Genomic DNA, 267258 nt, shown 5'->3' with positions numbered 1-267258 from the left:
TGACCTTGAACTGCTGACACAGAGAAGGGGCACGGGGACATTGTCTGAAACTTGAGATATTCCAAGGTTTAGTGTGGAGTGAATTTTCAGGAATTGGGAGCTTCTGACTTATGGGTTGATAGTGAAGATGCTGGTAGGCTACCTTGGTGCTAATACACACTGCTCTTAGCAAGCATTTATTGAGTGGGATGTCCGTAGTCAGCTGAATTAAATATATTAGAATGTGGAACTATATTAGGTTTTAATGAAATCCTCAAGCTCAACAGACATGTTTAATTGTTACTTATTACAAAGGGAATCCGTAAAATACTGTTATTAAATGTAAACAGTTTTTTGGCCATTAGTACTTTCCGTTTCATAAAGGAACAAAATGTACTTTAGTCAGGATGATCCTAACTATTAAAATCTCTAGACTCTGTGTTCTGAACCGTGCATACTTCAGAAAAAAAGCCACCTCTTATGCTGAAGAAGTGGATAATGAACAAAATTCAGCTTCAGCCTGTGTCCTTTGTCAGGTGGATGGAACTTAACTTTAGAAAAAAGCTGCAACCTTGTGTTACAAATGGCCTCCTTAGAGAAACAAACCCGGTTGTGGTGACAGTATTCATGTAAACTGCAGAAACTCATGTGCTTGCATGACTTTAAAATGTGTGCAGGTGGCAGGGCGTGTTCTTCCTCAACTGAATATACCTGACGAGCTTGTTCAGGATAAGAGTTACTCTTAAACTGAGGGGAGAAGAGACTCCTCTCAGGACTTCAGTTAGGGAAAGAGAATGTTTGCTTTTCATTTCCAGTTTGAGTCATTTTACCATGTTCTTGGATTAATGGGTGTGAAGCGCAAACTTGATCCAACCAGCTCCATGAGCAAAGTCTAGATCCTGTAACTCATGTTCTCTGAGAGCTAGCCCCTGAAGCTCCACTCCTAGTGTTTGAGACATTCTCTTATGCTGTAACCATCTTCCCTAGGAGCTCCGCTCACCCAGACTTGCCAGGCAGAGCAGTGCTCAACTAAAAAGCCCTGTTTGAAATGGGCACCCCCTCAATTAAAATTAGGAAATGTGACCCTGTTTCCAAAAAGCAGCAGTGAGAGGAAGAGCTGGTCAGACCTAGAACAAGACTTACCTGGATAATATTGTACAGCAGTTTTCCTACAGCAAATAGTTTTCCAAGGAGAGGATAAATGTCGCTAATGATGCAACTCCCACTGCTTGAGGTAGCAATGAAGGTCTGTGGAAAATCTGAAGTATATTTAGCAGTACATCTTGCTTCATCTGTTTTGCTGCCGTAGGCATGAAGGAGTTCCTGCACCAACTCCATAAAGTGCACAGTCTGTGTTCAGTCATCTTGCATGTAGAGAGTAGGCATCCTTCAGTCTCCACAGACCACGTATATGTGCCCCTGAGAGGTTAAGAATTTACTCAATTGGTTTGGTTAGCTGTGACCATGGCTGAAGAGACCCACTTGAGAGAGACAATTTCTGCCACATCTGTTACATTTAAAGGTGGTGTTTCAACCCTTTCAGCTCTGCCTTCTGCGAGCTCTTTTCTCCTCTGCTAAGCTGGATGGCTTCCTCTCGGAACACCGGAGACCTTTGCTAAGCTCATGTTTCCAAAAGCTGTGGTCTTGAGTATGATTTTCCCAGTTATTCACATCCATGTCCATTTCTTTGAGGTCTCGCTTGCGCATGCATCCTTAAAATGCAATTTTGGGCATCCATTGCATCTTTTTCCAGATGCCAATTCACCTTAGAGGGTGTCCTTTGGGATGCATCCATCATTCATTCAACATACATGCCCAAGACAGCGGCGGCATCTTTGAGGAGTGTTTGCATGCTGGCCCTTTTGAGCACCTCAGTGTTGGTGACTGTCCCTCCTGGAGATTCCAAAGATTTGACAAAGGGAATGCATATGAAAGCTGTTGAACCTCTTTCTGATGAGAATATAAAGTCCATGCCTTGCTCCCGTACAAAAGTGTACTGATAACGCATGCATGATACACACAAATCTTTGTACGTTCTGTCAGTTTGTTGTTTTGCCAGACCCTCTTGCTCAGTCTAGATACTGTAGTGGCAGCTTTTCCGATGCAGATGTTGAGTTCCATTTCAAGTGAGAGGCTGACTGCAATAGTGGACCACGGGTATGCAAACTCGTTCACCACTTCAAGTTGTTGATCTTGGTGAAGAACGCTTCCTCATTGCCTTGGCACATTGTTTGTCTTTTTTTAGGCTTATGGTGAGCCTGAAGTCTTGGCAGGCTTTGGAAAATCTTGCAGGTAGGATATGAAAAACTGTTGAAGGGCCAAATTAGGTAGGGGTGGGTGGGTGTGTAAAATACCTTCCCTAGTGAATGTCAGCCTTTATGCTCATCACAGTGATGCCCCAGCCTCTCAGGAGTCTTGCACAAATGGAAAAATATGAGGATAACCCAAAAGTCCGCATTAAGATTGTGTTGCGAATATCTAAAGACCATATTTGTCCTTCAAGTTCTTTGGGACTCTAGGCCAAGCCTGTAGCACAGTTCAGGGGCCAGTGTAAGCTTATGGCATAGTCAAAATCTTCAGTTTTAGGGGACATCTTGTAATCGTAGTAGTAGCAGTCACTGGAGGCTGTGGCTACTGCCAGCCATGTGGCAGGGGTATAACCTTTTTAAATCCAGACCTATGTTATCTTTTAAGGTCCAGGAAACAAAGATCATTCTCTAAACTGCACTACTGGGTGGAGTGGTTCTCTCTGTCTATTGCTGTGGGGGTGTCAGCATCTCTCTTGTTCTCTGAACTTGACTGCCCCTGCCCTTCCCTCTGACTCAGTTCCTCTTAGGCTTGGAGTCTCTTCCAGCATTGGCATTATGCCTCCATAAAACCTTTCCTGTTCCTCAACTTGTTGCTGTGTCTCTGCTTCCCGTATGCCACAATGCATGTTAGCCCTTCATTTATACAACTGATGCCCCTGACAAGCTTGTTCAAAGACCCTTAGCTGTAGATATGCTCCCTATTGTGTATCTGTGGTAGCAAAAACCCCATGGGATGGCAGAGGTGCTTGGTATCTTAGCCTTGTCTACACTAGAGAATTGTAGTATTGTGACTAACCATCATGCAGCGTCCATACTAGCCATCCTGTTTGAGCTGTACCAAGTCCACTGCGTCCGCCCAGAACGCTCCCTGCACCATGGCAGCTTTACTGGATACATCTCCTGCTTTTCCCAGTAGTTCCTCCTCCACTCTTCTGCCCTAAGCACTCAAGATTTCACATATTTTATACGTATAAAATGTACATGCTTAGTTTCAAAAGTGAAATAGCCCATGGATTTGAGCCTTAAGCAGGGAGGGCAGTGGAGGCACCCTGGGGGTATTGGTGGGTTTTTTCCAGGCCCAACTAAACTGTCAGTGCTTCCGCTTCGGAAGTGCAGAGCAATTTGGTGCAGCATGCAATGGGTCTGAGCCTTGCTCACCTCACTACAGCTGTAGTAGCTTTGGCAACATTGTGAGCATTTGAGCTCCAGTGTGAGCATTTTGTGTGTACAGGTGTGCCAAGCGCTTTCACTGCTGTAAATCTCTGGCACTGGAGAGCCCTTGGAGCAGTGATATAACAGTGTAGTGTTGGGGTAACAGCAGAAGTTAGCTTCAACTACTGCAAAGTAGGGCTGCTACTTAACTGTTTAATAAGGTTACTTCTGCATGGGCTTTTGGGTGCAGATGAAAACCTTAACATTGAGGTCAGTATGAGGACGGAAGTCACCACTGCTTTTCAGTTGAGACATAATGGCATTTCTTTAGAATCCCCCTTGAATCTGTCTTGGGCTGGAAGTTTATCATAAACCACCAGCAGCTGTGGTTTACCCTGCTGCAGGAACATTATGTCCAGCTCTGATATTGGGCTGCCTGTGTCAGAAAACATTTTGGTTGTTTTTAAGTAGAGGGAGGGTTTAGTTCAGATGTTTGGGGTTCCCCCCCTTACTGGTGTCATTTATGTGGGCCTATTTGCATGATGATGGAGGTTTAACCTCCTCCTCTCATCCTATTCAAAGCCACAAGGCCTTTATCCATGTTATGTTTTTGTTTTGTTTTTGTGATCCCATTCGTTCATCCTAACAGCTTCTGTACAGATATAAAAATCAATGTAAAATCAGGGTATTAATTTCCCTGTCAACCTGCTGTTTAATGTACATTGCTCTGTTTAGCATGGCAGAAAGCGTATTCCCCCTTCCCAAACACACACATCTCCCTGCTTTGGTAGTGTAGTGAGCCCCAGCTTTAATTCCAAGAACAGCACCTGGCTTTTGTGCATATAAAGAAATTTTCAGAAACTTGGCCATGTAGCTTTTCCCAGCTCTTGGGAGGAAATAATCCTGTCCTAAATCACCGAAGAAACTGGGCAGCTAGGGCTAAGCCCAGCACTAGTATCAGCTGGGGCTAGCAGCCAGCATTGGGCAGAGTTAATTATAGCAGGAAGAGATAGCAACTCAATGCAGAAACACACAAGTGGCTGCTGACCTTTTTTCTGCAGCATGCACCGTAAATGAGAGTCTCAGCTGAACCCTCTTCTGCTTCTACCCCTACTTCCTTTCCTAAGAGTTTTATTCCACACGTATTATTTTTCCACCATTCAACTGTGATCCTTAAAAGTAATTCATGCTGGTTGTTCGGGAGGGGGTTAAGCCATAGCTATGCAGATACTGATGTGTGTATCCATTTTCCATGGTGGATTGGCTTGTTTTTAAAAGAAAAGAGGAAAAAATAGTGTTGCTCCTGAGGATTTATTTGAGGAACACTCTACACGTCTAGTCAGGGAATAACATGTCTCTTAGTACATGTCATCCTGCCATCTTCCAACATTAATAATCTGGACTATAAACTGCATATAGGCGTCACTTCATCCACCCCTCAAATGCATCAGCATCTGGCTTTTCTGTATATTCTGGAAAATTTCAGGTTACTTTCTCTTGTTTTTGTGAGTGATTTAAAGGTACACGGTCCACTTTACACCAAAATTTAAATGCGGTAAAAAGACCGACCGTAGAAAACTTAAGACCAATATAAACGTGTCCACAGCTTGAGAGACAAGACAGCTATTTTACAATCACAGAAGCACTGCATCTCAAATGGTACAGCACTGAAAATCTGAGCAGGAACCCATGCATAAGCAAAAGTGAAACTGACTTTACTTTTCATAGATTAAAGTGAGACAAATGCAAAAAGGAAATAAAAGGTGAAGGTGTTTTTAAAATTCCTTCACTTCATTTAAACAGGACCAGCAGTAGAAGGACAATAAAGGGGCAGAATAAATTCACTGAGCCTAAAAGTTGTTTCTTGTGGGTTAGTACAGTCCTACTTTCCTTAACCATTTAATTTAGCTCCACATCATTCTTTCCCCGCTCTTGTTTTTTTCTATTTAAACTCTCTCTCCTTTCTGGCTTTGAGTCATCGTGTTCTGTTTACAAGCAGTGGTGCAACTGCACTGGTACTAGCTGTCAGATCCTAGCATGCTCACGCCTTTTTTTTTTTTTTGGGCGGGGGGGGGGAGGATGGGGACTTATTGTCAGCATAACTTTTCTTTTGAGGTGTGTGGTTTTTTTTTTTTAACACCTCTGAAAGACAAAAGCTTTATTGTTCAGTTGCCAGTGTAGACAAAGCCTATGCCTCTGTGCTATAGATCCCCAGGGTGTTTCAAGCTCCTGAATGGAGTCCAGCCACTACCCCAGTGGCAGGGACCCTAGACACATATGCAGGGTACAGATCTATCTGGCACCCAGCTACCTAGACTCTCTGGGCCCAACCTGACCCTTCTCACTCCCCTGTATTTAAACAACTCCTCTGCCAAAAATCCATCCAACAGGTGTGAAGCTTCTGGTTACAGTTTAACTCTCTCAGGGGCATGCAATAGTTGTGAATCAGTCACACGCTTTGTTCAATCTACTTTATATTTAATCACGTAAAGTACAGGAGAGTACAGATGATACAAAACAACTGGACAGCCTAAACATAATGTTCCTCAGTAGCTCCCATTCCCCTGGGAGATCATCTGTGTCCTGTGGACAGGCAAGATTCTCTGCACCCCCACCCAAGTTGCCTCCCTCATCTTAATCTGGGGCAAAACAGCTCATTTCTCCGGGGCAGCTCTCCCCCCTCCCCGACCTTTACAGCTGGGGTCTCCTACTTCTTTTGTTCTACCTTTTTAGTAATTTCCCACTACTCCCCAAACCCCCACTGTCCTTCACTCAGACGGAGGAAGTGTCTTCTCCCACACGGAGCAAAACTACCGCCCTCAAGCATTTAACTTACAGCAGACAGTTCCTGAGTGCTGATCATTCACCATAGTTTCTGGCCTGCCCTGACCACTCCGCTAACGCCTGGGCCCTCCACATACGTACAGGCTTGCCACGCCACAGCCATTTCCTACATACATGTAATAAAGTTATCCACGCTTCAGAAACGGCACAGACCGAAGAGAGCCCCCCGCTTTGTCGCACTAGCCCCCTAGAGCAGGCGAAAGCGGGGGCAGGCATTTGGACCACCGCGCGGAGCGGGTTTCCTGGCCTCAGAGGTAAAAAGCCCTGTGAGGACCCCTCCATGGAAGGGGGGGACAACAAACGGGAAATGACTCAGGGCCGCAAAGCAAACCTCTGACTTTAACTGAGCTGGTTTTAAAAGTGCTTAGGAACCCCCCCCCCCCCCCGCAGTGACAGCGACTCCCCCGCCCCCCTTAGTCACCCTGCTGGTGCCTCTCTGACCCCACGGGCCCCCCCCCCACGACAGCTCTGACCCCACGGGACCCCCCCCCACGACAGCTCTGACCCCACGGGACCCCCCCCCCACGACAGCTCTGACCCCACGGGACCCCCCCCCACGACAGCTCTGCAGGCGGAGTGACCGAGCCAGTGCCAAGACCTGAGCCCAGGCAGCCGGACGCCTGCCCCAAGCCAGGAACGGAACCCAGGCGTCCGACTGGCCAGAGCCGCGGACACCATTCACGGAACCCAGGCGTCCGAGGCCCCGGGCTATCCCCCTACACTGGCCTCCGCCCGCCAGCGGAAGCGCCGACCACCGCCACCCCAGATCCCCTCCCCGCTTTGCGTCATCCCCCCCTCCCACCTCCGTTTTTACCACTTCCGGGCACACCCTTTCGTCGCGTCACGGATGAAGAGCCGAGGGGAGGGGGCGGCGCCGGAAGCGGTTCCCCGGAAGTGAGCGCGACCGGCGGGCGGGGGAGGGTGGAGCTTCCGGCGCGCGGTAGGGCCGAGGCACACGGAGCGAGCGCAGGGCGCGAGCCGGGGCTGCTGGCGGCCACGCAACTTCCGCTCCTTGAGCTCCCGCTCCCAGCGCGCGCCGCCTGCGAGCGATCGGCCGGCACCGGCTGAGGGGAGGGAGGCCGCCCCGCTGCCGTCTGCCTCACAGCCCCGCTCCCCGGGCCGGCCGGCCGGACCCGGCGCCGCCGCGGGGGAGAGGCGGGACCCTCCGGCCCTGCGGGGAGAGGCAGGACCCTGAGCCCGCAGCCTGAGAACGGCCGCCCCCAGCTCCATGAATGGAAATCGGCAGCGCAGGTGGGGGGCCGGGGCGCCGTGGTGGGAGCCCCTGAGGCGGGGGCGAGGCGGGGGGCCGGGCCGAGCCGAGCCCTGGTGGCTGGGGTGGGGCGGGTTCGGTGGGGGGCCGCGGGCGCTGCCCAGGGTGGGAACTTGGGGGCCCGGCTGAGGCGGTCTCGGGGGCGGGGGTGAGTCTGGGGTGGAGGAGGCGCTGCTGGGGGGTTTCGGGGGGGTATCAGGGGCTATGCGGGGGGGGGGGGGGCTGGCGTGAATGCAAGGCAGGGACCCAGCTCGAGGGGGTTGGCTGGGTGCGGGGAGCATTAGGGGTACACGGGGTCGGTGCGGGGGTCGGGGTGAGGAAAGGGCTGCCTGGCTGATGCCTTGTGAAATTACCCCGGAGTGTGTCTCACCGAGCTGGGGACCCACTGAAGCCCCCCCTGAAGTACAGGCCAAAGTGGGGCCCGGCTCAAGAGTCGATCTAAAGCTAGATTGCTCTGCTCTGACCCCCCAGGAGTGGCTTCGCCTTGGTAACCAGCCCCATTGTTGTGGGCGGTTTCCAGGAGTTGTTTCAGGCAGCCACTGAGAACTGAGGGGGTGTGAGACAGTAATATCATGAACCTGCCTGTCAAACACTTGCTGAAGTTCTTGGGGGAGTAAGGACCCCTCTCTTATGGGATATCAGTGGCCTTTGCTTTTTACCAGTCCTGCCTGATAAACCCTTATTCAGTTAAAAAGAAGCTGGTCTTACAGCAGCCCTGCCAAATTTACCAGTCTGGGCTCAGAATTAATTTGCCCTCTATCATGATGATTTTTGGGTTGGGGAAAAGATATTTTACTGAAACAGCTTAATATGCATTCTGGGTGAGAGGAATTTTGCAAAGTTTTGCTTATACAATGTTGTGTATGTTGGTTAAGAAATTGTCTGATTTCCCGTTTATTTGCTTATTAATCTTAATATGTGTGAATTTGAACAGGACAAGTTTTGTCTGACATTATTTCTGTTTAGTGATGGCTAGTTTCAAAACTAAAATAATTGGGCAGGTACTACTGATAGAAACTTAATCATAGGAAGTATAGCAGAATATAATATTTTCTTCCTTAGAGCTGTCTACACATGGTAAAAAGAATGGAATATCTCATAACTGAAATTTTCCAGTCCAAATAGTGTTTGCTATATTACGCAAACTGGCATGTGACGAGTCCTTTGAGATGTTGTTGCCATGAAAATTGAAGCTGTCCCATGAAATTGATAATCATTGAGCATGGGCTCTGTGTAGCTTAAAAGCTTGTCTCTCTTACCAACTTCTGTTGATGCAATAAAATATTACCTTGGCTCCGTCATTGATAAAGTGAGCACTTGCTAACATCTATTATATAAAACAAGTGAGACACATTATTAACAGTTGTGTAACTGATGGACTTTAGAACCTTTTTTAAAACTTTGTCTAATTGTAGCCTGGTCTGTTCATTGTGTAACCATGCTCACCATAAAAAGTATTTAATGTTTTCATTTTAGTGTGTGATCTTATTACAAATAACTAGTATATAGTTACTCAGCATTTATGCACCATGTATTTCATATAGTCTTTGGCTCCCTCCATGTTGTTAATGTGTATTTTTGATAAGAACAGATTTAAAATTTTTATTAAAGCTTACGTTAAAATTATATAATACACAGGTTGAGAAAAGAGTGTCTGTACATCTGGATATAGTGCTTGGATTATCCACAAATACAAAATTTGCTTTTAAAAGTCATATGGTACATATAGTACATAATCAGCAGTAACCCAAGTTTAGGTGAATAAATTTAAGAATACAGTTTTGATATTAGCATCCAAGTATTTATATCACCCATGAAAAGTTATACAGAGAGTTGGTTGTGGAAAGCAAAATATATAAATGAGTGAAGATTGTCCCTCAGTAGTTGAGAATTAGGGTAGCTTGTCCATATAGCAAATACAATCCATCGGGGAAGTATTTCAGTTACTTTCCTTACTGCGCTTCTCATTGGCACTCCAGCTCATTCCTCCTGGTATTGCCAATGTCCGGTGATGTGTTCGATGTAGATGTCCCTCAACCATCTGATGGCGTCCTACGTCGTGAGTTGCCACATCAGCCGAGCTGTTGACAGATTCTGCATTCCCACAACACTTGCTCCTTACTTGGGCCCATTGGCCAGGGCTCCAGTGATCAGCATGTGTGTCTGAACCTAGTAACCCTTAGCTCTCACGGTATCGGCCAGAGGGACGTATTTCTCCAGCTTTCGAGCTCGGACATCACAGAAGGCTAGGGTCCTGTTCTCAAAGGGCACTGTGATGTCCACCATGATGACCTTCTTCTGCTCCTTGATGATGATGACACTGTCTTGTTGCAGTTGTCTGTCAGTTCCGGGGATGGTGGAGTTCACGGCAACCTTCACTGCTGGTAGCTCTGACTGGGCAATTTTGGATGGCGTTGTGTCCCAGCTGCCAGGCTCTGGAATGGGGCTTGCAGCTAAACAGGACTTAGGGTAGTGTCTTGTTGGCATTGCTGCACTTCCTACATCACTTGTCCTGATTCCCGTGGCGGACGGCTCCATTCAGTGGAACGCAGTTGAGCCAGGCCCTGTAGATGAACCTCCAGTCAGCAAATCCAGTGAAGCTGCCCCTGGGAGGAAGTGGTTGCTAGTGTCCCACTTGCACGTCATCCCGAATGCCTTGTCCTGGGCCGGCTTCTGCTTCAGGTTTTCCACATACTGGCAGCGGATGGCATCCTTCAGGGTCCTCTCCAGCAGGATTCTGACTCACAGAGTGATGATTGTGTGGTCCGTGTTCTTCATCTGAGGCACCAGGACTCCCAGTTTCCGGCGTTCCTCACACCATGTCCAGCGGCAGACAATACACTTCTCCAGTCATTGTGTAGCATTGCAGGCACGAGTCCAGAGCAAAAATACTGTCCATTACTGCAGGGTGGATTTGGGTTAAATTAGCAGTCTGATCAAAAGTCTTTGCTGCCCCCACTTAAAAGCTAGCTTTTGTAATTTAGTAGTATGTAGATATAGGATATGACACTCACTGCTGTCTGAGACTCTTGGCAATGGAAATTTAGTTTTCAGTGTATTAAAGGATATTACCTCCAAGTGGTTCCCTGCATGAGCACTGGCAGGGAAAGCCAAGAGGAATGTTTTGTCTTAGGCTGTACTTATTCAGCACATATCAGGTAGCTGGATAACAAATGGAGCTTCAGGAATTTGTTAGGATTGTAATTCTTTTACTTCTAAAAGGCACCCACAACTGGAAAACATGAAAATGGGTTTGAACTCTCCTATGTGAAGAAGCATCTTCATCTCTTTTGCTGTACAGACACTTACATTTGTGGCTGATGCAAGGAGTTAAATTCATGGTGGATTTGGTCCTGGAAAAATTAGTCTGGATTATATTAATTGTAGCCCTGTTTAGTAAGGGATACGACTGATCTAGAGCCATTTTAGGTGGCCATGGATTGTATTGATCTGGTGGCATATTATTAATCCTGAATTTCAGCAATCTGAACATATTTAAAAAAAAACTCCTAGCCAGTTTTGCTGACTACCCTTACCCTCCCATGCTGAGTACATTATATCATGAGGATATGGAGAATGGGTCCATCCATGGCTATTAGCCAGGATGGCAAGGGGATGCAACACCATGCTCTGAGTATCCCTAGGCCCTGTTTGCCAGAAGTTGGGAGTGGACAGTGATTGCCTCTTCTGTTCATTCCCTCTGAAGAACCTGGCATTGGCCACTGTTGGGAGACAGAATACTGGGCTAGATGGACCATTGGTGTGACCCAGTATGGCCTCTTGTATGTTCTTATGATGTAGTTCCTATTTCTTCATAATAAGATTTAGTTTTGGTAAAAGAGGAAATAAAAAATACCCATTTTGTACAAGAGTTTGAATATCAACTCCTTAAACTATACCAATATCCAAAATAATTTGAGTCTTGTTTCACCTCATGTTGTTTTCAGAAGAGGTTGTGCTATGTAAATGTCTTGATTTATATCATTTACCTTAAGATCAATACAAACTTTGTAATAACACTTTAATGTAAACTTTGTTTACCTATCCCGTTATCTGTTACAAGGCTACAGTATATTTGCTTGTAGCAAAGTGCAACATTAAGGTAAATGCTCATAATCCAACTAGAACATCACGGTTATAAAATAACTAAAATAGATGAAAACTTTGAGGTAGGTGTACTGGAATGCACATGACAGAAGAACCAAGTGAACTGGGGAATAGGAATATGAGATCCAGATTAGAAAAGCTGAAAGATGTGGCACCAAGCTGTTGCTTGTAAGTAGTAGATTAATGTTAAATTTAACACATTTCTGGGTGATGGTGAGGCACTTGTGACCTTCCAAGTTAAATATGTTAAAATGCTGTTGTCGTGGAGCTTATTGTAGGGACTCGGGTATAAATGAGTAAATCAGCTAGCTAATCATTTATGTCAGTGGTTCATATCCAGGGGTCCGGGCCCCCTAGGGGGCCTCGAGCAGGTTTCAGGGGGGCCTCCAAGCAGGGCCAGCATTAGATGCGCTGGGGCCCAGGGCAGAAAGCTGAAGCTCAGGTCTTTGATCCCGGCCACCTGGGGCTGAAGGCTGAGTAATGTAGCTTCATGGGGGCCCCTGTGGCATGCCCCAGGCAGTTGCCTGCTTGCTACCCACTAATGCCGGCCCTGGCTTTTATATGCAGATATATATATTTATATATATAGTTGGGGATTGGTCCTGCTTTGAGCAGGGGGTTGGACTAGATGATCTCCTGAGGTCCCTTCCAACCCTGATATTCTGTGAAAACCAGTTACTGTGGCATAGGTGGGCCGTGGAGTTTTTATAGCATGTTGGGGGTAGGCTCAGAAAGAAAAATGTTGTCAACCTCTGATTTATATGATTTCAAAAACAGTGTTTTGCCGACTTAAAAGAAAGTTGTGGACTTAATTTGATTAAAAGGATCAAAAATTGTTTGGCCCTACTGTGGTGGAAAAACATTAATTAAAATATCAATATTACTAAAAATTAAACAGTAAAAATACATCTCTAAAATCTTACTGTTTCAGAAAATTTTGTATAGCAAGTTTAAAATGTCATTTAAATTACACAAGAATTTGATTTTTCTCTTCCTCACACTTCCTGTATTAATGACCAGTAACATGTTAGGACCACAATAAAAGACAAGCTATATCTTGGGGAAGAGGGGGAACACACTTTCTTAAAAGTTAAACTTTATTCAAGGGCACTTTGTTACTATGAGAGTTACAATGGAGCTTTCATCTGTTGGAGTGTTGAGACTGGAGCTGTCTGAATCAGAAGTGATATGATTTTTACAAAAATAAAAGGCCATATTTAATCTTGGTTTAAAAACTCTTCACTTTAGTTGTGGGGTGGGTGGCAAGTAGGTTATCTCTGGAGTAAATCCCAACTACTTATTTTTATTTATTATTTGGATTGATAAGAGCAAGGACATAAGACTCTGGGTGCCCTTAATATTTTGTATAAAAACACAAGTAACACAGAGAAATCTAGCACAATATACTCACACTCATGAATAACAGAGCTGAAAGAATTACTTCACCTCTTCCCAGTTCACCCCCTTAGATGGCACTCTAATTTCCAAAAGCTCTAGTATAAAGATTAGCTTTGCAGCCTGTGTGGAATGTCAGGAAACTCTACCTGTTTTCTTGCCAAGGAGAGTGGAAAGAGTGAGTTCCAAAGTTGAGGGGCCTCTGCCAATATTTTTCTCTCTTACCCAGTGAAGTTCTAGCAGTGTGGCAGGGGGAGAGATGTGGTATCTCCAGTAGGTAAGTCCATAGCCATGTAGTGCTTTATAGGTCAAAATTAGTATCTTAAACTTTACCTGAAACCCTGGAGGCCAATCAGTGCAGATAGCCAAGAACTCATGTAATATATTTGCAGTGAGAGATGAATTCTCCACCAGCATTAGCTTCTGAGTGAATTTAAGATGATGATTTAAGATCCTGCAGAGAACGCTATTCATTGGGTGGGTTGTGCTTTTGCTAATCACTTCTTAAACTCTGCGTGACTACCATTTAAGGAACTACCATTTACTGTTCTCTGGGTAATGTTATCTGGGAGCTAGACTAAACTGTGGCTGTCTTCTTCAGGGTAGCCATTCAGGTAGTTTTTACTTGGGTGTAGTTAGTCAAGGTCAATACTATACCCCCACGTGGGGTTACCTTGACTAGCTACATCCAGTTAAAAACTACAGAGGCCCCCCTCGCTCCCCAGATTTTATGAGTTAGCTATCTCAAGATCAACAGACCCTTTTTTTGCAGTGAAGCTTTAGTCTGTGGGAAAGCATTTATCACCTAAGGATCACCTGCATGGTCACCATTAGATGGTTAGTTCCAAGTGTTTCACATATTGTGCTGAATGCAACAGTTTTCTGTGAACTGTGCTCACAATTACTTTAAATTCAAATCAGATTTTTTTAAAATATCAAGTTCTAATAATTCAGTAACGTTGAAAGTTATAGCTTAAGGAATCAGTGATAATATAATATAGCCTAGTGTTACAATCAAATTAAAATTTAATGCACAGGTTATTGCGCATTTTATGGTGGATAGATTAGATATTACAATTATTTTTAAAAAAGCAATATAATTTGATCACCTTTGAGAAAACTTTGCAATTTGCTAACATGGCAAAGTCCAATAGGGTTCCATATATCCATGATCATAGATCAATTGCTTGATTTTCTGCAGCAGACTGCCAATTAGAAAATTATAACCTAATTTGTCTAGAAAGATTTAGTCCTAGTTGAAAAAAATTGTGCTAGAATCTTGTGTAAAAAAATAAAAAGTACTTCAGCTTTATTAATTAATTCTTCTTTGAATTTGACCTGATTAACTGACCTGCGTTAATGCTATTTGGACAGCTTTCAGTGTTTTAGCATATGTCATTGGATGGTCTGAGTATTCAAGTAGTAGATCTAAGATTTATCTCGAAATGTGGAGTTCAAAATGCCAGAACACAGTGGTGAATTGTTAGGTTGTCAGGAATGTATCAATAGTTTATTTTCTCTTGGACAATTTCCACACTGAGCTGGAATAGACCCTATGATTGAATTACGATGCACAGAATTCACCTTTTACTTTAGGAAAGGAAAAGTTATATATTGACTCACTCACTTAGTTTTGTTTTAGAGAAATTGTTGAGTGGTAGTTCTTCAGCTCTTACTCTGTGTGCTATGAAGCATTTTTCTGAAACCAGGAGGAACTAGTCATTCATTTGCTGCTTCATTTGTTTCATTCATGTGCAAAGCCTGTTGCGAAGTGTGAGTAAATCAAGACATTTAATATACTTAAAAAAAAAATAAGACTCCAATGACGTTTTCGAAGGTTTGAGTTCAGACCCAGTTTATCAAATGGAATTTCTGGCATAATGTTCAGTTTAACTTTTAAGTCTCTTTATTTGAATTTTTTCTCAGCTAGTGACAGGCTCTCTGATAGTTACATTGTCACCATGTTACTACATTAAGAGATTATCTAAGTGTCTAGATCACTCTTCTAATACAGGACCTTTAGTCACTAAAGTGGAACAAGTTAGGTTTAGTAGGGATAAGGGGCAATTAATTGCAAGCTACTTATATTTGACTCATAAATAGTGGTTAAGTGGGCAAAGTAAATTCAGTTTGAATCCTTGCTATTATCAAAGTTAACTTGAACTGGTTTTATTGGGGAACTTGTCAGTTTTGAAAACAGTGAATTTGAGACTTGGTAAATGCAAGGGAATAAATCGAGAACTAAATATTTTTCTTCAAATTAGTGGGTAGTTAAAGTATATGCAAGTTGTTAGTGAAAATTTCTGTTAAGTGCAAAATGTAATATAGTTCACAAAACTTGAAGAGAGATTACTTCAGTTTACTTTTTTGCAGTTAGTGGGTGGAAAACGCTTCAAGAATAAATTGGCTGTGTTGTGTTATGTATGGGCTTGCCATATAGACTATTTCCTCATAGTGTAGACAGATACAAAAGGTTTCAGAGTAGCAGCCGTGTTAGTCTGTATCTACAAAAAGAACAGGAGGACTTGTGGCCCCTTAGAGACTAACAAATTTATAAGAGCATAAGCTTTCGTGGGCTACAGCCCACTTCATCGTCTGCATAGAATGGAACATATAGTAAGATAACAAATGTATTAGAAAAAAGAAAAGGAGTACTTGTGACACCTTAGAGACTAACCAATTTATTTGAGCATGAGCTTTCGTGAGCTACAGCTCACTTCATCGGATGCATACTGAAATGTATTAGAGCATAAGCTTTCGTGGGCTACAGCTTATGGTTTGTATGGTAACTTCCAACTTATTAGTGTGTGTGTGTATATATATCTATATCTATATATATATATATAGATATATATCTATCTTACTGTATGTTCCATTCTATGCGTGCGATGAAGTGGGCTGTAGCCCATGACAGCTTATGCTCTTAATAAATTTGTTAGTCTCTAAGGTGCCACAAGTACTCCTGTTCTTTTTACAGATACAAAACTTTATGAAGTAAAGGTAAACGGCTTGTCTTTAAGAGTTTCTCATACTTTTTATTTTAAAAACCTAGTTTTTACAAGTTACTATTCTAAATTTAGCTGGTGATAACACAAACTTGTGCACTGCAGTGTTCACTCTAGCTTGTAGACGCCTATCCGGCACCAATGAGAATAGCATCAATATATTTATCTGACCAGAACTTGAACCAACACTGCTTTATCTAGATACTTTTTAAATAAAAGCAAACTTTACTTTGACGAGTGTTCAGGAAATAGGGATTGTGCTACTTTAGAAATAGTCTAATGTCATCCCGAAGGGTGGCTTTCAGGGAAGGAGGCAAGACACAATTTGTTTTATTGCTTAAGATTTCCAACGTTGCTAAGGAATTAGAAATCTGAAAATAACCTTCTAACCCTTTATTCCCTGTTTCACTTTCACATTTTATTTTAAATTTTCTGTAACCTAGAATGAAGTCATGTTTTCCAGTAGTGATGGCATTTTCTTTGAGTTCTACAGACTGGGCCTCTGAGCCCAAGCTGAGGCCAGGGGCCCCATGAAAGGGAATCTTTTCCCTTGGGAGAGTTCTCTCCAGTGTGCATGGAACAAGCCCCAGTCTGAGGAGCGTGTGGCTGGACAAATCTGTCTTGTATTATTGAGCTGCAGTTGAATAATATTTTACCTCTTTAAAAACACTGTCTTCTCTTTAAAGCTGTTTGACTATCTAGTCAGGGATTTAAGGCTGTGCTTTACAGGAAGACTAAAAAAAACCAAACCTCTTAATTTTTTTGCTGTACACTTTTTTTATTCTCATTTTATAATTTTGAAACGTGTGGCAAATGGATAATCTCTTGCTGGAAAACAGCTGTTACACTCCCTTTGTGCGTATTCAGGTAAGAAAAGTCCTAGTAGGAACCAATATCTTGCCTCTTGGAAGTGTATAAATTTAATCAAATAAGATTTGGCCTGTAGTTATTTCTGTCCTATGTGCCAAACTCTTCAGTCTTCCCTAGAAGTATTTTCAGTAAAAATGCCTTTAGGCTGCTGTTTCTGTACCATTCTCACCCATGCTTTTACTCCTGATATTTCTTCATTTGGTTACCTGATAGATTTCAGTTTGTTGCTCCAAAGCACAGCAGAAGAGTTAGGTGCAGTTTTAATTATGTTTCAGTGAAAAGCAGCTGCTTGATGGGGGAAACATAATTTGTTACACAATCATGTTTGTGATTTTTCCTTGGTGAACCTTTAGGAGAGTATCTGTGGGGATACAGGCCTTATCCCCAAGCTATTACAGCAAATGGGAGTCATTCCATTGACTTTGGATGGGCTTTGGATCAGGTCCTATAAGAACTAAAATTTCTTACCCTTTCAGTAACAAATGTCCATAGTTTGCAAGTTTGGTTAGAGTAATGTTAGTATAGCCACAAATGCCAATTCAGTTGTAGTTGGATGGAATTAGTTTTTATTTATCCAAACCAAAAGCCATGTCTTTAATTCATTAGTCCAACTTTTTTAACTCTTTAAAATCAGAAAAAATTAATTTTGGTATAACTATTGTCCTGTAACAAAAGAATAATTTTAAAAGGTATTAATATTTAGTATTATCAGTTTTAATTCATTTTTGAAGGTTTTTTTTGGTGACTCACCTTTTGAAGACCAATTTTATCTGTATCTCTTGGAAATGGGTGACCTCACTTAAATACTTACCAAACTTGGACAAATACAAATTAGCATATTTTCCCATCACTGTGCATTGGACTTACGCAGGCAAGTCCCATAAACACTACTGGGAATTACCAGCATACATCCATATCAGGTGGAGTGTGAACTCAAGATGTATTATCTACTTATTTCTAAATGTGGCAGTAGTGAGTCACAGTAGGTCTTGAACTTTTCACATAAATGTATACTTGACTTGCCAAGAGCTGATTTGATATTTGTTTTGAAAGATTATTAGCCAAGATTTGTGTTGCTTGTCATGACTATTTAGTAATTTTAAGAAAAAATGAATTATTCCAAAATTCTTAATGAGTATTTCAGTAATCATTTACTTTGCCAGGGTGTTGTGAGGTTTAATTTGTTAATATTTTAAATGTATTTTGAGACACTAAAGTAGAGGAAAACAAAACTTTATTTGAAAAGTGATTTATTGTTTAACAAAACATTTAAATCAACGGGAACATAAAAAAGAATGAGTTTATACTTCCTCAACCATTGCCTCTTACAGGCTACGGGCTCAGAAGCAACAAGTTCTCATATTGCTGGTCTTAATTCTTTTTATGTTTATAGTTTCATCTACTTCCTTTGGAAGTCATTCTGTGCGTGTGCGCATGTATGTGTGGGGTAGTGGGCAGACAGAACTCCTTCCAGTAGTCTGTCACAGTCATAACTTTCGCTCATAACCTGAAGTTTTACTATTCTCTGTTCCAGCGGTTCCCCAACTTTTTTTTTCTGAGCCCCTCTTTGGAGATTCCTGTCCCATGCCACACCCCTTTTTTCTAAGAAATGAGGTGGGGGGAGATGGAAGTGTATCTGGTACCCATGGGAGCCAGCAGCTGAGAGCACACAGACAGACCCTCCTCTTGACCCCAGCCCTTCTGAGGGCCCAGTCAGTTCCTCACACTTCGAAAACCTCTCCTTTGAACCAATTGATTCCCAATGTCTGGTCCTCTGATGTCTTTCTGAATATTTGACAGGTTTCAGAGTAGAAGTGTTAGTTTGTATCCGCAAAAAGAAAAGGAGTACGTGTGGCACCTTAGAGACTAACAAATTTAAGGTGCCACAAGTACTCCTTTTCTTTTTTCTGAATATTGTCACCTGTCAAGCACTGTGCACCCCCAGCTCCCTCCTCCAGGCTAGCCACATTTGGCTTAAGTTTTTAATGGGATTTTCAAGTACATGTTATGTAATGTATAAACATTGCATAAGGCATTTTTTCAGTGTCTGAAAAATGGAATAGTGCTTATACGCCAAAGTCTGTTTTTCTTTCATTTCTTTTACAAGATTTTTAACAATTGACTGCTTTGCCCTTGTGGAGTTTTTGTTTTTTTTTCTTGTTATATGACCTTGAGTGAATTCTGCTTTGTACTTGTGGCAGTGCTGAAATATTTTTAGAAAGAGGTTTTTAAAAACCTCAACTGACTTGTTTACGATTTTTGGTGAGGGAGAGTTAACATTAACTAGCCCTGCAAATCATACTCCTACTTTATAGTAGTAGCAGTAAGTAACTCGTATACTCTAATACTTTTGGTTCTCGTATTTATTTCCACTGGCCTTACAAAATCCTAAGGCATGAGGGTAAGTGACTCATTAATGTGATATAGGAATGTTAGCTATCATCCAAACACTTTGTTCACTTGTTGTTTTACTGGGATTTGAGTCACAAGTTATAAGTCAGTGACACAGATTTTATAATACACAAACAAGTGTCCAAATATTTTTAAAAGCAAGCCATTCTCAGCATGTGTAAATTTATTGGGACAGTGGTGGATGGGAATTAACTGACAGCATACACATGTAAGGTTATATTTTTTAAGTGACTTGTCTGACAACCTAGGCCTCAAACACAAAAAGAAGGTAAACACAATTGGAATTTGGCTACAATTGTTTAAAATTGTTACACTAAATTAAGCTTGTACTTGTGCAGACCTGTGTTTATAATCCGTTATCTGTCGTGATTCTTCATTCCTCAGTTTGTGTCAATTCCAAAGAATGTCACGTAATGCTATGCTGCTGTTCAGGAAGAATACATAGTTGGCATGCACAATTTTCTGAAGTGCAATGTGGGATGCAACTGAATGAGTGGATCTAGGGAAGGAATTTGGCAAAGTAGTGGTATTTGTTTCTTCTGCTGCTCAGTACTGTTTTGTAGGGGAGCTGAGGCTGGAAAACTATTTTTATAACCAGCTCTGGATTGGGTGTGCCATTTACAGCACTCCAGATTTTAAAGTGTAGGCCAGCAGCTTGCCTAATGAAGAGTAGCTGAATCTTATTAATTTGTTTCTAGTTTTTTGTCGTCTCATGCAGCTGAGCATTAGGATTTTGCTAACCTGAACAAAAGAAGTAAATGGATGGGGTACCATCATTTCCTTCAGCCGTGGCCACATAAGTTAGTATAATGTATTGCTTGGTAGCAGCAGGAGGAGGAGTATTTGGCGCAAATATTTGGTTTAACAAAACACTTTCCAGAGAGTGTGGTTGCAAGAAAACCCCCCATACCATATTTTCTTGCTCTTTCTGCCTCCTTGCCCTCTCTTTCTCAGTGCTTGACTGTAGTTAAGGAATTGCATCTTCAGGTTGGCCATTCGAGGTGCAGTAGCTGTGCTTTGGTAAATGCTCTTACCATTTACATTTAATTTTGATTTCGCAAGATTAGCTAATCCTTAAGGTACTATACTCTAATTCTGACAGCTGCAGTAGTACTTCATATGTATGTGAGCCTTCCATAAGCTATGGAAAGCATGCTCTTTGTAACCATATTTTTGTAAGATATTGGGTCATTTGTATGGAAGATTTTTTTTATAGAATAGTGTGACCTGGATGTTTTCTAATAGATATCTTTTGCTCTTGTTTACGTCTGTGTTGCTAAAATGAATCTAGAGCAGTTAATTCCAGAGCTACTCTTTCTTATTGGTAGGGCCCTACCAAATTCATGTCCACTTTGGTCAATGTCATGGTCATAGGATTTTAAAAATCATAAATTTCATGATTTCAGTTCTTTAAATATGAAATGTCACAGTGTTGTAATTGTAGGGATCCTGACCCAAAAAGGAGGTAGGGGTGTGTGTGTGTGTGGTGGTGGGGTCACAAGGTTATTGTAGGGAGTGTTAGGGTACTGCTAACCTTAACTTCTGCACTGCTTCTGGTGGCGGTGCTGCCTTCAGAGCTGGGCAGCTGGAAAGTGGTGGCTGCTGGCCTGGAGCCCAGCTCTGAAGGCAGAAGTAAACCACCCAATCTCTGCATTGGGAGCAGTAATTGCCAAAACATAGTTTGTGTGAACATTTAATGTGGTGCTTGATGTTTTTTGCTTTTACTTTCAGTCTTGTGTTGAGATTTCTGATTTTTTTTTGGTTTTGGATATATCTTTCTGTGTAGAACTAGATACCTTTACAATACAAACTCTGTTTTGTAACTCTTGTTCTTTTCTGTTCCCCAGCACACAATTCCCCTCAAAGTAAAGGGAAATGACCATTCCTGGAAGATTATATGAGATTAATCAAATGGCAGATAAGACAGTTTCCCCCAGCACTTGACATTTTAACTCTTGTAAGAAAAGCAAGTGGGCAGGAACTGTACAATCTGCGTCACTGAGTAGGAGTAGGGGGGAGAGTTTTTAACTGACTTAATTGAATGCTGCAAATCATGACATTTGTATGATGAGTAATTTTAAAAACTCCAAAGCAACTCAAAATAAGATTGGGTTTATAGTCTGTTTCTTGACGGGAAAGAATAATCTGCAAGCAAAGATTTCCTAGATTTTCGTAATTTTTGGAGACTGTCCGTTCTTAATATTAGCTGTGTGCTTGGTTCTGGGCAAGGCATATGTATCCCAGTTTCTGTGCTGAGGCTCTTATCTGTGTCCATCTTTCAGACTAAGATGCTTCAAGAACCCAAAGAAGCATTAACTTAGAATGCTAAATAAATTAGCCAGTGACATACATTTGTACAGGTTTAGAAAGCACCTTTCTTCTCCTATTTCAGATTTTTGTTGGTTTTATAAAATAATACCTACAGCTGCTTAAGTAATTTAATTTGTTTGTTTAGTAACAAAGCACACTGACATTGCTTGAAACTCTTCAGCTACACGTCTCTTCTGGGTCACTGAGTTCTGGCAAATGCAACTATCTTGCAGCTGGTGCTTTTACTGTTATTCATTCTGCTCTGCTGGCTGAAAATGGATAATCTCTGCCAGGATCATGCCCTTCATATCATTGGTGCCTGCATATTTTACTGTGTAAACAAAGGAAGTACATGAGCCTTAGCCTGTATAGACCATCCTGTGATTTCTGTTGCACCTCTGTCCATTACCATTAGGATGGTCTGTAAACAAGCTTTTAAAATTTTCCATTTTAATAGTGGCTAAAATGGACTTTCCACAATAATGAACGGTCAAAAGAAAATGCACACTTTTGGTCACAGCAATCACAGAAGTTAATGTTCCTCACTTCATTTTCTTCATGGGAAGGTTAGAGGAGAGCTAGGTCTGCTTGCTATCACTACTTTGAGAGCTGATGACTTAAACAGAAGGAGAGCTTTTGAGTGCCATCCCATGTTGTATGTTACTTGAGGGTAGACCTATGCTGCTCCCTGAAACCCTTTGGCTTTGTCCAGGAAGCTGATGGGACAGTTGCATGGCCCATTTTTCACTGGTCTGGGTCTTGTGATGCTGTCTTACGTTAAACTTTGGCCTTTTCCTGCATTATATTTCTTATTTTTATTCTCTTACAATCGCTTTACCTCTTCCCCACGAAGTATGAGATGATATGTTTAAGGTCCTGAGAAGGCTGTTTGCTTGTCCGTTATTATTGCATCACTTCCTTTGTTGTTCTACCAGTGTATATATACAAATGTAAAGAGCATATGCATTTTAACTGTGCTATAATAGCACCAAGTAGTAACTTCACCACATAGTTTAACCATTGTGTTCAGTTTCTAAACTGTATTGTTTCTTTTACAGGACCCGTCGGGGCACAGCCCCTTCTCATGGTGCCCAGACGTCCCGGCTATGGCACCATGGGCAAACCTATTAAATTGCTGGCCAACTGCTTCCAAGTTGAAATCCCAAAGATTGATGTCTACCTCTATGAGGTGGATATTAAACCAGATAAGTGTCCTCGCAGGGTGAACAGGTAAGTCGGTCACAGAAGTTGTAATTTAATCTAAACTATATTGAAATCTTTAAGCAACATAAGATCCTAGCGAAGTAATTAGAACTATAAAGTTATTTCACAGTATCTTATTTTAAGAGATGTCAGTGACTTCTAATCAAGATATCTTCCACTGTATGCTCTCTCAAGTTTAGCGAATAGGAATTTGTTCCCAAATGTGTCTGTCTGAGTTATTTATATGTCTCCCAGTGGTATTGGGATGATATGGTATCTTGCAGAATCGAAGTAAATAAAGTAGTTGGAATATATTGTGCTGGCTAATAATATCAAAGGCAAATAGTAATTTTTTTCCAGAAATCATTGAGTTTTAAATGAAATAGGCAAGATTTCTCACACATTTCTCAGTGCGCAATTAACCAGGAGTAAAGGATGAAAGATTAGTTCCTACATGCATATCTTAAGCCTAATTTATTTTAAATGCAGTATTAGAGATTTACAGTAAACTATAATGCTATGATGCCAGCTTCTTTTTTCATGTCTAAATTTCTGCTCTTGTTCAGCCAGTTTAGTGTAGCTGAGTTAAGTAGAATTCAGTCTGAACTACAGACCAATCAGCTTAACTTCAATACCCGGAAAGATAATGGAGCAAATAATTAAACAATCAAGTTGCAGACATCTAGAAGATAAGGTGTTAAGTAACAGTCAGCAGGGATCTGTCAAGAACAAATCATGTCAAATCAACCTAATAGCTTTTTTTGACAGGGTAACAAGCCTTGTGGATGGGGCGGGAGAGGGAGAAGTGGTAGATGTGGTATATATTGACTTTAGTAAGGCTTTTGATACTGTCTCGCATGACCTTGTCATGAACAAACTAGGGAAATGCAACCTAGATCAGGGATTCCCACGACAAATTTTTTTGGTGGCCTCAGAGTGCAGTCACCAACTTTTGCTGGTGGCTCCTCTGACAATTTTTCCTAAAATACTTAATTGCCTTTAGGAAAAACAAATATGCACATATACATGTCCAAATAATTGTAATGTATTTATGTAGGATATTGCAGACTCAATAATAAAAATGTCTATTCTGTACTGGACCTAAACAGAAGAGAAACAAATAATGTGCTTTGCATGTTCTTGTCTTTTTCGTTTACTTTTTTTCGACTTCCTAGCTAGTCTGTTTCTGTGACAAGTGATATTTCTGTGTTTCTTAATATCACTTTTCACAGCAGCAGACTAGCTAGCTGGGAGGCAATGAAAAATGATATTAACAAACATACAAATATTACTTTTTCGAGAAACAGACTTATTCAGCCCTGGCAAGGTGGGGGACAAATTTAAGCCCTGGGTGGGGAGGAAGACAGCTGGGGGCCAGAGGGGATGAGGAACTGGGGGAGGCAGTGGGTGTCTGGGGGGATGGATAGGGAACTGGGGGAGGCAGGGAGTGCCTGGGGGGATGGGAGTTTGAGCCTGTGGCCAGCACCTGCTGCCACATGGCTGGAGCCCAAAGACCAGCAGCAAGAGCATCTGGCAAGGGCACAGAGCATGCGGCTGGCATCCACCACCATGGGGCTGGGGCTGGATCCTGTGGCCAGAGCCCAAAATCGTGTGGCTCAGGATGGAGCCTCTCACCACGTGGCCCATGCCCAGGGCCAGAGGAGGCAGTGGGGGCCGGGGCAATGGGGAAGTGGTGGTGGTGAGCGCGGGGCCAGAGCCAGCGCCCCTGGGAAGGTGGGAACTCACACTGGCTGCCTGCTCCTCTGGTATTTGTGGCTATAGAGGGGGCACGGCACAACCCCTGCTGGTGATCCTGGGAGAGGGGCCTCTTCTTTGCCCTCCTTCCTCAGTCACTGGCCAGGAAGCTATGGTCGCACAAGAATCACTTGGTGCTTGCATTTGAGAAACACTGGCCTAGATGGAGCTACTATGAGGTGGGGTGCCAAATTGGCTGGAAGACTGTTTCCAGAGAGTAGTTTTCAGTGGTTCACAGTCAGTCTGGAAGGGCATAATGAGTGGGGTACCTCAGGGATCAGTTCTGGGTTCTGTTCTCCAATATCTGCATCAGTGATTTAGATCAGTGGTTCCCGAACTGGGGGTTCGCAGAACGTTACAGCGCATTGGCCAGAAAAATTTCACTAATGGCAGCCAGAGGACCCTGGGCATTGGAGGCAACAGGTGGGACCCGATTGCAGGACAGACAGCCTGAGCCCCAGGGAGAGAGGAGCAGGGCAGTTCAGCTTGAGCCCTTCCCCATGAGTGGGGGAGCCGGCCGCCTGAACCCCAGCACTCCACACGGATCTGGCAGCCTAAGCCCCAGGGAGAGCGGGGCCGGACAGTTGGGGCTGGTAGCCCAAGCCCTGCCCCCATCAGTGGAGTAGCCAGCCGCCCAAACCCCAGCCCTCCACCTGGGGCTGGCAGCCTGAGCCCCAGGGAGAGTGGGGCCGGGCAGTTGGGGCTGGCAGCCTGAGCCCCGGCGGTCAGTGGGACCTGCAGCCCAAGCTCAGTGGAGCTCAGTTGACTGGGGCGGTCAACGGGGTCCAGCAGCAGGAGCCCCACGGAGTGCAGAGGAAATTTAAACTTAAATCCCTTGAAATATTCATTTTTAGGAGGGGGTTCATGAGATTTCACAATTTAGCGAAAGGGGTTCGCGGGCTGTTAAAGTTTGGAAACCACTGATTTAACTAATGGCATAGAGCGTACGCTTATAAAGTTTGTGAATAATACCAAGCTGGGAGGGGTTGCAAGTGCTTTGGAGGATAGGATTAAAATTCAAAATCTTCTGGACAAACCGGAGAAATCGTCTGAAGTAAATAATCATAATGGATCACAAGCTAAATTTGAGTCAACAGTGTAACAGTGTTGCAAAAAAAGCAAACATCATTCTGGGATGTATGAGCAGTAGTGTTGTAAACCAGACACAAGAAGTAATTCTGCTGCTGTACTCTGTGCTGATTAGGCCTCAACTAGAGTATTGTGTCCAGTGGTACCATATTTCAGGGAAAGACATGGAGAAAGTCCAGAGAAAAGCAACAAAAAATGGTTAAAGGTCTAGAAAACATGACCTATGAGGGAAGATTGAAAAAAAACTGGGTTTGTTTTTCTGGAGAAGAGAAGACCTATGGGAGGAGAGTTGTGGGGGGAATGACATAGCAGTTTTCAAGTAAATAAAAGGTTGTTACAAGGAGGAGGGAGAAAATTTTTTCTCATTAACCTCTGAGGATAGGACAAGAAGCAATGGGATTAAATTACAGCAAGGGCAGTTTAGGTTGGACATTAGGAAAAACTTCTTAACTGTCAGGGTAGTTAAGTACTGGAATAAATTGCTTAGGGATGTTAGAGATTTTTAAGAGCAGGTTAGACAAACACCTGTTGGATGGTCTAGATCAGTGGTTCTCAAACTGTGGGTCAGGACCCCAAAGTGGGTCGCAACTCCATTTTAATGGGGTCGCCGGGGCTGGCTTAGACTTGCTGGGGCCCGGGGCTGAAGCTGAAGCCTGAGTCCCACCACCTGGGGCTGAAGCTGAAGCCTAAGGGCTTCAGCCATGGGCATTAGGGCTCAAGTTACAGGCCCCCTGCCTTGCGCTGAAGGCCTGGGGCTTGAGCTCCCCCACCACCTGCCCAGGGTGGTGGGACTCAGGCTTTGGTCCCCTTTCCTGGGGTTATGTAGTAATTTTTGTTGGCAAAAGGGGGTCACAGTGCAATGAAGTTTGAGAACCCCTGATCTAGGGGTCCTACTTTGTGTGCTTAGAGTGCAGGGGACAGGACTAGAAGATCTATTGAGGTCCCTTTAATAAGCAGCAGGTTTAAAACAAACAAACGAAAGGAAGTATTTCTTCACACAACACAGTGTCAACCTGTGGAACTCCTTGCCAGAGAATGTTGTGAAGTCGAAGATTATAACAGGGTTCAAAAAAGAACTAGATAAATTCATGGAGGATAGGTCCATCAGTGGCTGTTAGCGAAGATGGGCAAGGATGGTGTCCCTAGCCTCTGTTTGCCAGAAGCTGAGAATGGGCGACGGGATGGATCACTTGATGATTCCCTGTTCTGTTCATTCCCTCTGAAGCACCTAGTATTAGCCACGGTCAAAAGACAGGATACTGGGCTAGATGGATCTTTGGTCTGACCCAATATGGCCATTTTTATGTTCTTACATTATGGTCTTCCAGTCCTACAATTCTATTATTCTTCCCTGGTGTGTCTCAGGTCCTTTCTCTTTCTCTTCCCCCCTCTCATCAAAACACCAGTAGCGCTTTGTTTTCCTAATACTTACAGCATGACTGGGTCAATTAAATCCCTTGGTGGTCTGCTTACTTTTCTAGGTTTGTGGTTAAATAGGAAAACTTTTATGTCTGCTGCTATTCTAGAACAATAATTCATCTAATATCAGCTGTGATTTTTGTCTTCATTTTTGCCAGGGCCATTCTGAACTGAACCCAAGGGTGAACTATAATCAAGCTGTAGCTGATATTCAGCATGATCTTGAATCAGCCATAGCTCACTTTTTCTTTATGTAGAAATTGAAAGACCCATAAGCTGGATATAGTTAGGTTTTGTCTTGGTTCAGAAAGGTCAAACTGTACTGATTCCTGTTACATAAATTTGGTATACGTCACAAGCCGAGTTTGTTCATCTGTTATAATAGGGCTATCCTAAAATATTGAATTATAAATATAAAATTCTATCCCATTCTGCAGTTGTAGTCTATAGATAAAGATGAGTCTTGTTTCTTGGTCACTGCTGACTTAATTTCAGATTTTAGAGTCAAATTTGAAACAAGGAATGTGGTATTAAATTATTCCATGTAATCTGCATGTCAAGCATACAGTTTAATATTACACTGCATCCTTCCGAAAACTCATTTGTGTGCTTTGTGCAGGTTGCGTGTGTTATAGGTGAAGCTGGCAGCAACATCTATAGTTAAGATAGTCTAACTTTCCATTTATAAGACCCATCTTCAGTTGCTTTTAACTTTGCCAAACTCTAGGGCTGAAATTTTCCATGCCAAATGTCTGCCCCACCTGAATAATTTTTAAATTTTCAGCTCTTCCTAAAATGAGATTTGGCCAAAAAAAATCCTTATGTTAAATTCTTACCTTTTGAGATACTGACACCTACATACTCTTTGAAGAAGGTACTTGACATTTGACAAGGAGGCCGCTCTGGGCTCAGAGGAGTTGACTTTTGCTGTGCATATAAAAATCTACCCTATTAGGATGTTACAGGTCTCCTGGAAATTGACACTTGAACATGCTCTGAGGTTTGTTAAAATCTAGCATCTAAATTATCTGAAGAGTCCTTATGCCTTGAACATAGAGTGGGCAAGGATTGCAGAGGCTGAGCAGGACTTTCTCTGCAAATCTTCTCCTAGGTGCTGGGGGTTGTTGTGGTGCCAGGGGTAAAAAACGGTGAGAGGCAGGGCAAGCTGCAGGAGAACATGCTAGGGGATATTGGTAGAAGGATCTAACCACTCTCCTTTAGAGCCTGGAATTGAATCCAGGATTTCTGAGCATCTGTTCATACTCTGTCAAGCAAATAGCTGTAAACCCATATGGTGGTCAATATGGGTCCACATGATGGAATTTTTTCACTTGTGATTTTGTAAAGTAGGAAACAGATTTTTTTAAAAAAAGTTAAATATGTCAAGGCTACGGAGGAAAGCAGACAGTATTTCAGTGCCAGAACCAAGGTTGCCTGTACAGCCTAACACGTCCCAGTTGAGTGCTTGACTCTTGTAGCCTGGAAGTACTTTTAATGTAATTTGTTTTAAGCAATATTTAATTTGTATATTGTCCTTAATATCATGAGTTTTAGAGCAAAATACATCTCTATAGTTCAGAAGGAATTAGATTGGTCCAAAATGTGCCAATAGAAAAGATGAATCATTTTATGATAACTTGTAAGGAAGATGAATAACTTCATATTTCCTGTCTGCTTCCTCTGAATTGAATAGTTCTGATGGAAAGAGAGTGAGATACTTTTTTCTTGATGTGTCATGCAGTGCATTTTGCCAGTTGGCAAGATAGGTGGTTTCCACAATAATGAAGTAAAAGACCAATTTCTGCAGCCATGACATAATTAAAAAAAAAGAAAGAGAAAAGCTTCTTCCCTCATGACTTCCTTGAGATTCAGTACTGTTTTTCATGTATCTACTGTAGATAACTTGTTGATTTTGCAGTTCTACCCCTCTTCCTGCTTTTGATCTGAGGTTCTGATAATGCTGATTGTCAGTATGTTTCAGATGAATATTTTTCAGCTTTGCAGTGTTGTTGTAGCCATCTTGGTTCCAGGATCTGAGTGTGACGAGGTAGGTGTGATAATATAGTCTATTCATCCAAGTTCTGTTGGTGAAAGAGACAAGCTTTTGAGCTCCACAGAGCTTTTAGGAACGCTCTGTGGAGCTCAAAAACTTCTCTTTCACCAACAGAAGTTGGTCCAATAGACTATTATCTCACCCACCTTGTCTCTCCAATATTTTTCAGCTGACAGTTAAGTGCTGCAGTTATGGCACCTTATAAATACTAAAGATAGTATTTCACCAAACGGGTTTATAATGGAAGCACCATCACTTGACAATTGGTTTGATGTGTAAGTTTACTCTTGTGATTTGCTGGTTATTAACATATAGCTTCATCAAATGAACAGTGTGATAGAATGATAATCTTCAAGATGCAGGAGAAATGTAAACTACTCTAGGCTGACTTTCTCTTAGGTTGATTTCAGATGGCTTCATAGGATTCTGTTACTGTGTTGTAACTGCCACTTTGCTAAAAGCTGTAAATGAGGGCTTCTGCAGTGCAAACTAACGGAGTGCCTTCATTATTTATTGCACTGATCTGATCTGGAGGAAAGTACCCAACAAAACACTAACTGTTGGGAAGCTTTTCTTTCGGTTGCCGCAGTACAAGTGCTGAAGTCTCTTGAGAGAACCACATCAAAGAGAGTGCAACAGCTCACGGTGTGTCTAGTTAATTATCTCACTTAAAAAGTGGGAAATTTTACAAAACTGAGTATCACACATGACTTGAAATAAACGATTGGGGAGTAATATCAAAGTAGAGCACTTCCAAAAACCAGGAGCCCACCACCTTTCATATTCCCATTTGCTTTTTTATTGTGGTCTCATTTATTAAAGTGTGGTTACAGTGCTGTAGATAAGGGTTTGTGAGAACTTCAATTAATCTTTGATTATGCACTATAATTAGGTGCTATGAGTTTTTAAAGTAGTCTCAGGCAACGATAGAGTTTGTCAGAATATTTGGTTTGGATATTTAACATGTCTTTGTGATGATAGGTAGAGCTGATAGACACTTCTGATAAGAAGACCTTGTTTTCAGTTGCAGACCTTGTTTTCAGTTTCAGTTCAATCTTTCATACTGGGTGCCTCCCTTGAGTAAATTTTAGGAAAACTTTGGTCAAAATGTTTTATTCAGTTGCGCATGCTAAAAAAAAAATGTTGCAGCCTTTTCTTTGAAATGCTCTAGCTTTGGAGCCGGGATTTGAAATTTGCCAAGGGGGATAGCTTTTGTGTCAGGAATGTGCCTTTTGCTGTCTTCGTAAAAATCCACTCAAAGTTGACCTTTGAAAATCGCAGTTTGCACATTCTCAGTAGAGACATCCTAGAGCTTAACAGCTAAAATCTTCAAAGGTTATCCTCACTGAGCATACTCAAGCCTCTCACAGCTTCTAGTGTTGACAAGACTCCACCTGTCATCCCCACATGGCTACTCCAGCACACAGCTATGGGGGCTCAGAAAGACTTCACCTGTAATGGCTACTCCCAGCAGTTTTGGGCCAGGCACCAGAATTGAGAGCATAGAACCGTGCAACACTCCCCTCTGCTTCCACTGACTCCCCCACTGCTGGCACCCAGGCAGCATGGAGGAGGAAGCCATTAGATTAGAATGCAGAGGGAACAAAAGTTGAATGGGGGAGAGAGAGAAGTAGATAGGAACAGTGTCTCGTGAACTGGAATTTGGGGGCGGGAGGAGAAACTGAGAATTGGAGGAGGGAGAGTGGGTCCAGTTGGGCAAGGGGCTGTGTGGAAAATATAGTATAGGATCATGTTATTAAAGACTGTCATGCATGTCCACAAGGGGGCTGAATTAAGGTTGCACAGACAGTCTTAATTCTGGCATTTCCTAATGTTTGCATTTGCAACCTTAATGCTCTTTTAATGCCGTTTTTTGTGTATAATAGTAAATCAGAGTTTGGGGGAGGATTATAAATAGTTGATAATATGGACTAATTTTTTGTGTGTTTATATTTTTGGTCTCTGATATTTATAGACTATATTCTTGGTGAAGTTGGAATAGTTCAGATGTTTGCCACCCATGATTTCTTAATTATTGCTAAAACTAAGCTGCAACTGGTTAGTCCTCAACATTTTGTAAACTTTTAAGTACCAATATAAGTGTTTGCTACTTTACATATTAAAATACAGTCCCCCTGTTCCAGGCAATTTTCTGGGTACATTCAATGACATCTAGCATTTTATGAAGGTCTCAGTCACTGTGTATGGATTGAGCTGTGGTAAATTTTAGAGTGTTTGCGAAATGTTTTGAGGAGCGATTTGAAGGCAAGGAGGCTGCTTGGCTAACAAGAAGGGCATACTTTTCCACGTGTAAAAGTCACTGTAGTAAAAGTTGCAAACACAGGTAGAGAAATAGTAATGCTGTGTATTGGGTTCAGCTCCACAAACCTGTATTTGTTTGATATCCACTTGAATCCAGCTGATGTTTTCTTATGGTTTAAATAATAAAATACCAGTTTAATTTTTATTCAGATCTTAATTTACAGTAGCACTGTAAAGTTCATGTCCCTAAAATATTTTTATCTGGTCACATCATTTAAACGTTTCCTTGAAATGCTCTTGTACTCTGAAATATTATTTTAAGTGGGTACTGAACGGATTTCTTTTTTATCTATGATTTCCATCTATCTGCAAATAAATAGATGCTATTGACTGGTCCTTCAAACCCTCCTTGTTATCTGAAAATCAAGTTAATCCATTAGCCATAACTTGGCTTAACTAGTGCATTAAAGGTGTAATTAAGGTGTAGTTAGGGGGTCCATCTCTGTATACCTGCATGAAGTTTCTCCATTTGGAATCTAGTTAAAAATTCTGCTGGTGTGTGAGCCTGTAAAAAAAAAAAAAAAAAAAAAAAAATCTCACTTTCCTTCAGCTGCATTGGCTCTTTATTACTTTCTGTATGAATAATGCACTGATTTTTGTCACTAACGTGAGCACGTGACTCCAGTACATACAAGCAGCAACTCTGACTATGAAGATACCTTTTATAGTCAAATTAGACTATAATCCTATTTGAAAGACTCAAGAAGTTTTATATTTTAAATTGCATGATCAAATTAAATACTAACAGTTACTGTGATTCCTACTGCAAATGACAGCATGAAATCTGGTATCTTTGTTGAAATCCTGCATGTGCTTAGTAGATTTGTTTATAGTAGGTTACACTAAACTTGCTGTCTGTTTAAAAATGTCACCAGCTGTGTGTGTGTGTGTGTAAAAAATAAATATATAAATGTGGCAGGTATTAACTAAAAAACACAATTGTTGAAATCTTTAATATACAGTAAGTGCTACAGATGGCTGTAATGAGCCCAATAAAGGGGGCATTGTGTCTGCAGAACAAATGAGTGGCCAGAGAATGTTCTGCTGACTGGGTAGGCAGACAGGCAGCTACGACTTGCACTACATGAGTTAATACAACACCAAAATGCCTTTTCCTTTGAAGAAGTGTTTTTGGAAATAGACTTCCTGGTCTCTTGCAGGCTGTCTCTAGTATTTTGAATTAGAGTATATAAACTGTAGTGTAATGTTCCTCTTCTGTTTCCCTTCTCACTTCTCTTTGCTGTATTCTTCCATAAGTCTTCCCTATTGAGTTAACCAGTGCTGGTTTTTGAAGACCACAGTACAGATAAGTTCAATGGAGCAAAGCTGCAGTTAGAAACTGTTAGATTAGACATAGCTCTGTTAGTAAAAGAGTATAGAAGCTGTCTCCCTCTTTTCCCACTTCTCCCCACCTTCTTTATCTTTCTCGTTCAGCTCGTCACAGGTTGCAAACTGAAATTTATTGAAACATTGGCATTGCGTAGTTTATAGTCTGTGATGTATGTTGGACATAGTCTAGGGAGAGTGGCAGTGCACCAAAGTGTAGGGAGGGGTTTTCAGACAAGAGGGACTTGATTGTGGTGTGCAAGAAGAATCATTAGTAATAGGACACTAAAAAGTTCTTGTTACAGTGCAAGTGTGTGCACATTTCTAGTGTTTTTTTGTTTAAGATTTGAGTCAGTTACAAAATCCTCAAAATGGAGAGAATTGCAGATTGGATAACATTTTAATTTTATTGGCCTTGGAAACAATATTGTTTTGGGAAATTTAACTGCTGTTACTAATTTTGTTTAAAAAGGGAAGCAAAGTGTTTGTCATTTTATGGAAATACTTTGGGTTAACATTATGCATTCAGGAAGGGTCATATAAGTAAACTTTTCTGTTTGGGAACAAAAAATGCAAATTAAGTATTTTCTCCCACTCTCTATTGTAATTTAAGAATGGGAACGATTAGTATGCTATAGCTAACAAAAATCCTGATTCTTAGCAGAGTAAGAAGCAGCTGCAAGGCCATGGAGAAGATAAGTTGGTTTTTGTTTCTTGCAGTTTTTGTAGTTTTTTTTTTGTAACATTTGATGCCAGCTCTAGTCAGATGGATTGCAAAAGAGGAAAAGTCCCTGGACTCCTTAGTACCTGAATCTATTACAACTTGTGTGAGGGGTTAAAAGAATGTGGAAATTCTGTGTTGGTGGCTTTCTTATAGTATTCAGTGGCTGTATTAGGTTATTGTATTTTTTATTTATTAATCTTAACTGCTGTTAAAGAAAGTCACAATAAACCATAATCCTACTCAATTTTTGTTACTTGTAATCTTGGCTTTGGGTGGGATTAAAATGTAGGGATTTAAAAACATTTAAGAATTTTTAAAAGGCCAACATTCTTGGGTATTTTTAATACTGAAGCAGCCTGGAGAAGACAGTAACCAACTCCTTTTTGCAGATTGATGTATAAATTAACAAATTTTTAGGATGAACTAAAATATTCAAAATTGTGTGGTTTTCAGGAGTGAGCATAACCACCAGTTGTAAGGTTAAGCATGTACATTTTCCATAGTTCCAGTTTGAGTGCTTGAAGGTAAGCTGCTTCCAATGTGTTTGTAGCATAGTGGGGCATCAGTCCTGTATGAGGCTTTGGGGTACTATGGCAATACAAATAAATGATTCGTAAGCAACTGTATTTGCTGGTGGTATTGCATATCCTTCAGCATTTCATTATTCAGTATTTTGTCTGAATTTCTTGAACTAGTTTATGGAATATCAGTCAAGTGCAAATCAGTTAATTTTCTCTAAATAAGCTTACTGAAAACTGCTTGAAGAAAGTGTGTGAAAAATATGAAGGCAGTTGTTCTCAGTGATACAATCTTCCATGATTATTTAATTGTAGATATTTCTGTTCTCTTACAACTGTGCCTTTTTTAGGGAGGTGGTGGACTCCATGGTGCAGCATTTTAAAGTGACAATATTTGGGGACCGGAGACCAGTTTATGATGGGAAGAGAAGCCTTTATACAGCCAATCCACTCCCTGTAGCAACCACTGGGGTAAGACATATTGGTACTTCTCCGTTGTTACACACAGCTTGTCAGAAAAGCAAGAATATTTTTCTAAAAAGGTTAGCTTCAGAAATAATTGAAAATACACTAGGGTATCTGAAATGCAATAAGAACCTCCCTAATGTACACCTTGATCCATAAACCCCATAATATACAGAAAGTAATAGTCTTTACCATCTTCTCAGTAAATATTTAATAGTATTTGATATTTTTCTGCGCTGAGATCTCATATTAAATATTCAGTTTTACAACATATACTATATAGTATACTTGTTCTCAAACTTTAGCAACCTGAGGACCCCCATTTGAATTTCAAATTTTTCTTGGCCCCTCAAACACCCTGTTCAGCCCCAGGCCCTGCCCCCACTCCACCCCTTCCTCCAGGACCCCACCCCATCTCTTCTCATCCCGGTCCACCTCTCCTCCTCCTCTTCCTCGCCAATATACCGAGATGTACAGACATTCTTTTCCCAACCTATGTATTATATAATTTTTTAACATTAGTTTTAATAAAATTTTTAAATTTATTAGTAGCAGTATTATTAAACATTCACAAATAGGCTTTCAAGTTAAAATTCTCTTAAGATAATGAGTTCACACTTTGAGGCTAGACTGATAATACATGAACATATGGATCACATATTTAAGGCGACGTATGCAGCTTGTTGCATCCAGTTTCCTGGGTTTATCCACTCTCAGCCCAATCCAAAACCTTGGCTTGTAATCATTTTTGAATCTGTGTTTAATCAGTGTGTTTCACCAGACATGATCACAAACTATGTTCAGAAATAGTGATATAGGCTGCCAGGGGCAAAGAGGAACAAGGGTCATCTACAGCATGTTTATAGCTGCAGTAGCCTAAAAGTTTAAAATAAAAACATTTCTCTTCTCTTTCCCCTCCCTTCTGCGGGGCAGGGAAATAATGCTGCAGTGTGTGATAGCTATGCTGGCAGACTGAGAGAACCATTCTTTTTGAGCAGTTGCTTACACAACTCAAAACATTAAGTGTTGACAGGATCTTGTTCTCTGCTGTTAGTTATTTTATAGGCTAAATCCAAGAGCTGCTGCAAAGTGTCATCATCACTTTAAACTTCCTTCCACCCACTTTATATGATTCTTCCTCCTTATCTCAGATCTCCCCTTCTACTTTCCCACACCTGCCAAATAAAAGCAAAAATGTTCCTTCTCCCCAGTTTTGACTTCAGATTGTGGATAGGTGGGACAAACATAGGCTAACTGTCTGAAAGAGAAAATGGCACCATTTGTAGTCAAGAGCTCTATTTGTATCTCATTTGCCTTTTAAACAGCTCTTGTGTTCTGCTTCTCCATTCTCTTCAACAGGTAGATTTGGATGTAACATTACCAGGAGAAGGTGGAAAAGATCGTCCCTTCAAGGTGTCAATAAAGTTTGTTTCTCGGGTGAGCTGGCACTTGCTGCATGAAGTTTTGACAGGAAGAACCTTGCCTGAGCCTCTGGAACTAGACAAACCAATCAGCACTAACCCTGTTCATGCTGTCGATGTGGTGCTACGACACCTACCCTCCATGAAGTAGGTTCTCTCATCTTCGTTCCCTCTCTCCCATTAGCTTTTTTTAAACTTTGGGGTGAAATCCATTCATATTTCTGCACAAACATAGCAGGAGGAAATCAATTAAGCCATTCCTTACACACAATACGTCTTACTGATGGGCCTGGGGAGATTCCTGGTCTGAGTCAATTGAAGCTAATATTATCTGAGTGTGAATATTTGTGCAGGAAGGTCAGACCCAGAACAGGTAATATTAAAGACTTTCCACAGTGGATTATTCAAGACAGTATCTTCCCCCAAAAAACTGTTAAGGACCATGAGACACTTGTTCTGGATCTTCAAGTCAAGTTTAAGAAATCTGAAACAAAGTAATAAGGGTTACAATATACTGTACCACTGCATCTTTTGTGTACTCCAGTTTATCAGTGGCTCCACATAACTTGTAATGTGCCTTATCTGAAAGCATGAGCCTTTTTAATTCATTGACATTTCACAAAACTGCAACTTCATGTTTTGGATAAACAGTTGAGATAAGTTTTCTTTAACAGTATCTGTTTTCCTCGTCTCAGAAATCTGAAATTTCAAAGGAGGCTAGTGTAATTTTGATATACATTTTGCTTTATTCATGTACTGGAGGTTACTTTTATCTTTTAAAGTTTGAGTACTGGTTTGAGGCACAATGGCAGTTTTCTCTTATAGAGGTTGAAATGAAATACATTGGTGAAATGTATCTGTAACTTGCCAAAATGATCTTGTCTCTTTATGGAACTAAAATCCTTCAACTGTCCTGAATTGTAAAGAAACATGAAAGCTAATGGCCTTGACACTAATATGATCCGTCCAAATGGTAGTATTCTCAGAGGTTGTTACACGACTATTATTCATCTTAAATGCCAACATAACTTTCCAAATCCTTTGCTTACACCAAGCTTTGGACAATAGAAAGTGAATTAGTGAGCTGGACTAAAAACACATCGGTTTGGTAAAACATACCCACTTTCATGCTAGCGCAAAAGGATATCTGAAAGACTGGAGCCAATATACACCAGACACTATTCTGTAGAAGCACCTTGCCAGTCAGCATTTGTGCTGCAGTCAAGATCGTGCTTTACTGAAAGGATGATTTAATTTCAGATCTTTAACATTTATTTTTTAATTTGCTCTAAATACCATAAATAGCTGTCACTTTAAAAAATTGTAATGCTTTCTTTGACTAAAATTAAAAATACCACTATAGAAACAGCAACATACAGAATAATGTTAATTTAGTCTCAAAATCATAGCTATGTTTTGTAAAATGTGACTTTCTGGTACCGATATACATCAATATCCATACAATAATTTATGAGGTGGAATAATAATCCTTGTTATATAAGGCTTTTAAAATACTCTTATGGAAGGCAGTAGTATATACAGACGGCTACTCTTTTCTTTTTTTAAATAGGTATACCCCTGTGGGCCGCTCCTTTTTCTCAGCTCCAGAGGGCTATGATCACCCGTTGGGAGGGGGCAGGGAAGTATGGTTTGGATTCCATCAGTCTGTTCGGCCTGCTATGTGGAAAATGATGCTTAATATTGATGGTAAGTAAATGATTTGTGTATAATAGAGGTATGGAATGGAGAAGGTTACCTTTTAAGAATAAAAATGTCTGTGCTGTTCAACTAGTTGACTGACGAAACTCAGATATGCACTACAAAATAGTACATTTTGTTTGTGGGAATAGTTTTCAAAACTTGTGGAACAAAAGCATTTCCCACAACTAAATCATCAGCTCCCAAATTTAACTTTTCTCTCTCTGCTATAAATTAAGAAATTAAGCTTAAAGTAAATAGCTAATTTCAAGTATTCTTGCATATACTCTAGAAAAATACAAAAATGAATCTCTTGTCTATTTAGTTGCTTTATCTAAATTTAGAGTTGCTATTACATGAAAAGCTATTTCTAAAAGTAAATGGCTCAGTTTGAAGATTCTGAAGCCTTTTATTGTAAAATCGTTACATAGAGTACAAATTATTTATCTGATTGAAAACTATATTTTCAATATCGTGACTTGGCTATAAGACTTCCTTTATAGTTGTGTGTTTATCATTATAAATATAAAAAATTACTACCAGGCTTAGTTCCTTTGCAGTGGGCTTAATTCAGTCTTCTGGCTTTTTCTTGCAAAGGATTTAGAAGTCCTAGTATTTGTATTTCTGGATGTGTCATCAAAGTGTAAACACTTGGCCAAAAGCTAGTTTGTCCTAATCAAGAAACAAAAAGTGTGTTAATTAAGATATATGACATGTTTCCTCTGTGTAAGGGAGACTGTCACCGGTACATGGGGAATGAGTTTGTGGAAAAGAATTATCAGTACCTAGACAAAACACTTAAAGTATGTTACCTTACAAACTTCAGTACAAATACATGATTCAATAGTTGCTGTCAGGTTTGATGTATTCTATCTAATTAGATGAAGAAATCACAGTTGTTTGTTTATATTGAACTAGTTGAGATTGGCAGTTCTGCAGCACACACTAAAGACCTAACAGAAGGCTCCTGAGAACAGTTGGTGTACTTTTCAGACAGAATATTCTACAGACTACAAGAAGATAAGCATTCATCTAAAGCATATGAATTTTAAAGTGTTTTAATGGAACATGTTCTTTCTTTTTGAAGGGATCTGGCTGAAAATGGCTTGTGCTGCTTAATCTGCTTGAAATATTCTACCAACCTCTTGTGGCCATTGATCATACAAACATTTTAGTGTAATCTTCCATGCTGAAGATTTGCCTTGATAATATCCCCCACACACTCTGAATTGCAGGTTTGACTATTGCAACTTAATTTTATATAGGGATGAAGCCACAGGCCTGAAAATGCTCTAAATAGTATAAAATTCATCAGCCCATCTACTAAGCAATGGATGTCTCTGTACTGCGGATCCCAACTAGTTAGTTCAGTTTAGGGTCTGTCTCCTGATATTTAAAGCCTTCTGGGACTCTTACCTCTCAGGACAGCTACATTCAGTTGGAACTATGACATTGTGACCAATAGGGAAAGATTCATGAGTGCGGGAGACAAAACTGTAATAGGATCTGGACTGAGATTGTGGAACTGTTTGTCTTAGAGAGTACTCTGTACTCCAAGACTAGTGCTGTTAGTTTTCTAATAGTTTTAAGTTTTTCACTTCTTAATAGCCACACATCATGTAAACTTTTGACTCCGTTAGTTAGGTGCTGCAGTCATTTAAAACAGCAGCTTTATTTCTTACACTTTAATTATGATGATACTGCTTTCATCAAAGCAATATTCATATGATAATGATAGTGTTAAATAGGCTTTATCAAAAGATTGCAACAAAGTTAAATTAATTTTCCCAACTATGCACACACAAATTAAAAATCGAAGAAAAGATACTCTATTACAGCCAGATGTGGATTGTTGGAGTTATGAGCTGAGACTGAAGCTGGTACCATTTTTTGGGCAGTCAGGAGTGCCACAGGTGTTCCATTAGGTTGGAGGTCGGGTCACTTTGATGGTGTTTCTTTCCCATTAGCAAGATTAGCAAAGGATGCAATAAATGAATGGGCAGAAACCATATTTAGAGTAGGTGGGGTGCAGTGTTAAAATCCAAGAGACCCTGAAGCTAGGTTGACTTGAAAGCCACTAGATGTGCAATGTAGAGCAGAAAATAGCAAAAGAGGGGCAGACACCAAGAAACAAGTGGACAAAAGCCACATCCTCGTGGTGCGCCTTTGAGTTTTATGTATTTTTCAACATATTATGACATTGAAATAGGGGACAGCTTGCTCCGTACTTTTGTAACCATTATGTCTTGCTCATGTGCTTCAGACACACAAATGAAATACATTATTGTTGCAGCTGAGGATATATTGATACTCCTTATTTCTGCAGGTTTAGGGAACATGTGACAACTTTCATATCTAGTCATGCTTACTGCACAATTATTTTCTCATGGATAGTAAAAGTAAACAAGACAAACGGATCCATTTCTGTAATTTCCATTTAATTCAGAGAGTTTTGCATTTTGTAAGGAGTGCAGGATCAAAAATATTCTACCAATCAGCAAATCATACCCAGGTTTTTCAGTTAAATGGCCCACTTGTAACACAAGAATATTTCTGACTGTAAAGGTCATTAATGATTGGTCCAAGCCAGTGGTTTTCAACCTTATTTCGTTTGTGGACCCCTAAAAAATTTCAAATGGAACTGCAGACCCCTTTGGAAATCTTAGACACAGTTTGAAACCCCCAGGGGTCCACAGACCACAGGTTGAAAACCACTGGTCCAAGCAAAGTTATTGCATTGTTCACATTAGCTGACATCTTTCTGAATTTCTAGCTATTGAATAACTAAGACTTACTACCAAAAATGCAATTATTTCAAAAGAGAAATGCAATGACTCAATGCTTGGAGTCTAAAGCACATCATAATTCTCTCCTACAGTTGTTGACATATAGGAGCAGCTGATATTCTTTAATACCAAGCTAAGTATTGTTTAAGTCAAGCTATGTGCAATGCCTGCCTTAGTGCAGTAATTACAATAGGGCAGAGAATTCTGAGGTTTCATAGTAGAAATACTGAAGTCTGTGCTCTTGCATACTGAACTTCTTGGAAAATGAGCAATAAAAAATTGATCCTTTTCTCATGTATGGTAGTAACTACAGAAGTAAAAAGAGGGGTAGTTCTTTGTAAATCCAGTGTACCCAACCAAAACTATACCTTTTTAAAGCAGTTAATTCTGATGTTGCTATTGGTTGAAAAGCAAAGTTAAATTAAAATTATTTGAGTTTTATGCTATTACAAGTAAATCCTCAACAGTATGTATGCGGCATATTGAGGAGAGATTAGTTTGTTTTTTGGTTTTTGCTGTAAAGAAAATAGTCTTAATCCTCACTGACACTGAGTCTTGCCTTTTGTTGCTTTTTGTGAAGTAAGCTTTCCCCATCACTGCCGAATAAGGTCTTGTGAACCAGAAGGTTTGTTGTGTTTATCTTCTTGGTAGAAGTTATTCAATTCTAGAGAAGATTTACAGTGGATGTGCAACAGACTATCACATTAATGTGAAATTCCTAAATAGAAATAATTTTGATGTTTAACAGATTATGGGAAAATGACTTTGCTAATTTGGTTTGAGACAAGATTAAATCTACAATCAAATTATTGGAGTTTGTTTTGATCACTTACTGCATACAAGGTGCTCTGCAAAATATCTGTTCCTATCAGTTTCACAAATTTTGTTACCATGGAGATGAACCACAGATCCCCAGTTGTTGGGGGCGTAAGCTATTTGTGTTCATTCAGTAATCAACATCTGTAGGTGTCTGCTAGAGTGCGTCATACAAAGTTGGCGGCTTACTGGAGTGACGCATATCTGAAGAATTTTTATTATTTGTATGGGGGATTTTGGTGTTTTAGCATAAGAGACCTGGGAACTTCATAAACTGCTAATTCACTATTTCATTGTCTAATATTTTTTGCTATTTAAAGACTTAAGTGTATTGCTCAGCCTTTCTATATTTGGCCTCAATTGAGTGAAGGTAGGGACTGAGCTAATAGCACCACCTAAAGTTAAGATTGCCTGATTCTTCCCACTATCAGTCCCTGTTTTCAGCTGTTTATAACTTTGCCAAACTTCAGCCATTTTGGGGTGAAATTTTCCATGCACTGAATGAGGCAAGGGTACTGGGGAAAAAATACTACACCAAAATATATAACATATTTGGTCAGAGAAACATGAGGGCATTATTTAAAATCTAAGTGAAAAATAACTTTCTAGTCTGTCTCAGAGGAGAAATAAGCACATCCAGAAACCACATCCAAAGTTTCTTATAAAAAAAATTCTATAAAACATAACAGTTAGACACTTTTTGCCATAATAATTTCTCTCAGTTCTAAATCAAACTCAAAAAGGTAAAATCACTAGCTAAAACGTTAAACTCAAAAATGGGAGTGGAGACAGAAGAGTATAATTTTTGTGTCTTATATTAAAATGCAAAAAAAGTGTTTCCTTAAAGTCTCCCTTCCTGATTTCTAGAGATACTAGTGCTTGTAAAACACACCTGCCTTGATAACATGCAACATATGTTAAGAAGGCTACAAACGAATGCCCTCGAGGTGTACAGTTATTCGTAGGAGCGAAGCCCAGTGGAGAACTGGTCTATTCAGTGCTGTTTGATTATCCATGGCAAGGTACAAAGTAATTTTATTGGCAAGTTTGTCAATAGCTCCTTTAACTTAAAGGAGATTTTGAATTTCCTTTGCATGTGGATATTTGAGCTATACGACAGTAGTGAACATATGAAGAAAGTGGTGGACATGTGAATAGTTCCAAACTAAGCCATCCAAAAAGAAAAAAGGAAAATCTTGAAACTAACACCGTTTGCTACTGTCACATAGTTCTCTCTGCTTATGTATTCTACCTCTTCCCCCACCCTGTGTCTGTCTAGTGTGTTTAGGGGCAGAGAGCATCTACTATTCAGTGTTTGTACAATGCCTAGTACTATGAGGGCCCATTCTTGGTTGGCCCTTAGGCACTACCACAGTGAACATGACTAATAACTTCTGCTGCGTAATGTCGCTGTTGGCAGCTAGAACAAGATTTGTCCTTCGGCTTGCTGATCTGTGGGTAGCATTTTTAGTTTTAGATATATGTCTACTTTAAAAACAGCTTGCCTTGCCTCTTCAGGTTTAGTAGAGAACAGAGTGTAGCATTAGGATATTGCTACTCTCCTGTTCCTTTGTATTACTGAACCAACTTTGCATAAAAAGTCTCTGGACAGACTTTTGTTTGTTTCTAGGCCATTTCAGGTTATCTAAGGGCTAGTCTAAACCGGCAACGCTAAAGCGCTGCCACGGCAGCACTTTAACGTGCCTTGTGTGTTCACGGCACAGCTCTAAAAAAACCACCTTCACCAGGGCATAGCTTCCAGCGCTGTGAGTGCAGCTCCCAGCGCTGGTGCACTGTCTATGCTGGTGCTTTACAGCGCTGAAACTTGCTGCGCTCAGGAGAGTGTTTATTCACACCTCTAAGACAGAAGGTTGCAGCGCTGTAAATTGCCAGTGTAGACAAGCCCTTACCTAGGCTAGCACGGGTGTCCATCACAGGTCTCCATAACTGGTAATCTTACAGGCTGTCTTAGCAGGGTAGTCAAGGACTGAATGGCTTGTAGAAACTGAACTACTGTCACATACTCAGAGGTGGTCTTGTCAGGTCAGAATTCAGGCACACTGGTTGGGCAGCATGGGAGAAGCGTTCGTCGCCGCTGCATGTGCAGTGCTCTCATTGGCACTTCACTAATTTGAGGGATAAGTATAGGATTTCTGCCTCCAGGTTTTGTCAGTTGAAGACTTTTCACCAGAACTAAAACTTATGTTGGAAAAATACTTGAGAATGTGGAAATAGAAGTACTCTTATTCCAGAAAGATTGCACATAATCTCTTAATGCAGAATTTTAATCACCTGTTAAAAGCTCTTTTCAGGCTTAATATTGCCTTTTTTGGTAATTAAAACAATTCATTTGCATTTCTAATCTGCTTCTCTTTAGAAAAGCAGTAAATGTGGAGAGTACATTAATCCTTTGGCATCTGCACACCTGGCCTTGATTCTCTGCAAAGTCTTAGTGTCTGTATTCATACTGTACGTGGTATGTCTTGTGACACTGGGTTGCATTTCCTTGGTGAGAGTGCCTCTTCACAGCAGCAGTTCCCAACCTCTTTGGCAATTCCAATGGACCTGTTTGTGCCAGCAGCCTGTTGAAATTCTTTGCATCCTACCTAAGGACAAACACAAGTGCTTGTGACATCAGAGTTCATTAACTCAGAAATGAGCTATTTATGTAGTGGTAGATGGAGAATGAGGAAAAGTGGGGCAAGGAAGGACCTCCATTTCTGAAATTCCACCATCCCACAACCAAGATATCTGCTAGCTGCTTCTTCTGGCTACTTGGATACTATATTAGATAAGAACCTAGAGAGAGAGAAACATTTACTTGGTTTAAATGCAGTTTAGGAGTCTTCTGCCTGGTGGGGAGAGACTACAGTAATGATGTAATTGCCTGGACTGACATGCGGTCTCATTTTCTAAGCCTTATATCAAATAGACTCATTTTCCTATTGCTTCATGGACTTGAAAAGTACCTCTTGTTATATACACAAGCTGAATGCCACAAGTTAGGTCAAGAAATGTAGGAAAAACGTTTACAGTCTAAACAGTGTTTAAGAACATAGAATCCATTTATCCTAACTGCAATTTGACTAGGTCACAACAGTCTAACTCTCAAAGTGCTTTTGGATCTTTAATGAGCCATTGATTAGTCATGATCTTGCTTCTACATTTTATCCAAAAGACCGCGTCTTCAGCAGAGGGGTGTCCTTACACACCGTCTTTTGGTTTTGGTTTCAAACTATCTAAAGGAAGGATGTCATAATCTGAACACCACCACTTACTCAAGCACCCTGTGTATATGGAACATCCTTTCAAATCCTGATGAGGCTCAAGATAGTCTTCTCAAAAACTAAACTAGTATACAGCGTGGTGATGTATGGTTGCAGATCTTGATTGCTCAATACTAAGCTGTCACAAAACTTTCTAATAAGTTTTTGAAGAAAACTTGAGTGCTGCAAAACATACACTTGAAGCCCACTTTGAATAAAAATCAGATGATTTGTTTGATTCTTTGGCTTTCCAAGATGGCTGTTTTCTTCCTCCTTGTGTTTTTCCTTTCCCCTTAGTTTCTGCCACTGCCTTCTACAAAGCACAACCTGTAATTCAGTTCATGTGTGAAGTTCTTGACATTCATAACATTGATGAACAACCAAGACCTCTGACTGATTCTCATCGGGTAAAATTCACCAAAGAGATAAAGGGTGAGTAGAAAGTTATCTCTAATCAGCATGGAACAGATTGTGTTTAATGTGCTCAGAAGGTTAGTTATGACAGACACATTAACTGAAAGTTTCAGAACTAATATAACCTGGATCAAAAGTGAGTGTGTACAAAATAATTGCAATATTTACTGTATTTAGATCTAAAATTAATACATGAGCTTCATGGCTCTTTAAACTGTCTGCAAAGCCCAACAAAGATGAAATACTAGATAAACTCTGACACTTTAAAGGTCAAATAGTAAGACTGCTTATTATAATGAATGTACCAAAGCAATCACGTTGCTGGATGGCTGACTCTTATTTAGGAGATAATGTCAGTAGTACAAACACTCCTGCTGCTATTTAAATGCTGAGGCAAAGCAAATATATTGATTTTCAAACCTGGAGTCATTGATTGTCTGCCAATATTTTATTAATATAACTTTTATATCAATTGTGATATAACAGGGATAGCTCAGTGGTATTTGCCAACCTTGAGGGGGGGACAAATTCCATCTTGAAGAATTGATTTAGTTGGTGGAAGTTTGGGTAGTTTCGTTACATACACTACTTTGGTGTCTGCTTTCACGCTTCTTTGCACTCCAGTTTACAGAGTAATTTGCAGGGGTAAGACCTTGTTAGGAGGGTTTGAGCAGAGTCCTTCCGGACATTTTTTTCTGTCACTGCAAGAGTACATTCCATTTAAGAACCAATCAGTTTAAAAGGTAAGGTACAGCCAGTCAGACCCCTGTGTTTGTAAAATCAAGAATTTTTTTAAAAAACCGTACCTTTAATGGATAAATTATTTTGTAACTGGCTCAAACACAAATCTTTCTGTTTTTAAATCAGTCAGAATGCAGCATGTCTAACTGTACAGTGAGCAGCTGTCACTCTACTTCACCAACACATCTCAGTCATTGTAATAGAAATAGCCACTGTAAGAAAACACTGCAAGGTAAATTAACCTTGGTTGTTAATATTTATTTGTATTATAGTAGTACTTAAGGGCCCCAAATAAGATCAGAGCACCATTGTGCTAAGCACTGTGCATATATATATATATATATACTAAGACAGTCCCTGCCCTGAAGAGATTTCAATCTAAATAGACAACAAAAGGTCAGAGGGGAAACAGTCTGAGAGGTGAAGAGATTTTCCCAGTGTCAGAATACATCACTGTGAATAGAACCCAGTTCTCTTGAATCCTAGTCCAGTATCTTGTCTATTGGACCATAATGCTGCCTCATCAATTTTTCATGTCCCTGAAGGCAGAGAATGTGCCTATCCTATGACACTACCATCACGGTATCATTTTTATGTAAATATCAATGTTGCATTGTTATGAGGAATTAATAGAGTAGAGTTAACTTGGATTACCAAATACTTACTAGAATGCCAATGGGATTTCTGTGAATTTACCAGCTGGATACCATGGAATAACATGAATCAATTCATGCTAACTGTGCAAACAACTCCTATAGCTATGTTGCAAAAGAAGATAGAAAGCATAGAGATTCAGGATTCTGCTCATGCTTAAAGAGCATGGACTAGATCTTAACTTCAGCTACTTAAGATTGTACAGAAAACTAATGACAATCTCTAGAATTTAGAAATATTGATTTTTAATGAAAATAAAGCAAGTTAGTCAAAATGCTGATTAAAGCTAATGGATATAAGTGGGGGAAATCACCTAGTTTAAAAATTACTTTCCTATCTTACTTATCCCCTTGGTACAGATATGGTTCCTCAGTCCTAGGGTGCATTGGAATTGGTAACCAGGAGCAAAAAGGGCATTGCTGTCCTTTGAGAACCTGAACAGAAAACTATATTTTGAATCCAGACTTCAGTCTCCATGAGGCTAGTCTCACTTATCTTAAAATTAATATAATAGCTTCAACTGAAATTATAAATTACTTTGAATTGCATGTATTGTAGCTAGGATTTATTTTTAAAAGAAACTCATGGTTCTCCACTATTAGAAATATTTTTGAAGTGAGCTGTAGCTCACAAAAGCTTATGTTCAAATAAATTTGTCTCTAAGGTGCCACAAGTACTCCTTTTCATTTTACCTCTTAAATGAAAGTCAGAAATCAAATAATGCATTAAATGCAGAACATGAGTTTCTAACACTGCCATAAGATCATTGTATCTATTTGACACTCAAGAGTTCTTGACTCTATTATGCGTGTACTCTTATAAGAAACGTATGCAAATGCTTAAGATGTGTATGTTGCATGACATTGGTTTTTCTTGTTGCTTTCATACAGGTCTGAAGGTTGAAGTGACTCACTGTGGAACAATGAGACGGAAATACCGTGTTTGTAATGTAACAAGGAGACCTGCCAGTCATCAAACGTAAGAAGACATTTGTCAGAGTGGAGAATGTGTAGCAGCCTGCTTGCCCTAACACCAAATACTTGGAGGGACTGAGAGTTTATTAAAATCATTTTGGAGAACTCTGGTAGCTGGTAGTTAAACTTTCAATGCTATTTTGACTAAAACTCTTGTGTTGTCTTTCCAGCTTCCCTTTACAGTTAGAAAACGGCCAGACAGTTGAGAGAACAGTAGCACAGTACTTCAGAGAGAAGTATAACCTCCAGCTGAAATATCCTCATCTTCCTTGTCTACAAGTGGGACAGGAGCAGAAACATACCTACCTGCCTCTAGAAGTAATGGTTCTGATAAATCGGTGTTAGTCCAGTAGCATCTTTTTGCAGAGTGTTAATTTATTTCTCATGCAATATAAGCAGTTTAGCATATTTGTATATGTGTTGTCATTCTTATTGTTACTGCTTTTGTTTTACTATAGATGGAGGTAAACGTTAAGACAGACAAACTTTTCCTTTTATTAGTATGGATACCAATCAAGTCACTATGAAAAATAGATTTAAGTATCAGCTACATGTATATAGAAGATTTGCCTGTACAGACGCCCCCCAGACTTACGCAATTGTTCTGTTCCGGAAAGCCTTGCGTAACTTGAAAATTTTGCGTAAGTCAGAAACGTATCCCCGTACGTTATGCAAAAATTTCCGTAACTCGAAAATCCTATTTCTGACTTATGGAACTTTTTCCGTAAGTGCGAATTTGCGTAAGTTGGATCTTGCATTACCCGGGGAGCGTCTGTAGTCACTGCATAATTCCCTGTGTAGTAATAGGAGTGCTGCATCTGTAAAGACTGCAATTGTATCTGCCAATTTTTTTTATTTTTTTTAAGGTATGTAACATTGTGGCAGGCCAGCGATGTATCAAGAAGCTAACAGACAATCAGACATCAACCATGATCAAAGCAACAGCAAGATCTGCCCCAGATAGACAAGAGGAAATTAGCAGATTGGTTAGTTCATAACTTCTGTATCAGAGGATGAGCATGTTCATCTTCACTAAATTGCCTTGTGCTTGTGAAGACAATTACATTTCTCTATACACTTACCCTGTCTCTGTCCTTTGCTACTAAAACCTCTTACTTTATTCTCAGATAAATATCCTAAAGGCTCCTGCTCCCATGACTCCTCTGATTCCTCCCATTAAATAGAATATGTAGGTCAAGCATTCAGGCCAACCTCCCTGTTCCATAATCTTCACATACCACGTGGCCACCAAAACTTGTTTGGTACCTCCCTTCCAGCATTTGGAACCCTCCTTGATTTTATTAACAAAAGTTTTTAAATTAGACATCTCTAATTAGAGGATTAGAGGTGTGGTCTGAGCCCAGGACTGAAATGTTAGGGACTCCTGTGTTCTAATCATGGACCTTACACTGGCTATTTTGTACCTGATTCAGCAAAGCACTGAATCATGTGCTTAATGTTAAGCAGCTGACATCTCCCATTGGAGTCAATGGAACTTCAGGTGCTTACAGTTAAGCATGTGCTGGTGTTTTGCTGGAATGAGACCTTAAATTTTTGATGTTATCAACAATCTGAAAAATGAACAGAGTTCTTAACTGCTTTACAGGGATGTTCTGACAATTAATATATGTAAATTGCCTACCTACCTCCAGTGCTTATCTGCCCCCTCCCATTCCCATATTATCTGAACATCTCGCAATCTTTAACCTTTTGATATACTCTGAACACTGCTGTGAGGGAGAGAAGTATTATTATATCCCTGTTTTACAGATGGAGGGAGCTAATGTACAGAGACTAAGTAATTTGCCTAAGGTTCTACAGGAAGCCTGTGGCAAACAGGAAGTTGAAACTGTTTCCCATGTTCCAGGCAAGCACTCTAGCCAGTGGGCAATATTCGTCCTCAATATATGCTAAATAGCACCACTTGACAGTCCTGTGTTTTTCCCTCTTTCTGCCTGACAGAACCAGCCTTTCTAAAAAAACATTAACCTTTTCCTGACTTGGAACTGTTGGAAATATCTCGTTTTATTTGACTAACATCACAAAAAATTAAAGGACAACTTCTATTTGAAAAAGGTGGTTTTGAGCTGACAACTGAAAATTTGTGTTTGATAGGAATAAGGCTCTTCTGAAAGATGCTGAAAAGGCTAATTCACGATACTCTCTTGACTGCTAATATTCAAAGGGAACTGAAAACAGTTGGGTTTTCATAACTTAGTTTGTCCTTTGCTATCCACTGAGGGCAGCAACAAATTTGCTTTGATGAATGCCGTGAGTACACATGTTGTGGAGTGACTAAGCATCAAGTGACCATTTTCACACTGACTTAGTAATATAATAGTAAAACTGAATTTTAGGTACCTTTTTCAAATAGTAGTAAAATTTCATGTTATACCTGCAAGCAATATACAGAATAGAGATTAAATTTATAATTAATTGATACTTTTATACTTTAGCAAGATAACTAGATTTACCTAAAATTTTTGAAGCATCATTGTCATGCATGCTAGATACTTTTCAATACAATACACTTTTTATCCAAAATATTTGCAGCAGCAAAAATTGAATAAATTGGTGTTTGGGTAACTGAAGGGAACAAGTAAGATCTCATGTCATGGGGCAAGTGGTCTGAATGAGAGTTTTGGTTAATCAATGGCTGGGTGAATGAGGTTGGACAGTTTTATATGATCCTTAGTTTTTGTTTTTAGTGAAAAGGAGGACACTTACCAGAACGCTTATGCAGCTCTGTTGGTGGTGGTTTTATTTGTAGATGCAGATTAAAAATTGAAGAGTTTTTGTAACATGGAAACTTCTCCTTTCCCCAGGTAAGAAGTGCAAACTATGATGCAGATCCATTTGTTCAGGAGTTTCAGTTTAAAGTTCGGGATGAGATGGCCCATGTGACAGGGCGCGTGCTTCCAGCTCCAATGTTGCAGTATGGAGGACGGGTGAGAATTTTGTTGTTTTTCCTTTTTTTATATCTTGCTGTACAATAAACCACAGATGACTCTCCATGTAAAACTGAAAACTTTGGGAGAGCTCAGTTCCCTTGTAATATTGCAGCAGCTCAGAATTTGATTGTGATTGCAAGGGCTGTTTTCCTAAAATAGAAAATAGTGGGTTTTTTCTCTCACTGTTTCAATCAGTTGAATATCAGCATATTTCTTCTATCTCCGTAGAATCGAACAGTGGCAACCCCAAGCCATGGCGTATGGGATATGCGAGGGAAACAGTTTCACACTGGTGTTGAGATCAAAATGTGGGCCATAGCTTGCTTTGCAACGCAGAGACAATGCAGAGAAGAAATACTGAAGTAAGGCATGTCATAGTTCAGGCATTGTACCATTCTTTCAGTGAACCCATCAGCTTCAAAATTCTAAGATGAAAAGGAGGACTTGTGGCACCTTAGACTAACAAATTTATTTGAGCATAAGCTTTTGTGAGCTACAGCCCACTTCATCGGATGCATTCACGAAAGCTTATGCTCAAATAAATATGTTAGTCTCTAAGGTGCCACAAGTCCTCCTTTTTCTTTTTGCAAATACAGACTAACACGGCTGCTACTCTGAAAATTCTAAGATGGCACTTGCTACCTATCCAGTGCCCATTCTAGCCTAGTGTTCAGGCTGGGGTAGGCATTAGATTTGGAACACAAAACTACTTCTTTACTTCTGTGTTGGAGTTAGGAAAATCTACCATCTTTGCAGCTGAAACTGTACTTCAATACGGTGCATTAAGTGTTTCTCCTTCTGTGGTGTTGCTACGATGGGGCATGCTACTTAGTGCGTTTGTCCTAAAGCATACCTTATGGAGTCCTAAAGCCCTATAAAGTTTGCCTTCTCTAACCTTTCATAATGGTATTTTAAGACTGATCCTTCTAATCAGAGTACAGTGCTGCCATAAGAGCCCATCAGCACTCTGCTTAGTTTCCCTTGAGCAGCACACATTTTTTTCTCTCCCCTTCCACTTTGTCTGCTAGATGTGGATGCTGTTGTTGAAATTCAGTAAACTGCGTTCTGTTTCACTAGGGGTTTTACAGATCAGCTGCGCAAGATTTCGAAGGATGCAGGGATGCCGATCCAAGGCCAGCCATGTTTTTGCAAATATGCACAGGGTGCGGACAGCGTGGAGCCAATGTTCCGACACCTTAAAAACACCTACTCCGGGCTCCAGCTCATCATTGTCATCCTGCCAGGGAAAACACCTGTGTATGGTAAGGGAATAACGTAAGGGGAGGGGTATATGTTTTTGCTCAAGTGTGCTAGTTGGTGTACTTGCTCCTCAGCTTGTAAGAGGCTAAATTCTAGATGATGGTCCTTTAGTCATCCGAAACCAGATGCTTTATCGTAAGCTGTAAGGAACTGGAAGACAGGTCATGGCATGCATTTGAATTGGAAGTTGATAGGGCAGAATGTAAATTTGACTAATAGTGGCTTTGGCTGCATTCTGTTCTCTGCCTGAATTTCAAACAGGCTTAAAAATCTTAATACATTTTAAAAAAATGTAAATTAATGCTTGCTTCTCAGCGGAGGTGAAACGTGTGGGAGATACGCTGTTGGGGATGGCCACGCAGTGCGTTCAAGTCAAGAATGTCATTAAAACATCTCCTCAGACTCTCTCAAACCTGTGCCTAAAGATTAATGTTAAATTAGGAGGAATCAACAACATTCTTGTACCTCATCAACGGTAAGAATCTCTAATGGGGGCCAATCTGGGATTTATTCTTGTGTCTATTTTCAGTTTGATATTTAACATCCAAAATTAACCTTTGGAAAGGGGGTTATGTGCAAAATGGTATGTTGTTTGTGAAACCAAAGATGCTGCTCTTGGCATTACAACATTGCATCTCACAGCACATCCTGGTTCAGCAGTGACCTCCAGGATTCATAGAATATCAGGGTTGGAAGAGTCCTCAGGAGGTCATCTAGTCCAACCCCCTGCTCAAAGCAGGACCAATCCCCAACTAAATCATCCCAGCCAGGGCTTTGTCACGCCTGACCTTAAAAACTTCTAAGGAAGGAGTTTCCATCACTTCTTCCTACCTGATCTGGTAAGTGGAGACTTGGGTCATATTGAAGCTCTCCCCAGTAGGTGTCAAAATGGCTGTTAAGTCTCTGAATCGGAAGGTTGTAAATCAAATCCCCATTTGAGATGTTGGGTCACTACCCAGTACTTGAGGAGAAATGAATGAGAGGAGATCCTGGTGTTCTAGAGGTATTGTTTTTGAATGGAAGTATTAAGTTAAGATTCCATCTGGAGAGGCTGTCTGGGTAGAAGTGTAGGATACCACAGCATTCTTCAGAGAAGATCACAGTGCTCAGCCAACAGACAAATCCTGCTGTCCTGTGTGCTGTTAACAATGACAGAGGATGTACTATGGGTCTTTCACCTCCTGCTGCTGCATAATAAGTCCTCTAGATCCTCCTCCTGCTAGTGTATGATGGTTCGGTATACTGTATTCAAATGCTTTGTCCCAGTCAATTTTAAATGTTTCAAGTGACGAGGCTGCTTCTACCTTGCTTATGAGACCTTTGTTCTAATAGATCTCACTGATTAGAAGCTTCTCCTGATAATGGCTCACTGGCCAGGGTCACTGTACTCCTAGTCTAGTCTGTAAACATTTCCACTATCTTAGAACAAACAGTCTACTGCAAGCAGAGACCTTAGTATCCACCCTGGAGACTGAGCATTTGGCCACCTTAGCTCCAAGTGTCACTAGAACAGATTTATTCTTGGAAAAAGTGGAGTATGCAGAAGGTAATGTGGTGGTCCAGAATAACCTCTTGCAAGTTCTCTCTGGAGACTGTTTCTGAAAGCTCTGTGCCCAGGTATCGATAGCCAAAGTGACACATGAAGCACATAGTCCATTCTCTAGTCCCATGAGAATGGATTGCAAGTGTTAACATGCCTCCTTGCTACTCATACCACATCACCCAGAACAGTGTGTACTCTAGCTATGTTTTCTGGCATTGTACAGTGTACATTGTACAGTGCCTTAGCACAATGGAGCTCCATTCTTGATTGGCCTCTAGGTACTACCCTAATCAACATGATTGATAACAATCACGATATGTCTTTGTAGAGAATTATTTTGAATTATTTTAACCATGCATCATGGTTTTTAAACTAATTTCTGTAATAGCATTGTATTAGCAGTAAACAGGGATGTATTTTGGAATGACTATTAGAGTGTTTAGGAAAAGTTCACCACAATGTGCCTGACACTGATTGTGTTGTCTAAACATAGTCTTCTGAATGTCTGGTAGAAATGTCATCTCCTTTACTACCCATACTCAAGTTAAGAAACAAAAATCAGGATTTAGAAGTTTAATTGTAGGTGAATGGCTGGTGCAAGGTTGACTTGTCACTTTTTTTTGTTTTTAAAGACCTTCTGTGTTCCAACAACCGGTGATCTTCTTGGGAGCAGATGTCACTCATCCGCCTGCTGGGGACGGAAAGAAGCCTTCCATTGCTGCTGTAAGTCCAATGAAATTGTCTTAGTTCTCATATGTTATGAAAAGGTGAGAATAGAAAATGCAGCTACATTTATGAGAGGACTGAAACTTCATAAATTAATTCATCGACTTTTGATGTGGCTTTCATTTTCCTTTGTATATTCCAGTTCTCCACATACAGAAATCAGATATCTTCTTGAAGACAAAAGTACTGCTTAAAATTTCCGATTAATGCTTTTTAGTGTTCTAATATACTTATTGAAGATGACATTATGTCAGTGGTGCTATTAAATAATAGTTCTATGAGAGAACATAACTGAATTGTAAGTGCTCTAAATTCTGAAAAAAAACATGCATCTCTAATAGTTAAACTAACAAAATGCTGCTGTTTATATTTAAACAAAGATGATTTTATGAGACTGGTGTTGGCAGGAAGTTCTTCAATAATTTTCTGCTTTTCAGCCTGGGAAGGACAAGTGGGCTGTAAGGCAAAATCTTTAGACACTTGGGTACCCATGCTGCTTTTTGCTACGTTATCTGCTATATTTCCCAGAATGGAAGGGGGACTATTCAGAGTTCTTAATGAAGAAGCAATGAACCAGGGGGAGTTTTTTCTTGAATTACTAAAGTGGGGGTAGAAGAGGAAATATTGCATTGCCAACAAAAGAAGAAGAATAATTCCAAGGCAGATATAAAATAGGTTTTTTGTGAAGGGCTGGTAAAAGGCAAGTTTCAAACATGTTCCTGTAAAAGGTTTAAGATTTCTAAACACACATCTTACAATAAATTCTGTGCCATTTGCTTAAATGATCTGACTATTCTCTTCTTAAAACAAACCTTTAAATTTAAAACCTCTTCACTTTTCCCTGGTAAAATACTTTGTATCAATTCCACATGGATCTTTCACATTCTCATTTCCCCCCCCTCTCCCCCCGCACACATATAGGTTGTAGGTAGTATGGATGCTCATCCAAGCAGATATTGTGCCACAGTGAGAGTTCAAAGACCTCGGCAGGAGATTATCCAAGATTTGGCCTCCATGGTAAGAGAACTTCTCATCCAGTTCTACAAGTCAACACGATTCAAACCCACACGTATCATCTTCTACAGGGATGGGGTTTCTGAAGGACAATTTCGACAGGTTCGTTACACTTGAATTTTTTACTGTGGTAAGATTTGAATTGAGCAATGTTATAGTTCCATTTTTCACACTCAGAGTTAAGATGTAGCACCACAATGTATTGGCCACGCTTCTTATGGAAGCGTGAAATCCCAACTAGGGAATCCCATTAGGTGGAAACTGCTTGGAATTCTTAAGATTGGGGGCTGAGGAAAGTAATGATATATTCTATCAAATGGATGAAAAATGTGTTTCCTTGTTGAGAAGCTGACCATTTAGAGCCATAGATGAGTATAGACTTCCTACAAATTACTAATATTGCATAACAGACATGAGACAAGTGTTAACTACAGAGTGCTATTTACTAGACACAGTGTTCAGAGTACAATGTAAGAGTCAATTAATCTATTGTTTCTGGCCTGTAGGTGTTGTATTATGAGCTGCTAGCAATTAGAGAGGCTTGCATCAGTCTGGAGAAAGATTACCAGCCAGGAATAACCTACATCGTAGTACAGAAACGACACCACACGCGATTGTTCTGTGCGGACAGAACTGAAAGGGTAATCCTTAGCCCATTCCAGTGTACTTGCCTATGTGAAAAGGTTAAGGAAGAGAAGATTGTGCTAGTATTTTTGCTAACTGTACAAATGTACAAACTGTACAAAATCCACTTCATGTATTCCTCACATTCAAAGGAAATGCTCAAGATTGACAGGTGCAAAAAATGATCCCCAACTTATTTTGTCTTTGAAGATCTTATTTTATTCTAAATTTAGTTGTAAAACTTCAGCTGATGACCCTGGGCAGTTCTTGTAGAATTCCAGGTGTTTGTGTCATTTAGAAGAAAGCTAAATATCTTGAAATACTATTTGATACAGGCTCTAAAAAGATGTTAAATACAAGAGAATGTGAAACCATAAAGGACTTTATTTCAGTCAAGTTTACTTGTTTTCTGAGTGATCTAATGCAGACTGGATGGGTACACAGACCAAAATATACATAGTTAAATCTTTAAGTACTTCCCCCTTCTGAAGACAGGTGGAGCTGAAAGTGCTGTGGATGCAGCATGCTTAACTTTAGAGAGAAAAGGGGAGTGCTTTGTCCAGAGCAAACATCCCAGATCATTACATTTGCTTATTCGAAAGGGAGGGGTTACGGTGCGGGCTCCATTTACTGAATGCTGTATACTCTGAATGGATTGTTGTGTTTTAAAGTTACGATCGGATGACATAAGAACGTCATAATTTTTTATTGCTTTATTTTCTGAAAAATTGACTAGCTAATATTGCTTTCATCACAACACCTCTGTAGGTTGGAAGAAGTGGCAACATTCCAGCTGGAACAACTGTAGATACAGATATTACACACCCATACGAGTTTGATTTTTACCTCTGTAGTCATGCTGGAATACAGGTAAGATTCCTTCCTTTATAAATGAATACATTTGGCTACAGCAAGTATTTTTTTCCTTTTTTGAAAATATACCTACACACACACACACAATTGTATGTTAGACAAACATCTTCTCGTTCTGTTTCCTTGAGAGCTGTGAAACCTGTCTCTGGGACCAGCACTACCAATGACTTACTTAACTGAGCTGTTAGGTACCTTTTATTTTCATAATCTGTTTTGATGTGAGGTTGGCTCATTTGAAGAGGAAGTAATGAACCCTCCTCATATACATTAGGAAAATAGAACACTATGTTAAACATATTTAGTTGTAATGAAATGAACACTGTTTGTGTTTGAGAACTTGATTCAATTTGAGGATTGAAAGCAGCCTTGAAAATTAGTTGATTTAAGCCTAGACTGATGGTAAACTATAGGATAATAAAATTGAATCTAGCAGTTTGGTGTTGCTAGCAGTGCAATGGGGATCCAACTTAATGAGGCAAATTGCATCAAAATACTGAGTTCAGAAGAATGGAAGAAGTTAAACTCTTCAGAGTTTTAAGTTCTGTTCTTTATGAAATCTTTGACCAAACTGCAGGGAATTTTGGTGGCATGCAGCAAGTATATTCTGAGGTTTTTTTGTTTGAATCACTGATTGCTCTAAACAAAGATAGGTACTATGTTTGCCCTTCTCCCATCCTCCAGGATTTTACCCATCTTCCATGAGTTCTCAAAAATAATTGTTAATGGTTTCTGAGATTACTTCTACTAGTTCCTTAAGTATCCTAAGATGAACTTCATCAAACCCTGCCTGATGGATTTAGTTTACCCAAAGGAAGGGTAGGAGGGTGAGTTAATCATGGTTTAGAAGTACCTACATGAGGAGGAGATTTCTGGTAGTGGTGGGGAAGCTGATAAATTTAGCAGTGACATAATAAGCTCAAATGGCTCGGAGCTGAAGCTAGACAAATTCAGACTAGAAATAAGGTGCAAATTTTTAAGTGGTAGTAACTAACAATTGGAACAATTTACCTAATGTGGTGTGCATTCTGTCACTTGAAGTATTTAAGAGATACTGTTGTTCAACCAGAAGTTATGGGCTAGATGTAGGAATTGCTGGGTGAAATTCTCTGGCTTGTATTATGCAGGAGGTTAGACTGGATGATCATAATAATTTCTCCTGGCCTTAAAGTCTGACTTGACACATATGAGAGAGCCAGACAAGTGAACTGATATTCCCTTCTCCATAGGGTACCAGCCGTCCCTCACACTATCATGTTTTGTGGGATGATAACTGTTTTACTGCAGATGAACTTCAGCTGCTGACTTACCAGCTCTGCCACACATATGTGCGTTGCACACGATCTGTTTCTATACCTGCACCAGCGTATTATGCTCACCTGGTAGCATTCAGAGCAAGATACCATCTTGTGGACAAAGAACATGACAGGTAAACGAAAACACAAGTGCTTATATTTATATCCTCTTTCAGCCCTCAGCCCCAAACCCTTTCCATGGTGTCAGGCTTTAGACTATCTGACTAGATCAGCAGTTCCCAAACATTTTTGCTGCATGACCTCATTTTCACAGGTACTGCTTCCTGTAATCCCAGACAGTCTGGAGGATGCTGATTAAAAAAGGCATCCTCCATGCAGCGTGGCCTTTCACACACCATTTGTGCAAGGTCATGCTGCATGGAGGACGCCATTTTGCTTTACAAAATGGCATTCTCTGCACAGTGTGCCCTTGCACACACATGGTGTAAGATCACACTGCATGGACAGTGGGGGAGAAGGGGGGCTTTTTTTGTAGAGCAAAATAGCATCCTCCATGCAGCATGACATCGCATGTACAATGCATGTGAGGTCATGTGTGAAAGATGTCATTTTGCAAAATGGCGTCCTCCGCACGCTCAGGATTGCCACAACCCCATCTGCTCACGGTGGAGTGACCCCACTTGGGGTCGTGACCCACAGTTTGGGAACCACTGCTGTTGATGATACACGCTGAGCAGTAGCTTAATTTATCACCTGTGGGGCTGGCCTTCAAACACATTTCCTTACTACTACCACTATACATAAGTGTATAGTGTGGTGTTCAATTTCTGTTATATAAAGTATTTAAAGTTTAAGATTTTAAAGAAAGTTTTTGTTTAATGAACATTGTTACCTGGAGATGGGCCAAAAGACTCATGTGCATTAAATTCTAATCCTGAAACCAGAAATACTGCCATGAATGAGGTGAGTGGTAATAATGCTTTCCCCTTGTCGAATTCCTTTCATTTTAAGGTTTCAAAGTGCTTTATAAATATTAAGCCTCAAAAGCACCAGGCAGGGTAAGAAGTAGTATACATATTTTATGGATGGGCTAGCCAAGCTACAGAGGTGAAGGGACTTGCAGAAGCCATGAAGTAGCTGACAAAGCTGAGTAGACCCCAGGAGTTCTCACCGTACTCTGCTCTAAAAAATTGTCATGTTCCCTTCCTGAGTGTTGAAATAATGCAGTGCTGGTAAATAATGATGGCCATTCAAATTGAAAGGGTTTCTGCTAGTTTTAATATTTCTCGCTTTGTTTTGCAGTGCTGAAGGAAGCCATGTTTCAGGACAAAGCAATGGGAGAGACCCACAGGCCCTTGCTAAGGCTGTACAGATTCACCAAGACACCTTACGCACCATGTACTTCGCTTAAATAAATCAATAAAATCGGAGCATACTCACCGAAAGGAAGAACTGAAAAATTAAGCCACATACAATGTATGTTTCCGGTGGGGTCAGTTTATGGGGTGCGCCTCCGATCATGCTGAAGCCGACACTGTGCAGGGGCAAGGGGCTAATCCTTAAATTGACACGAGGAGGATTGTTTACTTCATCGAGGAACACAGCACTATTATGCAATATGAAACCAGCCAACTGCTTTTTTGGGGCGGTCTTCTGTAGGAAGTGCCGTTGTCATCAGTTATTTTTTTTATTTCTTGTAGTCTAACCCTTTTATGCCTTTACCTCAAGTTGCTTGGCAGCACAACTATCTTTGCAAAAAAAAAGTTAATGATGTAGTTAAAAAAAAACACAAACGACCTATAGAGCAATCACAATGATTGTTGAGGGGGGAAGTGTGCAAGAAATAGCCTTTTGTCTTTACCCAAATGCATTGAGGAGGCTTTCTCTCATTTTTGCCATCAGCATTTGAATGGGAACATATCCAAGTACATTTCAATGTACAGCACTAACTAGAAAAAATTAGGGGAAGGGTTTTGCACACATTGGTCCATTAATCTGAACGTAATTTAGCCAACTGCTGCCTTTGTGTCTTTCTTCACAGTTTGGAGTCCTCAACTCCAATAGCTCCCTTTAAAAAAAGCTAGTGGTGTCTGTGCAGCAGTAGTGATCCAAACTCTTCTTGCTCCCTGGTGAGTTTACTAAAGCTGCTGTTTTACCTTGTCCAGAAGTTTCAACTAATGCTCTATCTGGCAAGTCGTAAATATATTTTGAGCTTCATGCAAGATCAGATGTTCCTTGTTTTATGGGTTACACACAGTAAACACCAGAAACAAAACTTTAGAGTTGAGGTCTTTATTTGCTAGTTTACTTGCTGCCTCTTACACCTTAATGTGATTTCATACATGTGTGTGTTTTTGAAGTTTAGCTTCTTTTTCTTTTATATTTATTAGAATAATAATAATGCTTTAATTTAATTATTACAGAACATATGGGCAACATCAATTTTTATTTTTAGAAATGTAACCATGTTTATTTTAAAAAAACAACTGACAACTTGTTTTTGCTATCTTTTAGTGCAATAAGCCGTTCTAAAGGAAAAATGTGTCCGTTTAGCTGTATTAAAGCGGCGTTTGTACCACTAACTGTGGGAGAATGGACACCTCCACAATTTTAAAAGGACAAAGTAAAAGCCTTAATTTCAAAAGGAAAGTTTTATAGTCATCAGGAGTCATGCATGTTCCTTTTCTAAATCAAACCAGCTAAGAACAGCAAAACCTTTGCTTCTAGGATTCTGCAAGCTTTAATATTGGCAATCAATGCAGTATTTTGATTTAACAAAGGAATTGTGTACATTTTTGGGTTTAAGAGACTGCAGTTATTTGAACTCAAGTGAAGACTTTTAATTGAAGATCCAGGTTCAGATGCTTTCTTTAATGTAGCTGACATTAATCATAAAAAATGTCTTAAGAAGTTAATGAAGTTCTTAAGCAATTTTTGCTTATTTCATATTTAGTGGCTTTCCTTTTAAAATTAAGATGTTGGTGGCTTCATTTCACTTTACAAATAAATTAAGAGGGCTGGGATAATTTTAACAAGTTAAATCACTGAAATGTGAAACAAAACATTAATGGGACTTTTGTTCATTCCACTTTAAAGTTAAAACAAGTATTTTAAAGATGATAGAGATGAGCATGTATTCAGTACGTCTGGGCATCGGGGAGTTTTGCACTTTGTAACCTCGTGAACTGCATTTTTGACTGTTTTATTTGCACTGGTTCATAGTATATATGCATATATACTGCAGATTGTTTTTATGGGCATTGCTGTTATCCCAGCCCTTCTAAACTCCACCTGCTCTTCACACGAAAACCAATGGGTTTGTTTAAGTATCTCATTTGTCTCTTGTCCTTCTTATGTAATCCACTATATTTGCCAATTTACTGTATTTTGAGCCTAAAATCTGAGCCCATTTTGCTTTAACAGGCATGCATTTCTCCCATTTCTGCCAGAAAACTAAGTACTGTATTTTGTGCATTTGTACATTGTATTGAAATGTATGTAGTGCTGTTCACAACACTGTCTCAAAGCGCTTTACTAAATAGTTGGTGTATATACATATATATTTTTCTCCCAATATCAAGAAACATAATGCAAAGAAACTAATTTTTTGCATAGTTTAAAATTGCACTGGAAATGGTCATGCTGGTGGGCAGTGTACCTAGCGGCTTGGCAGAAAAGGGGACTATTATAACAGATCTCTGTGTAGCCAACAAGCTCTTAGGAGTCTCTTTCATTGATAGCGGGATTATATTCATTCATCAGTGGGACTGCAGATTCCTAACTAAATTGTGTCCCAGTGTTCTCTGGCTGCTTCATGCACTTATCTTTCAGCTCCTTTGAATAAAACTGCTGCAGGGATGTCAATATAATGAAATGATTGGAGCAAGATGGTTTCCAAACAAATCTCTCTATCTTTTATTCTGTAACTTGTCAGAAGTAACTCTTAGAAGAGCTCTAGCTAGTAGACCCATTTATAAAAGGCCCAGGTTTGGCTTTTTATATAAGATTAATTTTTTTAAAATTGAAGGGGCTTTTTTAGAAAAACCTGCTTTACAAGGACTTTTTGTGAACTGGCATTTTGATGAAAAGCCCTTTTTAAAAAAATATGGCCTTTAACTCTTCTTTTAAAGACACTATATAGTTTCTAGTCTGCCTACACTCAGTGACTATGATTTGAAAGTTTTACGTTACTTTGCTTGCTGCTTTCACCAAAAATTTAAATATATGTAAAAATCCATTGGGGAAATGACTTTAAAACGTTTGCTCAGCAGGCCAGTGTAACTGGTTTTCATGTGAAGAGAAGTTGGGAGTTTTAATCTCTATATTCTTAGTTTTGCAAATGTCTACATAAAGTGCCGATACGTATATTTGTATTACAATATCAAGTTACTGGCGTTGTGAGGGCCACACGTTTATGATACTGTAGCTGCTATATTTATTTAAATGGAGACGGACAATTACTGCACTAGGAAATGAGGAGATGAGCAGGAACCAAGGCTTAGAGTTAGATGTGGTATCTCGTTTTTCAAAAGAAAATTAACAGTGTGAAATACCAAGTGTAACAAAGGGTGCTGTCATTTTAATTGAGATTAAATAGCCAGATATTCTTCCTTTGTCTAAAGACTTATATATATTTTGATGTTTGCAGTTTAGGGGGTGGGGGGGATAAATGGTACCTCATCTGTGGTGGCAGTTTCCAGTATATTTTCATGGGAGTATATCGATTTTTTATTTTTGTACCTTCTCTCCTTTAAAGAAAAGTTTTTCTCGAGTTTTATGTGCTTTTTAGAGAAATCTCAAGTGCAACACACATGATCCCTTTATCTTTCCAGGAGCACTCTGTATATAGCCCAAACAGGGATGTGGGCAAAGGCTGACAGTTCCATTTTGCGGAAACATTGGCCTCATTTGTGCATACATCTGTCTAAAACAGTGGTTCCCAATCTTCTCAGACACTGTACCAGTTTACCAGACTAAGACTTTACTTTGTACTAACAAGTGCCACTAACCTCCCAAACAACGGGGGCATACACTTGGACACCCAGCACAAAATTTGGGGTGGGCAACCAAGGATGCTAGCCCCACACACCTGAAATAACAATACTGGTACATGTACCAATTTGTAGGAACCACAGTCCTAGAAATGACAGTGCTTCTCCTAAGGTTAACAGAAGGGTTTTTGATAATGGCGGTTACTTTAAATATGTGATCTAGTGATTAGTGGATGCAACTTTGGAAAGAATTCTTAGTAGTTTGAATTGTTAAACTCTTGCTACATCTGCTAACAGCACGACTGACAACTCCACTCAAACAAAGCAGCTTTGCTTTGTGGGGCACTTCCACTGTGGCCATTTTACTCAGGATTGTTAGATGGCTGTCAAATGTTAAACCATTTAGTTGAAATTATGCAAAGGTTATTTCCCTAGGATTCTTTTTGAGATGCTTTTAGATGGTAGTTTAGCCCTTGTAACCGCTTTTAAGTTAAAATGGATTCCTGAAGCTTGTCAGTCAAATTCTTTCAAGATGCCATTGGTCCTAAATTATTTCCATTTCTTCTTTTTGTGCAGATACTTGTTGTATCAATGTTTAGGCACAGGACATTAGGTGAATAATCACCTCTGTACACATCTTAGCTGCTTATGTTGGTTTTTTACTAGTGCTCAAATGCACAATAGTGTGAAATTTCCAAGCTTCAATTTCAAAAGTATGAGGCCTTTCTGGATTTACATTTTACTCGTACCTTGAAACTTGTCAGCCTTTGTGTTCTCAGTTTTGTGAACTGATGGGAAAACCTTTCTCAAAGCACTTTTCATAACAGAGAAATCAAAGAAGCACTGATTATATACATTGAAACCATAACTTTTCATTTCCAAATGGTCGTCTTGAAGTTTCTTTTCATGCCAGACAAATGCTCCATCAGCTGCAGCGTTGTGGAGTAAATGTAGCTGCCACTGGCCAGTTAATTTTATCAAATAGAAAATCCATGTAGATGTCAAAGGGACAAATATTCCTGGCTTATTTCCTACCCAAAGATGGTACTTGAATTTGACATTGTGTATGGGATACCATTTGTGTTTTGGCACATCTTTTAATTATAAAAACTTCACTTAGCCAATTCGCTCAGATATATATTATTTTTGTAAAAACGAAAAAAATTAGGTTAAGGCGAGTGCTAACCTCAGTGTTTTCTGCTAGTAGAAAATCTTTGTGACTTTACAATAGTTGTGAGGTGTGAATCTGATATGTACAGGACCCTATGTTTTACCTGTCTAGCAGAATCTCAAGAATATAATCACTAGAACACTGAGGTTTAAAATTAGTTTGTGGCCTGAGAAGCCTATGGGAAGTAGTGGGGGTGGCGGGTAGGTGAAGGTTTGCAAAGAAGCAAACCAACGAAGCATCACCGTTACAGAAACTAGGGAGTTGGCGGAGAGACTCCATACCAATCACCTTTCCAGCCATGTGCCCCTGACTGTGTTAGAATTCTGTCTGAGATCCTCTCATTCTAACATGGGTAAAAAGAAAAGGAGGACTTGTGGCACCTTAGAGACTAACAAATTTATTTGAGCATAAGCTTTCGTGAGCTACAGCATGAAGTGAGCTGTAGCGCATGAAAGCTTATGCTCAAATAAATTTTAGTCTCTAAGGTGCCACAAGTACTCCTTTTCTTTTTGCGGATACAGACTAACTCTGAAACCTAACATGGGTCATTATTGTAGTATCCTGTTAAAGCAAAGAAGTTCCTCTGTTAAAACTTGGAGCAATTTTTAATTTTTTTTTTAAAGCAAGACAGTCCTCAGAAAGTGCCTTTTCAGAAGATGGTGCTGTAGATTTTTATGTTCAAATTGTACATGGCTGAAAATTTGAGAAAAATTATTGAAAATGCCAAGTGTTTGGTATCATTTTATATATCTTCAAGCAGCAGTTTCTGAGTCAGGACCAAGAATAACCGAGGAAGGGTATATTCAGAAGGAGGGAAAGGTATAGAGGAGCGATCACCAAATTCAACTTTTAGGCTTGAAGTAGTTTGGATTTTATTTAATGTAACTAACCACTTCCTATTTTAAAGGAGGATGCATTGGGGGAGGAAAGGGGGAGAAATAGCGCAGAACACTTCAGGCAGTGGTGTAGTTAATATTTAAATGGGATCATAGATGATCAAAGGACATGTCCTCATTTTTGGAGATGAAGTAAAATTCTCTGGAGGCTTATAATGAGATAGTAAGTCCTACTTTGAGTAGACTTCACCCAGCCTGTATTTTAAGAGAGTAATGTTTACATGCTAATGGAACTTCTAATGACTTAATAGGGACTTTTGATAATATAAGTGGTAAATGTGTTTGGATGATTGTTGGTGCCCTGTTTTTACTGTCCTTAAAGATGTTGTGGAACCCCTGTTGACTTTGGTGAGCATTCCTCCAGTCAGGAAGAGTTGTAGACTAGACTAATAAACACTGCACCTCAGTAACCTTGTAATGCTGCATAAAGTAATAATAATGGCAAAGTTCTGCCTTGATTTCACTGTAATGTGCTTGCACATGCCTGCAAAAATACACACACAACTTTCATTTTTGTAATGCCTTAATATCAGTTAAAAGATTTTTTTTTTTAAAGATGAGGTTTGTCCTTTATTGTGGTGTTTCCTTATATTTATTGGTAATTTGTGTGCAGCTTGTAGTTTCATGTGTTTGTCCTGAATGTTGCTTTTTAACAGTTTTTTTTTTTAGGAGGGAATTGTTTCTAGGTGTCTTTTTCTTTGTGAAATCATAACTTTACTAACGATTGAGGAGAAACTGAATGAAATGATCAGGACATAAAACAGTAGCTGGATTTGATTTAGAATTCTGATGTGCCCTTTTCTGTGTTCAGTTTATTACTGTAAATGCAGTACTGGTCTTTAACATATATAAAACAGTTCTAGATCATCTGAGAATACTGGTGTCTCTCTATATTAAGCAAGATGTTTTCAAGAGTCAGAAACATTAATCTGAGACTCCCACTTTTACTAATAGATGGCATATTTGCTGGAATTGTGGTTTATTCAGTAAATGTATCAGTTTTTTTAGTATGATTAAGCAGTGTCAGCACCTTTATTTTAAATATTAATTTGGAATTGCTCACTTAAGTTCAAGTAATTAATCTATTCAAATTGTAAAGTGGGCATAGTGATCCTTGCTTGAACTTTTAGGTCTTTAGGGAAAAAGAGCACTATCAAGTTAATCCATAATTAAAAATACTTGCTTATTACTTAATGTAGGTTATAAAAATGAATTTTAAAGATCTAATTTATTTTTCTCTGTTTTTGCTGTCCTTTGCTTCTAGTTCAACTTAGGCAAAGAAATTAGTTAGTTTATAGTAACTTTATAGTCAGAGCAATATTGGCATTTAAACCTTCCTCTACAGTGATTTCACCTAAACTGTTTTTTCTTTTAAATCATAAATTCCTGAAAGCATTTCTTGTTTAGGTTTTATTACAGTTTATTCCACAAAACCTAAATTCAGGGCCAAAACTACCTTACTTTTGTCCCGTTAGTAACAGCCATACCTTTATTTTACAGATTGAAAAGGACCAAAAAATCTTGTTCCATCATTTTTTCATGCAAAGGTAGACCCTGCATCTTTTTTTCCATTGCTCATAGCCAATTTTATATGACTTTTAACCAATCCAGAAGTTGCTGAGATCCAGTAAGATTTCAGTTCTTGTCTTCTTTGCTTTCCATACTTTGTAAATATGGCTACAAAAGTCTAAAGAGATGTAATAATTTAAATTTGGTGATATTGTTTTTATTGGGCACAAGCCCTTACTAATCAGTCATACCTGGATTAAGATGTACTGTGGCATATGTATGTAATTACAGTAGATCTGTATTACTCAGCGGCAAGTGTGTGATGTTTTAAAACATCCGGTTTAAGCTTAAACTAAAAAATTGCTGATGGTGCAGACACACTCTCATGAAATATTTTCAGTAGGAAAAATAATCTAGTGCATATATCTGTTTTTAATTCATCCTCCTTGCTGATAGAGACTTGGTGAGTGAACATTTTCTGGAATAAATTGTATTGTTGGTAACAGGTTGTGCTGGGGTGAATGATTAAACCAAGCTGACTGAATTGTATGTCAGGAGTCTTGTCACTTTTCTTTCCTATATTACTGAAGTAGAGAACAGATGGCCGTGATGACAGTCACATCAAACCAACAATAGAGAGCTGTCAAAAGCAGTGCAAAGGGGAAATTAGTGTTTATATTTAAAACTGCATAAGCAATGGAAAGCTAAGGTTTCAGCAAGAAACACGTGCGGCTCAGAACCTTGTGAACCTGTATTTTCATGTTTAGGTCACCAAAAGGAAAAGCCTCTTGCATTTGGCCACTTTAAAAACAACCACAGGAGGGGAAAGAGCTTTTTTCAAATGAGTGCCTGTGTTCCTTCTACCACATAAGAATGCAGAGAAGCAGCTAGTAATGCCCTTGGGCGCTGTACATTTGAATGTAAAATTATAAAGAACAACATTTTTATTTTGCTTTTACCTAAACACTGCTACTTTAAATACTTAGTTAAAATTCTGGTACATTGGTTCAATTTGAAACCCTACAGCCAAAAGATTTCATGGGTAAGACCATAACATTTAATTAGTGTTGAAGGTTGTTGGCCACAGTCTTCAGCAGCTGATACTGCAGTGTACATAGCCATCCAGAGACAGAGCAGTCAGTTGCAGTGTTCATCTTCCGTGGCATTGCAATTGGTGCTACTCATGTTCAGCTTTTAACCTACCTTCCCTTTTCCTCTAAACAAACTCACTCACCATATTATGCCCGCATGGGATATCCATTTCTATCTGCAACAATTTTGTTACCCTTTGGAAAACAAGGGTTTAGTTATTGGACTAGTGAGTGTTAAGGCAATGAGTGATGGTTTGTGGTGAAGCAACTGCTAATAGAGAAACCCAGGAAGGGTTTAAACAGAATTTTGCAGGGTAAGCTGCATTCTGCTCTGGTTCTTCAGAGAATTGGTAGGAATCTCAAAAGGTGATTTGAGCACTCTTAAAACATTTGTCTTGCAGGAATTATTTGAGCTGATACTGAGAACCCAGCAGGCATTTTGCCTTGGTTTCTGATCAAGAACAGAAGCTAGAAGACAATTTACGCTTGCAGCATTCCCAAATAGATATGCTATGGTTAAGATTTTCATGCACTAAACTTAAAACTGAGATCCTTCTTTCATTTTCCTTAGCCCACTGTTACAATGCTAATATTTTAAAATTTTCATGTCACTTTTTTGTTAAGGAATATGCACTCTGAATGGGATTATGCATGAATTTATAGAGTTTGTTACCCTTTCAGGTACTTTTTGAGCTAAAACAAGGAGTCCTCGTGGCACCTTAGAGACTAACAAATTTATTTTGGCATAAGTTTTCATGGGCTAGAACCCACTTCATCAGATGCATGGAGTGGAAAATAGTTTGTGTGTGTGTGTGTGTATGTATATATATATATATATATATATATATACGCACACGCACACAACATAACATGAAAAGATGGGAGTTGCCTTACCAAGTTGGGGGGGGGCAGTTTAATGAGAATTCAATTAACAGTAGAATATTAAGGGAAGAGAAATCACTTTTGTAGTGGTAATGAGGGTGGCCCATTTCAAACAGTTGACAAGAAGGTGTGAGTAACAGTAGGGAGAAATTAGTATGGTAAAATTAGATTTTGTAATGACCCATCCACTCCCAGTCTTTGTTCAGGCCTAATTCGATGGTGTCCAGTTTGCAAACTAATTCCAGTTTTGCAGTTTCACATTGGAGTCTGTTTTTGAAGTTTTTTTGTTGAAGAATTGCCACTTTTAAGTCTGTTATTGAGTGACCAGGGAGGTTGAAGTGTTCTCCTGCAGGTTTCTGAATGTTGTAATTCTTGATGTCAGATTTGTGTCAATTTGTTCTTTTGCATAGAGACTGTCCAGACACACATCTGCATCTGACCATTCACACACTTTGCTTGATTCTTATGGAGCCTGGCTGTTTTTTTTCCTGGCAACTATGAGGAACATTTAAGAATGTGGTATAACAAATGTAGGAGCGCAACAAACTGGCCTGATTTAAGTGGAAGCCTTGTGGTGAAAATTCTATGCCACAATTACCTCTGTAAAAATTATTTTGCCAGCAGCTAAGGTGGGGTTGGTCTATATAAAGAATTTTGTAATGTCTTGGGTGTGAAAGGTTTGAGAAGAAAAGTACCTTCTCTTCTATACCAAGGTACTAATATAGAGCAGATCTGTGTATACTACATGCAGTGCAAAAGCACTTACCTGTACCTGTTTCACCACTGAGTTCTGGATGCTAGATTTTAGAGTTGAAGCTGCTGTGAAGGTGGATTTTCAGAATGTGGAGGGAAAGTTTCAGATGGACCATACTGAAACAATTTTGAGACCAAAAAGAACGAGGAGTACTTGTGCCACCTTAGGGACTAACAAATTTATTAGGGCATAAGCTTTCGTGGTGGTTAGTCTCTGAGGTGCCACAAGTACTCCTCTTTCTTTTTGCTGATACAAACTAACATGGCTACCACTCTGAATTTTGAGACTGTGGCATGGTCTGTAGCCAGGCACTCCAGAATTCAAATTCTTGCTGTGACATAAACTCCCTCTGTGTCTCTGGGTTAGTCACTCTGCCTCAGTTGCACCATCTGTAAAATGTGGATAATACTGCACGCTGTTTTGTAAGGACTAGGTATTACATGTTTTGAAGATGAGTAATGCTATAGAAGTACTAAATTATTAATACATCTAAATTGAGGTACTTTTGTAAGTTTTCATCTCCATTTATCAGTCCTGTATTTTGTTTAATGTTTCTCCCATCTACCTGCTCTAGGGGTGGTGCCATGGACCCAAGGTGTGGTCTTCATGCACACGTCTTATCTGCTCTGGGAGTTACCTGTTGGGAAAGCCAGCAGTACTGGGTCTATAATGCTGACTTTGCACCTATCATTTTTCTGACAACAGGATTGTTTTATTGTTGCAACGTGTTCGGTAAAATGGAGAAGTCTGTGTAAACACAGATTTGCAAGAATAGCAATTAAAATATAGAATTATTGGCCAGTAAATTTTTTTTGTCTAAAGTTGCCCAACTGTGGAAGTCTCTCTTAAAAAATAAAATAATCTGTTCAAACACCCAGTTCTTTACAATAGAAAAATGCAGGTTGTGCAAGGTTCTGTTCATTTTGGCATATCAGCCCGTCAGTTTTCCATTCGAGGGGTGGATAGTGCCAGATTTGAAGAAGGTTTTTGAAATTCTGTTGTCACGTGGTAAATTAACAACATGGAAAGGTTAGTACTGCTGTGCCAGGCAAGTAAAGTGACATATTGCAAGATTTCATTAAGTGATAGGAAGGCTATTAGAAGGAAGACAGTTTAGCCTTTTGATGTCAGATAACTTCACTGAATGTTGGCTTCATTGGGCTGTTCTGTTTTGTGGACCCTAATATAACCCTTTCCACCTTGGTTGTAGGTTTTACTGTGTTTTGGACACAGTTTGTGTTAGAGGAAAGTGTACTCATCTCTCCAAGTGAAGCTTTGCAGCGTTGATTCTGGCTTTAAGAGTTTACCTGAAGATAAGTGCTGCTCCTTAAAATATTACATTTCAGCTCAGTTCTGCAGACGGTAACAATTTTAAGTGTATAGCCTCTGGGTACAGTAACTGTACTGATAAAAACCAATCTTCTGTTGCTGGCATTCACTTAGCAGGGTTCTCCCATATGATTAGCAGTACTGACGTACAGTAATTTGTTTCACATGTCAGGTGATAAAATGAGTATTGGGCTCACAGGGTATAGATTCATTTGACAGAGATTCTTATTTCCCTTGGTGTGAACAGTTTGGCGTTCCTGCATAGACTGCTCATGGATAAATAGCATTGGCATTCTGTGTGGGAAAGCGTTGACTGCTCAATGCCACAGGGCTATGGGGTTGGTTGGCATAGCTATGAGTGTTGTCTATCAGGCATTACTTTAAAGGTTTCACTGTAATATGCACTCACTGGCTATGTCTATACATGGAGCTGGGGGCGTGATTCTCAGTGTGAGGTGACAAACTTGTTCTAGCTCTCATCAAGCTAGTGTGCTAAAAATAGTAGTGTAGCATTGATTGTATGAGTAGCAGCATGGGCTGGTCGCCCAGAGTACAAACTTGCTGGGCCCTAGCGGTGCGTACTGTTTTTCACATGCTAGCTCAATGACAGCGAGCATGAGTGTGCCTACTTGAGCTGGGAATCCGTCTCTCCCCTCTCCCTTGCCTCCCATCTCCATGTGTAGAGATGGTCTTAATGTGTCTCTCTATGGGCCAATATGGCCGTTAACATGTCTTCAGATAATGGTAAATCATGTGGCATAGTGTGCACCTTGAAGATTATTACGAATCAACACATGTTTAGGTATAAGGCTACTGGAAGCCGTGGTGTGTATATATAAATGTTACATGTGTATAATACTCTGTACTTAAATAAAGAGAATATTTGTGCTACTTGGAATTCCTTTTTGGAATAAAGGGGGGTTGTTTTTTAACAGACCATTCCAGTGGTTTGGAATTCTCTTACACATTTATGTCTCACACACACACTCTTCCTCTTTCTGAGATGCTGTTAACTGCTCCCTTCTGTTTTGGTGCTACCATTGCTTTATGCAAGAAATAGAATGTGTTCTAACTATGAAGACAATGCCTATTTTTAAAAGAAAAGGGGGGTTTATCTCAAGAATGAAACAGATTTGAAACATTGCACAAAATAGATTGACGGATGACAAATGCGTTGGTAAAAGCTTTTTTATTTTTACTTTTTAACCATCTTGACCGTGTGTGCCTATTTGTATTGCGGATGTGGGCTGCAACTGTTTGGGGTGAGAGGGAGTTGATGTGTGTTAGTAGGGTTTGAAATGTAATGCTAACTAGAAGCAGTGGCCCCTCCCCCTCTTCTTTTTACAAACAAACTGTTCTTGCCAAAATTTTCTACCTGTCACAACTTTTGCTTTTTTTCCAGCACAGTAAAATATCATGTCCCACTATTACTTCCCTCTGCTAGCCACCTATAATCTCTCTAGAATGGTATAGAATATACATAAAGTCATCAGATCTTTCCTTTGGCTTTAAAAAAAGATCAAGTTGGGTATATTGTAAACCTACCTTAATCATTTGAAGACTAAATTTTGTTTTGAAATGCATGTAATGTACTATGTAACCTTTTTTTTTAATACTTTCATTATTTTAGTTTTTTTCCAAAACGTCTGTGAAAATGAATGGAGGTTGCAGTGCAGGTCTAAATCTGAAAGGACATAGGACCAGATGATATCTTGAGGGAATACTAAACATGACTGCCAAACCTTTGTCAGAGAGAATGTGATTTTACTTTCAGACTTCTCTAACTTTTTATTTAGTGCTATTCAATGACAAATAGCTAGAATTATAAAACAGTTTATATAAAATTGAAATGTGCATAAATTGGCAATTTACATCATTTCTCCACAGACTAATAAAATGCTATGGGGGTATGGTGATGGTATCAGAGGTTTTTGGCACTATTTATGCATGTGCTTAGTACCCAGTTATGTATTATGGTGTCAGCTGAAGGCTCAGAATAAGAAGAGGTGAACAGAAAGCAAACAAGGTTCTGAAAGTAAAATGCTTGTGTGCAGATTTTCAGTGGTGAATGTTGTACCTTCAGTTAAATCATTTTCTTTTGCAAAAATGTATTATGTCTGTGGTTGAGATTAAAAGGGCAAGTTTTTGATTTTGTTTAACATTCTGTCGCTCACAATACTTGCATTGTGAAATTCAGTCATGGAACTCTTTCTGAGCCAAAACTGTCACCAGTTTTCTGTGACAGATTCCACTCCTCTCTTTCTGCCATTCTCTATACTGGAAGGACTCTATGTTGTGTTTGTTTTTACCTTTTTAAAAGATTTTTATTGGTTTTAGTGTCGCTTTGCTTCAGTTTGAAGTGTAACTTTCACTAATAACTGCAATAAAAAAAAGCTTTGCTCCAAACTTCACTATTGTATTTATAACTCAGTTTATTTTGTCAAATCTTCCAACATGTTCGGAAGTATGTAGACAATGAATTACAGAATTAGAAAGCAGATTTTACACAATCAGTATCATTGGGACGGGCGGGGTGAGGGGGTGCAAGGAGGGAAGGAGTAGTAGAAGTAGGGGCAGAAGGTTGGGAGGAATCCTAGTATTGAATAAATGACCCATGTTATTTTTAAGAGTATTCAAAATTGTAATAGATAAAGAATTGGAATAGGTCTTCAGTTTTTCAGGGCTGTCACTTTTTTCAAATCAGATTAGCACTTTTTATTGCAAGGAGATCCTTGCAACAAGGACCATGTCTTTTGTACAGAATCTAGCACGATGGATCCCTGATCCTGATTTCTAGCCTTATCCCCACACACTATACAAAATCCCTTCTGTGTAGAACCTAAAGGCATGAAATGGCTGTTAGTGTTATCACTGGTACCTTTTAGGACAGGTCTTTCTAGAAACATTCAGGAAGGGGACAGGGTGTGGTGGTATGGAAGGTGGCACAGTGTCTGAAGTGGGTGCAGGCAAAGGGAGCTAAGTGAGAAGAGAAATGGTGGGAGCATCTAGAGTGGGAGGGAGGTGTAGTCATTTCTGAGGGAAGAGGTGGGCAGGAGCAGAGCTGGGAAGAGCTTTGAAGGGGAGGGGACCCTGGGTGCAGAGATTCAGGGAAGGAGGGTGCGGTCAGTTGCACTCTGGATAGGTTGAACACGGAAAGGTGAAGTAGGTGCTGCTTTTCTTTTTCATCTTACACCAGCTGCACGTCAGCTTTCTGATGTGCAGTGACTTAGGCAGATCATGCAGCAATGGACTTCCTCATAGCTCTCCAGCGACACCATGAAAACATTCCTGCTGCAGGAGGGCTTGAGGAGAGGAGTTGTTCATTTGTATTGCTGTAGCACCTAGGAGCCCCGGTAATGGAGCAGGACCCCATTGTGCTAGGTGCTGTACAAATACAGAACAAAAAGATGGTTCCTGCCCCAAAGAACCTGGTTGCTCCACCATTCACTGATGATCAGAACCTAGCAGACTTATGTCTACACAGAGAAGAGATGAAGGCCTAGCCTACACCTAAGACTTCAGTATAGGCAGCCACAGTGTCGGCTACACCCACGCCCAAGTATGGTGTAGGGACAGTTTTCAAAAGTAAGACCATGAGGTTCTTAAACTTCTTTTAAGGCAAAGTTGCAATAAAATGTTAACATACTACATATCATACATTACTTATTCAGGATCCGGTGAATGTTCAAAGAACTAGGCTAAAGATTTTGGCTTGCTGGCTGGGGAGCCATCATCCTTTTAAGTACACTAAAAAGGATCACCAAATTTCTAAATACCTAGCCTCATTTGGCGCATCTCTTGTGTGAAAGTTTTTCCATTAGAAGAACTGTCCATATTTTACTATACCGTAGTTCCATAGGAGAAGTCACATTTTTCCAATAATGTGCAATACAATAAAGAAATTAACATGTCATTCTGTTTTAAAATGTAAATCCTTCACTGGAACATTAAGTAAATAGGTCAGGGGATTTCTAGGAAACTGGCATTTTGTCATCAGATGAATGTTCTTTAGTAGCTTCCTCTCCACATGTGTAAGTACGTTCCCCTTTCCCTCAACCCCTCCAGCATAGCACCTCTTTAGTAGCAAAAATATGATGAATATTAACTGGAGTCAAATGCCATCTGTACAGTAATATATAATTTTGTTTTGAGCTACACAACTTGAAGATGTATATCCCCTTTTCGATACCAAGATCCACTCACCCAGATCAGTTTTTGTCCAAATCCCTATCCCAACTTTTCATCTGAGATGTTAAGAAAACAACCTTTTCAATCAAAATTGTATATATCTTAGAAATTAAACCTTTTTGTTCCAGCTTGCTCCTGGATCAACTGCTCAATGTGGTTAAAGGTCTAGATAGAGGTGTCTTGTATCCAGATTTCATAAAACATTGGATAAAGGTTGAAAATATGGGATCTTTATATTATTACATATCTCGGTGGGATTTAAAATCTGGACCCAGGAACAGCTGTCCACACTGAGTAATCTCCTTTTTTCCCCACAACAAATAGTCACTCTGGAATTTCCTAAGGTTTCTCTGTAAGTAAGCTTTTCCTGGTGCACCTGCGTGTCTGAGTTCTCTACTCTCTCAGATGATGCTCCCTTCCCCAGACTCCTCGGTAGCCTCTCTCCAACCCCACCCAGAACCTCTGAATTGCACCAGATCCCAGCTTTCCCTTTCTCCTGCAATCCCAGATCCCAAACAGCACTGGGCCTCAAGCACTGAGGCCCTTCTCTCTTTCCATCCCCTTGTTGCTATGGCTCTCATTCCCTGTAAACAAAGAGAAAAAGCCTCTGATTGGCTCCTGGTGAGGATGGTTGCCTGGCAACCCTCCAGAGCATGCTTAGTAACCACTAATACAAAAAAAAAAAAAAAAACCCACACAGCCAACCACTTGGCAGTGGGAGGCAGAAATTCCAGAAGGAAGGTGGTAAGTTGCTCTGACTTGATTCAGTGCGAGGAGCCAGGTGCCATGGCCTTGCTGGGGACAGGGATTCAGGAGTTGGGCTTTGTGCAGTGTGTCTGAGACTTCTCAGGCCTTGTACTTTTGCTGTACAGGTTTGTGCCTTGGTTAACAACCGAGGGGGGTGTGTGTGTGTGAGAGAGAGAGTCTCCCTCCCTTCTGTGTTCCTTGGCTGTAGCACTAACCTCTCAGCCCAGAAAGTGTGAAGCTTCCTCCTGCCTTTCTCTGGGGTTTTCACTGTAATATGCTCTATATAATTTGACCCCCTCCAACCTGTCCTGCAGCTCCGAGGCCTCTGTGTGGCTTCTTCCCTCCCTTGCTCAAGGAAAAGCACAAATGCCCCGCCCCCAATATGCTTGCTTTTCATACTCGCGCAATCAGCCCCATTGGTTTTAGATGAACAAGCTGTTTGGCAGAGACCAGAAGGATTCGGCTGTGGTCTCTAAACCATGTGGTCAATGGCAGAGAGCAGAGCCAAAGCCGGCCCTCAGTGGCACATGTCCCCATAATCTTTAATGAGCTACTGCCTCCAGAGACTACAGTCCTCAGCCTGTAATGCTCCATTAACGTTTGGAGTGGGTGCCCTCTGTTCTTTGGGACCTAGAGTCTCTGCAGGCAGGCACTGCTTCCATCCAGGCTGAATATCCTGTGCAAAGAGCTGTTGTTTTTGCAGGGCTGCACCTCTGCATTGAAGAGGGTGACTACAATCCTGCTCTGCTTCTGCAAAGTAGGTGTAGCCTGAGGTCTCCCAGCCGGGCAGCCCTCGGCTTGGTGAAGCATGAGTGGAACAGACTTTATTAAACAACCTTCTGAGGGAGAATCACAGACACACATCCTGTCACCGGAGCATGTTAAATATCACAGGGAAGGTCACTGCTGGGGCTGACTGTATCCCAAGATCAGCAGCTGGGGGAGGGTGCCTGATGAGCCAAGGACGGATTGGTCCCAAGAAGGCACATTGTCAAGAGGGTATGGTTATGGTCAGGAAGCTTGTACTGTCCTTTTCTATGCTTTCCAACCTGTAGGAGCATTCGGATGCCTGCAGCGGCCAGGGCAGCCAGTCTGCTGCTTGTTTCTCCATATCTCTGCTTTAGCAAGCCGCTGACCTTGCTGATATGGCCACACTGAGTGTGAAGCCAGGACAGAGATTTACAGTCCCAGACTGGCACATCAATGCTAACCTCATCTCTACGAATGCTGAGCGTCAGCGTTCTGCTTCCCATCAGATCAGGCAGGAAACCAGGACTCTCCGTAATGAAACTAACAACCAGGTGGGCTTCCCAGCTGCTTCACTGCCCTTTTTGTTTGTTAAAACAGGTTTTGGGGTGTGTATGGGAAGGGAGGTAGGTAGGGGGTAAAGATTTGGCTGGCTGAATGGATTGGGATGGGAAAGTTTGTCCCTTTTCAACCTTCAGATCACTGACGCGGACCTACGCCGGTAGTGATGGAGGGTTGTTGGGAAATGCTTATTTAGTGAGATTAGCAAAGCCGGGTGAAAATTAATCTTCCAATAAAATTAGTTGTAACTGATAAACTAATTTGATTTGGTCACGTTCTCACCCATTTTGTGTTTACCTTCTGCAAACGTATTGTCAGATCGAGTTTTACCAGCAAAACTGGATTGAATATACTGGAAAGTTCTCACATTCACTTCTGATAACTTTCACACCAGAAATCTGGTTAGAACAGCTTCTTCCATCCAGTCATGGGATAGAAGCAGTGCCATCTGACCTGTGACCAATCACAGCTGAGCAACAGAGCTTAGGTTTTGGCATCTGAATAGCAAGGCGCAGGGTGAACAAAACTTGTGTGAAATCGTCAAACTTTGAATGAATATGAGAAAATCCCAGTCTTGCTTTGTTGACTAAGGCCACATCTCTAGCACTTACGTTGGCAAAATATATGTCGCTCAGGAATGTGGGAAAAAACCCACCCCTGAGTGCCCTAAGTTTTGCCGGTATAAGTGGTAGTGTGCACAGCACCATCTTGGCAGGAGAGCTGCTCCCGCTGAAAGAGCTACCGCTGCTCATGGAGGCTTTATGATGTCGTCGGAAGAGCTCTCTCCTATCGACATAGAGTGGGTACACAAGTCCAGCTGTGCTGCTGTAAGCTCATTAGTGTAGACATGGCCGAAGTTATTTGCTGTGATTTATCCGCTCATATCTCGTACTCGTTTATTCAGTTTTTAAAGCCAAAAGGGACCATCCCAATCATTTAGTCTGAGCTCCTTTGCTAATGACTAGAACAACTTACCTAGGGAGCTGGTGGATTCTCCATCGCTTTCAGTCTTTAAATTTGTTCCTGGGCAACAAGTATTTGCCAACGGACTCTTCAGACTGGAAGAATCCAACAGCTGGAAGTTGAAGCTAGACAAATCCACACCTGAAATAAGGTGCACGTTTTGAACAGTGAGTGTAATTAACCCTTACAAGGATTAACTAAGGGATGTGGTTGATTCTCCATCACTGTCAATTTTTAAATAGAGTAGATTTTTTAAAAATATATGATCTAGTTCAAAAGGAATTATTTTGGGGACTTTCTCTGGCCTGTGTTGTACAGGATGTCAAACTGGATGATCACAGTGGTCCCTTCTGGCCTTGGAATCTGACTGTGTAAGTCTGGGTGTCTTTCTAAAAGATCTCCTATGGATCAAACAGAAGTTACAGGCTTGATGCAGAAGTGGTTGGGGGGAAGTTCTTTGCTTTGTGTGGGGCAGGAGATCAGACTGAATGATAACAATGGGACCTTCAGGCCTTACTCTGTGAATCTTTGCATTGCTGGTGGGTCTTCCATGGCATTTGGACTGGAGACCCATTGGCATCATAGGTAAGAATCATATTGCTAGGCCAGGTTTCAGAGAAGCAGCCATGTTAGTCTGTATCCACAAAAAGAAAAGGAGTACTTGTGGCACCTTAGAGACTAAGAAATTTATTTGAGCATAAGCTTTTGTGAACTACAGCTCACTTCATTGGATGCATGCATGTAGCTCATGAAAGCTTATGCTCAAATAAATTTGTTAGTCTCTAAGGTGCCACAAGTCCTCCTTTTCTTATTGATAGGCCAGTGACCCATGTTATGGCTTAGTCCCCTTCCCAGTTGGGTAGGAACCTACATAATGAAAACCACCAAACCAATTGACAACGATTGGCACACCGGTGAGAAGGTGGAAGCTCACAGCCTGAATTTAAGGCACAATAGGTTAAGGCAAAGTAATTGACATTGGGAGTTATTTATAGAGAGCAGTAAATGTGTAAAAGGCAAGAGGGATTCTGTGATAATATGATAACTGATACTCTCCTTTTCCTGCTCCTCTCTCTGCTGAAGCACAAGTCACAGTTCTTCTCCCCCGCTCCCCATAAAGGTATTAACACTGCGTTAAACCTCAGAGCTATAATATACATATCCCTGAATGCAGGTGTTAACAGTTCCCAGTCAGCTGCAGAGAGACCATTTCTTCGTAAACAAACATTTAATACACACAAAACTCCGCATTGTAAATAGTGTGTGTGGAATAATTTAGGAATAACTTTAGACAAATGCTCTTCACCAGTAAACCTGTAGAGGTTCTTTGTACAGATTTCTGCATTTTGCTGCTGTTACATATATTTCAGTGTGAGGTTTGATGTGCCCTTTTATAGGAGAGCTGGAGACAGCTCTGTGGACTCAGCAGCAGTTACAGTTCCCAAGCCAATAGTCAGCTGTCTCCTCAGTTTCCAGCTGGACTGGGAATCTGCAGCCTGTATCCCAAGTGATACAGTTACTGGGATGCAGCCTTCACAACAGATGCATCTCTTTATTTAGGTTGGCCATTAGGAAATACTTCCTAACTGTCAGGGTAGTTCAGCACTGGAATAAATTGCCTAGGATGGTTGTAGAATCTCTGTCACTGGGATTAAGAGCAGGTTGGACAAACACCTGTCAGGGATGGTCTAGATCAGAGCTACTCAAAGTGGTGGTCCACGGACCGGTGCCGGTCCACGAGCCATCGGCTGCTGGTCTGCGTGCATATTGGGAAAAAAAATTGCCAGTCCCCCACATTAGATAACTTGAGAAGCACTGCTCTAGATAATACTTAGTCCTGCCTTTAGTGCAGGGACTGGACTAGATGACCTCACGAGGTCCCTTCCAGTTCTATCGTTCTATGATTGGTCCTGCACTGATCAGCTGCTGAATCCACAGATCTGTCTCCAACTCCTCTATTTGTAACCTTTTCCCTCTGTGCTCTGATTAGCTGAGCTGGGTGACTATGTGGAACCTGCAAGATTGCTTACCCTCAGTGGAAACCCTTGCTCTGCACTGCTTCAGAAGCAGCTACTGTGCATGTCTAATAACGGCCACACCCTGGGCTCTTCTAAGTTGCCGGGCTTTCTGTATGCTTTTGTCCTCTCCACTGCCCCCTCCCTATCTTTGGATTTATTAAAAAAAAAAAAAAAAACCCACACAGGCTGCAGTATAAACATGTGGGTTATAAGTGCGAATGGCAGTTGATTAGCAGTATCCTCTGACATGCTATTTACCTTCATCTAATGCTTCACGGTCTTTGTGTGAGTTTTTGCAACACCCTAGGGACTCTGTGAATAAATCTATCTTGGATCCCCCATTGGAATTGTTGCTTCTGGAAGACCAGCATAGTCTTGCTTCTAGAGAAGTCCTTGGTGCAATTAATAAACCACAGCTTACAGGAGGTGAAATCATACATAGGCACTGATTTTTAGGTGTACAAATATTATAATGGGGACTCTGGGTTTGATGCTCTTGTGTAGTTATTTACATTAGTGCATTAGGTGTAATATACTGTGCTACCAAAACAAATGGTAGTACTTTGCCCTGGTAAAAAATGCAGGCCCTTGTCAGCATGGTGAAATGCACTTCACAATTTCAACTAAAAAAATTGAAATGGTGTTTCTCCTAATTCCAGACACAATGGGATGAGCATGACAACAGAACACGGCTTGCTGAACGTATCGACAGTGTGAACAGATGGAAGGAGACTTTGGACAAATGCCTCACAGACACAGACACTGAAATTGATGCCTTAGCCAAAGTACGTTGGGAAGACAGATGGCTTAAACTCAACATATGCTCTTAACATGTGACTTTAAACAGCTAAGGCCCTGATTCTGCAATGAGCTGTGCATGGACCGACTCCAATGTGGGGCTTAGCACCAGCGCTCTGAGCTCAGTGCAGGATCAGGGCCTTAAATTGCTTTCAGTAAGACAAGCCCACTAGCTTCAATTCCCATCTGAATTGAGGCAGTGCACAGTGCTGTGTGTTTCAGATAGTCTGCCCTCTCTTTTTCTAAAGGTCTGGCGGGGGGGACATAGCAATACTTTAAACACTAAAATAAAAAAAAATAGGGAATAATAAGTGGGTTTTAAAAAATATTTATGTAGGAGCTCAGCAATTTTAGGCAAGAATAATTAAAGTTGTCTTTATTTGAGACCTCTTTTAAATTAAGAAGTTTGCATCTTTTTTTACAGTTAGAATGAGGAGTTTGTGTCTCTGTATTAAGCACAGTTTTAATAAAGGCTACATCTATTTTGTGTGTTTTTCCTGTGCATTGCCAGTGGCTCACTGCGGGACCACAGGCAAGCCGCACATTCTTTTGTGCCTGTGTTTTCCCATTTGTAAAGTGGGGATCGAGCTCCCACAGCCGGGGGCCAGACTATTTGCAAAGTGCTCGGAGGTCCTTAATGAAAGGCTTAATGCCAGGGCTGTGATTAACTGGCAATGGGAAAGCATTTCTGGTCCCATAGGACTTGGTGGTCGCCAATGGGAAGAAGCCTCTCTGATCCTTTTGCTCCAAAAGTCATGTGAGATACTTGAGTATGACATTAGCTGCTAGCTGCATTGAGCTTAGCCTCTGAACTGCGGGCCCTATAGACCGCGGCAGTCAGCTGGAGCACCTTGCACCCAGTAGACTGCAGCAGTGAGCCATTCGCTACAAGGTTTAAAAGCTGCTTCCGGAGGTGGCTAGAAGGAGGCCATCGTGACGGGAACAGCCGCAAGCATTGCTCCCCAAAGGAGGGACCACATCCCTAACCCGAGCTGGCTTTTCCCCCACCAGATGAAGGAGGCAGCGGAATGTGCGCTGCAGGCCAAGAACTTGCCCTTGGACGTGGCGATTGAGTGCTTGACGCTTCGGGAGAGCCGCCGAGCCATTGACGTGGTGAAGGACCCCGTGGAGGACGAGCTGCACAAGGAGGTGGAGGTGATCGATGGAGCCAAGAGAGATCTGCAGCAGAAAGTGAGCGAGGCCTTCGAGCAGCTCTGGTGAGTCGAGCAGCAGAGCTCGGGGTGGTTCCCCCCCCACGCCGGTGACTCCAAATCAACTCTCTCTGTATGGGGCTTTGGGCTAGCAGGGCGCACCCCTGCCTCCGGGCTGGCCAGCGTCCGAGCAGAGAGCATGCTCTGTGGCCACGCGGCGACGTAGGCAGTGTTACACATTGTGTCAGCATCACATGGCGATGCCCGATAACGTCCCTTGCCAGGATGGTCCCATTAAGAATGAATGTTGGAAGTGCTGCTGGAATCATGACATTTATTAAACAAGGGGAGGGGAGGGAGTAAGTGTGGCAGATAAAAGATAGGCCTGAGCTTTTGCCTGGTGGTTTTGGGGTCCCAACTTGAGACACGTGGCAGGTACCTGATTCTCAAAAGGAGGGGCCGTCGCACTTCCTGAAAATCCAGGCATCTCATGCACGAGCCTCTTTCAAAATCCAGGCATCTCATGCCCAAAGCACGAGCCTCTTTCAAAACATTACCCTGCAGTGCCCAGCCTGCTGGGTGCTGCGTCCTTCTGGGTCACTGCCTTACAAGTCACTGCACTTCAGCCACACGCGGGCAGTTGGTTCAAGGAGCAGCTACCAAAGTAAGGGTGGTTCCCATGGAGGATCCAATGGGCCAGCCTGGTGCTATAGAATCTCATCATTCATTCATTTATTTTGTTTTTAAAAAGCCCAATCAAGTCTCTAGCCCTCATGGTTACCAAGAAAACTCTGAAAAAGTGAACTGATTTTAGGCCAGTTGGACGGCTGGTCTGGCTCACTGTCTCTGTAGCCTCGGATGGACAAGTAGCTGTGTCCTCTCTGAGTGAATGTGTCTGGCAGCCCATGTCTGAGCCAGGTTTACGCTATCTGCTCGGTCTGCCAAGGAGAGAGATTTTCACTGGCTGTTCCACTAATACTCTTTTCAGCCTGCTGACAGTGACAAATGTAGCTTATCCTGCCCCTTCTTTGGCAGCCTCTTGCAGGAAGCACGCCAGCAGCTCAACTTTGATCACCGGGGGAAAATGGAAGCACTGGAGATAGATCGGGTCTGTTCCTCTCTCAACGTCAACTCTCCCAACATCTCGTTCAAGGTCAATCCAACCCGGGTCCCAATTGGGTAAGGGAAAAACCAGCCTCCTTGTGGCCAAACCCAGGCTGTTTTAACATTTTTGCTGATGCTGGAAAGACTTGGGACTCTTGCTGCCTTTAGTCGAGTTTCTGGTGCCTCATGGAAATGACTGGCTCAGTTAGCAGACAGCCTGGCCTACAGTTTAAAACACCAAGAGCTGGATTCAGGGCTGTCTTAGTGGCTCTGCTGCTAGCCCTGAGTGATATCAGATATGGTAGTCAGGGAAGCTAGCCCTCCATTTCTCCATACTCCCAGTGATTGTTGTTACCAATAACCTTTGGTCCTTCCCAAGCACCCTCCCTCCGCCTGAGTGTTTCAAAGCTCTTTGGGGGCACACACGAGCCTCATGACATCCTTGTGATGTAACTTGATAGCATCCCCATTTTATAGAAGGGGAAACTGAGGCACAGAGGGGGAAGTGAATTGCCCAGCAAGTCAATGGCAGACTTGTGGTGAGAACCCAGGAGATCTGCCTCCCTGTCCCCTGTTTAACCACTAGACCATGCTGGTTTCACAGATTACCCAAGGGATGGGGTAAATTCTCCATCTCTTGGAGCCTTTCAATCAATGTTTGGATTTCTCAGAAGATGTTGGGCTCAATGCAGGAATCCCCGGGTGGGATTCCCTGGTCTGTGTTATGCAGCAGGTCAGATGTGATGATCACAGTGGTCCCATCTGGCCCTGTAATCTGAGTCTCTTTGCAGTTGTAGAAGGCTTTTCCACCTTGGCATGGAGAGGTTTCTTCCAAGCTCTCTCTTGCAGTCACTCCGCTTATTGCCCAAGGCATGAGTTTAAACAGTCTGTCCTGTTGGGCGCACTTGCCATTCTAGATCAACAACGCCTCAGCAGTGGGACCAGTTCAGCCAGTACAACGCAGACCGAGCGGAGGCGGAAATGAAAGCCTCCACTGAGCTGCGGGAAGCAATAGCCCTCACCATTGCCCAGGTAAATAAGTCACTCATCACCGATGCAGAAGCCATTGGTGCAGTTAATAAACGTTAAGCCTGGTGATGTTAAGTCATGTGGTCCCCAGTGGGGATGGCTGGGTGAAGGCAGCCTGCTTCGTGGGGATTACACTGTGCCTTTTGGGGAGGGAAGGCTTGAAAAATCCAAATAAAAATTAACCCTACAGCACCCATCTGAATAGTTCAGCCAAACTAGCCTTGGACCTGCCATGTGGTGCTACTGGTTCGTGGGAAGGGAAATTTCCTTTGCCTTTCAGATGACTGCTCTTTTCCTGAAGAGTGATTTTTTAAACAGGCAAACGTGCCTCACTATTATTCCTTGGCATCATGAGGGTTTTGCAGCTCTCTACCGATCTCACAAGGCGTGTGCCTTGCCCCAAAGAGCAGAACACACACTCAAAACAGATCTGGCATGGAGAGCGCTGTAGGAAGGATATGGGCAGAAGCGATTTTGGAAGAGAAGAGGGAGATCTGTTGAAACATTGGGGGATGTGCCAGGAGGCTGTTCCAGGCATTGGTCCCTTCTCAATAGCGCCCCCTATCACTGAGTTATTGTTTCCTTCTACTCCCCCGTCTGCCTGTCTGTGCATCCGTCTCTTGTCTTTATATTTATGCTGTAAATTCTCTGGGGGCAACTGGGACTGTCTGTTGGTTCTGTGTCTGTACAGCACCTAGCGCAGTGGGGTCCTGGTCCTGACTGGGCTTCTGGGTGTTCTGACCAGACAAATAATAACAAGCGTTGGGATGATGAAGGGCACAGGGAGACTGTGGAGGAGCACGGGAATGGGCAGACGAAAGGTGAGGTCATGTAGAGCCCTGAAAGCGAGGGTTGTGTGTTATGGAGGGAGCAGGGTAATTGCCTTAACAGTGCAGGGGAGACACTTCCTAGAGGCACACACACGACCTTTAACCTGTTTTCCCTCTAGACAAACAACGAGCTGGAAGCTCAGCGGGTGGCCACGGAGTTCGCCTTGCGGAAGAGGATCCGGGAGTTTGAAAAAGCCTACGACGAGCTGAAATGGCAAGAGAAGAATGTAAATTTCTGGCTTGTTTCCTTCACTGTCCAGTGCCCTTGAGTGAGATTCTGTCTTCAGAGCGTATCTCTTGTACGCAACACTGATGGCATGAAATGCTTCCTTGCTGCGGTTCAGCACACTCCAGTGCAAGAGGCGTTTCTGATGGAAACCTCTTGGTACATCCACACCCTGCCACATACCTACCTGCCATGGTTCTCCCAGTGCAATGTGGGACTGCTGTGGCATCTATCCCACAGTGTCCAGAATTGTTACCAGGAGCAGCTTTTGGATGACTTCCAACTGAGAGAAGACTACACATGGGGGGGGGGTGTCAGCTGATCTGGTATGGCTGCATCTGGTATGGCTGCATCACATCTGGTATGGCTGACCACTTGTTCATCCCGGGGAGAAATCGTAGCCCACACGGGGCCAGCGGGACCCAGGCTAAAGCCCTTGTCTCAGATGCTGTGATTGCCTGGTACAACCAGCACTTAGCAGGCAGCTGCTGTGTGTGGACGCGAGGCATCAGCTGTGTGAGCTCAAGGTGCCTCAGCTACTGGGGCCACATTGTTGACGAGAAGCAGCTAGAATGACACGGCAGACAAGTCTAAGCCACTTAGCCCTCTCCCTGGGTTTTGGCCTTGCTGTTGAAATACAAAGGAAAATTTCCCTTTTCCCGATCGATCCTGTGAAGGCAGAGAAATGGAATTGGCGGGATCACAGATAGACGATCCGCAAACTGCTTCAGATCCAGCCCCGCTCAACACTGGCTGAAAAATGTTCCTATTTGAAGCCCATTCCGTGGTGTGAGTGGAATAATTCGGTGGCTCTTGGTTCACAACACAGTTGATGGTCGGTGGCATCTGCAGGCTGAGAAGCCAGTTTGGGACCTTGTATCTCACCCTATTAACCCATCCACAGCAGCCCTGAGACGGCCACAGCATGCCTTGCCTGATTGGGTGGAAACTGGATTTTTAAGCAGTGATGACTGGTCCACATAAACTGATCAAGCTGCATTTAGCCCTATTTGAGCAGAAGCCCTTTAGTCCTTGTTTAAAAACCATTTCCAGCCTGGTAAAACCGCAGAAAGGCTGGAGCCTTCTTGAGCGCAGCTGGTTCCTATCTAGATCTCATGGGAATTTCCAGAGTACCCACAAGCCAGTCTTTGAGTGCACCCTTACTAAACTGGACAGCTGGAAGTGCATGATGATAACAATCCCTTGTGCTGTGTGTTAATCCTCAGACCTTGGAGGAAATTGCTGAGATGGAAGAGGACATCCGACGCCTCGAGGAAGATCTCAGGAAGAAAATGTGGGATCTGAAACTCGCGCACACTCGCCTGGAGACCCGGACTTACCGCCCCAACATGGAGCTGTGTCGGGATCAGGTACAGATGAGCCTGTAGGCTGGGGGTGGGGTGGGATGGATACTAACCTGGCATGCCCATTGTCCATGAGGGATTTGAGGTTGAGGGTGGAACCCTAGATAGAGCTTCTATGGCTCCGAAATGGTCAGACACCTTTAGATGCGGACTGAATGGAGACTAAAAGACGAATAAAAAGGAATCCACTATACTGTGTGAGTTAAAGCATCGAAAGAAAGGGGGGAGGTGGGCTAAGGGAAGGGGAACTTAGGGGAACCTAGCAACTAACAAAAACCAGTACCAGCGGTACTAACCCTTATGTCCTGTCCCTGACTTGTAGGTGCAGTATGGGTTAACTGATGAGGTCCATCAGCTGGAAGGCACCATCGCCGCCCTGAAGCAGAAGCTTGCACAGTCACAGTATGTTTCTATGTGGTTTGGGAGTTACGCATCCAAGGAAGAATAATGACATTAACAGGCACGAGAAGGCTTTGTAATGTTCCTAGCAGGGAGCGCTGCAGGTCAGAAATAGGGTGCCTTGTTAGAGCTGTGTGGGAAGCTCCAGACTGGACAGCAGGGGGCGCTGCAGGTCAGGATTGGCAGAGCTGGTATGGGGTGGTGTGACTACACTTAGAAAATTATCGAAAGGTGGGGGGAAATTGGGGAAATAGAAATGCTGCCTTGGGTTCGTGTTGGATTCCCATCACTGCGTCTCTTGGATGCTGCATTCCAGCAGCAGCAGCCTGTGGGCTTGCTATTAAAGAGACCTGAGCAATAAAGTACAATGTGTCAGGAGCTTCCCCTGCAGCTCTGGTGTGCGTGAGCTTGAAGGCAAAAGCTGTGCTGGTTTTTGTTGTGGTGAGAAAGCAGAGACTGATGAATTGTCATCAACGCCAGGAGGCAAGTTCAGTGGCACAGATGCAGTTCTGACTCCTTAACTTTTGCTTTTCCCAGGGATGCCCTAGACGCTCTCTATAAACACCTGTACCGCATCCAAACAGATATGAGCTACAAAGCTAACTCCCTGATGCTGGAGAACAAGTGCATGGACAGCAGGAGAAAACTCACAGTCCCCGCTGAGAAATTTGTGCCAGAGGTTGACACCTTCAACCGAACCACTAACCGTACCCTCTCACCGCTGAAGAGCAGGCAGCTGGAGCTGGCTTAATCCACTGGGAACAGCATTGGGCAAAGGAGCCACTCTGAAGATAAAACTCCTAGAGACTCAGTTCCATACCAAGGAAAGCTGACATCTGTCTCGTGTTAGAACAATGTTATTCTCCTGCCCCCAAAGTTGTTTTATAACTGTCTGTCCCCTGCATGATTTGTATAGCTTCTTGCACTCCAAGGAGCATTATAAATAATAAAGTCTGTCCCCAAGAGCACTTGTCATCATCTGACAGTATTGGAAGCATTTTACGATGATTGAATCCATGTAGGCTGTCTAGGGTTTTAAATCCTTTAAAGTGCGGGGCTGTGCTCTGAAAAGGAACTGTGTAACAGTGGCACCTCTCCAGATCATCTTGTGATGATCTTGTGCTGATAGATTCAGATCTGCCTGCCTTAATGTTTAAAATAACATTGTGGGGTTTTTGTCTCCTTCTCTTAGCCCTGCAGAGCCAACACTGCTACGAACGAGGGAGCTGGAGTCCACTCTGGCTCTTGTGGCAACAGCCTTGTTAACCTAAGAGCAAGTTCCATAGTCGCTATGGGCCCTTAGTTGTTGTGTGTGTCCCAGCAGTGCTCACTCACTATACGCTAGGTCCTGTCTACACACCCAAAAATACAAACTTGCTGTGCCAGAGAGCTTGCAATCTAAACTTGTTATGCGTGTGAAATTGGGATCAGCATTTGGCCTGCCGCCTTGTCTGTCTCTGGCTCATTCTTTATCACCAGCATTAAATGTGTTTATGGTGTGCAGATGCTACAGCCGTGGGCCCTGTAGAAAGGAACCCAGCTTGATTTCCAGATGTCAAGGTGAGTTTGCAGGACCGGAATTCAGGGGAAACCCAACATCTTCATACCTGTCAACTAGGGATCAACTTAGGCAGGTTCATGGCATGTCTACCATCCTGGGATTTTTCATAGTGGCTGCTGTCTTCTACTCTAGAATCTAAGCATTCACTTTATTAAAAAGTCCTGTCTACTCTGGGGTTTCTAGCCACAGTCTGGGGGTTATGCAAATCCCTCGTGTAACAGCGTAGGTATAGGTTTCAGAGTAGCAGCCGTATTAGTCTGTATTCGCAAAAAGAAAAGGAGGACTTGTGGCACCTTAGAGACAAACAAATTTATTTGAGCATAAGCTTTCGTGAGCTGCAGCTCAGTTCATCGGATGCATTCAGGTATAGTATTGTAAAGAGGCACTTGTACTATGCCTCGGTTAGGCATTTGCACTACAGTAGCTATACTGGTGGCTAAAAACCTGGGCTAGACACAGCGTCAGTCGAGTCCTTGGGGTAGCGTAGGAAACCTGCTATTAGGGACCCAGCTATAAACTAATGTAATGTTTCAGAGTAGCAGCCGTGTTAGTCTGTATCAGCAAAAATAACGAGGAGTCCTTGTGGCACCTAACAAATTTAAGACTAACAAATTTATTTGGGCATAAGCTTTCGTGGCTTAAAACCCACTTTGTCAGATGCATGGAATGAAAATACAGGAGCAGGTATAAATATATGAAAGGATGGGGGGTCAAGTGGAAACGGGGAAAGTGTGAGGTCAGTCTAACAAGATAAATCAATTAACAAGGGAGGAAAAATAAATTTTGAAGTAACAGTAAGGAAAAATTAGTATTGGGGAAATTAAGTCTAGGTTTTGTAATGACCCAACCACTTCCAAAGTTATTTTTCCTCCCTTGGTATCCTGCTGTTAATTGATTTATCTCATTAGACTGACCTCACACTTGGTAAAGCAACCCCCATCCTTTCGTGTATTTATACCTGCTCCTGTATTTTCACTCCATGTATCTCATGAAGTGGGTTCCAGCCCATGAAAGCTTATGCCTAAACAAATGTTAGTCTCTAAGGTGACACAAAGATTCCTCGTTGTTTTTAATGTAATGTTGTCGGCGGAGACTCCAGGCAGCCTCAAACAACTGCTCTGAGGGGTATGAACTGCTCTAGTTCTCAGCTGGGGTCACCTCTCAAGCCTAATGGGATTAGGGTGACTAGCTGTCCTGATTTTATAGGGACAGTCCCCCTATTTTGGGCTTTTTCTTTGATAGGTGCCTATTCCCCCCTCACCCCCTCCCGATTTATCACACTTGGTGTCTGGTCACCCTAAATGAGATTTAAATATCACTAGTGATAACTCCTTCACTGTGGATCCAAGTCTGGAGGAAAAAGGAAGGGCAGGAAGGTAGGAGCACCCCGCGGTGAGTGCTGCTGAGCGACCTCTTCTCCCCCCAGCCCCATGCCCAGGGCACAGACCCCAACCTCCCTTGGGGTCCAGCAGGAGCTTCCTCTACTCCTGAGCTGGGGCCCACCTCCAGTCTCTTCCCCTTGGGGCCCCGCCCCCACCTCTCCCAAATCCTAGCCCCACCTGACCCCTGCCCTCTGCTCTAGCCCCGCCCTCCCATGGGGCCCCGCCCCTCCTAGGTCACCGCTCCTGCGCTTTAGCCCCGCCCCCTACTCTAGCCTTGCCCTCCCCTGGAACCACGCCCCTTCCTCCCAGGTCGCCCTGCTCCAGCCCTGCCCTCCCCTGGAACCACGCCCCCTTCCTCTCAGGTCGCCACTCCCCTAGCCCCGCCCCCTGCTCTAGCCCCGCCCTCCCCTGGAACCACGCCCCCTTCCCCTCAGGTCGCCGCTCCCCCAGGCCCTAGCCCCGCCCCCTGCTCTAGCCCCGCCCTCCCCTGGAACCACGCCCCCTTCCCCTCAGGTCGCCGCTCCCCCAGGCCCTAGCCCCGCCCCCTGCTCTAGCCCCGCCCTCCCCTGGAACCACGCCCCCTTCCCCTCAGGTCGCCGCTCCCCCAGGCCCTAGCCCAGCCCCCTGCTCTAGCCCCGCCCTCCCCTGGAACCACGCCCCCTTCCCCTCAGGTCGCCGCTCCCCCAGGCTCTAGCCCCGCCCTCCCCTGGAACCACGCCCCCCTCCCCTCAGGTCGCCGCTCCCCCAGGCCCTAGCCCCGCCCTCCCCTGGAACCACGCCCCCTTCCCCTCAGGTCGCCGCTCCCCCAGGCCCTAGCCCCGCCCCCTGCGCTCGGCCGGAGGAAGATGGCGGCGGCGCTGGCGGGCGGCTCCCTGGGCCGGGTCCCCGCGCGGCTCCCCCCGGCCCGCGGCCGGTTCCGGGGCTGCCTGGCCGGGGCGCTGCTCGGGGACTGCCTGGGCGCCGCCTTCGAGGGCAGGGACGTGGTGGGGCTGCCCGAGCTGTTGCGCTACCTCCGCGGCCTGGAGCCGCCGGGCCGGGCCGGGGGCAGCGCCCCGGAGGCGGAGAGCAGAGGTGGGGGCCGGGCCGGGCCGGGGTGGGGCTCACGCCGCCGGGGGCTCCCCCGCCCTCCCCGTCCCCTGGGGCCCGAACCCCCCCCGCACCCCCTCCGTCCCGTTCCCGTCCCTCGCGGGGCCCGAACCCCCCCGCACCCCCCGTGTCCCGTTCCCCCCCCTCGCGGGGCCCCAACCCCCCCCCGCACCCCCCGTGTCCCGTTCCCCCCCCTCGCGGGGCCCGAACCCCCCCCGCACCCCCCGTGTCCCGTTCCCCCCCCCTCGCGGGGCCCGAACCCCCCCCGCACCCCCCGTGTCCCGTTCCCCCCCCTCGCGGGGCCCGAACCCCCCCCCGCACCCCCTGTGTCCCGTTCCCCCTCCCTCGCGGGGCCCCAACCCCCCCCCGCACCCCCTGTGTCCCGTTCCCCCTCCCTCGCGGGGCCCCAACCCCCCCCGCACCCCCCGTGTCCCGTTCCCCCTCCCTCGCGGGGCCCCAACCCCCCCCGCACCCCCTGTGTCCCGTTCCCCCTCCCTCGCGGGGCCCCAACCCCCCCCGCACCCCCCGTGTCCCGTTCCCCCCCCTCGCGGGGCCCGAACCCCCCCCGCGGGGCCCGAACCCCCCCCCGCACCCCCCGTGTCCCGTTCCCCCCCCCTCGCGGGGCCCGAACCCCCCCCGTGTCCCGTTCCCCCCCCCTCGCGGGGCCCGAACCCCCCCCGCACCCCCCGTGTCCCGTTCCCCCCCCCCTCGCGGGGCCCCAACCCCCCCCGCACCCCCTGTGTCCCGTTCCCCCCCCTCGCGGGGCCCCAACCCCCCCCGCACCCCCTGTGTCCCGTTCCCCCTCCCTCGCGGGGCCCCAACCCCCCCCCCGCACCCCCTGTGTCCCGTTCCCCCTCCCTCGCGGGGCCCCAACCCCCCCCCGCACCCCCTGTGTCCCGTTCCCCCTCCCTCGCGGGGCCCCAACCCCCCCCGCACCCCCTGTGTCCCGTTCCCCCTCCCTCGCGGGGCCCCAACCCCCCCCCGCACCCCCTGTGTCCCGTTTCCCTTCCCTCGCGGGGCCCGAACCCCCCCCCCGCACCCCCCGTGTCCCGTTCCCCCCCCTCGCGGGGCCCGAACCCCCCTCGCGGGGCCCGAACCCCCCCCGCACCCCCCGTGTCCCGTTCCCCCCCCTCGCGGGGCCCGAACCCCCCCCGCACCCCCCGTGTCCCGTTCCCCCCCCTCGCGGGGCCCCAACCCCCCCCGCACCCCCCGTGTCCCGTTCCCCCCCCTCGCGGGGCCCCAACCCCCCCCGCACCTCCTGTGTCCCGTTCCCCCTCCCTCGCGGGGCCCCAACCCCCCCCCGCACCCCCTGTGTCCCGTTCCCCCTCCCTCGCGGGGCCCGAACCCCCCCCGCACCCCCTGTGTCCCGTTCCCCCTCCCTCGCGGGGCCCAACCCCCCCCCGCACCCCCTGTGTCCCGTTCCCCCTCCCTCGCGGGGCCCCAACCCCCCCCCGCACCCCCTGTGTCCCGTTCCCCCTCCCTCGCGGGGCCCCAACCCCCCCCGCACCCCCTGTGTCCCGTTCCCCCTCCCTCGTGGGGCCCCAACCCCCCCCCCGCACCCCCTGTGTCCCGTTTCCCTTCCCTCGCGGGGCCTGAACCCCCCCCGCACCCCCTGCGTCCCGTTTCCCTTCCCTCGTGGGGCCCGAACCCCCCCCGCACCCCCTGTGTCCCGTTCCCCCTCCCTCGCGGGTCCCCAACCACCCCCTGTGTCCCGTTCCCCCTCCCTCGCGGGGCCCCAACCCCCCCCGCACCCCCTGTGTCCCGTTCCCCCTCCCTCGCGGGGCCCGAACGCCCCCCCGCACCCCCTGTGTCCCGTTCCCCCTCCCTCGCGGGGCCCAACCCCCCCCCGCACCCCCTGTGTCCCGTTCCCCCCCCTCGCGGGGCCCGAACCACCCCCCCCCCCCCGCACCGCCTGTGTCCCGTTCTCTCTCCCTCGCGGGGCCCGAACCCTGAGTGTCTGGAAATACAGCCAAGTCTTTTACACTCCAGATTCACAGAGAATTCCCCTGGCAGTAGAGAGATGGGTTTGGGATTCTAGAGGGGCAATGGGACCTCTTGGTGTTTGGATGATCATCTGGTATTTTTGCCTTCTCTTTCAGAAACGCTCTGCTACACAGATGACACAGCCATGGCCAGGTGTGTGGTGCGGTCCCTGTTAGCCAAGGGAGAGTTTGATGAAGTTGATATGGCCAGGAGGTAAGGAGCTGCAGTCAGCACAACAGGGAGATCTGTGTTGCTTTTGCAAGTAATAGAGAGTGAAAGCTAAGCAGCCACTTTGAGCTGTTCCCATTCAATCCAAGAAAGTGCAGAGGAATTCCGTCTGAAGTGGCCGCCTATTTGTGTGGAAAGACTAAAAAGAGCATGGCCCCAATGCTGCAATTTGGCCTGTGCCTGCAGGGTTTGTGCCCTACTAGATTCTCATTGACTTCAGTGTTATTAGAGCGGCATCTCAAATCTGATGTTGAAACTAAACGGGGAAAACTGTCAATGTACCACTTGTGTTGTAAGCAAACAAGTTCGTATACTTTTGTTGTTAAAAGCAGTTCAGTTTTTCAGAATTGTTTCCTTTCTAGTGTACTTATTGGTTTGTATACTGTTTCCTTTTTGCACTTCCCTGAGCTTTGGGCAATGAAAATCCATGAAGTCAGTTTGTTTTATAGTCAGTTTCCCTTTCAGATACTTGGTGCTGAAGTGTTTGGGTTTCAAATGCTGAAAGGCAAAGGTTTAATTGTTTAAAAACTGCCTTCCTTGGACTTGAACAAACAATATTTCTGCCTACGTGTGACTAGTAAAAATGTTTCCAGTTATTTTTTAAAGTATATCTTAAAACAATCAAAAAGTCAAGAGCTGAAACCAGTGATTTCCACAAATAGATGTAGTTAGTACAACCACAGGGTCCAACCTCTGTTATCCTCATCCACCCAGGTCTTTGGGGCAGGGATTTTTCTTTCTATGGTACATATTTGTACAGCACCTAGCGCAGTGGGGCCATGATACTTGCTGAGATCTCTGGATGTTACTCTGATGCAAATAATAATAAGGCTTTATAAAAGCTTCTTTCAAAAAAAGATTTTAGTAGCAGACCAAATGTAAGTTGACACTGTCCTTGTCCAGTGTGGTTTTTCTAATTCCTGTGTAATTGCTGCTGTTTTACCTTTGGCAGATTTGCTGAGGAGCATAAGAAGGAGCCGGATCGGGGCTATGGGATGGCAGTCGTCAAAGTGTTCAAGAAACTTCTGAGCCCCAAGTGCAGTGATGTGTTTGAGCCAGCCCGAGTGCAGTTTAATGGGAAAGGCTCCTACGGGAACGGTGGTGCTATGAGGGTAGCAGGCATTTCGCTGATTTACCCTGATGTTCAGGATGTGAAGAAGGTGCATTGCAGGGGGGTTGTTCAGGCACTGGGGCACCCAGATCTCTGCTGATGGGATGGGGTTTGGTGATTATCTTTCACTCTGGTTTCCTAATGATTTTTTTTTTAATCCACAGTTTGCGAAGCTCAGCGCTGAGTTGACCCATGCCAACTCACTTGGCTATAACGGAGCCATCCTGCAGGCTCTGGCAGTGCACTTGGCCTTGCAGGGAGAGCTCAGCCGGGAGAGCTTCCTGGAGCAGCTGATCGGCCACATGGAGGATGTGGAGGCAGATGATAAATCTTTGGCTGATGCACGAGCGTAAGTAGGGCTGAGTAAGCCCCTCTATTAGTTGCATTGTGTCCCCCATATGGAATTTGATCTAGTTCACAGCAGTGTCTTTCTCTTGACTCTGTACAGCTGTCTACCTAATGCCTCATAGATTGCATTCTGTCCTGTCTCGATGATATTCTGTGCATGGGAAGTGAGATTTTCCTTCATGTCATTAGGCTGTGTTTTGATTTTAGCTGCATGGCTTTTCCTGTGACTGGGAAACTCATGTGTTTGAAAAATACAGACTCATTGCCTCTCTCTAGAAGCAGCTTGCAGAGCCTTTCTTGCCACACACTCAGCTGCCATGAGCACATCTCCCAGTCTGTCCCAGTGTGAATGTCCTTAGAGTGAGGAATGAGAAACTCCTCCAGGTTCCATTTCCCTCTGCCTCTCCCTCTCAGTCCAAACCAGTTCCTTTATGGAGTGGAAGAGTGTGGCTGTGATTCATAAAAGCCGTCCAGTCAGTTGGGATATTGCTCTGATGGCTGCATGCTGCTAGGTCTAGCTTCTCCTCCCTGTTCCGTAAGCAATTTGTGAGACTTCATAGAATCACAGAGTTGGAAGGGACCTCTGGAGGCCATCTAGTCCAATCCCCTGCCCAGAGCAGGACCAATCCAACTAAATCATCCCAGCCAGGGCTTTGTCAAGGAAATCCCCTTCTAAGGAAGGTTTCAGAGGAACAGCCGTGTTAGTCTGTATTCGCAAAAAGAAAAGGAGTACTTGTGGCACCTTAGAGACTAACCAATAAATTGGTTAGTCTCTAAGGTGCCACAAGTACTCCTTTTCTTCTAAGGAAGGGGATTCCACCACCTCCCTAGGTAACGCATTCCAGTGTTTCACCACCCTCCTAGTGAAAAAGTTTTTCCTAATATCCAACCTAAATCTCTCCCCACTGCAACTTGAACTTCAGTTAGTCCTCTTCCCATATCTGGCCTTTCCAAGAGAGTGGACTTGCTGCAGACTGGTAAGATGGGTCCTTTTTTCTCCTCTGAAGCCCTCATTCATTCATTTCAGTTTGACATGCTCTCAGAACAGGTTTGCTTTGAGGTTCTTGCTCGTTCTCCGCATTTGTACAGGAGATCTCAGTAGACAAGGCCATGGTTCAAACACCTGGAAATGTGGGAAGATTCACTCCTACAGCCGCATATATATAGCCACTAATGTTTTGTCTTCTGGAAGGTCTGCCTCCTGGGAGCCCTCTGGACACCTCTTCACATGCTGGATTGTATTAGATCAAATCATGCAGATTGCTCCCTGGTGGCAGGAAGGGAGAAGTCACTGGAGCAGAGCATTTGTTACATTCCTGTCTCTTGTCTCCAGGATGGGTTTTGAGGAATTACCATTTTCAAGGCGTCTTAAGAAGATCAAGGAATTTTTGGAGCTTAGCACCATTCCTAAGTCAGATGTATTGCTTGAGTTAGGTAAGCACCTTTCTTCCTACAGGGATTCCGGAAAAGCCATGGGACTGGGCCAGCTTAGGGAGCCTGTGGTTAGTGCTTTCCTGGATTTCTTGCTCGCCAGACCAGCGGGGGTTGGATGTGTTGCAAAGACTTCTTGTGCACTCCCTGTGGAAAGAGTAAGTGTGTGAGTCACTCTGCAATGACTCCCTCCCCGAGGGCAGCTTTGGTGGATGAAAGGCTATCTTTCCAAGAGAATAATAATGCCTAATTTTCCAAGATCTCCTGTTAATGACAGTCCGTCAGTCAGAACTTCCTTCTGGACACCTGGCAACCCAGGGATGTTACAGGTTAGGCTGTGCATGGGCTAGTTCGGTGCATGTTCCCTGACTGGAGTGGCAGGGGCATGCTGATCAGGAACAAGACCAGCGGAGAGCATGGGATGGAAGGAAACTTGCATAGCATCTATTCACACTTCAGCTAGCTTGAAGCAGCCATATTAAAGTTTGAAATTGCCGTAAGACAAGCTCATGAACTAAAGGGAAGGGATTCTGTTGTGGAAGGTTAGAGATGTAACTGTCCTGCTCTGTCACTGAGTGTGGTTGGTTTCATTAACAGGCAATGGCATTGCTGCTCTGGAGTCTGTCCCCACTGCGATTTACTCCTTCTTGCGCTCCATGAAATCTGACCCAGATATTCCTCATCACTACAACAACCTACAGAGGGTCATCATCTACTGCATCTCGCTGGGTGGAGACACAGATACTATAGCTACCATGGCTGGAGCCATTGCAGGAGCGTATTATGGGGAGGAGCAGGTACCCCCGTGCTGGGAGCAGAGCTGCGAAGCTTTTCAAGAGACAGAGATGCTGGCAAATAGCTTGCACGAACTCTACAGCCAACGACTTTGAGCCACAGAAGTGGTGTCTTGTGCCAAGGTTAAAGCAAGTGGCTACCTCTGCCTCACTGATCAGATCCATAGTAAATGGGTCGACCTTGTCTTTAATGATCTGTATCCTGGTCAACTCCAGAATGGCACTTGTTGTCATGTGTCGTATGGTAGAAGTGAGACTTGGACCTTGTTTTTCTGTTACAATTGATCTGGAGGGTGCTTGCACGGAGAGCTTTGGACGATGGAATTTGTCCCACCAAAGCACAAAGGCAATATCTGGTTTCTGATGAGATTTCTGCTTCTTACCAAGGCCGCCTCTCCTGTCAGTGTCTTGTTCTGTCATACGACTTGTCCAAGCTTCCTGGGTCTAAATTCAGGAACCATCTTCCTGTCATCTGTTTCCAGATTCCACAGACTTCTATTCAGATGTTCACAGTCTAACCTTCAGGAAGCACTTGGGTTGCGCTGTACCCATCTTTCAATTCTTTTGTTGTCTTTACTCTCTGCATTACACCTGTGCCTGACTCCCTAAACTTTCGATTGCTTTATGCACCAGATTGCGACCTTCCAGAATGCTGCTCTTGCTTTGCTCTCCTCCCAGTGCCTAATCAGTAGTGTGCTATGCTTGCACCCCATTCTGTACACCTGGTGTCCAGTGCATGTGGCTAGGTCACTAGTAAATCAGTGGGAAGAGATGTAGTAAAACCTAGTGGTACCTTAGGCCTAAATCTTGGTCCCAGGGAAGTCAGTGACAAAAATTCGAGTGACTTCTATGGGAAGAGGATGCAACTCTAATTGCTTTCAACCTCTGCACGTGGTTGGGATTGTCTATAAGTGGACAGAAGGACAGTTTCAGTTGAGAATTCACTTCTGTTAAGAAAGGGCTCATGTACTAGGAGACCCTACAAATGGTAGAGGATGTATTAGAAAACAGTGTTCTGCAGCAGGGTGTTTAAAAATGTGCCCAGTCAAGCAGGCAGAGAGGAAATAATCTGAGTCTGTATGCAAGCTGAATTGTGTAAATAATGTGTTTTGAAATGTGTATAGTAATTACAGAAAACAAAGAAATAAAAACCATCCTGTTTGCAGGCAGCTATCATATGGAAATGGGTATAAATCCAAATGTTCCAAAGTAATTTTACATATATATATTTTACTAAAGCTGGGAAGTGAACACATTACTAATAGGGGGCTTATTTCCTGCTGATGTCTGCAGAAAATTATTGTGTGTACATATGAACAATCTGGTTGTAATTGGGTTATTCCTCACCTTTCCTGTACTTTGCTTCCCTAGAGTACCAGTCTATTGCGTGAAGCTTTAATGGATTTTCCGTATACACACGACTATTTGTCCTATAAATATGTGGAATTATGGGCCCACTATATTTATAGACTATGCTGCAGATCTGAGAAGTAAAACATGTCTTCAAGAGATTCTGCAAGAGACTTCAGAATTTTCAAGGAAGACATTTAAAAACAAATTTTCTATTTAAACTGATCTTGTTTTTCTTTTGAATGCAAAGAAATTGTGGAGCTTGCACAAGTTAGCTGTTTATAAATTCTAGATTTTCCTAAGCTAGGATTGAAATGTGCACCATAAAACATGCACAGGCTGTTTTTCTTAAAAGTAATCAAATCACTTAGGATCGTTGAAGGAAAATACAGGAACAGTGGCTAATTATCAAAGTAAAGGAGTTGTGTTGCATAAGTCAGCCATTAGCCTGGAGGCTTACCTGACCTCAGCCTCTTTAGGTAGCAAACTAAAGTTTGGACGACTTGGACAAAGAGATGTTCTTTATACGTGCTTTGCCTGTGGAGCCTTTCCTAGCTGGGGTAGAAATTCCTGACCGTTCAACTGTAGCTGAACTTGGAACCCAGTAGGGAAAATCTGTATGCACATTTGCGCAGACTGATTGGACTGGAGCCTGTTCTCCAGCGGTGGTGTGTAGGGATGGGATTTTCCTGTGTGGAAACCTTGTGTATCAGTGGCAGGCTCTTGAAGTGTTGCAATGAAAGTGATAGCTCAGCTGCAGAAGGCCTTGGTCATCTTCTGTGTCCTCTTTCACAGCTCTGCCAACCAGGTCCTGGTCTTTTCCTGGGTCCTTTGACGTTCATGCAGAGCACAATTCATCTACTGGTAAAAAGCTCAGTGCACTTCAGCCAGAGCAGATGTTAGTCCCCAGCAGCATTTCCCATATGTCCAAACATCTGTGACCAGACAGGCTCCCAGCAAAGAAACTGCACTCAGGCTTGTGTAGTGCATGCGATGATGAGTCATGAACATCACCGGAGCTATAGTTGATGGGCTGAGTAAGGGACTTGGAGCCAGATTTATAAATGATGCCTTAACACAACAGGAAAACCATTACTTTCCCATCACCTTCCTGTCTGGGCTCCCCACATTCTTACTGTAGCTTTCTAGGCTTCCTCAGTATCAAATTTCCTCTGCAGTCACCTCCTATAAGCTGCAGTATAATTGGCTGGAAAGTGCCCTGTGCGAGTTGTCTGTAGTTGTAATTTGCCAAGCCCTGTCCACCTGTGAAGCTGGGACACTGCATGAGACCATTGGGTCTGTTAGCAGGAGCAGAGAGATCTGTCCCCTCTCCTTGGGTTTCTTTGTTATAATATTGCAGACAGCTTTGAATTTTAGCGCAACTAGTTATTTCAGTGCAGAGGGTATTTAGCCTTTACCCTGCGTTATGTGCAAAGGTGTTTGTGCTGATGCCATCACAATGTGGGATTTGGGAATGATCCTGTTTGCGTTTTCCCAGATCTTGCCTCGCTGATGATAACGGTTCTGAAATTAGCCCTGCTCCCATCTCCCTTCACATGACTGATTTTGGCCTTTACCAAGCAGCATTGGTGGGGGAAGCTGCACTGGGTGCAAAAATAGTCCTAAGTGCACTAATGTGATAAGTTGACAGTAATTTTACTAGATCATAACTGCACTTTAAATGCCACCTTTGGGCTTTATTGTATGTCATTCTATTTATAGTTTTACCCTCTGCCTATATATTTCCATGTATGGGGGCAGCCAGCCCCTTGCAAGGCTAAATTACAAGGGGAATCATAGGAAAAGCTTTAGGCTATCCCCTCTGCGCCCCCCCCCCCTTCTTTCAACACTCAGCCTGAAACTGCTTTGTTATGGTTTCTTAAAAATGTTTCTCCGGAAAGCAGGCTGAAAGCATTTCCAGGCCAATTAGTGGCATCTTGTGAGGAGCCAGGCCTCCTGCTTCATTTGCAGTAAGTTTAATTCTTGAAATCTGCTGTAAAAACTGTTCTCACAATGGCTGCTTTTGTTTACAAGCAGTGAATGGCGTGAGTGTCATGGTAAAAGTGCGGAACGCCTGTTAACGATATAGGCAGTTTAGTGCATCAGTCATACCGTGCCCTGAGTGGCAATTGCATGCCCCCAAAGTATTTCAGTGCTGGAGTTTTCGCTTCAGAGTCTTGCTTGTAGAAAATATTTGCAATAAGGAGCAATAGGTGACAAGGAGTCAACTGCTGGAGCCTTGCTGCTAGAATCAGTTCAGATTAGTTATTATGTATAGTGCACCAAAAGTGTCTTGCACCAAAAGTGTCTTACGCCCCTAAATGTAACAGGGTTTAAAGGAACATGTCAACTTAAAATTCACATTTCTGCCTGCAAGTGTTTCGTTGGCTATAGTTAACAACATTCCCAATTAGGAGAGAAGAAAACAAACTGATATCATCAATGATGCTTAAAGCCCAAAGAACTGAGCTGCATTCTCACTGGCTTCTTTTAATGGGGAAGAAGGTAAATGGGTAGCATGGTCCGTATACATAGTGGAATTTGTTATGGTGGCAAGGGTGGTCATAACCAGTTAGCACAGTCTGGTACTCTTCATAGTTTTTGGAAGCTTGAATAGAAACTCTGCATTTTTACTTCAAATTCCTGTCTCCTTCCCCAGCATAGAAGGCACATGCTGCTCTCTCCTTGAGAAGTAGCTTGGGAGTGAGCTCCTGGCGTTGGGTTCATTTTTAATTTCTAGCAGAACCCCATTTTTCCAGGAAAGGAAACTCGAGCACTCACTCTTGTGCCTTAAATTCCTCAACCTAATAATTGCCAGGTAAAAGAGGAAAAAATGTTGCAATATTTGGAAGGCCCCAAATTTCACCATCTTCCTTTAAGGAACTTCTGGACTGTTGCAGTGCTGTAGTGGCAATGTGGAATAAGTGTTTCCTGTGTTGATCAGGGAGCAGGATAGATGCCCTCTCCTATTCTCATTCTCTGAAGCCAAGTCTGAATTGAGTGGGCAGCCTGGAGGTGACAGGCTTTGAATGAAAGCTGATACCCTGAGCCTATGCCAGTTCTGCGATCTCATTCCAGTTCCTAGGGGGTCAGTTACATTACCAAAATCAACCCGCACCTTTGCCACCAATTGGTCCACTCAGTGGCAGTCTTAACGGATAAACCATGGACTGAATGGGCTATGGAGGCTTAAATACCCCTTCCTTTGGGTGCACATTGGTGGGGTGTTGTGGGGAAACCTGTTTCACTGCCAGTGACCAGGATGTGTTCCTGTTGTATGAAGAGAAGTGAGGACTTCTGTATCTAAGGCTGTGCATATTACAAAGGAGAGCTCATAGGGCAGGCAGGATACTATGAGCTGAGACCTTCGATTATGGCCAGACTTATACAAGGGTATTTCAGAAGTAGTACTTTGAATACAGAAGCTTCGTCTTGTATTTTGGGTGCTGGCCGGTGCTACAGAAGGTGTGGGTTCAAATCTGAGCCCTGACATGGGCTGCCTGGGTGAGTGGAGGACTATTCCTGTGCCTCATGTCCCCAGACAATGGCTATATTAATCTTTCCTTCGCCTGTTCAGACTGTAAGCAGGAGCAGGGGTTGTCTCTTACTATGTGTAGGTGCTTCTGCAATACAAATAAATCATAATAGGACAAAGGCACAGCTGAGATGATCTTTTATACAATAAGTTTTATTGATGTTGCATCAATACAATCAAGTACTGTAGTTTTAGTTCTGAAGAGGCCAGTTTCCGATCACAATCAAAGAGAAGGCATTTTAAACCAATTTTACTATGACAGACAGTGCATGTAATAGGTATTTTTACAAAACTAAAATCCTCTATATACTAGGTTAGAAAAGAAGATACTCGAGGCAAACTTTAAAAAAAAGTAAGAACTTGTATATAAAAAATGCACACTGTAATGTAGTTTTCATAGTTAAAAATTGACAAACTTCATCCATCCCAACCATATTTGGTGTGTGTGAGACTGATACCAAAATCCCAAGTGCTCACACTCATGACAGAAAATAAACCTTCCCGCTGGCAAATATTACATACTAAATACTTCAAAAGAAATCTTCCTGACAATATCTGGTTTATTGAACACCTTCCCTCCTTCACCCTGTGCATCGTTTCCTAGCCTCCCTGTGTGTGTAATATCATTGTCATTCAATTACTGTGTAAACGTAACAGGTTATAGAGCTGCAGAAGGTTGATTATGGTTTCTGCTCTGCACGTGAAGGGAAAGTGAAATTGCAAAATATTTTCTACAGAACTGAATGAGTTAATATTTGCATTTGGTTATAATGTGCATTTCTGTCACTGTTTTTGCCAGCCAGAACCAGAGGATTGAATTAATAACAAAACCAAACCAGGACTGAACGTAGGTTAGAACACAGTATAAATAAGTTGCTTTGTCGAGTAACAGGCTTAAACTTCCACCCTTGAGTGAATTTTCAACGGTGTGGAAGTTCCTTACCCTACTGCAGGTAGCATATGTAAGTTACCATCTCTGCCTCTGGCAGTGTTACGTGGTACAAGGAGTGAGACCTCTTTGCTCTGAAATGAACGGGTCTGCTCTAATATCAACTTGAGTTCATTGTGGTTCTCTGCAGGAAAATACATTTAAACCAAGGAGACAGAAGCCCCACGCCGGCACTGTCCTTTCAAGTGTAGATTTGAAGAGAGGAATTGAGCTCCTCCTCTTCAAATTTTAGGTCTTTACTTTATGGTTCCTATTTTGAATGGGAAATCAAAGAACCAATTACCAACAGAATCTGGGCCATGAATGGCTCTGACATTCTTCTGCCTTCAGGAATTAAAAACATCTGACAGAATTCAAAATACCAGGCCGTATTTGTCTTTGTTAAAAGTTCTATCGCTTCACAACCTGCTTCTGTAAATCAGAATAAAAACTAAAACAAAGGGGAGGGGAGACCCAATTCCAGAAAGATTCTGTCTGAAATGTTAGGCTATGGTATTGTTTTTTCTTTAGCTTCCTTCTTTTTGTTTCCTATTTTGTAATTCAGGGAGGGTGTGTTTTTATAAATGGAAGCCCTGGATGGCAAGACACACAAACACAGTGTAGTTTAAGAAGAAAAAAAAAATCTATGTTTAAATAGTTATCTACAATAAATCTGGAGAATAATATTAAGTCACATTCTTACTCTTTTTCTCTCCTTTGGCCATATTACAGGCATCATTGATATTTGAGAGTAATGAACGTTGAGCTATTGACTGAATGAATTTCAGCTGTTTTCTTAGGAACACATCTTTGTAGAAAGGAATTCAGTATATTATATGTGGCTTAACTTCAGCAGCGTTCTGTCTAACCAGGAAGAGAAGAATCTCTTTAGTAACTTTTGAATGCAATGGTCTGTAGCCATTTTACCCTTACCACAAACTGCAAAGCAACAGGGTTCAATTGTTCCAGTTAGCAAAGGCCAGAGCAGCCATGTGATCAATAGCTGTGCATACCAAAAGCTGTAATAAACCTTGTAACCCATATTAATATCAATGACATTTCAAGCATTATTGAGGCAAAGTGGTGGTAACAGGACAAATGTGAAATGATTTTTTTTCCTAAGTCACAGAAACCTGCACTCAGAATAGTGCACCTTTCAAAGAGACTTATTGCACTATACTTGTAAATAACATTGTTAAGTAGATAATAGCACCGTTGTAAAATGAATGCATGAAAAGTTAGAATGAATGCTTTTTTTTTAATAGGTTCCCAAAGGGGAAGGAAAAAAAAAAGTGTACACATCCTGAAAGGTAGACATTAAAAGTAAGATGTCCATCAATGGCACCTTAAAGAAAGCATAGCTAAACCTTCCATGAAATCAGCTAGTAGCAATGTAAGCCGTGCTTGCAGTGCCATCCTTGGATTCTCAGATAATAAAATGTTCATAAGCCCAAACAAGTTTGTGGGCTACAGAAATATACATGATAGAACTGGCCCTTTGACTTGCCAATGCAGGAATTAATACAAGGTCAAGGAACATTGTTCATCACAGGGGTCCCAAATTCCCTGAATGGCTTTGGAGACTATTTGGTACCCATCCTATTGCCAGGTGCTACTAATGACGTTTTTTGTTCCTAAAGATTTTTTTCTTAAATATTTACTTATAAAAAGGTGCTTCTGTAAAGTGTTCCCCTTTTGATGACTAAATCCACCCGCCCTGGTTGAATCTGAGAGACTGACTTCAAGCGTCAATGAGATTGAAATGTGGGGAAATGATTGATTGGGAAGGGGATAGTCAATCCACCAGGAATTTCCACTGCTCTTGAGATTTGAGATTGCTTAGGACCCCTGGATTGGCTAACGAATACGCAAAATGGCTTTATTTATTTAACTAGTACTCAACAGCGGGAACAAGGGCACTTGATTATAAACCAAGAAGGGTCTAGATTCTTCAGCTTTCCTCCTCTTACAGTTTAGTTGCATAGCTAGATCCTAGCCAGCCCGAGCTGGTTTCTGTGTTTGATGTGCAGTCACAGAGGTAAAATTTATTCCAAATACACCTCCCCCACTTGCCCCCTCCCCCAAAGAAACAACAAAAGCTCCTTTCCCCTTATCCTCTCGACTCCTTGAGTGAACAGTGTGAAGCGAGATCCTGTGCCAATGACTTGCGCATTCTTCCCAGTGATTTTTCTTTTTTGTATTTCTTTTATTTTTTAAAAAAAATTATTAAAAAAACAAGACAGTTTATGGCTAAAGTGGGTAAAAAGGAAACACACCCAACAGCTGTTATGTGGGGCAAAGCAGGAAGCCGGAGAAGGAGGAGTGGATGTATTCTGTGGAGTACAGCCCATTGGCTTGGTCCGAGGGCATTTGGACCCAGACTTGGTCATTCTCTTTGAGTTCGAGAACTGCGCTGCCTGAGGCTTGATCCAGGTAGCCTTTTTTGTACTCATCGTAGGTGTATGTGGCGGGCACATTGTTCTTATAAAGCGCCACCCAAACATTAGTCCCTTTGACGTGCACGTGGTAGGCAAAGTAATAGATGCCGGAGATGGGGCAGGTGAATATCCCAGTGGCTGGATTGTAGCCGTTGTGCCCGTTATACAAAGTCCTGTCGAATTTGACTGGCATGCCAGAGGCTGGGAATGGGGAGGTCAGGATGGCCGTGAAAGCGGGTGCTATCCGGGCAGAGAGCTCCCCTCTGCCATACTGTGGCTTCCCAGGCTTGCCATTCCCTAACACCGCTCCTTCCACGCCTCCATCTGGCAAGTGCAGCCCAGCAATGCCTGTCTCGTCGAACACCCCTGGTGCCCCGGGGGGACCAGGCGGCCCTGGTGGTCCTGGGGGGCCATTTAATCCACGTGTCCCTGGTATTCCTGGTGGGCCAATGGGTCCTGTAATGCCAGGCTCCCCTACCTTCCCCACACCTGGAGGGCCTGGGAGGCCAGGTTCCCCTTTCAGCCCTGGTAAGCCCTGTGGCCCCATGGGACCAGAAGGGCCTTGTAGGCCTGGAATACCAGATGGGCCCCTCAGGCCTGGCTGGCCTGGAATTCCTACATCCCCCTTTGGTCCCAGGCTACCTGTTAACCCTGGCACTCCAGGAACCCCTGTGAAGCCTGGTTCTCCTTTTGGGCCTGTGGGGCCAGGGGGTCCATGTGACCCAGGCAGACCTCTCTCTCCAGGCACCCCTGGTTTCCCTGCAAAACCGTTTGGCCCTTGGTCTCCACGCATCCCTGGTATTCCTGGGGGCCCAGGTAACCCAACCTCACCTTTGAGGCCTGGCAGCCCATATTTGCCCGGCAAGCCCATGGAGCCCGGCATCCCTGGGGCTCCAGTGACACCCTGAGGGCCCTGCTCACCTGCTTCCCCATCTATGCCTGGTTCCCCTTTGTCGCCAATGGCTCCTGGGACCCCAGGTTGCCCACGATCTCCTTTTAAGCCCGGCAGACCCGGTTTCCCATAGCCTGCAGGCCCAGGTAAACCGGGAAGGCCACGGATACCGGGTTCTCCTTTTGGCCCCACAGGGCCTTGCATACCCGGAACCCCTCCGACCCCTGGGATGCCTATTCCATCAATGCCTGGTGGACCCCGTGGACCCATCGGCCCAGGTTCCCCATTGATCCCAGGGGCTCCAAATGGACCCATCTCGCCTTTCTCCCCTGGAGCACCTGGTAAGCCATCAAACCCTGGTTTCCCAATGCCGTTTGGCCCTGGAGGCCCAGCGGGGCCAGGGGGCCCTCCATTTCCTCTGGGACCTGGAAACCCTGGCTTCCCAACACCATTTTCACCCTTTAAGCCACGCTCCCCCCGAGGCCCTGGTTCCCCTTTTGGCCCAGGCTCACCCCTAAATCCTGGTAGGCCTGGAGTGCCCTGCATGCCTGGTTTCCCATTGATTGAGATGCCTGCTGGCCCAGGCAATCCTGGCGGGCCAGGTAATCCTCTCTGGCCTTGCTCACCTCTCATGCCGGGTTCACCTTTGAGGCCGGGCATCCCTTTCATACCTGCCTTTCCTGGAAGCCCTGGGATACCTGGTTTGCCAACACCAGAAAATCCAGGGGGCCCAGCAGGGCCTGGCTGGCCATGAAGTCCGGGTTTCCCAGTGCCTGGTTTTCCTGGATAGCCTGGGGGGCCTGGAGGTCCTCTTGGTCCTGGCTTTCCTGGGGGGCCTGGCTCCCCTTTGAGATCCATCGGCAGGAGCGGTGGCATGTCTGTTAAGAGCAAGAGATACCAAATCCTTACTGGATAAGTGAGGAAAGGCCACCCGCTACCAGAAGAGGCAGAACCTCAGCGTCATGAGAAGAGAAGCCATTGTGGCTAGTGCTGATTGTTAGTGAAGTCACAGCCCAGAGCCTCAAAAGGATTTAGGAGGCTAACTCCCACTGATTTCAATAGGATTTAGGCTCCTAAATACCTTTTGAGGCTCTGAGCCATACCGCCTTGTTAAGTGGAGATTATTGCTATAAACCGTCCCGCTGATGACGGAAATTAATATTTGTGAAGCACTTTGAGAGTCTGAGATGAAAGGTGCTCTGAAAGCCTGGGGATGGGGTCTCATTAACCAGAAATAAGTTACACACACATGGGCTCCTTTTGCTTTAATGGTGGGTTGTAGGAATATAAGTTAGCACCAGATGAAAAGAACCCTGTTTGGACACATGATCATTTATGGCTGATTTAGAAGTAGCTAAAACAAGTCCCATCAGGTACTTGAACATTCAGTGGAGAGTCAGCCCAATCTGCTCAACCAACTATGTGAAAAAAAACTGAATAGACATGAACAATTCAGACTCCCTGTGCTCAAGGTAAATGCAAAAGGAAAAGCATGAACCTGTAGCTTTTACTGAGACTAAAGATGGTGGCTTTGCGGATGCCCTGCTGTCTGCTTAAAAGGCAGATATCAGTGTGGGGACAAGGCTAATAGTATCAGCCATGATATTTTTTGGACTGCGGGCTAACTCTTGGACATTTTTGATAGTTTCAGAGGCCCCTGGGCTTCCCCATTGATGCTTCTAACAGCATCTAGAGTTATCATTCAGGCCTCTTCAATGAGCAATATAGTCATTTACAAAGAATAACAATGCTCACCAAATTCACAGATAATCAGTGTTTGGGTTGCAAAAAAAAAAAAATCTATGGCATAGAGTCATTATTACTGTTGATATTATAGTAGCACCTAGAACCCGCAACAAGACTGGGCCCCTCACTGTGCTCGACACCATCCAAACAGCGAGTAAGCGGGTCCATGCTCAAAAACAGCTTACCCTTTAAACATGTAAAATAGTCAAAAAGGAAGGAGTGTAATTAGCAGGGTGCATTTGATTTAAATAATGATTGATTTAAATCACTAATCAGGAAGACTCAATTTAATCATGGTTTTCTACATAAAAGTGCATTCTTGTTGGTTGTTATAACCTTAATACATATTCTTCAGAACTCAGAGATAGATGTAGGTTTCATTTTTAGAAGGTACACAGTATAGGTTTTTAAACAGTGATTTATTTTGAAAACTTTTCCAATTAGTTTTACAGCTATATCAGAAAATGAATGATTGTTTGGTTATTTCATTTACCAAAGGTAATTGAAGCAGATATTTATGAAGTCATTGGGAGGTGAACTATCTTCAGCTCAACCGGTTAATCATTAATATTTGGAGGATTTTCTTGCTATGCTGTATTAGGAGGAGAACATCACCACACAGACATTTAAATTGTTTTATTTAACTAAAACAACAATGTTAAGTATTTTTTAAGGATTTTCTTCTTCAACAGCAAATATATAATATTTTAACAAAAAAGCATATGTCCCTCGCTTCTTACATTTATCTCCAGACTTCTTCTCCTTTTCCAGATCTATTCCGCCCCCAACAATCTTCCATTCATTGAACTTTTTGAAACTTTGCACTTTTAAAGAGAGATAAGGGATTGACTCTGTGTACACAAATTTGCAGAGGGACAATAGGGTTGAGGTCCGTTATTTCTCCCCTCTCTATATCATTTATTTAAAAACATTTTTGCTGTTAACAAGCATGTTACCTCTGGAGACACAAATCTACAGTTTGAGAACTGCAAAACTAAGCATCTGATGGTATCTTCTAGACTGAGCACTGAGTCCCATTGGGTAGATAGAAAGATTAACCTAAATAATCTGTACAGAAGCCCCTGGAACCCCATCAGATTGGGTCCCTAATCCATGAACTATTAGAACTCATTTACAAAACTTTTCTTAAACATTACTTGAATATATTGTCTCATACTATAGAATTAGAATTTATAATCCCTATTCCATGATGAGATATCTTTGAGCTATAATGTATCTTAATTAAAACTATCTTTAGATAGGTTTTTTCCGTCAAAAAGCATTTTATCAAAAAAATCTGATTTTTTTTTAAAATAATTGATTTTTATGCACCTTGGTAATTAGGCCCATCAACAAATGAGCAACTGAGGCATAAAGAGCTTAAGGCCCAGCGCCTTAAAGGTATTTAGACTCATAAGGTCCATTGAAATCAATGGGCTTTAGGTGCCTAAATACCTCTGAGGATCAGGACCGAAGTGACTTGGTTACACAGGAGGTCTTGGCAAAGGTGGGGACCGAATCCACATCTCTTTAGTCCCAGTGCCTTATTCACAAGCCTGACGTTCCTTTAGAAATGTGACAGAGGAGGCGTCACACGCTGCCCCACCAATGAGCTTAAGGCCTGTTGTTGCCGAACTATCACTAGAAACGACCATTGACTAGCCTCCAGGGTCCCTGCCAACCCTTAATTTCTCCACTGCTAGTATTACTAAGCATGCCAATTAGCATCAGCTGTGAGGGTGATTTTTAGGGGGCTGTTTTTACATGTTCCCTAGGACCTGAGGACTTCCCCCCCAAATCATTCATACTGGCTACAAGAGAGCCATCAGAGGGTAATGGCTTTCAGTCACTACTGCTCTGGGCTGGACTCGAAAGAGTGTTGGCATTGAAAGCCACAGCCAAGATTAACGGTACCCTGTCACCAATCCACTGAATGATTGAGCCGCCCTTAAAATCTTGGGCTTCTCTAGTCCTATAATGGTTTTCTCTTACTAGGCTGACTACTATACTTTAGGACATTTTCTTGGGAGAGCAGCTAGTTAATTGGTTTGTCATTTGTGCATTCATGTAAGATGGGTCTGTGATCATTGGCAGAGTCCCGCTTGCCTATGGAGGGTCGCATCGGGGAGGAAACTTGAAACACACTGAGAATGTAGGCTATTGGTGCAGGCGCACCATGAGTCCCCGGACCAGGTAGCCTCGGCATGGCATCCCTTCCCACCTGAGAAGAGGGGTGAAACATTTGACTGGCACTTGTCCCAGGTGGGTTTGATAGACAAGAGACATTTGATGGTTACTTATACACGTTTCAAAAACCGGGGACTCTGGCTGGCAAAGACTTCTCATTGCCCTGTCTATGACTTTATAGCCAAATGTGGCCAAAATGTAGCAAACTGGCTACATCAGCCAACCTTTATAAAAGTGACCCCCAGAAGCATCAGGTGCCAGGGCAGCATCTGGCCCTTTGTGGCTCAGTTTATGTAACCAGGTATTCTCAGTGGCTAGATAGACCTCAAATGGGTCTCAAACCGTTGGATGCTGTTTACATGGGAGGTTTGTTTCCTACTTCAATTCTGGTATCTGTATACACCATGTGTCTCTACGATCCCTGTTTACAAATGGAAGAGGCTGCACCTGGAGGCATTTGGATCACATTTGCGTTTAGCAAGAGAGGTTTCTGTCCATTCAGCTGTCCTTCTAAACTTTGTGCAGTCAAAGGTTTTACTTTTTGATGTGCATTGATTTACCCACCTATTAGGAGTTAAGATTACTTTATTGGGCCATTTCTAGTTTGCCTCACAAACTATGGGCTCTAAGGTGAAAGGGCCAAATTTATAATGCACTTCATGCACCATGCCATATTTGCTTGGTAGCAGAATAGAGCCCAAACTCATTTCACAGGGAAGAACCATCTAATGATTTATATGACAGTAACACCTAGTAACTCCAGCTGAGATTAGGGGCCCATTGTGCTGGGCATTGTTTGTACACACAGCAGGAGACAATGCTAACATGAAGAGCTTCCAATCTAGATGGACAAAGGGTGGGAGTGGAGAACTGACTTGCCCAAAGTCACACAGCAGAGCTGGGAAAAGAACCAAGGACTTCTGTCCCTATCCAGTGCACTGTCCTCTGAACCATGCTGTCCCTCAGCCCAGGTTGGCTTTGGGTCATGACTCCTGCCATCAGCCAGGTTTAAACCAATGACTTGCATTTGCAGGGTACAGCCCAGCACAAAATTCTCCCACGGCCAATCGTATAAACCACCCAACTGTTTGCTCCTAGTTTATGGAATTGTACATAGGCTACAACCCCAGTATGACACTATGGGGAGGAAGGAGGAGCATGCAGACTGTGTTTGGTGATTGTAAGCTGCTGGATGGGAAAGCTGATGAGTCACACTGCACTGAGGACAGACAAGGAACAAACAGAAAACGAAAGAAAGATGCTGTCTTCTGATTGCTTTTCATACTCCACAAGGGGAGAGTTTTAACAAAAAATTCTAGTTGATCCTGGATTTTCTAGGCCTGCAGCCCCACAAGCAAACGTAGGGAGAGGAGGAAGCTGTCTATCTACATTCCACCCACCCACCCACCATCTGAGAGAAAAGCTTCAAGCTACACCCACTGCCTTGCTAGCACTCACTAGCCCATGGACAGACAGATACTCTGAATGCCAGATGCTGGACGCACAGGCCTAGCTGTCGGTCCTGGCTTTAGAAGGAGTTGTGAATGGTAAAAGCTAAGGGAAGGTCTGGGGCTGCCTGGTTCAATGCTCTGGGCAAAGGAGGTTCAAAAGTTCCAGGAGGGGAGGGTAAAAGAGAAGTGGGTGCTGGAGAGAAACAGAATCTGTGTTGGGAATAGAGCCAGGTCCACCCCCTGGAGACTGGGGAGTCAGTGTGCTGAGCTGAGGACATAAAAGCAAGGAAACTGTGGGGCTGGATGGATCTGCCAACACTAGGAGATTTTGCTCAGTCAATGGGGAAAGATTACATGAGATTTAAGGCACAGGTGGTAAAAATAATAAAGGCAGCAGACAAGGCCTAAGTATCAAAGGGGGCTTTTCCTTTAAGTACAAAAATTAGCGCTGGTCATTTCAACCAAGTCTGGAAATGTGGTTATTTTTCTTTCGTTAATGGAAACCTTTTCAGGGCTTAGGCTTTCCTGAGCTTATCTGCATATCAAAGACTTGCCCCACAACCTCTGCTCTAATAGAGGTCACACGGTTATCTTGATTAAGGAAATACTTGTCTATCAAGACATCGCCTCTGGATTTCTGCAGTCGAGAAAAAAGAAAGATTTAAACTGTGTGCTGAAGCAGATTTCTGGAAAATATCTTCCCAGGAAAATTATTTCAATATGTGGGTTTTTTTTCTTTTCTTCTTGTGCTGGATGCTATGGTTTGTAAAGAATTAGTTTTCTAGGTCATTTCGCATGGAATCAGAACATGGAGATACAGCTGAGCCCATGAAGGAGGGGGCAGGAAAAAAAAAACCTCACCAAAAGAAAAAGCCAGATGTGAGTTGCCAGCTTGCAGGCAGCCAAGAAAGCAGACAGGAAAACCAAACCGGGGACGTTAGCACAGAGAAAATTGGGACACTACAGCCCCAACGGTATCCAATTTCAAGAGACCGTGTCTTACCACAGACGCATGTCTTGGAGAGTCTGCTTTTCACAGCAATAGCAAGGGGTTATGCGCTCCCCTCTGTGTATGAGCAAAACTACCATGAATGCTAATGGAAACAGCCACCTGGATTGTCTGGGAGGGAAAACAATAGACAGAGCCTCCGCAGAAGGTCTCACCTCAGGTCCAGAAGGAAGATTTCAACCTAATTCCAGAACAAAAGAATTTTCAGCTCAGTGGTCCACCTAGCTTGGTCTCTGACAGTGGCCAGCATCAGCTGCTTCAGAGGAAGGTGCAAGAAATTTCATAATGGCCTGTGATGGAATAATGTGCCAGTGAAAAGAAGTTTCTTCCTCATCTCAAGCAGCCAGTGGTTGGTCTATGCCCTGAACCATGAGGTTTGATACATCCCTGATGAATTATCATCCTAGTTACTATACCTGTGGGAGGTTTTGTTAATCATAACAATGACTAATCCTTTTTTTTCCCATGTTGCTGAGCTGTTGGCCTCAGTAATGCCGTGTGACAGCGAATTCCACAGACTAATTATATACATGGTAGATTGGGCCAATGGTTATCTAGTCCACCATCCCATCTGCAGCTGTGGTCAGCACCTGATAAGGTGTGGGGGGGAAAAACACCTTTAATGCTCACTGCCTCTCCTCTCCAGTGGAAATACAGTTAACTCTTATGGCCAAACAATGGCTGTTGTTTCTGGAGACCTTTTACAAGACAGCAACTATCTTCCCACCTTGAACACACCATCACCATGTTCTCTCTGAACTCACTCTTCTCTGTCTTCACGCCGTGGAACGACTCAACCCTTCCTCATTCTGTGAGGGCAGCCCAAAGAGTTTACCCTACGAAGCAGCTCCTTTCCCTTGTCCTACCAGCCCGCCCCATAGGGCAGTTTACAACAAAGACACTCAGCTTCAGCTGGGGTTGCCAGGGAATATGAACAGGAAACCACGCAACAAATTCCAGTGGCCACCAGAGAGGTTGGCAACATTACATTCTAAATCGATAGCACCCATCCAAACATTCGGTGTGTTGAGTAACCCAGAAAATGCGGATCACTCCAGAGAAGATTCCAAGACATATCAAACCGGCTTCTTACATTTAGATCACCTCGTCTTCAAAATCCTTAATGAGCTCTACCATGTGTCATGCATTAGGACTTTGGTCTTGTACATGTGGTGGTCTAAGACCTTCTCTTGGGCATGTGGCTTGTGGAGACTGTTCTTGGCAGTTTATTGTGGAGATTTTCTTGCTTGGCCAGGTTTTTTTTTTTTTTTGTCTATGGCTGGATAAACATCTACCTGATTCCCTTTCATTTCTGCTGGCCTTGAATTTCTCTCTAGGCTTTTCATTTTCTTCCAGAGGCCAGAGCTCAGCAGATCACAGGGAGGAATAGAGTGCCATGAGGATCCTCGCAGGCTTAGGAGGGGAAGAACAAATGGACGGCGCTTAATGGGATTAAAGTTGGAAAGGAACTTATTGTAAAAAGAATAATCGTCTTGGCAAGGAAAGTTTCACATTTAGCAGGACATGAGAGAGCTGCTGAGATGTTAACTGTAGGCCTCTTGGCTTCATACGAGCAGCCACTATACAAGGTGTGCGGGGCATAGTTATTCACTTTATTTTCTGTAAACATTTTAATATAGGTGAAAGTTGCTGGATTGGCAGCTTCTGAAAACCTCAGGGTAGGTCCTGCTCCATGCAGCAGTAGCCTGCGTGTTCCCCCCCACTGCCCTACTGTTAATATGTCTCTGGAGGATCCACCTTTAAGGGAAATGGGGGAGCTCAGTCTCGGTGGACCATTCCCACACCTTGGGCTCTTTGCCCAGCTTCAGATGGGAACAAAATTATAGGGGTTGTTTCTGTGGTTTAGATACTTGCCTTCGGACCTGGGCAAAGAACCTACAAACTCATTTCATAGAAAGGCCACTGAACAACTGCCAGGTGGTAGCAATTGTTTGGTCACTGCTGTGGGAGGGGTGATGACTGAACACTCCCAGCGGCAAAGGCAGGACCCGGGTCAATAGCTGAACGAAGGGGCTCACTGGCTCTCTGACTCCGTGAGGGGTTAGTGGAAGGTGCTTCAAGAAGGGAGTGCTCCCTAAGGGGGATCAAAGACACATCCCTCCTTTCTCTCCACCACAGGTGCTGCCTCAGTGACTCCATGGAGGCCGCAGCCTTGAGTTCTATTCCTGCCTCTGCCATTAACTTTGGGCAAGTCACTGGCCCCTTCTCTGCTCTCCTCTCTCCAGCTTTGCCTCTCTCGTCTGGCTAGGCAATAAAGCCATGTGGGAACATGTCTGTCCACAGCTGTGGACAGTGCCTGGCGTGCTGGGGCATCGAGGTGCTACTCCAGAGTAACCATCGTCCATGGAGGTAGGCCCATGCTTGTTTGACTGTCCCCATGTCACTGGCCTGGAGCTTCGCCGGACAATGCTTCTCACTTGCTGCTACTGTAAAGGGAGGAGTGCCGCTGTCCGGCCTCCGTGCCAAATGTCCGAGTCCGCATGTCGCCCAGGAAACATTTCTGGTTTAGTTCTTCAGGGAGAGGTGGGTTGGAGGGGGCTGGCTGCGGGTGAGCAGCCAAGGCGTGGCTGCTCACGGTGACACTGGGAGCTTGTAGCAATTTTCTGTTTCAATTCCAGCCATCTGCTGCAAGCACCACTGAGAAGGTTCCGCAGCTACAGGCGCCGACTCCGTGGGTGCTCAGGGGCTCAAGCCCCCACAGAGGAAAAAACAGGGGGTGCTCAGCACCCACGGGGCTGGCCAGGGCTGCTGCTCTGTGGGTCCCGGGGCTGGCCGCCAGCCAGCTGTTCAGCTGCTGGCCCTGCGCCCGCATCAGCTGTGCCGCTGATCAACTGTTGAGCGAGGCCGTGCCACCGATGAGCCGTTGCGTGGGGCTGCCCCTCCACTCGCTCCTCTCTGTCTCCTCTCCCCCTCACTGCCCTTAAGGCAGGAGGGGGCAGAAACGAGCAGGCAGGAGGCGCTCGGGGAGAGGGTCTCGGGAGCGTGGGCACCCACCAGCAAAACCAAAAGTCAGCACCTACGTCCACAGCAGAACTGCTGCTTTTCTGTGCAGCGTGGAGGAGGTGCTAGCAAGGGCCCCAGGTGGAGCTTAGCACCAGCTCCTGTGACGGGGAGTTCCCATTCCAGGATGGGAAACAGGTGCTCCTGGCTTAGTCTGATAAATACACTCGTAAGCCAGGAGGCTGCAGTGTGTAATCTGCCATGGTGAGCCAGCAAAGGGGTCTGACTTAACTAATGCCTTATGCCGTGTACGTCAAGGATCTCTGCTCCACAGTGCAAGGCGCTGCACATGCACACCCACGCCTAGTGCCCTGCCCTGAAGCCTGTGCCTCCACCTCTGCATTAAGTTCGGGCGTAGTTTTGGCCCCTGCCCGCGAAGCTGCACATAAATCCAGGAACAGGATCCTATCACTCGGCTCTGTGTTACCTCGGGGCTGAAGGGGGACTAAAGTGACGCCTAAGCCACCCTCCGCCCAGGCGGGAATTGTACCTTAAACACTTTTCTAGGTCATGGCATCCCAAAAACATAGGCCCTTCCTGAACACTGTGTCCCTGCGCGTGGGACAGACAGCGACACGGAGCCCAGATCGACGCCAGTGTGCAGGTGCAAACTGTTCTGACTTGGGTGACCCTTGTAGGCAGAGATGCTGCGGAGGAAGCAGTTTCCTCTGCTCCTTGAAAAGACCAGGCATGGTCTGGGGAGCAGCTGCCCTCGGCAGGTAGGACAGAGTGCCGCTCACACACCTGCTAAGCTGCCCAGCACCCGAGAGGCAGTAATAACTGCCCCCCTTCTGCAGCCTTGGCCACGGACACACACCAGGTCAGAGGCAGACGCAGGAGTAGAACCCTTCCCAGCTGTGCTGTAACCACTAGACCCCATGCCCCCACATTTGGCTAGGGGGAATCGAGCCCACAGCACACTCAGAGCAAAGTACAGCAGATAAGGGGCTACATCCTTTGTGGGTTTTTTGTTAGCACGGCTCAAAAATGGGCAGACTTCGTTGTTCTTACGCATCCACAAGAGAGGACCTGGTTCACTGATTAATTAGTTCATTCATTAATGGTTCACGTTCATCGACTGTGTTTATGATAAGTTTTAAACACTGACAACACACGTGGCTAGGTCTGTGCATTAAGATGGGAAAGGCCCCTTGACCCACCCCAACACAGTAACTCTTCCCCTTTGGTTTGCACATATTCACAGAGCGCACTGGCATCATAGAATCATAGAATATCAGGGTTGGAAGGGACCCCTGAAGGTCATCTAGTCCAACCCCCTGCTCAAAGCAGGACCAATTCCCAGTTAAATCATCCCAGCCAGGGCTTTGTCAAGCCTGACCTTAAAAACCTCTAAGGAAGGAGATTCTACCACCTCCCTAGGTAACGCATTCCAGTGTTTCACCACCCTCTTAGTGAAAAAGTTTTTCCTAATATCCAATCTAAACCTCCCCCACTGCAACTTGAGACCATTACTCCTCGTTCTGTCATCTGCTACCATTGAGAACAGTCTAGAGCCATCCTCTTTGGAACCCCCTTTCAGGTAGTTGAAAGCAGCTATCAAATCCCCCCTCATTCTTCTCTTCTGCAGGCTAAACAATCCCAGCTCCCTCAGTCTCTCCTCATAACTCATGTGTTCCAGTCCCCTAATCATTTTTGTTGCCCTTCGCTGGACTCTCTCCAATTTATCCACATCCTTCTTGAAGTGTGGGGCCCAAAACTGGACACAGTACTCCAGATGAGGCCTCACCAATGTCGAATAGAGGGGAACGATCACATCCCTCGATCTGCTCGCTATGCCCCTACTTATACATCCCAAAATGCCATTGGCCTTCTTGGCAACAAGGGCACACTGCTGACTCATATCCAGCTTCTCATCCACTGTCACCCCTAGGTCCTTTTCCGCAGAACTGCTGCCTAGCCATTCGGTCCCTAGTCTGTAGCTGTGCATTGGGTTCTTCCGTCCTAAGTGCAGGACCCTGCACTTATCCTTATTGAACCTCATCAGATTTCTTTTGGCCCAATCCTCCAATTTGTCTAGGTCCTTCTGTATCCTATCCCTCCCCTCCAGCGTATCTACCACTCCTCCCAGTTTAGTATCATCCGCAAATTTGCTGAGAGTGCAATCCACACCATCCTCCAGATCAGTTATGAAGATATTGAACAAAACTGGCCCCAGGACCGACCCTTGGGGTACTCCACTTGATATCGGCTGCCAACTAGACATGGAGCCATTGATCACTACCCGTTGAGCCCGACAATCTAGCCAGCTTTCTACCCACCTTGTAGTGCATTCATCCAGCCCATACTTCCTTAACTTGCTGACAAGAATACTGTGGGAGACCGTGTCAAAAGCTTTGCTAAAGTCAAGAAACAATACATCCACTGCTTTCCCTTCATCCACAGAACCAGTAATCTCATCATAAAAGGCGATTAGATTAGTCAGGCATGACCTTCCCTTGGTGAATCCATGCTGGCTGTTCCTGATCACTTTCCTCTCATGCAAGTGCTTCAGGATTGATTCTTTGAGGACCTGCTCCATGATTTTTCCAGGGACTGAAGTGAGGCTGACTGGCCTGTAGTTCCCAGGATCCTCCTTCTTCCCTTTTTTAAAGATTGGCACTACATTAGCCTTTTTCCAGTCATCCGGGACTTCCCCCGTTCGCCACGAGTTTTCAAAGATAATGGCCAATGGCTCTGCAATCACAGCCGCCAATTCCTTCAGCACTCTCGGATGCAACTCGTCCGGCCCCATGGACTTGTGCACGTCCAGCTTTTCTAAATAGTCCCTAACCACCTCTATCTCCACAGAGGGCTGGCCATCTCTTCCCCATACTGTGCTGCCCAGTGCAGTAGTCTGGGAGCTGACCTTGTTCGTGAAGACAGAGGCAAAAAAAGCATTGAGTACATTAGCTTTTTCCACATCCTCTGTCACTAGGTTGCCTCCCTCATTCAGTAAGGGGCCCACACATTCCTTGGCTTTCTTCTTGTTGCCAACATACCTGAAGAAACCCTTCTTGTTACTCTTGACATCTCTGGCTAGCTGCAGCTCCAGGTGCGATTTGGCCCTCCTGATAACATTCCTACATGCCCGAGCAATATTTTTATACTCTTCCCTGGTCATATGTCCAACCTTCCACTTCTTGTAAGCTTCTTTTTTATGTTTCAGATCCGCTAGGATTTCACCATTAAGCCAAGCTGGTCGCCTGCCATATTTACTATTCTTTCGACTCATTGGGATGGTTTGTCCCTGTAACCTCAACAGGGATTCCTTGAAATACAGCCAGCTCTCCTGGACTCCTTTCCCCTTCAAGTTAGTCCCCCAGGGGATCCTGGCCATCCGTTCCCTGAGGGAGTCGAAGTCTGCTTTCCTGAAGTCCAGGGTCCGTATCCTGCTGCTTACCTTTCTTCCCTGCGTCAGGATCCTGAACTCAACCAACTCATGGTCACTGCCTCCCAGATTCCCATCCACTTTTGCTTCCCCCACTAATTCTACCCGGTTTGTGAGCAGCAGGTCAAGAAAAGCGCCCCCCTAGTTGGCTCCTCTAGCACTTGCGCCAGGAAATTGTCCCCTACGCTTTCCAAAAACTTCCTGGATTGTCTATGCAATCACTTAGCCAAACACTGCCCAGGGAGGACCAGCTTTTTAAAGGTATTTAGAGGCCTAACTCCTAGTGACTCCAATGGGAGTTAGGTGCATAGGTGCTTTTGAAAATACTACTAGCTACAGCTACTTTTAAAAATCGGGCTGCTAGCTCTGTTAAAGTCCATTCCTCAGACAGCAGCCCCTTTAACCCCTGCTAACCATGTCTGAACGCTGACCACCTTCCAAGGACCACAAGTTGCTGAGCAAATGCTGATTTAGCTAAGTCTTGTAACCCTCTGTGTCAGGTGGGTAAGTATCACTACCCCATTTGACAGATGGGGAAACTGAGGCGGAGACAGATTTATGTGCCCAAAGATGCGCATGTGCCCAGGATAACAAAGTGAGTTGGAGTCAGAGCCGGGAATGAAAACAAAGCAGGCAGTTCCCCTACTCTAACCACTGGACCGGTGCATAGTTTGTCAACCATTGCCAACAGGTTGCAAGGGGTCGTGACCATCCTCCCTGTATTTGTGGCTCTTTGGGGGGCAGGGAGCAACACTTGTCTGTTGCAACATGAGGCCAAGACACAGAAGAGGTGGAGAAATCACTGGCACCAGCTAACGTGTAGTTCTTGTCCCCCGTCACGCATGTGACGATCTCTCTTTCCCAAGTGCAGTGTGCGGCTTGATGCCGTATACACTGAGCGCAGCATCTCTTCTAGACGCCATCTGGCTTAAGGCACAGATTTCTACGGTAAACACGATCCCCAAAGAAAATAAAAAGGAAGGTGATACGCTCCTAGCCAAGCTTGGGGCGGCATTTTCCTGACGTGAAAGGATGGTGAGTCTTTCTGGGGGTTAAGCAGTTTGGTTTTAAAACTGCTCACTTCCCACTGGTGCAAGAGCACCAGAGGGAGTCTGGGCATTTAGGGACCCTGCAGCAGCAGGGAAACTTAACTGTATGGGGGAGACCCAGCCCAAAATGAAAACGACAGGGCTGACTGGTATTTTGTCATTTGCACAACAAAAATGATGTGAAGAAATCCTGCAGGGATCGTTGGGTTCCAGATAACCCTGCTTATGAACTATACACAAATGTGCACCGTCTAGCTGAATAATACCTCCTGCTGCTCTGGCCAATGGCTTTTAAAACAGCCCACAGTGAGCACCACTAGAGGGCTCACAAACTATTTAAATAGGTACTACCCTATTCTGCTACAATGCAAGAGTCCAGGGAAATTCTCTTTTCTCCTGCACACCTCCAAATGCACGGCTACCCGCAATACCACGCTGTGAAGCCATTAATACAGGCCCTTGTGTGTATTTAATACCCATGGCTGTTGCTCACTCCTGCCCTATAATAATGGAGCAGACCCAAAGGAACAGAAGGCAAAGTCCAGACTGGAGCCCCATAAGTAAACCCTGCACCGCAATAAAGAGACCACCGCAATCTGTCCTGACGCATAACTGTGTTTTTAAAGTTCCCCTTTCCTGTTTTTAAAATAATTATTTTTAAAAATCTCACCAATAGTTAAAGTTTGAATGCTTTAAAGGTTTTTAGTGCCACCCACCCTCCTCAGAACAATGTAAGGTCTCAGAGACAACACCGCGTCTCTGAAGAGCGAACCTGATGCAGGATGGCACAGTGCTAAGCAGGTTATAAAAACCTTGCTAGAGCTACGTCTGGGGATAGACAGACAGGCCCAGATCCTCACAGGGCTTTAGGTGCCTAAATGCCTTTGAGGATCTGGCCTTAGTTGTGAGAACTACGTCCTCCGGTGCTATGGCTCGCTGTGCTTGCATGGTAACGTGCTCCTCGGGATGGCTCGAACTAGGAGGAAGCTGAACAACCTGAACAGAATCAAGTTTCCTGTGCCAGGGGAAAGGTGCTGGGCAATAGCTGGAATCACCACAAAGACTCCTAAAGTATAATGATCCATTCAGCTAGATTTTTGGGGGGCAGGGGTGTACAGTCAAGCCTCATCCTTGAGGAGCCAGGCTTTCACTTCCACTATCTCCCCAGGAAAGAGGCCTCACATCCCCTCGGGGTATTAACTAACATTCAGGGAGCGAATTTTTAATTTTTTTTTCCCCTTTGCAATTTAGAAAAGCAACTTGGCTTTTTAGAAAGGTAACTCCTGACATTTGCACTAGGTGGCACCAGCAAGCTAGGAACCCGGCCTGCAAGAGCTCAGTCTCCCAGGCCACTCAGGGTGGGTTTCCGGGCTAAGCAAAGACCTGTGAGCTTCATTTTTAACCTCTCTCTCCTGAAAGCCCTTCAGGGTCAGTTGCATACAAGGACGGCCTGGAGCTGCCACAGGATCCTCCCCTGGCTACACCTCAAGAGCTTTAATTGGGGGGCATTCCAGCCCCTGCCACAGCATTGCCTTTCTACAGGTGGGGGAAACTGAGGCGCTGAATGGGACAGTGACTTGCCCATGGCACAGCCAGCGATAGGAATCCTGACTCCTTCTTTATCCCAAACCATCCTTCCTCCCAACATAGCCTCCCAGGCAGCAGTGCAACTGCAGGGAGAGGGGACGGTGAAGCTTGGGAGAAGGGGTGCCAATGCGACACACCCAGCTGGGACATCGCCGCCAGCCAAACCAGGCAGACGCGACAGTCCGAGGGGGCCAGCAGCACAGTGCCGGAACCAGCCGGCTCTCGCTAATGACGAGTGCCAGAGTTGGAGCTCTGCGTGGCACGGTTCCCTGCCATGCCCTTTGGGTGCCCCCAGAGGGGAAAGTGACTCATGAAACCGGGAAAAAAGTCATTTTGCTTTCGATTTGTAAAATGCTGGAAATGAAACAGAACGCTTCATTTGACCCAAACCCATTGTCCCCCTTTTGTTTGGAGCTGCGAGAGAACCAAAACCTCCGCCATTCTCTCGGCCTCAGCGCTACGGAGGAGCCAGAGGGCCTGGTCTATCGGCATGACCAACACTGTGTTCAAAGAGGGCGCGTAGCCACCTCCCAGCTGACAATGACTGATTAGTCTGGTAGAGCCGCCTCGCTCTACCCAGGCTCAGGGCCCCATTGGGCTAGGTGCCTTACGGACACGTGGTCAGAGACAGTGCCTGCCTTGGAGAGCTTACAATCTAAGCCGAGGAAATGGTGGTCCCCTGGCAGGCGGTCCCCTGGCAGGCAGGTGGCACCCATAGGTAGGGTCAAGAATCAACCCTCTCTGAGCCACTGGTTGGAGGCTTGAAGTGCCCATCGCACCGACTTCCCTCAGCAGCCGCGTGCGCCGCCATGGCCAGCCAGCACGTGTGGCTCCTAGAGCAGGTGCCGTCTCCCGCTGCACTACACCGGGGTGCCGGAGCTGGGCGGGCGGGGGGAGCAGCCTCCCTTTTGAGCCCTGGTCTGGGTCCCGCTGTTTGTACCTGCCGGCAGAGGCTCAGGCACCCTGGCTTCCGGCCCCACTTGTGGTAAGTCACCTCCCCTCTGGTTCCCTTCTCGACTGTGTCTCTAAGCACTCCAGTGCAGGGCCTGTCTCCTGCCGTGTGGCCACGCAGCTGAACCGAGGCCTCCAGGTGCGCCCGTAACCCACACACTGATACACCTCTTCCTTCAAAGCAAAGCGGGGGCAGCACCCCCCAGGCATGACCAGGTAAAACCACAGGATGCATTTTGCCATGTCCCAAAGCCTCAAGCCAAGCGCGGGCAGGCGCCGCAGACCCAGGGGGCAAGCTGCCAGTTCAGTGTGTGGGTTTGGCACACGCCTGGCTGCCTCGGCAGCCTTTGAACCAGGAGGCTGCAGTGGCATGTGATTTATGCTGCCACTCTGACAGGCCGTTTCCAGCAGGAAAGCAGCTGCCATGCAGAAGCCTCAAATCCTACCAGCACCCACCGGGGATAAAAGGTGAGGCAAGAGGAGACGATGGGGACTAGCCAGCCTCTTCTGGCTCCTTCCACCAGCTCCCTCCACAAGCAGAGTCGCCATCAGAGCCCAGTGGGAAAGGTCCCTGCCCGGCAAGAAGAGGATGGAAGCGCCTCCCCTTTGTACACTGGTGTCATAAAAAGAGGGACGTCCTTGGTCCAGGGCTGTGCAAACTCCAACTCTGACCCCGCCCAGCTATGCAAACTCCTCCCCTTTCATGAGAACAGCCATACTGGGTCAGACCAATGGTCCAGCTAGCCCAGTGTCCTGTCTTGGCCAGTGGCCAGTGCCAGGTGCTTCAGGGGAAAGAACAGGCAATTACCGAGTGATCCATCCTCTGCCGTCCAGTCCCAGCATCTGTCAGTCAGAGATTTAGGGACACCCAGAGCATGCGGTTGCATCCCTGACCACCTTGGCTAATAGCCATTGATGGGCCTATCCTCTGTGAATTTATCTCATTTTTTTTTAAAGCCAGTTATACTTTTGGCCTTCACAACACCCCCCCCGGCAATTAGTTCCACAGTTTGACTGTGCGTTGTGTGAAGAAATACTTCTTTTTGTTTGTTTTAAACCTGCTGCTTGTTAATTTCATTGGGTGACCCCTGGTTCTTGTGTTGTGTGAGGGGGTAGTCAACTTTCCCCTACCCCCTCCCAACTATGCAAATTCCTGACCGCTCTCAGCTGTGCGATCTCTTCCCCCAGCTGTCCAACACATCCCCCCTTCCCCACCCCCCCCGCAGCCAACTCCCCTCTCCGGTGTTGGGGATTTATCAAAGCAACCCCCTGAGTTTTTAATAAATATTCTCGAATGTGGCCTGGCTGAAAGAAGTGATGCTTCTTTGTGCCCGTTTCCTGCCCCCTCCTGGGTGGAAATAGCCACACAAAGCTTGGGCCACTTTGAAAGCAGCTGCCGTGAGAGTTTCCTAAAGCTACGGGCAGCAGCGGAGTGGATAACTGCCAGGGCAGTAAGGGTGCGTGTACCGGGGAGACAGAGGTCATGAGATCTCCTGCTCCCTGGCTTGGCTGGGTCCTCTGGGGCTAGCCACCCCCCCCCTCCATCCTCACCTCAAGGCTGCTGCCACTCTGTGGATAACAGGGACGTGCAGTCTGCAATGCCAAGCAGAGCAAAATGGCCTCCTCAGACCCCGGTGACATCAGGGAAGGCGAGGCAGAGGCCAGGGCAGGCGCGCCCAGTCTGACAAACCCAGATGCAGCTTTCGCTGCCACCACCAGACTAATGAGGAAGGCAGCCAGGTCCTGTCTTTCACTCCTACTGCCGTCCTGCTTCGGGGCTTGGAGGTACTTCAAACAGAACAGACAGTCCCTGCCTGAAGAGCTCGCAGGTCTGCGGAGTCTCTTGCAGCCTCGTTTTCTGGTACCTCGCACACTGCCCCCTTGTCTTGTTCTCACAAGTCCCATGTACCCATGGACCCAGGCATCCTGACTCCCAGTGCCAAGCTCTGACCGCTAGATTGTCATCTTGGTTTTATTAAATAAGTGGACTATTGGCTGGATTTGGGGCAGTGGGGTCTATAAATAACTCTCTGCCAGGAGCCAGAAGAGTATTTTTCCCCTTTGGGGGTGTAATATAACACAGGAATTACCAAAGCATAGCAAATCCTGTGTGTGTTACTTACGCTGTTGGGTAAGACAGACAGATGTAGGGGCATGTGCCCATTACCGGGGCATGTGCCTTCATTACAGTGACCCTGCAGCCATATACCGCGCTCCTTGACAGAGTCACACGTTCTCTCAACAGCCACTAGGACTGAGGCCGCCTCTGGCCTCTCCTGAGTGGCTCAGATTGGCCTTCACTGCAGTTCTTGCTTGCCCTAAGCAGCTCTCTCTCTCTTACGAAGCTCATGCTAGGATGGCCAGTTAGGTGATCTCAGAGGACTGTCTGTCACCTGATCCCTCAGAGCAGCAGTGTCATCCAGTGGATAGCGCCTTGGCCTGGGATGCAGGAGATGTAGGTTCTATTCCCTACTCTGCCATTGGCTTGATCTGTGACCTTGGGCAAGTCATTTACTCTATGTGCCTCAGTTTCCCCACCCACCCTTGGTCTACCTACCTAGCACTGTAGGTACTATTACCAATGACAATTCTGTCTCGTAGGTGGCTAGAGTACGTAGGAAAAAAAACGAGCAAAGAGATATTTGACTCCAGTCCCATCAGCAGCTAAAACGTTCCTTTTTGGTGAAGCTGCATGTGGAGTTTCTGTCTCTGGCTGGGATTCAGAGAACAGACTCCCAGCAGCTGGCGGGGCGGAGATCTTCACTCACTTCAACTCCAGCTTTTGCTGGGTTTTTTCTCCTGCTGTATGTGCTGATCTAAGGTCTTGTTAGCCATTCAGATTCCTCGTAAATCAGGCACTAGCAAGCTGGCCTTCTGCAGCCGCCTGCAACCTTTCCCCCCCTTTCCCCCCCTAGAAGTTATTCCTCCTGGAGCCAACACTCCCGCCAGGCTGGAGGGTCCAGCCCTGAGCTAACTGAGTGGAGCAGGCTCCAGAGGTTTTCCCCAGCTGGAATGAGCCTGCAATCCAGCTTTCATCAGGTAGCTAATGTTTCAGCACTGGGCCGCTGCACTGTGTTGTCTGCGGCCATATTTATGAGCTCAGGTACTTCTGTGATCCTCTGCCGACACTGCTCAGATAAAGAGCTCCTGGCAAGGGCCCTGCACCAAGGATGGCTTGAATCATGATTTGTACTTAGGGCTGCCCATCCGATCATAACCACTTCAACAGTGTCCAGCAGTCTGTCCCCGCCAAAGCCTGCGGCACGCTTCAGTTTCCTGGGCACACTCCACTGCATGTTTATTTCCAGCACACGGGTCAGGACTCCGCTCCCAGTTACACGGGCGTCAAATCTGGAGTCACTTCACCGACGTCAGTGAAATCATTCCGGATTTATATGGCTGCAAATGAGAACAGAGGCAGTCCCCCAGTGTGCACTGGTCAGTGGAGGAGTCTGCTCCGGCCAGGGTACCCTAGAGAAGCCAATCCAGCCCCAGGTCAAGGCAACTATCATGACAAACCCAACAACTCGCCATGAAGAGCAGCTGCTCCAAATCCAGATCAGGTTAGAAAAATGACTCTGTGTAAACAGCCCCTTCTTAGTCACTGCTTCTGCTCCATGCGAGGGTCAGTGAACATGGCTGGGGTGCAGGGACCAGCAGAGACTCATTCTTTCCTTGTGCTCCCCCATCTGTTTGCTGCTTCTGGCTGTGGTCTCTTGTTTGAGATTTAGACTGAAGGCTCTTGGGGTGGGGACCGTCTCTGTTACGTGTCTATACAGTTCCCAGCAGCCTGCAGCTGCTACCACCAATGTTCCCTCTAATTTTTGACAGGCTGGTTGCGCAAAAAAATTCTTCTGTGCAAATTGTTGTGCGCAGGGGGTTTCAGATCTGTGTGCGCACGCACACACGCACAGCTTAGAGGGAACAGTGGCTACCACAATACTAATTAACGAGCAGGAATCAAACCAAGCAGAGCAGGCGGGGGAGCTGTCACTGCTCTGCCTCTCCCGTCCCCAGGAGGAAGGGCGTGGGGTTGCCACAATGCGGTAATATAAACCGGGGTAGATCCTCAGGTGGTGTAAATCAGCACTGAAGTAAATGGAGACAATTTACACCACTTGAGGATCTGGTCCAAGGATTCCTGCCACCCAAGTGCTCTGGTTAGTCACCTGTGATCTCCTCTAGCGGCTGGTGTGCCCAGGTGAGGGATTTACCGGGAACTTCCACCCTTTAGAGAGAGGATGGTTAGCCTGGGTCTGGGGAGTGGTGAGGCCAATGCCCAGCTCTGCCACAGACTGACTCTCTGGCCTTGGGCAAGCCACTTAGTCTCTTTGTGCCTCAGCTCCCCATCTGTACCATGGTGGTCACAGCCCTGCCCTGCCTCCCAGGGGCTGTGGGCGGCAAGGATAAACCCAGGAAAGCTGCCGAGGTGCTCAGATGCTGTGGAGAGGGCGCCCAGAGAAGTACCTAACATGACAGACAGACTGAGGAAACTAAGCTGGAGAATGTTCATAGGCCGCGTTCCCACAACCTAATTCCAAGGAGACCCGGCCCAGAGAGCACCGGCCTGTTGGGCATTCTCCGGATCGCTGTGCTCTCTGCCAGTCGGGTTACACAGCATCAATGGTGCTGTCTCTCTTGGCTCAGGGAGGTCATTGTGTGAGCTCAGCGAGGCTTCCTTGCCCCTTCCTCTCCAGCTGCTGGAGAATGTCCGCTGTTAACTGACAGCGCAGCCTGAAAGTCCCTGCTCTCCCCTGGGATTGGTGCTGCTGCGGCATTTCATCAGCGGTGAGCTCAGGGTGGTAGAAGCAATTCTTAGTCACCCATCTCACGGCCACTAAATCATCTGAACTTTCTCTCACTGGTTTGGTGTTTGTAACAAGCAGCTGCATTTGTCAAGGGCTGTAATTTTAACCTACTGCAGCAACTGGGCTGGTAAAATAATAATCAATAATAATTAATTTCCACTTCGCTAGTACCTTTCATTGAATGATCTCACAATGGGCCAAATCTGGAGGTCCTAATCAGGAATAATAATGCTACGTACTAAGCACTTTTCATCAGTAAATGTCACAGCACTTTACAATGGAGACAGTATCATTATTACCATTTTACGATGACAGGCAGCTGGATGTAATTAAGCTTGTGAATGTTCACGCACCATGTTCCCCCCTGCTGACACATTACAGCTTAGGCCCCTCTGAGCAATGGCAGAGGTAGTGAAAACTAGGGATTTCTCCCTTGAGACTTGATGCGCAGTGTAAGGGAAACACACTGGCAAAGCGTGGCATGTCCCTCCTGATGGCTGGTCCACAAGAGGACAACAGCCCTAATACTGCTGCCAGCTAATGGAATTACTCTTTGGCTCAAGTGGTAGAGGACAGTTTTGTAGCAAAGTTTATTACATCAGTGGCGCAGCGAGCCAAGTAACGCATTGGTCCTCGTTTGGTATCCAACACGGAGTGTAGAAAAACTGCCTTTTACTAAAAACAATCACTGTTTATAGAGACAAAAATCCGGGCAAAGCCATTCCTCTAAGGACATTTAATTAGCACACCCCAAACACACTGACAGTCAGGTTTCTGTCCCCTAGTGCTTCTGGTTTAAGAATCCCATGCACCTGTGTTTGGGATTGAGCAGACGGGAGGGTGGCTAGAAATGGAGGTGAGCCAGAGGAAGGGGAATGCTTGGAGCAAGGCAGACAGGTATGAAAAAGCGGCGGGTTGGCGGGTGGTTTTCCAAACGGCCGATCACACTGCAATGAGCTCAGCTCCGCCCGCATCCCCGCCCCACTGATTGGCACATGTCACTTCGCAGAGACGGATTTAAAGTGTGGGGCTTCTGGCCTCCTGCTCTTGGGGGGAGGAGAACGCTTTTTCCCGCTTGCCGTGTTTCGGTTAGCTGGACCTCGGAGGGCTAGCACCCGCCGGCTTCTTCCCTCCCGGCTGGTGGGAAACGCAGCTGGGGAAACCGAAATAGGCGAAGGATCAGAAACCTGGCCAGGGATGTTTAGCTTGAACAGCTGAGCATGAAAGCGCGTCCCGGGGATGGAGAGCTTGGGGTGGGGTTGGGGAAAGGATTCTGATATGTTTCTCTGGTATGAATCCAGATTGTCTCAGGCTTACTCTGGGTCTGAACCAGCTCCCGAGATCAGAGCCTGGCCAGGGTGCGGCTGGGCTGCTTCCTGGCCACACTGGCCCAGGCAGGTGTCAGATTCCATCTCCAAAGCCCCTGATGAGTACAGTGTCGGGAAGGATCCAAAGGAGAAGGAAAGAGCAGCAGCTGGGAGCTGTCGAGCTCAGCACCATCCACATGGCACTTCCATTCAGCAACAAGCTGCAGGCTTGGGGACTAGTGGGAGACTAGCAGACAATACGTATTAATATTCTTTGTAGCCCAATAATGCCTCACCTGAGGCCGGGGCCCCACCATGCTAGGCGCTGGACATACATTCAGCACGTGAGAGTCCCTGGCCTGAACAGCTTGCAGCAAATACACCAGAGAGGAGGAAACATGAGGCAAAGTAACTTGTTCCAGGCCACCCAGCAGGACAGTGGCAGAACTGGGACTGGAACTCATGTCTCCTGAGTCTCGGTCCTACCCCCTGGCCCGCCCTGCCGCTGTGGTATGGTTCCCTCTCCCCATTCCTACTGACACGGGTAGTTTTCTCAAGAACATTCCCACAATTCCAGCAGCCCTTGTCACTGAGAAAGCCGCTGCCCCCCCCCCCCCGCCCAGTCAAGCCATTTACTGTTTACCCATGTCGCTTCCACGTATATGAATTGATTCCCACAGGAATACGGGAAGGAGAGGGTTAATGCGCTGGGCAGTGGTACTGCATAACTCATGCTGGGACACCAGCTGCCCCGGCCCCGCCAAAGGCCATCTGGGCGTCTGTGTTGATCTTGGCGTGTCTCCTGGCTTCTTCCTTCTCAAGACCTGCACTGGAAAGAGACAGCGCAGCTGGGAAAGGGGCTGCAGACAGCTACAGGCACCCACAGGCTGCGGAGAGAGGCAATTCAGAAAGGCCTTTGTAAAGGTCGGGTGGGGGACACACACAAAGAAACAGGTAAGTGGGGAATCCTTCCCCAGTTCAGCTATATGCAACTCCCCAGCCGCAGGGGCACCGCACATGGGCAGAGCAGGTGAGAGAAGCGAGAGGCGAGTGTGACCTGCGTGTGAAGATGTTCTGTATCCATCACAAATCCCCCTCCAGGCTGCAGCATCTGCTAGAGATTTGGACTTGGTTTGTGGGCACTGAGAGGCTTCGAGAACAGGAACATCTTCACGTAAACAACCACATGCGAAAAGAGGGGGAGGATGGAAAGGTGGAATAGGGCATGGGGTGGGGGGGATGACAAGTCTGGGGGACCTACTCCATACTGGGGGATGCGGTTAGCACTGCAGGGACTACGAGCTCTGTGTAAATGGCCCAAAAGCCAGGAAAAAGCTGGGAAAAGGAGCTAAACTCGCCTTCTTTGGGCATGAGCCAAATTCTAATCAATGGAGGCCAGGAGGAAACGTCTCTTGGGGGCAAGTTAACCCATAGCTGCGGGGTTTCAGTTTCTTGCACTTTCCTCTGCAGTAGCAGGTGCTGACCATGCTTGGAGATGGGATAGTGGGCTAGATAGACCAAGGAGCCTGGTCCATTCTGGCAGCTTCTATGTGCCTGTGGCAACGCTCTGTTCTGACACCATCACTGAATGGGGGACAAGCCAAAAGTGGGATTTGCGGGAAGCTGCCGGCAAGAGTAAATACCCACAGGTGAAAATCATGGTGAAAAATGGGTCCCATGCAGCCCTGCTCCTGGGGGAGATTCCCCAGGCTCCAGCAGCCAGTGGAACACCTGGCCACGAGCCACAGAACTCGCTGCTGGCGGATGCCCGCTGGGTACGGGGGCAGAAGGGCAGATGTGGAAACAGAGACAGAAAGGGAAAGGGCAAGGGAGCCCAGAACGAGCTGGGGTGGTCTTCGGTGGACTGAGCCCCAGGAAAGTGCTTCACGGCACTTAATACAAAGCGGAGGCCGAGTGCTGTAGATCCCATCACACAAAGAACCTGCAGCTCTCCGCAGAGGCGTCACTTGGCTTCGTAGTGTGGACGGGTGCAGAGCTAAGCCAATCTAATGCTGCTAAATTCAACTTAACTCGTAGTGTAGACCAGGGCTAAAAGTCAAGACGGGCTGTCTCTCTAACGGAGCTCCCAGGCTCCACCATAAGAGATGGGCCAGAGGCAGGAATCCCAGCGGAGGGGGTCTGATCTGTTACACAGGAGCTCAGACTGGATGAGCAGCAAAGTCCCTCCTGGCCACAACATCTATGAAAGTCTTCTCTCCTAGCTGAGCTTCGCACCCCCCGCCACCCCACTGCCCCCCGCCACCCCCCCGCCACCCCAGTGCCCCCCGCCACCCCAGTGCCACCCCCGTACTGTCTGCCCCTGCCCCACATGCAACGCTGCTACTGCCCATGCATGCAGCAGCCCCCTCCAGGCAAAGAGCGAATCAGGGTCTGTCATGGAGCTGGCATTTCCGGTGGCTCTGCCAGCTCGGTGGGGACGGGGAGTAGAGCAAGACTGAAGGGTCTTTGGGGCGGGGACTGTCTATTGCTCTGTGTTTGTACAACACCTTGCACAGCGGGGCCCTGATTTCGGTCGGTCCCAGGCACTACCGTCATATAAATAAATAATACTCTTAAGGGGGAAGTGATGGCTGTGTAAGGGGTAATGACGTAGGGAGCAAAGCATCCACTCAAAAGATGATTAACAGAAGATCCTAGGGATCCGGGCTTAACATTGTGGATGGGCAGGGTGGGGGGTGGGTTAGACTGTGGCCGAAGAGCCAGTTTGTGCAGGGTGGACTGGACTGGCAGCATGGGGGTCTGGTTTATACTGAATGAAGAGGCTGAAACCTATGCAGGGGTTCTCCACATTAAAGGGGACCCCGCAGATGGATTTGGTCCACGTTACCTTAATCCACCCCCGGCACCCCTTTAGTCCATGTTATTTGCCAGGCACCTTGGTCTCCCCAGGCCGGTGGGTATGCCCATGTCCCCCATGTTCCTATGAAGTCTCCCTGGTTATGGCATGCCCCTGCCCCCCAAAAAGGCCACTCAGCCCGTTCTTACCGCTGGGCCCCATTCTGCCATGTCAGTACAATTCTGCATCATGCAGAATCACGTAACCGTGATCTCCAAATGCAACTGCTCTGACAGCGCAGCGGCTTGGCTAGATTTTGAGCCCAGGCCCAGAGATTAGCAGAGGGCAAAGCTCTCCCATGGCTCCTGAGCCCAAGGACCAGACAGAACAGATGCCAAAGAGCAGGGAGGAGGCTGGTGGTCTGAGGGGGGGCATTTGCCTTATTTTGGTAACAAAACAAAGTTAGAAACCATCGCCCCTGAGGAGCCTGGTCTGGTCCCTGCTCCTGCCCGACTCCATCCCTGCTCACAAGATGGACTGAACTGAAATGCACAAAGCTAGTGAGTCCTTCCTGGCCCCCACCACCCAGCCCCCCAGCAGGTACTGCCCACTCTGCCTTCCGGAGGGCCTCCCCTGGTTTTGATTCATTCCATGAAGACTGCCCCCTATAAAGCCGGTCCTACTTTGAGTGATGTCATGGTGGCAGTGATGTCATCAGCACTGGCTGATGCTGTCACGTCGCCTCCTGGGAACAGGGCTACGCTCTTGGGCGCGACATTAATGCTGTATCGGGCTGGCCACTTAGGTCAGAAGGCAGCTGGGGAGTCAAACTAGCTGTGAGCCTGCCAACAAAAATGCCTCTGCGCGGGGAGACACCCAGACTGGGTCAGACCCGTTTCCAGGTATGTTCTGTCAGCTCCTGGTAGGCGTGAATCACATGAGAAACTAGACATGGGCTGCCTTAGTCCAGCCGTCGGAACCGGGGCCGTTTATGACCCAAGTCAGCAAAGCATCTAAGCACATGCTTAACTTTAAGCACATGCTTAAGTCTCATTGACGTCAATTGGGACTTAAGTGCATGCTTAAATGCTTTGCTGAATTGGGCCCCATCCTTTGGCCTGCATGTGTTTATGCAGAGCGGGGCATGGTGAGAGACCCACTGGCACATCCATGGTGTAGCAGATGCTTTAAAATGCTGAATTACTGACACATTGCACTTCCATCTGCAGGTCTTCACGGACCAACAACAAACCTTAAATGAGCAATAACTGGGAGCATTACACAAGGAGTGAATTTTCACCCCATTTGAGCAGCTGCAAAGGTCTCCAGATCCTACAGGCTGCCAGGACAGTGGTACCATTTCTGCCATTCGTCACATCCCCAAATCAAGCCCTCCACCCCAGGCTCCCTTTGAAAAAGGCCGAGCACCTTGTGCATAAAAGTGCCCCTTACCGAGATACTGCCCTTTGCCTTCCCGGAATGGGGGTCCCAGGGGCCCTTTCACCATGGGCTGCATGTATTTCACTTGAGCATATCCTCCGCCTCCAGCACCTCCTCCGGACACCGAGCGGATGCCAGCCACAAGCAGGAGCAATGAGACAGCTTCGGCGAGCATCCTGGCTTCACCGCGAGTCTTTCTGTGGAGAAAAGGGAGCCCGGTTAGGGAGACAAGGAAGCCATGGGTTTGCCACCAAGTCCCTTACAGACCACAAACAAAAGGGGCTCAAGCTGTTGTGGCAAGTACTCCGTTTGGAGTAGGTAGGTCTGAAGGTTCCCAGTTTGCCAGGATAAAAACCCTTCCCGCACTCAGGGTCCATGGGGATGGGTGTGCGCTAAGAGCCTGACCCGAAGACACTGCTCACCTGTACAAACTCGGCGCTGGACCTATGCTGTGCGCAGTGACTTACATCAGTGCAGGACGGGGGGGTTCTGCTCTGCTAGCAACGTACACCCACTTTGCACTGGTGCAGATAAGGGCACAAGGGCAGGGCAGTGAAGGCTCAGAGGCCGTGATCTTGGTATTGGCAGCGTCCCAGGTGTCCCGGATCGCCTGCATGGCGTCACTTCAGCTTCCCGACACAAGTTAAGGCAACTTTATCTACGTATCCGTGGGAAGAGCTTAAGGCTGAGCATGTCCTTAAAATGACGGTTGTCACGTGACAGCACATTACAGCACCCTCTCCCCTCCACTGCATCTCCCTCCTGCCAAACTGAGAGCCGGACTGAGAGCCAAAGTCGTTTCACACACGGGTCCTCAAACTGCTCTTAGAGCGTTACAGCCGAAGGGACCTGGGCCAGTTTGCAGCCAGGGTCCCAGAGCAGAGACGCACTGTGTCAGATCCTACAGTACCAACAGCTGACTACACATTTGATGGTGAAGGAGCCATTACCATCTGTGGGTTAAGTTACAAAACAGTTGAAAAAAACTGACATCTAGCACTAGATTGGGATGTTCTGGAAAATGCCTGTTAAAAATGCCGTAATACAGATTTAACTGGAAAAGCTAACGAGTACAGAGAGGAAGGCTGTTCTTGTGGGGAGCACACTGGACTGGGTCTCAGATGATCTAGATTAAATTCCCAGGTCTGCCACAGAGCCCCTGTGTGACCTTGAATAAATCCTTCAATTATTCTGGGCCTCCGTTCTGCAGCCTGTCAAATGGGTATACTAATTTTAAGCCCTTTGTGACTTTTGCTCAGGGAATGTGACCACATGCACATTAATCTGGATTAAAGTAAAGGGTGGATTTAAAATGGACTAACTATTCCTAGTTACCTCCATGGGTGAATGGTCTTCTTCCAGAATAAAAGTGCCTTATTCTTAATTAGTGTAACCCACTTCCATAATGGAACAAGAGCATCCACACATGGAGTTAATCGGTAATAGTTACTGTGGTTGCAGAATAACTCCTCATTGTAGATAAACCCTAAAATGCTCACCGCCTTGGACAATGGGGCCTTGAGCTCGGCTGGGCCATCTGGCTGCTATGGTAATGTAACTAATAAATACTAATAAGGTACCTAATATTTAGTTTCAAAAGTTACCCAAGTGAATGTTCATCCCAGGTTAAATTATACCCATGCTATGAACTTCCATGAAGGAGGGTTTTTTTAAAATTAAAAAAAAATCCCTCTGAGCTGAGAGTTGTTGTCACATCTCTCTGCTGAACAGGATTTCCTCTAACAAAAAACGTGTGTGCTCAGGATTTGGCTCTCGAAAAGATTTCAGATTCCAAGTCCGGGCTTCACTCTGTGATTGAAACCTTAGAGGCACAGAGCTCTGGTTGCTCTCAGACTGGGCAGTGGGTTCACAAACGCCTGTAGCTTTTGGCGGCCAGCGGCCTGAAAAATTAAATGTCAGAAACAAATTCCCATTCCAAGGTCTGCCAGCACTAGTAGCTTTCCGCTGTGGTGCTTTTTAAACAACAGGAGTTTGTTTGGTCAAGTACTTATGAGAACGTTGGATTGTAAAAGCACCGAGGGTTACGATGCTCTGGAACACCAGACTCCAACTTGAGTGCCTGTTTATATAAAATAAATACCCTCTATGAATATATCTTTCCTTTAGCAACACTTTCCATGCCAGCTCCAAGCAGAGAGCTGCAAACAGACTGATTTGCACGAACGAACATTTATTTTCAGAAGCTTAAATAACACACAACGCCAAAGAGCTGGGTATTTTTGATCCTCGTAATAACTGAACCGTGGTTGCTATTAATAAGAATTAAGTGCTTGGCCTTTCTGTTCCTAAGAAAAAACGAGCAGAACAGCTCCTCAGCTGGATTTGATCGGCATTTCCTGAACCATTTCCACTGAAACGGCAGCAGAAAGCTGCGGCATGAAAAAACAAAACCAAATAAAACAAAATTGAAAGAAAGAAAACAGAGAAAAGAAACGGACAAAACTCCAGGACGGGGCAGTTTCTGATGCTGCAAACTCTAGGCAAAGCCATCAAAGGTCTTTAATGAAGACCCCGAACCTTGCCCCAAGGAATGTTTGTGAAGTCTCGTTTTATTAGCTCGACCTGGAGAACAGTGCTCCTGCGATTCCACATGATTGGCGGCTAGGTGGTGAGCTGAGCCCGGCGTGCCGATGGGCTGAGGTAAAGGGTTTGCTCTGGCTGCCATCTTCAGGCTTCCATGTTTCCACACAGCCTTCTCCTGTCCCGAGGGGAGGAAATGGCTCCTCGCAAAACGAGGGCGAGACCCGAGTGAGACTTTTTGGGGCTGTGAAGCTCACAAGTGCAGCAGGTGGTTCAACTTACTGGGGACCACGAGGGAGAGGATTTGCTCTTCCTTACTCCACAGACAATGAGCAAGGTGAAAATTCGAGTCCTGGCTCATTCTGCATGGAGCTAATGCCAAAGTCGGATGGGCTGCTTTGTTAGCAGCTAGCAGGGACTAGTGTTTAATGGACAAACTTTGCAGGCAGGAGACCTGGGTTTTATTTCTGATCCTGCTGCTAACTCACTGTGTGACTTGGGGTAAGTCACTTCCCTTCTCTGTGCCTCTGTTTCCCCTGGGCCAGTGAGGCTGACCTACTTCACTGGGGGGCTATGAGGTTTAATTAACTAACACGCCTGGGGACCTTCCTATGAAAGAGCCTAGCGATGCAGACAGTATTGTTCCCAGGCAGCAGAAAGAGCTAAGCTCAGAGGCCATGCTGCTAATTGGACATGAAAAGCATCACTGGACCCAAGTCCCCATGGGAATCTGTGCCCAAACTTTGCAATTCAGGTTTTTTTAAGAATACCCCAGGACTATGGCCCCCAGAACTGTGGGTAGATCTGAGCAGCTCAGAACCTGGCAGGCACACCCCGGCTGAGGTGTCTCCCTGGAGTCAGGTCATGAAAATAACAAGCATCAGTGTACTTAGACCTGGGCAGTTTAATTGAGTCTCTTCCTTCAGGCCCGATCAGTGTCCTGTATGTCCTGGGGTAGGGGCATTTCTGGCACTCCAGGAGGGGGTGGAGGGAGGGATTTGTCACTCCAGAATAGCGCCGGGGTGGAGCATGCTGAGCAAAGGGCATTGTCTCTTGCTCCCACCTCACCCAGACTGGCCTCTTCTGGGTTGGTAGGCACAGCAGCGGTGCTAACTGGTCCCTATTGCTTGCCCTTATGAGTGCACCCAGCCAAGCTATGGATCCTTCCTTCCCAGCACCTTCTCCCCCATCTAGGGCGCCTCTGCTCAGGGTGCTGCCTGAATCATTTGAGGCCTGACCCTGTGAGAACACCAAATGCTTCCGGCCAATCAGGGGGAGTGGAGCGCGCTCAGCACGTGTCCTTGGTTAAAAGAGAAACGGAGAGGCAGACAGAACACACACATCAGCTGAGCACTGGGACTCGCTGCTCATACCCACAAGCCGATTTGGGAAGAGGAGTTTGCAAAGTTCCTCCCAGGAAAGCAAATGAAAAATGGAGGCCGTGTCTACACTACAAAATGAAGTCGACCTGACTTACATCTGCATACAGCTGCTGCAGTAATTACATCGCTTGTGCATGGCGTCCCCACCAGGAGCGCTCGCACAGATTGTGTTGTCAGTGTGGGGCATTGTGGGATGGCTTCTGAAAGGCAGCAACAGTCGATGTAAGGAACACCGTGTCTAAACTGACACTGCGTCGACCTAACTACATCGACATTGACTCTACCTACTCGACATTGACTCTTGTGGAGGTGGAGTTATTAAGTCAGCGTAGCGGGCAAGTTATGTTGGCAGGAGCAAAATTTTAGTGTAGACATGTCCATGGTTAGGTCAATGTAAGCTGCCCTGCATTGACCTAACTCTGTAGTGTAGACCAGGCCAAAGATAAGCCATGAATGTCAGAGACTAGAGCTGGGAAATCAGACTTCCGTCTGCAGGCTGGTAACAAACATCCCACACACTTAACAAAAGGTTTCCAGAGAACATAAGCTAGGCATCTCCACCCTCAACCATCCAAGGACAGAGCCATGAAAGGGAAACCTAGCCGGGATCTAAATGTCCCTTCTAAGTGGAGAACTAGGGAGAAAGACAGATCTCCAGGGTTATTTCCAGTCTCCTGAGCTCTTATGGAAGTGCCTAAGTGCAAATAAGAGGCAACATGAACAAGGTGACCTATGTCATGAGACTGTAATCTAGAAAACTATTAAACAACACTGGAGAGAGATTTCCTGGAAAAGCACCAAGGCTGGGCTCAAAAGGAAAAAATTATTTTGTGGCCTCTAACCCTGAGGTTAGAAGTTTCAAAGGAGAGCTCAGAAGCTGGCCAATCCTCAAAGAGCTACTCGTGTCCCATGGGAAACATTCGTTTAGGAAAACCTCTGCTTGCAGGTCATAGATTTTCAGCATCTTTCACTCCCTCCTTTTTTATTACCAATGCTACTGATGTGAAAATAGGATCTTTCTCACAGAGTTGTTCAATGAAGGGAAGAAGTGAGGAACAGTGGCCAGGGTAAAAGGTCTGTGAATCTCTTTGTGAGACAGTAGGTGAGTCATTTCCTCGTTCTGTGCCTCAGTTTCCCCATCTGTAAAACGAGGGAAATGATTGAAGCTGGACAAACATTTTTGTCAAAATTTTGGATTTCATAAGATTTTCAGCCGCTCTAGAAGCTGGTGAAGAAAACAACGCTAAATTGTTCTGCAAGAAATTTTCACAACACTTTTTGGCTGAAATTTGAACAATTATTGACCAACTCTAATAATGACACTTCGCTTCCTACTTAAAGCCCCTTGTGCGCTAGAGATGAAACATGATTAAAGGATGATGCGTTACGATTATCTGCTTTTTTCTCAAGTGATCTTGTAACTGTCACTTCGTGATGTCATAACTATCGCCAAAACCAGCTGATACAGCTGCAAAAGGAAACGCATCCTGCAAATCCAACATTACCCCCATGATAATATTCCCCCTTGCTTGGATGAACTCCAGACCCAGTGCAGCAAATGAAAAGGCACCAAAAACAAGGGGTAATTGTGGACAGCAAATTGGATGTGAGCTTGCAAAACAACTTAGCAGCAGAAGAGATCTGGCTGCGTGTGTGAGCGTCACATCCCGGGGCCACTCTCCGTCTACAGTACTGTGGTGACCACACCTGGAATATGGGGCCAGATCTTCATGTCGTGTAAATTAGCATAATTCCATTGAGGCCAATGAAGCTATGCAGGGGAACCTGGGCCATTGCATTCAGTTTGGGGCACCTTTCTTACTAGAAAGATGTCGACACACTACAGAGAGCTCAGAGAAGGGCAACAAAAATGGCAAGAGGATCCGGGAAGAGAGAATGAAAGAGCTACACATGTGTAGCTAAGTGGGCTGGAACCACGATAACTCCTCTACGTATAATTAGCAGGCATACACACCAGGGTGGGAGGGAGAGGGAATATTTAACACAGACAAATGAGAGTGACGGGCTGAAATCAAACATAGGTCAAACATCTGGAGAACTTCTTACATGTATGATCTCTAAGACAGTGGAGGAATCTCTCAAGGAAAGGAGCTGAAGCCCAGTTGTTGGGACGTTTAAAACTAGACAGAAGTAGCCACTAGAAAATACGTTGAAGGAAAGATGCTTGCTGTGGCCTCTGGGAGACAGCTTGGACAGGACCTAGCACGAGCAGCTCTAATTCCATCTCTGTCTTCCTGACTCTCTGGGAGGGACCATATGGGTGATGACTTAGGATGGGGAGAAAAACCAGGTGTGCTAGAGAGCGGAGCAGCCATGTTTCCTCAGGGCCAGCTGAGTCTAGCTGCTCCCTATGGGCTTTGGGAAGAGGCTGGAAATCCCTTTGGTTTTGCTGTTCATGACGCCGGGGCCAGATTCAGGACTAAGCTTAGGGGAAGCTGTGTGATTGGGTGCATGGGGCATAGGCCAGGCAGTCAGGAGACCTGGGCTCTATTCAAGTTGCTGCCCATTCCCCCTCCCACTGCCTGTCTATTTAGACTGTGAATGCGCCAGGCAGGGACTGTCTCTCCCTGAGTGCCTGTACAGCCCCGCGCTTATTTGGGGGGTTACCGTAACACATAGAACAAACCATACTGAAGAGTCACTCTGCCACGCTCAATGGAGTTGTATCAGCAGGAAGCTGGTGTGAGTCAAGTCTTTGGGCCTCGGAGCCTCCTCTCCAGCCTCCTGCAGCCCTTTGCCCACTCCCACAGGGCACAAGCAAGCCAGATGACAACCCTCACAGCCTGTTTCTGGGGCCCCTGTGTACCGCCTTGGGGAGCAAAGGCTGCTTCTCATCTCCCCACGCATCGCAGCCTTGCCTGGCTTTAGACTCCGCATTCTTCCCAAAGCTCCAAATCTTTTGCTTAAACCAGAACAGCGACACAGTAACGAGCTCCCAGCTGCAAAGAGCTCTGGGGTTTGGCCGGTGTCATGTGCATTTTTCCCTTGCAGTCCTTGAGCTGAACCCCGGGCACAAACCCAAAGTAAAAGCACCCATGCCAGAGACAAACGCAAGGCTCTGATTATTGCATTTCAGTGGGTCAGTACCAAATAGAGCAGGGAATTAAAAATGCAGAAGGCTCAGACCTGCTGCTTTATTTTAAGTCAAACACAGATCTCTGCTATCAGCTTCCTAGACTGGCCCACAATGCAGCTCTGCACAGAGCAGCTAGCTGAATGGTGCGGGTGCGTACGTCACCCCCAGCCTGGAAGCTAAGAGACCAAGAAGTCGAGAAACACTCTTAAGCTGACAGCTCTCATTATTGCACTTACAAAACAGGCAAGAAGAATGAGCTTTCTGGGTCAGGCTCCAACACTCCCATATGCTCTGCTCCCTTCTGGACACTCAGGCGGGGCCTGGCTTTCGGAGCTGGGAATCTGCCCCACGTAAGCTGCCAAGCGTCCAAACCCGACACAAACTGTACAGAGCTGACATGGGATTTGCTTCCTGTTTCCTGGGTGGATGATGAGGAGTCACGTGCTCGCTGAGTTCGCATCACCCATTTGGGCCTGGCCTTTCAGCAATGGGGAGAGGGGAGCAGCGAGCTGCATTCAGGATGCCACAGGCCGAGTCCAGTCACGCCTGCCATACGCCCACATCTAAAATCCCCATTCACACCCACCTGTTGACTCCCCACTTTGCTCACCTACCCCAAAGCAGAAAAAGTCCCCTAGCCATTACACAGAAGGGAATTTGTGCTGTGCAGTGGGTTCTCGTCTCAGCCAGCTCTGCCACCCACCTTCAGCTCACTGGGAAGTCACTTCTCCTCTCTGTTCCACACTTTGCCCTGTCTGTGAAATACCACTAATGATCCCGACCCTCCCTGGACAAGGACACGGAGATCTATGGCTGGAGAGCTCTGTACAGGTGCCAGGGAATCACTCGCTATTCTTTGCAGAGTCCATTGTTACGGATTTAACACCAATATCCTGAAGTGCAGATGCTCTTCTGGTCAGTCCAGAGTCTAATCTCTAGCTCCTGGCAAACACCCATTCTCTGGATGTCTGCACATAAGCAGCCTTTAGTTTGGAGTCACCTGTCAGGGAACATTGCTTCGGTAATAACAAGAGGCTAAATACTCACAGGCTCAGGGTTTAATACAACCAGTGGCATCCTTCATGCAGGAGGAGACAAGCTCAGAGATTGTTGCAAATGTTCCTAGTCTGTGTCAGTCCTTGCACGTGACTTTGTACAGTGCACAAAGACAAGAAAAGGCAAAGTTTTGAGAGCCCTTTCCGGGGAGAACAGCCACACCTCTGTGTCTCTGGATCAACTGGCTTGCAAGAGGTTTTACTGATTATTTCAAGGTGCTGTGCAGAGAGATTAAATGTGAGGTCCCTGCCCTGGGAAATTGACAATCTGACCCAGGCCAGATTCTGCAGACTCCTAATTACACCTTTACCTCCCCCACTGCCCTTTCTAGCAAAGCAGCTAGTGACTGCGTTGACCTCGGTCACACACATTCCCCAGGGGGTGTACAGGTGTGACCCAGCCTAGGTTTGTTGGAGGGGAAGCCCTGATTGGTATCTTATATACACTGCGAGGCTGGGGCGCCCTCTGCTCCCAGGGAAATCAATGACTAAAACCCAGGCTGATTTCAGGGGAGCCGGATTTAGTGGCCAGAGGTTAAAGGCTGGTCTTTAGCCAGTTTGTAGCTCTTTTCTCCAAGATGAGCTGAGAGCAGCTTGGATGAACGCTCCGGCCCATCTCCTCCCCTGGTCAGCTGGGTCACGATCCTCCCCCACTTCGCTGGGGCAGGCAGGGTCACGATGGGGAACGCGCCTGCACTTCTCAACCGGGAGGGGCTCGGGAAGATCCCCAGGAGGGCTTCTCTGTTGGGCGGGTGAACAGCCCCCAGCCTTGTGGGGAAATAACCTTTCCCAGGTCGCTCTCCAAACAGAGATCCTCTCTTCCTGGCACTGGCTCTGCGGCCCGGGGGAAATCCAATCCGGGGCGGGACGGCGCACAGAGGGAGCTCACTGAGCTTCGCAGAGGAAGGAGCATCATGTTCATAGGATATTTCCCAGCCTGACAATGCCACACCAGTTATCCCCACACTGGGGCGAACCAGGAACCCTCTCCCTTTGGCGCCACCCTCTCATGGCAATGAAGCAACAAGAGCCCACGGGAGGCAGCATGGCCTGGGGCGTAGCACACGGAGTGGGACTGCAGAAACCTGGGGTCTATTCCCAGCTGCGTCAGTGATGTTCTGGGTGACCCTGGACAAGTCACTTAAGCTCTTTATGCCTCAGTTCCCCAGCTGTCAAATGGGAATAACCTTTGCTTTGTTAGTTTAAGATTGTAAGATCTTCAGGCAGGGACTGTCTCTCACCATACGTCTGTTTAGCGTCTAGCACAATGGGGCCTTGATCTTGGCTGGGGGTTCCAGATGGTATTGTAATACACTTAATAGCAACTGCTTGATAGTTTCATAGGTTGGGCTGAGAGGATTGTCCATGCTCTCTGCAGTTCTCTCCCTTGGCCCCGCAGAGACCACAGCGACACCAATTCCTTTCTTGCTGCCCAGCGCAGTCTGCCCTTTGCTGAACAAGGGGCAGATGTCCATTTTTAGACATGCACAGATCCACCTCCTGTACTTCCCATGATCACTGCAGAGCTCCTCCAGCGTTAACACGGGCGCCATGTGCAACCATAACCCGCAGGCAGCGTGCGCCATGCCAGGGCAGCTTGGCATTCCCTAGGATTCACCTTTCCCACTGTTCAGGTTCACACGCCTCTACGGTCTGCTCACTATCACCTCATGGTCTTGCTTGGTCAGAATCTAACCTGTTGGTAGATGCCGAGGGGCAGCCTGGAAGCCAGTGTCTGGACCTTTTAAATCTCAATTTCCTCTCCGGGCTGCTTTAACCCCCCGTTCTCCTCTGTGCATTAAAACACACGGGAAAGCTCTAACTCAGTGTTTTCCAAACAAGGCTCCATTTGCCTTTACAGCTGCCTGGCCTTTCGCTTGCTGCTACACCGGGGAGGCATGGGAGGGGGCACGGGGCCAAAGGCAAATGGGTACAAGTGAGTTTGCCAGGACCCTGTGTTTCACGTGCTGCAGTGTGAGAGCTCTCTAACAAAAGGCAGAGAGCATCATTAGCGCCACTTCGGTGTGTGTGGCGGGGGGGGGGAGAGTTTAGCTCCTCTCTTCCAGGAGACCCCCTTGCAGAAGCCAGGAGGATAAAGCAGACAGTGGGCTTTGCCAAACCTGCATCAAAAGCAAAACAAAACAGCCGCTTGAAAATAGATCTCTTTGGCTGGATTGTGGTGAAGAGCTGTCAGCTCAGCGGCTCGAAGGACGTTGCATGTTTCCAGTGACAGCCGTGTCTGAAAACAAGCTCGCAGCTCCGAGATTCCTTTCTTGAGGGCGTTTTGGTTTGGTTTGGTTTGGTTTTTGCACTGAGGATTGGAAACAGATGCATTTTAAATAGATCCTGTAAACCCTCCCGCCATGCATTTTTATTCCCTTAAGTAGTTGGGGTAAGTGGGCTTGAAAGGGAAAGACGGGAACCTTCCGAACTCGCCCCATCTTCCCTGCAGGCAAAATTTCCACCACCATGACTGCCACGGTGGGGCCAAAACATACCCTGAAGCTACAGTTATGAGTCTATTACAGGCATGATGGACAGGGCAGGAATCACTGGCTAGTTCTGAGATCTGAAAGACAATAGCTGAAATGGAGATGGATGCTTCTGCAGTTTACTGTGTATAGTCTCACCCATGTGCTGTACGATCCTGCAGAGCTCATCCTGATGAGAAAGGGGATGTTTTCTATCAGAAGCTGACTGAACTGTTGCTGTAGGTTATTAGGCAGTGAGCCTAGTACTTAGGGCAAGACCCTGGGCACCAGGACTCCTGGGTTCTAGTCCCAGCTTTGCGACAAAACTTGCCGACTTGGTCTTCATCTGCATGAGAAATTCACACCTGTTTATTCTTAAATCTGTTTTAAACCAAGTCAGTCAAACAGGTACAAGCCCCCGTATAGACACACGTAGTTCAGTTTAAGAGGGGGTTGCTTCAGGTGAGGTTAAACCGATTCCCAATTGAATGACAGGAAACCAAATGGGCTTGGTTTAAACCGAAATAAGAGTATCCACGCAGTCTTTTGCACTAATTTGGATTCACTTTGGATTCAAATTGCAGGCCAACCCTTACTATACGTGTGAGCAGCACCTACCCCACTGGGGCCCAAGCTTGGAGGGGGACTTTAGCCACGACTGCAATGTAAACATTGCATAATAATGACTGCAAAGCAGTTCACTGTCTTCGTAGCTCTGAGATGTAGATTTTTACGCGGCCTCTTCCAATGCCTGAAAATGCTTTAATTTGTTCATCTTTCACTGTACTTTAACACACGGCCAAGGGCACCGAGCACACTGGGTGGGTGAGCTAACATCCTGGCAGCCGGTAGAGAGCTAAAATTTGCTCTCCATTGTGAATAAACAGCCCTCAGAGACAGGTGAACCTGACAGCTCTGTCCAGACACACCTTTACTCTCCATCAAGCTGGTGTGTTTTCTAAATGAAGCACAATGAGCCAACATGGCTGCCCATTGGCTGCACAGTTCTTTGTGCATCACAATACAGGCGGTTGGTCAATTGCCAAGGCTCAGCTGGCTGCAGGGCTGAATCAGCTGTGCAGAAACTGGGCATGAACAGCATCTAGCCAGCTACTTACAAAAAACTAACAACTTATTGTCACTAGTGGACAAATAAGAAGCAGAGAAGGATTCTGGGTGGCAGGAGCTTCCATTCAGACATATTTGTGCAGCTTCCAGCGGAGTGGGGCCTCCGTCCTGGCTGGCTTCTAGGTGCTATTACCATATAAAAGTGAACGGCTAGGGGTGATGATGACGACAATACAGGGCAGTTTCTCAGCTCTGCTGAACTCAATGAAGCAACCCTGGTTTACACCGGCAGAGAGCTCCGCACACAGTATTTAGTACTTCTAGGGCACCTGTTGTCAGATAAAGGCATTTTAAAGCCCGTCCGACCTACTGGCTAACATCATGACAGGGTCAATTTAGGGGTGTTTTAGGGAATGGGGGGAGAGTGTTTTTTTTAAAGGGCGTTACATTAATTGAAGTGATTTATACAAAGATCTATTAGCCCCCAGCCCCGTATTTTGTAGTTCCATCCTGCTCCGCCCCCCCCCCGGTCCCCCATCAAAACACACAGCGGGCTTGGTTCCTGCTACTGGAAAAGTGAACAAGTCAGATGTCATCCAAGTCCACATTGCTGGGCAGCCACGTGATTCCTCTCCCAGAGCCCCACGGCCTGACATCAGCCCCTACTCCCAGGGATTCATTTGCGATAAATAACCCCCATGTGTTTCGACTCAGGAGGACGACGAGGGGGAAGTGGGCAGTGGCAGCAGGCTTATTTTATTTATGGCATTCTATCACCGACTGCATGTGCCATAACACGTTCCTCTCCAGTACCAGGCTCCTCGCTGCTGGAAGCTGCCTCACTCAAAGGCCATAATGTACAGATGACACAGGTAGTGTTCCAGTGGTTATCCCAGAAAGGGGGACAGGGAGAGCTGTTCTCCATATGACAACGCAGCTGCAACGCTGTTCCGAGGCATTTCCCCCTGCTCCCGCTGCGCGATGGAAGCTGATCAGTGAGCTGCATAATGTGCTACACCAACGAGATGCTGCAGCCTTTCACATACTGCATTCGTTCTGGTTTCCTTTAATGAGACTGGGTCGCCATTAAATACACTGTATGATGAATACCTTGCCCCTGCAGTAATGTACGTACGAGATGCTTTTCAAGCCAGATTGTGTAGCGCATGCATTCATTTTTATACATGTGAATCCGCCATTGCACGCCTGCCGCTCCAGGTGTGCCTGCTCATATAGGTGCCTATGTAACCCACGCTTGCACAGTGTCGTGCTCTCCTGTCTCCCTCCAGTGGCTGGGCTATACTGAGGTTTAGGAGTTTGCTACTGGCTTTAGCTCAGGCAATAGCTGGTTTTAGATACAAAGGTCCCAGGTACAATCCCTGCTACTGTCGACCCTTGTAGGGCATCACATTATACATGCATCACCTCTGTCACCCCAGACCTTGAGATGCACACGTCAAGAACATGCAGAAATACTCACAGGCTATGGAACCTCTGGCCCTTATTGTCTTCAGCTCGTAACAGGGATGGCCTTTGAGTGCTATGTGCAAAGGGTGAAACTCCTACCACCACATTGACCCTGCATAAATCAACTGCACAAGAACTGTTTAGGACACACTGCTGCTCACTTAATGGGTTGAATCTGGCTCCTGCTGCTGGAACACCTGCCTTTTTAACCCCATAGGATCCGAACCCATTAATACTTACCCCATGTCACATGGGCATCTCCCGCTGACGTGAGCTCTGTCCCCGCATGGCCTCCAGGGCGCAATTCTAAGCCAGGGGTCAGCTATTACTTTTGGAAAATGTCCTGGTACATCCCAGCAACCCAGGCCCTGTCCTCAGCAGGATTACAGCCACTTGCCCTCTACTGGTGCAGCAACACGAATCGTGCTACAAAGTGTCTGCACGAGAGGCATGTACTGGTACAATTTCACCAGTGTCGGGGTAGATAAAACCTCCCTTTGGGATGGTTTCACATGTACATTATCAAAGTCCAGTGGCCCTTTCTCGGTGTTATGGCCAAGTGCAGTGGATTCCGCTTGCATTCACAAGGGACTGGGACACATGCAGGAGGAAAAGCAGCCAGGTAACACCACTTAACAGTGAGATAACCAGCTGCAGTTAGTCTCACCAGTCAGCAAGGCCACCACTAATTAGGCTCAAGAGGCTGCTCATAAACCACTGCACCAGGTACACTAGGCTCAATTTACAACTAATCAGCAGAGAGTGTAACAATTAACCCTTGAAGCCCTGCCTGCAGTCAGCATTCAGGTGGCTTTGGTCCAATTCTCTTGCTTAGCTACTCCACTGTAAGGACACAGTCATGTACTAAGTGGTTACAGAGCACTTTTAATTCGGTGTCTGCGCAGCTTCAGGGACCATGCCATTGCCTGATTGCTGCTGCGTGTCTATGCTCCGCATTGCACGTGAATCAAAGTGCACTGGGGGTTTCTGGGGGTTACTGCGCCCCTGGAGATCTGGGCTGACATTAATAATGGGTCCCTGAGGAGAATGTCCCCTAACCATTCAGAAGGGCAGGAGGGTTGGAATTTGAACCAAGTTCCAAATTTAGCAGCCAACATATCACTTGAATGGGACAAACTAAAATTCCACCTCCCAAACCGCCTGACGAGGAGAGTACAAGTTGAGGTCTCTGTTCTGTGGCTTGGGCACATCTGCTGGTGTAAATGCAACTGCGTTCAGAGCTCCCCACTGCACCAATGAGCATTCTGGACACCTTAGAAAGCGCTAGGTCTGGATTAGAGCAGTGGGCTGCAAGTCAGGCTTGAAGGGTGTTGGTGGAGCTGGCTGTGGGGATCCCACAACTGGAATAACGTGGAGACTGCAAGCTGGGACCCAAGGCAGAGCTGGGTGGGGCCAGGACTGCAGATCAAACATTGAGCTTCACAGGCAGACCTGTGGGTGGGGAAGTTTGCACAGCACTTGTCCACAACATGTCTTGTTCTAGCCAGTGCTATGAATGTGTCATCTCCGTGATCCCCAAATCAAACAAAAACACAACCACCGTGCTTGGGAAAGGTAGCTGTGCCTGGCTCAGGTGGCTTTATCCACAGCGGGGAGCCCAGCCATGGTGTAGCTGCCCTGATGCTGATCCTACTGCGGGCCGAGGGAACTGCTATAAACCCAATTAGCTCCAGTGCAGCTGACCCGGTGTCACGCAGGAGCGAGAGCTCCATCGCCTGGGCAAATGGCAGCTGTGGAGTTTGCACCAGCAAGGCTGTCACTGGAGAGAGCGCGCTTTGGGCCAGGAACTGCCTCTTTGCTCCGAGTTTGTACAGTGCCTAGCGCAGTGGAGTCCTGGGGCCCACGGCCGGGGTTTGTAGCTGCTACAGCAATACAAATAATAATCACAGTCATGAAAAATCACCAGTACACACCAGACGTTTGTACACCAGTACACTGGTGAAAAATCACCAGTAGAGACCCCGGTGTTCTGGGCACTCAGCCCTACATCCAAAAGACAGTCAGTGCAGGAACGTATCTCAACCCACACTCCGACTCGGTGGCTAAAGGCTGTGGTGTGAACCATGTGGCACGGTCAGCTCCAGACACGGTCTGTGTGTGCCCATCCCATGACAAACACTCATTAAGCATGGCATCTAACAGGGGCGCCCCAGGACAAAGCCTTAGTCTGGCACAGGGCTCTCTCTCTGCAACCAGTTCAGCAAGGGACACGCCCCCAGCTCTGCCTGTGTTAGGCTTGCTCCCAGGACTCTGTGTGGCAGGACATCCCAAAATGCATTGCTCCACATACTAACAGTGCTCCTCTGAGCATGCGCCCTCCAGGTGCATTTCTTACTGAGGCACTGTGGGATAGCTACCCAGCATGCACCCGTGCTAATGCAGCGCGGTAGCTGCAGATGCACAAATGCGGCCGTGACTGTAGAAAAGCTGCCGTAGGGAGGCAAACTGGATGGTGTTTCTTACAAGGAACCAAATGGCTAAGCTTCTAACTGGTTACAAAATCACAGCTGTAAGAGATGAGGACAGAGCCTTGGAGACCGAGAAGGGAAAGGGAAGCCCTGCAATTGATGGTGGTGCTCAAGGGAATAAGAAAATTAAGCTATGTCTGGAATTTCCAGATGGGCCCCGCTTCTATTTCGGCATCAAAATAAGTGGTTGGATTGTCAGACGAGCTCAGAACACTGGGTGATGGGAAAATCCGGCTCTTACTTTGGTGCCTAAATGGGAGATGAGCTCTTAAATGTAGCCCTGGCCTGATGTGAAAATGTGGCCCCTATGTCTCCCTGCAATTTACAAGGCCTGAAAAATAATCTCAGGCCCCAGATCTTAGAGTGGCTGGTCACAAACTCGGAAGTGTCCCAACAAACAAAGAAATGCATGCGAATAAAGCAGACTGTGAAAATAAAACACAAATGGAGAGAGAGGGGGAAGAGAGAGGAGAGAAATGGACGAGGCAGAGGTGCATAGGTCTTACCAGGTAAGGAAAATAAATAACTCACTGACTCAGGGTTTTGTTCTCTTTTATAGAGCAGAAACTGTATTTTTACAGCTGCAATCCCTTAAAATGGGATTTCCCCCCCCTTTTAAACAAATTCCTGCAACATAATGTATCATAAAAACAAGCGTTCCTCTTCTAAACCCCAAAGAAAGAGAAGTAATAAAATCAACACGGCCCTCTCTACCCCAATGACAGAGGCTTGTTTAAACAAACAGAAAGAAGAGTCTGTCTCTTTAAACTGCTCTGTAAAATGTGACATAATCTGCACTCACAAGACAGCATGGACTGTAAGACACAGGAACTGAATCACCGGCTGCAGGGGTGAGTCCATACCAACCTGGGTGCAATGCATGGCGATTCGGACACTAGCCTAGTACAGGCAGGTCATGCTTAGCCCTCAGCTTGGATTTGCATTTACATTAATTCATGGCAATGGGTGTAAGGGATGGAAAACACACACGGAGCAGGCCAGGAGATGTAATGTACACCCATAACTTAAATTTAGATAGAGGCCCCTTTTGGAATAAAAACAGAGAGCATTTCTCAGCATCTGTTCTGGGGAAGGGGAAGTCTCCTTGGGTGTCTGGTAACATGAAAACCAGTGATGGTGCAATCTTTCTATTTCAGCTACTTATTAACTGCCCCCAAAACTTTGTGAATGCAGAGCTAAGGTTGGCTAGCGGTGCCACAAATGTTGAGTTCAGCTACATTCAACCTCCTGAAAACGAATTATGGTACATGACTCCCCTGCAAACACAACCTTTACTCTGCCCCCTGGAGCTGGGAACAGCCACTGGGAATGGGTCACGTATAGTACCGCCACAATATGCTGTATTAGATGGGTCTGGGACACAGAAACAGCAATGTTCCTTTGAGGACAGGTCAGAGATCACACTTGCAATGTGCCCCCGGGGGCAAGGCAGTGCTCTCAGCCCCATATTGCAGATGGGGGACTGAGGCACAAGAGTCTAAGTGACTAGTCCAAGGTCACTCAGAAAGTCTGTGGCAGAGCTGGGACATGAACCCAGGTCTGCAGCTAGCTCCCAAACCATGGCACCAGCCTTCCGGTCTCCTACCTATAGGCCACATTCCCTCACACTCTTGGAATCAGCAATCCTGAGAGTAGGAGGAAGGGTGGGTTTCCTTTCCCCCTTAGCCTTCAGACACAGCACATTCAGCAGCAGCAGACATACCGTAAGTTGGCTCTGAGCAATACCATTACAGGCCGGTTTCCATTCCTGCATGCCACCAGGCCGTGCCGGGCAAGTGCCGGCTTTCTGGGCCATGTCTTTCCATCTCTAGGAGGTCATTCGGGGAAGCACTGCCAGCAGAGTATGGGCATCAAAGCCACTTTTACCAATGTAGCTGGCTCGCAATCAGATGTCAGGCTGGCTAAGTGCTTAGCCCCTAAGACACCCACACTCAGACCCATTGATGTTTATAAAACCTCAGGGAGGGAGAAAGCTCGACAAACCGCTTCTCAGACCATGAACCTTGGCAACTGCGGATCACGTCCCAGGTCTAAAATAAATCTGCTTAAATGGGGTGTGAGAAACAAGCCATCGCTCACACGTGACAAACGCCCCTGCTGCATTTTCCAGCCCCTTCAACTTCATGGGGCCAAATCCAGCCCTGGTGTATGCCTGCAGAAGTCAAAGTCTGGACCCATTCTCTCCGTTCTTTTTGCCCGAGGAAAGGCACAGGGAATAGGGACTTTTTATTAGGTCCAGATAGAAAAAAATAAGGATGATAATGGGCCATATCTTGCAACCCTTACTCACGTGAAATAAGCACTGCATAATCGGGGCCAGGGGGACAGGCAGCAGTCCCTTCTGTGGGACCTTACAGACCCAAGTCTGTATTTGCATTACAGCCACTACCCATTGCTATCTGAGTCTGGGATTTTTGAAGGAGTTATATGCCTAAATTCAATGGGAGTTAGCTGGATGCATAATTCTCAGTCTCCTTTGAGCCTCTGCCCACTATAGAGAGAGACTTGACCTGGGCCTGTGAGAGCCCCCTGATGTTTGAGACAAAAGCCCTAGAATTGTTTATTAAGTGTCAGGTTTTGCAAAAGAAGTTTGAGTTTTCTAAAACAATCCCCCCCCCCGGTATGTCAAAGGAAATTCACTCGTCATGACAACTTGCACACTTGCGTATTTCTAACTAAATGGCAGTGGAAACAAAGATCCCTGTTTGCAAGTTGTTCTGGCCTTGCTTTCTGGAACCACCAGGGGACTAGAAACCCAAAAGAGTCACGTTTCACACATCAGACCTGAAATCTAACAGTTCTGAGTTCTATCCAGACACTGCTGGGGTTTTTGGTTCTGAACTAGGCCAAGCAAGTTCTCACTCGCTAATTTATTTCTGGTTAAAATAAATTAGCTCCCATCTCTTTTCCTCCCCTCCCCTCCCCGTCCCAAATTGCCTTTTTGTCCCAGTAAATAGTCTGTGAAGAGTATAAAACCAGAAACTTGTTGGCTGCTCAGAATTTCACAGATTCCCAGCTGTATAACAAAGCAATGAGCTAAAATGCCAGCTACGAGTGAGGAAGATTGCTGAGAACTAAGACTTAGAAAAATAACTAAGGTCAAAGTTCCTGGCTTCCTAGGTAGCCCCCAGTCCCAGGGACAATGATCCTGTAAGTGGAGATTTAAGAGAGCAGGAGATTCAAGCCAATATGAATTTACAAGATTGTAACACAAGCTTCCTTGTCCAAGAGTTGTAAAGTATCACAGCCCAGACCTTGAAGAAAAACAACGCAGGTCCCCAGGCAGGGATAAACAACACGGGATGCCGAATGGAACTCTGAACTTGTCAGGAGTCCCTGCCACAGCCCATTCAGGGTGGGCAAGTTTGACTGCGCTGATGGATTTGTCTAAAATGGAGATAATGCGTTTCATCCACACACAATAAAAAGCAGGACAGTACAGAGGAGCAGGGTTTTACTGGTGACCCTACCTGGCGTTGGCAAAACAGGGAGGAAATATACGTGGTCAAGCCACATTTCTCATTAATAGCTGGACACCCAACCCATCTTTATATGGGAGAAGAAACACAGAAGAGGTAGCAGTCAAGGCAGGGAGTGACAGCCAAGGAAAGCCCAGCAGCGCAGGAAGGTAAAGCTTTTGTTTAGAAAAAAGGAGCTAGCTCCTTTCCCTTTCTATGCTACCGGGTGCCTCTTATGTGCTGATTTTTATCCTCCTTTCAAAATTAAAACCACCACTGACTGTGAATTAAGAAATCATACCCTGGCTAACTTCAGACAACCCCCTGAACGCCGAGCCTGCTGCACATTTGGGAGACTCAATGAAAGGTTAGACAGCACGTCCTGTTATTTATTCTAGGAAGCCTCTCACATGACTGGCTTGAGATCTCAGAGCTACCTTAACCGCTCCATTGAAATGCCATTGCCTGACAATATTCTTTTTTGCAAACTAGGTTCCTACCAATAAAAGCAAACGTTCCTCTCCCCCGGCTCAGTAGCCCGAAGGACAGTGCATCACGACACAATATGAGCCATTCAAAGTTTTTGCACAACCCTGCCCTTAGCCTGCTACCCATAATAGGGGTTAAATACATGCTCACTCACTGAGCTTCAAGAGAGTCTCGATTTTCCTGAACACTAGATGGGGGACAGAGGGAAAAAAACCTGCCTGGAATGGAGCTGTTGTTGGAAACGAAGATGCAAGCCTTTCCTCTCTCGCCCCGCGTTGGAATGAGAAGTCCCGAGAAGCTGGGTTTGTCTTTCACTCACCGAAGGTATCCCGGAGCTGCCGTCTCTTGAGTCCAGCCTTTCCTCCCTACTCGCCGTAGCAGGACTTCATCGCACACTGAATACTTTTATTGTCCTTTGCCAAGCAGTGACGTCGACCCACTTGCATGTTTTCTCTAAACACTGGCATGCTCTGCTCCAGGACAAAGTGCTCGGTTTTAGCAGTTTGGAAGGGTTCTGGTTGGGGCTAGGGAAGGGCGGGGGGTTGCCTGAACTTAGATTTCGTCTTAGAAAAGCCTTTCCCCCCAGAGTGGTGCCTTCACGCAGGGTTGTGCTGCTGAAGGCAACTTGAGCTTCACACCTGTCTGGAGTGGGAACACAGCAGGTACAGCTCATGCAAGGGGATTTTCTCCTCCTTGGAAAGCCTTGCTTGGCAGTATAGCCCAGTGGCTAGAACACTGGACAGGGACACAGGAAACCCGGCTTCTATTCCTGGCTCAGCCAGTGGCCCACTGGGTGACCTTGGGAGAGTCACTGCCCCACTCTGTGCCTCAGTTTCCCCATCTGTAAAATGGGGATAACGACGCTGATCTCTGTGAAGCACTTTGAGCTCTACCGATGAAAATGCTAGACGACAGCTAGGTATTATTATTTCCCCACTGCTGTTGCTGTGTACACACTGCCTTGGCTCGGTCAATTGTTCTGTCTGGTGGGACGTTTGCTGCTCGGATGCACGTTGTGGGGTTGGTTCATTTTTTTAGATACAGGTCATACTTGTAAAAACAACTCCAAAGATGTCTTCTGGCCAGGATCCCCTTTTTGGTTATAAATCGAAATAAAATGTCAAAGGGCTGGATTGCAAACCCTCCCGAGCAGTCCTTTCCCCAGTGTAAAGAACTGCTCACCAGGGTGAATAAGGGATTCACAAGCCTTGAGACAAACTTCAGCTTCTTCCAGCCCATTGCTCTTTCTTGCAGCGATTGCTCTTGATTCTAATGCCCTCTCAAGGTGACCGTATCTAGGCGGTGGAAAAAACCAACAGGAATCCTTCCTAATCAGGCTCATTCTCTGCTCCAGGCCCCGAAGGACCACACCATGGCCCCAGCAGAGTGCAATGATTCAGCAAACCTCACCATCTCTTTGGTTAGACTCCAGGGCTTGGCCTGCTGCCCACAGCCAAGCGCTCGGATCGTGCTGTGTGAATGGCAAGTGCTGGATCTCAACTGTGCTGCTATTTACCATTGGTGGGAGAATAAATAAATAAATCAGGAGAAATCCCAGTCCATAAAGTTCCCATTAAATTCAAAAGCAGAAACAGCTGCTGAAGTTGCGAGTGGCTTTTCTAGCAGAGTTCAACAGCCGGGGAGGCAGCAGAGGACAAGCCCGGGTGACTTTGCCGGGGAGGTGTGCGTGCCATGGGGCAGAGGAGGGCTGGCTCTACAAGCGCCAGGCAGGATTACTTACCCTGCGCTAGCCAAGGTGGAATAGAAAAGGTCTCTCCTCTCCCCCCTGCCCTCCGGACTGCAAAGGAGTCACTAGAAAGGATCAAAGCATGCATTCCTCTGTGGAGAAAGGCCCCTCCACCACTGGAGGGTTTCCCATCCTTGCTCAAGTCCCCTCTGCCAACAAAGAATTGGCGTCTGCTTGCCCCAAGAGGCGTCTTTGCAATGCACTGGTGTCCTCCGTAGAAATAGCCCATCACATCTCTTCCCTGACTCCTCCTCCTTTATTAATTAGATAAATAATTAATTGCATTAAGTTTTCCAGGCTCTCAGAGCGAAAGAGCCTGAGACTTGCCCAGGGAAGCTAATCAGTGCTTTGGTCCGAGGATGCCCAGGGAACAGTCAGTTGGCACTGGGTACCAAGCTCTGTGCCAAGGGGAGAGGGCTTCTTCACAAAGCAGGCTCCAAGGTCTGAACCCTTCATGTCCCATGATGCAAGAGCCCTATAGAATTTAATAGGCAAACACTTTTCTATTGGGCTTTTGTGTTTTGGGGACCCTCCTACAGAATTTCATAGAGAATCCCACCCCTGCTATAGAAGCCTGATGAGGTTCAACAAGGACAAGTGCAAAGTCCTGCACTTAGGATGGAAGAATCCCATGCACCGCTACAGACTAGGGGCCAGTTCTGCAGAAAAGGACCTGGGGTTACAGCGGACCAGAAGCTGGATATGAGTCAACAGTGTGCCGTTGTTGCCAAGAAGGCCAATGGCATTTTGGGATGTATAAGTAGGGGCACTGCCAGCAGTTGGAGGGACGTGATCGTTCCCCTCTATTCGACATTGGTGAGGCCTCATCTGGAGTACTGTGTCCAGTTTTGGGCCCCACACTACAAGAAAGATGGTGGAAAAACTGGAAAGAGTCCAGCGAAGGGCAACAGAAATGATTAGGGGACTGGAACACATGACTTATGAGGAGAGGCTGAGGGAACTGGGATTGTTTAGTCTGCGGAAGAGAAGAATGAGGGGGGATTTGATAGCTGCTTTCAACTACCTGAAAGAGGGTTCCAAAGAGGATGGATCTAGACTGTTCTCAGTGGTAGCAGATGACAGAACGAGGAGTAATGGTCTCAAGGTGCAGTGGGGGAGGTTTAGGTTGGATATTAGGAAAAACTTTTTCACTAGGAGGGTGGTGAAACACTGGAATGGGTTACCTAGGGAGGTGGTGGAATCTCCTTCCTTAGAAGTTTTTAAGGTCAGGCTTGACAAAGCCCTGGCTGGGATGATTTAGTCGGGGATTGGTCCTGCTTTGACCAGGGGGTTGGACTAGATGACCTCCTGAGGTCCCTTCCAACCCTGATATTCTATGATTCTAAGCCTACAGGATGCTTAAAAAACCAGACAGACACTACACAAAACCTCGGTTTACGTTTGTGGCTTTCTACAGTTCCCTCCTGAATTTCTATAGGACCTGGTGCCCTATTGCGACCCATAAGGCTCTTCTCCCAGAGTGCATAGCCTGCTCTTCACAAACTGGAGAGTTTGCCTTTTCCGTGGGCAGGTCGAAGCAGGCATAAAGGAGCGTGTGTGTATGGAGAGAGAGAGAATGTAGGTGACCTCATTGGGACCCCGAAGGCTATTTAGCAGCGAGTTTGTTAATGGGCCCATAATAAGTCAAATACAATCTTTCAGGAGAGTGAAAGAAGCTGTCCCTGTGAAATGCTGTGACAGCGCTGAGTACCCCACTCAGCAAAGCATTCCAAAAGCGAAGCAGTTTAATGAACACCCCCCCCCCCCCCGCCACTGCCCTGCCCCGTTAGACTTTCAGCTTCCCTTCTCCTATCCACCGGGCTGGCTTGCTCTGCCTGAACAGATACACATCTTTGTATTACATGGTTTCCATGCAGATGAATGAGTGGCCAGCACAGTGCCCGCATAATGACCACTGTGGGTCAACAGCTTTTCATGGTGACAACTCCATGAATAAAGAATCCGCATGTTATGCTCCATTATCCCAAACGGCGTGTGCTGCATTTTAACGCGATAACCGCTTAAGCTGCCGCATTCCTGCTCTTTCTGAGGGGCCGATTCAGAGTCAGTCAAGCAGGGGGGCTTTGAATTACATGAATCCCCCCCATGGCTACCTTTCCCTTGCTACTGTTATGATAAAACAGTTTTTAACGGTGCTGGTTTCCTCCTCTCTTTCACCCGGGAAGCTCTGATCAGTCCAGGGGATCATGGATGGTTTGAAATGATTTTCTACACTCTCAAAGGAAGCGGCTTTGGGACCTGCTAAAGTGATGCTACGGACTGTGAGTCAGGAGGCCAGAGCAGGGAATAGAGTCCAGGTCTCCTGAGTCCCATGCCAGGACCCTACCCTCCAGTTTAGGCCACACTGCTGGTCTCTCAGCTACTGAACGCCCTGTTCAGATGGCTTCAGCTCGGCTTCATTCAGTTCCACAGAACTCCCAGTGATGGAACTGGAGAACGGCACAACCTGTTACTTCGGCACACCCAGCACCCGGTGTAATAGGGCATAACAGCCGCACACCACCCATTTCTATTCTCCGTCCTAGGGAGGCAATGCAAAGTGGACCCTCTCTTCTTCCACCAGACTCTAGCCAGGCCAAGAAACAAAACACCAGAAACCAGAACAGGGGCTGACGTTAAATCACCATTTCATGGAGCAGAGCGGCTGGGATACAGGGAAAAGCAGCCAGCAGAGCTCTGGGACCAGTTCCCCTTGAGTTCAATGGAAACGAGGGTAAACTCAGCACCTGGCAGATGGGACCGAGTGGAAGGTGCCAGCGTTCCCAAGCTTTTCAAAGCTCCTGGCATCTATTCCCCTTTCGTTCCTATGCAGCAAGACACAAACGCTTTGAATGAGGGAGCCTTCCTGCCACCCCTGCTTTGTTTGCAGAAATGCAGCTAAGCCTCTGTATTAGCCACTGGCACAATTTTCACCTACTTTGGTTTGCAAAACTGCACGCGACCATTTATTAAACCCAGAGCTGCGGGAAGGGGGCAGGCGAGGGCGGGGGGAGGAGAAGAAGAGTCAAAAATAACCCATCTGTTTTGGCTCAGTTGTGATTTCACTGTATTCTGGATGCTAGATCAAGTCAACCTGTGTTATGTGGAGGGCCAGCCCTGGCCTAGACAGTTTGTAATTCAAGGTAGCCAGACACAGGCGTCTCTCAGATGCATTTCAGCCTAACTCATTCATAGGAACATTCTCATCTGTAGCACCCACCTACGTCAAAGGGAGGGTGCTGGGGGGCTACACAATAGCAAGTGATTCTGTAGCATATTAGTGATGTACGGTCAGAGCAGCAGCAAGGCCAGACATGGAAAAGGAAGAGAGAGAGACTTAAAAGTGGCCTGCAAAGGCGGTGAGGGGGAAGGGCTTCTGGGGTTGTGGGTTTGTTTGTTTTGATAAAGAAGAGCTGGCTGGGCTAATCTGCCCGAGGAGTTTCAGGGCAGCGCCGGAGGTTCACTTGTGTATCATCTGCTGCCCTGAGCTGTCGTTTACAGCGAGCTGGCAAACAAAATACACCACAGGAGCTTGAGAGCATCACTAATGACAGCGTGGCCCTGGACTGGGAGTGCTCAGACCTCAGAATCTGTTCCTGATTCTGTCACTGACTTACGGTGAGAGCTTGGGCTAGTCACTTTACCTCCCTGTGCCTCGGTTTCCCCCTTCCACTCTTTGTCGGCCTTGTTTTTAGTTTGTAAGTTTTTTAGGGCAGGGCCTCTCTCATTGTGTGTCAGTCCAGCCCCTAGCACAATGAGTCACTGGTCTCAGTCACGGCCTCTCCATGCTAACAAGGAACAGACACTATTTAGGCAGGAGTGTAACTGCAACTAGGTAGAACCCAAGGAAAGTTGCACTTTACATCAGTGGACCTTGCCCCTGCTTGAAACCAATGTGAACTGCAGTTTCCTTGTCTGCAGTTGGGGTTCACACCATTTGCTGGTCAGGGACGGCTGAAGCCCCAGTATGTAGATGCGGTCTGAGATGAGTGCTTAACTTGCAAGGGAAGAGGTGCCGGGGCTCAAGCAATTTGTTTTCTTTCAACACGGATGCAGTAAGCCCAGAGGTGCTGGGGCTATGAACTGCCAAGCCTAGAGGAGCCAGGGCTCAGTGCTGGCACAAGTGAAGCCCTGCCTGAGTCTCCCTGGCAGGTTCCCCCCCGAAAAGCAAGAATTCAAGGACCTCACACATTTCTGCTACCATCCCAGCTCCCACCTGCCTCAAATTACCACCCACAGCAAGTGCGTTTCACATGTGGAGGGTGACACTAATGGCTGGATTTGCCCAGTTTCCAGACAGCGCTGACGTTCCAAGCCGTGCAAACTGGGTGAGGAACATCTGTGCACCCCCAGCTCCTTTACGGTGGGAAAGATCTGTCTCCTGTGAAAACGGGCCTCTTGCTGTGACTGCTGGCACTGGGCACGGCCCCAGAAACAGACCCCCCCCCGCCCGCCTTTTGCGCACAGGCTCCAGGGCTCCTGTTCAAAGCAGACAAGGGCACTGAGGTCTCAGTCTCTAAAGGGGACTCACCTTACTGTGTATCGTAAGTAGAGCTGGGTTTTCAGCGTCCACCCGAGCCATTTCTCAACTGATTTGACTCTCTCATCGCAGAGAGAATCTAAACGATTGTTTAAAGATCACACAGCCTACGCTAGGCTGGACTGTTGGGGGTGGGGTGGAACGGGGAGAGGGGGGGGTATCTGTGCGTCTTGCACAGTGCCTCTCTCTCCAGACTCGCAGTACCCTGGCTATTCCAGCTGGGGGGGCTCCCCAGCAACAGCTCTTCCAAGACCCCTCAATCCTGAGTAGTAGCCCCCCAGCTCTTCCAAGTCTGTGCTCCCCTTCCCCACAGCTCAGTTAACGCCTCTCCATCCCCACTCGCAGACCCCTGCTATCCCAGTCCTGGGCTCCCTTCCCGCACTGCTCTGCCCGTGCACTTCAGTCCCCCAGCTATCCCAGTGCTGGGCTGCCTTTGGGGGAAGACTCCCAACGAGTCGGTGTTTGTGTGGAGAAATGATGGGGAGAACGGGATCAGCACAGGGGGCTGTAGAGGGGAAGAGACCAGTTCTGCCACCTGATGTGTCTACACTGCAGATGGGGAGGTGCTTCCCAGCACGGGTAGACAGACATAGGCTAGTGCTGGAAATAGCAATGTGGCCGCAGTGGTATCACTACCCCTGTCCTTTCCCCTCGGCTCTGTTTAAAACTCTGCCAAAGGGAAGTATCTGCATGGGCTCGGGCCAGGGCTGTGAACTCGAGTCCGGCAGTGAAGAGAGGGATGAGGTGCGGGAGGGAACAGAGATGGGAGCACGTCCCAGGGAAGCGGCTGTGCATCACATCAGACCTGCGGCCTGGTTGGGTAGGAGAGTAGATACTAAACTCCACCGCCAGTGCTGTGCCTCTGTTCAGTTCCCACCACAAGTGCCTCCTCTAACAGTCCCTGCCACAGTGTTAGGAGCCCAGTCCTCCACCGGGGCAATGGGAGTAATTCCATGGGGCTTTGGTGGAGCTACGCCAATTTACACCAGTTGAGACTCTGGTCCTAGCGGCTGCATCCTTCTGCCCTCCATAGAGCAAAACCGTGAGTGTTTTGCTCCATTAAGGAGCACAGAATCTGGCCTCCTATTGATTGGTTCCATGGCTGCAGTAACGTTCGGAGACCCTTGGCACCTAATCAATCCAGGTTATTAAATATGCAAGTGTCTATTCCCCAGCCACTCAATAAGCAGTTGCATTAAAAACTCCTGGCATCAAATAAAAGCGTAAAATAAATAAATACATAAATCTCACACTTAAAGAGAAAGAGGCAAGAAATTCACCTTCTTCTCCAAGGAGAACCAAGAGTCGGAGGCTTTGCAGTAGTTCTGTTACCATCCCTCTCGTAACAGTCTGTCTCTCGGCTCATTCAACCACAAAGCTCATAGCATGTGGCACTTGGGCTATTTCAGTCCGAAATCTTGTCATCTCTGCTTCTTCTCCCCTTTTGCTTCCCAGACATGTCGAAGCCCCCGGGCATGGCCCTGATTCGGAAGAGGCATGACTGTACTCCGAGCTGCACAATCACATACACTTCCTCTCTCTCGGCACAACCCTGGGCTTGTTCGAAAAGCTGCTGTTGATTTAGGAGCCCTGTTATTTAAATATTAATCGCAGGTCTGGCAGGCAGGCCGGGGTCCCACTCACTTCAACCCTAATTATTTTTTAAGTCAATACATTTGATCCGCGGGGGCTCTGTGACTGTGCTTTAAGGTCAGTCAAATGGAAAACTTGTTTAAACAAATCAGTAGAAGTTCATTCCGGGAGGGGTGTGGCGCTATCTGAGGTAGGGCTCAGCAAGCTGGCTGCAGCCTTGCCAGTCAAACAGCATTGGAAACAGCAGGTTAAGGGTTTCCCAGCCCAAAGGATCCAAATAGCCTTTGCCATTGGACAGAGCCAGGACCCTTGGATCAGGACACAGCAGCAACACAGATCGCTGGTGGGCTGCCCAGTGTAGAGGGAGGTAAGATACCATCCAGAGCTGGGGATTTATGCCGGAAAGAAGAACCTGGCTAAGAGGTGTGCAAAATTTGTGGGGGGGCCCATAGCCATAATGCCCCCTGCACCCCAGCTGCTGGGCTGGGATTAAACAGATGCTCAGTGAGCAAATCAGGATCAGGCATAAAAATTAACTGAAAACCAAACTGCATCCTTGTCTGGGCTTTTGGGCTGGCTTCAGTGTCTCCTAGGGAAGCAGCTCTGGAGTCCCATCCAATGACCCAGTGTGGGTGGATTAAGAGCGCTCCGTTGTTTTAAGGAGAAGCCAGGCTACCCCAGCCCTGAAACAGAGATCAGCAAAGGGCTGGGAAGGGCAAGTGGGTCTTTAAAGTGCAGCTCACTCCCTGCTCTCCCCCAACAGGTTTGGACAGGGAGCAGACAGACCTTTTGTTTGATGACAATAAGCCATGTCCTTTTCAGACTATTATTTAGAGGCATGAAAGAAACTTCATTCCACTGCAGGGGGCAAAGCAGCAACCCCCAACCAAGGATCGTTAACTATTCTCAAACTCCCCCCACAACCCAACTTTCTTTGCAACTCTCTAACCTATCAAAGGCAGAGAACTCTGATCCCCTGCCCCAGTCCCAATGCAAACTAAAGAGAAGGTATATGGCTCTTTTGCAAAACGGGCGGCCCAATATGAAGGCACTGAGAGTGGTAAGAGAATCTCTAGAGAACAGAGCAGAGTGGACGCCCCAACAGAATTACTGCAGCTGCCGGGGCGTCAGCTCTGCGTTATCCAGCTGTTAACTCCAGCATCGGTTCCCCCGATCACCTTCCTGCCTTACCAACAGTAGGGTTTGCAAAAACACCTACGCAAGCTAGGTACCCAATCCCCCACTGACTTTCAGTGGGGCTTGTGCTCCTAAGTCACCTAGGTAGAAGTCTACTCAGGCCTAACTTTTGACGCCCAACCTGGACCCAGGCACAAGAGGGTTGAGTCTGTTTCCAACCTGATCTGACCTGACCCCGACCCTTCATCAGTGCCACCGCGGCTGCATCCTGCCCGTGGGGGGGGGCGCCCCGCTCTTGCCAGCCACTGCCCCCCACTGCATTGGGCGTGTGCTGCAGGGAAGGCTCTGTGACTCGTCAGAGCACTCAGTCTGGAGCTGCCACCACCTTGACCCCATGGGCAGGAGAAGAGCAGCAGACCTGACCCCCAGCCGGGCCAGACACCGAGAGGGGCAGTTAGTTTTCAGACTCCAACACTTGTAGTCAGGTCCCAGGACTCGGCACCTGGGCGCTTTTGAAAATCCCACCCAGGAGTGTTAAAATGTTAGCGATCAACACCAATAATTTAAAAAATAACATCATACAAGAGTGAAAGGGAAAGTGCAGCAAAGCACAGGCGCTGTCCTGCACCAGCTGCATCCTCTGGCCCCCGGCCTCACTCCTGCATTATCTGGGGCAAGAATTGTGGCATGAGAATTGAACATTTCAGCTGCTCGCGATGCTGCAGCAGGACCAGCGGGAACTGAACCACCTGGGCACTCACACCGTTGCCTTTCGAGAACGCCGGCTGCCAGGAACGAGAATCAACCCGACCAGAAGCCGTGCAGCCCTCCCGAGAGGAGTGATGCTGCAGCCACCTACATCATGTGCTGTGGCGAGGGTAGGAGAATATGGGCAACTGTAGCCAGATGGAGGGGGACATCGGCCTCGACCCTGCACCGTGCCAGGCCCTCCGGCTCCGATTCAGCAAAGGACTCAGGCACGTGCTAACCATCTAAGCGTGCGCTTTGCTGGAGCCAGGCCAGAGCATTCAGCACTTTGCAGGATCAAGCCCACAAAAAGGATGTTAAAAAGCGGAGGTGGGGGGAGGAGGCAGTGGTGGTACTTATTGAGGAAAGAAGAAAGGAAGCTGAGCAGGCAAGTGACATAACCCATCACTCTCGCCACGTGCTGCAGTCGGGTCTCGGAGGTGTTGGAGACGTGCTCCTTGGAGCACTCAACAGCTAGGCGTGCTCACAGCAGATCGGACGGCTCTCTGCGCTTCCTTGTTTAAAGTCTCCCCGGCTTTTCTCTCCCTCTGTGTCGGCTTCTGTCCAACAGAAAACTTTCCAACAAAATGCCACTTGGATCAAATCTGGAGCCTGCAAAACTCGCTTCGGTCCACTGCAGACTCAGACTCTTATCCCAGCTTCATCCAGACCCAGGTTACGATTAGGGAAGTTCAATGACCAAAACCCCTGCTCTGAAATTTGATGCAGTTCAGTTGCAGATCTGGACTTCCTAGCTTCCCCCAGCTCAATGGCAGAACGGAACCAAACCCCACTACCAACCTGTGGGAAAACGCAGGGCTGCAGGGCTCTGACTTGGCCTGTCTCTCCCATTGAGCGGCCCTGGGTGGATACATCAGAGCTGCGTGAGAGAGTAAAACTGGAACAAACCATTTCAAACCAAACATCACTTTGAATTTTTTTTAAGAGGCCATTTGGACCTGAAACTCAAAGCAAGACTTGGGTATAAAGAAATTGCTTCCTGCCTAATCTGTTTAGCGAGGTCTCTGGCTAGAGTGTGTGACATCACATTTATCTCCAGTATGATAAAACACAAACACAGAACTGTAATGCATCACATAGGGATGCATCCAGAGCCAACTCCCTCACTATTCTCCACCCCAGTCCAAACAGCCTCAGACTTTCAGGAGGAGTCGGGACTCTGCACCTGAGCTCTGCAGCTTGGTTGCAGGCTCATCCCTGAGGGCTGGACCCATCTCTGGAATGATAGAGGCAGCTGGCTGTAAAAGAGAAAGGACAGCTGGCAAATGCCCAGCATGCTCCCCCACACAATCCGAAGGTGGCTTGAGTCTTTCAGTTTAAGGCAGTGGATTGATACTTTAACTAGGTAACCAGACCAAAAAGAAATTCTGACCAATGTGGGTGGGCTGGAAACCAGCATGGTTTTTGGAGATTTCCTTGTCCAATCAAACCACTCCATCCTCCTGGTAATTTTTAAAGATAAAACAGAGAGATATTCCAAGCCTAATGCTCGGCTGAATACGCTCCAGGAGCAGATAAAAGATGGGGGCTTTGGTGTGTGTTACACATGAGAAAGAAAAGAAAGAAAGAATGAACGGGACATTTTTACAAGTCAGACTGCAATAGCCAGAGATCTTGATTGTTAGCTCCCCTCTCATAGAAAAGGGATATTCTGGGAGATTTTTGGCACTGGCAGAGGTTTAAATGCACAACACCTGATGCCGACAAAAGCTGCTGTCTGCACTGCACGGGATTCAAAATCTTCCCTGTGCTTAATCAGAAGGAAAAAGAAAACATTTTCCTTGAAGAAAGAAAAACACCCCACCCTGTATGCACTCAGCTTCCTGCCACCCCCGGAGCTTTTGAGTTTTAAGTTAGTCCCATGAAACATCCTCTGTAGCTGCAGGCTCTGTTCCTTGGCATGAGATCATTTGCCTATTACAGACCCTGGTACAAACATGCAAATCAAGGAGACCTAAAAGAGCTAAAGCCACATTGGAAAAAAATACAGATTGTTGCTAAGATTTCTATCACAATTAATATCTGTATTTCTGTCCCTCTTAACTGTCCTGCTGCAGTATCTGAGCCATGTACACTGCATTCGCTTGCAGGAGAGAGACTAAAAGTTAACCTGATGGCAGCAGAGATGCAGGACATCTGACACTAAGTGCAGGACTCACACATACAAGATGTATTCCGAGCAACTGGTAAAGATCCTGCTGCTTCTGATTCAAAGGCAAGGACTCCTCCTGCCTGCTCCATTAAGCATGCGCCTGCCAAAGTATTGTGGTTAAATAACAGTCCTTATATAACCCCAAACACAGGCACTGATTTAACTTCCCAGTACTGCCTCACACACAGGAGGAAGTTTTGCACGTGGAATTTTGCACATCTTTGTAGCTTGCACGCTGGTAGTTAACAAGAGCGTAGCGGCTGGAGAAACCTTTGCTCTTCCAGCAAAGGCGGTGGTGGGGAACTGACTGCTCTTTCAGCCAGCACTGGTTGCCAAGGAAAATGAAGTGCCTTCATCCAGGTCCGGAGATGCTAGAGGCAGGCCGGATGGATTAGTGACTTTCTGTACATGGTGTGTTACGAGTCCACAGACAGCAAGAGACTTTTGCAGCTCACTACTACCAGGCTTAATCCCTTACTCAAGCTATCAAGGCTCACACTCTTTAATGCCAGAGATCCTGGTTCGAGCCCCATGACGACCAAGAGACTGGTTGTTTCAGGGGGGATGAGTCGCGAGTTTAAAATATTCCTTCTCCAGGAAAGTTTAACTGAAGGGGAAAAGTTGTGAGCTGGGGCACAAGGGAACAGATCATCCCAGTCTCAGACACAAGAGGGATGGGGAGAAAGCCATACAAATTCCTAGAGAGAGTCCAGCAAACAGAAAAAGATGGAGTGAGGGGATGGGTGGGGGCAGGGGAAACACACCCCTTCCAAGAGACAGGCCGATTTCCAGTGTCGCACCGGGCAGGGTATCAGGACTGGCTCCATGGAAACCATTGAAGTTGCACCAGTTGAAAACTAAGATCCTGTCCTAGGGCTTTGGGTGTCTGGGGAGTGCAATGCTTCCCCCCCAGCAACCTCCCAGACTGCCTCCCCAGGCAAGGAGGATCGGCTGGAGAAGAAACTCCATCGCAAGCCTGGATGTTTCTCTTTGCTCTAGGAGCAAGCTGCTCATGCCCCTGAGGTGCTGGCTGTGTCTGCCAACACCAGTCACTTGTCAAGAAAGAAAACATACACCACTATTCGGAACTGTCATCTAAACCCTCCGCTCTAGGGGTAGCTGCTGATTGTCTAATTTTGTGGTAAGCACCACATAATTAGGAAGCAAACATGTAGTTATTCCTGCCATCTAAACCAGAGCACGGGTTACATGGCAATTACTGGCTGCACACTACAACATGTGGCTTACCACTAGGACTTCCTCTGATATTCCTTCGAAGAACATTACGCCTACTGGATCATCTAGGTATGGTCACTCAGACCCAAAACACGGCAATTCCTCAGGGATTGGTAAAAGTGTGACCCTAATGACAGTTGGCCTGCTAATTGTAAAAGTCTGAGGAAGTTTGGTTCTGAATCAGATCAGGTAGGAACATGGAATTTCTGTTCTGTTACAAGCCATAGAATAAGCAGTCCCTGTGTAATTCCCGTGCAAACTAGGTGATCAAAAGAGGGATATATATCCAAATGGGCCACAGCATGGCCTCTGATTAAATACTTGTCTGCCCCCATGATTCAGACAGCAAAGATCCACATTATACAACTTGCACCCAGATATTTTTTTGACCCACAATCCAGTAGTTAGGCATGTAGGGCCAAATTTCCAAAGGACTCTGGGCCCGATTTTCAGGTACGCAGCACGCACAGTCAGGGCTAGATGGTTAAACAGAGCTCAGCTCTCATTTAGGGACAGAAATAAGGGCTGGATTTGCAAATGCACTCAGCACCCAGCATTTCTGGCCACATTTGAATGAGTGCTTGATACCCAACATGCTAAGCTCTTCAAAAAATCTGGCCCAGAGACCCTTACTCTCCCCACACTTATACCAATTTTGCAGTAAATGTAATTCTAGCAATTTCAGTGGGTTACTCTCAATTTTCACCATTGCATGAGTTCATGGCCTGTGAATTCGGTCACTGGTGCCCACAGTTGATCACAGGTGTAAAATTAAGAGTCTATTCCTGAAAATACATTACTGGAGGCTCTTACCAGCCAAGACTGGAATTCAGATTCTCCAGCTTTGATCAATGACTTAAGACAGAAAAGGCAGCTGAATTCCTTCCCTGGCTTTCATAGCTAGCGATTGGCCTCAGCTGTAGCAGGCAAAACACGGGACCTGGGTCCTGGGCAGGCTTGATTTTCGGCAGTCTCTGTACACTTTCACCGGTACATAATTTTATGTGAGCAATTTGGGATCTTGAACAGTCTAATTAACTCCCTACGCAGGCTCATTTTGAGCGGTCAGTTAAGGCATCAGCAAAACAGACTGATGTTTTAGTTACTCCAGCAAACCTTGGTACCGGAGACACACGGGGTTTGGGGTGGGGACCCAGCCCCAAGATGTGATGGCTGCAAATATGAAGCATTGTATCAGACATTAACTCACCTAGGACAATAAACAAACAGCTAAACTGCACAGTGCATCAGAACGCGGCACATTCTGCTCCGAACACACGAGCCTCCAAAACACCTGGTCCAGAGGCAAATCTCTGGGTGGGGAGCTCATAACCTCTGTGGGCTTCTGTCCCAAGAGGGGAATGCCACGCTAAGGACTCGTACTGCAGCAGGCTCTACATTCCAGCCAGCAGAGCGCAGCAGTGACACGTAACTGCACCAGGAACAGGGCGAAATTTTTTTTTTATTTGAAACACTTAAATGAAAGGTTTTGCAAGAAAATTTCTGTTTTACAAAACCATTTTATTTTGTTTCTGAAAAAGGACTTGTCTGTCTGTCCCCTTCCTTTGTCCCCCTCCCCTCTTCTTCCATGTTGCCACTGGCAGGGGTGGAATGGTGAAAATGAGGAAAGGGAGGAGAGGAAGAGTCTGATTTCCCCCACCCCACACACAACATTTTCTGGGTTTGGAGGTGGGTTTTTCTGTTGAAAAATGGAACATTTCCCTTAAAAATTCAAAAGAAACTAAAAAACTTCTTTTCATTTGAAATTTCTCACAGAAAATAATTACTGTTGACTACCTCTATTATGCAGTACCTCCCCTCTCCCCACACCCACACGGGGCTTGGGATTTTGCTATCAGACAGGTTTAGATTCAGCTTTTGATTACTTCAAAATATCTCTAAAACCTGTTTGGCTCTGGAGCTCATCCAGATTCCCCAGGCCCTGCCAGCCCAACCAGTGGGAGAATCTATTGCCTAACTTAAAGAGCACGTTCAGACCTAGGGGTCTGGATCCACCTTTCCTTCTTTCCTACGAATCTCAGGGGGAGTGAAGAGCTCAAACACCCTGAGGGCCCTGTGCTGAGACTCTCGGGTGTGTTTGTCATGCTCACATGTACCAGGACTGCTTCCTTCCTGGAAATTCTTCATTTACTTATAATCTGCCCATGCCCAGCCACATTCTCTGCCTGGGCACACAGCTCCCCATGCGCCAACTAGCAGAGCGAGCCTGTGTGCACGGAGAGAGAACATCTCCAAACACACCAGGGCAGGGTCTGCTCCTCAGCTGCACCATTTCAAAGCTTCGTGCCGAGTAGCCTTTTCCTTTAGGCTGGAAGGCTCGCTAGAACTGCAGAGACACACGGCTGTCCACGCCCAGCCAGATCCTCACCGAGCCCCTGCACCTCGAGCACATGAGGATGGCTGCCCCCGGAGTTGGGGTTTACTGCTCACTCGACTGGGGAACCAATATATTTTATTGGCCCTTCCTGCTCTGTTTCTCCACCTTGATTCCTCAAGTCAGCCAGCGCGAGGAGGAAGATTGGGGAATATCGAGCAAAGGCCCCCGGGTGCTGCGTGTCCAAGAAAAAAGGTAGCAACAGAGGTTTGAACGTCTGCCTGCTCCTACAGATAGTTGCTCCACCCTAGCTGGCTGCTGCCTAGCAATCCGCTTGCTTTGCTGCACCCGGACCCCGTGGGGTGCATCAGCTTCTCTGTCACCCCAGGGATCACTGCAGCAACCTGGATACCAAGATTGGTCTGGTCCCCCTACTCCCTCCACTGACCCCACAGCGGGACGTCCCAGTTTTGGCTGCTGTGGCCCATCATCTCTTCAGGGAACACCTCGCTGATGGGTGGCAGCATTAGCATCAAATTGGTTCATCCGGTTCTCCGAGCGCATGCACAGTGTAGCCCCAACCGTGGAAGCCCCCGAAACCGACAGCAACTGATCAAATGGGCCCAAGGGAGCTGGTCCGCAGCGAAGCTCACTCAAGCTAGGCGCCTGTCTGCTCCTCTGCAGAATCTCTCCAGCTCTGGCAAGCCCCTGCCATCTCCACTAATTTTCAAAGATCATCTGAAAAATATCTGTCTTAACTGTCTCCTGACCTCTGCTGACAACTGCCTCTGTGCAGCTGGTTTGAAACACCTTTTATGTGAGAAACAGCTCCACAGGCTGTCCGCCCGCAGGACTTACAGACTCTGCATGGGATAGCCTCTGGGTAAAACATCCCTATTGTGGATAACCAAGACTGCTAGTTAATCGGGGCTCAGATCATTGAGACTGTGCTGCATAGAAAGCTGTAGAGTGTGCTGGGGAGTGATTAGAGCAGGGGACATGGAGTCAGGACTGCTGGGTCCTAGTCTCAGCTCTCAAACTGACTTGCTAAGTATCACCTGGGCAAAGTTATTTCCCCTCTCTGTACCTCAGTTTCCGCCCTCTGAATAGGGCTAATGATACTTACCCACCTTTGTGTGAGATCCTCTGGTGACATGTGCATAGGAAGAAGAGGGATGTTGACCCAGATACAGGAAGCAGTATGAGAGAAGGGATGGGCTTCTGGTTAAGGCCCAGTTCTGGGACTTAGCAGATCAGTTTTCCCTGATTCTCCCACAGGGACTCTGTATGCCCTTGGGCAAGTCACTTACTCTCTCTGCACCTTGGATCACCAGCTGGCAAATGGGGATAGCGCTCCTCCCTTTGTCTGTGCTGTCTCTTTAGACTGTAAACCCTTTGGAGCAGGGACTGCTTCTCCACCACCCAGCACAAGGGGCCTTGTGCTTCTCCGGCGCCTCTAGGTGCTATCGTCCAGATGTCTGCAGAGTATGAATTACACCCCAAGAGCTCTGGCTCTTTGGTAAAACTGGATTCTCCAGGGACTGTGCGTTTGCTTTTCCCAAACCGGGGTTTAACCACAGCGTCCTGACAGTGACTGCACAAGGCAGACACAGAGGAAGGGAAGCTTAATGTTGATTTAGGGCTTCCTGACCCTTTATCATTAGGTAGCCATGTGGTACTGCACGGGAAATCTGATCGGAATCAAACCACCCCCCTTCGGCTCCCTCGTCCACCAATGAAACTTCAGTTACAGCACCCTGGAGGGCACTTCGAGGGCTGGATATACCAGGCTGGATCCTAAGGAGCGATGCTGATTTACGGCAGCTGAGGATCTGTCCCCTCCACCCTCCCGCATCTTCCAGGGATAATACGAACATGAAACTCAATTGCTGAATATTGCACCATTCTCATTATTGTGTCGTTTCTGGACATTGTCCTCTGAGAACAGCAGCAACATGGGGTTTGAACAGCAGCAACATGGGGTTTGGTAGTGTTTTCAGTAGGGCAGCCAGTATCCACAGAGTGAGGGGTTTCCAATCCAGACCACCCTGCTTCTTGCCTCTCCATTCAGCGGCTTGCTTTCTTTGCTTATCTCTGCAATTACCCACGGGCTGGCTTCCAAACACCACAGCTATGCTGTTAATTCATGGAACAAGCTCCCTTAATGACAAGCAGCTTGTATGCAGAGTATGGTGACTGTTTTGTGGAAGTAACTTGGTCTACAGATCTTTTATTAGCTCCAGCAAATCCCAGCCTGCCGAAACGTTTTAATTGAGCACCTTTTAAAACCAGCATGATAAGATTTTGCTGAAACCATACGTTAAACCAGGAACCCTTGATTGACTGAAGGCTCTCCCTATACAATGTGAAGAGACTCCATCCATGAATCCTTCTTCCATCTCATTCACTCCCAGTGGGATTTTAACACTCTGGCCACCATCCTGTAAACTAATGAGATTTGTAATCTTGGAGTTAGACTTGACAAGTATCCCATGTGCATACCCTGCAACTCTCCAAGACTCATCTTGGGAGACTTCTGCATCCACGAGGATGATGCCCCGACCTAACGGCACGAGACCTTGCAGACAGTTTCCCCGGCCTGGCTTTCTTGCTGGCAAATGCTGGACATAGGCGTACACAGCTGGCTGGGCCTTGGACTGGAGCCTGAGAGAGGATCTTGACACAAGGCAGGCCTTGGAGAAGGCCTTCCCTGTTTGGGTTGTAACCTAGGTAGGGTCTCCACTATCCCACATGCAGACACTGGTTTCTTGCACAACTCGAGCTTTAAGACTTGCTGAACTGCCTTGTCAACAGCAGCTCACGCTGGGCTTGTGTGACCCTCGCCCAGAGGCCTCAGCCCCTTTGCCCCTGTCCAGGCCTGTCGGAACACAAGCCTCCTGGGGTGCACCCGGGGGCGGGCTTCCGCTCAGCTCAACCCGCAGCGGAGAACTGAACTCCAAAGAAAAGCCACCGAGCCGCACGTCGCTCAGTTCTGCAATGCTCCGTGGCTGCGCAAAGTGGAGTAGGAACCTCTGCAGCTGCTCCTGCCCAATGGCGCTGCCAGGGCAGGTGTGTCGTCACAGCGCCCCCCGCAGGAGACTGCCGCGCACAGGGGAGATTGATTTGTAAGCACATCTGCACATTGGGCTTTAAAAAAACCCCAGTCACTTTAGCTTCTCAAGCCTGGACAGCTCCCTGCAGCCGGCACCTTCCTGCACATTGCCACAGGGGAGCCCCCAGCCGAGTCCACTCAGCCGAGATTCAGAAGCTCCATTTAGTGGCCCATGAGAGAACAGAGACCGGGGTAAACTAGTCCGAGGTGAGGGGGGAACTGTACCAGCCATGCAAGGATCCGGCCTCTCCCGATGCGATTTCAATTCGCTGCCTCAGCCGCTGTTTCGACAGCTTTTCCTTTCTCGTTCTGTAAATGAATGCAGGGTTCGTGTGGGAGTCGGGCATGGGGCTACAAGCTGTGAAATCTTCCGCTATAGAGCTGGAAGACTGACCTGCAGCACAGCCCCCGCCCCCACTCTCTGCTCCTGGGTTCCCACTGTTCTGTGCCCCATAGATCTTCTCTGCAGCACCCCCATTCCCTCCTGCTCCATCAGTGCGCTGCTCTCCTGGGCCGCAGGGCCCCTTCCCTCCCACCAACCTCTGCTCTGTTGACAGGCCTCATCCCTCAGCTGCAGCACCCCTGATGCATGAGCGGCTGCAAGCTTTGGCCCTGCTCTGACAGCAGACCCCTTGTCAAATACCCACACAAGAGACTGTGGCCAGAAACAGAGGCGATCCTGGGCTTCCTGAGCTGGAGCTCAGGCCATCACTGCCGATTAATTCTGATGCAAGAGGCTATGTTTTCCCTCACTCCTTGGAGTTCTCTCGCTCTCAAATCTTGGCTCCTGGCCGCCGCTCACTGTATGTTACCCATTGACCTTGGGAGGCCTACTTTACGTGAGTGACAAATTACAAGAATTAGCCGTGGCTCAGCCAAGCCAGCTCCATTTAAGCAGCCGAGAGGAGCTGACATAAAGCGATACGGGCGCCCACAACGCTCCTGACAAACATGTCATTAGAGCAACCAGCCTACTTGATCAGGCTACTGCTCTGCAGATATGTCGCTAACTGCCAGTGCCCATTTTCAGTGGCACATTCCTAGGGCTGGCTAGGAGTGTGCCCTTGTTGCCAAGAAGGCCAATGGCATTTTGGGCTGTATAAGTAGGGGCATTGCCAGCAGATCGAGGGACGTGATCATTCCCCTCTATTCGGCATTGGTGAGGCCTCATCTGGAGTACTGTGTCCAGTTTTGGGCCCCACACAAGAAGGATGTGAAAAAATTGGAAAGTGTTCAGCGGAGGGCAACAGAAATGATTAGGGGACTGGAGCATATGATTTATGAGGAGAAGCTGAGGGAGCTGGGATTGTTTAGTCTGCGGAAGAGAAGAATGAGGGGGGATTTGATAGCTGCTTTCAACTACCTGAAAGGGGGTTCCAAAGAGGATGGATCTAGACTGTTCTCAGTGGTAGCAGATGACAGAACAAGGAGTAATGGTCTCAAGTTGCAGTGGGGGAGGTTTAGGCTGGATATTAGGAAAAACTTTTTCACTAGGAGGGTGGTGAAACACTGGAATGGGTTATCTAGGGAGGTGGTGGAATCTCCTTCCTTAGAAGTTTTTAAGGTCAGGCTTGACAAAGCCCTGGCTGGGATGATTTAGTCGGGGATTGGTCCTGCTTTGAGCAGGGGGTTGGATTAGATGACCTCCTGAGGTCCCTTCCAACCCTGATATTCTAGGATCTATGACACAGATAAGCACTAGGCACGTGCCCAGGGTACTGGTTTCCCGCTTTTACCCGCAGGGCATTGGATCTGCATTTCCATAGGGTTTGAGCAGGAGGCATCTGTGGGATGCCAAACGAAGAGCTGCCTTGGGGGGTTGGGCGTGGGAGATGGAGCCCCTTGCCTCCAGATCATGGGTTCAGATCCTGCCCGGGCTAATAGCAACCGAAGGCCCCATTCAGAAGCAAGGCCGAGTAGGTGTAACATGCCCTGGGGGGCAGGGGGAACGGATGGAGGCATAAATTACATTTCCCCAAGTGAACAAAAGCCAGAGCATAGCTGCGTGCGAATCAATCTAAGGATGGCTAAGCCATTCCCATAACTTGGCTTGGGTGGACTGAACTTGGGATTCCCTGGCTGGGTCCTTTGCACTGGGTGCCCACTTTGCAAAAAAAACAACAAAAAACACCACCACAACTTTTGCACACCAACCCTTTGGAGCTGCCTGGGATCAAATGGGCCATGGAGACAGGCTACTCCTGTTACTCTTAGCACACGTGTCCTAGACCCCCAGAGCCTGTTGCCTTATTTCAACTGGAGTGAGTGATAGCCGGTTAACTAGAGTTCCCAATACAGATGTAAATGCCAATCCAGGACACTCCCCACAGTGTTGCTGTGTACCCAGGGCTTTCCCTTTCCTCTGGCACATCCAACATTTGCCACAGCTGGAGGCAGGAGACAAGATCCCAGGCTGTTCTGGACCCTGTGTTCCTAGGGAAAGCGTGGCAAGGAGGGTTTTCCTGGGGCCATTTCAGCCCTGCCTCTCCTGGAAACACCTCAACTGGAAGGGAGAGGTCTTCCCTGCTATCCTGCCATGACCATTAACAGCAGCCAGGTCTGAGCGGGGCGATGCAGGGGAGAGCAGGGCCAATAAGGGAAGAGGTTTAAAATTTTAACGAACTCCAGGACAGCGGCAGATCCTTCCTTCCCCCCACAATGTTCAGAAGTTCAAAGAGAAATAACCCAGTTCATCCCAGCGCCCCCCTTCAGCAAGGTGAGAAACTGCCTGCTTGTGACGGACGAGATGAAAACATCTCAAACGCTCTGAGACACAGTTTGTCAAACGTCTATTTTTTCCCCCCTCTCTACCTTGAGCTGCCAGCATTTCTGCTTTCAGAGAGTCATAACCCTTTCTCCTCCCCCCGCCGCCGCCTCGAGCTCCATTGAAATACCAGACTGAGTGCAGCATTAATAGTAGGGTAGCTTGCCAGGTGCATATTTTGACCAAGCGAATTATATATGCCAAACCACAGGTATTTTATGAGACGTTTCCTGTTATGAAGAAATTTTTGTGGGGACTCTTCGCCCCCGGCCCCTCCCTGTCTTCTTTTCCCCCCCTCCTTCTCTCTCTCTCCTCCCCCCACCCCCAAGATGGACACTTCTTTGTCAGCGATTATGCATCTCTAGCTCTTGCTGAGCTCTGGCATGAAAAGGAACGGCTACGTTTGCTCCATGCAATGTTTGGATTAGCAGGGCCCCTCTCTGCCTTTTGCTTTTAGAAGAGCAGAGAGATGCCTTTAATTAAAAACCCAAAGGATGGAAAAAAGCAACAGCCACGTGGTCCCGATTGACAAGACCCCTCCATGGGCGGAGAAGAGGATCTTGCCAAAAGGGACGGCTGAAGGGCCTAAACGTTCACTTTAAACTGCTTATGGCACCTTAGAGACTAACCAATTTATTTGAGCATGAGCTTTCGTGAGCTACAGCTCACTTCATCGGATGTAACCGATGAAGTGAGCTGTAGCTCACAAAGGCTTATGCTCAAATAAATTGGTTCGTCTCTAAGGTGCCACAAGTCCTCCTTTTCTTTTTGCGGATACAGACTAACACGGCTGCTACTCTGAAACCTTTAAAATGCTTGAGAGTATGGCATCCTCACAGCAATCACCTCAGCCCCATGGTCCTTCAAGTTCCAAGGCAGCCAAACCAAGCACCATGCAATGCAGTCCCCTGAAGACCAAGGGACAGATCCCCGTTGACATCTATGGAGCTATGCCAAAACACCCCAGCGGGGGAGCTGGCCCCAAGATCCAATCTGCCCCACATGGATGCTAAAGCTCTACACCACGGCTCCTTTTCCCCACAGCAGGGGCTGCCCCAGTGTCCTGGACTCACCCTTCCAGCTCACTGCTGCGTGGCTCCCTACGGGCTGCTTTGCTTGACAGCAATGCCCGTCGGTGCCACCGCCCCGATTGTTTGTAAGGGGCTTTAGGGGGAAAAGCGGCTGAGCACACAGGGTTCTCACAGTGACCCTGCACCGTTCCATGGTGCCCTCCATCAAGGGTCTCCACACGCTAATGCATCATCCCCAGGTAGGTCACTTGTGGAGACGCTGAGGCACAAGGAGGGGAATTCACTCGCCTCAGCTCAGACAGCGAGTCTGTGGCAGGATCCAGACTCAAACCCACCTCTCTGGTGCTGTCACCACAAGCCCGCCCTTCCCCTCTTCCTGGTCAATGCTGGTCCTGCGTCAGCCACCCTGACACAGACTTCACAGCCCCTCATTCTCTGCTCCAGGGGTCACGCGAGGCAGCCACCCGGAGCAGTTTCGCTAGTTTCAAATGCCAGCCCTGGGTGAGAGGGAGGGGACATCCCCAGACGGCGCCTCCTGCTCTACAAAGGGCACCTTGCACCTCCTGGTCTAGACAGGCTCCTAAGCTGCGCCCGTCACCATGACGTCTGGGCATCTTGGCTCAGGCGGTGTGCCAAGACATAAACAAAAGGTGTGCGAGCCACGAGTGAGGGGGAAAGCTGAACTTCTCCAGGAGCCAGAGCTGTGGGAGCGGCTGAGAGGTGAGCTCCTGGGAGGTGCCCCTGGGGGCTGGAGTGCCGACAGTCCAGGGGAGGAAAGAAGCAGGGTCTCATTTTCCAGCTGAATGGAACAGCAGGCGGTGTGGCTGGCTACAGCGGGTTCCACCACCACAGCGGTAACAAGGCCAGCCAAGGCAGAGCTGGGCACTGTGCCCGGTGTCCCCGAGGAACCCTCCAGCAGGGCCAGTGATAGTTACAGAGGCACAGCTGTGATGTCAGGGCGACCGCCCCAAGGCTGCAACAAGCTGTGCATGGGCTGGATCCCTGTGCCCACGCGGGGCCCTATTACAGTTAGCATTGCAAGCCGTTTGGGGCAGGGACTGTCCTGTCGTCGTGTCTTTGTACAGCTCCTGGCACAGTGGGGGCCTGGCCCATGACTGGGGCTCCTTGGTGCTACCCCAGAACAAACAAACAAGGGTAAGTCTGTTCAGGCTCAGATGATTTCAGGCTGCGATTCCATTCGATCCCTGGCAAGACCCTCCCTCCTCCTCAACTCCTTTTAAAATTCCTGCCGGCGAGACAAACACAGTGAGAGAGTAATTGCCCAGTGGAACAACTCACCAGGGTCACAGTGGATTTTCCATCACTGACCATTTTAAAATGAAGACGGGCTGTTTTTCTAAAAGCTCTGCACTAGGAATTATTATAGGAAGGTCTCTGGCCTGTGCCATACAGAGGGTCAGGCTAGATGATCACTGCAGTCCCTTCTGGCCTTGGGCTCTATGAAGACACACACACACACACACACACACACACACACCCTCCTTTCCGAAGAATGGTTTGGGTTTCAAGGTGGGGCTAATCCCACAGGCTAGCAGAGACAAAAGGGAGTTTGGGATGTGAAGAATTTCCCCCACTTTTTGGAAAAAGTCATTTATCCTGAAACATCAGGTCTCTAAAGTTGACGGGTCTGGAATCGCCAAGTGGTTCTCATTGAGTCATCTGCAAGGAAGACTAGTACTGGGGAGTGACTTTTTTGGTTTTGATTTTAAATTTCTCTCTTTTCTTTTGTCTAAAGCAAGCCGGACATTTTTTTTGGGCACTGTTTGGACTTTTGAGAGCTCTGGACCCAGTGGAGTTTATAAACACCCTGACAGGTCTTGCAGAATTGATAAGACCCTGCTTATTATTAATCTGTGATACAGTAGTGTTCAGAGGCCCAGATCCGGAGGCCCAGTTGTGCTAGGAATGTTGTATAAACACATAACAAGAGACCGTCCCTGCCGTGAGGAGTTTACAATAGAAATAGAAAAAGACAAAGGAAGCATTACACACATTTTACAAGCGAAAGACAAAGATTAGCCCAAGGTATTTCAGGAAGCCTGTGAACCCAGGTCTCCTTAGCCCCAGTCTAATAGCCAACAGACCTCCGCTGAGGCTGTTGTCAGACTACCTACGCTCTCTAATTATATAGTCGTTCTGATTCGTGGTGCTTAGAATCTCTATAAACACTCAGGTGGAGCGTGCAAATTCCACCAGCCAAATCATTCCCAGCAGGCGCTTCTCACCCAGAGATGCTTAGTAAGCCAAAACTGTTTGGTCCAAGGAACATATGAGCATTAGTGCTGAAGCCTGTAGTGTTTATATAGGTTCTGTGGTTGAAACAGCTGGTTTTGCATCACAGAGCCTGGAAAGAATTTATATTTTTAATGCAATGGAAATTTTGCAGAGAACTCCCAAAACCTACAGAGAGGTGCTCACGTGTCAGAGAATCTGCAGACAAGTGGACATGAGCCTTGGGCACAGTCTGGGTTTGGGATCACTAGTTAATTATAATGTGAACTGGGCCAGATGTGCTGTCCTCCATGGGGGTGGGCAAGAAGGCAGGATTTAGTCCACCTTATTTATTTTTGGGGTATCCATGAGCACGCTACCACCCCCCTCCTCATGCAAATTGTCTCTTCAGGACACAGCCTCACCCCTAAATTTGCACACGTCTGTTTGAGCCAGGGTAGGGACCCCAAGCCAGGCTAGACAGTAAGTCGCCACAGGTTGCTTCTTATACCACATTTGGCAAGTCTCTGGCATGGAAGAGATCTGCATCTTCCCCATCCCTCAGCAAAGTCTGAAGGGACATTGCCTGAATCGCTTGCAAGGCATTGGTTTTGCATGCACCAGTTTCCATCTTGGAAGCTCATGTGGCTCATTGCCGAAGCAGATGGCAAAAAGCCCAGCACGGAGGGCTTGGTAGTCTCACCAGGGCGGAGTCAAGATAGCCAGCAGGAGACTGTGATGGGCCCTTGTGTTATTTATGCCAGGCTGTGCTTTGTCTGTGGCCAGTGCTATCTTTCCCATAATCTTCCCCAAACACAAATATTCTTCACTGGAAAATAAATAAAACCTGACTGTACCTAAAAATGCCTTTCAAATTCCCCTTCAAATGTTAATGTTACAGGGCAATGTTTAACTTATTTCTCAGTTGCTTTCCATAGGGGAGCCAGCATGGGCTAATGGGTAGTGCACTGGACTGGGACGCAGGAGACCTGGGTTTTAATTCCAGCTCCGCTTCTACCTTGCAGTGTAACCTTAGGCAAATCACTTCCTGAGCCAGTGCCTCAGTTTCCCCTCCCACCTTTTGTCCATTTTGTCTGTTGCTGATAAGCTCACTGGGGGGCAAGGATGGTCTCTCGCTATGCAGGTGTGTAGCACCCAGCAGTGGGGGCTTCAAGGCATGACTGTAATAGAAATATCACGTGGACAGTACCATAGGACGTTGCTAGGTCGCACTTGGCTAAGGCACATGACCTAGAACTGTTCCTGGCTCTTGAGGAAGATCTCAACACACAACGCTGTGGTGGAGGCTCACGTAGCTCAGGCTCCATCGGTCCTCTGGGATATGCCGTGGGCCGTGGACTGCTCCGTTAAGAAACATGGTCAAAAGGATGGAAACAAAAGCTGTTAGAGCAACCAAGGAAAGCCTGGGCTGGGCTGCCCGATCCTGCGCTTTTCTGCTGTGCTTGTTCACATGAGCTGACTTTCACGCCGGGCAGAGGTCCATCGCGAGGCCTCGTTACCACTCAAGTCCCACTTCAGCCTTCTGGAACTGGCCCTTCTGCCCAGGGATGAATTTTACCCACATCTTGCTAATTCTACACCACATAGGGACTTGCCAGAGGTCTCTGACTCATTAGCAAGGTCTTATTGTACTGATGTGAAGAGAAGCAAAGTGCTGACTGGGATGCAGTGGAAAGGAACCCTTCAAATTACCATTCCACTATGTGGCAGCCTTGAACATTTTGCTGGCTCAGGCTACGTGGACTGGAGAAGGTGCTGTGGCGGGGTGGGAAGGCAATTTCCTACTTGCCTGTTAACACACCCAATATCGAAATCCAAAATGGCACCTTATGAGAATTATAGTTCAGTGCCTGTTGCTCCCGTTTTCCGTTCAGTCCAGCCACTTCTCCCATGAAGCATCACCTTCTCCCTTCTCAGCGAGCAAAGGGGAAAGCGCATTAGGAGTCCCTGGCCTGCTGCCTCATGGGAGATGTAGTCCAGCCAGGAAGCCTGGCCTATAGAGGAGAATGGGAACATAAGCCCCTCTGTCTGCAACTCCCATGAGGCACCTCGGTACCATTGGGAATAAAAATATTTGTTTTCAGGTTAAAAAACAAAAACACACACGTTTTGGGGTTTGGGGTTTTTTGACAAAATATCAAAATTTTCCACAGAAAGCAGACACTTTTTACAAAAAATGTTTAGTTGAAAACCCAAGTTTCCATCAAAAAACAGGTTTGATGGAAAATTTTCAGCCAGCCCTAATGCAGAGTCATTCATGGGTGTGTGGCAATGCCCAGAGTACACAGGACGCATGTGACACACATCGCCATATGGATATGTTGCAATCCCCAGTGAGGGATAAGGGGGAGATTCACGGTGGAGCATGAGCTGCAATGGTGCGCACCGTTGTGGGTTCACAGTAACACACGGCTGTGTGACATCCCGTTAGTGAGAATGCCACACGGTTGTGCAGTTCCACTGGATGGCATTACCTCAAAACACACGGCTGAGCAGCGATGCACAATGCACAGAGAGGAGTTGTCTGCATTGGCTCAAAACCCCAACCACACTGTGAAATGCTGAGATGCAAGAACTCATGTTGCTCCCTGCAATTAGCTCTTCCCTCTACTGCAGACACCTGACTGCTTAAAAGTGCCCTTAGGCCATCATAAAATCATAGAATATCAGGGTTGGAAGGGACCCCTGAAGGTCATCTAGTCCAACCCCCTGCTCGAAGCAGGACCAATTCCCAGTTAAATCATCCCAGCCAGGACTTTGTCAAGCCTGACCTTAAAAACCTCTAAGGAAGGAGATTCTACCACCTCCCTAGGTAACGCATTCCAGTGTTTCACCACCCTCATAGTGAAAAAGTTTTTCCTAATATCCAATCTAAACCTCCCCCACTGCAACTTGAGACCATTACTCCTCGTTCTGTCATCTGCTACCATTGAGAACAGTCTAGAGCCATCCTCTTTGGAACCCCCTTTCAGGTAGCTGAAAGCAGCTATCAAATCCCCCCTCATTCTTCTCTTCTGCAGGCTAAACAATCCCAGCTCCCTCAGCCTCTCCTCATAACTCATGTGTTCCAGACCCCTAATCATTTTTGTTGCCCTTCGCGGGACTCTCTCCAATTTATCCTCCCCCACCGCCCCGGGCACTGGAGATGGCACTGCAGAATCAGCTATTGATAGTGGGGTAGGAGGCCTGCTGAGAGCCAATCTATTTGCTGGTTTCAGAGAAGCAGCTGTGTTAGTCTGTATCCGCAAAAAGAAAAGGAGGACTTGTGGCACCTTAAAGACTAACAAATTTATTTGAGGATAAGCTTTCGTGAGCTACAGCTCACTTCATCCAATGCATGCTCACGAAAGCTTATCCTCAAATAAATTTGTTAGTCTCTAAGGTGCCACAAGTCCTCCTTTTCTTTTTGCAATCTATTTGCTAACCACAACAATTCAATGCATCTGCCTTGGCCGGCTCCTCGTCTCACCATTTGACAGAGACAGAGGCTGCCAACAGCTGGGCCTGGCAGTAACTGACATGCTGGAGCCGGGAAACTGTTTTGCCATTTGGATCCTGTCACTTTGGACCCGTTGTTTTAAAAGAGAGTTATTTCAAATGACCAGCGTCGTTCCTTCTAGTGGGAGCGATGGGGACTGCGGAGAGGAGTAACCTCACCTGCTCCATGGGAGCTGCAGAGGGAAGCCACAGCAATTCAGCAGCCACAACCATGTCAGCCACTTCACGGGCACACAGCCTGGCTGTTAGGCTGAGACAAAGAATGTGGGATGCAAACCCCACGTCAAGGTATCTGTCACTGCATCACACCTGTGTTTCCTGACATGAGTCTAGTTAGGATTGGTTACGCTTTCTCTGGCCTCTGTGTGCCTGCGTGCACATGTACCATCCCCACTTTAATATTTTGGAAATGCCGTGATTTCAGACTGGAATTCTGATAATATTTAGCGTTTACATCTGACATTCCTACATACATAACGTGTATGTGTAGATGTGGGCATTCAACCCCTTTAACAAAACATTTCATTCATTCGCACAAAACTCACGCAAGGTAGCCCTTTTTTCCAGCTCTCCCCTATGCCAGTGCCTCGCTGACCCAGTCTGCTGTGCAACCTCCCTCTCCTTCAAATCCGTTGTTGAGACACTCCTTTTGGCCAGGCTTCCAATGTCGATCTGAAACACTCAGTGACGAGAAAACTGACTGAGAAAAGGAACTAACAAGAAGTGGATGCACTAGGAGTGCGAGTCGCCCGTGTGCAGACAGGACAGCCTGAGGTCAAGGTACCACTCCAACCCCACCTACACCCTATTTTGGAGACTTACATGGTGCTTAGGCTTCGTGCTGGCCCACTGCTCATGGGGGAATTTCACAAGATCTTTCACCATGTCCTCCTGGTTTCCACAAGAGCTAAGAATTATCCTTATCGCTGTATCCTCCACACAGACTAGCTGCATCATTGTTCTCCATGCTTTGTCTGTGAATTGGGACCTGATCCTGCAAACACTCATGCATGCACTTAACATGAAGCCAAGGGATGGGGGCCTTAGACTGTAAAGCTCCCTGGGACAGGGACTCATTTCTTTCACTTGCCTATACTGCACTGTGCATACTTATGGCTCTATAGAAATTATAACAGGTAGGCAAGTGCTGTGATTCCCACTGTGCGGATGGGGAAACAGAGCCAAGAAGAGGTGATGCACCTCACTCTGATCTCACCAGCACCAGCGGCTGCTCACTAGCAGAGCTGGGACTCCACTGAAGTCTATGAATGGGGTTCCACCAGTATAAAGCCAGATGGGGTTGAGGACAAAGTGACTGGCCCAAGGGCACATAGCAAGGCAGTGGCACAAGATAAAGCCCCACAGTATTAAAGCTGCTCCAGCGATCACTTTCTCATGGCATGCACTCCCATTATTCCCTCCACCCTGCTGCACAAGGGTAAACAAGGAACGGGACACCTGAGAGAATGCGCTAGGGGGTGATCTGTTAGAAGTGTTCCCAGCACAGGGACCAGGATATGAAACATTTCACCTTGCAGTCACTGGCTCCAATGAAGCCCACATCAACAATGCCAGCATGACATGGCCAGGTGTGACATGTCTATTCTGCAGTCAGAGGTGTGACTGCTGCACGCATAGGCAGACCTGATCTAGCGATCTTGAATAACAATAACAGCGAAGCCCTGGCAGCTTGGGCTGGACAAGCCCTCCTGGGACCTGGATAGGTATGTAAGCGGCTACTCTGTGAGGCCTCAGCTTTGTGGCTATTCTAATTGGAAAGAGCTAGGTCCAAACGAGCTCAGGTCACACCTCCGACTGCAGGGTAGACATACCCACAGACCTGCTCCTCATGAAGAGAGGTGTCCCCATCACAAAACCCACTAGGACGACACAGGAAGGATGGACTTTTGGCTAAAGGCACCGGTACAATTCCTACTTCTGCCACGGACTTCCTGTGTGACACTGGGGAATTGCTTTAGCCTCAGTTCTGTCTCTAAAATGCAGGTGGTAATGTGTCCCTCCTCCCACCTCTTGTCTTTGGAATATCTCTGGGGTAAGCGCTGTCTCTTTCAGTCTGTGTGGATAGCACAAAGGGGCTCCTAGATGTTACCAGAAGAACACAAATGGGTCCACCCTTAAAGGCTATCACAGAGAGAGGGAAGGGTGACCAGCCCATGGAGAATTAACATCCCATTCGCTCTGAGATGTGGTGGCTGCAGAATGGAGCAGGGCTGAATAAGGGAAATGTGTCCACACTGTACCTGCTCTCTGGGTAAGGAGAGGACGTCGTCTTGTGCTTAGCCCCTTCCGCCTGCGCTACATTCACTTGACACAGAAAGGCTGAGAGAGCCACAAGCGCGGTAGTTTGCTCACCGTTTAGAAACCGCTCTCGGTCCCCTGTTCATCTCAGAACACGCAGCGAGAGGCACAGCTGAGAGGCAGGGCTCGACAGTAAGCAGTGGTGGTACTGTATGGGTGGATTCAGGGCTGTAATGCCAGGGCTAAGTGCAGGTAAACGGCAGTCTGTTTTCCTGAGCCTATTCCAAAGCCACAACTCCCAGCAACAGCGGCTGGTTTGAGGAAACGGACAGCGGCTGGGCAGGACTGCTTGGCGTTCTTCCCTTTTCCTTGAAGAGGGTTCTTTTCTTTTTGATACAGTATATTTTATAAATAAACAGAATTGCACTGGCCTGGTCTCACTGGGATGCACTGGCGTGTTTCTGGGACGGGGCAATGTTTTTGGAGTAGGTGTTGAGGATACGTTCTTCAAAACATAATTCTTGGGCCATGCAGTCAGGATGTTTGCAGCTTCCAAGAAAGGGAACAAACCCCAGACTGGGCTTTGCAGGACCTTGGCCCACAAGGAAGCTGCTTAACTTGGAGCTAGAAATAGCCTGAAGGGTCAGCTTGGTTTCAGCACCGCTCAGGAAGAGAAAATGTGTGTCAGTGAATTAGAACAATCTGTAACTTGCACTCAGGGCTCCTACCTGGGCAGAACCCTCTCGTATAGGGGTCCTTTCCACGGGTTCTGCCTGACTCACCCCATCTCCAGTGGATCAGCCCAGTGAGCAACCTGTGACCCCAGCACTAAGTGAAATAGGGTTTAGCCATTCCCCAAATACTGGGATTCCTCACCTTAAAAAATAAATAAATAAATAAAACCCAGAAAGTTAGCCTCAAACTTATGCGTGGCTGATTTCCAACCTCATGCCAGCCGGCACAAAGGAGAAGGCACATTCCATGAAGCAGAAACCACTTGGAATTGGCTTTGCTCACTCTCTCAGATCCCACAGGGCATGCTGCATAGACCTCCAAGGCAACAACAACGAGCGGCCAAATAGAAACACCTAAAGAAGGCTGATCTGGAACAACACCCAGCCACTTGAAAACTTTCCAAGTCCCAGACTAAGGACCCCACAACCCCACGCCTTCTCCAGAGGGCTTCTCCTCGGGGTCCAAACATCACAGAATTGAAGCAACCCCAGCTCCTCTCCTGCAATAGATTCCAAATCTGCATGGGCCACCAAGCACAATACTTGAGAAGCCCTGACTGAACTTTCTAGACTTCCTAAATATAATGAAGAAGGTTAATGGTGAAATCAGTGTTTTTCCCCTAAGGCCACTGCACCAGCCATGCAGAGATTGAATAGGAACAGGGCGTAGAGAAGAAGGTGTCATGTGGGAACTGAAAGAATGGCAAGAACAAGCAGCTTTGTAACAAAAACGTCAAGGTCCAATAGTGCAACTCTCTCCTCGTGTAAACTCCACTAACTTCACTCAAGTTACACCAGGGATGCATTTGGATCCCTGAGCATCCCTCCTTGGTGTTATCTGTATTACAGTAATATCTGGCTAGCCCCAGCCAAGAGCACAGATGCTGGGCACCCATAGGGAGCAACTGACCCTACTGTGAAGAACTTACTATCTAAATAACCAAATGGTGGGAGAGGAAATAGAGACGGAGAAAGGAGAAGGGACTAGGTCACCCAGCAGGTCAGTTTACTAATTGCTAGTTTCGTGCATTGTCACTCACAGTCCATTGGATCACCTGGGGTTCTGGTCTTTGGTACACCCAGAAACAGATTCCCTCCCTCCCCCCAGTCCCCATCACAACTAAAATGAACCAAAACAATAACTATTGACTCTGCAAACACTTCCATTTTTTGTCCAAGACACTAAAAAATCCTCAGTTCAAATTTTGCTACACTATATACACACACATTGCTGGAGGGAGGATAGATGTCATGGTGAAAAATGCTATTGATAAGAGCAGTAAAACCATAACTGTCAATTGTAATGTGCAACTTGCAGAGGTATGCTCTGGATGTTCACTGTCTTGGTAATTTTCTTCAACAGTTATTCTTTTAGTTGTCTTCAGGTATGGCCGTATGTTATGAGAAACAAATCACAGGACTAATATTTCTACCGTGTTCATTACTGTAGTATCTGAGCAACATATCTGGAAGAAGGGGCTGACATAAGTTAAGGATAAATATTGGCTCTTTGATGGGACTTGTAGAAAGGAGAATATTCACTGTCTTTTGTAGCTTTGGCATTTCTTTCATTCTTTTGAGATTCATCCATAGTCAGTAAAGCAATTCCAGTGATTTAAACGGGATGCAACAATTCAATTATATGTAATAATTTGATTGCTAATCATACCTCTGGGGTAGGGAAATGGTAAAATAGATCCACTGAACAATACAAGTGCAAAACAGATGTGAACATCACATTTCCAAGACTCCCTTTGTCAAGAGATCCAGACTGACCAATCAGAGGGTTTATTATGGGTCATGAGCACTTGCGTCCTATGAAACCAAAACCAAAAGAACTGGAAAAGGCCGTGAAATCCAAAGGGTAACTTTCATTTCTTGTTGGATCATATATTTTAAAATAGCCAGTGGTTGCTGGATGAGAGCTCTCCGTATGAGCTACTTCAGTATCTTGTCTGTCACAAGATTTAAAACACATCCATCACTATCAAGTAATATTATCTGGGCACAAACCACAGAGTTCTCCCTTCACTGTTTGCAAGAATTTTCATGGTGGTTCTGATTAATAATATAAGGTCAGTAATGCCATCTGTAACCCATCTGTGTTCTCAAGAGACACTCCACATTAATCCAAAGGATGGAAAACTTTCTGTACACTAACAGCCTCAGGTGATTGTGGGGAGTTGTCAATATACGTGCCACAAAGCCTTCAACTGCTTTATTAGTTTTGGAGTTATTAGTGTACAGTTTCAAAACCAGGATCTTCCAGCTCTTCACGGTGGTCATTAGCTTTGGAAACTCCTCCTTCAGACACTTCCAGCACAAAGCGTTACCAGAAGCGGCCTCTTGCATCTCCAGGAAATTTGGAGCAACATTTATCGGCAGCTTTTTCTTCCCGACATTGCATTATTTTCGGAGTGCCACATTTACAGTTTGCTGTATCCTGTGCACCACACCGGCTTTCTTGTCATTTGGGTTTCTCTGCTGTTCTTCTGGACACGACAGACCACAAATTTGAGAACTGCTGCAAGAACTTTTTCTCATTTAGAAAAAGCCAAGGTACATAATCTTCATTTCCCAATCCTTTGACAGTGACGATGGCTGCCTGGGATGGGAAACTTTTTTTCAATGTTTATTCTGCCCGTCATTTTATTTTAATGTCATAGGTTTAAAATCCTGTCTTTCTGGTTTTGGTGTGTCTTTTGATTCCATTCCTCACCCCCCCACCCCACTTTGCCCCACTCAGTTCCAACATTTAAATAATATCACTGCCAGGTGATTGAAAGTAATTGGGACAGTTAATTTTACAGCTGTCAAGAGAGCCTTACTGGCATGTTCTTCCTTTTAACTGACAATTTCCTGTTCTTTTGAGCTTTCTTTAGGCGCTGCCTTCAAGTCAAACGTCTATAACAAGCCTGGCTGGGTCTTCCAGACTGATCTCTCCTCCACTGTGCAAGTCATTTTATAACTCCACTTATGGCTTTCCAGACACATTGGCTGTTAATCTTCTTGTAGATATGTAAATTCCCAGGGAGTCCATAAATCATTTTTCAGCTATTTGGATAAAGTTACGAGTTTCAGACTGAACTCCCAAGTAATTTAAGCGGAGCAGCATGTGCCCGGAACTGTCTCATGTGCAAACGACCACCCTCTTCTGATTCAAATCCCACCTTTAAAATACATTTCTTCCATGAAGACTTTCAACAATAATCCACTAAAGAAATGGATCTTTACTTTTTTTTTTTTTTTTTTTTTTAAAGTCATGATTTTTGAGCTTGGTCTTACAGCTGGGCTAATGCTGGGTCTATACAGGATTGTCCATCTCGCTGGGACTACTCCCATGCACAAGTACTATTCAGTGCGAGTAAGGGTAGGAGAATCAAGCCTTTAGACTGTTAACTCCTTGGAGGAGAGATGATGGGAGAAATCCAGGCCCTGCTAAAGTCAATGATAACTCAGTGGTTTGAGCATTGGCCTGCTAAACCCAGGGTTGTGAGTTCAATCCTTGAGGGGGCCATTTAGGGAACTGGGGCAAAAACTGGGGATTGGTCCTGCTTCAAGCAGGGGGTTGGACTAGATGACCTCCTGAGGTCCCTTCCAACCCTGATATTCTATGATCCTATGAGAGTTTTTCCACAGACTCCAGTGGAATGAAATTCACCCCAGTGATGGCCAGCACAAGGGTGAAGCAGGACTTCAGTGGCACAGAAGACTTAAGTGGTGTCTAGGCCTCATGTGAGCAATCTCGCATTGGGCATTGCCTCAGAGGGATTACACAGGGTATAAAACAGAGCAGAATTTGGCCCATTCAATTTAGCATGCAATACAGAAACCAGGAATTTCTGCTGGCTCAGATGGAAATATATGTATAGCTGAAGTAACAGATGAGGCAGGTACTGTGGGGCTCAGCACTTTGTTCTGTGTTGGCCAGGCTCCATACAAGGCTGCCTGGCAGCTAGCATAGGTCTCATATATACAAAAGACAGTGCCCGGGGAGAGAGAAATGAGCTATGACATTGGTCATGTAGGTTATTAACAGAGAACCGTTTGAAATTATCTGCTGCCCCTAACAGGAGCGGCTTAGAACTGCATGTGCTTATTCCTCTGACTACACAACCATGGGATTACTGTGATAATATTGTGACTGCAGTTAGTAATAATTTTGCTGTCACTGGGCCAAATCCTGCTCTAATTTACATGTATGCAGATCTGGAGTAAGATCACTGGCTTCAAAGAGAGTCACCATGGAGTGACACTTGCATGACTGAGTGCAGAGTTTGGGCCAGTTTGTATAGTTTAATGTATTAGATACAGTATGTGTACACACACACACACACACAATATGACTGTATCGTACAGGGTGTGTGTAACTTACCTATCCTGTAAATTCACCGTATCAATGTCCTCCATCAAACTCGGTTCAGTTTCTTTCAAACTCCTAGTGTCTAAACTAAATAATAGAGTTGTTTCCACTTGCTTGTTGAGTGGCCTAATTCACACACATACAGCCTGTGGGCAAATCTCTCTCTCGGGAGTTCTCAACCCGGTTGTTCCGGCCCCAAGGGATCACCCACAGGTGTCAGAGGGTCATCATGACCACCCTTGCTCTTCTCATAGAACCACCTCATAGGGGGTGTCCCAGTATAGAAAAGGTTAAGAGCCATTAATCTATCATGTCTTACCATCACACTAGGCTAGGAGAGATTGTACTGAATCCAGGAGTAAGACAGGCTGGAATTATTGCTTTTGAGGTAAAATATTCCATCTATCACCAGTGCTCTGACCATAAAACTCCATGTCTTACCCCTGCCAGGTATTAGCCAGCTTTCGATGACAGCTTGCCCCAAGGTCGGGTTGCCACCTGGCCAGGTTTTCCCAGGATTGTCCTTTCTTGAAGTAGCTGTCCCAGGAAGTCTGGAAAGGTGCGCCGCACACACTGCCAGCTGGCCAGTTTTATGACTTGGGGTCACCCGAGATGTTCTGTTTTTTTTATACCACAGGGGAGGCGACCCTCGCCTAAGGACGTTGCTCAGGAGGTTCAGAGTGCCTCCAGCCTTGGGAAGAAGTTTCACTGATGTCAAAGCCAGAAGGGACCATTGTGGTCATCTCGTTTGACCTGTTGCATCGCACAGGCCAGGGAATCTCCTCTGGTTAAGGGAATGCCTCGTGGAACCCACACTGCATTTTCTCTGGGTCTTTCAGAAAGACGGTTACGCATGCACGACTGATCGTCAATTCAACAGGCTAGTGGCCTAGAGGAGAGAAGGTGCCTTTCCAATGTTTCTGTGGGGTCCCAAGGAGTCTGTTCTGAGAGGAGATTTAAGCCCTTCTGGGAGCCAGTTTCCTGTGATTTTAGGTGCCGAGCCTGAGATACCATGATGGGGCCTGGTTTTCAGGCAGTGCTGAGCACCCATCCTCTGAGATCAAGCCCCTCAAGGCGTGTTGTAGCACTTGGCATGAGACACACTTAATGGGATGGCCCTGCCTTTAAAAACACTCCGCAGTTCATGCTGATTAACGGCTCTTCCCAGGTAAGGTCAGCATCATCCCCAGTCAACCTTCATCCAGCCCAATGTCCTCTCTCAGACCGGAGCTAGGGAAAGGCGCAAGGAACCCCCACCACTCCACCCCCGCCCCGCCCAAAAGCACAATGGACTATTATGGAATAACCAGCCCAAAAGGTGAATTTCTTCCTGACCCCCATTAGCTAGAAGCTGGTTTTATACCCTAAAGCAGAAGGTTTTATACCCCTTATACCTTTTATTTAATCCTATCTAATGTGACTGTGGGTGTTCCCCTTAACCACAGCCATGACAAATCCTTTCTGAATCCTACTTGGCTCTTGGCCTGAACAGTGTCTAGTTCTTTCGGTCATTCACATGGGCACTGGTAATAAAGATTCTATGGGAAGTTAACCAACAGTTCTATTGGTGTAAAGGACTAGAGCTCACTCTCCCATCATGACATGACGATGACCAGAGTATAAACTAGGACACGTTTGGGGGCCAGCATAGCCAGCAGCTCTGACTCACAGACACTGAGAACAGACCTGTGGAGTTAGGGAGAACATTTCCCCCCTCCAACATAATCACACGCTAGACCAGATCCTCAGCTGGTATAAATCAACCTGGCTCCATCAGAGTTAATGAAGCCAGTTCACACCTGCTGAGGAGCTGGCCTTTATCTTTAGTGCATTACTCAGAGCTTTGAGGTGGAGAGTCAGGATTATGGGCTTGCCTAGCTCATTTCTGGAAATGGCCAGCGTAAGGGGATCAAGCGTCAGTATCTACCCTATCAGTTCCTTAGGGACAGCAGTGGGAAAACAAGGGCCATGAAATCACCAAACCCTGCTGCGGGCTTTGGACAAATGCTTGATAATTGGTGCCCTCTAACACTCTACTCTGCTGCTGACATCCGTCTTGGCCCTCATAAAAAAGGAACCTTTAAAATGAAAACAAGGCCTCTGGAAATCCAGCCTCATGATCTTCACCTGCCCAACCTGCAGCCAACTACTCACGTTGTAATCTCACCTTTTCTATAATATTTGATTCACATACACACACACACACACACGTACGTCACAAGGAATCACGCAACATACAAAAAAGTTATGGCCTGATCAGAATTCAATTGCAAATCAATACAACACGCCTCCTCTAGGATGGCAACTCTCTGTATTTCCTTATATGCACACAGAAACCCACCACCGCCTCCTGCATGGATTTTTAGATTCTTTACATCTCAGACATTCTAATTGCTCCCAGACACCCAGACTGTAAGTTACAGGGGAAACAAGCATTGCTTGCCTATGTAATCTTATTTGACAGTTGTGTGCACAGTGCCGTGACAATGTGCCTAATGCAGACAAAGAAAATGTTTCAAAGCTGGAGGAGGTTTTTTTTTTTATTATTATTATTATTCTAAGTCTAAATCACTCTCTCTTTCAAAGATCGCCAGTGCTAAGCACATATATATATATATTCATGAGCTCCGTCTCATGCTCTGGAAAGGTACAATAGTTAGGAAAATAAATTCCATATGAAGTTTGTTGTGGTACAGTGGGCTTGGCATCTGAAACCCATACATTCCCCCCACCCCAGCAGATGCCTTGTTCCAGCTGTTGGCAGGAGAAGCTGGCTACCTCAAACACTAGCCAGCGGAAAGGGTTCTTCATCAGTAGGCACCTGAAGAAAGTCAGCAGAATACATGGAACGGGAGAAGTAACTTGCAGCCTGTTCCCCCAGAGGAAACTTTAAATCTGTACAACGTAATCAGGTTTCAGGAGCAGACGCTGCAAAGTACTGGGGCCTTCGGGAACGGGCTGTTAGAACCTCTCCTCCTGCGGCTTCCGGTTACTCCATTCCTGACCTCTGAACCTGAATGACTGTCACCAATCATCACTCCCTTGATTTTCTGCCCTTCCCGGGACAAAAGTCTGCTGTTCCCATTCCTGGGGTTAGCAAGGGGGAAAATCTTGCTAGGTTTCTCTAAGATTTGCCTTCTGTTTTGCATTTGCAGTTTCTTCAAAGATACGGCACAACGCCTGCCAAGATTCCAGAGAAGATAGCCTTCGAAACGTCGACCGGTTTTTCCCAACCAAATTCAAAGAAAACAAATGTCAGGCCAAGGGTTGATATGAAATAGTTTAAAAATTAGAAAAAGCTGCCTCAGAGCTAGGTTTCCATTAAAATAAATTTCTGTACTGAGAACTTGACTGAGTTTCTCTCTGAGAAGGGCGGGGGGGAGGGAAAGGCAGGAAAAGATACAGTTACCTGCCAATTAGGTGCAGCGTTCCTGGGCAGGCAGGGTATGATGAGATAGGCCCTGGAGGAAGGGGCTTTGCGCAAAAATTATCAAGGCTTTTTGGTGAGCAGGCAGCTTCGGACAAGGTGCTGTCTGGCCTGCGTCTCTCTAGTTACTTACGTATCTCTCGTCACCCTAGCAATGAACACCTGGCAACCATTACAAAACTGGTCTTTGCAACACCCCTGGGAAGGGACAAAGTGTTACAGCCACTATGTTACAAAGGGCAATTGAAGCACAGCAAGATTAAGTGATCTGTCAAAAGTTAGAGAGGGAACCTGTGGCAGCTTAGCCTTCCTCATCTTCTTTGGGGTCCCTAGGACAGTCACTTCCCAGAACAGTCCTTTCCAGGCCCATTGTCATTCAGGGCTGGAGGTTCAACATGGGAGGAACTAGCTACCTCCCACAGTTCAAGAAGGCCCAGCTTTGGTGGCCTCCGGGACCACTTGTTTAGCATTAGCAGAGCAGTGGGAAGGGCTTGGCATCCAAAAGCAGCCAGGGCCCAGGGCCATGAGGAACGGGTGCTGAGCCCCCTCAGCTCCCACTCAGTTCAGTGGAGGCTCAAGAGCATGGACAGCCTTGCAGGGCCCTTGCAAGGCTATGGTAGCACATGGCCTTTTGCTAGATACCTCGGCCAGGTAACGTACACCTGTGATGAAGGGCACTGCCAAGGAGGGAGGTGCTGAAGGATGCAGTTCCACAGCCCATCCTCACGTGAACAATCCCACTGCCATCCAGGGAACCCCTTGCTGGACTAGTCAAGTACTTGACTCAGCATGGGTCAGGTCATGAGTTAACAGATACATTTAAGCTGTCTCTCTCCCTTACCCCAGTGTGAATCCATTCAGTCCCATGGAGTGACTCCTGATTGCACACCAGGCCAAGTGGCTAGTCATACACAAAGAAAGGAACTAGATACTTTACCAGCTCAGTGATCGTGGGTGGGGTGCGGTGGGGGGAGGATCGTCAGAAATCTTGGCACCCAGAGCATACCAGGCATGGCTCAGAGCACCCCCAGAGATTTCTAGGGCTATAGATCAACAAGGTGCTCATCTAGGATATGTGGCATCTGGTAACGGCCACACTACCAGGTATATTAAAATGTACCCCATAGCTTCAGTATAAAAGAAAGATCTACTGCTAAAGTCCCAGAGACAAAAGGTGCAGAATGAATTAATGTAACCAGCAGGTTCTGTTCTACTGCTGTCATGTACTAAGACATGGTCAAGGTCACCCACTAAGGTAAATTCATGTTCATCACAGAGTTACACTGAGTTTGGCCCAGACTCTGCTCTCCACGACACCCGTGTAAATGCAGATTAACTTCAATGCAGTTGCTATGGATTCATGGCACCACACTTGATGCTTCTCTCCTTTACCAGGTTCATACCACTGTGACTTCAACAGAGCTCCTTCTGAGTTATACCTTTGCAAGAGATCAGAATCAGACCCATTGCTGCTACATAACCTTAGATGCCACCAACTCAGTTTGAACTCTGTCCTCAATTCTCTACAGACCAACAGCTCCCAGCTTCCTGTTCAGATGGATATCAGATTCACTGCTCCCTGAAAATGGTAATTGTAGACCGTGAAGGCTGGGAGACATGGAATAAATATTTCCAGTTGAGTTTGCTGCAATCTTTACAGCTCCAAGGCTTTGGAACACCAATGCACCCTTCTGATGCACTATCACAGAGCTGCGGTCCCTTCAGATGCAATACATGAAAAGCCAATTCTAGAGTCAGTAAAAGGCTCACTTTATAAAATTGCAATGTGTGAATGTGTCCCTTTTTGGGGAGGTCACATGTTTAATAATTCTTCCCCCCCCCATGTCCTACATTCAATAATCCTTCCTCCCCTATCTGACATTTACTAATCACATGTGCAATAATCCGCTCTGTGCATCATGCAGGCAGAACCTCTTGTCTTCCTACTGTGCATGTTACAGGCTCTCATTTCATGGACAAGTTGCAGTGGATTTACATGTCCAGAGAGCTTACAGCCCTCTGTTTGTGCAGAAGGTGTGCTTCATTCCCCCAGATAACCGACTCTCACGAGCTAGATATTAACTCCCAAACACCAACGCTGGCCCCGAGGCTACAGTGCTAATCTCCAAATTCTGCTCTTGTTTCCAAACAGCAGCACATTCAGGCCAATGTTTTCACCAGTGGTCTCTGATCCCAGATGCCTCAGTATCTGGATGTTCAACTACAGATCCACTGGGCTGGATTTCCCAGACATACTGAGCACCAGCCATCCCAGAGGAAGTCAGGGGGAGCTGTGGGTGCTTACTTCTCTCTGAAAACCAGGCTCCGTGAAGGCATTTCAAGTTGGGACCCATGCACTTCTTGGCCACCTTTGACAATGCTGGCCTCAGTGTCTGTGAGAGCAGCGACACCAAGAGGAGTTGCTTGCAAAAGGGCACCCAAACTTTGCAGTGCTGAGGGCTGCAATGGCATCTTTCCTAGGGTCCCCTGTCCCCCATTAGAACTGCACGTGGATTTATTGAAAAGTAAGTGTGGTAGATTGGGAAGGTGCCTTCAGATTCAGTACAGAATCTGCTTGCATCAAGGTGGAGCTGGGATCTGTATGTGCTCCAGGATGCACCTGGAAGGTGGACCTGTAAAACCACATGGAAAGAGCTGGAGGGGCAGGTGGACTGAGGATGCCAGAGATCTGCTGCCATCTTGAGAGGGGGATGTGAACAGCACAGTAAAACCTTGGGGGTGGAGAGCAGTAATTTCACCCAGCTTTGCACGTAGCGCCACCCAGGGGCTATGCCTATGTGGCACTGTACGGCAGCACGGACTGGCTACCAATGGGATGTATCATGCTGGGAGACCCTTTGGGGGTGGACGTGGTAGATAAAGATCCAGAGCCCAGATGAAGGAAAGCAGAGACAGGCACAGTTTTTAACTGGAAATGCACAAGGACTAATTAGCAACTGTTGATGGTTTCCAGACTCTGACCCCAGTGAGTGGAGAGGGCTTCACAGATCCTGAACCCTACTCTGCCTTGCAACCCTCGGACCCAGCCATAAGGCATCGACAAATTGAAGATATGAACAAATTGGAGAAAGTCCAGAGAAGAGTAACAACAATGATTAAAGGCCTAGAAAACATGACCTATGAGGGAAGATTGAAAAAACTGGGTTTGTTTAGTCAGGAAAAGAGAAGACTGTGACAACAGTTTTCAAGTACATAAAAGGTTGTTACAAGGAGGAGGGAGAAAATTGTTCTTCTTAACCTCTGAGGAGAGGACAAGAAGCAATGAGCTTAAATTGCAGCAAGGGCAGTTTAGGTTGGACATTAGGAAGAACTTCCTAACTGTCAGGGTGGTTAAGCACTGGAATAAATTGTCTAGGGAAGTTGTGGAATCTCCATCATTGGAGATTTTTAAGAGCAGGTTGGAGAAGCACCTATCAGGGATGGTCTAGATAATACTTAGTCCTGCCATGAGTACAGGGGACTGGACTAGAAGACCTCTTGAGGTCCCTTCCAGTGCTATGATTCTGTAAGGACAGGCCATGACTGGGTGGCAACTGGGCCACAATTATGAAGCCTTTACTCCTTCCAGCTCTCATTGGCCGGACTGGGAGCCTCACCCACGTAAGGATCCCGGACAAACCCAGACAGCCTGTTTCTCAAACCCACATGCTCTGTTGCTTCCAGTGGCTGTGCCCAGAAAAACAACACCGCCCCCCATCTCTTTTTCCACCCTGCAATCTTAGCTGCTTCCAACCATTTCAGACAGGGTCAAGGCCCCCAAAACTTTGCCCAGCCAAGGAGCTGGTGCCAGCAGTTTTCTTGGAGCCCACCTAAGCAGTGTAACTCGGGGACCAGTTTGCGCCATAGTTTTCAGTGCAGAGACCGCGTGGTACAGAGATCAAGGGCTGCACCAGAGAACCCTTTCCCCGCCCCCCAGAAAAAGCACAGCTCAATTCAAACACCACTAATCGGAAGGAAGGTTCAGGAGAGAAGTAAAGCGAGGTGACAAAAGGGAAACATACCCAGATACCGGTGCAAGATCTGATGGCAGTCTGTCCTCCAGGCAACAAGATGGCACTGGGGGAAGAAAGTGCAAGGAGTCAGTGACAGCAGTGAAGCCTGCCTGACATGCTCCAAACAGAGAGAAGAAACGGGCACTTGGCCCCGTCATGTGGCTGAGCCTCTCACCTTTGCCTGCCCTCCCTTTGCCTTGTAAGAATGACGAACAGCCTAGCCTTTCCTTAGGGATTTAAAGCATGTGACTTTTGTGGGGTTTGTCAATTAACCCCCTTTTTTTTAAAAAAATGCATCTCAAGGTCTCTATGTTGCACTTTTCTTGATGGATTTTCCCTTCCAGTGGGGGCCAGGATCCCAGCTGATTTTCCACATCCCATCCCCAGCCCCACTCAGGCCTCCAAACTTCGTTCACCCTCCACCTGCCAGGCAGGCTGGCTTCCCTTTACTGGTTTGCCACAGCCCCTGCTTGCTGCGCCACGTCACTCATTCAGCTATCGCTTTGACAGAACAGGTCACGGATCTGCTCTGCACTCAGCCGCTAGAGAGCCTCTAGAACCGGATGTAGCCAACACGAAGTTTTGATCAACAGTTGGTTGTCAGTTCTTAAAGGCCCAGTACCAAGATCACCTAGAACATCACCGCCTGTCCAGGTCACCTCTTGATCTTCCTCTCTCAGTATGGCACTTCTGCATAGACCCCTATCTCTAGGAGGAAGGGGCTAGATCCGGTGTATTTGGTGTAGTGGCTACTACTAGAAAGCTGGACCCAACCCATGCCTGCTTTCAGGTTACGATTTTTAATCACATTTAATTATGTTTTTTCTTACTTCTCTCCAAATCAAAAGTCCTTACATTGCACACAGTTTCGCATGCACATCTTAGCCACAGACACATCTTAGCCACAGACGAGAGGAGCATAGAAAGAATCTGTGTATTGCATCTATAGCTTGGCTTAGCCCCAATCAGATTTACCCCAGCGGCTTTGTGTCAGTTTTACAGTGGGCATGCTACACATTTCACACAGTGCAGTACGTAGGAACTTTGCCAGGTTAGCGTGACTCACTGGAAACCATTATAACCCACCAGTTGGATGGGGTGCACAGCTTGGAAAACTTCTTCTGTTACACAACAACAACCTTTCAAAGGAGCAACAGCGATGTTGGCTTTGAATTTTAAAGATGGCCAAAAAAAGGGCATTTCTTGAAATGAAAAACTTTTAAGCTCCCCCCCCCCTCCCTTTCACACTCCGCTTTACGGCAGCTCAGAAGAATTTGTGCTGATTTTAATTAAGCATCTGTAGTCACTAGCAAGGCAGAGGGGATACCTATTTAACCAAGTTCCAAACATAAAAGTTTGTTTTAGAGAGGAGTTTACACACACACACTCTCTCTCTCTCTCTCTCCCCCCCTCTCTCTGTCCCTCCCTCCGCTGAGTAATGAGCATTCCAGCACAGACGGGAGGCCATCCAGATCAGACGTTTACAGTGTGGTGTAAATGAAAGTTCATTAGCCTTTTTAGCAAACCGGGCCCCGCTGTCCCACAAAACTGGAACAAGGGGCGAGGTGATTTGCCCAGAGAACAGTGGCAAAGCTAGTACAATGACCCACCTCTCCTTCTTCCCAGTTTGCAGCCCTCCCCACTGGACCGCCAGGTCCTATGGCACCAGCGTCCGAACTGCCACACCTCTCCAATGTCCCTCATTTCAAGCGACATTATTCATTTTAGGCTCAGGGTTAGCGATGGTCCAGGCAAATCTGATGTCCTTTCATGTTTCACTGCTGAAAGCTATTTAGATCAGTAATAAAGAATCACAATGCTGAAGTTAGAGAGAGAGTTATGTACATTAAAGGAAGGAATCCTGGAGCATTTTAGAAGTTTCTGGTGTGAATAATTTGTGTGTGTCGCCTTTTCTAGGGGTCTCTCTCTCTCTCTCCTTCTGCGAAGACCCAAATATGGGGGGCACGTTGAAAGATCTACAAGCCAGTCATGCTGCAGCAGTCCATAATGGTAAGGTGAACAATGGCGAGGCTATTGCAGTGACATGCCAAAGGATAGGATTCACTCTAGATCTTATTCTCAGCTTACCAGACCTACAGTCATTGCAAGAGAACAAGGATCAACCTTGCACCTTGGAAAACAAATACCATGCCTGCAAGCCAATGCATTTATGTATCAGCAAGAGCTTGTGAACCAGGTCAGGTCCCACTGCCATTGTTCATTCATTTCCACTCCCTTGTGGGACACTGTCCCTTGGAAGTAACAGAATTCTTTAAGCCTGTTAAGACGGAGCGCTAACCAAGAGAAAGCTGCCAAGCCTGTTTGTTGCCTTGGTATTATTTGCATAGAGACACTGAGAGACTTTGAACTATTTAGACAGGAGAGAATACTGGGGCATTGCCATTCACAGGTGTGTTACTGCTAACAAGTTATTAGAAGAGCAGTGATCCTAAATTCCAAGAGATTTCCAGCCTCCCAGCCAATTTCCCACAGGATCCTCCATGGGATTTCTGAGTTTAAGCTCAGAGGAGCCCATAAAACTAAACCATTAATAAAAACCGCATTTCCTATCAAAGCTCATTGGCTTGCTGCTGTCCTAGTGCCCAGGACAAGAACACAGTGGTACCAGCAGCAAAGAAAATGCTTTCAATAGAAAGTGGAACAACTGGATTCCATAAAAATGTTCCCCTCCCATTACCAGTGCTTTTGATCTGTTAGCTTCACGCAGGAGACCTTTGCCCCCAAGCCAGCATGCAGAGAGTAGGAATTTTGATTGATGTCCGGCAGATTTCCCAATAATAAAGGTAGGGGCAGTGGGGAAACATGCTTAACCCACACGAAATACTGAATTCAAAGTGTGATTGAAATTACTGTGTTAAGACCAGCTGAGCAGGAAGGTCTATCAAGATACAATTAATGAACTCTCAATTATTCTTTATAGGATAGTAATTAATAATACCACCTAGCTCTAATTGGCCTGCTAAACCCAGGGTTGTGAGTTCAATCCTTGAGGGGGCCATTTAAGGATCTGGGGCAAAAATTGGGGATTGGTCCTGCTTTGAGCAGGGGGTTGGACTAGATGACCTCATGAGGTCCCTTCCAACCCTGATATTCTATGTTACTACGTCTATGATAATTTCCATCCATAGAGCTCAAAGCCATTTACAATGGTGGTTGTTACCCTTTTTGATGGGCAGGCAAAGGGAGGTAATGTACCTACATGGTAATTTGCTTGCAATAACCCACTTGGAGCCAGTTGTGCACCAAATGACTCGTTGCAGAGTCAGTTTCCCTAATGCTGCAGATCATTGTTTCCCTGCAATGCTAGTCAAAATACAGCCAAGGCTAGCACCAGACAGCACCAGACTTTGCAGTCAGACAGCAGGCTCAGGTCAGCGGTGTATAAAATTAGTTACTACATTTCCAAGTATTTGCGCCTGACTCTCCTATTTCCACCAGCACAGCTCCATGGACTCCTGATTTGTACTGGGGTGAGTGAGTGGGGAATCAGGCTCATCCTCTCTCTGTTTCTAGAGGAAAAGCAAGCCTTGCCAAGCAACGAAAGCTGGGAATGCAGGTTAACATCACACACGATCCTCCCTGCCCAATGCCACTTGGTAGGAGTAAAGCTGCTAATAAATCTGCTCACAGAAAAACCTTCGGTTATAAGCAGATAAACAAAAAAAACTTTCTATCGAAACCCAAAGGACACATTTGTTTTTGCCAGAATGTCACCTGCATTCATTTCCTGTGCCGGTGACCCATCCCGATGCATGCCCTGCTCATTTCCTGGTCTCCAGCGAGAAGCCTGGGCAGCATTGCAGCCCACAACCTCTTTCCCCCTTAAGAGCTGTCTGCTGAGGGGAAACCAAGAGCTCAAGTGGTAGCTGTAGGTATCATCCAACTTCCTCCAGGAAAGTGCTGTTCTAGTGAGCTGGGTCCAGCTGCCGTCAGGCTCAATGGGAGATGTCGACGGGAGCAGAATCGAGCCCAATGAAACAGCTTCAGAGGAGCCGGGCAAAGGAGCATCCTGCGGAGGAGCACGTGGAGCTACCCAACGTGGCCCGAGGCTGGCCTCAGCCTGACAGCGGACGTCCAGCACAGCCAGGCCGCTTGGGTCAATGCGGGGACCTGCAGGCTACGCGGGGTCCCTGGGGGCAAATGTACACGTTACACACAGGACAAGAGCCCTTACAGGTGGGGAAGTGAGGCATTAAATGAAGGACATTAAAGGAAGGACATTAAATGAGTTAAATACTTCTGGGCGTGGTTAAGGGCCGCAGACCTGGGCTCTTGGTCTGCCCCATGAGCTGTGGTTCCCAGCTCTGCCACCACACGAGTTGCTGTGTGCATGGCTGATATCATGCACTGTGCAGACACCCCCCCATCCCTCAACACATGTATCTTGTGCATTTGTCATGAGCAAACAGCTTAACCCCCCTCCCAGTAATGCTAATCTCTAGCTATTCAAAGCCGCAATCTTATTATCATGCTCCTATTTTCCCCTGCAATCAAATATCTAGTTTAATCTTTCTTAAAGGGTTCCAGATTCCCAAAGCCCTCGCTTTTCCCATGACTAGCTGGATCACAGCACTGAAATGTAAGAGTTGAACCAAAACCATAACATCTCTTGGTTGCTTTTCTTCCCCCCGTTGAGATCCTATCTCACGGAAACCTAGCCTCCATGACAGGCATCGTAAGAATTCCTTACTGAGTGGATCAGCGCTCTGTGCCCCGAGAGACCACATTACATGGCTGCTCACGTGCTGCCTGATGGGGCTTCTGCCAGAGGAGTCTGCAAAGCAGCAAAATAGAACCGGTTTCACGTGCCTCATGGCATGCCGGGGGAAAAACAGACCTGGAACTTGTGTAGCTTACGGGGATGAAAGGAGTGTGGGTTTTGACGTGCGCTGGATCCTTACAGGACCAGAGATTTTCAGGAGCTGCATGGTTTTCTGTGGATGTCAGAGCCCAGGGCCAGCTCTTCACTGACAAGGCTGAGACTGGTTTCTTCTCGTTTTGTTGGCTTGTCCTTACTATGGTTCCCCTCTGCCAAGCAGAGTTTGCAGCCCCGCAAGTTGGCTTCCCACTGGCAGAGGAATCAGTGATGCGGAGCCAGGGTATTTTCTTAGCGGAGCTTGTTTGTGCCACAGACACCAATCTTGGGATGGAGGTGGTCGCGACTGGCGCTCAGACAATCCCGGTGTTCAGAAATGTCAGGCCTAAAACCTGTGCTGGGCCCCCAGCAAGCAACTCTGCTCTCCAGCTTGGCTAGTTCGCGAGCCACAGCAAAGAGAATCTCGCCAGCTGGTGCTTGCTGCAGCTCTGCCCCAACAGACTGTGCCTCACCAAACGCACAGCACCCCGGCATTTCTTCAAAGCCGCCACTCCCCAGAACGCTAAGAGAAAGATCTGTAAGACTCTGTAACAGCCCCATTTGGTGACTCCCACCGTAAGTCTCTACCGTACAGGAGCACTTTGGTACAGGCATGCCACTGCAACAGCTCAAAGCACGCCGAGTAGGCCAGGTTCACCCCTGGTGTAACTCCATTGCTGTCACCATTTACTCCAGAGATGAGTCCAGCCTGGGGTGCCTTCGGCTAGCAAGATGCCTCGGCACACACTTGCTATGTCACCCTCATTTGACTTAGGTATAAGGTACATGGACCCTTTAAAGTCTGTCCTATTTGGGTCTGAAATTACATCGTCTCCCTGCTGGGGCTAAGCCTAACACAAGCAGCGTAGAAGTGACCATAGCCTTCGGGAGCAGCCACCTACATGGCAAGAGACATCTGCCAGGGACAGATACATGTTGTTTTTTGGTAAATGGAAATGGGGTCTTTATGCCAAGGCCAGCAGTTCTGTCATCTCTGAAGCCGGCCCTTCCTGCTCAGAGCATCTGAGCGCAGCCTCTGCTCCCAGCCATCTCACTGAGTTAGCCAGGGACAGATGATTTTGCGGAGAATGATGCCACAGGCAGAAGCAGCCTGCCCCACTGGGGGAAGTAAGGCCTGGCGCAAACCAGGCTTTTCCCAGGGACTGACGGCAGATCAGAGTTTCCAATGCACTGGACTTCAGTTCAAACAAATAGCAGATCCAAAAGCCTCCCAGCTCCTCGCCTGCTGCACCGAGCCCAGAAATCTAAATAACCCAGCAACGGGAAAGCTTGGAAACAGCAGGTGTGGATTCCTTTCTGTGACTATTCACCATTTCAAAGAACCAGACGAAAAACCAACATTGTCCCCAAACAGGAGCTGTACATCTACACTGCACTAAAACACGTGGCTTGGGCTTGCGGGGCTATACAATTCTAGCGTAGACATTCAGGCTCCAGCCGGAGCCTGGACTCTGAGCCCTCAAAAAGGGGGTGGTCTCCAAACCTGGGCTCCCGCCCGAGCATCTACACTGCTAGTTTCAGCCCTGCAGCTCGAGCCCCAGGATCCCCAGTCAATTGACCCAGACTCCGAGTCTCAATGCCACGGGATTTTTACGCAGTGTAGACGTACCCGTGTAGTTCTTATGAAAGACTAGAAACAGCGTCTTGCACATGCACGGGAGAGCTGGGATATTCTTCCAGTGACAGCAGTGGCTGGAACAGGAACAGATTTGGGAGCATCTGGTTTTATGCAGCTGTTTTGCCTTCAGTACTATTTATCACAAAGCCTTTTGAGAAAGGAGAGAGAAAAAAGGCACGTCACTACCATGCACTGCTCAGGCATGGCTCCACTCCTTAAGCTGGAAGTCAAAGCCCGGCCCATCTGATCCACCTGCCAAATTCACAGGGATGTCTCCAGCCAGGGCTCAGTCTTCCTGCACTGTCTAATGCCAGCGGTGGACATGGTGCTTTGTCCCTTGATCCATCCTCTCACTGCCGACTACAGGGGTGCTCTCTTGCTGACTATAAGGAAAAAGGGCAGCTTGTGTGTAAGCTAGAGGTAGATCCATTGCAGAGTTCCTGAACATTTACAGGAGCAATGCAACCTCTTGTGCACTACAAATGGCTTCCTCTCTGCAGCTCTTTCCATCCGCTGTTAATGCCGCCTTCCTGTTTGCAGTCTTCAGGTCAAATTCACCCCAGTGTAACCCCGGAGAAGCCGGGGGAAGTTACAGCTGAAAGTGCAGTTGCACCAAAGCTAGCAACAGAGCCAGGCATCTACCTGTGAGGATTTTCTGACATGATATCCATGAGCTGTCTTTTCTAATATCCCTACCGCTGCAGCTGCTGGAATGACAAAGCCTGAAGAATCTCCTTCCAAATTCCAGCAAGGACCGAACTGCTCAGTGCCCTGTTCAAAGCCAGATGGTCTGGGCTGGTATCTGCCTAGCCTGCCCCATGTCAGCCACCAAATAAGAGTTCTGTTTTGTCCTTAGCATGTGCTGCAAGAGGCAATCTTTGCGTGCTATCCCCAACACGGTGAGCCTGCGTTTCATACTGTGGGGCACTCAGCCCCTAAACTCATTCTTTCCTATTAAGTCTCTGGCGAGGCACAAAAGAGGCAATTAAAGTCTCACTTGGATCCCTTGCCAACTGCATTCCCTGCTCCCACCCTCAACAATTAGTAACAATCCAGAGGAATTAAGGGTTTTAAGAGGTCCCATTTGGGGATAGTTTTATGTGGATGAACTTTAACTCAAAGCTTGCTTCTGCGCTTTAAAGGCAGAGCTGAAAAGCCACCTGGCTTGGCACAGCCCTGCACTCCTCATTCACCCCTCGCTGACCCTGCCCTTGCAAGCTGATGGGGCAGCCATTGCAGAGAGGAAGGGGGGTGGAGACACCCAGCAGGCCTTAGTGGTAGTACATGAATCTGCAAAGAGGAACAAACATCTAAAGTCGGGAGGGGAGACACTGCAGGGACGCTGATGGCCCTTGGGAAAGGTTTGCAACGTCTCTCTCAGATATTTGCAGTCGGCTCCCACCTCCCACTGCTCATCCCCTACCCAGGATCATCCATCTGCTGGCACCACCCCAGTCATTGCTAAAGGTTACAGTACAGCGGCTGCACAGGGTTCCCCACTCCTCTGCATGTCACATGCTGCGGCCATATGGAGTGCCTGGGAGGAAGTGGGACTACAGCCCAGTGTTCTCTGACCCACAGCCACAGGCCCTACTGCTTGACTTTAAAAGGGTTTATGTCAGGGTGGGAGGGCCCTTTAAAGGAGCTGGACTGAGTCCCACCTGTGACTAATTAGCTGCTCCCTGGTGCTGGGTTTGAGGCCAGGGCTCAGGTGAGAGCCTGCAGGCCGTCTAGTCCTTATAGGCCCAAAGCTGCTCACTTGGGAGAGACCCCTGCAGGGAGCAGGTGAGTCAGGTAGAAGCACCTGGAAAGGGGCCAGGCAGCAGGACCTAGCTTCTCTGGTTAACTCATGTTGGACTCTTGGTTTCACCAAGTACTGAACGAAGGGGCTGAAATTCTGTGGCTGCTCTGAGCTTTATTTGATGCCATCGGATTACAAGTTGGCCCACAAGGCGTATGATGCATCTGACTAGAGGGCAATAATCGCACCCAAGGGAGTGGGTTTCGCGCTCTGCCATTCTGTGCAGGACAGGGCCACAATGCTGTGACCCTTTTTGGGGAGGACAGATGGACACATGTGCAGATGAGTACATTTCTTATAAGACAGGCTGCATCCAGGCAAGGGAAGGGGAGCACACACTGGTCAGCGCATTACAAGTTGGTCAACATCATCACAGGCTGTGCCCAGTGGGAGAGAACATGGCATTGGTCTCCCTTTAGGGACGAGTCCACATGGGAAGTTAACTGGTCAGCGGGATGCCGGGCCAGCATGCAGCTATGGCTTGTTACAATGTAGCCATCATTGCAGTTTGCAACATTATCTCCCAGTGCGGAACTGGGGGTGCTTTCCTCACTTTTCCGAATGGTGCCCCCACCCAATATCCGACCGGAACAAAGGAACATCGGACAAATGGCAGATGCTTAGATCATTTCAAAAGTGGAATCTGAGCCCCCTGTGCTAAGCCCCTGGAGCTGGTCAAAGCAAAGAATGTGGTTTGCAAAATGTTTCATTTTTTCCTGCACATTTCAAGAAGCAACTTTTTTTGGTTTATTAGAAATTTTAAAAACAACTTTTACCAAATTTTCACTGTTGACCCTTTTTGTTTTCCCTTTGGCTCTTTCCCCCACTCCCCTTTTTCCTTCACCCCTTTGTCATGGTTCAGTTTGAAGAACACAGATGCACAAAACCACAGACGCACACCTCCACCCACCCACACCACAACCCAGAACATTTGTTTAAAAAAAACAAAAACAAAAAACCAGAAATTTTCACCAAACAAATTGATTTCTCCAAACGAAATTAGCGTGAAGAACATGGAGTGGTTCCCCGGTACGGGGTGGAAGAGAGGTGAGACGTCCTTGGGTCAGTGAAGCTGGAACGGTTTGAAGTGATGACAACCCGCCTGTTAATATGGGTTAATATGTCTAGCGGGACTAGGAAGTCTTCAAGTATCTCTTGTTAGCAAGGCCCAGAAGTTTCTGCCACCTTGACTGGCTGAGCTGCTGTTGTCTGGGAATTACAGAGCTGAAGACACATAGATGCATTTATTACAAACCCTTTCGGTTTTGGCATCAAGCTGGAAAACTATTCCGCCCCAGTCTTCCATAGACAGTGTTCTTCTCCAGGCTGGGCCAGGTGCAAGAAGGGAGAAGCGCGCCCTTCTGTGAGAACTCACAAATAGTCCAGAAATCAATCATGCTTCCCCACTCTGGCCATGAGGGCTGGTGGCTCAGACCCAGGAAACCCAGGTTCTGTCCCGACACTCTGCCCCAGAAGGCTGCATGACCCGGCTAAGTCATTTCATCTCCTTGTGTTTAGTTATGCTGGTAAGCTCCTTGGAGCAGAGAGGCCCTGATCTCAGCTAGGGGGCTCTCATGACTGTAATACAAAGCTCAGCACTGCAGGGTTCACAATCCTGTCTAGGCAGGCACTCTCACAGCCTCCCGGTATCTGAGCCTCACAAATCCCTCTTTGCACTGCAGCTGTGGAGCGGAGGCACAGCAAGGGGAGGGGAGTTGTCCAAGGTCACACAGGGAGTCAGTGGCAGAGCTGAAATTTGAACCGAGATATCCTGACTCCCAGCCCGATGCCATAAGCTGAAGAGCTATAGAAAGCCTTGTCCTCATTCATAGACCAGGGGTTGGGTGTGTGAAGGGTAAATAGCTTTCTCAGTTTGAAGAGTGTATGCGTAGGATCCCCCACTTCAACCAGAGAAGAGCAGTTAATTATTTAATTTATTCAATTTGTAAAGATCGAAGCCCATTGCTTAAGCCCTTGGGGTCAGGGTTAATGAAACAAAAGGCAAAGATCATTTCTAAAACAGGGTGTCTGAAACAAATGCTCAGGGGGAAAGGACACAGGGCTGGATAAGGAGGGTAAGAGGCTGCTAGGTCAAGACTAGAGGGCAGATGAACCATGCTGCACCTTGCCCCACATCAGCGGAGCCTGCAATTCATTGCAAACTTGGAACCAAACCCCTACACTGGCGCTTGCGGCATCAGCCAGCGCTCAACGCCCTGTTGGCCCAAGCCAAAATCCAGGCGAGAGGAGCCTTTCTATTGACTGCAAGGGGCTGCAGGGCCCGATGTGGCCAGGTGTTCTGCTCTCTCTGATTTCGAAGGGATTGCCTTGGTGGAGGAATTCAGTGCCCAGCCAGCTCAGATCCTGACCCAGAACCAGGAGCAGAGTGGGCTCAGTGCTTTCCCCACTACTGGGGCTCAGAAGTCTCATGGGGCAAGGCGCCTGTACTCACTTATGGCAGGTTTCAGAGTAGCAGCTGTGTTAGTCTGTATTCGCAAAAAGAAAAGGAGGACTGGTGGCACCTTAGAGACTAACCAATTTATCTGAGTATAAGCTTTCATGAGCTACAGCTCACTTCATTGGATGCATTCAGTGAGCTGTAGCTCACGAAAGCTTATACTCAAATAAATTTGTTAGTCTCTAAGGTGCCACAAGTCCTCCCTTTCTTTTCACTTATGGAAGGCGCCAAGCTGTTTGGAATCTCTGCCCAGGGAGCAAAGGGCTCGTGCATCTATCACTCCGCGTGGAATTAGGCAACCTACTGGAACGCTGGCCAGAGAGCAGAATGATATAACCTCTTGTGAGCAGCCCAGAAAACTCAACAAACAAATATATTTCAAGAGCTGATGGGAACTGGCAAAGTTGCAAAACCAAAATATCTTTAAAACTTGAAAAAAATCACGCAGGTGGGAGGAAGCAATAATTCACGGGGAAGTATGAAAATGACTTATTTGTTATTGGGAACGCTGCTCCATGGGCATGGCAGGACTTACATAAGGAGCAGCAGAGACACCCAAGTATCTGGATCCTACTCAGGCTGTTTTTCCACCACGAGGACCCCACCATTACTCCTGATTTACACCAGTGTAATTGAAAGCAGAATCAGCCACGGAGACAGACACATTCACTCTTCTGCGTTCTAGGAAACAGCAAATATTTGGAGCCACTGGCTCTTGCCTCACTTGGTTGAAACCGCATTGCTATGGCTGCAGATGCTGCGTTGTTGTCATTGACTGAAATTTATGAGGCTTAATATGTGGCAGTGGGGGATGAGGGAAAAAATTCAATCAATTCATCCTATTTTTTTAGAGGAATAAACATTAAAAAGATACTACCAAAAAAAGTCTTGTCGAGTGCAGTTTTAGTAATGAATGTGACAAGGCAGGATGTTTTATTAATATACTGCTTTTCATCCTGAATAAACTAGAGATATAGACATAGAGAGAGAAATATATGGTATCACTGAAATGCAATCACCTCTGGGGTAGAACACAGCAGACCACTTGTACACATGACAGAGGAAAAGGGAAAAAACTGTGACCAATGAGAGTGGGCAAACTTTCCATAATGCGCTTTCATTGTGCATGTCCAATTCTGTGCCAGCAAATGTTTAATATTTGGATGCCTATCTGCTTTGCAGTTGCAAAGGTTTCTTATGCTTGCCGATCAGAGAGGCAGACATTCCAACAATTGTTCCCACCCTTGATTCCAGGCACTGGCATAAAAGTGAAGGCCAGATTTTCAAAGCCATCTGTAGGGTCTGTACAAGGCAGACAGGACCCAGCTTTAAAGCAGGTGATCTAGTGTTTAAGGCACTGACCTGGAATGGAAAAGATCAAGGATCTATCCCCAGGTCTCCCACAGCCTCGTTGTGTGAACTTTCATCTCCCCATCTGTAAAATAGGGATAACAATACTTCCTATTTAGACTGAGCTCTCTGGGGTAGGGACTGTCTCTCGTGTGTGTGTGTACAAGGTTTCGCACACTAAGCCCTGATCCCAGTATTGTAACACAAATGAATAATAGAGTCCTGCCCGATAATTTCAGCAAACTGCAGGGAACTCACCAAGAGGGCTGGACTGGGCATGTCAGGGATAGATCCCAGCAGGCCTTGGCCTTCCAAACCTGAAGACTAATCCATCCCCTTTGATGGATCAGAAAGGATGAGCAATTAAAGCAAGGGAGGGAGATTGCTTTGCATTAAAAGCCCTTGTGTGGCAAGCACATTAACCACATCATCCTTTGAGCCCCAGAGCCCATTGTGGAGAGATCTCTCTTTGCAGACCACAAGCTTCTCCCACCTCCTTTACAGCAAGCACGTGAAATGCTACGATGCAGAAGGCCAGGCACAGGAAAATGCCAATGCTCACTGGAATTTGGCTGGGTTTGTTTTTGGCCTGGTTAAGAACAAAAAGTCAGATGAGCCCATGAAGCTATTGCTCCCTTCTCTCCCCCCCCAAAAAGTCCCATTAACTTATTTCAAGTGGCATCCAAGCTGGCAAGCTAGAGACAGCACAAAAGTCTGGCAGACAGAAGGGAAGGTCCAGGATCCAACCCCACGTTTATCATTCGTCAGCAGGGGGGCATCCTCAGTTTCCTGGCAATAAGCACCCTGCAGCCTCTCAAGCCATCCCCTCCACAGGACATCTGGCTCCAATGCGGCAATATGGACCCACTGAGGCCAAGATCAGGGCTCCATCATGCTTGGCACAGCACAGTCCCATAGCAAAAGACTATCCATCACCCATAGTGACGTGGGCAGCAGATCAAAGGGGAGAGTTACGGTTATGAGGTATTCACCCAAATCTAGTGTCCCTCCACCGCTGCTCCACTGAAACGGTGAATTCCCTTCGGCTGCTCCTGACAATATTCACAGACAGTCAGCAAGATCGCTGATGTGAAAGTTCATGCAGCACAGGTGTTAAACTCCGTGAATACAGTTCTGTCAATGCCCTCAATCCTGACCTGCAGTCCACCTGCTAATCCAATGCTGGGCTCCTCAATCCCAACCAGTCTCCTTAGATCCAACAACAGGCTTAAATTTCTGACCAGCCTCACTCCCTTTCCTCTTTAAAGGGCAGGTTTTGAATCGGTTCCAAAGAACAACACACAACGAATGGCAAGAGCACAACTGACTCCTCCAAACCTCTCCCACACAGACAAAATAGAGACTCAGCAGGTTGGATTTCAGGCCTGAGGAGAATTTCATGAGTGGGGTCTAAACGCCTGAGAACCAGGGCGTCTGCTGGAAGGTGCGAGGCCACATCAACTCATCTGATGTATCCGATGAAGTGAGCTGTAGCTCATGAAAGCTTATGCTCAAATTGGTTAGTCTAAGGTGCCACAAGTCCTCCTTTTCTCATCACCACTGGCATTCACTGAGCAGCTTGGACGATGCCCTCTTGGGATTTCCAAGTCCATAATGAACTGTCCGAGCATTGCAGTCTGAGTGGGACTGGAGGATGGGGTCAGGTTAGAGGAGGGACCTAGTTTGTGTGACACCAGGGGCTCAGGCCTGCAAGCTCGTGACTGAGCTGCTACCTGCCTCTCTCCCCAGGCCTCTCAGCACATAGCACTGGGCTTTGTGCATGCTCAGTACCAATTTCTTTCCTCCCACTCTGCCCTTTGCCGCCCCTCCTGCTAAGGAAACGCAAGAGGCGTCTGTTTCTCAGCATGAAGCTCTTGCCCACAAAACAGCACCAAGTGCAGCATCACTCGTTCCCACAATTTATGAGCCTGGTTATTAGAGCAAATTTGTCAAGCAGTTAATGTCAAGCCCTTAAGCTGAAGGGTCTGGATACAGGGAGATTCTGGAGTGACTTATTATCCCCCTACGCTTGCCGCTCTTGGCTCCGGCACAGTCTTTCTTATTAGTGAGCTTCTTTTGTTGGCATGACATGCAACCGGCCCCTCCCACTGTCTGAGCCTTTCCATTCCCAATGCCAGTTTTTCAAGGCCTGTGTCCTCAGGGGATGCCCCCAGCCTGGCTCCGCTCACTGACCATCTATACCCACGTCCAGGCTCTTTGCCCTGCAGATGATGGCAGGAGATGGGGCCAGGTCCCTGTTGTGATTTCTCCCCTGTTCCATGGAGAAGGCTTTGGCCCTAGAGCCTACAGGAGAGCCCAGCTACCGGACAGGCAAATGGGAGGGATTCTGCACCTGATCTGCTCAGTCCATTCTCAATTGCCTGGTTGCCATCTAGCTAGGATGAAGTGCACCCCGTCGCCCATACCAGCAGCTCAAAGCAGGTCTCTACCCTGTTCCCAGCAGGGCAGTAGCACTGCAGGATCCCTCGGCTTTTGACCAGATGGCTCAGGCCAAACCCCTCCAAACCCTGTACCCCTTGCTCTTTCCAAGCCCTCAGTTACAGGATGCTGAAGGAGGCAGGGGCTTGGCCATTGAACGCTGAAGAGATGTGGGGTTTTAGCTAGGGATTCCTTCACCTCCAGGTTCCTGGTTCAAATCCCACCTAAGTCTGCTGGGAGAGTGGCTGCCATCTCACCCCAGGAGCTCAGAGGCATCAGTCCATGGCTATGTGCTGTAGCCAACAGAGTAAGAAGAGGATCATTTAGGAATTCCCTATTGAATCAGGGCAGGATCCATCTCGCCCAGTCTTCCTGTCTTCAGCAGAGGCCATCACCAGCTGCTTCAAAGCAAGGTGCAGGAACCCTGCAGTTTCGGGAGAACCTGCTCCTCAGGGAAGTTTCCTCCTGACCCCAGGTCGGTAGCCGTTAGCTTGTGCCCTGAAACTTGAGGATTTAGCTCCCTTCTAAAAGTTATTTATGAAGAGTTTTGCTATAACAAATGGGAACTTTGTTCACCACCAAAATGTTCCAGCCTTTGTTCGGAGTCCTGCCCTTGGTGCCATTTGGTGGCAATGAGTTCCACAGCCCAATTGTACCTTTGTGACGCACTCTCCAGTGCGGTCAACCTAGCACAACATTGACCTTCACAATCTGTATGTGAAAAGCCTAGATTCTGGATGCTCCTTACAGTAACAAACTAGTTTGGAGCCATCTTTTTTCTGAAGGGGAAAGGATATTTTTAAAATCCTCACACTTTAATTCTTCTCTGAGCTCACTTCTTATTGCCCCCCGCCCCCAATTCCTAGCCCCCTTTGTACCCACTCTCCTTTTAGCAAAAAGGGTGAACCATTGACTTCACCCCACTTTTGTTTCTTGGCCTCCGTCTGGAGATTGTGAGCCTATGAGGAAAGCTAATGGCTCCACCGGGGATTGAACCCGTGGCTTCCTGGCAGCTGCTTGGCTGAAAAGAAGCTGAACATTGAGCAATGGTACTAGCCCATCCCCCTTTAATGAGCTGGGCCAGAGCTGCGGTGAAAGTAAGATGTCCTGCCAGTGAGCTCTGGGAGCATGGGGAGGTGGTTTATAAAGATAAAAAAAGGAATTCTTTCCTCCAAGCGCCGCTCTCTGGATAGGGCCTTTGCTTTGCACTTTCCTCTGCAGCAGATAGCTCAACTCCTGGCACTGCTGCAGGGGCACTGGGTTTCATTCACACACACTGGAGATTAGAAGGTCTCTCTCCTCTAGGCAGGAATCCAGTGTTAATTTTTTTCTGGAGTGCCCGAGCTGGCTTTCTTTTCGGCCCCTCGGCGTGCATTGCAGCTGGGGTGGGACACTGCTCTGGGAAGCTGGAGGATTTTGAAGGGCAGAGCACAGAGCTCTTTTACTGAAACTCGGAGGAACTTGGGCAGCTACTTCGACGAGTGCCTTTAAAAAATCTTGGCCCCGGGCCCGATGTCCACCTCCCCTTTCTCCTGCAGGCGTCGTTCCCCATGGCGTTCCTTCCTCCTGTCTGTTGAGGACGTGGCCTCAAGGTAGCTAGCCCTTTTTCGTAGTCCACACAGAGGATGGCTTCCCGGAGTGAGCCATCATCCTAGCTGGATGTGTTATTGCTCCACGTGGTGGGATCTTGGCATAAGCTGTCTTCTGGCTGGACAGCTCTTGGGATGGGTTCCTGGTGCATGGGTGTCTTCCATTGCAGGGGAAGCCCTGGAACTAGATCTGCTCCCCAAGTCATGGTGTTGTTCCTTGGAAGGGGGTGCCCTTAGATACCCCCAACTCATCCAGTGCCTCAAGCAGCTCTCACAGTCTGTTCTCCACCTCTTGGAAGAGGAGTTTCAAGGCCCCCTTCCCTCTACCCCTACACCTCCCGGTGGCAGCACTATGCACACAGCTCTTTCTGCTGAGGCCCCCATGGCTGGTCACGGGCACAGGCCAATCAATGCCTTTGCTCCGTCCTCCCCAGCACTGGATGCACATGCTGGGTAGCAGCAACGGGGGAGGGATTTGAAACCGTAGGGCAACCCCTCCTTCCACACCCAGCACTGAGGCAGCTGCTACGAACATTTTGGCGATCGGAGCATTGGCTGGGAGACGAGGCTGTTTCTGGAACATTTAGCACCACCGGGAGAAATGTCCGACGCTTCTCTCGACCTCCCAGCCCAGCCGCTGGCTTTTATTTTTAAACTCACTGGCTCTTGCCCAGCTACGACAGGCAGGAAAAACCCCAAGCCAATAAAAGCAGAGTAGGCAGCATCCCTACAAGGTGGGAGGTAAGGCAGAGCAGGTCTAAGGTGTGCCAGTAAACTCTGGAGCCCTGGGCTCAAACCCAGCTAAGCCCTGTCTATGCAACAGACAGCCATGCTTTTGCAAACAGGTTCTGAGAGCCAGCTGCAAGGAACACGACCAAGCTGTGTCCATACACAGAAAGGAGCAGCTGCGTTTGTTCACCCATGCGGTGTTGGTACCGGTGCATTGTGGAAAAACCTGGGCCGCTATCCCAAAATCCTCAGGAAGGAACAGAGCACCCAAAAACCATGCACACAGAGCAGGACCAGCAGCAGCGCTCCAGGGATGCCTGCCCCAGCCCACATGATGTTAATGGGAGTCTTCTGGCTGATTTCCACGGTCCCAGGGAAAGCAGCACAGCCTCTGAGCCCTCCGCAGAGCAGCTCGAGGCAGATGGGGGTGAAGCTTTTCTTATCTGAACTCTGTTAGGATGGGAAGCTCTTTGGGGGCAGGAGCAGGATCCTGGCAGTGTCCCACCCAGAGCACAATAGCACTCCAACAACAAAGCCAATATATTCAGATATTGCACCCAGGCACGAGGCAGCGAAGTTACTTTGGCAGCACTCTGCCTGGGACAATTACAGACACGATACAGACAGAACAAGCTACACTCGCTTTACGGTATGTCAGTCAGTCTCTCACACCCCCACCCCAAGCTGGTTTGTACTCGGCCTGGCTCAGCTGTATCTCTGCTGCCCCTACCCAGGCTACCGTGGCTGCACGGCTATTTTCTACTCATGCTAGCTCCAGGAGACTGAGCAGGTGTCCATGAGTAGGGGAATCATGCCCCTAGTTCGTTGTGTAGATGTAGCCGCCCACCCACTAATGAAGTAGTGGGGTCCAGTGTCCAGGACAGGGACTCAGGAGACCTGGTTTCTATTCACCGACCTGCTGGGTGACCATGGGCAAGTCATTGCCCTTCTCCAGGTCTCAGTTTCCCCATCTGTAAAGCAAAGATGAGGATACTGACCTGCTTTGCAAAGAGGGATGAAGAGTGATACCTCCACCTAGTTCTTCTCTTCCTTGGGCCACGCGGTCTCTGTGCATCCTCATCTGTAAGGGGGATGATCACAAGCCCTAGAGCGCTTGCCATCAGGAGATCTCAGAACGCTTTACAAAGGTCAGCCTCAGTATTGTTATTAACAGCACTTCCCTGCTTCAGTGGGGGTTGGGAGTACAAATACATTGAAGACTGTGGGGCTTGGACTGTGGAAGCAGAGCTAGGGGATAGGATCATCTGCCACGTCCTTCTTCAGCACCTAGACTGAGCCTGCTGCAGAACTGAGCTCCAGATCCAGGGCTCCGAACACCCTGCAGTTCAGACCGGGGTTTTGGTTCCGCTCAGGGTGACCATAGAGGCCATTTCAAAACCCAAATCCAGCCTCGGAGTCTGACGCACCCTGCAAAGTTCAGGGTGGTGTTAGGATGTGGAGGTTGTTCCAGGGCTGGGCCAATCTCCAGAGCGGACCAATCTCCAGAGCGGACCTGCAGCTGCAGGAAAGGGCTCTCCCTCTCTCTGCTGCAGGCAGGATACGCTGGGAGGATTCTCCTTGCTCCAACTTGTGCTGTCGCCATTGGGCTATTTTCAGCATCTTGCCTGGGACAGGGGTGTGCCTGAGAATTAGTCAAACCCTGTACTTTCTCCCCGTTACACTGCCTTTCCCAACTCAGACTAAACCCAGACGATGCCCTGTCAGTGCAGACACCAGCCAGTTGCCCCTGCAGTGGGTGGGTGGGTTGTTGAGGGGAGCCAGTGCTGCGCCTCCCTCCCCTGAGCTCAATTACAATGCTGATTGGGGGCTGAGGTGATTGGCTCCGATGAGCGCACAAAGGCACAGTGAGCTCCAGCCCCAGTAACCTTCAGGGATTCGTTTAACCGGGTCCGTTTGCTGGGTAGTTCTTGGAATAACAAATTGTATCATCCAAAAAAACCCCAAACCACAAAAGGGAACTGGCGTGCAGCCTGCTCAAAGGCTGCTTGTCTGGAGGCCCCCAGCACCCCCAATCTCCCTCAGCAAATTCAAATTTAACAAAAGCAAACAGCACACTCAGCCCTGCTCTCTCACCTGGCCGCAGACCGAAGGCTGGCCAGGGCTTCGCATGGTACTTTGGGCTAGTAAACCGTGTCTTGAGCCAGGGCATCCCTGTTAGACAAAGCACACACGGCCGCCGGGGCTGCTGATGCTGGGTCAGCACCATGTCTGGAACGGACTGAAGGATGGTGTTAAGCTCAGGAGCTGGCTGTGCTTATCCAGCAGCAGACTGCTGAGTGGAGAGGATGAGCTACATGGTAGTTATTTGCAGTCCGTTGGTTTAAAATGAAATTACTGGGCCAGGGTCAATGGGGCTGTGCTGATCTACGCCAGCAGGCCCACTGGTTAGACCCCTTGATTTACCTGCCATTGCCAATTCTTGTTATGTTCACAGCATACACCCAGAGAACTTAAATCAAAACCAGCAAATACACTGCACCCTTCCAGCAAGAGTAACAGTACTTCCAGTCAGACTCCACAACAATCACACATGGTGACCAAAACCAGAGAGAGACAAGGCAGGCTGCTCCCCAGGGCCTGTCCACCTCAAACCTCCCATTTAAGCAATTGTGTGCAAAAAAAGTAGCCCCAAAATCACTATGGTTGGCAACACCACTCCTTCCACACTCTCCCTCCCCTCCCCCGCCCACAGAATAGTCTCGCCAGCCCCCAGCAGAAGAAACCCCCTTGAGGTTAGGCAAGTGGGGAGACAGAGGCTGCTGTCCCCTTCTCCCCCCATGCCCATGGCTACAGCATCCCTGTTCCCCTCCCCACCACCACACACACACTAACTGAAAGCAAACCAGGATCATGGCAGGGGCTGCAGGCAGGCCCCCCCCGCCCCAGCTCTGCCCAGTGAGGCTGCCCATCCTTACCACTGGCTGTGCAAAACAGGCCTCACGACGCAGACTTGCTCACCATTCTGGTGTTCTAATGCTGAGCTACCTTTGTACACAGTCCCGAGCACGGCCGTGCACCAGTGCAAAGCATGGCCCTGCTGGCTTTCCTTCAGGGCCTTATGGGGGTGTGTGAAGCCCCTTGTTTCACTAGTCCCGGGGTCCCTGCATTGTTATTTAGTCACACCATGGTAACCACTAGAGAGCTCAGTTAGAAAGGGGGGGGCCCATTGCACTGGGCCCACAGGCGCTTATGGTTTAGGATCTGCTCCTTGCAGTTCAGACAGTCTCTACCTTCCCTGGGAGGGGGACCAGGGCTGCTGCTGACTTTCTGGTGCATGGGCCAGACTGAGACAGGCAAAGAGAACCAGCACGCCTGGGAGAAAGCGCCCCCGGTGGAGTGAGAGGAGCAGCAAAGGGAAAAGGACAGTAACACAATCACCTGGCTAGCAGTCAGCACTGTGCAGGCAGCCTCCTGCGTGCTCCCTGCCCCGCTGAGAGCACCGTCACCCAGCCAAACCAAACACGTGCGGCTGCCAACTATCTTGCTGCTTAACCTATTAAAGGTTTTGGCCCCAGCCTGGGTGTGTGCGGAGCAGGCAATGGGCAGCCCAGGCTGCTCAGAACATACCCCGTGCCCAGCAGAGACCAGGGCCATTTGCTCACTGCCCTCTAGGCAGCAGGGCAGAGGCACCGCTTGGAGCGTGTCTGTGCCCAGCCCAGCAGCAGCCGGCTTCCGTCGCTCACGCCGGGAGGGGGGTTATAGAACTCCCCCACCCACCCCCCCATGCTCACTCAAGAAACCACATTTTTAAAACACGGGCCCAGAGATGGGATGCCGGGAAAGCTTAGGTTGGCTTGCCCCTGTAGCCCCTCTAAGGGGCAACGGGAGCCTCTGTGCTGTGCCGGGGTTGCAGCCACCAGTGCAAACCCCCTTGCACTACTGCAGCGCAATCAGCACGGGTGAAGCACCAGGGCAAATCATGTCTGGCCGTGGCATTCACAGGGACACAGCTGAACCCCCCCGTGCACACACAGGGCTACAGCCCCCGTCTTAGTGCTCACGCATGAACATTTGTTATGGGACAGATCCTGCTGCCACAGATCATGGGGTGCGGGATCGGGCTCAGTCAGTAACTCCTCAGAGCTCAAGTAAAGGCACCAGGAGAGTGGAAGGGCCGGGAGGCTGACAAAAGCTCATTCTCTGTTCCCAGGGCACACAATGGACTAACAAAATCTTGTCTTTTGAAATCTAAATACCCCTGAGTTGAGAAACACCTTCCTGTCTGCTGAGACTCAGAGCCAGGCTCAGCTCACAAACAATGGCCTGTTCGCGCAGGAGGGGGACATGGCTGGGGGGAGGAGCCCTAGATGCTCATGGATAACGACCAAATACACACGGAGGTTCCCCACTTGGACGCTAAGGCCAACACGGTCAGATGGGGCAGCTACACTTCAGCACACAAGGCGCCAAGGAACCCACGTGAGATCTGCACTCCTCTGGCCACATCCCAGCCTTCCAGCCCTGTGGAGGCATGCAAAGAACTGGCCTGTTTGTACAGGGTGCTGCTATGGACCCGACAGCTGCCTCTGGGCAGTCAGTGGGACATCGGGCACTTCTGGGAGTCAGCCCATTCCTTTAGGGTGCTGTAGCCCCCCCCCCCCATGTTTGGAAGCTTCGTTTCCCAGGGCCTGGCCCCAGCAGTAAATGGGAAGTGTCTGCTGACTTCAGATTAGCTCCCTTCTAGACGCCAAGTCAGACTTTTGGAAACTGGTTCCTAGCAGAATAAATGGGGACATGTCCCAGGCTGCTTGAGTATGTACCCAAGGTCCTGGGCAGGTGGGGTTAGCCTGTCCAGCGGCCACAGCGTCGCTGTTATCATTACGTGAGCTAGCTTTCCTCTCCCTCGCTCAGGTACATCTCCCGGTGCTGCAGCCACGGCACGCCTCCCCATTACAGCGTAGCCACACTCTAGCAGCATGGAGAGGAACGGCCAAGAAATGCACCTACACCCAGAACCCACAACTCCCTGGGGGTCACTATGCTCCGAAAGTGCTGGGCTGGCCTATTTGAGAAAATCCGACAGTAACGGCTGTGGACATGGCAGCAGGATGCAGGTAAATTGCAGCAGGGCTCCAAAGTGGTGCTTCTGTATGTCTCTCCATAAGACAAGCTGTTTGGCTGGTTTTAAATTGGGAATAAATGACTGAGACAAAAGCCGCGGCTGTGCCAGGGCAGAGTTCCTCGCGGCTCTTCAGCTCCCAGCCAAGGGAGGGGAGAAACGGAAGAGCAGCTCTGAAACGTTGGTTGGAGCGTGTGGTGGCAAGACTCAGAGCGGGGCAGGGAGTGGGGCAGACACCTTCCCAGGGAGGCTACGAGGGCCACAGCATGTGGCAGAGGTATTAGAAAGAAGCATCTTATTGCTGCTTCTTCACCCCCTACAATAAATATCCCCACACACACCCCCCCCGCCCCGGCACTTCCCATTCCTGGCACTGCCCACTGGCCCCCACTCACCTTGGCACTGCCCCCCCTCATTCTCCCAGCATAGGAAGGGCCCCTGCAGCCCTCCCCCCTTTGGGCTCTGCCAGTGCCCTAACAGGCAGCTGCACACAGAGGATGAATGCCCTTGGATGCATCGAGCAGGTTAACCTGCTGCTCTACAGTGAGTGGTTCATGCCACTGAAAGGCCCCCCAGACTGCCTGCCTGGGGGGGATGAGCAGGGACTGAATGGGCACTAAGAAAGCAAAGGGGACTCTGGGCTTGAGGCAGATGCTTGGGGGAATGTCTATACTGCTCCTGGTCTCCGACTCCGGTTTGAGCCCCAATCCCCCTTCTGTCCATGCATAAATCAGTCTGACTCAGGTCAGCAAGACCTGGGTCCTAGGATGCTTCTTGGGGAGTGGGTCCCACTCCAGAGCCTGAGTCCTGCTACAACTCAGGTCCAAACCCGGTCAGTGTGGATGTAACTCAAGCTGCAGACCCGAGTCAGAAAGTCTGCATAGTGCAGTATGGATGGGTTAGCATGGCTGAGACACCAGAGTCCAGCAATCGTAAACTCAGTGTAGAAATACCCTAATAGAGCAGCACAACCCACTGGGAAACAAACAGATCTGGATACACGCACACATACCGACAATGTTCACTCCTCTCTTTGCTTGTGCCCTAGCACCTCTCACATCAGCTACGCTACAGGCCTGTCAGGAGCAGCCGCGACAGTGTTCATGGGCCTCCTGGTTTGCGCCATTTTTCTCCACGTTCCTTGAAACCCAGTTTCAGTCCCTTTCGCTTTGCCATGAATGGGACCTCCAAGGCAAAAACAAATCTTTTGTGGCTAGCAGAAGAGCAGCTGCTGGCCTGACTTCCGAGTGGGATCTCTGCGACTGCAGCTGAGAGCACCACCCGTGCATCCCTGCCTCAGAATGAAAGATGTTCTCTTGACAAGTCTTAAACCCTGTAATCCTCCTCTGAGTCATCATCACTTTCAAATAGGCCCGGAGGAGATACGCCAGGTATAAGGGAAAATTTATGAGACAGAGAGAGAGAGAGAGAGAGAGAGAGTCTCTCTCTCTCTTTGGGAATCCCTGGTAAATGTAAGGTAGGGAGTAATCCTGCCTGGCACGGGAATTAATTGGCTGGGACCTATGGAGCCTTTTCAGGTTTTTAACTTCCAGAGGCTCGTTCCTGTGTTCATTCCGTTTGGACTCCCACCTCAAGATCTGGCCCTTGGGTTTTGGCCACCTGAGTGGAGGCAGAGTCTCTCAAATGTAATCAAGTGGAATTGAATTATAAGAGGCAATAACATCAGGCACAGCATAAAGCTGCCAATTTAGATACTTCACTTCTGTCTGCTCATAGGGAGAGACAGGGAGGAAAGGCTTAAGGGAGAGGAATTAAAAGCTTCCCGTCTGGACTGCTCCCCAGTGGAGCAGAGCTTTGATTAGCACTTTCAGAGAGATCTACCTTCTCACCGGGCCTGGCTTCTCAAGTGACCCAGCAGATTTGAGCAAGCAGAGTGAACTGGTGGGAGGGGTGAAGTAGTTGAAAGGAGAAAAGGTGAATGGAACGGAAAGGTGGAGTCACCCCACGAGCCACGATATGAACCTTAACATGCAACCAGGATGCAAACGTGGAACGGTTTTTTGTTTTTGGTTTTTCTTGGAACTGTTGAAAGTGGTCACAGGCTGTTTCTACGGAAATAGATCCATCATCACCTCCTGGCAAAGCTGCAGGGCAACTGCCTGCACCTCCTTCTCCCTCCACCCTGGTTTCCACCAGTCTGTTGGCAAGACGGGTTTACAAGGCTGGGATCTCTTTCAGATACTCAGTACGCGGCGTACAGTGGGGCGTGAGGCCTCTACAGGCAATTTTCCCACACACGCACACACCTAGTAAAATTATTGATGGGTGCGTAAGATGCTTTCAGAAGGAAAGGCCCATCCCCATGACTCCTGTAAGAACGCGTAAGCAGCAACCGGCATCTCTAACTGCAGAGAGAAAGGGGAGAAGTTCCTTTCTGCCCGCAGAGAACAACTCAGTGTGGTCAGAGGTGGATCAGAGGCAGGATAAAGGGGTCTGGAACGGCGGAATCAGGCACCTCTACTCGCTGCTGATGCAATAGGACATGGTTAACACGCTCCCAGAGGCCATCCCAGCTTCAGGGGCTACAGCTCTGGGAAGCCAGCAAACTGCAGCAGAAGCAGGATGGATCAAGAGGGACATGAAAGCTGCAGAACCCAGGGGAACATCCAGCAAGGAGCTGAGCTAGGGTGAGAGCTGAGCTAATGATATTGCACCAGTCATCAAGTCACCAGACTGGCTCACCAGCCCCAGTCCTGTACCTCAGCGTCTCACTCCCTTCACTTGCTCCCGGCACCCACTCTCTGGGCCCTATCCTTGGCCGGGGCTGAAGGCCCTCTGACAGACTGACCCGTCTAGATATCTCACAGGCAGGTGGGCAGATACTGCAGTGGAGCCCATAAATTAGTGATGCTCTTCCCATGAAGGGAAGGACTTGACAGATGAGGACCTGAGAGTTCAAGTGACAGAGTGTAGCCCCTGAGCTTACATTAAGATGCAAGGCCCACCAGCCTGAGTAGGAGTAAGTTACTTCACAGAGTTAACATAAGTAAAGTAACAGTGACCTAAAGTCACGAGCTGGTATAAGACTTGATTTTGTAATAATCACAAGTGCTGAAATTAAGAATAAAACTGCTGACAGGTAAGTGCTCAAGATGACTGTTTATACCAGTTTAGAGTATTTTTGGAGGAAAACAGCAGCAGATGCCTAATCACAGGTATCTATGGAGACTAATTGACATATATGCTAATAAGATTAAACTAGTTAATATACTAACCTATAGGATAAGGCGCCCCAATATTACTAGGGTGGGGTAGTTAAGACACAGTAAAGGAGGGAGGAGTCATTCATGTGTGTGATGGACATCAAGGCCTACAAAACTTTCAGCCTTGAGTCAAGCCATTGAGTTCTCCACTGGCATGCCAGAGTCAGAGTAGGATATGTGCCTCGAATCCCCAGGGATAGAGTGAGTATACACATGGAATGGTGCGGGCCATTATTACAGGTCTGTCTTACTTCTCCCTACTGGTTTGGATTATTTTACTTCTAGGACTAACCACAGGAATACTAAACATATTTTAATTATAAAAGGTCTTCCGAGAGCATGAGCGTTGTCGTCACTGCTGTGCTCGTTGGGGCTCCCAACTGAACAGTGATCCTGAGAATCCCAGGCCTGATCTTGGGACCAGGACCTACCAAATTTCAGAGTGTTAATTGGGAATTCTTGAGAAATAATATAGTTGATACACAATCAACAGATCAGCCAACAGGAGCGAACCCTCATCTCCTAGGTACCAGTCATAGGCCTGATCACAAAGCCTTTGCCCAAGGTTAGGCCAGCAGGTGCAGAGTGCTCAGCACCTCCAGGATCAGACCTCATTACTAAATTCACATCTGCCTCCAGTTCTTTTTCTTCTGCAACTTAGCTAGGAACAGGAAGGTTGTGAAATTGGACCTGAAGGGGCTGGAAAGGGGGTAGGATGTTGGATGTGGAAGGTAAGCCCCAGATCCTCAAAGGTATTTAGGTACTGCGTGTTTCTGTTACTTGACAACCACGACAGGGTGTAAAGGGCTGTTGTACAAGGAGAGTCTAGAGTAGCTACAGCTGGCTATAACCCAACATTGCCCTCGCCTCATGCAATCCTGCTCTGGAACCACACAACTTCATGACACACGCTGCCACGCAGCAACACAATGCAACGCAGTACAGAACGTGGTATTTGAAACTGCATAATGACCCCTCTCAATATTAACTTCATCAGAGCCAAAGGAGTAATGCAACAGTATGTGGTACCAAACTCTCATTGTGTAGCAGGCTGCACAAAATAATGCAGTATAGCACACTGCAGTGACACATGCATTGCTGTGTGTCAACAACATACAAAGCAATACTAATGGTGCCCTACACACAGTATCGTGGTACACTGCCCCCACGGTGTTATTTTGGAAAATGGTGCATGAAGGAAACCCAACACAGCAGACATCACGCAGTGCTTCCCTGCCATAACACATGGCAACAACACAGTGAGATGTATGCATACAACTTTGGAAAAAAAGTGAGTCAATGCAACAAAACCGTTGCAAAAATAGTGCATCGCAGCACAATACTGACAACAGCACGGAGGGCTGCATGGCACCACACGCAATTGTAGCCACCAGCATTCACAAGGCTGTGGTGCACAAGCGGATACATCATATTAGAGAGGTCACCGCATTTGTTTGGAGGTCATCAGTGTCATGGTGCCATCCTTGTACATGACGGTGTCGCCACAAGGCAGTGTGAGGAGCAAGGCTGGCTCCCTGGACATTGGCTCGACCCAAGGGTGTTATTTCAGAAAAATTCAGGGGGTGGGGGAGTAAGGTTGCGCCGGTATATAGAACATTATCTGTGATTATACCATATCCTGCAAAGTTGCAGGGGGTGGGTGGTGGGGAGAAAAGGGGAGCATTTAGACCTATAAAAAGTTTGGAGGGGCAAACCATGGTCAAGGGGGGCAGCTGCATAGCAACCAACACCCCAGACTAGCACGGCCCTTGGTTAGCAAACCTCTCTCGTCCCGCAGTCAACGTTATGTCCTGGTCTCTCTTCAGTTCACAGGCTAGCAGCCAGTTCCACTACAAAGGACTCCGATCATGGTCACGAATCGTGCAGATGTTGCTTTGCTCTTAAGGTCGCTGCCAGGCAGTGGGAGGAGTGCATCACTTCTCTGGCCTCTGCCAGGCTAAGCGGTCGATTTTCTGGTTTGAATTAAGAGAACAGCAGCAAAAAAAAAAAAAAAAAGGGGGGGGGGAACCTTTATGAAAGTCCTACAAGAGTGGCAGGGGTGCAGCCAAGAACAGCTCTAGTTGCTCTTTAAAAATCAACACGTTAAATAAAGTTCTTTGTGTCCTAAAGGTAAGCAATTGCTTTAGGAACCTGAACACAGGCCCATTAATGAGGGGCAACAACATACAAACTTCCCACTATATAAATAAAGCTTTGTATCTATAATTCAGTTTGAATCTGGAGTCCACCACGTTGCTTTATTTCCAAACGGTAGAGCAGCCACCATTTGGACAGAACAAGGAGAGCAATCCTCCGCATTCTGCTCAGTAGATCAATTCATTTAAAGCGTAAGAGCAGATTCTATTTTTTTAGCCCGTACCCAAGGTGCAGATGCACCAACCTGCCTGCCAACCAGCGATGAAGTCTCTGGGTTTCTGAGATTTCATTATGCACCCGTGTTGCTATCATGTAATGAAATGAATGTGCAGAACTAACATGCTGTGGGGAAGATTGGATTTTTGGGGTCTGGCTTGCACAGAAGCTCAGCAGTTTTTACCCATAATAAATCCCCTGGCACATTTGCTGGGGTTAGGGGACGTGGAGTTTGAGGTCTAGGGTGCAGACACAAGAAGTCAAACAGGGAGCCCTGCCAGGAGTTAGTATGTATCTGAGTAACACAGCCAGGCAAATTATTACTGATAGCCAGGGTTGATGGGGTGGAGGGGAGGAGGAAGGGAGGACAATTGTACTAGGGCCCCAAGCTCCAGAGCCCCCCCTGCAAATATCTGTAACTGGGGTGAAATGGTAGAGGGTGGGGTCCCAGCAAACATTGTACAGGGCCCCAAATTTCTCATGGCTGGAGAAGGGTCTTCCTGGGAACAATTTTGCCAGGTGTTGAGCTTCCTGGAAGCCCTGGAGAGTTGTGGGTTGTTCAACATCTCACAGGATCAGACCTTTAGGGCGAGTCAAAGGGATGGTGGGTATTAATTTCCCTGTCACCCACCTACACACCCTGCCTTTAGCATGTCTGCTAGGAAGGGCCTCTTACCACAGATCTGAAAACATCCCCCACGCTATGGGCCAAATGCAGCATCGATGAGCACAGCGATGTAAGCAGCATGTTAGCTGTAACTGGGCTGGAGACCAAGGTTCAGGGCCAATGCATCGTAAATCTGCACCTGCTGGCAGTCAGTGGGTAAACATCTTACACGGCTAGGGCAGGGCAGGGCTTGAAGACTGCAAAATGAAGCCGTCCCCGTCGCCGATTTCACCTTACCCATCGCTGCTGCTTTGCCCTCCCACACTCGTTTTCTCATCCACTCCTAGGAACGCAGGAAAGGACAGTCTGGGTCAGAGCCGCAGTCCAGCGTCTGATCTCAGCCAGCACCAGCTGCTTCAGAGGAAGGTGTAAAACATGGCAGTTACAGGGACTATGTTCACCTAACGAGGAACTTATATTTGGCCCAGACACTTGAATGCAATGAGAGCCTACACTACCATTAGGACCGACTTTGGCCCTAGATGTTTGTGATGGGTGATAGGGAGCTGTGTATGGGCAAGTTTCCCCTTCTTCCTTAAATTTTGCAGCAGTGGAGAGCAGATCAAAGCAGATGTACAGCACCCACGATACCAGCCACTATATGCAGGGCGCAGAAGAGTGACTCCAGCCAGCCTCTGCTTGTGAGTCACGCTGCTCTGTGGTGTGAATCAGTTTTAATTGTTTTTTAAAAATCATTCATTCAGATGAGCCCTTGGAAATGTCACAGACCACCTGAATAAGTCAGCTCCTGTTTCAAGCCAGTTTTCACTTCCCAGTGAATTGGACAATTACCAGTCAAAACCAAACAAACAGACATCGTATTTATTATATCTCTTCTCAGCTTTGCAGGATGCTGCAACCCGCTGAGCATTCAGCAACAAACAACTAGCTGTGATCTGTATCATGGCCACACCTTTGAAATATCCTCTCCAGTATTTCCAGTAGGAGCTCTTAAAAATCCTGCACTCAGCTGCTAACAAACAAGGCCTCACATCCCATTCCTAAATGGCACAGAAAGTGTCCCCCCCCAGGATCACCAAAAAAAGCAAGCTTCCAAGCGCTGAGTCTGGACTGATCGTTTTGGGCAGTTTCAGAGCAACTGTAAATAGAGATTAAATCATCATAAAATGTGCAAAAACTGGCACAAATATCACTCCACATTTCAGAGGTCAGCAGAATTGAGCATTCAGGTTTCTAGCAGCCCCTGGGTTGAGTCAACATTTTCCATACCCAAGTTGCAAAGGGGGGAAGGGAGACGGGGAGGGGAGAAGTGACCACTGGAATTCACAATGTTACTTTCTCGGCATAAGGAGAAACCAGCAACATTCCAGCCTCCTGCCATGTGATGCAATTGGTGACAAGATGCTGCTTAAATACAAAAGTCAGTGCTGGTTGATACAAACAAGTCTGAAAGGAAAAAAAGAAATGTGGATCTTTGGTTGGTTTTCAGCCACTAGAGGGACCTGAGCTAGCACCCTCCTGGATGTACGAGACGTGCGATTCGAGCAAAAACCAAGTAGCGCTCCAGGAACACCTACTTCTCACTTCCCAGCGATATTTAATGGGATCAGCTTTTCCCTTTGATTGCTCACAGCTTAATTATTAGCATCTGAGCTGCTTTGATGATCTGCTGGTGGGCTGGGAAAAGGAAGATTCTCTCTTTGTTTTGCTGTTTCCAAGCATGTCAGGGTCATGCAAGTTAAAATCTGACTCCAAGATTTTGAGTTACTGTAAAGAGGACTCCAGGGGCTGCTTTACGGGTGGCGTGGCAGAATTTCCTGGAGAAATGATGGACCATATAAGTTGCTATAGATTCTAGTTTGGCTCTGTTTCTGTGACAATAGTTTCTACAATGCCCTTCATTCTGTAATCCTTCTGCACAGGATAAGCCAAATTTTGCCCTCAGTGACATCTCTATCACTGAAGGTCACCAAGCCCGCCTCCCACAGAACTCATCTTGCCCACCACTGAAATGCAGCCACCTCCAGGGTATTAGAGAGTGGCTGCTTCAGAGCACCCAGCAGGGTAGGACAGAAGTGCAAGGAATCCTGTATCCTGTTACAACTGCGGTGAGGATTTTGGCTGAGGAAATAAGCCTTGGTAGAGTCTCTTGGGAAACAGTGCCCTGAGTTCTCCTAACTGACTTGGGTGGTCAGGACCTTGGATTTACTCTTCCTCCTTTAGACAGAGCCGGCAGGAACACAGCGCTCCCCGGTACCACACTGGCTCATTGGTTCAGTACTAAATCAAAATGAAATACAGCACCAGGGTTTCCCTTGGCATGTCCTATCCAAGTCCCTGACCAGGGACAACCCTGCATAATTTATAGGATGATGCACTCCCAGCAGGGCAGTCATAAGGCTATTAACACAGCTGCTAAAGGAACATCCCAGCCTGGACTTCCTCCTATTGTTGGGGACATTGGGGCATGGCTATTAGGTAATTTGAGGGGATAAAAAAATTATAAGTGTTAATGAAGTTTACACTATGGTACTAAAGAGAATTTGGACTCTCCTTACTGCAGACTGCTACTCCCTCCTTGCCATGTTGGGGCCTGATCTAACTCTCACCCAGGTCAGTGGGAGTTTTCACGTTGACTTTGGTGGGATTTGGATGGGGCCCCGGTGAGCATCTTCCAGCAGCTGAGCAGACGGTTCGACTAGCAGTACAGAGGAGCGCTGCAGAACAGCGAGACAGGTAACTTCATTGCTGCATGCAGAGCCTTGCAAACACAGGGCTGCGTCCTGCTCCTGTTGAAGTCAGACGTAAAACTCCTGACACCAGCGAGTGCGGGGTCCAGCTTTGATGGAAGCAGCCAGTGACTCACTAGCACGATAAGGCATTTGTCTCGAGTTTAGCGAGGCTCTGCATAACCTGCCAATTCCTCCAGCTCCCAATGCTTGCTCAACGAAAAGGAAGTACCCCACCACTGGGGAGTGTGAAATGATCAGGAGCCACAGCCTCAAAAGTCAAGTTGCTCATATAAAAGTAGAAAAGCGAAGACCATTAAACTTGTAATCCATATGCTGTTTGGTGGGTGCTGCAGAGCGGGAGGAAGGACTTGTGCCGTGGAATAGTCCTCTGGCTGCCAGAACATGGGTGGGGGGATAGGGAAGGGAGGATGGCAGCTGCCCAAGCACTGAGATATAACTAATGAAATCAAGGGTGTTGGAAAGGAATCCTATGCTCATTTCCTCAATGGGGAAAAAAGACACGATGGGCCCACAGTTCCCACATCATGGGCCACGTGGAGTCTTGACATTCCTGTGCCATCCCCAAAAGTATGTGTTATTAGTACCATCTGGTGCCCAAACCAAGATCAAGGCCCTGTTTGCTCAGTACTGTGCAAACACAGTAAGAGACATTCCCTGCTCCCTGCAGCTTATGGTTTACATGGACAAAACAGCGTGGGAAGTGAGTTAGTGCTCAGCAACAGAGCCAGGAATAGAACGCAGCTCACCTGCCTCCCAGGCCAGTTCCCTCGCCACTGGGCAACACGGGCACTGCTGTAGTGACGCTGAAGTCAGTTACACACCATCTCCGCGTGGCTATCTCCTGGCTCTCTTTCTGCTCATCCCAAAGACTACAAGAGCACTGAGTGTGTAAAGCAGCATGCAGTGAAAAGGCCACTCACAGACTGGAATTTGCGTACTTTGAAGGTTTTTTATTTGCCTGTTTTCATGGGAAAGTGCGGTCAGAATCCAAGGGCCTGGCATTTTGCTCTGAGAACCGAGGTCTATGGCCAGCTTGGTGTCTCCCACGCGTTGTAGGTTTGTTGGCCAGTCATTGAAAAAGCTCCATCAGCTGCACATGCGAGTTTTCATTCGAGGCAGAAGTCCCAGCGGACACAGCTTGATTAAGAGCCGAACGGGCTGGCTCAAGTACAGCTCCCATTGACTTTGTGGCTTCAGAACTGGGCCATTGCTAGAGGTCTATGGGACTGTAACAACCTGTGAAGCCATTAAAGGGTTCTCCAGAGATGCCAATCCCTGAATCTTGGGTGAGAAATTTCTTGCCTTTTAAGTGTCACCACATGCAATTCCATAAGACTCCCCAGTCTTTGTTAAGCCATTCACTCTTCTGGAAACCCCTTGATAGTCAGTAACCGGAGAAGATGCTCCAGAAACTTGCCTTACCAGGCTTCTACTTTCCTTGGAAGAATCTAAGGTAGTTGGATCTGGTATCAGGGCAGTACTAGGTTACCAGCCACAAATCCCCCTCCCCCCACCATCCTATTTCATATATCATCGCTAATACGCTGTCTGCCCAACAGCATTCTTGGTGCATTCCTGCAGTAAGTACCACGGATTTGCTGTGCTTTATGAAAAATGAAAAGAATGTTTTAAATGAAATTAATTCTTATGAACCCAACATTTCATAAAAAGCACTACCTTCGTACGGTCCAGCATAGGGCAGCTCCATGCTCTGTGTTAGACTTGCACGCAGGGACGGGAAAACACAGGCCATGGCATAAGATGTGCTGGACAATGAACATTTTATAAGCGTTTGCAGGGTCTCAAAGGGTTCCATCCTAGCACTTCATTTATGCTCAGCAATAACACAGGTGGCGATCTTTAAAGAACAAAGAAGAGAACTCCTCATGGAGAAAGCGCTCAGGGGAGGGCCAAGCAACAGTGTCTAGTAAGAAGAAAAGGAGCCGTGTTGGCCACGCAGAGGTTGAGGGCTCTAATTCCTCGAGGAAGGCCGTGACACAGGAGCTTGCAGTTTCCCACCCAGTTGGCCCAGGAGTTACTTTGGCATGGACCTGAGCAGGTTTTGTGAAGCTGGGTGGAAAGGAATGAAGAGATTACGGAACCAGGCAGCGAGATCGTGGTGCCACTTTCCCTTCCCTCCACCCCACTCCTCATCTCCCATTCAAGAGACATTAAAGAAAGAAATCTGCCTTTCACCACAGAGCAGGAGGAGCTGATGCAAAACTGCCTGGTTCCCTCTTTTCATCTTCACTTTAAAAAGCAACTAAATTAAAAAAAAAATACCCAAACCCTCCAGCAACTTTCTGCTGTCCCATCTTCCTCTGCTTTGGTGAAAGCTCTAGTATTTTAGGACAAAATGGCTTATGCTTCATGGCTAGAACTGAGGAAATAATTCACAGCCCTAGTTATGGGGTGGATTTCATTCATGTGTGTGTTCAGGAATTGTCAACAAACCAGTGGCCAAGATTTTCAAAACTGTTCAGGAACTTTCCCCATGAAGACCTGTTGGTCTTCAGAACCTTCATGCTTTGTATGTTTGCAGCTGGATAGTCAAAATGGGTTGGGTCAGTTACATAAGTCCGTGTCTTTTGAGGCCAAGCTCTTTGGAGCAGAACAGTCTCTTACTCTGTGCTTGTAAAGTGCCTAGAATGATGGGGCGCTGATCACAGTAGGGGCCCAGCAATGCTACAACAACAGTGTTAACAATCCTTGCGGTATTGTGTGTTTTTCTTAATCTCCCAGCTCCTTGAATCAAGAAGGTGCCCAAATAGCTCAGCTTTCATTACGAACAACAAAGACATTTCTAAGCCCTCATGGCTGTGGAGAAGAAACTGAAAATGGGATCTGACTGCACCGGACAGCTCAGGAACTGGACAGCAAAGAACTCAAAACTTAATATTTAAAGAAAAATCTCGTGATCTGTGGGGCCCTGACTCATGAGCTTTGAATGCTGGGGGGTGGTAATACCAATAAAAAAAAAAAAAAAAAAAATCATAAATGTAGCGTTGTCCCTTTCCTCTGAACGGATGATTTACGTCACTCCCCAAGAGAGCACAGATTTCACAGTGGAATGTACCTTAAAAATTCTCATTTTTTTTTTTGCTAAAAACGAGCTTTTCTGAGAAAAATTCACTCCTGCGACCCTGGCTGGCAGTGTGCTGGTTCACTGTGTCCCACTTAAGTTCTCACAATAGGGTGTAAGTGGGGTGAGTGGTGCCTGGTGCTGGCTCTCTGCACTGCATGTGTGGGGAGCTTTGCTCTCGGTGTATCTGTGCTGTTAAAGCCCAATGGCTCGAATGTTTGCAGGAGACGAACACAAAAGGGTTGCAAACTCATCGGAATTTAAATCTGCTTTTAAATTCCAAGGAATTTTTGCAGAAAATTTCTCCCCCCACCCCGAATTGTTTGCTCAGCTGTTAGCCATTGCATTAGTGGCATCTTGTCCCCAAAGGGGTTATTGCTTGAGCCCAGAACTAGAACATTCCTTCCCATTACAGCCAGGCAAACCTCCTCAGTTTCCCTGTGCAAAGGGGGTTGCAAGCTCCAATGCACGTTGGATTCACACACTCTGCCCCCTTCTGGGGTTTTATTCTGAGTTTGGGGATGGAGCAAAGCCAACGTCTCAAATCAAAAGCAGTCAGAGCTGCCAAGTTTCACAGCAAAACCACAGGATTTCGATAGGAAGCCATAAAATCAGTCCCAGGCTTGATCAACCTCAGGTAACTTTTTAAAAACAAAACTGGGCTGAGCTTTCGCACTTGTACCAAAACCTGAAAGCAGGTGCATTTGCCCTCGGCTTTAAATATCATTACAACTATTTCACAGAGAACGGATTCATAGGCGCTCCAGGCAGGTCCTGACCCTGAGCTATGTCGCATGATGGCACCTCCAGTGTGCCTTTAAAACGGAATCTGGACAAAAAGTTAAACAACTTCAGACATCTGCGATGACGACACCATGGCCTCTCTCCTAAAGTGACCCTGGCAGACTTTACCGACTTCAGCTATACACAGGGGTCAACCTTCCTCACCACTGAAGTGCAGCCACTTCTAGAGCGAAACACAAACTGTTCAAAGGCACACAGGAACACTACCCAGGAGTTTAAAACAGGAAGCAGAGAAGCATACATTCTCCAAGTGACAAGCACAGGAATTACAGTAGGGAGAATACATCTCCCCCCTCCCCCATGCTGGAATTTGGCTAGGACCCCAGAGATTTTGTAAAAAGTGCTATGAATTGTTACCTGTCCACCAGGGTCAAGACCTTGGGTTTAGGTTTCATGCAAAAGATGGCACCTCTCAAAAACACAGTACCCTCTTAGCACAACACTGTCCACCCAGCTTCTTATGTTGGCAATCCACGCTTTGGGATCTGAGCGCCACAGGGCAGAGATGAGTGCCACCCTACTGGATCATCAACACCACTTCCTGCAGCGATATCAAGGGAAATACGAGAGGTTTGCAGCAGCACAAGATGGCCAGGCTTCAGAGTCTCGGTTTTCTGTCCGAGACAAAGAAAAAGCTTTTATTTGACTACTGCACCTCAGAAGAAAGACTATTTCTGTGTGCTCCCACTGGCATAGTGTCTGCGGATAAAGACAGAGGTTAGATCACCACTCAACAGCCAGCAATATCAGCTCATTCATCTGGGTGAAGGCCTGGGTAAGACCCCCTTCTTTAGGCTTTAGATCCCTCTCAACTTGGAAAGCAACGACTGGAAGGACAATAGAGAAAGTGCGCAGCTATTTCCAGTGTGATCTGCAAGGAAAAAGGACAGAGCACAGGTAGATCTGGGAGAGCTGTGATTCGAGGTCGATCAGTCTTTGAGGAGACTGGCCGATCTCTAAGGTTTTAGAGATTCCGGGGGCCAAATTGTGCTGTCCGTTACCTAGGGTTTACACTGGGTTAACTCCAGTGAAGCCAACAGGAGCTGGGTGTGCTCTGGACCTGTGAATAGTTTTTACATGCTTCACACCCATGTTTGAAACCATTGGCCTTTGCTTCTGTGCATCTCCATGGTACAGAGCATCGTGATGGTGGGGTGGAAAATGGGGATAGACGCTAACCTTTCTCCCCTCCCGCAGATGCCAGGAAGACCACTTAGCAAAAGCTTGTACATCGGGTTGCCAATATTCATTGGACATATTCCTGGAGGTTCATCAAATGACCCACTCTTAAAGATTAAAGATTAATCTTTATTTAAATTCCTGGAGACTCCAGGACAATCCTGGAGGGTTGGCAACCCTACTCACACAGCACTGTGTAAAGTGCTGCATGTTATTGCAAAAAGAAAAGGAGTACTTGTGGCACCTTAGAGACTAACCAATTTATTATGCATGGATGCCAAAGCAACCACGGGTTTCTTGCCACGTTTTTACCACAAGGGAGAGAGCCATCCAGACAAGGTTCTTTTAAGCTAAGGGAGATGGTTTCCCGGTGGGCTGAAGGGTGAGAGGCATTCAACTATGGGCAAAGGAAGCACCTAGAGCTAAGGTTTCAGTCCAGGGAGAAGACTTGCTGGCAAGAAAGCTTTGAGCTTTGGGTTTAGTTTTCTCCCTGTGATTTACTGACCTCAGAAACATAGAAGATCAGGATTGGATGAGACCTCAGGAGGGCCAACCCCCTGCTCAAAGCAGGACCAACCTCAACTAAATCACCCTCTGGGGCTGGAAGCCACTAGGGATTTCCTTGAGTTAAGTGGTTTGACAATACAAGGCACCCCAATCCAACCCATTGGCTTCCTCTCTCTTATTGCACTTCTCTGACTGCCATGGCAGTCCTACAAGGTGCTCAGGTACTACGCTGATGAGGGCCGTATAAGTACTTTGGTTAAAAGGAATCTGACCTTCCCTTATATCTTTGCTCTTGCTTCCACCTATTCCTCTTCACATTCGTAGAATCCTAGAATATCAGGGTTGGAAGAGACCTCAGGTGGTCTTCTAGTCCCACCCCCTGCTCAAAGCAGGACCAATCCCCAACTAAATCATCACAGCCAAGGCTTTGTCAAGTCAGGCCTTAAAAACCTTTAAGGATGGAGGTTCCACCACCTCCCTAGATAACACATTCCAGTGTTTTACCACCCTCCTAGTGAAATAGTGTTTCCTGCAACTGCAACTTGAGACCATTGCTTCTTGTTCTGCCACCACGGAGAACAGCAAGCTCCACCCTCTTTGGAACCCCCCCCTTCAGGTAGTTGCAGGTTGCTATCAAATCCCCCCTCACTCTTCTCTTCCTTCCCCTCTTCACTCTTCCTCCCAGTCTCACCTCACTGCTCCCTTTCTCGAGCTGCTGGATCTGCACTGAAAGCTCTCCCTTTCCTCTCCAAGGGCCTCACTGAACCCCACCTCCTCCAGCACCTCTCTCATCAATAACTCCAGCAGGAAAGGAAGCCAAAGTATTGTTCTGGATCTTTTGCTCGGTGGCTGTGCGTGCACTCTGGGGTAGGGAGCAGGTCTGTCTGCATCGCTGTTTGTGTGTTGATTTGTGGTGCTATGGACAATGAACGATACAAGAGATTGTGTAGGTAAAAGCAGTATACAACCTGTGGTGGGCAGTCAGCATCCACTGAGTAGCTTGGAAGCACGGATCTGAATCCTGTCTTGTGTTTTGAAAAGGAGGAACCTAATGGTTGAAGCCTCCTTGATGGTAACGATTATCAAGAGAACAAGACGCGTAGCAGAGCGAGATGTGCAGACACAAGGAGAGCTCATTCTTTTACATTTGCCATGGGGATTTGAAAATGAAGCTGCAAAGACACCAGGTAAAATTTTCAAATGTACTTAAGTCACTTAGATCATATCCCACTCAATTTCAAGGAAATTAGGTTCCTAAGTCTCTTAAGCCCTTTTGAAAATTTTACCCATTCTCTCTCTCTAGGTTCTTACACTGGCCCTGTCACTGCTGTGCCTCCCACTGAGATGAGGTAACTCTTGCCAGGAAATCCTTCAAGAACCAGTTTTTGAAACCTTCTTCTGGTCCCTCAGTTCTCAACCTGAGGTTCAAGGCCACCCTCTTTTTTCTGTATTGCTAAATGGGGCTAGGAGCCAGCTAGATGAGAAGAGATTCCCCGTGGAAGCTGTCTCAGAATGGAAAAGATTCAGAACCTCACTGAAGATATGCTCAGCAGCTGGAAATCACTAGCAGGCAACTTTGAGCCATGACTTGGAAGCTGAAGATGAATGAAGACCTGTCAGAAGTGTGCAAGCAGATTCTCCAGAGGTTTGTTCTTGGGAATTTGCTTTATTAAGAAGGTTATTGATGCACAGATGACATTTTTGACCTTCTATCCACAAGAGAAGTGTGGAAATATGGAGAGTTACCAAACTGGAATGCACCAATGGTCCCTCTGAACTACCATCTATTCTCTGCTTCTGGCCTAGACCAGATGTTTGACTGGTACACTGAAATCCAGCAAATCTAAAGGGCTTTTCTCAATCTGATTGGATTGTCTCACTTCCAAGTTCACATAGTTTGCTTTGGATCAGCTGCAGAGGTCTGACATCCCTGGGTAGAAGCGATGCATCTGGGAAAATGATGAAAAACCAACTGGAGAGAAGAGAAAGGAAAGTCAGATACTTGGCACCTGCCAAGTACCATTGGGAAAACAATTTGAGATTTAACCCTAAGAGGGGGAAAAAAGAAAGCAAGGAAGGTCATTATTCAGGGGAGCAGATTCTCTCTCGCTTTAAATCCATGCAGCCCCCTCCAAGTCAATAGTGCTGCATGATTGAATGTGAAAGGATGATTCAGTGGGGAGACACTTGTTCGTACATCCCTGCACAGCACTGAACCAGTTAGATTCTCCTAGGAGCTCAGATCCAGACTTTCCAGGGTGTAGCATTCACAACCAGGGCTGGGTTTTCACAAGAGCTCAGCTTCCACTTATGCACCACAGTAACAGACAGATTCCCCAAAGCACTCAGCAACCGGACACACAAAAGCTCTTCTGAAAGGGTAGCATCTATGGTAAGCCCCAGCTCCTGTGAAGTCCAGCCCCCAGTGCTGCACCACGGGCAGGAAGGAGCGTTTCTGTACCCTGCACTCACCTGTTCATGAGGAGGACAATTACTTGAAGATAGTTTCCTACATCAGGCGGGCTTTATTACAGGCTGTATCATTTCAGGGGAGCACTTTTCCTGAGGCAGAGAGAGAAGAGGCCGAGCCAGCACTGGCTACAAACTGAATCAAGGAAATTCACACGCATGGGAAAATCCTTTGCTTTTAATTAGTTTGTTAAAATGTATACATTCAATGGAAAACGTACGTGTGTGTGCGCGTGTGTCCTCCCCCGCACACCACTCTTGACTGGATACTTTGAAGTCTCCGGCATTCCACGGGGAATGTTGGTTTCTTCTGCAATCTCCCCTTTTCTTTCCCTCACTAACATCCCTGCGTAGAATGCATCCAAGCACAACACAGGCAGAGAAGGAAAAAAGGCACAAAGTTCCCCAGGCCGCTGAGCCAGTGTTGGGTGTATGTGCCTCTAAATGGGACCAGGATGCTGTTCACCAACCGAACGCCCTCTGCCTCGCCAATCAGTCGATTTGCCATCCCTTCAGCTGGCAAGTGCTCACTAATGGTTCCCCTCCTCGCCTGTAAAGCACAGGATCGAAAGTGAAGTTTGGCCAAGGCCAGGGAAGGGTTATACAGAAAGACGAGGCTCTGCTTTCTATGCCTTTCTGCAAAGGCAGATATTTTTGGAGCAGCCTAAAGAAAGGAAAGGAGGTGGGGGCGGGAGGAAGCCGGCGTTCAGGACAACAAGTGAAATTCAGTATCGTTTTATGGCCCCACCCTGCAGAACTATGAGATTGTGTTGTTACAGACACTGTCTGCAGCACTGGAGAATGGAAACTCTGCGGCTTTCCTAGCTGTGGACAAGCTGAAATGTGAGTGAGAAAGACAGACCGTGTGTGTGAGAAAGGGAAAGAGAACAGCCCTTCGCGCCCTTTCGACCAGGGCTAATGTATTTTGCAGGTGACATTCCCTGACATACTGTTGATACAATGCTCCCCTCGCTCCAGGGCCCTGGAGAGAGTCACTTTTCATGGAATTGGGAGGGATGGCAGGAGGTAAGGTATTGGAACCTTCGTGGCAACAGGTCCATTAGTAACTTTGAACGCAGACCTTTATAATGGGAGCATTTGAAACGGGTATCTTGCCTCCCACCGTTTTCCTTCCAGTCAAAGAAAATGTTCGATATGAAAATAAACAAACCGCAAAAAAAACCCCCCATGCTAGGAAAGCGCCGGCAAATAGTCAGACCCCCCTTATATGTCAGTTTAAGCTCCCAGCCACCCCACTAATAGCTCTTCTTATTGAGCTGTAAAAACTGTCTCCTAAGTTCCTCTGGATTTATAACAAAGCAGAAATCACACAAACCCTCTACAGAGCAGTGTGGTGGAATATCAGTGCATTCCTACATGCCCGGTCCCCCAACCAGCCTCTCTGCTACAGTCTTGGCAGACTCAGAACAAAAGAAGGGTCCCAAACATAGAAATCTGCCGTCCAGGAGAACCAGGTGGGGAGAGGCCTCTTATCCTGGAGGTCAGAACCCCTGTATTTTATTTCATCCTAAGATGATGTGCCACACTAGACAGATTCATGTTACAGCAAAGAAGCTCAGCACTTAGAGTGCACTTCATCTAAGATACTTAAGTGCCCCCCCCCCCTTTGTTGTGGTTTCCAAGCTCCTCACAGTCTTGAGCATAACTATGCTTCTCAAATCATGTTACAGTGGATCGGTATTATTAGGCCCATTTTACAGATGGGGAAATGGAGGCAGGGAGGGGAAGCGACTTGCCTAGAGTCATTAATAGAACCCAGAAGTCCTGGCTGCAAGTCTAGTGACCAGGCTGTCCCCCCCCCACCCCCCCCCAACAGGGGCGCCATAGAAGTGAGGGCTTCCACATGCCAAAAACTGACTGTCACCCTGCTCAGAGCACAAGTATTGTCCAAGTTCCCCCAGGGGTCAGCACAATGCATTGATCATGTGCAGACAGATGGTCTACCTGGTGAAGTCCCATGTTAAATAGTTTTCAGCCTCCTCTGTAGCATCAGACATTGGCTGCTGCCAGAGATAGGGTTTGGGCTACTCCAGCATGGCAAATCCTGGTGTTTTAGGGAGCTCTGAAAGTTGTGCCCTGCCCTTCAGTCCCCAACCATGAAAGATCTGGTGGAAATTCCAGTAGATTCCTTCTCTTCGTCTTTTAGTGTCTCTGATATGAGCTGGAGGACCAGTAGCCCCAGGATCCTCTGACCCATTTCTCTGTTCCAGAATCTAATTCTTAAATGGAACCCCAGTAGGAACCAGTGGGCAATTTTCATCTCATCACTAGGGAGATGTTCTTCCACCCAGTTACTGTGACCTAGTCATACCAAAGGAACAACAAAGCCTAATTCAATCCTTTAAGGGCTACCATCTGTTTATGTTTATGCCCATGGGACCCACTGACTTCAGTAGGACTTATGGGCATAACTGAGGGCAGAATTTAGCCCTAAATCTTTTAAAGTAACCTATTGGTCTTTCCAAAAAACCTCACTGCACTAAAGTCATCCTCAGAGTCACTCAGTTGATGTCACTGGAGTTTATGTTCTCATGTGTTTGGCTCATTGCCACTGTATTTCTGCTGAAAGAATTTACTCCAAGGTATATCCCTACACCAGGTAATGGGGGCGTGGGGGGGGGAGAGAGAAGAGAGCCTCATTCATGGGTCCTAAGCCTGAACCTTTCCGTGCAGAGTGAGAGGGATGAGCTTGACTGCATCTAAATAGGAGGATGCCTTGAAGACCCATCTCACTTGGATTGGATTTCCAAGTTGTTCCTCCGACTCCTGTAAGTCGATGACTTTCTTTGCAGTCTATCCATTGTCCATTCTTCACTGCTGTGCTCACGTACACATGCCCCACGTGGTGAAGTGCAAATAGGACAGCGCTCTGCTCTCAGGGGGAAAAGTTGGGTTGTATTTTTGGTTGCAGTCCTGGTAGCCTTGGTTACTCTTTCATGAGTAGTGAAACATTGGAGGTAGCGTTTAACCAAGCCACAAAACGATTGAAACACTGCTGCTGCTAATGGCTGCTTTTCAAATGCTGCATCTTACCCAGAGACTCTTGCCCCTCTCACCAGCAGAAGCTAGGCCAATACAAGATATTACCTCCCCCGCTCATCTCTCTAGTATCTTACTGAGCACATTGCAGACAGAAGGCAGCCAGCCCTGCACTAGGGGAAACCCACAGGTAAAATTCACAATAGGAAGAGAGAACAGAAGCTAGCTCCAAGCCCCTGAATTCAGATTGCATGTGATTCTAGGCTCTCCCAACACAATGCTGTGCATGCTGTTCCTCAGGGTGGCAGGTCAAGATAGTGACAAAAGACCTAGAAACACTTGAAAGTCAGAGAGAAACAGCTGCTGTGGCCATCTGCCTGCAACAGTACGAAAGGCTATCAAAAGGGAAACCAGAAAACCCTGCATGGAGAGCTATGCTGAGCCGCTGCCAAAAGCCACAGACAGAAAAATCCTAGATTTCACCCAGGTGTGAACAACTTTTGACACTTCTAGGGCTTATTGTTTTAAACAAAACAAAACACACAGTCCCCATTCACCCTTAGCAATACTGTATTTCATATGAATGGAATATATGAATCACTGCAAAGAACTTCAGTGCAACCCAGTACAAAGAAAACTGAATTCTCCACCCCACTTACTGCAATCTGGTTTTCTGTAGCCTAGAACAAAGGCAACAGGAAACAAATACATCTAGACAGTCAAACTTTCTCTTTTTTTAAAAGGGTAACTCAGCTGTTACACTTACACGGAGGAGATCAGACATTCATTTCCAGTCAGGGCTATTATGACCCACAACTGGGTTCCTTCCTCCACCTACTTATGATTGTAAGTGAATTCTATAGTGAGAGCATCACACATTTTCCAAAAACATGATGAGATCCTGACAGCTCTTGGATTCAAGCATGAATGTGGCTTCTAAAGTTACAGCTAAGCCCACTAACCCCAATTCTTGGGCAAACATTGCTGCAGATTGGAACAGGTGAATAAAAAGAAGCCTCTCGCTGGTGGAGTTCTGTTATACAAATAGGGATCTGGTCTTTTCTGACCCAGGTGGACAAGGAAAGAAAAATAAAACAAAGAAACATTTCAGTGAAACTAATCTTGGAAGTTGTGCTGAATAAATGAAAACTGATGGTTCTTTATTAATTATAGAATTGAACCAATTTTCTAGCAGATTTTTTTCTTCTTATGCCTGACAGCAATAGATTGACAGAAATGGGATGAAAAACCTAGCCCCCAATCAAACCAAATTTCTCACATTTCCTGTGGCCATGGAGGTTTTTACTCTTTTAGCTTTGGGCATGCCAAAAAGGGGGAAGGGGTGTGTTACCTGTCCTACAATGTAGCAAAATGGCAGAAACCCTGGATAGTTAGATTCCCAAATAGTCTTTAATCTTCAGCTTCTTAGGGGGTTGAGGGTCTAAAACCACAATAGTTAAATAGATTCAGTTAAAGGAGAAGTTGGCCTATGATTGCCCCTACTACAAGATTTGATGTGGTATGATAGATGCAGCATCTGAGAGAGAGTGAGAGAGAGAGAGAATTCTCTTATACTACACAGAGCGTTACCTCCACAGCCCGAGAAGGTAAAACTTACTAATGCAGACATTGCTATCATTTTAGCATCCAGTATGCACGGGACATGGCAGGTGAAAAGAATAGTTTCCCAGTGTCCCTTGCTGATGGATCAAAACTGGATTTTTATAGAAGCAATAAAAATCCCCGGAATTTGCTGGCCTTATGATTTATTTAAAATGTTCCTTATAGCAAAGCTGCCTGTAGATGAGGAAATATCTCCAAGTAGGTCAGCCTAGGGGCAAACCTATAAGGGTGACTCTCTTGGTTTATTAAGAATGTTCAAAGTTTAGGAACTGGTGGATGAGAGCTCAATGAACAGAAATGTCCTTAAAAACAATAAAATAAGAACCTTCTACTTCCCATCCCAGGATGTATGTGAAGTTAGCTGAGGTGACATACTCAGATTCTGATGGGCACTGAAGAAAAGTATGAGAACAGATATCTAAAACTGGAAGAGGACAGCCTCCCGGGCAGATTATGGAATTGAACTAAAAGCCTATTGCTAGGGATCAGGGTCCCCGGGTGCACAGAACTTTTCCCATACATTTTTCTTACAAACATTTGAGACAGGAAAGTAGGGTTTGGACCTTCGAGCCATCTCTGCCCCAACCTGGATCCAGTTTCTCATTAACCCTGTTTGAGCATCACATACTCTTGATACAATTTATTAAAAAGGAACAGAATTTAAAATGGGTTAGGGGAAAAATAAAGGGATGATAAAAGCGACAGAAGAAATCAAGAAAAAAAACAGACTAAAGTTCTCCTGAAAAGAGAGAATATTCATTTGCAATATTCCTCTCTGCTTGTGGAAAAACTAATCAGAATTAGAGGGTCTCGTGACTGAAAAATTAAAGAGATTTTCTCTAGTCTGAGCTTAATGCAACACGTGATAGGTATCTAGGTGAACGATAAGAAAAAGGAAGAATGGGAGAATGTGTCAAGAAAGAGAAATAAAGTCCTTACCTTGTTCGCTGAAACAGTCTCCTCAGGCTTGCAGAGGGGAATTTGGTTTTGGGGTTATTGGGGGGTGGGGGGAGATTCTTGGCATAAACTAACTTTTATTGCTGTTAGAATAGTCTATTCCATGGGCAGTGCAGCAGTCGCTGATGGTACCTTTGCAGAGGGGGGAAGAGAGAGAGAGAGAGAGGGGACAGAGCTGTGCTGGGCAGCACAGCAAATGAGTGCACGAGGGAGGGAGGAAAGGTTTTTCACAGACTCTTTGATGGGCTAACACAGCTCAGGACTGGGTTGGCTGGTTACTTTTTTTTTTTTTTGAGTGGGTTCCAGCTCTGGATTGTTTCTCCGTTTCACAGACACAGAAGGAAGTATGTTTGTAAAACAAAAAACCACACATACACCCTACACCAACCCTAGATGTGCAGGAAAGAGTCTCTCCTCAAAGACTCAGGCTACAAACAATTTCAGCACCATATTCAGCTGAGCAAACTGCACCCCTTTTCAGCACCGAAGTGGCAAAAGTGTAACCAAGAAGCCAGACCGGCTAGGGACGGGTGTAGGAATTCAAGTGGGATTCCAGGGTGGTAGAACTGGACTCAGGGCCATGGCAACTGGGGGGGGGAGTTTGCCTGATGTTCCCAGGACTCCAGGAAGCATTTTGCCTCCTGGCTCAGTCCAGTCACATAAAGCCTGGCTTGGTGGGAAGGTGGTGGCTCTGGGTACTAGCCCTGAAGTCTAGGGATGGAGGTTGTTGTTAGGAAATGTAGGGCTTCTTTCCTCAGGGAATGAACCCCCCAATTCCAAGAATACTAAAAGACAAGGAACCTAGAAACAAAACCACACTAAGGTGCCACAAAAAGCCAGCATCAAACCAAAGCCACTGAGCAACCCCAAACTCTGAACCCGAACCTTGCCAGATTTGCTCTCTCCCAGCCTCCCAACTGTATAATGGGCCAGATTGGAAGAGCATGTCCAGACCTCCCTAAGCAATGGGGAATTTCAGACCTATAGGTTAGGCTCACCTCTGCTTCTCATCTATTGTAGCTACCCTGCCTGGCTCCTAGCTTAAAGAAAAGCTTCAGTTGGAGAATTACATCTGTGGTCACTGTAGGAGGGTGCCCATCAAAGATTAACTCATCCCATTATTCCCTCTAGGGACTGCCATTTCACTGAACTTCCCCAAGAGCAGGCCCATGGTATATGGCAGCTTCCTGGTTTGATCATATTTCAGCTCCTCCCAAGAAGGATTGCCATTGTCCCTTAACGTAAAACCACATTCAGAGCAAGACTTCTATAGTCAAGAAATGCTTCCATGGACCTCAACAGGAGTTTGGCTAGAGTAGAGATGTCAGGATTTAACCCTGCAGTGACTCGCACAGGAGTCATGTTGGCCCCAAGCTGGATAAAGGAAGCTCCACACACTTGACTGTGTGGGTGTTGTTTAGATTAAGACCTTAAAAACGTCACCGCCCTGCATGGAGATTTAAACTATCACACCTTTTGGTTTTGGAAGAGTAGAGGGATTTACCCCAGAACCCTTAATCAAAATTTCCCTCCCACCTGTAATGGTACATGATTAGAGGCAAATTACATCATTTAATGCACTACTGGAAAACGCACAGACACCATGGTGATGGGTGTGGGTATAGAAGAGAACTGCAGTTTATTGTTCATTCTCTAGAGAGCCTTGTGTACTTTAGTTTGTACTTGTGTACTGGTAAACAAAAGAGAAAACTGGAACTTAAGCTATGTGGAAGGCTGTTTAAGGAAAACACCTCCTAGGGCTCTGATTCCATGTATGGTGACGGCCCACATGGCATACATCACTTTGCACAACGTCGGATTGCTGCTCTCTGCCCCAGAAATGACTGAATTTCAGTGGTGCTATATGTAGCGAGTTATAGCTGGGGGATGGTTCAGGCAGACAGCCACTATGGAGATGTAAGAGGTGATTGACTTGTATTACTTGAGCCACACATTGAAACTGCTAACGAGCTTAGCCAGCCGCTGGTAGGGTAATGTACAAACAGAGACAGAACTAGAGAGAGACAGATTCAGGCTGAAGTTCTACAAGCTGATCCAGGCAGCTGCACCCCACTGACTCCAGCGAGACTCTGTAGGTGTGAACGTCTCTCAGCAGAGACCAGCTTGTGGGATCAGGGCCTAGGTTCAAAAATATTCTCCCCCAAACAAGTTAACGCCAATTTCTGCTAAGGTTGCTCATAGTGGGAGGGCATCCCAGGCAGCCTGCAGTATAACATCCCCTTCCCTTCCCAGACTTTGGTATTTATCAGAGCAAAGCATCAAGGACCCTCTCCACTTAGCGACATGGGCATTAAACTACAGGAAGGAGGAAGAAGCCAACAGTCAATCCACAGATCAGTCCCTCTTATGAGGCCAGTCTTCTCACCGCTGGCTCGCCTCTGGTCTCCCAGGGCAGGTTACATGCTTCCTGCGGGGCTAGATAGCAGTGGTCATCTACCAAAGAACCCCAGTGGTTTAATCCCCAGCCTCTGACTCTAGATCCGCAGACCAGGGGCTGTGGATTCCTCATTCTTGGAAGCTATTGCGGGCAGGGTGCTCTCTGGCCTGGAAAGCGTGAAGCGCACTGAGAGATGGTCCCTGATGTAAATAATGCTGGGAAAGCTCCAGGCAGCTGGGTCAACACCGATTATTTCTGGTGAAACCCATTCTTCCGCTTCCCTCCTCCCAGGCCCTGCACTAGCCTCTCAAACAAGGCGGACTGGAGTGGGTCACCCCAGAGCCTGCCTGGGGGAGGCGCTCACAACCACCTTGTGCTGTTCTCCCTGCGGGGGCTGAGCCCATGAGACAGGGGAAGGGAAATAACTTTTCCTCTTTCTGTAGCTGTGGCAGGACCCCCGCTCTCAGAAAATGCTGAAGCACAAGGCCCCAGCTGTTCCCAACTCCACAGCACTGGCTCTAAGGAGGCAACAGGTAGGAAGAAGCCAACTCCATGTGTTGCTTTGCTCGGGAGCTTTCCGAACGTGCTGGAGCCATGAGAAAAGGTCGGTACCCGGGGCTGCGCAGCCATGCGCTGGCTTTCCTCAGGCTGAGTGCATTGTTTGGCTCCCGGGCCAGAACAAAAGTTCAGTCTTTTCCACAGGTGGCCGCACTGCTCAGCCAGAGCATGTCGTCGCCTCCGTTCTAAGAACATAAGAACAGCCACAGTGGGTAAGACCAAAGGTCCACCTACTCCAGTGTCCTGTCCTCTGACAGCAGCCAGTGCCAGGTGCCCCAGAGGGAATGAACAGAACAGGGAATCAGCAAGTGATCCATCCCGTCGCCCATTCCCAGCTCCTGGCAAACAGAGGCCAGGGACACCATTCCTGCCCATCCTGGCTAATAGCCATTGACAGACCTGTCCTCCATGAACTGATCCACTTCTTTTTTGAACCCTGTTACAGCTTTGGCCTTCACAACAGCCTCTGGCAAGGAGTTCCACAGGTTGACTGTGCATTGGGTGAAAAAATACTTCCTTTTGTTTGTTTTAAACCTGCTGCCTATTCATTTCATTTGGTGGCCCCTAGTTCTTGTGTTAAGAGAAGGAGTTATTTACTGCCTTCTTGGGGCTTGGCTCATTTCTCTTCAGCAGCTCAGTGCCCAGAGGGGCCCGGCCCTTTGTTTTTGTTGGCCATTGTTTTATCCCTTTGAGGCAAATTAGTTACAACTTCTTATTGACAGGTGTTGCTGGCTGTGCGGCAGGGCAGTCTCTCCAGGGCCCTGTTGCTGTTGGATAGAGCTGCTGCTCGCCTTCTCCTGAGGACAAGGAAGCAACAGTGCCATGAACGAGCTCTGGGAAGCCACATGCTGAACATATTTGAATGGAAGACAGTGCCAGATATCCCACTGGTGGGTTGCCGCAGAGCTCTCCTCCTGCCAGATACACCACATGCTCATCCAGCGATTCACGCACATGCCCTTCAGCTTGTCTCTGTCCTCCCTTCCCCGTGCATAACCCTCCATCCAGCCATCTCCACGCAAACCCACTCAGCTTCTCCAGGCATAGACCTCTTCCAAATCCTAATCTCTTTGCATACTCCTCTGCCTGTGTCTCCTCCCACGCATACTGATCTGCCCCATATGTACCCCTCCATTCATTTCTCCCTGCCTCCATGCTTTCACCTTGTCGACTTGGATTCTTAACCATTTATATGGCAGAAGTGCCTAGAACCACAGAAACAGACATTGCCTGCCCCAAGGAGCTTCCAGGAGCTGAACGAGGTGAGTGCCTTTTGAATCCTACTGGCTTTGTTGCCTGCATGACGTGCTCAGGGACATGCCAGGAGGTCCAAACCATTGTGCCCTCTCCTCCCAGCCACGTCTTCCTCCTTTCCAGCAGCAGATCCTCCCCTCCAACGTGCCTCTCCATATCCCACAGCAACAGGCCCTGTGGGGCTGGACTCTCAGCTGGTGTAAATCTGCATAGCCCCCTGCGACATCAGTGGAGTGATGCCAGTTTACACCAAATGAGAATGTGGCCATTGGACCCAAAGCAAGGCTCCTGGTACCCAGCTCAGAGAGGAAACATCTTCCACAAACAAATGGGAACATCCAGCCCTTTGGGATGCCTTCATGCCCCTCCCCCGCACCTTCAAACAGCACCTGTCACTGGCCTGAGAAGCTGCCCGACTGTTTGGTTTTCCCAAGGCACCTGGGCAGAGGCACCTTGGTCGGCTGAAAGGGGCACAGCTTTCGGGTTTTCTAAAGCATTTTATTGCTACTTGTTTCCCAAGAAATTGCAAAAAGCAACACCAGCAAATCCCTGGGGTCTCATCCTCAGGGCCCCCACTCAGGCTTTAAAAATCTTTTCCTCAGGCTAACTTCCCACAAATGAGCGAGGGGAGAATGAGTCGGGAGCAAGGCCCTGAAGGATCCAGCCCCTGGAGAGGAGCAAATCAACGGGGGTGAAGGAGGATTTTACAGTTTCGGCACTGGATTGGGAGGGAACTCTGGAAAGCTGGGCTCACTTCCCAGCTCTTGCAGACTCTGTGTGACCCTGGGCATGTTCCTCTAAGGCCCAGATCCTCATAGGTATTTAGGCACCTAACTCCCATGGGATCTGGGCCTTAATCACTCTGTGGCTCGCCCCCACCTCACAGGTGAGAACATTCCATTTTCCTGTCTTTGTCCATTTAGACAGACAAAATGGTCAGGGCAGGTCCCATCACCTCTGCCGAGCCTGAGCCTGGAAACCAGCAATAAAACTGGAAGGGCTACTTATCTGCCGCTTGAGTCATTGTGCACAGCCTTGCACTAGAGTGACACTGTCATGCCTGGCATATCACAAAGCACGTTTTCCTGGGCAGCGCTTCCAGTTCCGCAATAGCTCCTGGTTTCCTTGGAACAGGGAGAGATCTCTGGCCAGCATTAAGGTGCATTTGCCAAGGCCTGCTGTCAGGCACATGACTCAGCATGGCAGGTGTAGGACATCGGCGGGTGCAGGACTAGAGCTCTTCGGAGTGGGCGGGGGACTGGCAAGATGTGGCTGTGTTGTTTGGACCGGAGACATTTGGATGCAAGTGTGAATGCAGGCAGGCAGGAGCCTCACATCTGAACTGCAGAGAGTCCAGCAAGGACTCAGGATTTCAGATGTCCTAGGGCATTTCAGAACTAGGTAGAACATAGCTAACCACAGCATTTTGTTTTGTGAAATGAGTTTGAGGAGTCTCAGCCCAGCTCCTCTGAGACAAGTGCCCATGTCACAAAAACCACCAGGCAGCTGACCTTTGCTTGAGTGTTGGCAATCTCTGCATGTCACCCACAGTCTGAATGAATGGGTCATGGAGAATTAATTTCCATTTCACTTCTACATACAGTCCCGCAAGTTTGGGCCTCTGCCAGAGAAGTTTCTACAGTCCAACTCATCCTCTGCCAGAATACTTTAGTCTATCAGTCTACCAAGCCCCAGACATCTACCTTCCTACCATAAGCTTTTTCACCAAGTTTGCCACAACAGTCTCTGAACTTCTGGAGTTCTTTATCTGGAAACTTATCTGCTCTGAATGAGCACGGAAAAACTAAGCCAAGCACTGTTTTCTTAGATCAGCTGAGAAATGACACAAGGTAATAGAGAGATCAAGCGTCCTTTGGCGGCGCTGGCTTGCCTCCCGGCTTCCAACAGGCAAAACAATAAACCCATGAAAAGTATCTGGTTAGGGAAATTATGGGGAATGGACTATGGGGCGTTTCAACCTCAAGCTCATCAGTTCAAATCCAGCCCAGGGCGACAATAGTTGGAAGGTTTCAGAGTAGCAGCCGTGTTAGTCCGTATCCGCAAAAAGAAAAGGAGGACTTGTGGCACCTTAGAGAGTCAGTCACAAATTTATTTGAGCATAAGCTTTCGTGGGCTACAGGGTTCACACGTTTGTCTCTTTCTGGCATAACTAGCAATCCTATGTCAGTTCAGGGATAGAAACAGTAGGGGGTGCTGTAGGACAGGATTCAAGTTTACCGGCAGACTTGTGGGGGGCAGGGGGATTTGGAGCTGGGATAGCAGGGGGCTGTCGGTCAGGATCGAGGAGCATCGGCAGAGCTGCATGGGGAAAGCTAGTGCAGCATCTGCCCATGCTGATCCCAAAGCAGAAAGTGGAGGGGAAAAGGACAGTTCTATTTAGAAAATGCAGATGATGCGGACTTGTTCCGTGTATTAAGATAATGCCTAGAACCCCGAACCAAGATCTGGGACCCACTGCGCTAGGTGCGCTATGAAGATTAGTAAGACTGTCACTGCCTCAGAGAGCTTGATGGTGTCCCTACCACAGCCCCAGACAATCCCCACTCTCCCCTTTAAATGCAGCCCTCTTGGCTACTTCACCTGGAGTGGCTCTCTCAGGATGGGCAGCCCGGCCCATGTGGCATTATTTCAGCGCCCTGGCTGATGAAGTCCCAAAGGAAGGTTTAAGAATCTGGCCTAGCAAATGCTGGGGCAACCACAGCCCAGCACCCAAACTCCTGGCGGCAGCTCCACGCAGACAGGTTTGTTTAGTTTTATAACTGGAAGCAGCAGGAAGAAGATTAAGGTGAGGGCCCAGGCAACCGGTGCAGAGAGAATGAACGTCTGGCTTGAGGTCTTAACAGCGGCACTCCCCGGGGTTTGGTTTTAAGTATTAAGCGCACTGATGGAGGGTGCATCAGACAATTAATCCCCCAGTCAATGCCGTTCTCCAGATGACTGCCATCCCGAGGACGAACCCATCCTTTCTGGAATGCAGATGTGCAGCTGGCTCCTGCTCAGACCTGGAGAACCTCCAAGGATACCGCTAGCATCCTGATCTCCCTGGGCTGGATTTGTTCCGGTTATGTCAGTGCAACTCCAGAGCAACCCCAGTGACAACAGTGTAACTAGGTGTAGGGCGTGGCCCACGGTTAGCAGGGAAACAAACAATTGGAATGGGGAACTCTCCAAGTTTGGCACAAGAAAGGAAGGGTGGTCTTGTGGTTAAGGTGTTAGCCTCACACCCAGGAGGCTGGAGTTTGACTATTGGCAGTGCCAAGAACTCACCATGTGACCTTAGGCAAGGGATAAAAGGGCTGAAAAGTATTTAGCTGCCTTGTTATTTCAATGGGATTTGGGCATCTAAAAATCTGCCCTTACTCACTTTCTTCCTCAGTTTCACCTCCCTAAAAGGCAGGCATGATAACGTTTCCTTTCTTTGTCCAGCCCATGTAAACTGCAAGCTGGGTGGGGCAGGGACCGTCTGTTGCTACGTGTATGTACAGCAGCTGCTACAGCCGGGCTTTGAACTCAGGTGGGGGCTCTGGAATAAATACTTTGGGATACGCGCACCTTTGTCAGGTTTATGGGCAGGCATGCAGGTGGGCTCATGCATGGAAGGAAGGCTGCAAATTTGCCATTGTGCAGGGTCTGAGCTGAAGCAGCCACATGCAGCCAAGAGTCGATGTTCCTGCTTGGGCAAAGAACAAAGGGGCAACACCTCCTTCCCATCCACCACCATCCAGCGAGCTGAGCCGCGCAGGAACCAAATAGGGCAACAGGAGCTTGTGTGTTCAGAGTTTGCTCCTCCCCTCCCAGCCTCAGGAGCCCCAGAAACAAGTCTTTCCCCTTCACACATTGTGGCTGGGGAGGAAATCAAAGAGGAAGATTAATGTGCGGGCTCAGCGAGAGCCCTGATGGGAGCACTTAACAGGGGAAGCGGGATTAGCCTGGGTTTAGAAGATCAGCCTCAACATGCTCCGAGACCTTCACCTTCTCTTGCCAATGGGCAACTGAAGCGGATCCAACAGCACCAACTTGGGGCTAGCTGAGAAATGGAACGAGGGATTCCGCATGCGGCTGGGAAGAGCCGAGCTGCTCCGCCTGCCTCCCTCCAGACAGGGGCCATGTTATCCAAAAAAAACAGACCTGCAGAAGGACCGTGGCAATAACACAAGCTTCCTGGAGTGACAGCGGCTCTGCCAGCCCTACCTTAGCATTGCAGTGTTAGTGTTTGGACTTTGGGGCCTTGATTCCCAATCATAGGCTGCCCAGGCCATACAAAGGGGACAGAAACAGCCCCCCAGGGACTTTCCAGTGCTGGAAGCACCCGGATCAGTGCAGAGCTGGGGTGAGGGCTTGGCCCCCAGACTTATTTCCTAACACAGGGACCGATCAGGGGCATGGCCAGTCTCTGTTTTCCTTGGGGGGCTCCGTCGGCAAGCAGCAACTCGTGCCAAGGAGAAGTCTCCCCAATGACCGTGCCCTATACGGTTCCATCCGCCTGCCAATCCTGTCCACAAGTCAGATCCATCAAAGGACTTCACAGAATCTGGCCGCTCCTTCTGAAGCGGATCAGCCCTTATTTAAACTAAGCTCTCACTGGCAAAGCATTTCCTCTCCAAACAGACCTATTAGCGAGCACAGACATTCCTCAGTCCCACAGATTTTACCACCGGCTGCAGCCTGGTGGTGGCTTCTTTTGGCTCCTGTCCCTGCTCTCCAGTCATCCCGTCTCACTCCAGTGCAGGGGGTTGGGGATGCAGCAGCACCCCCGGCTTGAAGTAGTAACATCACCCAAATCCATGGCTTCCGCTTTCAGCAGCCCCCCAGCGAAATGGCTCCAGTGCCCCTGCTCCAGTGTCTCCCTCTTTCACACCATGGCCTGGGCTGGAGCCTTTGGCAAATCCTTGAGATCTTTCCCTGCATCCCCCTTCCTCATTAGCATCCCAGCTGTGCCCTGCTTCTGGGTCTTTTCCATCACACCTGGCTGTCTCCTTCCCTTCGCTTTCAGCTCATGCCCTGGCTCCGGGCGCCCCATAGGCTGACGCCAGCCCCCAGGTTGGAAGAAGTGGCTCGTGATTGTTGGCGCCAGTCTCCAGCCATCTGAATGGAGCCGGATTTCCAGAGGGTGGGTGGTCAGCACTTGCTGCAAACCAGTGTGGATGTTTATTTTAATCTCCAGCTTGGGCCCAGACAGCTCAGGGTCTAATACACATGCCCCAGGCTGGGACCTAGGGCAAACACTTTGCTTGGAAGCCATTTGGGCGGGGACTGCCTTGCTGTTCTGTGTATGCACCATGCCTGGCACCTGGGGGTCCTGACCCAGGGCTGGGTTCCTGGGCACTAGACGATGCACGTTATCAGCAATAGTAAGAACACTGGAGCTGTGGGATGGGGGTTAGATGGGCATTTGGGGGCGGTAGCGGGGGAGTGGGATGGGGGTTCAGTTCTGCTGGGTGTCAGTGGGGGAGATGAGCTGTGTGTTGGGGCACCCTGCATCCCCTTTTTGTTTGGGCAATCCACAGAGATACATTCCATTCACTCAGCAACGCAATTTTCCGCTTTGCACAAGCGCAGCTGATTAAACGGAGCCTTTGACTTCCGCCCCCCACTGAACGAAGGTGCCTTCAGCTGCATTTCCTCCGCAGGCCCAGGAGCTGGTGTGTGGAAAGCCGGCTTGGCACGCAGCAGAGCGAAGCCAGCAAACAGCTGCTCGGAGCAGCATGTCTTTAATCAAAAGCACAATTCTCCAAACTCTTCTCCTGAAGGCCTGGCAGATTGTGTGACTGACTTTCCTTTAAATCAAAAAGGTCCTAAACAAACAAATCCCTTTCCCTTCCTCTGCTGGTGCACAGAGCTGCTTTGCACGGCCATTGGCTCTTTGGAGCCCGGAGCCAAGCACGCATGCCGGAGCCACGTGCAACAAGTGGCGTGTGGCCCGCTTGAGAGAGCTGTTGCCTGTGGAGTACAGAGTTGTGGTCCCATCTCTCTTCTGCTGCACCGTCACTGGAGAGAAGGGAGATTTCTTTCTTAACCCACTGGCTGGTGAATTGAGCCAACTCAGCTAGTCGCTACCGTGACTGGTATGAGGTGTCCGCACACATGCACAGAGTGAGTTAATGGATAAGCCACTAGTTGGTGGCACTCAAGAATCTGCAGCACTGTTCCTGGGTTTTCTAGGAGCAGTAAAAACTCTTGCTGTGGACTGTAAATGGCATCTGCAGCATAGCTCCTTACGGCTGCCATTCTTCACTGTGGCTGAGCATCGGGATATTTGCTGTGTTTCTTAGCAGCTCAGCTCCTGGAAGCTCTGGGGGAGTCTGAGCTTGCATTTCAAAAGAGGCAGTAAGCAGTAAGCCTTGCGGTTAGAGAGAGTGGCTGGTAAAGATGATGCCCAGTGGCTCAGAAACCAAGATGCAAACAAAGGGAACCAGCCTGGCTTTCAAACTCATGAGATTTCTTTAACATGAGGCAATCTCATGACGGGGGGGGGGGGGGGGAGTGATAATTTCGCACACTTGGGGTCAGCAATACAGACTGCCTCTTACAGGAAAGGTCGTACAAGTGAAGAGCACTGGGATGTGTGATGCCAGGCCAGCAAGCCCCGCGTGTGCTCTACCCTGGGCCTTCTGGGTTTTAAAAGCAGCGACACTCCAGGCCTCAGGCTCCCCACAGACGGCATAACTTAGCCTGTGCGATACGTGCTCGCAGGCACTGTGCTTTCCAAAGTCCCTCGCATTAGCTGCGGAAACAGGTGCCTGCCAGGAGAGGCAAATGACTTCCAGTCCCATCCGTGACACCTTATCAGGCTCTCCCGGAGAGAACACTCTCCAGGCACCTTTTGGGTTGGTGAGGGTTTTGCAAAACCCAGCCTTGAAATGCAGGCCCCTTCCCAAAGGGCTTAGTGCTGGGTTAACGGGCAGCGGGAGAGGGATTGGCCCGTGCGGCCAGGGGGATACGCAGCCTGTCTCCATTACTCAGCACCTCATGCAGCCGTTGACACTGGGGCGCAGTGGCCGTGAACCACTGCCAGAGCAGGATGGTGGCACTTTACACTCAGGACCGTACCTTTGTTCCAAGACCTGAGCCCCCAAGATGGGGGGGGGAGCCAAAACTAAAATATTCCTAAGCAAAGCTTCCCAAAGGGGCACAGAGACAGCGCCCTGTGCTGTCTGCACTCTCCAGCATTGCCATTAACCCCGGGACGGGGGATCTCAAACTGTCCCACTGCAAACCGTGCCATGCTGGGCCTAGCAGCATCGTTTGCTCCCTTTGTTTCTCAGGTAAACGAGGGCCATGCCTCCACTGCCTGTCTCTGAAAGCTGGAGCTTGGCACAGGGTGCAGAGCAGCAGGGAATCCACTGCACAGCCGCAGTAAACCCCTGCGGTGCCCAGACGTGTGTGCGCACGCCCATGGTGAGAGTGCATGAGAGCCAGTCGTGCGAGTGTGGTTGTGCAACGTGAGTCCGTGGGGGGTGAGCGTGCTAGGTGTTTGCGAGCACGTATGGCATGATCGGGAGAGGTGCAAGGCCACGCGAGTGCACCGTGGCCCCTTGCGGAATGGCACACTCATCTGCACCTCCCACGACACTTTCCATACAGGCCCTAGCCCGCAGCGTCCGGCTCTCCCTAGATGCACAGAGCATGTCAGAGCGGGATCTGCCTGTCAGGGCTGCACATTTCTCCCAGGGTGGCCGAGCTCCGGACGTGCCAGCAGCCTGGTGGGTGGCAGAAGAGTGTGTGAAATACTCCCGCCCCCTGCGGGGAAATGGAAACTGAGCTTAACCCAGGATTTACTGGCCGCTGGCCTCTAACCTTTAGCAGTTTACACATTGCATGGTGCTGAGGCTGTGCCAGGCATAGAGGCGCTGGGCTCCCCACAGCTCACAGTCCCTCCTTGGGAAGAGGGTGAGCGGCCAGAGTCCAATATCACTTGTAACAGACCAGACATTAAATATCCTGCTCGCTGCCCTGGATTACTGGGTGCCAAAGGGCACGTCCAGGACCATGAGGAAAAAGAGCCCCCTGCATCACCGATCCTGTGGGATGCTGGAGAACTCCAGGCTGCTGCCCAGCTGGCGGGCAGGGGACGTCTGGCAGCAGGCAGGGGACACAGCCCAGCACACACTGCTAAGGACAGCACAGTCCAGCTCCCCCACCACACTCCAGGGATTTGCTCTGAAGAGCCCCTTTGGGTCCCTGTGTCTCCCAGCCAGCTGGGAAAAGGCCCAGCTGCACAGGGAAGCGGAGAACCTCGTCCCGGCCCAGTCTGCTGTGATGATGCAGTTCCTGGAGCTGGTCTGAGCCTTCCCCGGAGGAACCTGCCGCTCAGCATGGATGTGCTGGGATTAGTTTAACAATCTTCGTAAATGTCTGGGAAGTGAATTTGTTGAGAGACAGAATGTGGGCTAGACCCACAAACACGGCAGCACAGCACGCTCTCCCCACAAACGGCTCTGCCAGTGCCCCTCAGTCCCAATGCGCAGCCCCCTGATATTCCAGTGTGGTGTTCCCCAAATAAGCCATCCTCAGGGTTCCCTAGATGTTCCCCACACCCCTAACTACCAAGCTCAGTTGTGCTTAGCTCGGAGATCAGATTTTGCTCTAGTTTTTCTAGGCTCTTATGCACCAGCTGTCATCTTCTCTGCAAAGCTGCCCCCCTGTGCCCCAGGCCCTCCACTCTGCCTCTGCATCATCCTGCTTCCTTTAGCCTTCTCCCCCACTGCTGAGCGCTACCATCAGACACCAGACCCCACTGCACTCCTGACACCTCCCAGGCTTTTACTGCCGTGGTTCCTCCCCCTTAGCGGTACATCCCGCCACTCGGCGCTGGCTGTGGGCAATGAACAGCGTCCCTCGGGCCCCACCATGTGCAAGGTTGAAGCCAGTCTTCAGTTATTAGAGACAAAGAGGAGACTGAATTTGCAGGGCAGATTATCCCACATCTTCTATGGCAGGGTTCTTGGATCTCCCTCAAGCACCCGGGGGCTGGGCACTGTCAATACGGGGCTAGATGGACCCCGGGTCTGATCTAGGCTGGCAGCGCCTATGCCTCCCTCAGTCATACGGGACAACCATGGAAAGCAGAACTGGCCCCGCAAAGGTTGCATTGAAGTTTCCAGGGGACACTCTGTCCTGGACTGATGTGCTGCCCCCTCAGACCCATGTTCCAGCCATTCCTGCCGCTCACAAAAGAAATCAAATAATAAGTCTAGCAGTGAAAAAACATTCACTTAATTTCCGTGGGTCACGGACGTAGTCGAACCTATGCACTCAGAACATTGGCTCCACGTTTCTATAAGGGAGATAATTGTGCTCGGAAAACAAGCCCATTAGTGCTCAGTAGGGAAAACTTAAGGCCGCGTAGGAGGGGACTGTGTGTTTTGGCCGGGCGGCCGAGAGCCGAAAACGTTTCTACTCATTCTGAATTCTCGGCCTCGTCAGGAAGCATAAAGTGCTCAATTCAGCGTCCCCCCCTTGCCCGCCCGTACCCACCGGGGGTGGGGAGCACCTCCTGAGCGGCAGGGGAGCGGGCTGGGTCCCTCCCTAGGAGTACAGGGGAGGTCTGGCCTGACCGGATGCGTCCGGAGCAGAGCACAGGCATTTTTGCTTGGTTAACACATGAGATCCCGAGGTCTGAAAAAAGCTCAGAATCAAATCAGACTCCACAGCCAGAGTGGGGCCTGCCGCCAGGGCAGGGACCTTTGATGGCTGGGCTGGATATCCCTAACCCACTACTGCATCTTGTTTTGCACCCTTGACACCTCCCCCTCTCCACCCCCCTAATAGCCCACACCCATTCCTTTTAGGGGACCTCCCCAGGAGCCCTGCAAGAATGAAGTGTGAGCTCCTGGGAGCAGTCAGGAGGGAGAACGGAGCCATAAGACCCCACACACACAATTTAAGGCCAGCTGGGATTGCAGCCCTGGCACTAGAAGGAGCTTCCTGGCAGTGGTGTGAGGTTACCTGCTGCAACCCTTGGGGGATGGCACTAGGCTCCCACCCTGCATGCAGTGCAAGCTCCGGAAGGCACATGGCACCTAAGGCGAAACCCCAGTGCAGGGCTGAGCCCACCCAGCCTGAAGCAGCCAGTTATAAGAAGACTTAAATGTTTGCATCTTCAATACACCTTACGGACACTACAGCAATTACCCCCCAGCCTCGCTGGCTGGCTTCAGCGCAACCATATTTCCAATGGGGAAACTGAGGCATGCAGCATTTCTCCCATGACCTGTCCAAGGCCACATCGCAACATTAGGATGAAAACACAGGAGTTCCTGGCTCCCAGGTCAGTGCTCAGACCACTCACTGGCAGCCACTTTCTACCTCTCTCTATGGCTCTGACCAGCTCCTCACCATGCCAAAAATTATTCCCACTTCACAGACAAGGAACTGAGGTGGGGGCTGGTCACAAGGCAGGTCAGTGGCCAAACCAGGGCTTAAGTTCAGGCCACCCCAATCCCAGGCCAGCTCAATGCTTAACCCATGAGACCGGCCTTCCTTCACACGTTGCCTTTTGTGGCTGCTTTCTGTAGCCCTGCCTTGCTGACCCCACCCAGCACAGCATGTGAGCATAGGTGCAGCCCCACCCCACACCCAGAGGAGGATGCTGAGCTACATCCCAGTCGAGCCCAAAGTAAGGCACTGCCCAGAGTGAACAATCCAGTCCATGGTAACTTTCCATGGCTGACTAAACAGAATCAAGCAACTGCTTTGTCCAAGGGTCATGGAGCTGAAGGCCAGAAGGGACCAGATCATCTAGGCTGACCACTGGGTAGCGCAGGCCAGCACCCACCCACTGAACCCAACAACTCAAATGAGACCACAGGATCCCAGCCCAAGGAAGCCCAGACAATCGCCAGCCACAGGCAGGGAACAGGCAGGGATGGCGGGACAGCAGCCAAACATGTGAAGCGATTATCTCTGCCACGCACCTCAGAAAGTTCTGAGAGAGAAACATTTTTAAAAGCTTTTCACAGATTCAGGAGCCAAAGTCCCCTTGCTCAGCTACCGAACAACATCCTACTTCATGACTGGAAATGGCTCCCCAGTACGAATGGTGACCCCACATCACTTGTATTGTCACCAAACAAGAGGGAACTTTTGGAGCTGTGAGGGGCTGGAAGAACTTACCCGGGGCTGTGGTGGATTCTCCTTCGCCTGAAGCTGCTGACTTGAGCCCGGAGAACCTTCTTAAAATATTCACTCTAGTTCAGCCACAAGTTAGCTGGCTTAGTTGTGTCCCTCGCACAGTAGGGAAGAGTAATTCTCTTCCTAGCAGGAACTGTGGGGAGTTCCCTAGCTTGGGCCAGGCAGGAGGTCAGATGAGATGGGAGTTATGGTTCCTTCTGGCTTTAAAAGCTCAGCCCTCATTCCACAGCTGTTGGGAATTGGTGGGGCTCTCTTTGTTGATTGCAGTGGCGCTATGCCAATTTACACCAGCTGAGCATCTGGACCAAGGCCTGAAATTCTTCTCTGGCTGCAATACGAAATGGCTAGCAGGAAGCTGTAGCCATGGCAGGGGTAGGGGCTGTATTTACACCAGAGCGCCTTGAAACCTGGCATTCCTGAGAGCAAGAGTGTTATTTTTTCTCCACATTTATTAAGGGAAATAAATCAAGAGCGTCATGTCATGACAGGGAGAGGGTGAAATAACGTGTGCTAGGGAACGTGTGAGATCCAGAGGGGATTCAGCCTGTCGGCCAGACAGCTTGGCCTGTCCATACAGGGGACACTTGTAGAGCTGCCAGGCTAGTGAAGTTCCTCTCTCTGTAAGCACTCACCTGCCCCTCATCACTGCAGCATCCGAGTGTCTCATCATCATTAGTGGGTTTTATCCTGCCAACCCCACTGCAGCTGGGAAGGATCACTCCCAGTTTCCAGAGGGGAACTGAGGCACAGAATAAACAACTTGCTTAAGGACAGGCAGCAGGTCTCCTGCATTCTAGTTCAGTGCCTTAGCAACTAGAATATCTTGGAGCTGGGAACAGAACCCAGGAGTCCTGACTCCCACCTCACCCCACCAGACCCCATTCCTCCCAGAGCAGCCAATACCACCCAGGGGTCTGGACTCCCAGCCCTTCTGCTGTCACTAGACTACACCTCCTCTTACTAAGGAGACGAAAGGCCCCCTTCCGTCCAGCTCTGGAGAGCCATGTGTCTGTAACAGAACTCAGGACTGCTGCCTGGACACAGGGCGCCCTCCTTTACCCCTCAGACGCTGCAGCCCTCCTGAAAGGAGCTTGATTTCCCAGTTCCCCATCCGAATACAGCACTGGGGCAGCAGAGGCTCTAACCATGGCAACTTGCAGCCCCCAAGGGAGCAGAGCAGCTGTAGGTCGGACGGGGGGGACGGGGGGGACAGTTCATGTTACTCCCTGGCTAGAAAGCGCTTTGCTGTGATTGCTTTTCTGCGGCGGGTCCACACAAAGAGAGCTCAGGCTCCCAGCTCCTTCAGCGCTTGTCATAAAACCACTTTCAGAAGGCATGCTTCCCTTGGACCGGGGGGGTACCCGGGTTTGTTTGCATCCCACCACCACTCCCCCGCCAAAAAAGCGTACAGGATCCTGGCTGGAGTTCTCTCCCCAGCATCCTTTACAATCCCTGGAGGACATTTGTGGAAAGGGAAGGGTTGGGTTTATTTTGGCAGCTGTCTCACCTTCCATAGACATACGAAGGGAAAAACTGCCATCAGCTAACGTTTCCAAGGCCTTCTTTCCAGCATGGAGCTAGGTGGGAGCTGCCTACAGAGAGGCAACTGTTCGTAAATATCTTAATTCACGGTGACAAACAAACCCAGCACCGACTCTCTCCCCATGGCTCCCTTTGGAACGGGATGCGTGATCGGAACAATGGGGATGAAGGATGAACCTGTTGCCGCTCACGCCACCTGCTACGTTGCACCCCGCAAAGTGTACCGACACTGCCAGCCATTAAACAAACAGGTCGCCTCATTGCATCGACAGTGGCCTGTCTCTTTCAGCGCTGACTGATCCCAACGAGCGGTGCTGCGTTCGGAGGCCTGGCTTGACGAAGTCTCGTCAGCATCCAATTTTCAAACCCCAGGGGCTCAGCTGGACGGTCGCATTTGGAAGCTCAGATTGGGGGTCAGGCACGGAAGTGCCCAGTTTACCTGCCAAGTGCAGCAGGAGTGGGAAGTTCTGTGAAGGTCCCAGCTGGGAAAGTTGGTGCCTGGAATTTGTTATCACCTTGGATGTATTTCTATTTCATTTCATATTGCCTGGTGCAGGTTTGTTGCACCTTTCTCAGCTCCGCCTTTGACAGATCTTCATTTTTGCCTAATGTTGCTGATAAACAGCTTCCTAGTCCCACCCAAGAGGTGGCTGCATGTCATTGGTGGGTGACATGATCTCTGAACGTGCAAGCAATTTCACACATACCCAGGGTGGGATGGCAAAGCAATACTGTGCCCAGCCAGTGCTCCTCAGTCTAGGGTCCCCTGGGACTGTCCCGTTTGCTTAGGCCACCTGTGCAGCACCAGGGCTCCCGCACCCAGGGAATAGCAGGGCACACTGCTGTCAGCTGCGCCCCTTGCTACTCATATGGCCTCTCCATGCAGATTCAGGAGCCAAAGTCCCCTTGCTCAGCTTACCCAGCTCCCCTACAAAGCATATCACAGCAGAGTCATCAGTTCTCACTGCTGGTCTGACTTATGCCTCAGTTTCACCTAAAGATAATGAAGTTTGGTGACAGTCCCTCCTTTAAGAACCTGATTCGAGTCTTTCCATTGACTTCAATGGGCTGTGGATCGGGCCTTACATACAGATTGATAGTTGCATTTTCTTTGCTTGATATTCATTATGTCCCATAGACAGATGGATTTTCTTGCTAAAGAACCAGTTCTGTTTTGAGTGGTACCCATTCTCCTCCCCACAAGCAGGCAGGCCTCTGCAGTGAGGAAATAACCCCAAAAAAGCAAAAAGGAAAACATGATTTGTGTGATTTCTAATTAGACTGAAGGTCTCCATCTGGGTGGAGAGGGTCTGCAGGGGGAGGGGGAAATCCCAGGTTCTTGTAAAAGGGAACGTTAGTGAATATGAAGTAAGCTGGAAAAACATGTTCTTCGCCCTGCTTTGCTAATTTCACCTAATTCAAACCAGCTCCCAGAAATGCCAGCTCCAAAAGCCCATTTGAGGGGAAGGGGTTGGACTGAAATCCTTGCATTACTTAAAACCACACTGCTTGGGCCCTCCTGGGAACAGCAGAGACAGCATTTAAGCAGGATTTTTGCAATGTCCTTTTTAAGCTAACTTGCCTCCAGCTGGCTCTGACAACCCCCCACACATGCGCCTCAAAAACCCACTTCCAAGGGCTGCAGACGTCTCTTTGCATGTCTTGATGAATTCATTGACAGAGGGGCTGGAAATAAAGCCACTTGTTGGCACACTGTAAATTCATCACATGCTTGGAGCGCACATTCCTCCCAACCATAAACACCCCTGGCCAGTAGCTAGTAAATCTGACTCCAATCAGTGGCCTGTGAACGGAGGCACTGTGTCCACACAAGCATGCTCCTGCTATAAATGAATCCACAGCACTGGAGACACTTCTTCAGGGGTACAAGCTGGGAGCTGGTGACAGACAGGTGCTGGGTGCCTGATTCACTGTGGAAAGGGCTTTGTGGAGCTGATAAAAGCACGAGCTACCCATGAGTCTTGGCTACAGCCCTATTTCTTTCTCCATTTGTTTCATTTTTATAGGCGCCAGCCAGTGCTCCAGGTGAGTGTCCCATCCATCAAACATAACACACTGCCCATAAATATATTCATCCCAGCCCACGGCCTCCTCAGGGGACATGTCCGCATGAGGCGGAGAGGGGTGTTCTGAACACATTTGCTGGGGGAGATAATCCCTAAACTCTCCCAACCTGCTAACCCCTGGTACAAGTTCCCTTGTCCACACAAGGGTTCGCACACGTTAAACACACCCTGCTTTGTTCCTCATGAGGACCAGGCCAAAGAGGGAAGGAAGATGGGGTCTACAGCATTCCTGGCTGGCTAAGAGCTCCAGGCTCTGGCAGACCGAGAGGCCAGTGAGTTCCAGAATTGAGGAGCCCACCTGGAGAATGCCCTGCCAGCAGGTCCCTTGTGTTTACATTGAGTGCCCCTGTTGACCCCAGTGTGTTGACCCCAGTGTATCATAGAGAGACAGGCAATCTTTGGAGAACACACAGTGTGTAAAACAGCCATCCTTTCTGTGCAGTCATCAATGAGAAGCAAAGTTCAGAGATCCTCTCTTCTTGTGGACCCTGTAGCACTTTTCACAAGCATCATCCGGCTCCTTGTACTGCTGTCCTGGCCCATTTCCAGCTCAGGTAATTACATTCCACCAGCTTCAGTCGGACACAGTGTTCTTTATCACTGGTTGTCTTCATGCAGTCACTGCATGCTGCTAAAAGGCTGCCACACTGCACCCCAGAAGTGGCTGCATTTCAGTGATTACTGAAACTATTATTGCTCAGAGAGGAGGGCACTAGAGGAATATAAGAGGCTATTGCATTTTGAGGTTCAAACTCAATACAGATGTTAATTAATACTCACAGCACCCTGGAAGCAGAAAGCTAAGTATTAGTGTCCCCATTTTAAATATAGGGAAAGTGACCATACCATGCATCTCTAGCAGATCCCAGGCCCTCCTGACCCCGGCGCTGTGCCCAGCCCTCCAGACCACACTGCCTTATTAGGCCAGTGACTGCCATGGAAGGGGCAGTAGCTCGGGAACTGCCCCTTTCTCTGCTGCAATGCCGGGATCATGAACACATGCCCTTTTGTGGCTGTATCCCAGCCAGGCTCCGTCAGTTTGGGTTCTGCCCATTATCAGCAGCCATCTCCTGCCGTCTGAATAATGCTCTGATTATCGCTGGGGCCACTGATAACATTTGGAAAGTCAACTTTTCTCCACCCTCTCACCCAAAACTGGCCACAGCCCAGCTTCCTGTGACAACGTGGGGGATTTTCTTGTGTTTTTTTGGTTTTTTCAAGGGTTGCATGCCGAGGGGGTGGGACTCAGTTTCCCTGGATGTTACTGGTTTAATGGGGTGATGGGAGAGGGAGTTTGTTTTTACAGAAGACCAGTGATGGAACTTGGGACCTCAGCCAATGGCCTGGAGAATGGATACCCCAGCAACTGGTGACCTGGTGACTGGGAGGCCCAGCTCGGGAGTCACAGCCGGTTCTGGCCAGTGGGAGGACAATGGGCTGCGGAGAGAGGACCCCGGTGACCTGCCCAGCCGGTTCCAGCCAGTGGAGAACAAAGGATGGAGGAGAGGAGAAGCTGAAAGGAGAGGAGGCCCAGGTGACCCTGTTTACCTGGATAGAAGACAATGGACAGAGGCAGGACTTGGGGGAGGTGATATCAGATGTCCAGCTGGGAAGCAGAGGGGGCTCGGGGCTGGAGGGAAGGAGCAGGCAGAGCCCACCTGGATGCAGGGGAGACTTAGACGTACTGGAGAGTTTCCTGTGCTGGGTTCAGACGGGAGAGTCGCTCCGGTCTAGAGAACAGGGTTGCATTATTCCCTCTGGGTGTGGAGGCTCTGGGGGTCCAGAGTGAGTGGACTCCCTGAGGGGGCCCACGGTGAGAGACAGGCGTGCTGAAGGCTCTGAGAAGTGCGGTTCCAGAAGGTGGAGGGGCTTAACCCCCGAGAGAGAGTGGACCCCAGAGAAGGGCTGTCACACTGAAGGGGGTTTCCCCCCAGGGACCGTACGGGGCCAAGTGTGGGCACGACCTGTGAGTCCGTGACACTTCCCAGCACAGCATCTGCTCCACCGATGACAGACAGAACCAGCATGGAGCCCATTCTCTCCACTGGGCTGGCAGCTGGAAGCAGAAATCTGTCTCTGGCTGTGGCCCCGGTGCCAGAGGGACCCCCAAACCCTTTCCCTTTTGATTCCAGCTGATAGATATTTCCTCTCGGGTAGTACTGAGTGGGATCATTCTGGCCTTGTCTGCAGGAGGGGCAGGCGGATGCAAAATACCAATAACAAAACAGTCAACTCCTTGGAAGTGGTGTTTTGGGGGGGGCCCTCCACAATAGGCCAAAAACATCACAAAAGCAAGCACATTTCGGGGGCTGAAACTGGTCTGTTTCCTGACTAATTTTGACTGTTAATTGCTGTTATTTAATATTATGACTGCAGTATTGCCCAGCCGGAAGTGAGACACCACTAGGTGTTATACAAACGCTGTGTCTCGCCTACCTTCGCAGTTGAGGGTGAGGGTCCAGGCAGGGGCATCCTTGTCCTGCAGGGGAACATATGGTGGTGCAGATGGTGGCAACAGGAGAGTTTTGGCTTTCTTGACCGTGGGGGTGCTGTTCTGGGGAGGAGGACTGCCAGGAAGGGATGGGTCCACCTGAAAACGCCAAGGGAGAGAGAGCATCTTCACACACCTACCTGGGGAGGGGGGCTTTAAGCTAGGTTCAAAGGGGCAAGTGACAAAAGTCCACAGGAAATCAAGGATAGGGTTCCCTAAACAGAGGAGTAGATGTTGGTGGGGACATAGACAATTACAACAGGGTCATAGGAGCAACAAGAGGGAAATCAGGGACTCCACTCAGCATCTTAGATGTCTACACAAATACAAGGAGTATGGGGAATAAACAGGAGGAACTGGGAGCAGTAGCACTTAAGCTAAATTATAACTAAACTGGCATCAGTGATGACCTGGGGGGATAAAACTCATGATGGGAATATTGATACAGAGGGGGACAGCTTGTTCAGGAAGGAGAGGCAGGAAAAAAATGGAGGAAGTGTTACACTATACAGCAGAACCTCAGAGTTACGAGCTGACCAGTCCACCACACACCTCATCTGGAATCGGAAGGACGCAATCAGGCAGCAGCTGAGACAAAAAAATTAAAGTAAGAGCAAATCCAGTACAGTGCTGTGTAAATGTCACCTACCCACAAAATAAAGGCAAAGCTGCATTTTTCTTCGGCACAGTAAAGTTTCAAAGCTGTGTTCCGACACTGCTCAGTGGGCCTAACGCTCAAACCACATTTAGTTCAGAGCTGTGAACAACCTCCATTCCCGAGGTGTTCAGAACGCCGCGGTTCTACTGTACATCAGAAACAGAGACACTTGTTCCAAGGCCCAGAAGGAGGCAGAAGGCAGTCCAGTGGGAAATCTCTGGGTAAATATGAAAGAGGAAAAAATAGCAGCGATGTCATGGTAGAGGGTCTGCTACAGGCCACCAAACCAGGAGGAGGAGGTGGATGAGGCATTTGTAGAACAAATAACAGAAATATCCAGAACACAAGACCTGGCAGTAAGTGGGGAGTTTAACTCCCCGGACAGCTGTGGGAGACGTCATACGGCAAAACACCAAATTGCCATTAAGTTTTTGGAATGTATTGGGACAACTTTTTGCCTCCGAAAGTGAACGAAATCACCAGATTTGGGTCTGAAATCTGGCTGCGTAGCCTCATGTCCAAAGCCGGGCTGCTATGTGCCCTTTCAGATGCTGGGCTGGTTCTTATAGCTCATGGCCTCTGTCCCGGGGCTGAGCACAGCGCTCCAGTGCACAGCCAGACTCCGGGGTAGATCCACTGAAGTGGTGCTGATTCACTCCGGCTGAGCTCTGGCCTGTGGTTGGCTGGTCCCATTGCAAAGAGGCCAGGGAACTGTGAAGATTGAATCGCCCTGCCCAGAGGCTCCTCTGGGCGCTGCCCCATGCTGCACTCCCAGATGGCGAAGGATGCTTCCTGGAGAGCAAAGGAAACCAGCCCCATCTTTGGATGCAGTGGGACATCAGGAGCCAGAGTGTCAACGGCTGTTCATAAGAGATGCCCTTTAACGGGGCACAAGCGTCACCCCCATGCACGGGGGCCTGTCGGTGCCTGAACGCAGGGGAGTGAACGTCAGTGGACAATGCAAGGCCTCATTTCCTGGACAAAGGAATTCCTAACCCACCCACACCCCATGTGCTCCTTATTGTCCATCACTAACCACAGCTGTATTTCTGCCTGGCTCGCCAAGGGAAGGCAGCAGAAAGGCAGACGCAGTGCGGGGGCGGTCTGCCCCTGGCTGCTGGAGGGATGGCTGGCGAGAGCCACGTGCTCCATTCACTGGAAATGTGCCCTGTTTGGGGTGGGGGTGGGAGAAGCTACAGCTGGGAATGGGCCGAGATGGGCTATGGGGTCCTGTTGCCTTGAGGCTGGCTACGCTGCTTGGTGGTTTCAGTGAGATGTGCACTGTGGTTTGGGGGGTTGTTTGCACATGAAACTACAACAAAATTCCCCACGAGCCCCTGTGGGGTGAGTCTGAGGTGCCCTTGCCGACAGCCTAGGCCGCTCCATAGCCTGTGTTCTCTCCTGGCACCCTACAAGGCAGGGTCGCCTGTCAAGTAGCATCACCACTTGTCCTTGGAAAGGGGCAGCGTTCCCAGGATTTTCTCCTAGCTCTTGTAAACCCCTCAGGCCGGACACCCAGAGGAGCCACCGCCGAGTCAGGCTGGCTGAGAGCACATGGGTCGCCTCTCGCTGCCTTGCCCTTCCTCACCTCTTCCTCAAAAAAGCCTTCCCCAGCAGCTTCTTGGGAGCCCCTCCCTGCATCTACACCCAGATGGTTCCTCCACAGCCCTCTTCCCCCATTAGCGCTCGCCCAGGTGTGCATTCACCCAGGAAACGTTTGACATCAAACATGCCCAGTCCCAAGGAAAGGGCTTTCAAAGTACACCCGCCCCACTACCCCCTCAGCCAGCCACACTGCCTGAGCCAGGCACCGAGATTCCCAAATGGAACAGGAGAGCTGCTCCCGCAGCCGGGGGAGGAGAGAAGGACACCGTCCATTTCCCTGCCAGGCTGCCTTGCTCTGCTATACGGAATACGGTGCAGCACACAGCAACTCCATCTGGGACAGGGCAGGGCATCCCGAGAAAAAAGAACCACCAAACAGCTCAGTCAAAGCCACACTCCCTGCTCAGACTTCAGGGCTCTGCTGTGGCCAGAAAAGTGCTCACGGCAGCTTCCTTTCGCGATGAAATAATTTGTTATTTTAGTTGTAAAACAGTAAGTGGCCCCTTTCCAGGCAGGCCCTCCAAGCAAGGGAAAAGCGCAAGGAGCCCCATTCCTTTTAATGACTGAACCATTCAGTCAGTGTTGGCAAGGCCTGGCAAAGGAAAGTATTCCTCCCTTCCTCCCCGGCATCCACCGAGGGGGAGGTATCAAAGCTGACACTTTAATAAGGAACACAGTAATTATTAATTTCCAGGACCATCAGAATGCTTTGCTTTCTGAATGGCGCAAGTGCACGGAGTCAATAGAAACCTGAAAAATCTTGCAGGGTTGGAGATGGCATTTGCGTGCCTGTGGGTGTGCGCAGGTCTCTGTGGTCACAGCTGAGAGTGCACCTGGGGGTGTAGCTGCGAGGGCGTGCATGTCTGTGTGCGAGTGCGTGCCTATTCCCTGTGCCTCTCTGTGTCCGCGTATGCATAGCTGAGGGTAGTATTTTTATTTGCTTTCTTCAAAGTAAATATAAAAGTACATTGGGAGACAGTGGGGATTAAATATTCATAGCCAGGTGCACGCGCGCGTGTACACACACACACACTTCCTTCCTGACCTGTGCTACTAGTTCCACAGCTGGTGTACATTGCTGCTGCTCCATTGACTCTAGAGGAGGTATGCTGATTTACACCACCTGAGGATCTGGCCCTAGCTTTCTGCTAAAGGGAAGGATTTTAAAAATCCGGCTCATGCGGTGCGCTGGCTCCTGCTGTGCTCATTGGAGACAAGGAGAATGGCAGCAGATAAGCACCTTTCAGGATTTTAAGCCCCTGCTTTTCAAGGTTTCATTTCACTCTGGGTCTGGGTGAATGGGGAAAAGAGAGGTTTCAGAGGAGCAGCCGTGTTAGTCTGTATTCGCAAAAAGAACAGGAGGACTTGTGGCCCCTTAGAGACTAACCCATTTATTTGAGCCTAAGCTTTCGTGAGCTACAGCTCACTTCTTCGGATGCATTCAGTGGAAACATCCGATGAAGGATGCATCCGATGCAGTGAGCTGTAGCTCACGAAAGCTTAGGCTCAAATAAATGGGTTAGTCTCTAAGGGGCCACACGTCCTCCTGTTCTTTTTGGGGAAAAGAGAGTTTCACCGCTGGTTCTCATCATCTGCTCTCTCTGGCTCCTGCAAGCTAGTACCGGAAGCAAAGTTGGTGCTGCAAATGGTGAGGGGTGGGGGTGTTTTAATCCAACCAAACAAGCCAAACCCCCGCCCCCCGTTTCCATTAAAGTTAGAATAAAAATCATGAAAATTCCAATATTAGCTTCTGTGAGATGTTTTTTATTTGCCAATAAAACTTAAATATTGACCCTAAACTAGCTGGCAGTACAATTAAATATCGGCACTAAAGAGTGAAGTTCACCTGGACAGTAAAGGGCCAAGACCTATGCAAGGGATGAGTCCCACTCCAGCCCCACAAGCTGCAAGACTTATTTGGTGTATAGTCCTTGTAGGGCTGCACTGGGGTTTAAGTGTTGCCCAGGGTGAGTTTCTGCCGCTGTGTCAAGAGCATTTTCTCGTGGAGTTCTAATCAGAGTGCTGCTTGGTACGGGAAGTGCATGTGGAAATGAATGATGAGCATCAGAATTGCATACAGTGGACTCAGGACTGTAATGTCCCCCCACAAAAAAGTGGAGACTCATGCTGATTGGCAGAAGCTGCCACCGCTTTGCAAAGTGTCCACCAAGAGAGGAAATTGCCACGGTGGTCACAAAAATGATTCACAAGGAATCGTTCACCCAGCTGAAGCTTACTGTGATTTTAGCAGCCTGGCGGCGCCTGTGCTGTGCATGTTAGTTAACAGCCCTCTAAATCAGCTGCTAACCCACTGCAAACACCCTGTCCCGCGTCACTTCCAGCCCATGCATCATGCACATGCACTGGCTGCCAGGAGGCATCTGAAGCCAGAATACGGCAGTTTATCTTCCGAACTCTCTGAGCCAGGCCTCCAGGCAAAGTACGGACCATGTCCAAGCGCTCTCTCATCATGGGCCTAGGCATGAGTCCTTCCATCAGTGTGCTTGTCAGGGCAACACGCCTGCTCTCCCAGGGAGCACACAGCTGTGCCAATAAATCAGGAGAGCCGGTGGGATGTTTGAAAAGAGAAGATGTTAACATCAACACCCATAAAGTTACATGTGTCTCAGCATGCTCCTCCCTGACCTCCGGACAGAAGCCGGTTGTGTAACCGAAGTGGGAATGCTAGCAAGGAGTTTCTCCATGCACACACTTAGTTCTATTAAACCCCATCCCCAGTTTCACTGATGCTTATTGGCACAAGGGCTTCAGCCTCTTCCAGGTCCCAATCCATGTAAACTCTTCCAATGGGCTAAATGCATGGGGTGTATTTGCTCAATCTGGGGGGGGGGTGTGAAGTGCAGAAGCTGGTTCAGGGCACAATGGAGAACATCTTGTAGACGCTTCCATCCTATTTCACGTTTGTGCACAGCCCAAGCCCTATCACACATCAGTTCACACTCTAAACAGCAGTTTCTGCACAAGAGAAGGTAAGGGCTCTATCTATCTCTGGATAGAAGTATAAAGCCCCATTGCAATACGTATTTGAGCACCTCAGAATCCCATATCCTGCCACATACCTGGGAGGCAAAGCTGTGCTATCACCCCCATTGTACAGATTGAGAATCAAGAGGCTAAGTGACTTGCCCAAGGTCCCACAGGTAGTCTGTGGCAGAGCATGGACTTGAACTCAGGTCTCCTAGGTTAGTACTCCAACTACAGTCCTTCCTCTCTGGCTGGGATAGGGGTGCTTTATGAAGTGGTGCTTAGCGAGGTTCTCCACAGAGAAGTGGCATCCTCCTGAAAAGCTCAGATTGCTGCAGAACAGTAACCCTGCCCTGGTTACAGCAACGCTCCTGCAGGTTATTACCGACTTGCTTAGCCCCAACTAAACCTTAGCCTGAGAGGAAAATTGGTTTTGTAATGAAGGCGCTAGGCTGGGACGCACAAGATCAAGGTTTCATTCCCAGCTCTGCCACAGATCCCCTGCAGGAATGTGGGCAAGTCACTTCAGCACGCGGCTCCTCCACACACCATCTGTAAAGGGGGGGATGCTAACAATCCTTCCTTTGTCTACTGAGATTGCGAACTGTGTGGGGCTTGCATGTGCAGCACATGGGGGCCCAATTTCAGTGGGCACCTTTAGACACTAACGTAATACTCAGTGACATCTGCTGGACAGGTGAGTGAACAACAGGCCTCGGAAAGCAGCCCCCCAGGCATGAAGCCTCGGGAGGGGGGCAGACCCAGCCAGTTCCCAGGCACACATCTCCTGCTGATAATAGCTCATCTTAATTAATTAGCCTCTTACCGTTTGTATGGCAACTTCCATCTTCTCTGTATGTATATGTATATCTTCTTCCTATCTGTTCCATTCTATGCATCTGATGAAGTGGGCTGCAGCCCACGAAAGCTTATGCTCTAATAAATTTGTTAATCTCTAAGGTGCCACAAGTCCTCCTGTTCTTTTTTCTTTATGCCAAGGGAGATAAGGCTTGCTGTTGCTCTGACTTCTTCAGATAAGGATGGATCACACCACCTAGTGGAGGTGAGAAATTCAGCCAAGATTTACTGGTTTAGAATTAAATCTCTGCAAGCAATCGGGGAAAGAGACCCACTGCGTTCCTCCAGCGAGCCAGGCGTGAGGGCCTGTGTTAAAGCACCCAAAGTGGATCATCATTCATGCCCTAGAGACTTGCCCTCTCCAACTCAGTCTGCAAAGGGATAGCTCACTCCCAGACAGAGGGGGGCACATTGTGGGTGTCTGGGGGCTGGAAGGTAGCTTTGTGGCTCTCTTGCAGGATGTCTAGATCCTATTGCCAAAATTCAGCTTTGGAGCCTTAACTTCCTTGGG

General features: G+C 47.2%; 4 protein-coding genes across 10 annotated transcripts; 3 read left to right on the top strand and 1 right to left on the bottom strand.

The window, feature by feature from the left end:
- The first annotated feature begins 7200 nt into the window (after nucleotides 1-7200).
- AGO3 (argonaute RISC catalytic component 3) lies at nucleotides 7201-72575 on the top strand. 5 transcript variants are annotated; one of them, XR_012155648.1, is made up of 21 exons: nucleotides 7201-7535; nucleotides 22712-22883; nucleotides 34413-34533; nucleotides 35887-36095; nucleotides 37519-37655; nucleotides 44812-44946; nucleotides 45800-45901; nucleotides 47214-47301; nucleotides 47468-47615; nucleotides 48164-48283; nucleotides 50123-50245; nucleotides 50477-50610; nucleotides 51326-51510; nucleotides 51824-51983; nucleotides 53684-53774; nucleotides 54699-54893; nucleotides 55298-55432; nucleotides 56184-56285; nucleotides 57515-57714; nucleotides 58844-59017; nucleotides 71795-72575. XR_012155648.1 is itself a non-coding variant. In XM_073317892.1 (20 exons), the coding sequence occupies exons 1-20, from the start codon at nucleotides 7517-7519 to the stop codon at nucleotides 58950-58952; spliced, it is 2685 nt and encodes an 894-aa protein (XP_073173993.1). In that variant the 5' UTR covers nucleotides 7201-7516; the 3' UTR covers nucleotides 58953-62148. The 5 variants fall into 5 exon arrangements, 4 of the variants coding, with proteins under 4 accessions (XP_073173993.1, XP_073173994.1, XP_073173995.1 ...); XM_073317892.1 differs by lacking the exon at nucleotides 71795-72575 and having other exon boundaries at nucleotides 58844-62148; XM_073317893.1 differs by lacking the exons at nucleotides 45800-45901; nucleotides 71795-72575 and having other exon boundaries at nucleotides 58844-62148.
- A 3592-nt stretch (nucleotides 72576-76167) lies between these two features.
- Nucleotides 76168-87252, top strand: TEKT2 (tektin 2). Its single transcript, XM_073317897.1, has 9 exons — nucleotides 76168-76400; nucleotides 80048-80173; nucleotides 81198-81403; nucleotides 82373-82516; nucleotides 83359-83473; nucleotides 84420-84527; nucleotides 85753-85896; nucleotides 86213-86292; nucleotides 86827-87252. Exons 1-9 carry the CDS (start codon nucleotides 76245-76247, stop codon nucleotides 87038-87040), a joined length of 1293 nt encoding a protein of 430 aa, XP_073173998.1. The 5' UTR covers nucleotides 76168-76244; the 3' UTR covers nucleotides 87041-87252.
- Nucleotides 87253-90065: 2813 nt separating this feature from the next.
- Nucleotides 90066-97386, top strand: ADPRS (ADP-ribosylserine hydrolase). Of its 2 annotated transcripts, none has more exons than XM_073318071.1 (6): nucleotides 90066-90303; nucleotides 92418-92514; nucleotides 93482-93689; nucleotides 93805-93989; nucleotides 95322-95422; nucleotides 96017-97386. In XM_073318071.1, exons 1-6 carry the CDS (start codon nucleotides 90078-90080, stop codon nucleotides 96307-96309), a joined length of 1110 nt encoding a protein of 369 aa, XP_073174172.1. In that variant the 5' UTR covers nucleotides 90066-90077; the 3' UTR covers nucleotides 96310-97386. The 2 variants fall into 2 exon arrangements, with proteins under 2 accessions (XP_073174172.1, XP_073174171.1); XM_073318070.1 differs by having other exon boundaries at nucleotides 95181-95422.
- A 6724-nt stretch (nucleotides 97387-104110) lies between these two features.
- Nucleotides 104111-254646, bottom strand: COL8A2 (collagen type VIII alpha 2 chain). 2 transcript variants are annotated; one of them, XM_073318068.1, is made up of 4 exons: nucleotides 254504-254646; nucleotides 194607-194661; nucleotides 132110-132294; nucleotides 104111-106234 (listed from the first exon to the last, which is right to left on the bottom strand). In XM_073318068.1, exons 3-4 carry the CDS (start codon nucleotides 132270-132272, stop codon nucleotides 104313-104315), a joined length of 2085 nt encoding a protein of 694 aa, XP_073174169.1. In that variant the 5' UTR covers nucleotides 132273-132294; nucleotides 194607-194661; nucleotides 254504-254646; the 3' UTR covers nucleotides 104111-104312. The 2 variants fall into 2 exon arrangements, with proteins under 2 accessions (XP_073174169.1, XP_073174170.1); XM_073318069.1 differs by lacking the exons at nucleotides 194607-194661; nucleotides 254504-254646 and adding an exon at nucleotides 151955-152005.
- Between the last annotated feature and the right edge of the window lie 12612 nt (nucleotides 254647-267258).

This window comes from Lepidochelys kempii, chromosome 19 (assembly GCF_965140265.1).
Source record: "Lepidochelys kempii isolate rLepKem1 chromosome 19, rLepKem1.hap2, whole genome shotgun sequence".
Taxonomy (NCBI): Eukaryota; Metazoa; Chordata; order Testudines; family Cheloniidae; genus Lepidochelys; species Lepidochelys kempii.
This window is presented reverse-complemented; position numbering and strand designations above follow the sequence as displayed.

Coding starts and splice junctions, on each gene's coding strand:
- AGO3 (XM_073317892.1), top strand. Junction 50,246..50,476: donor TGTTGCAGTATGGAGGACGG/GTGAGAATTTTG, acceptor CTATCTCCGTAG/AATCGAACAGTGGCAACCCC. Junction 53,775..54,698: donor AGAAGCCTTCCATTGCTGCT/GTAAGTCCAATG, acceptor GCACACATATAG/GTTGTAGGTAGTATGGATGC.
- TEKT2 (XM_073317897.1), top strand. CDS start 76,245: ATGGCCACACTGAGTGTGAAGCCAGGACAGAGATTTACAGTCCCAGAC. Junction 80,174..81,197: donor AAATTGATGCCTTAGCCAAA/GTACGTTGGGAA, acceptor TTCCCCCACCAG/ATGAAGGAGGCAGCGGAATG. Junction 81,404..82,372: donor GAGGCCTTCGAGCAGCTCTG/GTGAGTCGAGCA, acceptor CTTCTTTGGCAG/CCTCTTGCAGGAAGCACGCC.
- ADPRS (XM_073318070.1), top strand. CDS start 90,078: ATGGCGGCGGCGCTGGCGGGCGGCTCCCTGGGCCGGGTCCCCGCGCGG. Junction 90,304..92,417: donor CCCGGAGGCGGAGAGCAGAG/GTGGGGGCCGGG, acceptor CTTCTCTTTCAG/AAACGCTCTGCTACACAGAT. Junction 93,990..95,180: donor TCTTTGGCTGATGCACGAGC/GTAAGTAGGGCT, acceptor GTCTTCTGGAAG/GTCTGCCTCCTGGGAGCCCT.
- COL8A2 (XM_073318068.1), bottom strand. CDS start 132,272: ATGCTCGCCGAAGCTGTCTCATTGCTCCTGCTTGTGGCTGGCATCCGC. Junction 106,235..132,109: donor AGGCAAAGGGCAGTATCTCG/GTAAGGGGCACT, acceptor TGCTCTTAACAG/ACATGCCACCGCTCCTGCCG.